The 288,358-nt window shown below is 47.5% G+C and overlaps 4 protein-coding genes across 4 annotated transcripts; 2 read left to right on the top strand and 2 right to left on the bottom strand.

The window, feature by feature from the left end:
- The first annotated feature begins 27,931 nt into the window (after positions 1 to 27,931).
- Positions 27,932 to 57,158, top strand: LOC140208492 (uncharacterized). The gene is made up of 3 exons (XM_072277183.1): positions 27,932 to 29,749; positions 36,168 to 36,174; positions 55,224 to 57,158. Exons 1-3 carry the CDS (start codon positions 28,296 to 28,298, stop codon positions 56,142 to 56,144), a joined length of 2,382 nt encoding a protein of 793 aa, XP_072133284.1. The 5' UTR covers positions 27,932 to 28,295; the 3' UTR covers positions 56,145 to 57,158.
- Positions 57,159 to 85,814: 28,656 nt separating this feature from the next.
- LOC140207834 (uncharacterized) lies at positions 85,815 to 102,476 on the bottom strand. The gene is made up of 3 exons (XM_072276391.1): positions 101,359 to 102,476; positions 91,664 to 95,330; positions 85,815 to 86,347 (listed from the first exon to the last, which is right to left on the bottom strand). Exon 2 carries the CDS (start codon positions 94,920 to 94,922, stop codon positions 92,793 to 92,795), a length of 2,130 nt encoding a protein of 709 aa, XP_072132492.1. The 5' UTR covers positions 94,923 to 95,330; positions 101,359 to 102,476; the 3' UTR covers positions 85,815 to 86,347; positions 91,664 to 92,792.
- An 8,683-nt stretch (positions 102,477 to 111,159) lies between these two features.
- Positions 111,160 to 235,477, top strand: LOC140208553 (NACHT, LRR and PYD domains-containing protein 3-like). Its single transcript, XM_072277300.1, has 11 exons — positions 111,160 to 111,626; positions 130,039 to 130,261; positions 162,212 to 162,301; positions 165,653 to 166,372; positions 166,948 to 167,114; positions 170,044 to 170,215; positions 170,322 to 170,387; positions 230,099 to 231,836; positions 232,284 to 232,370; positions 232,526 to 232,693; positions 232,840 to 235,477. Exons 3-11 carry the CDS (start codon positions 162,292 to 162,294, stop codon positions 232,925 to 232,927), a joined length of 3,216 nt encoding a protein of 1,071 aa, XP_072133401.1. The 5' UTR covers positions 111,160 to 111,626; positions 130,039 to 130,261; positions 162,212 to 162,291; the 3' UTR covers positions 232,928 to 235,477.
- A 41,849-nt stretch (positions 235,478 to 277,326) lies between these two features.
- Positions 277,327 to 279,640, bottom strand: LOC140207487 (probable G-protein coupled receptor 139). Its single transcript, XM_072276009.1, has 2 exons — positions 279,574 to 279,640; positions 277,327 to 278,237 (listed from the first exon to the last, which is right to left on the bottom strand). Exons 1-2 carry the CDS (start codon positions 279,638 to 279,640, stop codon positions 277,327 to 277,329), a joined length of 978 nt encoding a protein of 325 aa, XP_072132110.1.
- Between the last annotated feature and the right edge of the window lie 8,718 nt (positions 279,641 to 288,358).

A 288,358-nucleotide genomic window follows, 5' to 3' on the forward strand; every position in this document is an offset into this window, starting at 1 on the left:
GGATAATAGCTGAACATTATGTATCTGAGGGTGTGTTTAAAGTGGAGGAGTTGGAGGTGTTTCCTGAAAGTAAACCTAGTGAGCTTGGGCTCCCGTACAAGTTAGCAAAATTAAAGATGGAGGCTGTGGAAAGGCAGAGGCAGGTTGAGGCTGGAGAGGCAGGAAAACAGAGAGAAGAGGCAGAAAAACTGGAAGGAAGCAGAAAGACAGAGGCTGTTTGAACTGGAAAAGATAGAGAGATTGCAGCAAAGGGGTCTAGCGTTAGACTCTGGTGATAAGTTTGAGGCCAGTCGGGAAGTTAAATTGGTGCCTCCATTTGACGAGGCAGAGGTTGATAAATACTTTCAGCATTTTGAGAAGGTTGCTCAGGGTTTAAAATGGCCAAAAGAGGGTTGACCTATTCTCTTACAAAGAGTAATTAAGGGGAATGCTCAGCAAGCCTATTCTGCTTTGACAGTTGATGAAGCAGCTGATTATGACATGGTGAAACAGGCTGTGCTCAAAGCTTACGAGTTGGTCCCAGAAGCATACAGGCAAAAGTTTAGAAATTTGAGGAAATCTGTGAACTGGACTAATATGGAATTTGCTTATGAGAAGTTTGTGTGTTTTGACCGCTGGTGCACATATAAAAATGTAAATGATGATTTTAACAGCTTGAAAGAGTTGGTTTTAATTGAAGAATTCAAAAGGTGCGTTCCTGATGACATAAAGATGTAATTAAATGAAAAGGATGCTGCCACTTTGCAGGAGTCTGCTAGATTAGCAGATAAGTTTGCTTTAACTCAAAAGGTTAAGTTCACCCAGAATAAGAGCTTCCAAAAGAGTAGCAGGGATAACCAGGGTAAACCAGAAATTAAAGCTGGGACTAGTGACGAGACTAAGGATGAAGGGAAGCAGTTGAAGGAGAAATATTCTGGTCTTCCTTGTTACTATTGTAAGAAAGCTGGTCATATGATGGCTAATTGTTCTGTCCTGAAGAAGAAAAAGGAAAAGGAGGCAGTCCCACATGCCTGTGATCAGTATGTTGAAGCACCTATAAACCCACAGGGTTCTGAACTTTCTGCTGAGGCTCAGTTAAGGACTGAGAGGTCTGACTGAATCAAGAAGGGATTCGATCATTTTATGTCAGATGGGTTTGTATTAGTAATGGAAGGGTCAACACCGGTACCAGTGAAAATTCTTCGAGATACTGGGACTTCTCAGTCACTTATATTAGTTCAGTGATGAGACTGACACTGGTGAGGAAAATCTTATTAAAGGCATTGGGGGCAGCATTGTTTCTGTGCCATTGCACAAGGTAACTTTACAGTCAGGGTTTGTTTCAGGACCTGTTAAGATTGGATTATGCTCCAGTTTACCAGTGGAAGATGTTACTTTGCTGTCAGGGAATGACCTGGCAGATGGTAAAGTTGTTCCTGCAGTGTAGTTGACAACTAAGCCAACCACTGATGACCCACAGATGGATTTTAACATTTATCGCAGTAACTCGAAGTATGGCTAAAAAGTCTGCCAATGCAGACGGTTCTGTGCAGCATGATTCTGATACCCATGATAGCCAAAATCAGGTTGACCAGGATTCAGGTTATGATGACTTGTCAGGGACCTTTCAGCCTTCATTGTTTCAACAGGATTCAGGTAGTAAGTCTGATGAGAAAGATTTATCCCTGTCTAGGAAGGAATTTATAGCAGAACAGAACCGAGACCCTGAGATTGAAGCTTTATAAGAAACATCTCTCTCAGATGATGAGATTAAGAAAATGTCAGTAGGGTATTATCTCAAGGATGGAGTGTTAATGAGGAAGTGGAGGCCACCTGCTATACCTGCGAGTGAGGAATGGGCAATTGTTCACCAAATTGTAGTTCCTAAAGTTCATAGGACTGAAATTTTAACTTTGGCCCACAGTATGCCCTTAGGTGGCCATTATGGAGTGAATAAAACTGTAAACAGGATTATAAAGGAATTTTACTGGCCTAATTTGAGGAAAGATGTTGTGACCTTTTGCAGAACCTGTCACACTTGTCAAGTTGTGGGTAAACCTAATCAGGTCACCCCAGTGGCCCCACTCCGGCCTATACCTGCATTCAGAGAACCCTGTTCCAAAGTTATAGTGGATTGTGTTGGCCCATTCCCAAAGACTAAAGCTGTCCATCAGTATTTGCTAACTATTATGTGTACTGCATCCAGATTCTCAGAGGCAATACCTCTCAGAAATATTAAAGCTAAAACTGGCGAAGGCTCTAACAAGTTTTTTACTTTATTTGGTTTGCCTTAAGAAATCCAGTCTGATCAAGGAAGTAATTTTACATCTGGATTATTCCAGCAGCTAGTTTATGAACTGGGAGCGACACAAATTACATCGTCTGTGTACCATCTGGAATCACAAGGGGCTTTAGAAAGATTTAATTCTACTGTCAAAACAATGATTAAGACATACTGTGTTGAAAATGGAAAAGACTGGGATGAAGGAATACATTTGCTTTTGTTCACGGTAAAGGCTGATTTATACTTGTGCGTTCGGGATATGCCATATCCTACACCGTAGGCCCGATTTAATTTTTGTGTAGCCCTACGCCGTAGCGAGCATGCGTAGTTGTGTCTGCATCGCTATGCACTTCACCACCAAAACGCAAGTTGACGGTGGGGTTTCTCTGACACTGTTGAGCTTCTTCGTGAGAGACATGGACGAGGAAATGCATTTCAAATATTTTCCCATGTCGGCAGGTAGATTTGACGATTTGGTTTATTGTCTCCAACCATTTATTTCGCATCAGTGTACAGACATGGCAGAGAAAAGCAACCGGAAATGCGATGCTACCAAGCGAACCAATCACAGTTGTTGCGGTCTGCGTCGCCGCAATGCATGAGTTACTTTTTAGAGGAGGTGCACGTCACCCAACGGCGTAGGGTTCAGCGAGGGTACGGCGTAGGGTACGTGGTGCCTACACCGTGGGTACGGCGTAGGGTACGTGATGCCTATGGCGTACACTTTACGCACAAGTATAAATCAGGCTTAAGAGAGTTGGTACAGGAGTCACTGGGCTTTAGTCCATTTGAACTTGTATTTGGTCATAGAGTGAGGGGACCTTTGACCTTTTTAAAGGAACAGTGGATTGATGGGGATGTACATGTTAACTTGTTAGACTATGTTTTGAAGTTCAAAAATAAACTATACCAAGCCTGTCATCTGGCAAGACAAAACTTGAAGATTTCTCAAAACAAAATGAAGTGTTGGTTTGATAAGCGGACCAAAACAAAAGAAAATACAAGGTGAGGGATAATGTGCTTGCCTTATCTCCAATGTTGACGAATCCACTTCAGGCGAAATTCAATGGACTGTATGAAATAGTCTCTCAAATTAATGATGTGAATTATGTTATTAAAACACACGACCGACGTAAACTAACACAGGTAGTACACATCAATATGATAAAGCCTTATTCTGACAAGCAGGCACCATCGGTGAGTGTTGTCAAACATATCAATCTGACAACCCTGAGAATGAAACAATTGACTCGTCTGAGACTTTTCACAAGCCAAGCATGGTCCCAGTTAGGCTAACGAACTCGGTTGTTCTCGAAAACATTGACAACAAGTTGGCTCATCTGCAGCCAAAGCAACAACAACAGCTGAAGGAATTAATTCTGAATTTTAAAGATTTATTTCCCAATGTTCCCAAGCAAACCACGGTCGCAGTACATGACGTAGATATTGGTCAAGCCAAACCGATTAAACAACACCCATATCACATGAACGTAGAAAAGTGTAAAGTGGCTGAGCGAGAAATTGAATATATGCTGGAAAATAGTATTATTAGGTCTTCAACATCAGATTGGAGCTCACCCTGCGTTATTGTGCTCAAACCTGATGATAGTGTTAGATTTTGCACTGATTATAGGAAGGTAAATGCAGTAACAAAAACAGATGCCTATCCTATCCCTAGGGTGGATGATTGCATCGATAAGGTTGGAAAAGGTAATTTCTTACAAAGATTGATCTGTTGGAAGGGTATTGGTGTGTTCCATTGACGGACTGAGGTAGAGAAATTTCTGCATTTGTTACACCTTCTGGGTTGTATGAATACAATGTTTCGCTATTTGGAATGAAATATGCTCCAGGAACATTCCAGAGAATGATTGATTCTGTAATTCAAGGGTTAGGACACACAGATGCCTATATTGATGACTTAGTCACAGGGAGTGACACTTGGGAAGAGCATATCTCTGTAGTAGAAGAGCTGTTTGACAGGCTTTCCAGGGTCAGCCTTACAGTTGACTTAGCTAAGAGTGAATTTGGCCATGCCACTGTGATCTGTCTTGGCTGTGTTGTAGGTCAAGGCAAGTTGGCTCCTGTGCAGGCAAAATCCAGGCCATTTCTGAAGTTCCTATTCTGACTGTGTGACGAAGGCCCGTCACTGATTACAGACGTCTCAGGGCACACTCGGTAAAACACCCAAAGGGTCATCCACACACATTATTCCCTCTGTTATTGTGGTGAGTGCACGCGTCACAATAAATCAACAGTCACAATTTTACACTCATCCCCAGCAGTAATAGGTATGAAAAAAAGAAACACACTATGTCACAGTTTTATTATCTCAGGTCAATTTATTCATAGTCATCTTTCCAGTAAGTGTTTTGCTGAAGTGTCATGGTAATCTGACGTCTCTCTCCTCCACAGTCAGTGGGTCTGAAACAGAGCTGCTGCATAGAGCTGTCTTATATAGAGGCAGCAGCAACCTGCACAGGTGTGCCGATGGTGGAGGATACCATCTTTACCTGGGACAAGGGTTATGTTACCTAATTACTCATCTTGTGGTAAAGTTTTGGGGTTTATTTAAGTTATTTAACCGGGAAGTGGTGAATCCTATGATGAAGTATATGTGTTTATTGTGAGAACTGGTGGTAGAGTTTCAGATTGTGTGAAATGGAAGATAATTGAGTTAATTAGCTTTTGGTTAGTCTAGGGGGATTGGCTTAGCTGTTGTAAGCCTTGGGTTACCAAGGCTTTGGGTTCTTTTTTTGTTTTGTCTGAGGGTGGCTGTTAACCGGACAGGTGACAATTGCAAGCTGTGTGTATATATATATATATAGTTTTTTTTTTAAATTTCTTGTTTTGATGTGGACATCCAATGTTTTGTTTTTCCACTATCTTTGTAAATAAAAGCACCTCAATCTATTTTTGCCATTCAAACCATCTTGTTATTTTTCTTAGACAGTTGACCCACAGTTTTTGTGACAGACTGGTAAGAAGGCTCTTGGAAGGTTTCTGGGAATGGTTGGATATTATCGTAAGTTCTGGAAGAACTTTGCTGATATCGCTCTTCCTCTGACTATTCTCCTGAAGAAGGGTGAAAAGTCTGTTTGGACCGAGACTTGTCAGGAAGCATTTGATCAACTGAAAGTTATTATTTGGGATGAGGCCAATCAATGTAGTGTCATCAGCAAATTTAATGAACAGATTGGTGCTGTGGGTGGCGACACAGTCATGGGTGCACAGAGAGTAAAGGAGGGGGCCAAGGAGACAACCCTGTGGGGCATGTGTGCTGAGGGTCAGAGAGACAGAGGTGAGGGAGCCCACTCTTACCACCTGCCGGAGATCTGACAGGAAGTCCAGGATCCAGCTACACAAGGCAGGGAGAAGGCCGAGGTCTCTGAGCTTCTTGTCGATACTTCACGCCTTTGCATGGCTAAAGCTCTGCCTATGACTGCAAGGAACTGCAGAGAACTTTGGTCTCATCTGGAAACATCATAGAAACAAGCCTCCCCTCTATGGACTCTTCCTACACTTCCCCTGCCTCGGGAAAGCAGGCCGTGTACTCAAAGATGCCCACAACTTTGGACATTATTGCTGCAAACCCAATCTCCCATCGGGGAAGAGATACAAAATCCTTAAAGTGCGTACCACCAGGCTCATGGACAGCTTCCTGTCTGTGGTTATAAGCTAAATTAATGGTCTCCAGTCCAATAAAATGGACTCAAACTCACAATGTAACTCGATGTGACCCTGCCTCATATGTCTATCTGCACTGCACTTTCTCTGCAGCCATAATGCTTTGTTACAGTTATTGTTTTGTCGTATATCAGCTCAATGTACTGTTGTAATGTATTGATCTGTGTGGATGGTACGTCAGGCAAGATTTTCACTGTAGCTCAGTACGTGATAAGAATAAGCAAATTCCCCATTTTAATTGTGTGGAAATATTAGACAGACTGAGCTTCTGCTCTGGAACCAGAGAAGGAAACTTAACTGTTGTCATTTCTGAGGAAAGCAAATAAATAGAAAAGGCTTCAATCTCGCATTACGATCTGCAGTAACTGGGATCAGGTGACCGGTGGTGGGTCTCCCAGACCAATTATCAGAATCAGGTTTAATAGCATTGGCAGATGTCATGTAATTTGTTGTCTCTGCGGCAGCAATAGAACCTAATTCATAACAATAGATTTTAACCATTGTGATTTAAAATAAGAACATACATATTAAATAGTTAAATTATATAAGTAGTACAAAATTAAAAAATGTAATAAACTATTTTAATTGTGTGGAACTATTTGACCGAATGGGTTATTGCTTTGGAAATTCTGGAGTGAAGCTTAACGAAACTGTACTAAACTATAAATTAACTTATGAAAAGCTCAGATAAATACAAAAGGCTAAATTCTCACATAAATGGGTCATACAGCCAGAAACATTGGCTGCCCTTCAGCTGGTAAAAACAGTGGAATGAGGCCTAGTCCCAGGCCTCAGCCCAGTGGTTATGGTCTGAGGCCTGGGACGAGGTGAGAGTAAGCATTCGGCACGGACTAGAAGGGTCGAGATGGCCTGTTTCCATGCTGTAATTGTTATGTGGTAATATGGAAACATGCTGAAAATATTGCAGAATAAAACATTGCCCACCCACAATGAGAGGATGTGACAGATCCGGATCTCACTGACTTGTCTGAACAGGCAAAAGATGAAGCTACACGTACACGTAGAGCAGTGAACTACAGATGATGCAGGTCTGTGGAAAAACGTGAACAGGAAATGGGATCACATGACTGGTGGAGGGTCTCCCACCTGAACCGGTGACTCTGCTCCTCGCCCCTCACACGCTGCCCGAACCATCCGCTGCATTTCCCACATTATTCCATATTTACACCAGATCTATTTTTACTTTTTCCCTCCAGATCTTCCCTGTCCCTTACCCTCCACCCCCAGGTCACAGAGTGACGGGCTCGATTCCCATCCCGGTCCAACACACAATTCAGACCCAAAACGGAAATGTGCAGTTTTCATTTAAATCTGTCCATGTTTATAAACACTCATTTCTATTCACATTCCTCCAGCCTCACTGGACAGGAACACTGAAACATCAAGTGAGAAACAGCAGGAGTTAGCCATTCAGCCCCTCTAACCATCAACAAGATGACGGCTGCTCTCCCATCTCAGCCACATGTTTCTGCCCGATCCTCATTTCCTCGATCCCTTCGGTCTCCACACATCTGCCGGCCGCTGTTTTATGTCAGGACGATCACCGAGTCTTCACCGGCCTCTGTGGTGGGGATTTACAGACATTCACCACCCTCGGAGTGGAGACATTTCCCCTCATCTCAGTCCCGGACAGTCCACCCCCTTTTTCAGAGACTGGGATCCCTGGTTCAGCCGGTAATGATTTTGTGCATTTCAATGTGTTCACCTCTCAGTCCTCGATTCTCTAAATGAAAGGGTTATCACATTTGATCTTTCTTCATATGATGACCCCACCACTCCAGGGATCAGTCTGGTGAATCTTCATTGCACTCTCCATAACAAATACTCTCTCACCTCTTTGTTAATCCTCTATGGAATTAATTTCCATCTTCTGCAGCCCCGTGTTGCCCCAACCACTCACCTCCCACCCCCGTCACTATTTCCACCTTCCCACCTCCCCCTCACCTGGATCCACCTCTCACTCCCCAGCTCTTGCCCCATCCCCACCCCTCACCTCTTTTCTCGGACTATTTCCCGTCCACTCTCAGTCCAGAGGGAGGGTCTCGGCCCGAAATGTTGACGGTCCATTTCCCTCCACAGATGCTGCCCGACCCACTGAGTTCCTCCGGCAGTTTGTTCTTTGGTCTGTGTGACCCGTGTTAGTGTGGGGAGCGGGATTTTACACCATATTCCCGGTACAGTCTCAACAAAACACAAATAATTGTCACTTTGCCCGGACCATCGGCCCCGCTTGCAGGGCAACAGTCTGCCGGTGTTTGCCCCCCAATGTGGTGAATCGCCACCACCGTGGGCTCAGACATTTCCACAGATGAGCCCCTCCTGTCCCCACCGGGACAAACATCCTGTCCGCCCCCTCTCTCACCGTCTTCATCCTCTCCCTCCCCGGGGAACCGGCATCAAACCGACGGGCCGAGCGGTCTCCTCCTACCTCTCAGCGACACATCAGACTCCGGCCGCAGGAGACGCTTCACAAACGCCCCAACTTCCCTCGGAGGGAAATGGAAATAAATCAGAAAGCGGACATTTACTTTGACGGTTGTCCCGCCGTGACGGAAAGTTCGGGAGACGGAGTCAGCGGGGGTAACGCCCTCTCGGCTGGTCCGCCTCCGCTATTGGTTGGAAGTAGTGATTGACATCGCTTCGTACCAATGGGAATAGAGCAGCGCGTGACTCCTCTGTTGACAGCGGTGGGGGAGGGGCTAGTCACGTGATTAGTAGCCCAGCCGTTAAACCGACCAAGCTCGAGCTCACCAGCGCGCGGGGCACAAAAGGCCCCGGATGATCGGTTGAGGTGAGAAGGGGTCTCCGGGTTGGGGGTCTCACCGGGCGGCGTTTTCAACACCGACTTCGGGTAGTTGCTTTGACTCCGGACTCCGTGACCCGCAATCCCGGGACAGTCCTGCTCTCTTCCCTCTCTCTCAGCCCCACCATCCGTACACGGGCCCCGGGGAGCTTCCGGCTGATGAGGGAATGGGAACCGATGGGTCTCTCAGACAGAGCTGAGCTCCAGCTGTCTAAATGCAAGGATCGGGAACTCGGAGAAAGGGAACAAAATCTTTTACATCAGCTGTTGTGAAAATCACCTTTGTTCTGCCTCCAGTCACAAACCAGAGAAAATCTGCAGATGCTGGAAATCCGAGCAACACACACAAATTGCTGGAGGAACTCAGCATTAGATTCAAGATTCAAGAAACTTTATTGTCATTCTCACCGCACATCAGCTCTGCAGGGCAGAATGAGACAGCGTTTCACAGGGGCAGTGCAATCATAACATAACAAACACAACACTAAATAATAAACATAACAATAAATAGTAAAACACAACAGTCACATGTCAGTTAAAATCAGTGATAAATGTCCAGTGCAAGTTAAAAGTGTCCAAAGCAGAGTCAGGTGGAGCAGCTATTTAGCAGTCTGACTGGCTGTGGGAGGAAGCTGTTTAGTAGCCTTCTGCTTTTAGTTTTGATGCTCCTGTAACGTTGGCCTGATGGCAGAAGAACAAACAGTTCATGGAGAGGGTGTGAGGGGTCTTAATGATGTACCGTGTTTTCTGGAGGCATTGCCCCTGAAAGAGGTCTTGGACAGAAGGTAGGGAGACCCCAATAACCTTCTCTGCTCCCCTAACCACCCTCTGCAAGGCAGTACTCTTTTCCATAGATGCTGCCTGGCCTGCTGAGTTCCTCCAAAATTTTGAGTGTGTTGCTGGTTCCACCTCCTACTGTTCTGGACTTTCTACCCGGGACGACATGTTTTGACCCATTCTCTCTGGGTACATAATGATATCAAACACCTTTGCCCTGGGCAGCAAGTAGCTTTCACATCACAAATGTGCCAGACTCCAATGAGACAGACTACTGCCCTTCCCTCCATATTCATTGGCATTGCCATCACTGAGTTCACCACCGTCAGTCACCTGGGGGAGGGTTCAGGGGAAATATTTATATACAATACAGAAACTGGAGTTACTTGTGTGTATTGTGGCGATGCAAAAGTTGCTGGAGAATTTGCAAGTGGGAAGGAGTGTTATTTAGAAATCTGACATTTTAAGTGTCATTTAGCAAGCAAACCACATATGGACGGTGTGCAAAAGCTCTGGCGAGAAAATCCTTCATTACCTGTTACAGGCCTGCAACATAGGTTGTGTGAGAGTGCAGATGAACTTAAACCCAGAAGAGATCAAAGTTCTTATAGACAGTGATTTGATAGCTGTTAAAATGAATACCTCTCTATATAAAATTCACTGTGCACATGTGGAAAAATTGCATAATACAAGCTTTATGTGCACACTGGTCATTACAAATTTGAGGGGAGATTGGTGGGAAGGTATGGACACCTCTAGTGTCCCTGCTGCCCTCATGTACAAGATGTACAAGATTGAGGAGGGATCTGATTGAAACGTATATAATCCTAAAGGGATTGGACAGGCTAGATGCAGGAAGATTATTCCCGATGTTGGGGAAGTCCAGAACGAGGGGTCACAGTTTGAGGATAAAGGGGAAGCCTTTTAGGACTGAGATTAGGAAAAACTTCTTCACACAGAGAGTGGTGAATCTGTGGAATTCTCTGCCACAGGAAACTGTTGAGGCCAGTTCATTGGCTATATTTAAGAGGGAGTTGGATATGGCCCTTGTGGCTACGGGGATCAGGGGGTATGGAGGGAAGGCTGGTGCAGGGTTCTGAGTTGGATGATCAGCCATGATCATACTGAATGGCGGTGCAGGCTCGAAGCGCCGAATGGCTACTCCTGCACCTATTTTGTATGTTTCTATGTGCATCCAGCTACAGCTTGTAACCCTGCACTTTAAGGAGTTGAAACTTGAAATGGATGAATTCTGGATCATCCAGGAGTTGGAGGGGGTGATAGATATGACATGAAGAGAGGTGAGTTACACCCAAGGTGCAGGACACAGGAAACTGGGTGAGAGTCAGGAAGGGGAATGAGGTTAAATAGCCATCGCAGAGTACTCTTGTGTCCATCCCACACAACAACAGGTGGAACCACTTTACCTGGCAGAGAAAAGTCAAAGGGGTGATAGGAGATTTGTTAGTTAGGGGAACAAAACAAGAGGGGTCTAACATCCTAGTGGTAAGGCTTGCTCGTGCTAGTGTTGGGGGGAGGGGTGATGTGGTTAAAATAAGTTGTAGGGGAAATGGGAGCCAGAATGACAGAACATATAGTGGAGAGGGTGAATTGAATGGAATTGACTTTATTACATACATCTTTCATATACATGAGGAGTAGAAATCTTTACATCTCCATCTAAATGTGCAAAGTGTAATTCATAGTAATTTATAACAGATAGTTTATACATAGGACAGTCAATATAACATAGTTTACAATTGTATCAGCATGAATTAATCAGTCTGATGGCCTGGTGGAAGATGATGTCCCAGAGCCTGTTGGTCCTTTTGCTGTGGTACCATTTCCTGGATGGTAGCAGCAGGAACAGTTTGTGGTTGTGGTGAATTAGGTCCCCAATATCCTTTGGCCCCTTTTCACACACCTGTCTCTGTAAATGTCCTGAATAGTGGGAAGTTCCCATCTACAGATGCGCTGGGCTGTCCGCACCACTCTCTGCAGGTTCCTGTGATTAAGGGAAGTACAGTTCCCATACCAGGCAGTGATGCAGCTGGTCAGGATGCTCTCAATTGTGTCCCTGTAGAAAGACCTTTGGATTTTGGGCCCCATCCCCAACTTCTTCAACCATCTGAGGTGAAAGAGGTGCTGTTGTGCTCTTTTCACAACACAGCCGGTATGTACAGACCATGTACATGAAAGATGGCAAATGGAGTTTAATGCTGGTAAGTGTGAGGTGCTACATTTTGGTAGGACTAATCAAAATAGGACATACATGGTAAATGGTAGGGCATTGAAGAATGCAGTAGAACAGAGGGATCTGGGAGTAATGGTGCATCATTCCCTGAAGGTGGAATCTCATGTGGATAGGGTGGTGAAGAAAGCTTTTGGTGTGCTGGCCTTTATAAATCAGAACATTGAGTATAGGAGTTGGGATGTAATATTAAAATTGTACAAGGCATTGGTAAGGCCAGATTTGGAGTATTGTGTACAGTTCTGGTCACCGAGTTACAGGAAAGATGTCAACAAAATAGAGAGAGTACAGAGGAGATGTACTAGAATGTTACCTGGGTTTCAGCACCTCAGTTACAGAGAAAGGTTGAACAAGTCGTGTCTTTATTTTTTGGAGCGTAGAAGGTTGAGGGGGGACTTGACAGAGGCATTTAAAATTATGAGGGGGATAGATAGAGTTGACGTGTATAGCTTTTTCCATTGAGAGTAGGTGAGATTCAAACAAGACATGAGTTGAGAGTTAGGGGGCAGAAGTTTAGGGGTAACATGAGAGGAACTTCTTTACTCAGAGAGTGGTAGCTGTGTGGAATGAGCTTCCAGCAGAAGTGGTTGAGGCAGGCTCGATATTGTCATTTAAAGTAAAATTGGATAGCTATATGGACAGGAAAGGAATGGAGGGTTATGGGCTGAGTGCAGGTTGGTGGGACTAGGTGAGAGTAAGCATTCAGCACGGATTAGAAGGGCCAAGATGGCCTGTTTCCATGCTGTAATTGTTATATGGTTACATGTGAGATCCTTGGTGATGTTTATACTGAGGTACTTAAAGCTGTTCACCTTCTTAACCCCCAGATCCATTGATGTCAATAGGGGTTAGCCTGTCTCCATTCCTCCTGCCGTCCACAATCAGCTCTTTTGTTTTTGTGACAAAGAGGGAGAGTTTGTTTTCTTGACACCAGTCAGATGTTGTTCAGACCTCAGACAGAGTCAGCAATCAAATGGTTGAGCATGGGGCGATGAATGTGCTGAGCTGTGTATATCACAATGCAAGAAATATCGTAGGAAAGCCAGATGAGCTCAGGACAGGGAATTATGAAGTTGTATCCATTGTTGGGACTTGGTTGCATCCAACAGTCTGAGGGATTTAGAGGAATAGATTTGTAGAGAGATTGCACCATGCCAGGATACAAATGTTGTTCCAGTAAGTGATTTTAACTTTCCATATATTGACTGGGACTCCCATACTGTAAAAGGACTAGATGGGGTAGAGTTTGTCAAATGTGCCCTTAATCAGTAATTAGAATTTCTGACGTAGAAGTGTGCAATAAGCTGTTAGGAAATGATCCAGGGCTGGTGACAGAAATTAGTGATCATAATGCCGTGAGATTCAAAGTAAATATGGAAAAAGAGAGGTCTGGACCACGGGTTGAGATTCTAAATTGGAGAAAGGTCAATTTTGATGGTATGAGAAAGGCTCTGACAAGTGTGGTTTGGGACAGGCTGCTTTCTGGCAAAAGAGTACTTGGTAAGTGGGAGGCCTTCAGAAGTGAAATTTTGAGGGTGTAGAGTTTGTATGTGCCTGCCAAAATAAAAGTTGTAAAGTTACAGGTGCAGGGAACCTTGCTTTTCAAGAAATATTGAGGCCCGGGATATTTTGTTCCTCTAAATGCCTCAGACTGTTGGGTACTACCAAGACCCATTAATGACTACAATATCATGATTCCATGCCCTGAGCTCATTTGACTTTATTTTAGTTGTCTGCTGTTGGTTTCTGAAAGTTTCCCAATAGTTTTTGGGTAAGTTATTGGAATGTATGTGCAGGAACCGGATATATACTGTAAGTATTTGGATAGGTGTGGACTGATAACGGATAGACAGCATGGTTTTGTGCACGGTAGGTCATGTCTAACCAATCTTATAGAGTCTCTGGAGGAAGTTATCAGGAAAGTGGATGAAGGCAAGGCAGTGGATGTTGTCTACATGGACTTTAGCAAGGCACTTGACAAAGTCTCATATGGGAGGTTGGTCAAGAAGGTTAAGTCACTCAGCATTCAAGATGAGATAGTAAATTGGATGAGACACTGGCTTTGGGAGAAGCCAGAGTGTGGTAGCACATGGTTGCCTCTCTGACTAGAAGCCTGTGACTAGTGGTGTGTCATGGGGATCAGTGCTGGATCTGTTGTTGTTTGTCATTTATATCAGTAATCTGGATGATAGTGTGGTTAACTGGATCAGCAAATTTGTGAATGACACCAAGATTGGTGGTGTAGTGGACAGCGAGGAAGACTATCATGACTTGCAGTGCGATCTGGACCAGCTGGGAAAATGGTTTGAGAAGCGGAAAATTGAATTTAATGCAGACAAGTGCGAGTTGTTGCACTTTGGTATGACCTACCAAGGCAGGTTTTTCACAGTGACTGGTCGGGCACGGAGGACTGTTGTAGAAGAAAGGGACCTGGGAATACAGGTCCTTAGTTCACTGAAAGTGGTATCACAGTAAGATAGAGACGGAAAGCAGGATTTCAGTCCATTGGCCTTCATGAACCAAGGTACTGACAACAATAGATGGACGTTATGTTGACTTGTATAAGACATTGGTGAGGCCTAATTTGGAGTATTGTGTACAGTTTTGGTCACCTACCTACATGAAAGTTGTAAAAGAGGTTGAAAGAGTTCTGAGAAAATTCACAAGGATGTTGCCAGGTCTGGAGGACTTGGGTTATAAGGAAAGATTGAACAGGTCTGGAATTTATTCCTTGGAATGTGGAATACTGAGGGGCGATTTGTTTGTGATAGAGGGGCATAGACAGGGTAAAAGCAAGCTGACTTACTCCACTGGGATTGGGTGGGACTACAACCAGAGGCCATGGGTTAAGGGTGAAAGGTGAAACGTTAAGGGGAACATTAGGGGAAACTTCTTCACGCAGACGGTCATCCGGGTGTGGAATGAGCAGCCAGCACAAGTGGTGCATGCGAGCTCAATTTCAACATTTAAGAGGTTTTCATAGGTACCTGGATGGTAGGGGTATGGAAGTGGGTGGTTTAAATAGTTCAGCACAAACCAGATGGCCCAAAGGGCCTGTTTCTGTGCTGTAATTTTCTGTGACTGTGACAAGAACCTGAAATAATACAAAAATTCACTCTAAGTCCTTTTAACAGCTGTGCAGACCAACCATTCATCTCAGCAGGAATTTTTTATATGGCGTTAAAACTGTGGCACTTCAAGTTAATAATACATAAAAGAAAATCCTCGCTACACGTCAAGAAAGACAATTTGTGTGAAAGTGTTTCAGATATGATGGGGCCAGGCACCCATGCTGCTCAGCAGGACCAGGGAATAATAACAATGGAGAGAGTCAAACTGAGCCAAGTCACAGATTGGAGACGGCAGAAATGCCCCATTCTTATAGAGACAGGAAGAGCATCAGGGAATTGATGGTCATTCCAGATACCAGCACTGTGCCCAGTCAGAAGATGATTTCTTGGGTTGAACCTTACTGTAACAGTGTGATACCAGATCAAACCTTGGCAACTCAAGTAATCTCATCTGAAATGTTGTCCTACACCCACTGATGGATTTTGATGATCTTTTTACAGGTTAAAAATAAGAAGGAATTTGTCTCCAGGAATCGCAAACACGGCACACCAGTTTTGCTGTCTCTGTCTAGATATTTAAGAAGTGGAGCAAGGGATTCAATCGACCATCCTTCCTGGTCAGACTGTTGGGAGGGATTCACTCGGTCATCTGACTGACTGGCACACCCGTCATTTTACACAGTGGGAATGGATTCAATCGGTCATCTCAACTGAAGGTACATCAGCAAGTTCACACTGGACAAGGCCATTCATCTGTTCTGTGTGTGAGAAGGGACTCAGTCGGTCTTCCCACCTGTGGACACACCAGTCAGTTCACACTGGGCAGAGGCTGGTCATCTGCTGAAATTCTGGGAAAGGATTCACTTAGTTATCTGACCTAATGGCTCACCAGTGAGTTCACACCAGGGAGAAGCCGTTCACCTGCTCAGACTCTGGGAAGGGATTCACTTGGTCATCTAACCTAATGGCTCACCAGCGAGTTCACACTGGGGAGAAGCCGTTCACCTGCTCAGACTGTGGGAAGAGATTCACTGAGTCATCCACCCTACAGAGACACCAGCGAGTTCACACTGGGGAGAAGCCGTTCACCTGCTCAGACTGTGGGAAGAGATTCACTGAGTCATCCCACCTACGGGTACATCAGCGTGTTCACACTGGGGAGAAGCCTTTCACCTGCTCAGAATGTGGGAAGAGATTCACTCAGTTATCCCACCTACAGAGTCATCAGCGAGTTCACACCGGGGAGAAGTCGTTCACCTGCTCAGTCTGTGGGAAGGGATTCACTCACTCATCCAGCCTACAGAGACATCAGCAAGTTCACACTGGGGAGAAGCCGTTCACCTGCTTAGAATGTGGGAAGGGATTCACTCAGTCATCCCACCTACAGAGTCATCAGCGAGTTCACACTGGGGAGAAGCCGTTCACCTGCTTAGAATGTGGGAAGGGATTCACTCAGTTATCCCACCTACAGAGACATCAGCGTGTTCACACTGGGGAGAAGCCGTTCACCTGCTCAGTCTGTGGGAAAAGATTCACTGAGTCATCCCAACTAAGGAGACATCAACGAGTTCACACTGGGAAGAAGCCATTCACCTGCTCAGTCTGTGGGAAGAGATTCACTCAGTTATCCCACCTAAAGAGTCATCAGCGAGTTCACACTGGGGAGAAGCCGTTCACATGCTTAGAATGTGAGAAGCGATTCACTCACTCATCCACCCTACAGAGACATCAGCAAGTTCACACTGGGGAGAAGCCATTCACCTGCTCAGTCTGTGGGAAGAGATTCACTCAGTTGTCCCAACTACAGAGTCATCAGCGAGTTTACACTGGGGAGAAGCCGTTCACCTGCTTAGAATGTGGGAAAGGATTCACTCAGTCATTCAAACTATTGGCACACCAGTCAGTTCACAGTGGGGAGTGGCCATTCACCTGCTTAGAATGTGGGAAAGGATTCACTCAGTCGTCCAAACTAATGGCACACCAATCAGTTCACACTGGAGAGAGACCACTCACCTGCTCAGACTGTGGGAAGGGATTCACTCGGTCATCCCAACTACTGGCACACCAGTCAGTTCACACCGGGGAGAGGCCATTCACATGCTCAGTCTGTGAGAAGAGATTTACTCAGTCATCCTACCTACAGATTCATCAGCGAGTTCATACTGGGGAGAAACCTTTCACCTGCTCAGAATGTGGGAAGAGATTCACTCAGTCATCCACCCTACAGAGACATCAGCAAGTTCACACTGGGGAGAAGCCGTTCACCTGCTCAGTCTGTGGGAAGAGATTCACTCAGTTATCCCACCTACAGAGTCATCAGCAAGTTCACACTAGGGAGAAGCCGTTCACCTGCTCAGAATGTGGGAAAGGATTCACCCGGTCATCCGAACTACTGACACACCAGTCAGTTCACAATGGGGAGTTACTGTTGTTATGAATCACAAGGTTTCGTTTGCTGTGGAGCGAGAGAGAGAGATTAAGAAAGTGAATCAGTCTGACTTTCAGCTTGTTTACATCACTCACAGCTTGTTTAGTTTTAACTGAGGACACAGACACTCAGATTCAGATGGAGACAAAGGCAGAAAAATGGAAGGATCGAAACCAGGGAACTAGTGGCCAAGGGTCATTGTTTCGAACTTTCCTATGCCGACAAGGGTGGGTTAATTATCAACTCAGCATACATCGAATGTGTGGTTGTCACCTTGTTTGATCAATAGGAATGGATCTGATTTGGGGTATCCTGTGGAGACCACTTATGTGTTAACCCTTGCCTGGGTGTGGTGTGGAAATTCACTTGAAGACAATACCCCTTGTGACAAGTCACTTTCGGTGATAATTCGTATGTGGATGTGAAACGACAACGGATAAAATCTACAGCTACTGTTCTCTTGTTTTACCACCGTGGAACCTGTGGAATTTGACATAATTGCCTTCTCTCAACATTTACCCTGGATTACAAATATCTCTCTCTCATCACCTATTCTGTGGATGAACTGAACTTTCATAATTCACCATCTCAAGACTAAGCCTTGTTTCCCCTGAGCTCAATAGTTTGGGAGTTATATTTACACACAAATATACACATAGCACGGTTAACTTTTGCTTATCTTGCTTAAGTTATGATATTATAAGTAGATACTATTAAAGATAGTGGATTTAACATCAAAACCAGACTCCAGTTGTAGTTTGTTGCTGCTGGTTTATTTCTAAAGTGTTATGGTTCATAATAAAATTGGGGCCTGCGCCTGGGATATGAACAGATTTGGGGGCGTATTGATTAATTATCGATTTCATTGGAGAAATCTCTTTTGATTTATTTGTGTGTGGAAAATCAGCAGCAATGGATGTTGATAGATGTCTGGAAGCGCCAACCTCTGAGGCACTAAAGGACACCAGAAGGATTGAGTTGTTGAGTATTGCTAAAAGGCTAAAACTTGCTAAGGTGAAATTGACAATGAGAAGGACACAGATGCAGAAGATCATAACTGAGCATTATGTATCTAAGGGTGTGTTTAAAGTGCAGGAGTTGGAGGTGTTTCCTGAAAGTAACCGAGTCAGCTTGAGCTCCAGTACAAGTTAGGAAAATTAAAGATGGAGGCTGTGGAAAGGCAGAGGCAGTTTGAGGCTGGAGAGGCAGGAAAACAGAGAGGAGAGGCGGAAGAACAGAGAGGAAGCAGAAAGACAGTGGTTGTTCAAGTTGGAAAAGATAGAAAGATTGTAGCAAAGCTGTCTCACGTTAGACTCTGGTGATAAGTTTGAGGCCAGTTGAGAAGTTCAATTGGTACCTCCATTTGAAAAGGCAGAGGTTGATAAATACTTACAGCAATTTGAGACGGTTGCTCAGAGTTTAAAGTGGCCAAAAGAGGGTTGGCCTATTCTCTTACAAAGTGTAATTAAGGGGAAGGCTCAGCAAGCCTATTCTGCTTTGACAGTTGATGAAGCAACTGATTATGACACAGTGAAACAGGCTGTGCTCAAAGCTTACGAGTTGGTCCCAGAAGCGTACAGGCAAAAGTTTAGAAATTTGAGGAAATCTCTGAACCAAACTTATATGGAATTTGCTGATGAGAAGTTTGTGTGTTTTGACCGCTGGTGCCCATATAAAAATGTAAATGATGATTTTAACAGCTTGAAAGAGTTGGTTTTAATTGAAGAATTCAAAATGTGCGTTCCTGATGACATAAAGATATATTTAGATGAAAAGGATGCTGCCACTTTGCAAGAGTCTGCTAGATTAGCAGATGTGTTTGCTTTAACTCATAAGGTTAAGTTTACCCAGAATAAGACCTTCCAAAAGAGTAGCAGGGATAACCAGGGTAAACCAGAAATTAAAGCTGGGACTAGTGACAAGAGTAAGGATGAAGGGAAGCAGTTGAAGGAGAAATATTCTGGTCTTACTTGTTACTATTGTAAAAAAGCTGGTCATATGATGGCTAATTGTTCTGTCCTGAAGAAGGAAAAGGAGACAGTCCCAAATGCCTGTGATCAGTATGTTGAAGCACCTATAAACTCAAAGGGTTCTGAACATTCTGTTGAGGCTCAGTTAAGGACTGAGAGGTCTGACTGAGTTAAGAAAGGATTTGATCATTTTATGTCAGATGGGTTTGTATTAGTAATGGAAGGGTCAACACCGGTACCAGTGAAAATTCTTCGAGATACTGGGGCTTTTCAGTCACTTCCATGAGACAGCGTTCTAAAGTTTGGTGATGAGACGAACAGTGATGAGGTAAATCTTATTAAAGGCATTGGGGGCAGCATTGTTTCTGTGCCATTGCACAAGGTAACTTTACAGTCAGGGTTGGTTTTGGGACCTGTTAAGATCGGATTATGCTCCAGTTTACCAGTGGAAGATGTTACTTTGCTGTCAGGGAATGACCTGGTAGATGGTAATGTTGTTCCTGCAGTGCAGTTGCCAGCTAAGCCAACCACTGACGACCCACAGACGGATTTTAACATTTATCGCAATAACTCGAAGTACGGCTAAAAAGTCTGCCAATGCAGACGGTTCTGTGCAGCATGATTCTGATACCCATGATAGCCAAAATCAGGGTGACCAGGATTCAGCTTTTGATGACTTGTCAGGGACCTTTCAGCCTTCATTGTTTCAACAGGATTCAGGTAGTAAGTCTGATGAGGAAGATTCATCCCTGTCTAGGAAGGAGTTTATAGCAGAACAGAACCAAGACCCTGAGATTGAAGCTTTATAAAAAACATCTTTCTCAGATGATGAGATTAAGAAAATGGCAGTGGGGTATTATCTCAAGGATGGAGTGTTAATGAGGAAGTGGAGGCCACCTGCTATACCTGCGAGTGAGGAATGGGCAATTGTTCACCAAGTTGTAGTTCCTAAAGTTCATAGGACTGAAATTTTAACTTTGGCCCACAGTATGCCCTTCGGTGGCCATTTCGGAGTGAATAAAACTGTAAACAGGATTATGAAAGAAGTTTACTGGCCGAATTTGAGGAAAGATGTTGTGACCTTTTGCAGAACCTGTCACACTTGTCAAGTTGTGGGTAAACCTAATCAGGTCACCCCAGTGACCCCACTCCGGCCTATACCTGCATTCGGTAAACCCTTTTCCAAAGTTATAGTGGATTGTGTTGGCCCATTGCCAAAGACTAAAGCTGTCCATCAGTATTTACTAACTATTATGTGTACTGCATCCAGATTCCCAGAGGCAATACCTCTCAGAAATATTAAAGCTAAAACTGTGACGAAGGCTCTTAACAAGTTTTTTACTTTATTTGGTTTGCCTAAAGAAATCCAGTCTGATCAAGGAAGTAATTTTACATCTAGATTATTCCAGCAGGTAGTTTATGAACTGGGACCTAAACAAATTACATCGTCTGCGTACCATCCGGAATCACAAGGGGCTTTAGAAAGATTTCATTCTACCCTCAAAACAATGATTAAGACATACTGTGTTGAAAATGGAAAACACTGGGGTGAAGGAATACATTTGCTTTTGTTCACCATAAAGGCTGATTTATACTTGTGCATTCGGGATACGCCGTATCCTACACCGTAGGCCCAATTTAATTTTTGCATAGCCCTACGCCGTAGCGAGCATGCGTAGTTGTGTCTGCATCGCTATACACTTCACCACCAAAACGCTAGTTGGCTGTGGGGTTTCTCTGACACTGTTGAGCTTCTTCGTGAGAGACATGGACGAGGAAATGCATTTCAAATATTTTTGGATGTCGGCAGGTAGATTTGACGATTTGGTTCATTGTCTCCAACCATTTATTTTGCATCAGTGTACAGACATGGTGGAGAAAAGCAACCGGAAATGCGATGCTATCAAACGAACCAATCACAGTTGTTGTCTGTGTCGCCACGACGCGTGAGTTACTTTTTAGAGGAGGTGCACATCACCCAACGGCGTAGGGTGCAGTGTGTGTATGTGGTGCCTGTCGCATACATTTGACACACAAGTATAAATCAGGCTTAAGAGAGTCGGTACAGGAATCACTCACTGGGCTTTAGTCCATTTGAACTTGTATTTGGTCACAGAGTGAGGGGACCTTTGACCTTGTTAAAGGAACAGTGGATTGATGGGGATGTACATGTTAACTTGTTAGACTATGTTTTGAAGTTCAGAAATAAACTACACCAAGCCTGTCGTCTAGCAAGACAAAACTTGAAGATTTCTCAAAACAAAATGAAGTGTTGGTTTGATAAGCGGATCAAAACAAAGGGATAATGTGCTTGCCTTATCTCCAATGTTGACAAATCCACTTCAGGCGAAATTCAATGGACTGTATGAAATAGTCTCTCAAATTAATGATGTGAATTATGTTATTAAAACACACGACCGATGTAAACTAACACAGGTAGTACACATCAATATGATAAAGCCTTATTCTGACAAGCAGGCACCATCGGTGAGTGTTGTCAAACATATCAATCTGGCAATCCTGAGAATGAAACAATTGACTCATCTGAGACTTTTCACAAGCCAAACATGGTCCCGGTTAGACTAATGAACTCGGTTGTTCTCGAAGACATTGACAACAAGTTGGCTCATCTGCAGCCAAAGCAACAACAACAGCTGAAGGAATTAATTCTGAATTTTAAAGATTTATTTCCTGATGCTCCCAAGTAAACCACGGTCGCAGTACATGACGTAGATATTGGTCAAGCCAAACCGATTGAACAACACCCATATCGCATGAACGTAGAAAAGTGTAAATTGGCTGAGCAAGAAATTGAATATATGCTGGGAAATAGTATTATTAGGCCTTCAACATCAGATTGGAGCTCACCCTGCATTATTGTGCTCAAACCTGATGGTAGAGTTAGATTTTGCACTGATTATAGGAAGGTAAATGCAGTAACAAAAACAGATGCCTATCCTATCCCTAGGGTGGATAATTGCATTGATAAGGTTGGAAAAGCTAATTTCTTACAAAGATTGATCTGTTGAAAGGGTATTGGTGTGTTCCATTGACGGACTGAGGTAGAGAAATTTCTGCATTTGTGACACCTTCTGGGTTGTATGAATACAATGTTTCGCCATTTGGAATGAAATATGCTCCAGGAACATTCCAGAGAATGATTGATTCTGTAATTCAAGGGTTAGGACACACAGATGCCTATATTGATGACTTAGTCACAGGGAGTGACACTTGGGAAGAGCATATCTCTGTAGTAGAAGAGCTGTTTGACAGGCTTTCCAGGGCCAATCTTACAGTTGACCTAGCTAAGAGTGAATTTGGCCATGCCACTGTGATCTGTCTTGGCTGTGTTGTAGGTCAAGGCAAGTTGGCTCCTGTGCAGGCAAAATTCAGGCCATTTCTGAAGTTCCTGTTCCGACTGTGTGACGAAGGCCCGTCACTGATTACAGACGTCTCAGGGCACACTCGGTAAAACACTCAAAGGGTCATCCACATACATTATTCCCCTCTGTTATTGTGGTGAGTGCACGCGTCACAATAAATCAACAGTCACAATTTTACACTCATCCCCAGCAGTAATAGGTATGAAAAAAAGAAACACACTATGTCACAGTTTTATTATCTCAGGTCAATTTATTCATATTCATCTTTCCAGTAAGTGTTTTGCCGAAGTGTCATGGTAATCTGACGTTTCTCTCCTCCACAGTCACTGGGTCTGAAACAGAGCTGCTGCATGGAGCTGTCTTATATAGAGGCAGCAGCAACCTGCACAGGTGTGCTGATGGTGGAGGATACCATCTTTACCTGGGACAAGGGTTATGTTACCTAATTACTCATCTTGTGGTAAAGTTTTGGGGTTTATACAAGTTATTTAACCGGGAAATGGTGAATCCTGTGATGAAGTATATGTGTTTATTGTGAGAACTGGTGGTAGAGTTTCAGATTGTGTGAAATGGAAGATAATTGAGTTAATTAGCTTTTGGTTAGTCTCGGGGGATTGGCTTAGCTGTTATAAGCCTCAGGTTACCAAGGCTTTGGGTCGTTTTTTTTTCTGTTTAGTCTGAGGGTGGCTGTTAACCAGACAAGTGACAATTGCAAGCTGTGTGTGTGTGTATATATATATATATATATATATATAATATAGTATTTTTTTAAAAAAAATTTCTTGTTTTCATGTGGACATCCAAGTTTTTGTTTTTCCACTATCTTTGTAAATAAAAGCACCACAATCTATTTTTGCCACTCAAGCCATCTTGTTATTTTTCTTAGACAGTTGACCCACAGTTTTTGTGACAGACTGGTAAGAAGGCTCTTGGAAGGTTTCTGGGAATGGTTGGATATTATCGTTAGTTGTGTAAGAACTTTGCTGATATCACTCTTCCTCTGACTAATCTCCTGAAGAAGAGTGAAAAGTTTGTTTGGACCGAGACTTGTCAGGAAGCATTTGATCAATTGAAAGTTATTATTTGGGATTAGGCCAATCAATGTAGTGTCATCAGCAAATTTAATTAACAGATTGGAGCTGTGGGTGGTGACACAAGTCATGGGTGCACAGAGAGTAAAGGAGGGGGCCAAGGATTCAAGCCTGTGGGGCATGTGTGCTGAGGGTCAAAGAGACAGAGGTGAGGGATCCCACTCTTACCACCTGCCAGCCATCTGACAGGAAGTCCAGGATCCAGCTACACAAGGCAGGGTGAAGGCCCAGGTCTCTGAGCTTCTTCTCGATACTTCACAACTTCGTATGGCTAAAGCTCTGCCCATGACTGCAAGGAACTGCAGAGAACTTTGGTCTCATCTGGAAACATCATAGAAACAAGCCTCCCCTCTATGGACACTTCCTACACTTCCCCTGCCTCGGGAAAGCAGGCCGTGTACTCAAAGATGCCCACAACTTTGGACATTATTGCTGCAAACCCAAACCTCCATCGGGGAAGAGATGCAAAAGTCTTAAAGCGCGTACCACCAGGTTCATGGACAGCTTCCTGTCTGCAGTTGTCAGCCAAATTAATGGTCTCCAGTCCAATATCTATATAGGGGAAATATTTATGTACAATACAGAAACTGGTGTTACCTGTGTGTATTGTGGTGATGCAAAAGTTGCTAGAGAATTTGCAAGTGAGAGGAAGTGGAGTGATATTTGGAATTCTGACTTTTTAAAGTGTCATTCAGCAAGCAAATCAGGTATGGACAATGTGCAAAATTTCTGGTGAAAAAATCCTTCATTAACCGTTTCAGGCCTGCTACATAGGTTGTGAGAGAGTGCAGATGAACTCGATCAAACCCAGAGGAGATCAAAGTTCTTACTGACAGTGATATGCCAGCTGTTAAAATAAATACCTCTCTATAGAAAATTCACTGTGCACATGTTGTCACCGGGTAAAAAAATGTACAGTACAAGATTTATGTGCACACTGGTCATGACAAATTAGAGGGGATATTGGTGGGAAGGTGGGGAGACCTCCAGTGTCCCTGATGCCCTCACCTACAAGATGTACATCCAGCTGCAGCTTGTAACCCTGCACTTTACAGAGTGGGAACTTGAAATGGATGAATTTTGGATCAGCTGGGAGTTGGAGGGGGTGATAGACATGACATGAAGAGAGGTGAGTTACACCCAAGGTGCAGGACACAGCAAACTGGGTGAGAGTCAGGAAGGGGAATGAGGTTAAATAGCCATCGAAGAGTACTCTTCTGTCCATCCCACACAACAACAGGTGGAACCACTTTAGAAACATTTTGGGGGAATTACCTGGCAGAGGAAAGTCAAACGGGTGATAGGGGATTCGTTAGTTAGAGGAACAGAACAAGAGGGGACCAATATCCTAGTGATAAGGCTCGCTAGTGCTAGAGTTGGAGTGGGGTGATGTGGTTAAAATAAGTTGTAGGGGGAATGGGAGCCAGAATGACAGAACAGATAGTGGGGAGGGTGAATTGAATTGAATTGACTTGACTTTATTACATACATCCTTCATATACATGAGGAGTAGAAATATTTACATTACGTCTCCATCTAAATGTGCAATGTGTAATTTATAGTAAATTATAATAAATAGTTTGTACATAGGACAGTCAATATAACATAGTTATGCAATTGTATCAGCATGAATTAATCAGTCTGATGGCCTGGTGGAAGATGATACCCTGTTGGTCCTTTTGTTGTGGTACCGTTTCCTGGATGGGAGCAGCAGGAACAGTTTGTGGTTGTGGTGAATTGGGTCTCCAATATCCTTTGGGCCCCTTTTACACACCTGTCTCTGTAAATGTCCTGAATAGTGGGAAGTTCACATCTACAGATGTGCTGGGCTGTCCGCACCACTCTCTGCAGGGTCCTGCGATTAAGGGAAGTACAGTTCCCATACCAGGCAGTGATGCAGTCGTCAGGATGTTCTCAGTTGTGTCCCTGTAGAAAGTTCTTAGGATTTGGGGCTCCATCCCAAACTTCTTCAACCATCTGAGGTGAAAGAGGTGCTGTTGTGCTTTTTTCATGACACAGCTGGTATGTACAGACCATGTGAGATCCTCGGTGATGTTTATGCCAAGAAACTTAAAGCTGTTCACCCTCTCAACCCCAGATCCATTGATGTCAATAGGGGTTAGCCTGTCTCCATTCCTCCTGTCATCCACAATCAGCTCCTTTGTTTTTGTGACAATGAGGGAGAGTTTGTTTTCTTGACACCAGTCAGATGTTGTTCGGATCTCAGATAGAGTCAACAATCAAATGGTTGAGCATGGTGCAATGAATGTGCTGAGCTGTGTATATCACAATGCAAGAAGCATCGTAGGATAGTCAGATGAGCTCAGGACAGGGAATTATGATATAGTAGCCATTATTGGGACTTGGTTGCACCCAACAGTCTGAGGGATTTAGAGGAACAAATTTGTAGAGAGATTGCAGACCATGCCAAGAAACAAAGGTTGATTCAGTGAATGATTTTAACTTTCCATATATTGATTAGGACTCCCATACTGTAAAAGGACTAGATGGGGTAGAATTTGTCAAATGTGTCCTTAATCAGTTCGTAGAATTCCCAACATAGAAGTGTGCAATAAGCTGTTAGGAAATGATCCAGGGCTGGTGACAGAAATTAGTGATCATAATGCCATGAGATTCAAAGTAAATATGGAAAAAGAATGGTCTGAACCGCGGGTTGAGATTCTAAATTGGAGAAAGGTCAATCTTGATGGTATCAGACAGGATCTGGCAAGTGTGGTTTGGGACAGGCGTTTTCTGACAAAGGAGTACTTGGTAAGTGGGAGGCCTTCAGAAGTGAAATTCTGAGGGTGTAGAGTTTGTACGTGCCTGCCAAAATAAAAGTTGAAAGGTAACTGGTGCAGGGAACCTCGGTTTTCAAGAGATATTGAGGCCCGGGATATTTTGTTCCTCCAAATGCCTCAGACTGTTGGGTGCTACCAAGACTCATTAATGACTACAATATCATAATTCCACCCCCAAGCTCATCCGACTTTTTTTTTGTTGTCTTCTGTTGGTTTCTGAAAGCTTCCCAATAGTTTTTGCTCTTCTGTTTGCCCTCTCTTTGGCTTTTATGTTGGCTTTGGCTTCTCATTTCATCCACAGTTGTGTCCTCCTGCCTTTCCAATGCTTCCACTTCTTTGGGATGTATCGATCACTCAGCTCCTGAATTGCTCCCAGAAACTCCAGCCATTGCTGCTTCATTCTCTCTCCTACCTTTTCCCTTCCAAACAAGTTTGTCCAGCTTCTCTGTCATAGAAACATGGGGAAGTTCAGTATGGAAACAGGGTATTTGGCCCATCAAGTCAATGCTGAAAAAACATCTAAGCTGTCTGATGCAACTACCTGCACCAGGACCATCGCCCTCCATACCCCTACCATCCAGTCTGCTATCAGACTTCAGTTAATTGTGAAATTGAGCTCATATTCACCACTTGTGCTGACATCTCATTCCACACTCTCACGACCATTTCAGTAAAGAGCTTTTCCAAATGTTCCTGTTAAATTTTCACCTTCTCCACTTACCCATGACCTCTGGTTGTCATCCCACCCAACCTCAGTGGAAAAAGCTGCTTGCATTTACCCTATCTATACCCTCATAATTTTGTATACTTCCAACAAATCCTCAAAGCAATGTATAATTTCCTTCTTTATGTTTAGAGCCTTTTTTAGGTGTATAAGCTAATGAGGGGCATTGATCATGTGGATAGCCAGAGGATTCTTTCCCAGGGCTGAAATGGCTAACACGAGGGGCATAGTTTTAAGGTGCTTTGAAATAGATACCGAGGGGATGTCAGGGGTAAGTTCTTTACACAGAGAGTGGTGGCTGCGTGGAATGCACTGCCAGCTATTTGTGTGAGAGTGTTTCAGTTACTGTGGGGCCTGGAACCCATGCAGCTCAGTGGGAACGGAATAATGCCAATGGAGAGAGTCAAACTGAGCCAGGTCACAGATTGGAGATGGCAGAAATGCCACATTCTTAGAGAGACAGGAAGAGCATCAGAGAATTTGATGGTCATTCCAGATACCAGCACTGTGCCCAGTTAGAAGATGATTTCTCTCTCCAGCTTGGGTTGAACCTCACTGTAATAGTGTGATGCCAGATCACACCTTGACAACTCAAGGGATCTCATCTGAAATATTGTCCTACACCCACTGATGGATTTTGTAAATATTTTTACAGGTTAAAAATGACAAGGAATTTGTCTTTGGGAATCTCGAACACAACACGCCAGTTTTGCTGTCTCTGTCTAGATACTTAAAAAGAGGAGCAAGGGATTCACTCGATCATCTGACCGGCTGGCATGCCCATCATTTTACACATGGGGGGGAGCCCATTCACCTGCTCAAACAGTGGGAATGGATTCAGTCGGTCATTTCAACTGAAGATATATCAGCAAGTTCACACCGGACAAGGCCATTCATTTGTTCTGTGCGTGAGAAGGCATTCAGTTGGTCATCCCACCTGTGGACAGACCAGTCAGTTCACCCTGGGCAGAAACTTGGTCATCTGCTGAATTTGTGGGGAAGGATTCACTCGGTCATCTGACCTAATGGCTCTCCAGCGAGTTCACACTGGGGAGCGGCCATTCACCTGCTCAGACTGTGGGAAGGGATTCACTGAATCATATAAACTACGGATACACCGGTCAGTTCACAGTGGCGAGAGGGCGTTCACGTGCTCAGACTGCGGGAAGGGATTCACTTGCTCATCCCAACTGAAGGTGCATCAGCGAGTTCACACTGGGGAGAGGCCGTTCACCTGCTCAGACTGTGGGAAGGGATTTACTTCGTCCTCTGTTCTACAGAGACACCAACGTATTCACACTGGGGAGAGGCCATTCACCTGCTCAGTGTGTGGGAAGGGATTCACTCGATCATCCCACCTACAAGCACACTGGTCTGTTCACACTGGGGAGAGGCCGTTCACCTGCTCAGTGTGTGGGAAGGGATTCACTTGCTCATCCCACCTGAAGGTACATCAGCGAGTTCACACTGGTGAGAGGCCGTTCACCTGCTCAGACTGTGGGAAGGGATTCACTCGATCATCTCAACTGAAGGGTCATCAGCAAGTTCACACTGGGGAGAGGCCATTCACCTGCTCAAACTGTGGGAAGGGATTCACTCAGTCATCTGAACTGTTGGTACACCAGCAAGTTCACACTGGAGAGAGGCCGTTCACTTGCTCAGTGTGTGGGAAGGGATTCACTCGGTCATCTGAACTGAAGGTACATCAGTCAGTTCACACCGGGGAGAGGCCGTTCACCTGCTCAGACTGTGGGAAGGGATTCACTTGCTCATCCCAATTGAAGGTACATCAGCGAGTTCACACTGGGGAGAGGCCATTCACCTGCTCGGACTGTGGGAAGGGATTCACTTGCTCATCCCAATTGAAGGTACATCAGCGAGTTCACACTGGAGAGAGACCGTTCATCTGCTCAAACTGTGGGAAGGGATTCATTCAGTCATCTGAACTGAAGGTACATCAGCGAGTTCACACTGGAGAGGGGCTGTTCACCTGCTCAGACTGTGGGAAGGGATTCACTCAATCATCTGAACTGAAGGTACACCAGCGAGTTCATACTGGAGAGAGGCCATTCACCTGCTCAGACTGTGGGAAGGGATTCACTTGCTCATCTGCACTGAAGGTACATCAGCGATTTCACACTGGGGAGAGGCCGTTCACCTGCTCGGATTGTGGGAAGGGATTCACTCAGTCATCCGCTCTAATGGCACACCAGCGAGTTCACAGTGGGGAGCGGCCATTCACCTGCTCAGTCTGTGGGAAGGGATTCACTCAGTTATCTCAACTGAAGGTGCATCAGGGAGTTCACACTGGAGAGAGGCCATTCACCTGTTCAGATTGTGGAAAGGGATTTACTACGTCATCTCAACTACTGAGTCACCAGCAAGTTCACACTGGAGAGAGGCTGTTCACCTGCTCAGACTGTGGGAAGGGATTCACTCGGTTGTCTCATCTTCAGAGACACCAGCGAGTTCACACTGGGTAGAGGCCGATCTGCTGCTCAGACTTTGGGAAGAGATTCTCTCAGCCATTGCCACCAAATGTCCATCATTGAGTTCACACTGGGGAGAGGCCGTTCACCTGCTGTGAATGTGTGAAGCAATTCGCTCAGTCATCTAACCATATGTAACTCTCGCTTCAGCTAGCAGCTTAATATAGGGGGTGATAGCCCCCAGCCCGGCCAAACTTAAGAAATCTCGTTTGGGTGGATGCTGCACGATGTGACCCCCATTACAAATCAGTACCCCAAAATAACAAACGGTACATAATATGCGATTAAACGATTGGGCTTTGTAGTTCTTACTTTGACTATAGGGCTAGTAAAGAAAAAATAAAGGAAAAGGGCCCACTCTCTCCATTCATGTCTTCTCATCGCTCCCAAGCAAAAGACCTGCAAAAATCTCTCTTCCAGACTCACAAGAAAGAACAACATTTCTCTCATTGGATAGCCCTGCACTTCAAAACTCTGTTGTCTCTAGTCGTAACGTAAACATTGCTGCTACAGAGAAACAGTAACCTCAGCAGTGAAACATTACAGAGAGGCCATTACATTAACACTGAAACCTCACAGCATGTTACAGTTGTGACACACTACTGGGTTCACAATAGACAATAGGTGCAGGAGTAGGCCATTTGGCCCTTCGAGCCAGCACTGCCATTCACTGTGATCATGGCTGATCATCCACAATCAGTACCCCGTTCCTGCCTTACCCCCATAACCTTTGATTCTGCTATCTTTAAGAGCTCTATCCATCTCTTTCTTGAAAGCATCCAGAGACTTGGCCTCCACAGCCTTCTGGGTCAGAGCATTCCATATATCCACCACTCTCTGGGTGAAAAAATGTTTCCTCAACTCCATTCTAAATGGCTTACCCCTTATTCTTAAACTGTGGCCTCTGGTTCTGGACTCACCCATCAGCGGGAACATGCTTCCTGCCTCCTGCGTGTCCAATCCCTTAATAATCATATATGTTTCAACAAGATCCACTCTCAGCCTTCTAAATTCCAGTGTATACAAGCTCAGTTGCTCCAATCTTTCGACAAATGACAGTCCCACCATCTTGGGAATTAACCTTGTGAACCTACGCTGCACTCCCTGAATAGCAAGAATGTCCTTCCTCAAATTTGGAGACCAAAACTGCACACAGTACTCCAGGTGTGGTCTCACCAGGGCCCTGTACAGCTGCAGAGGGACCTCTTTGCTCCTATACTCAATTCCCCTTGTTATGAAGGCCAGCATGCCATTAGCTTTCTTCACTGCCTGCTGTACTTGCATGCTTGCTTTCATTGACTGATGTACAAGAACACCTGGATCTCGTTGTACTTCCCCTTTTCCTAAATAGATTCCATTTAGATAATAATCTGCCTTCCTGTTCTTACCACCAACGTGGATAACCTCACATTTATCCACATTAAACTGCATCTGCCATGCATCCACCCACTCACCCAGCCTGTCAAAGTCACCCTGCATTCTCATAACATCCTCCTCACATTTCGCACTGCCACCCAGCTTTGTGTCATCGGCAAATTTGCTAATGTTACTTTTAATCCTTTCATCTGAATCATTAATATACATTGTAAACAGCTGCGGTCCCAGCCCTGAACCCTGTGGTACCTCACTGGTCACCGCCTGCCTTTCCAAAAGGGACCCGTTAATCACTACTCTTTGTTTTTTGCCAGCCAGCCAATTTTCAATCCATGTCAGTACTCTGCCCCCAATACCATGTGCCCTAATTTTGTCCACTAATCTCCTATGTGGGACTTTATCAAAGGCTTTCTGAAGGTCGAGGTGCACTACATCCACTGGCTCTCCCTCATCCATTTTCATACTTACATCCTCAAAAAATTCTAGAAGATTGGTCAAGCACGATTTCTGCACTGGGGAGAAAGTTTCAACGAGCTGCATGCTGGATATTTGTCCATCACCGTTGCTGAATGCAATTTCGAGAGTGACTGTCGGTGCTGAACTCTGCAATTATTGCTGTTGCTCACCAGACCCAGTTCTGCACACTGGTCACTGAGCATGGGAGGAGGTTCTTCTGCTGCATATTCACCTTTATTGGGACTGGAGTTTAACGTGGACTGGAGTGGAGAGCGGCCAGTGAAGGAGTGGAGCTTTGAGGCTTTGGCTCGAGAGATTTCAGTGAGCAGAGGCAGAGGATGAGCTTGCTCCCAGTAAGGTAAGGCTGGGAAAGTTTATTTAATTAATTAACTTAGGAGTTAGTAATGGAGGCAGTAGATAGGGCAGTCCAGTGCTCCGATTGTAGGATGTGGGAAGACAGAGACAGCACAATTGTCTCCGATATCTACACCTGCAAGAGGTGCATCCAGCTGCAGCTCCTGTGAAATCGGTTCATTCGGGGGGCAGAGGCAGTAATAGATCAGAGTTTCAGGGAGACAGTCACCCCTAAAAGTCAGGAGACAGGTAAATGGGTGACTGTCAGGAGAGGGAAGGGGAATAGACAGAAAGAGCAGAGCACCCCTGTGGCCGTTCCCATCAACAATAAGTATACTGTTTTGGACACTGTTGGTGGGGACGACCTACACCTACCAGGAACAAATTGTAGTGGTCACGTCTCTGGCACCGAGACTGGACCCTCAGCTCAGAAAGGAAGGAGTGAAAAGAGGAGAGCAGTAGTGATAGGGGATTCGATAGTTAAGGGGACAGTTAAGAGGTTCTGTGGGAAAGATATAGAATCCCAGTCTGTTCCCTCCCTGGTGCCAGGGTCCGCGATATCTCGGATGGAGTTCTCGGTATTCTCAGAAGAGAGGGTGAGCAGCCAGATGTCCTGGTCCACGTGGGGACCAATGACATAGATGGGAGTACGGATGAGGTCCTGAAGAAGGAATAAAGGGAGTTAGGGGAAAAAAGTGAAAAAGCAGGACCTCAAGGGTGCTAATTTCAGGATTGCTGCCTGTGCCGCGAGACAGAGAGGGTAGGAACAGGAAGTCATGGCAGTTGAATGTGTGGCTGAAGAGTTGGTGCAGGGGGCAGGGGTTCAGATTTCTGGATCATTGGGATCTCCTCTGGGGAAGGTCTGACCTGTACAACAAGGACGGGCTGCACCTGAACTGGAAAGGGACCAATATCCTGGTGGGCAGGTTTGTTGGAGCTGTTGGGGAGGGTTTAAACTAGTTTGGCAGGGTGGTGGGAATCAGAATGTGAGTGCAGTGATTAGGGTAGAAGAACAAGGGCACGATGCTGTGTGTTCTGAGTTGCTGAGGAAGGACAGGCAGGGGACAAAACATAAATGTAGCCAGTTTGAGGGGTTGAAGTGTGTCTATTTCAATGCTAGGAGTATTAGGAATAAAGGGGATGAACTTAGAGAATGGATCAGTACGTGGAACTATGACGTTGTGGCCATTACTGAAACTTGGCTGGAGGAAGGGCAGGATTGGCTGATGCAGGTACTGGGGTTTAGGTGTTTTAAAAGGAATAGGATGGGAGGTAGAAAGGGGGGGAGTAGCATTACTGATCAGGGATAGTATCATGGCAATAGAAAGGGAGGACGCTGCAGAGGGAGTGTCCACTGAGTCGGTGTGGGTGGAAGTCAGAAATAGGAAGGGATCAATCACTGTGCTGGGAGTAGTCTATAGGCCCCCAAATAGCCCTCGGGACACCGAAGAGCAGATAAGCAGGCAGATTTTTGAATGGTGCAGGAAATACAGGGTTGTAGTTATGGGTGATTTCAACTTCCCTCATATTGACTGGCACCTCTTGACTGCAAGGGGAATAGATGGGGCTGAATTTGTCAGATGTATTCAAGAAGGATTCCTGACACAGTATGTGACCGGCCGATGAGAGGAGAGGCCATACTGGATCTAGTTCTGGGTAATGACCTGGTCAGGTGGCAGACCTCTTGGTGGGGGAGCATTTTGGTGAGAGTGGCCACAACTCCCTTCGCTTCAGCATAGCTATGGAAAAGGATAAAAACAGACAAAATGGGAAAGTGCTTAACTGGGGAAGGGCTAACTATGAAGGGATGAGGCGGGAACTAGCGAGAGTAAAGTGGAAACAGGTGTTCAAAGGTGAAAGCACAGAAGTAATGTGGAGGAAGTTTAGGGACCACTTGTGCAGGGTTCAGGATAGGTCTGTCCCACTGAGGCAAGGAAAAAATGGTAGGAAAAGGGAACCGTGGCTGTCGAAACACGTGAGGCAACTCGTCAAGCGGAAGAAGGAAGCAGATGTTAGATATAAGAAGCAGTCAGAGCCCTGTTGGTTGCTTTTCGATTGCTCCTACCCCGTTTACTTAATTGTCTCTACCAGTCATTTTTTTTTTGAAATCTTATTATAATACTTCAATACTGCTTTACTATGGCTGGGAAAAGAACCAAAGCATTTGCAAAAGAAAGAGAAACAGAAGATGAATCCCCAGTCACTTTGGATTCAATCAGTGACTTCCTTAAACGGCAAAAGTAGGAATTCTCTGAGGAGTTTCAACTGCTTAACGGCAAATTGGATACAATTCAGCGAACTTTATTTGAGCATGAGAACCAAATTCAGGAGAATACTATGAAGCTAATAACACTTGAAGAGGGCGTTGAAGATACAATTAAACTCTGCAAGGAGTTATCTTTATCTAGTGATAAAATGCTGAAAAGGATCATCAGTCTCGAAAACAAAAACAGGAGAAATAACTTGTGAATCCTGGGTCTTGAAGAATCAATTGAAGGCGCTGACCCTACGAAGTTTTTTGCAAACTTTCTGAAGCAGCTTTTCCCTGCTTTATTCACTTCGGAGCCAAAGCTCGATCGAGCTTCTCGCTCTCTGACTTTGAAGCCATTGTCCTTGGCAGCGAAACCCAGATTGGTCGGACTAGCCTTTCATGAATTTCGTATTAAGGACCTTTTAATTCGCCATACCCGGAGACAAGGAATGATCAATTTCCAAAATTACAAGGTTAGATTTGTGGAAGACTATTCACCTGAAGTTTTGGCTGATCGTATGAAATATAAAGAAGTTATGTTGGAATTTTATAATAAAAGATATAAACCATCCCTTCAGTTCCCCGCACGTCTGAGTATCGTTTTGAAGAACGGATTGTGAAAAAGAATAAACTCAGTTGAAGATGCAAAAGAGTTTCTGAAGGATGAAGTCTAAAACTGTTATATTTCTTATTTGATCAAGTTTTTTCTTCTGTTAATATGAATTTGAAATAAGGTTACGTTTTGGCTGTTCATATATTGTCTTTTGTTATATATTTTTCTGATACTACTTTATTTTATCCCTTTTTAAGGCTTTATTTTAATACAGCTTTCTTTGAATTTGTTTAAAGTGATCCTTTCATATTTTCGAATACTGAGTTATTTTGCTTTTTATGTTGTGTCTTGGTAGGGGCATAATGACCTTGCAGGACTGGAGGTTTTTTCTCTGTCAACAGGATTTTTTGGGGCCGGTACTTAGTTCTTAGCTCACTGACTGTCTATTGGTCAGCTTTCTCACTTTGGGTAGGGGAGGGGGGTAGGGCCTATTTCTCTCTGGGAGCTCTGTTGGGTTGAATGTATGATTGTTTGTTTGAATACCTTACTTTACGGTTTGCTTTCTAGTTTTAATAACTTATGGCTAGATTTTTTAATTACACATTGATTGGTATTTAAAATGGTTCGAAATATTAACCTATTTAGTTTGAATGTGAAAGAGCTGTATCACCCCTTCAAAAGGAATAAAGTGTTTGCTTATATTAAAAAATTAAAAGCACTTTTTTTTTACAAGAAACGCACATACGCAGCTGTGATAGCTTACATTTTTTTATTCGGTGGAAGGATATACAATTCCACTCTTCGCTTAATGCAAAATCACGTGGATTTTCAATTTTTGTAGATAATACAGTTCCTTTATTCAGCATAAAGTTGTTTCGGACCCTAATGTCGATTTGTTATTGTATCAGGGAGTTCAGACAGTAAGTTGATTGTTTTTGCTCATGTTTATGCCCCAGCGTAGATGATCCAGGATTTTTTGAACGTCTATTTTCATTTTTGCGAGGTTTGTGTACGTACTCCCTTGTGATGGGAGGAGATTTTAACTGCTGGCTAGATCCAGTATTAGATCACTCATCTATTAAACCATCCACACTTAATAAATCAGCTTTATTTATCCATTCTTTTCCAACTAAATATGGTATAGTTGATGCTTGGCGTTTTCTCCATCCATTCATTTTTCCCTCATGGCTATCATTCTTATACCAGGATTGACTAGTTTTTTATTGATAGTCAAATGATTCCATTAGTTCAATTGATTGAATATAAAGAAATTGCTCTCTCTGACCACTCTCCTGTAATTCTATCTTTAAATCTTTCTGGTCCTATCCCCATGAGTAGATTCTGGCGATTTCATTTAACTCTGTTATTCAATGAGAATTTTTAAAAATTTATGGAGAATCAAATGACTTTTTTTTTGAAGAAAATTCGTTGCAAGAGACATCTAGCCTTATTATATGGGATACTTTTATAGCATACATCCAGGGTCAAATTTTCTTATACTGCAAACATCATTAAAAAAGCTAACAAAGAAAGAAATGAATTAGCCAATCAGTTAAAGCAACTGGACTTCAGTACCTGATCCTGAAACATATGAGACGTGTTGAAACTAAAACTAAATATGATCTTTTTTTAACGTATCCAATTGAAAGCCAACTTTTAAAAGAGAGAAGTCAACTTTATATTCACGGAGATAAAACTGGTAAGCTACTGGCTAATCAATTGAAGCCATTTTCAGCCAATCGGCAAATTAAAGAAATACGTAAAATTAATGGGGACCTGACAACTGACCACCTTGTAATTAATGACACTTTTAGGGAATTTAATTCTAAATTGTATAGTTCTGGCTCTGTTAATGATAATATTGCAATGAATAATTTTTAGATCAATTAAATATTCCTAATCTTTCGTTAGATGATTGTAGGCAATTGGATCAACCTATTTCCCAGGAGGGAAGTGCTCAGGCTATTTGAGAATCACATTCTGGGAAATCCCCAGGACCCGGTGGATTCTCTGAAGAGTTTAATAAGGCTTTTCCCTCCTTGCTTATACCACAATTATGTTCTACCCTTACTGATTACTTTCAGGTAGGAAGACTACCGCAGTCTTTTTACTAAGTTTTCATTTTGCTCATTCTCAAAAAGAATAAGAATCCTACTGTATGTTCTTTGTATAGACCTATCTCTTTATTCAATTTTGATACTAGAATTTTATCTAAAGTGTTGGCTCGCAGACTTAAAATATTATATCTTCTGTAGTTTCAGATGATCAGACAGGATTTATTAAAAATCGATATTCCCATTTTAATATACGGCGTTTGTTAAATGTTATATATTCTCCATCTAAGGAAATACCGGAATGTGTGATATCTTTGGATGCAGAGAAGGCTTTTGACAGAGTTGAATGGAACTTTCTATTTACATCCTTCAAAAAATTTAATTTTGGACTTAACTTTATTCATTGGATTAAATTACTTTATTTATCTCCCTCCGCTTGGGTTCTTACTAATTTTCAGAATTCTAAACCCTTTAAACTCCAATGTGGAACTAGACAAGGTTGCCCTTTGAGTCCTCTGCTTTTTGATTTGGTATTAGAACCCTTATCAATTGCTTTTCGAGAGTCTGAAGAGATCACTTGTATTTTAAGGAGAGGTACTATTCATAAAGTGTCGCTCTATGCTGATGACTTATTCCTTTTTATATCTAATGTGACAACCTCCTTACTATTTGTGTCCCGTTGACTGACTAATTTTAGTCAGTTCTCAGATTATAAATTAAATTTACATTAAAGTGAGCTGTTTCCTTTAAACAATTTAATACTAACTGATATTAACCTGCCTTATAAAATTTTAATAAAACAATTTACATATTTAGGAGTAACAATTACTGAGAATTGACAAGATTTATTTAAGGAAATTTTTAAAGTGTATTGAATTACTTTAAAAACACACTCTCTAATTGGTTGCCTCTTTCTTTATCACTGATTGGCTGAATCAATTCTATTAAAATGGATATCTTACCTAAATTTATATACTTTTTTTCAAGCTGTGCCTGTTTTTATTCCTAAATCTTTTTTTGACTCTTTGGATTCAATTCTTTCTTCCTGTATATGGAAGAATAAAAAACCTGGTATAAGTAAAGCTCACCTTCGAAAACCCAAACAGAACAGAGGATTTGCCCTACCCAATTATAGGTTATATTATTAGGCAGTTAATATACATAATATTACGTTCTGGATATATTACATTAACCATGATAATTGTCCTATATGGGCTTCATTGGAAGCCAACTCTGTTATAAAATTTTCCATTATTTCTTTACTTGGATCCTCGCTTCCTTTACCTTTAAATAAACAAATTGACAATGTGGTGGTTAAACATACATTGAGGATTTGGTTACGGTTCAGAAAACATTTTGGTTTATTGAGATTCTCCCTCTCAAGTCCCATATTTTCCAATTGTTTTTTTTCAAACCATCTTTAATTGACTCATCTTTTAAAGAATGGGATAGACTGAATAATAAACGATTTCAGGATTTGTTTGATGGAGGGAATCTCTCTTCTTTTGTGCAACTTTCAACGAAATTTAACCTTTCCAACACTCACTTTTTTCGATACTTACAGATTAGAGAGTTTTTAAAGATCTCAATTACTTACATTCCTTCAAGTCCAGATAAGAATATATTAGATAGAATTTTTAATTTGAAACCCTTTGATAACAGTTCAATATCTTACATTTATGGTCTACTGTCGGGACTGAAAATGGCCTCTTTAGATAAAATTAAAGGAGACTGGGGAAGGGATTTACAGGTTTTCATATCTGATGAGAGCTGGAAGATTATTTTAAAATTGATTAATTCTCCATCATTATGTGCTCATCATTCTTTATTACAATTCAAAGTGGTACATAGAGTTCATATGTCTAAGGATAAGCTTTCCCGTTTCTACGCAGATATTTTCCCCTTACTGTGATAGATGTGGTAATGGAGTGGCCACAATAATTCATATGTTTTGGTCATGTCTGAACCTTGAAAAATTTTGGAAAGATGTATTTCAAACGCTTTCTGCACTTTTGAATGTCAGCTTTAAGCCCAATCCTTTGACTGCCATGGTTGGTTTTGTTGAGGACAGTGCTACAAAATTGAAGCCATCTAATTTGCGGGTATTGGCCTTTATGTCTCTTATGGCCAGGAGGGCGATCTTGCTCAAGTGGAAGGAGCCTGCCCCGCCCACTCATGTTCAATGACTATCTGACGTTATGTTGTGCCTTAATCTAGAGAAGATTCGTTGTCTGATTTCTGATTCGAAACATGATTTTTTTTTAATGTTATGGGGACCCTTCCTGAATAATTTTCGCAATCTTTGAACTGTTATTAAAGTATGGATCTGTGCCATTATTATTATAATATCATATGGTAAGGTATTTTTCAATTTTTTTCTGTTTTTTTAACCAACCAGCTCATTTTGGTAGTGGGGGTAAATACTCAGAGGAATCGATTTTAAAATACTGGTATCTACTTTGAGAACAGTGGTGTGTACCTGATACGGCAGGCCTTATTAATCTCTCACTAACTGTATGAGACCTTGCAGACTTTTGCTATCATTGTGGAAATGTTATGAGAAGCAATGAGACCACGATCAAAGTCATTTGTAGCTTTCTTTCCGAATGCCTCCAGTGTGCAACGCTTTTCAAATGCTTCTTTCATCTTCCGGAACTGAGTAAAACCACAAGCATCTTTTTCAGTGTGTCATTTATGGAAGTGTTTCTGCAAACTTAATGCTTTCGTTGTTTACAAGTAAGACACATGGGGCATCGCTGATCTGACACAAAGGGAATAAAACAATACTCCAGGTATGTTACTTTCTAAAGACGCACTTCTTGTGTGTCCATTTCTTAGCAGGATTAGAATTCAAGGCTTCACCACTTTCAAACCATAAGATCATAAGATACAGGAGCAGAAGTAGGCTATTCGGCCCATCGAGTCTGCTCCGCCATTCAATCATGGGCTGATCCAGTTCTTCCAGTCATCTCCACTCCCCTACTTACATCCCATACCCTTTGAATACCTGGCTAATCAAGAAACTATCTATCTCTGCCTTAAACGCAACCAATGACTTAGACTCCACAGCCTCTCATGGCAACAAATTCCACAGATTTACCACCCTCTGACTAAAGTATTTTTCATAATCTGGCTGTCCTTTTGAGCCTCTCAATTTCCTCAAAACGTCCTGTCCCTCCAACTGACTTGGTATCATCCGCATCTTTGCAACAAAGCCATCAATTCTGTCATCCAAGTCACTGTCATATAACAGACAAGAATCGGTCCCAACACAGATCCCTGTGGAACACCACTGGTCACCAGCAACCAATCAGAAAAGGTTCCCTTTATTACTATTCTTCACCTCCTGCCAATCAGCCACTGCTTCATCCATGCAAGAATCTTTCCTGTGATATCATGGGCTCATAACTTGATAAGCAGCCTCATGTGTGGCACCTTGTCAAGGACCTTCTGAAACTTCACGTGCACAGCATCAACCGATTCTCCTTTGTCCATCTTGCTTGTTACTTCTTCAATGAATTCAAAGACTTTCAACATACTTGTCAGGCAAGATTTTCCCTTGAGGAAACCATGCTGAAAATGACTGAAAATACCCTGAAAGCGCATCCTCAACATCTGACTCCAATATCTTGTGAAGTGAGACTAACTGGTCTATAAGTTCTGTTCATCTACCTCCCTCCCTTCTTGAAGAGTGGAGTGATAATTCCAAATTTTCATTCGTACGGAACTGCGCCAGACTCAATTGATTATTGAACCACCATTACTAATCCCTGCACAATCTCTTCAGTCACCTCTTTGAGAACTCTGGGATGTACACCATGTGGTCCAGGTGGCCTATTTACCTTCAGACCTTTCTGTTTCCCAAGAACCTGCTCTCGAGTAATGTACTATAAATATTTCTGACCACTGACATCTGGACTTCCACCATCCTGCTGGTGTCTTCCATAGTGAAGACTGATGCAAGACACTTACTCAGTTCATCCGCCAGTTCCTTGCCTCTAATACCACCTCTCCAGCATCATTTTCCATTGGTCCGATATGCACTCTCACCTCCCCTTTACACTTTATGCATCTAAAGAAACACTTAGTATCCTCTTTATTGGCGAGCTTACCTTTGTATTACATATTGTTCCTTCTTAATTATTTTTTTAAGTTGCCTTCTGTTGGTTTTTAAAAGCTTCCCAATCCTCTGACTTCCCACCATTTTTGCTCCATTATATGCCTTCTCTTTGGTGTCTATTTTGGCTTTGCCTTCCTGTTAGCCATACTTGTATCATTAGATTAGATTATGAGGACATGTAGTCCTCTTTTATTATCATCTTGTCTTTGCAATACTTCTTCCTCTTTGGTACTTATCTATCCTGTGTCTTCGGAATTACTTGTGCATGCGCACCCTCTACCAGTACATCACCAAGGCCCAGACTGATGAGAACATGCCACAGCAATGGAGAAATGCAAACATCGTTGTCATTTACGAGAACAAGGATGACTCGGCCATCTGCGGCAATAGTAGGGGCCTATCACTCCTTTCTGTTGCAGGAAAGGTCCTGGCTAAGGTGATGCTTCAGAGACTCATCAGCAACATCACCCAGTCAATGCTGCCTGAATCGCAGTGTGGATTTAGGAAGAACAGGAGCACGATCGACATGATCTTCACAGCCCGGCAGCTTCAGGAATAGTGCCGGGAGCAACAGCAGGACCTGTTTATGGTCTTTGTCGACCTCTCCAAAGCATTTGACACTGTGCAAAGAGAGCTCTTATGGGATGTCCTCCTCAGGTTTGGCTATCCCAATAAATTTGTTAACATCCTCTGCCAGTTCCACGATGGGATGACTGCTCGGGTGACCATAGGAGGACAAGAGTCGAAGCCCTTCCTTGTATATACAGGGGTGAGGCAGGGGTGTGTGCTAGCACCAATGCACTTTAACATCTTCCTCTTGTGTGTTACCACAATGAGATTGAAGACAGCAGCGGTGTGGCAGTGGACGTCAGATTAGATGGCAACCTCTTTGACATCAGGAGGCTCCGCGCAACACCAACCACCAAATCACTTACTGAATCAAGAGACGACTGTGCTCTTTTGGCCCATACTCCAGAGGATCTCCAGACTGTCCTTGTATTGACGTATTGAGGCCGTGGTCACCCAGCGACAGCTGCAATGGCTGGAGCACGTGATAAGGATACCCCCATGTTGGCTATGTCCATGGTATAACAAATACAACAAAGGCAATAAACTCTCTCACTATTCCCATATTAACATATTCCTCGGCAAAATACCTTGGTTCCATTCCGATCTGGAAATGTTACAAAGAAAAATAGGAATTGAAATGACGAATTTAGAAAAGACTGTTTACACTCAAACACACTTAAATTACACTACTGAGGACAGAAGGAGGAAGAGTTATAAGAGATATTTAAAACAAAAATCACCCAAACAGTCCGATAAGATTTCTAAAGAATATATTTTCATCAAAAATAAACAGGATTCAGCACTCCATGCGAGTATATATAATTCTGATCAGACATACAGATCAGAAAACAAATGAGAGGCCAACTCTGAAAAATGAATCATCACTATGGAAGAAAACGTTAATCAGTGGAATGAGTATGAGCCTCCATGGGAGACATCCCAATGATCTGAGCAGACTAGCTGGTGACAGGGAAGCTTCGAGCACCTGACTGAGAGTTGGAGGCCTCTTCCCAGAAACAGAGGTTACTTGGGGAAATATAGGACAAGGTGGTTAACATTTTAAAATATCAAAAATACAGAAAAGACAAACAATATAGGCAATAAATGCAGAAAATGCCAAGAGAAACCAGACAGAGTCCAACACATTCTGGGATCCTGCAGCAGTTTAACTCAATCTGATTACTTATGCAGGTACAATCAAGTGGCAAATATCATTCACCAAAATCTTGCTTTAAAATACAAACTCATGAACGACCACTGTAACTTCATCAAGGCACAATAAATTCAAACCTGATCCAGTTTTAGAGTCAAAATCTTACAAGTTATATGATAATCAATACATAATTATGAATAAGAAAATCCATAATAACCATCCGGATATAATATTACAGGATAAACAAGCAGGAACAACCCCTTCAATAGATAAAACCATTCCCAACACACGCATGTTCCTCGACCAGTGGAGCACCTCACCACAGGAATTGTTTGTGTCAGCAGTCAGACAACCAAATTATTTTATCTGTCAATCAGCTTCCAAATCTTGCTACTCTGTCATTCGTTGCCACGCCCCACTGCTGATCCCCTTCTCCTCATCATTCGTTCTTATCCCAACCATTGTTCAGAGCCCCAAACTCTGCCCTGTGCAGACCCGTCTCTGGTTTCTGACCCTGCATCATTGAAAATCCAGCTGATGGTTTCCCATTCTGCTTTCAGTCTTTAGAGGACAGTAATGTTCTCTAACAACTCTTTAGAAGCAGGGAAAATGACTCATAATGTGGAAATGAGTCGTGATTAAGGAGGTTAACTACCAATGTCATTCTTCCTCAGCCCAGAGATTGGAGGGGCGAAGAGCATCTCAGACAGAACTGCAGTCAGCTGGACTTCTTCAGTCTGCAGAGAATTCAAGGGAAACCTCTTCACTCACAGAGTGGTGACTGTTTGGAACCCATCACCACAGGGAGAGCGAGAGATGAACAACAGGGAAGGATTTATAAAGGACTGTCGTGGAACTGAATCACTGGCATGGTCCAGCCGGCCTGAGTTGACTCTTTACTGTACACTATATATGTTATAAATTCACTAAGTACCAGAGACAGTTTAAAATAAACTGATTTATTTGTCTCAGATCCAGAATATTAAACTCCACTCCCATTAAAAGTGAATATGCAGCAGAAGAAACTCCTCCCATGCCCAGTGACCAGGGTGCAGAACTGGGTGTGGTGAGCAGCAGCAATAATTGCAGAGTTCAGCACCGACAGTCACTCTCAAAATTGCATTCAGCAACGGTGATGGACAAATATCCAGCATGCAGCTTATTGAAACTTTCTCCCCGGTGTGAATCCGGTAGTCTGTCATAAGTGTACCATGCTGTAAGGTTTCACTGCTAATGTAATGGCCTCTCTACACTGTTTCACTGCTGAGGTAATGGTTTCTCTGCAGAAGTTTAGGTTACGAATAGAGATAACAGGGTTTTGGAGTATGGGGTATCCAATGACAGAAATGTTCTTCCTTGTGAGTCTGGAAGAGACATTTTTGTGGTCTTTTGCTGGGGAGAGATGAGAAGATGTGAATGGAGAGAGTGGACCCTTTTTCTTTTATTTGTTTACTTCACTAACCCCATAGTCAGAGTAAAAGTTATGAAGCTCAATTGTATAATCGCATGTTGTGTACTGTTTGTTATTTCAGGGTACTGATTTGTAACAGGGGACATATCGCGCAGCATCCACCCAAACGAGATTTCTTAAGTTTGGCCGGGCTTGGGGGCTATCACCCCCTATATTAAGCTGCTAGCCAAGGGAGAGTTACATAATGTAAGATTATTGAGTGAATCGCTTCCCACATTTACAGCAGGTGAACACCCTCTCAACAGTGTGAACCTGGTAGTCTGTGATAAGGATAGATAACTGAATGAATCTATTTACGTACACACAATGGTCTAAATGAACCAGCAGCAATAGAGCACACTTGGAGTCTGGTTTTGTTATTAAAAATCACTATTTATTAGTAACTACTCAATATAGTAACTTAAACCAGGTAAATCAAAAGTTAGCCATGTTATGCATATATTTGTGTGTAAATACAATTCCCAAACTCGTTAAAGCTCGGGTGGCAAGAGTTAAAGTCTTACGATGGTAATGCAAGGAAGTTCAGTTCAATCCACGGAATTGGTGTGTGTGAGGAAGGTATTTGTGATCCAAGGTGAAAACCACACTAGGAGAAGAACGAGTAAACAGGTACCGTTGATCTTCCGTCGTCAGGCTCCAAATCCACTCTCGAGTTAGCCAAACGCAGCTTATCACTAAGGGGACAGTCTTCGAGGGTGAGCTACCACCCAGGCAAGGGTAGACACACCGGTAGCCTCCACAGGGTCAGCCCTTCCACACACCGTGACAGCCACTGATCAATTACCCTGATCGATCCTCAACCCACGCTTGTGGGCACTCGGAAGTTCCACCCAGTGACTCCTCTGTCACTGGCCTCCTTTCACTGACCGGTCGCCGTAACCGGTGTCCCACTGTGTGTCTCTGGGAGAGTCATCTGACCTTGCTTAAATAAACTCGCTACGAAGCAACTGTGAACATCGAACTGTCCATCACATAACTCCGCCTCTCTCTCACCATGGCAACCAAGAAGCAACTGTGAACATTGAACTGTCCATCACATAACTCCGCCTCTCTCTCACCATGGTAACCAAGAAGCAACTGTGAACATCGAACTGTCCATCACATAACCCCGCCTCTCTCTCACCATGGCAACCAAGAAGCAACTGTGAACATTGAACTGTCCATCACATAACTCCGCCTCTCTCTCACCATGGTAACCAAGAAGCAACTGTGAACATCGAACTGTCCATCACATAACTCCGCCTCTCTCTCACCATGGCAACCAAGAAGCAACTGTGAACATCGAACTGTCCATCACATAACTCCACCTCTCTCTCACCATGGCAACCAAGAAGCAACTGTGAACATTGAACTGTCCATCACATAACTCCGCCTCTCTCTCACCATGGCAACCAAGAAGCAACTGTGAACATTGAACTGTCCATCACATAACTCCGCCTCTCTCTCACCATGGCAACCAAGAAGCAACTGTGAACATCGAACTGTCCATCACATAACTCTGCCTCTCTCTCACCATGGCAACCAAGCAACTGTGAACATTTAACTGTCCATCACATAACCCCGCCTCTCTCTCACCATGGCAACCAAGAAGCAACTGTGAACATCGAACTGTCCATCACATAACTCCGCCTCTCTCTCACCATGGCAACCAAGCAACTGTGAACATTTAACTGTCCATCACATAACTCCGCCTCTCTCTCACCATGGCAACCAAGAAGCAGGCAGCAGTACTGTAGACAGTTTCTCTCTCTCTCTCATTTAAAGGCACAGTCCATGTCCACCACAAATCCTTCACCACATTCACAGTAGGTGAACGGCCTCTCCCCGGTGTGAACTCAGTGATGCCCAATTGGTTGATTTGGCTGAGAGAATTTCTTCCCACAGTCCGAGCAGGTGATCAACCTCGACCCAGTGTGGACTCGCTGATGTTCCTTCAGTTGAGATGACGTAATGAATCCCTTCCCACGGACAGAGCAGGTGAACGGCCATTTCCCTGTGTGTCAGCAGGTGAAATGACCAATTGAATCCCTTCCCACAGACTGAACAAGTGAATGGTCACTCCCTAGTGTGAACTGACTGGTGTCTCAGTAGATGAGATGAGCAAGTGAATCCCTTCCCACAGTGTGGAATGCACAGCCAGAGACATTGGTAGACGTGGATACAGTAGGGTCTTTTAAGATACTCTTAGACAATCGACAATAGGTGCAGGAGTAGGCCATTCGGCCCTTAGAGTCAGAACCACCATTCACTGTGATCATGGCTGATCATCCACAATCAGTATCCAGTTCCTGCCTTCTCCCCATATCCCTTCACTCTGCTATATTTAAGAGCTCTATCTAACTCTTTTTTGAAAGAATCCAGAGAATTGGTCTCCACTGCCTTCTGAGGCAGAGCAATCCACAGAACGACAACCCTCTGGGTGAAAAAGTTTTTCCTCAACTCTGTTCTAAATTGTCTACCCCTTATTCTTAAACTGTGGCCTCTGGTTCTGGACTGCCCGGACATCGGGAACATGTTTCCTGCCTCTAGCGTGTCCAATCCCTTAATAACCTTATACGTTTCAATCAGATCCCCTCTCATCCTTCTAAATTCCAGCGTATATAACCCCAGTCGCTCCAATCTTTCAACATATGACAGTCCCACCATCCCAGGAATTAACCTTGTGAAACTATGCTACACTCCCTCAATAGCTAGAATGTCCTTCCTCAAATTTGGAGACCAAAACTGTACACAATATTCCAGGTGTGGTCTCACCAGGGCCCTGTACAATTGCAGAAGGACCTCTTTGCTCTTATACTCAATTCCCCTTGTTATGAAGGCCAGCATGCCATTAGCTTTCTTCATTGCCTGCTGTACCTGCATGCTTACTTTCAGTGACTGATGAACAAGAACACCTCAATCTCATTGTACTTCCCCTTTTCCTAACTTAACACCATTTAGATAGTAATCTGCCTTCCTGTTCTTGCCACCAAAGTGAATAACCTCACATTTATTCACATTAAACTGCACCTGCCATGCATCTGCCCACTCACCCAACCTGTCCAAGTCACCCTGCATTCTCATAACGTCCTGCTCACATTTCACACTGCCACCCAGCTTTGTGTCATCTGCAAATTTGCTAATGTTACTTTTAATCCCTTCATCTAAATCATTAATGTATATTGTAAATAGCTGCGGTCCCAGCACCGAGCCTTGCGGTACCCCACTGGTCACTGCCTGAAAAGGACACATTAATCCCTACTCTTTGTTTCCTGTCTGCCAACCAATTTTCTATCCATGTCAGTACCCTACCCCGAATACCATTTGCTCTAATTTTGCACACTAACCTCCTATGTGGGACCTTATCAAAGGCTTTCTGAAAGTCCAGGTACACTACATCCACTGGCTTTCCCATGTCCATTTTCATAGTTACGTTCTCAAAAAATTCCAGAAGATTAGTCAAGCATCATTTTCCCATCGTAAATCCATGCTGACTGGGACCTATCCTGCCACTGCTATCCAAATGTGCCACTATTACATCTTTTACAATTGATTCCAGCATCTTCCCCACCACTGATGTCAGACTAACTGGTCTATAATTGCCTGTTTTCTCTCTCCCTCCTTTCTTCAAAAGTGGGATAACATTAGCTACCCTCCAATCCACAGGAACTGATCCTGAATCTATAGACATTGGAAAATGATTACCAATAGACAGGTACATGGAGCTTAGGAAAATAGAGGGCAATGCGGTCGGGAAATTCCAGGCAGTTTCTGGAGTAGGTTACATGATTGGCACAACATTGTGAGCTGAGGGGCCTGTAATCTGCTCTCGATTTCTGATTCTATGAAGTTCAAGGGAAATCTCTTCTCCTGTGGAGTAGTGACGAGTTGCAACCTGTCATCATGGGGAGAGTGAGAGGTGAAGTGAACAACAGGGCTAGATTTTACAATACTGATATGGAACAGAAACATGGGCAGGAACCAGACGGACTGAGTGGCCTCTCTAGCGTTCAATGTGATTGCGGCAGAGACAGTAAGTATCTGTGACATGAGATTTGAAACAGAACTGATTTATCTTTTACAGATCCACAATATTAAACACCAGTCTAGTTTAAGGCGAACATCAGAAAAACATTGGATTTGATAAGGTACACCATGCAAGGCTTATTGAGAAAGTAAGGAGGCCTGGGATCCAAGAGGACATTGCTTTGTGGATCAAGAGCTGGCTTGCCCACAGAAGGCAAAGAGTGGTTGTAGACAGGTCATATTCTGCATGGAGGTCGGTGACCAGTGGTGTGCCTCAGGGATCTGTTCTGGGACCCCTACTCTTTGTGGTTTTTATAAATGACCTGGATGAGGAAGTGGAGGGATGGGTTAGTAAATTTGATGATGACACAAAGGTTTGAGGTATTGCAGATAGTGTGGAGGGCTGTCAGAGGTACAGCGGACATTGGTAGGATGCAAAATTGGGCTGAGAAGTAGAAGATGAAATTCAACCCACATAAGTATGAGGTGGTTCATTTTGGTAGGTCAAATATGATGGCAGAATATAGTATTAATGGTAAGACTCTTGGCAGTGTGGAGGATCAGAGGGATCTTGTGGTCCGAGTCCATAAGTCACTCAAAGCTGCTACGCAGGTTGACTCTGTGGTTAAGAAGGCGGTACGGTGCATTGGCCTTAATCAACCCTGGGATTGAGTTTAGGAGCTGAGAGGTAGCGTTACAGCTAAATAGGACCCTGGTCAACCCCACTTGCAGTACTGTGCTCAGTTCTGTTCGCATCACTACAGGAAGGACGTGGAAACCATAGAAAGAGTGCAGAAGAGATTTACAAGGATGTTGCCTGGATTGGGGAGCATGCCTTATGAGAATAGGTTGAGTGAACATGGCCTTTTCTCCTTGGGGCGACAGAGGATGAGCGGTGACCTGATAGAGGTGTATAAGATGATGAGAGGCATTGATTTTGTGGATAGTCAGAGGCTTTTTCCCAGGGCTGAAATATTTGCCACAAGAGGACACAGGTTTAAGGTGCTGAGGAGTAGGTGCAGAGGAGATGTCAGGGGTAAGTTTTTTTTTGCACAGAGAATGGTGAGTGTGTGGAATGGGCTGCCAGTGATGGTGGTGGAGACGGATATGATAGGGACTTTGAAGAGTCTCCTGGACATGGAAGTTAGAAAAATAGGGGGCTATGGGTAACCCTAGGTAATTTCTGAGGTAAGGATATATTCGGTACAGCATTGTGGCTGAAGGGCCTATGTTCTGCTGTAGTTTTTCTATGTTTCTAATTTCTATTCACATTCCTCCTGCCTCACTGGACAGGAACACTGAAACACCAAGTGAGAAACAGCAGGAGGTGGCCATTCAGCCCCTCTAACCATCAACAGAATGGTGGCAGCTCTCCCATCTCAGCCACATGTTTCTGCCCGATCCTCATTTCCTCGATCCCTCCGGTCTCCACACATCTACCAGCCTCTGTTTTATGTGAAGACGATCACTGAGTCTTCACCACCCTCTGTGGTGGGGATTTACAGACATTCACCACCCTCGGAGTGGGGACATTTCCCCTCATCTCAGTCCAGACAGTCCACCCCCTTTTTCAGAGACTGGGATCCCTGGTTCAACCGGTAATGATGTTGTGCATTTCAATGTGTTCACCTCTCAGTCCTCGATTCTCTAAATGAAAGGGTTATTGCATTTGATCTTTCTTCATATGATGACCCCACCACTCCGGGGATCAGTCTGGTGAATCTTCATTGCACTCTCCATAACAAATACTCTCTAACCTCTTTGTTAATCCTCTGTGGAATTAATTTTCATCTTCTGCAGCCCCGTGTTGCCCCAAACACTCATCTCCCACCCCGTCACTATTTCCACCTTTCCACCTCCCCCCTCACCTGGATCCACCTCTCACTCCCCAGCTCTTGCCCCATCCCCACCCCTCACCTCTTTTCTCTGACTATTTCCTGTCCACTCTCAGTCCAGAGGGAGTCTCGGCCCAAAATGTTGACGGTCCATTTCCCTCCACAGATGCTGCCCGACCCACTGAGTTCCTCCGGCAGTTTGTTCTTTGGTCTGTATGACCCGTGTTAGTGTGGGGAGCGGGATTTTACACCATATTCCCGGTACAATCTCAACAAAACACAAATAATTGTCACTTCGCCCGGACCATTGACCCCACTTGCGGGTCAACAGTCTGCCGGTGTTTGCCCCCCAATGTGGTAAATTCCTCTGCTCGCCACCACCGTGGGCTCAGACATTTCCACAGATGAGCCCCTCCTGTCCCCACCAGGACAAATATCCTGTCCAACCCCTCTCTCACCGTCTTCATCCTTTCAATAAAATCCCCCTCTCCCTCCCCGGGGAACCGGCATCAAACCTACGGGCTGAGCGGTCTCCTCCTACCTCTCAGCGACACATCAGACTCTGGCCGCAGGAGATGCTTCACAAACACCCCAACTTCCCTCGGAGGGAAATGGAAATAAATCAGAAAGCGGACATTTACTTTGACGGTTGTCCCGCCGTGACGGAAAGTTGAGCTGAGCTCCAGCTGTCTAAATGCAAGGATTGGGAACTCGAAGAAAGGCAACAAAATCTTTTACATCAGCTGTTGAGAAAATCACCTTTGTTCTGCCTCCAGTCATAAACAAGAGAAAATCTGCAGATGCTGGAAATCCGAGCAACACACACAAATTGCTGGAGGAACTCAGCATTAGTACTCTTTTCCATAGATGCTGCCTGGCCTGCTGAGTTCCTCCAGCATTTTGTGTCTGTTGCTTGTTCTACCTCCTCTTGTTCTAGACTTTTCTACCCGTGAGAACATGTTTTGTCCCACTCTCTCCAGGTACATAATGATATCAAACACCTTTGCCCTGGGTAACAAGTAGCTTTCACATCACAAATGTGCCAGACTCCAATGAGACAGACTACTGCCCTTCCCTTCATATTCATTGGCATTGCCATCACTGAGTTCACCACCGTCAGTCACCTGGGGGAGGGTTAGGGGGAAATATTTATGTACAATACAGAAACTGGTGTTACCTGTGTGTATTGTGACGATGCAAAAGTTGCTGGAGAATTTACAAGTGGGGAGTGATAGTTGGAAATCTGACTTTTTAAAGTGTAATTTAGCAAGTAAACCATATATAAATAATGTGCAAAAGCTCTGGTAAGAAAATCCTCCATTAACCTTTACAGGCCTGCTACATATTCTGTGTGAGAGTGCAGATGAACTGGATCAAACCCAGAGGGGATCAAAGTTCTTATTGACAGTGATTTGCTAACTGTTAAAATTAATACCTCTCTAAATAAAATTCGGTGTGCATATGTTGTTACCGGGTAAAACAAAATGCACGGTATGAGATTTATGTGCACATTGGATATTACTAATAAGAGGAGACATTGGTGGGAAGGTGGGGAGACCTCCACTGTCACTGATGCCTTCACCCACAAGATGTGCATCCAGCTGCAGCTTGTAACCCTGCACTTTAAGGAGTTGGAACTTGAAACAGATGAATTCTGGATCATCCAGGAGTTGGAGGAGGTGATAGATATGACATGAAGAGAGGTGAGTTACACCCAGGGTGCAGGACACAGGAAACTGGGTGAGAGTCAGGAAGGAGAATGAGGTTAAATAGCCATCGCAGAGTGCTCTTGTTGCTATCGCGCAACAATGTGCAATGTTTAATTTATAGTCATTTATAATAAATAGTTTGTACATAGGACAGTCAATAGAACATAGAAATTTAGTTGTATCAGCCTGAATTAATCAGTCTGATGGCCTGCTGGGAGATGATGTCCTGGAGCCTGTTGGTCCTTTTGCTGTGGTACCGTTTCCTGGATGGTAACAGCAGGAACAGTTTGTGTTTGTGGTGAATTTGGTCCCCAATATCCTTTGGGCCCTTTTTACACCTCTGTCTCTGTTAATGTCCTGAATAGTGGGAAGTTCACATCTACAGATGTGCTGGGCTGTCTGCACCACTCTCTGCAGGTTCCTGTGATTAAGGGAAGTACAGTTCCCATACCAGGCAGTGATGCAGCCAGTCAGGATGCTCTCAATTGTGTCCCTGTAGAAAGTTCTTAGGATTTGGGGCCCCATCCCAAACTTCTTCAACTGTGTGAGTTGAAAGAGGTGCTGCTGTGCTCTTTTCACAACACAACCGGTATGTACAGACCATGTGAGATCCTCGGTGATGTTTATGCCGAGGAACTTAAAGCTGTTCACCCTCTCAACCCCAGATCCATTGATGTCAATAGGGGTTAGCCTGTCTCCATTCCTCCTGTCATCCACAATCAGCTCCTTTGTTTTTGTGACAATGAGGGAGAGTTTGTTTTCTTGACACCAGTCAGATATTGTTCAGACCTCAGACAGAGTCAGCAATCAAATGGTTGAGCATGGTGTGAATGTGCTGAGCTGTGTATATCACAATGCAAGAAGCATCGTAGGAAAGCCAAATGAGCTCAGGACAGGGAATTATGATATTGTAACCATTACTGGGATTTGGTTGCACCCAACAGTCTGAGGGATTTAGAGGAACAAATTTGTGGAGAGATCACAGACTATTCCAAGAAACAAAGGTTGATTCAGTAAGTGATTTTAACTTTCCATATATTGACTGGGACTCCCATACTGTAAAAGAAGTAGATGAGGTAGAGTTTGTCAAATGTGCCCTTAATCAGTACATAAAATTCCTGATGTAGAAGTGTGCAATACGCTGTTAGGAAATGATCCAGGGCTGGTGACAGAAATTAGTGATCATAATACCATGAAATTCAAAGTAAGTATAGAAAAAGAGAGCATATAGAAAAAGGCATGAACATCGACTTCTCTAACTTCCGCTAAGGCCCCACCTCCCCCTCGTACCCCATCTGTTACTCATTTTTATGCACACATTCTTTCTCTCACTCTCCTTTTTCTCCCTCTGTCCCTCTTGCCTATCCTCTGGATCTTCCCCCCCCCCTTGTCTTTCTTCCCGGACCTCCTGTCCCATGATCGTCTCATATCCCCTTTTGCCTATCACCTGTCCAGCTCTTGGCTCTATCCCTCCCCCTCCTGTCTTCTCCTATCATTTTGGATCTCCCCCTCCCCCTCCAACTTTCAAATCCCTTACTCACTCTTCCTTCAGTTAATCCTGACGAAGGGTCTCGGCCTGAAATGTCGACTGCACCTCTTCCTACAGATGCTGCCTGGCCTGCTGTGTTCACCAGCAACTTTGATGTGTGTTGTTGATAGAAAAAGAGAGGTCTGGACCATGGGTTGAGATTCTAAATTGGAGAAAGGTCAATTTTGATGGTGTCAGAAAGGATCTGGACAGGCTGTTTTCTGGCAAAGGAGTACTTGGTAAGTGGAAGGCCTTCAGAAGTGGAATTTTGAATGTGTAGAGTTTGTATGTGCCTGCCAAAATAAAAGTTGAAAGGTAACTGGTGCAGGGAACCTTGGTCTTCAACAGATATTGACGCCCCGGATAATTTGTTCTTCTAAATGCCTCAGACTTTTGGATGCTACCAAGACTCATTAATGACTACAATATCATAATTCCACACCCTCAGCTCATCTGACTTTGTTTTCAGTCATCTTCTGTTGGTTTCTAAAAGCTTCCCAATAGTTTTTGCTCTTTTGTTTGCCCTCTCTTTGTCTTTTATGTTGGCTTTGGCTTCTCATATCAGCCATGGTTGTGTCCTCCTGCGTTTTCAATGCTTTCACTTCTTTGGGATGTATCGATCACTCAGCTCCCGAATTGCTCCCAGAAACTCCAGCCATTGCTGCTCCATTGTCACTCCTACCTTTTCCCTTCCAAACAAGTTTGGCCAGCTTCTCTGTCATAGAAACACGGAGAAGTTCAGTATACAAACAGGGTATTTGGCCCATCTGGTCAACGCTGAAAAAACATTTAAGCTGTCTAATGCAACCTCCTGCACTGGGACCATCGCCCTCCATACCCCTACCATCCAGGCTCCCATCCAAACTTCTTTTACATGGTGAAACTGAGGTCATATTCACCACTTCTGCTGGCATCTCATTACACACTCTGATGACCATTTCAGTAAAGAACTTTTCCACATGTCCCCGTTGAATTTTCACCTTCCCCACTTACCCATGACCTCTGGTTGTCATCTCACTCAACCTCAGTGGAAAAAGCTGCTTGCATTTACTCTATGTATACCCTCATAATTTTGTATACTTCTAACAAATCCTCAAAATAATGTATAATTTTCTTGTTTATGTTTAGAGCCTTTTTTAGCTGTATGAAATGATGAGGGGCATTGATCATGTGGATAGCCAGAGGATTCTTTTCCAGGGCTGAAATGGCTAACACAAGAGGACATAGTTTTAAGGTGCTTGGAAATAGATACTGAGGGGATGTCAGGGGTAAGTTTTTTACACAGAGAGTGGTGGGTGCGTGGAATGCACTGCCGGCTATTTGCATGAGAGTGTTTCAGTTACTGTGGGGTCAGGAACCCATGCAGCTCAGTGGGAACAGGGAATAATACCAATGGAGAGAGTCAAACTGAGCCAGGTCACAGATTGGAGATGGCAGAAATGCCCCATTCTTATAGAGAGAGGAAGAGCATCAGAGAGTCTGATGGTCATTCCTGTTACCAGCATTGTGCCCAGTTAGAAGATGATTTCTCTCTCCAACTTGGGTTGAACTTCACTGTAACAGTGTGATGCCAGATCACACCTTGACAACTCAAGTAATCTCATCTGAAATGTTGTCCGACACCCATTGATAGATTTTGTATATCTTTTTACAGGTTAAAAATGACAAGGAATTTGTCGATGGGAATCTTGAACACAACACACCAGTTTTGCTGTCTCTGTCCATGTATTTAAGAAGTGGAGCAAGGGATTCACTCGATCATCCTTCCTGCTCAGACTGTGGGGAGAGATTCACTCAATTACCTGACTGACGGGCATGCCCATCATTTTACACAGGGGGGAACCGATTGATCTGCTCAGACAGTGGGAATGGATTCAGTCGGTCATCTCAACTGAAGGTACATCAGCAAGTTCACACTGGGACAAGGCAATTCACACTGGGCAGAGGCTGGTCATCTGCTGAATTTGTGGGGAAGGATTCACACGGTCATCTAATGTAATGACAGATCAGCGAGTTCACACAGGGGAGAAGCCATTCATCTGCTCGGACTGTGGGAAGGGATTCACTTGCTCATCTAAACTGAAGGTACATCAGAGAGTTCACACTGGGGAGAGGCCATTCACCTGCTCAGACTGCAGGAAGGGATTCACTCAGTCATCCCAACTGAAAGTACATCAGCGACTTCACACTGGGGAGAGGCCGTTCACCTGCTCAGACTGTGGGAAGGGATTCACTTGCTCATCCCAACTGAAGGTACATTATCGAGTTCACACTGGGGAGAGGCCATTCACCTGCTCAGACTGCAGGAAGGGATTCACTCGCTCATCCCAACTGAAGGTACATCAGCGAGTTCACACTGGGGAGAGGCCATTCGCCTGTTCAGAGTGTGGGAAGGGATTCACACAGTTAGCTAACCTACAAGAACACCGGTCAGTTCACACTGGGAAGCGGCCGTTCACCTGCGCAGTGTGTGGGAAGCGATTCACTCGTTCATCTGATCTACAGATACACCAGCGAGTTCACACTGGGGAGAAACCATTCACTTGCTCAGTCTGTGGGAAGGGATTCACTTGGTCATCTCTTCTACAGATACACCAGCAAGTTCACACTAGGGTGAGACCATTCACCTGCTCAGACTGTGGGAAGGGATTCACTTGCTCATCCCAACTGAAGGTACATCAGCGAGTTCACACTGGGGAGAGGCCGTTCACCTGTTCAGACTGTGGGAAGGGATTCACTTTGTCATCTCACCTACTGAGACACCAGTCAGTTCACACTGGGGAGAGGCCGTTCACCTGCTCAGTCTGTGGGAAGGAATTCACTCGGTCATCTCAACTACAGAGACACCAGTCAGTTCACACTGGGGAGAGGCCATTCACCTGCTCAGTGTGTGGGAAGGGATTCACTCAGTCACCTCATCTGCAGAGACACCAGCAAGTTCACATCAGGTAGAGGCCGATCACCTTCTCAGATTGTGGGAAGGGATTCACTCGGTCATCTTGCCCACTGACACACCGGTCAATTCACACTAGGGAGAGGCCATTCACCTGCTCAGACTTTGGAAAGAGATTCTGTCAGCTACATCAACCAAATGTGCATCACTGAGTTCACACCGGGGAGAGGCCGTTCACCTGCTGTGAATGTGGGAAGCGATTCACTCACTTATCTAACTTTATGAAACTTTCGCTTCGGCTAGCAGCTTAATATAGGGGGTGGTAGCCCCCCAGCCCGGCCAAACTTAAGAAATCTCGTTTGGGTGGATGCTGCACGATGTGTCCTCTGTTACAAATCAGTACCCCAAAATAACAAGCAGTACACAATATGTGATTAAATAATTGAGAATTATAATTCTTATTTTGACTATAGGGTTAGTAAAGAAAACAAAAAAAAGAAAAAGGGCCCACTCTCTCCATTTGCGTCTTCTCATCTCTCACCGGCAAAATACAGCGAAAATCTCCCTTCCAGACTCACAAGAAAGAACAACATTTCTGCCATTGGATAACCCCGCGCTCCAAAACCCTATTATGTCTATTCGTAACCTAATCATTGCTGCTACAGAGAAACCATTACCTCAGCAGTGAAACATTGCAGAGAGGCCATTCCATGAGCAGTGAAACCTTACAGCATGTTACACTTGTGACACCCTACCGGGTTCACACTGGGGAGAATGTTTCAATAAGCTGCATGCTGGATATTTGTCCATCACCGTTGCTGAATGCAGTTTCGAGAGTGACTGTCGGTGCTGAACTCTGCAATTATTGCTGCTGCTCACCACACCCAGTCTGCACCCTGGTCACTGGGCATGGGAGGAGTTTCTTCTGCTGCACAATCACCTTTAATGGGACTGGAATTTAATATTCTGGATCTTAGACAAATAAATCAGTTCTGTTTTAAACTCTGTCTTGGGTACTTAGTGAATTTATAACACAATTAGTGTACTGCAGAGAGTCAACTCAGGCCGGCTGGACACTGCCAGTGATTCAGTTCCACGACAGCCGTTTTAAATCCTCCCCTGTTGTTCAACTCTCTCTCCCCCCTTGTGGGATGGGTTCCAAACAGTCACCACTCTGAGGGATTTTTTTGTTTTTTTTATTAAGTGCAATCGTGAACAAGAGCCAGATCAGAAATGCTGATCAAGTCAACTAGTTCCCAAAGAGAACTCTGATAGGCCAATTAGAAGGTTCACTGCTGCTCAGCGATAGAATACAAAAAAAATCATATGTACAGGTAAGAAACATTAAAACATAGTAGAAATACTGGAGTCATGATGAAATCTGCTGGAGAGAGACATTTATACACAGGCTGCCCTCCATAATTTAAAGAGATTGAAGGATAAGGTTGCAGGGTGACAGAATGTGGCAGGAGCATTTGGAACTAAAAACTAATCCCTACCGGGAGGAAACAGCACCTGCTCTTTCCGCACTGTTCCCCAGCAGTTTAAGGACTAAGTCCAGACGGAAGATAACTCACAAGTGCTCTTGAAAGTCAGGTATTAACCCTACTTGCCAACAACCAAGCATTGCCGTCCTGGTCCCCTTCATGATAGCTTAAGAAGCATGTGACTTCCCTCCCAGAGCTGGTAGGTGTTTGTGCACTCGACTCTTGAAGGCTTGCACCCCATCGTCGCAGATGTTTCCAACCACAGCATCTGGAAGGCTGTTCCAAATTCTGATAGCACTGTGAAGGAAGCTTCTATCCGGTGTGTGGGTTCTCGCATCAGGCATAGAAACAGCCTGAGCAGGCATAGACAATCTTGATCGTCTGGTACGCCGTCTCTCATGAGATGAAGGCAGCACGGTGCGAAGGTCTGCAGGGCTGTGGCTGGTGTGCATTTTGTATATTCTGCATTGTGCATTTTCATCTACACCTATAATCCTGAGAGCCTTTCTTTGATGGAATCAAGCTGGCTGAGGACACTCTGTGAGGCATTCACCCATGATACTTCGTACCTGGGCTTTGTAAACCGTGGCTCTGCCCCCTTTGTCTAATTTGGATGCTATTTTCCACAGAGCTCCAAGCCTTTGTCCAGCCATGTATGAAATAGTGGAAAGGAGTTTATCCCATACCAACTTGCTGTCAATATTAACACAAAGGATTTTGCAGTTCCCAAAATACAGGTCGGGGTTAGATGGATTCCTCTTCCTAGACATCACCATTGCCTTGCACTCAGTAGGCTCAAAGGTGACATTCCAGTTGTCTGCCCAGGCTTTCATCCCGTCAAGATCCCTATTCAGGCCTGCTGTCACTATATTACTCTCTCCTGCTCTAATTGAAGAGGTTTCCCTTGAATTCTCTGCAGATGGAGCAGGGTCAGAAACCAGAGGCAGGTCTGCACAGGGCATAGTTTGGGGCTCTGGACGATGGTAGGGGCAAGAACATATGATGAGGAGAAGGGAATCAGCAGCGGGGTGTGTCAACGGATGACAGAGTAGCAACATTTGGAAGTTGACTGGCAGCGAAAGTCTTTCGGTTTTCTGACTGATGACACAAACAATACCCGTGGTGATGTGCTCCACTGATTGAGGAACATCTGTTGGTTGGGAATGGTTTTATTTATTGAGGGAGTTGTTCCTGCTTGTATTGATTGTCACATAATTTGTAATATTTTGACTGTAAAACTGGATCAGGCTTGAATTTATGGTGCCTTGATAGAGGGCATTCATGAGTTTGTATTTTAAAGCAAGATTTTGGTGAATGATATATACCACTTGATTGTACTTTTGTAAGTAATCAGTTTGAGTTAAACTGCTACAGGATTGTGTCTGGTTTCTCTAGGCATTTTCTGCACTTACTGCTTTGTTTGTATCTCATGTATTTTTGATTTTTTTTTTCTTTCCTTTTGTTAACCACCTTGTCCTGTATTTCTGCAAGGAAGCCCCCCTGTGTCTGGGAAGAGGTCTCCAACTCTCAGTCAGGTGCTCGATGCTTCCTTGTCAACATCTCATCTGTTCAGATCGTTGGGATTTCTCCCATGGAGGGTCGTACTCATTCCACTGGTTAATGTTTTCTTCCCTAGTGATGATTCATTTTTCTGAGTTGGGCTCTCATTTAAGTTTTCTGGTCTGTATTTCTTACCACGGTTGCAGATGCACACATGGAGTGCTGAATCCAGTTCAGTTTTGATGAGAATATATACTTAGAAGTGTTATCTGACTGTTGTGTGGTTTCCTTTTTTTTTCCAAGTGTGTTATTTCTCTTCCTCCTTCTGTCCATGGTAGTGTTAATCTAAGTGGGTTTGAGTGTAAGTAGTCTTTTCTAAAGTTCTTATTTATCTTTGTAAATTTTATTGATTGAAATGGGACCAAGATATTTTTATAAAAAAAAGTCAATGTCGGGATTGATGGAAGTGTTTATTACCTTTGTTGTATTTGTTAACTATTGAGCTCTGTTTGGCAGGTTCTTGTTTAAGCCTTCAACTAAATTTTGTCAAAGGTTTTCCTCACTTTGCACTACTTTCTATTGTCTTTGCTTGTTGATATTCCAGATACGTGGGTACCAAGAGTCCCGATGAAGCGTCTTGTCCCGAAATGTTGATTCCCATCCATAGATGCTGCCTCACATGCCGTGCTCCTCCAGCACTTTGTGTGTAGTTCTCATCAGGGGTGATTCAGAAGTTCATGGCCTAAGGTAGAAGGAGATGAGTTATTAACTTCAAACTTTCTGCATAATCACTCAAAGAGTTGACCTGCATGTGCCTGTAAGGAGAGCTGTATAACTCATCTCCTTCTACCTTAGGCCACAAACTTATCAATCACCCCTGCTGTGGACACTTTCTGGAGGTCCAAGATCCGTTTGCTCCACGACCACTGGACTAACTGTGTAAATGCAGGAGGGGACGATGTTGAAAAAATAAATGTGCTAGGTTCTCTAAAATTGACTCATTCTACTTTTGGCCACAAACTTATCAATCTCATTACAAAGAGGAAGTAGTATTCTAAATGTAAGGTGACAAAACCGTGACTGACAAGAGAAATGAAAGACAACATAAAAAAACAAAGAGAGGACATGGAGCAAAAACTACTAGGAAGCTAGAGGATTCAGAAGCTTTTAAAAACCAGAATGCAACTGAAGTAATTAAGAAGGAAAAGATGGAATACATAGGTGAGCTAGCCAGTAATATTAAAGAGGATACCAAATGTTTGTTCAGGTACATATAAACATGTAAAAGAGAGGCGGAAGTGGATATCGGGCCACTGAAAAATGATGCTGGAGAGGGAGTAATGGGGTGGGATGCAAGGTGATGGCAGATCAACCGAATAAGTTGAATAACTGAATAAACTCACTCTTATCCGTCAAAGACCCTGACAAGAATATGGAATTCCCAGATATCAGTGGTCAGAATGTGTAAAGTTACATTACTCGGGAGAAGGTTCTTGGGAAACAGAGATGGTCTGGAGGTAAATAGGTCACCTGGACCAGATGGTGTACACCCCAGGGATCTGAAAGAGGTGGCTGAAGAGATGTGGAGGCATTAGCAATGATCTTTCGAGAATCAATAAGGAAATTATATCCTAAGAAGTTTTTTCCTTCACTACTCTCCCTCTCCCGGTTTCACCTATCACCTGCCACTTCCTCCACGCTTTTCACCCCCACTCTTCTTCCTCTGACATCTCATCATTCTTTTTCCCCCAGTCCTGATGAAGGGTCTCAGCCTGAAACGTTGACTGTTTACTATTTCCCATATATGCTGCCTGGCCTCCTAGGTTCCTCCAGCATTTTGTGTATGTGTTGGTTGGATTTCCAGCATCCACAGATTTTCTCCTGTTTTTGATAAAACCAAAAGCGGGGTCATATAATATAACAAGAAATTAATGGGAAGTTAGAGGATTGTAAAGCTTTTACATAACCAACAGGAGACAACTAAAAAAAAAACACACAGGAGATACAAGATGAAAAATTAAGGTAAGTGAGCCAATAATATCAAGCATCAAAAGTTGTTCAGATTTATAAAGAGTAAAAGAGAGGCAAGAGTTGATATAACGCTGGAAGATGATGCTGGCGAGTTAGTAACAGAGCAAAGGAATATTGGCCATATGTTATTATAAGTGTTTTGTGTCAATCTTCACTGTGTAAGACACTGGCAGTATAAGACAATAAGACATAGGAGCAGAATTAGGCCATTCAGCCCCATCGAGTCTGCTCTGCCGTTCTATCATGGCTGATCCCGGTTCTCACTCAACCCCATGCACCTGCTTCCTCGGCATATCCTGTAATGCCCTGACTGATCAGCAAACTATTAGCTTCTGCCTTGAATGTGGCCACAGACTTGGCCCCCACCACGGTCTGTGTCAGAGAATTCCACAGATTCACTGCTCTGTGATGAAATAAAATCCTCTAAAAGGTCACTCCTCAGTTTTGAGGCTGTGACCTCTGTTATGACTACCCCCACCATATGAAAAGTCCTCTCCTCATCCACCCTATCTAGATCTATCCACATTTGGTGGGTTTCAGTGAGATTTAACTCCCCCACCACCCCCATCTATTCAACATAGGTCAGTGCAGCAGTACGGGCCCAAGGCTGGCAAACGCTCCTCATATCTCAACCGCTTCTTTCACAGAATCATCTTCTTGAATATCCTCCGGACTCTCTCCAATGACAACACACCTTTTCTGAGATCTAGGTCCCCAATATTCTAAATGGAGCCTAAGTGGTGTCTTATAAAGTATCAACATTTTCTCAGGTGAACAGCCTCTCCCCAGTGTGAAATCACTGATGTACCTTCAGTGCAGATGAGACAGTAAATCCCTTCCCACAGTCTGAGCAGGTGAACGGCCGCTCCCCAGTGTGAACTCGCTGATGTACCTTCAGTTTACATGATTTAGTGAATCCCTTCCCACAGTCTGAGCAGGTGAACAGCCGATCCCTGGTGTGAACTCGCTGGTGAGCCATTCGGTCAGATAACCGAGTGAAACCTTCCCCAAAAATTCAGCAGATGACCAGCCTCTGCTCGATGTGAACTGACTGGTGTGTCCACAGGTGGGAAGACCGACTGAATCCCTTCTCACACACAGAACAGGTGAATGGCCTTGTCCCAGTGTGAACTTGCTGATGTACTTTCAGTTGAAATGACCGACTGAATCCATTCCCACTGTCTGAGCAGATGAATGGGTTTCCCCCTTTGTTGACGTACAGCTGGGATTTTCTTTCATCTACTGTCAATTTAAAGTGCCACAGTTTTAAAGCCATGAAAACATTTTCTGCCCAGATGAATGGTTGGTCTGCACAGCTGTTAAAATGAATTAGATGAATATTAGTATTATTTCATGTTCTTATCACACAGTCATAGAAAAGTACAACACAGAAACAGGCCCTTTGGCCCATCTAGTTTGTGTTGAACTATTTAAACTGTCTACCCCTGTACCCCTACCATCCAGGTACCGACACAAACCTCTTCAATGTTGAAAATGAGCTCGCATGCACCAGTTGGGCTGTCTGCTCATTCCACACCTGGACGACCGTCTGTGTGAAAAAAGTTTCCCCTCATGTTCCCCTTAATGTTTCAACGTCACCCTTAACCCATGGCCTCTGGTTGTAATCCCACCCCATCTCAGTGGAGTAAGTCAGCTTGCATTTACCCCATCTATAACCCTCATAATTCTGGTACACCTCCATCAAATCTCCCCTCAATCTTCTACATTCCAAGGAATAACGTCCTGACCTGTTCAATCTCTCCTTATAACCCAAGTCCTCCAGACCTGGCAACATCCTTGCGAATTTTCTCTGAATTCTTTCAACCTCTTTTACATCTTCCTGTGGGTTAGTGACCAAAACTGTAGACAACACTCAAAATTAGGCCTCACCAATGTCTTGTACAAAGTCAACATAACATCCATCTCCTGTACTCAGTAATTTGGTTTATGAAGGCCAATGTGCCAAAATCTTTCTTTCCATCCGTATCGAACTGAGTCACCACTTTCGGTGAAATATAGACCTGTATTCTCAGATTCATTTCTTCTACAATGCTTCTCGGTGCCCGACCAGTCACTGTGTAAGACCAACCCCGGTAGGTCCCACCAAAGTGCAACACTTCACACTTGTCTGCATTAAATTCCATTTTCCATTTCTCAACCCACTTTTCCAGCGGGTTCAGATCGCACTGCAAGACATGATAGTCTTCCTCGCTGTCCACTACACCACTAATCTTGGTGTCACCTTCAAAATTGCTGATCCAGTTAACCACCATATCATCCAGATTACTGATATAGATGACAAACAACTAGTCACAGGCTTCCAGTCAGAGGGGAAGATCCATCTGCTTCCATACTCTGGTGATGAAGTTTTAAGGGGATTGGGTGACATAAGAAATGATTCTTGGACTCTTGTAAATAAGGGGTTAAAATTTAAGTGTGAAATTATGTGTGCTCTGTTCTGGATAGTGTGCACATTTCTGTTTTGTCCTTTACTGAGGAATCTGCTTGCAGCTTGTTTAGATTAACGACTCACAGATGTCTCTTGGAAACGTTATGTGGAGTTGAGTTCTCATGAGACACAAATTGAACTAAGTTCCCTCCTATGTCTAACAAAAGAGAATAACTGATAAGGATTGGACAGAACATTCATTTGTAATTAAAACCCTGATTTAGTGGACTCTCTTATCTAAGAAATTAAGTTTTGCTCCAACAGACTTGGTGGGAATACCAGTTGAACTAAAGCCCCCTTTGTTTCGCGATTTCTATAAATTGTAACATTTCTGCATGTTAGACAAAGGTTCGTCACGAGCCGCCAGAGGGAGAGGAATTCTGTCTCTCTGACGCTTGGCTCCGAGCTTCTCACCGGCTGAGTTCAAACAAATAAACTGGTGAAAAGGATAAAGTAAAGAACTGTTTGTGGTGTGGTTATTGGTCCAGCGAATTTAAGTTCACACCATAAGAAGTATCCCATCCGGATACTTCACACCTTTGTACGGCTCCTCTCTTCTGTTGACTTCAGGAAACAGCAGAGAACTGTGGACAGAGCTGAGCCTATCACGGAAACAAGCCTCCCCTCCACGGACTCACTCACTCACTCGAGAGACTTTGAACTTTTTACTGAGCCACGGACTATTCTTCATCAAGATATGGTATTGTTGCACTGTTGTAACAATATGTTATAATTATGTGGTTTTGTTAGTTTTTTCAGTCTTGGTCTGTCCTGTGTTTTGTGATATCACACCGGAGGAAATATTGTATTATTTCTTAATGCATGCATTACTAAATGACAATAAAAGAGGACTGTGTGTCTTCATAATCTAATAATCTAATTAAACATTCCCAGAACCCCAGACCAGACATTCTTCATTCTCAACCACCCCTCGGGTCGAAGATAAATGAAAACGACAAAACAGAAAACATACCCCCAGACCTAGGGATATTTTCCATTCTGCTGTTATAAGCAAACTGAATATTCCTCAGCATTATAAGATAGACTCTTGACTTCATAATGTAACTCGATGTGACCTTGCACCATGTCTACCTGCAGTGGATTTTCTCTGTAACCACAATACTTTGTTACACTCTATTAATATTTTATCATAATCTACTGTTGTAATGTGTGGAACTGAGAGGATGGTATGCAAGACAAGATTTTCATTGACCCTCGGTACATGACAATAATAAACGATTCCCCACTTTAATTGTGTGGAGATATTAGACAGACTGAGCTTCTCATCTGGAACTTCTGGAGGGAGATTTCACTGAAGTGTACAAATGTTTGAGAAGCCCAGAAAAACAGAAAAGGCTTCCTCCTTGCAATAATAGGGCTATGTACCTCGAAACACTGGCTGCACTTCGGCAATTTGTAACAGTGGAATGGAGTCAATGTATAAAAAATGCCCACCCACAATGAGAGGACCTGACGGATCTGGATCTCACTCCCTTGTCTGAACGGAAGAAAGATTAAACTGCACAACCGCGAGAAACAAACCCGCAGACGTAAGGAAGTGGATGTGACGTCAGACACTGGTGTAGCAAACCCATGCATGACATCAGGCATGTGGAGGGGGGAGAGAAGGGGAGGGGATAAGATTTTTGGTTCCATGGCTCTCTTCCAGGGAAGGTGGGACCTGCACAGAAGGGACCACAACAAGACAGAAGGTTCTTTGGAAACTGAAGATCTGAAGGCAGATAAGCCACGTGGATGAGATAGTTTACACCCAGAGTTCTGAAAGAGGTGGCTGGAGAGATTGTGGAGGCATTAGTAATGATCCTTCAAGAATCACTAAATTCAGGAATGGTTCTGGAAGACTGGAATATTGCAAATGTTACTCCACTCCTCAAGAAGAGAAAAAGACAGAAGAAAGGAAACTATAGGCCAGCGGTTAGGAAGATGTTGGATTCGATTGTTCAGGATGTGAGTTCGGGGGACTTGGAGGCACAACATAAAATAGGCCGGAGTCAGCATTGTTTCCTCAAGGGAAAATCTTTCCTGATAAATTTGTTGGAATGCTTTGAAGAAATAATAAGCAGGGTAGACAAAGGAGAATTGGTTGATGTCACGTACTTGGATTTTCAGGCCTTTGACAAGGTGCCACACACGAGGCTCCTTAACGAGCTCTGAGTTATTACAGGAAAATGTAGTGGCTGATTGGCAGGAGGAAACGAGTGGGAATACAGACAGCCTTTTCTGGCTGGCTACCAGTTTCTCGTGGAGTTCCACAGGGGTCTATGTTGTGAACAATTTTTTTCATGTTACATGCCAATGATTTGGATGATGGAATTGTTGGCTTTGTTGCAAAGTTTTCAGGTGATGTTAAGATAGGTGGAAGGACAGGTTGTTTTGGGGAAGTAGTGAGGGTACAGAAAGATGAGGAAAATGGGCAAGGAAAGGAATGATAGAATACCGTGTTGGGAGTTGCATGATTATACACTTTGCTAGAAGAAATGAAAGGGTTGACTATTTTCTAAATGGAGAGAATGTACAAAGAAATCTGAGTGCAAATGGAGTTGGGAGTCCTTGTGCAGGATTCACTAAGGGATAATTTGTGGGTCGAGTCTGTGGTGAGGAAAGCAAGTACGATTTTCACATTCAGTTCAAGGAGACTAAAATATAAAAGTGAGGAAGTAATGTTGAGACTTTATAAAGCTCTTGGATTATTCTCAGCAGTTTTGGGCCCCTCATCTCAGAAAGGATGTGCTGACACTGGAGAGAGTTCAAAGCAGGTTTAAGGAAAAGAGTGCAGGATTGAATGGCCTGTCATATGAAGAGCATTTGATGGCTCTGGACCTGTATTCAGAGGAATGAAGGATGATTTCATTGAATCCTATCGAATGGTGAATGGCCTTGATCGAGTGGATGTGGAGAGGATGTTTCCAGTATTGGGAGAGTCCACGATCAGAGGACGCAGCCTCAGATTAAAGGGGGTAGAGGGGTGTCCTTTTACAAAGGAGATGAGGGAGAATTCTTTAGCCAGAGAGTGGTGAATCTGTGGAATCCTTTGCCACGGGCAGCTGTGAAGGCCAGGTATTTATGGATATCAAAGGCAGAGGTTGCTAGATTCCTGATTGATGACGATTTACGGGGAGGAAGGAAGGAGACTGGGACAGAGGAAAATTGGAACAGCTATGATTTAACGTCAGAGCAGGAGCGATGGACCAAATGGCCTAATTTTGCTCCTACAGTATATTTTATGGTTTTATGTGGGGGCAACAGAATGACATCACATGTGGGTGAGAGTTTGTATTCAAAAACTGTTTAATGGACGTTTTTTATGATATCGGGGGTGAACAAAGGAAACTTGACGGTTTTCATCAATGAATCCAACGTTGTGTGATTTAAAGTCCCCTGCAAGATACCCTACTCTGCCATGTTGTCCGTAGAGTGGGCGGTGTGGTGCTTGTCTCGAGTCGGGTCACAAAACCCCAACGTTTCTGAGGAGGACTTTCCAGGGTGATCAGGTCTGGGGTGGTTCAGTCAGTGCAGTGTCTTGTTGTTTAGTATTTTCAGAAACAACAGTTTTACTGATATAAACCGGAATTGCCAGCAGGGTAAAGACAGGTTCGTATCAGTTAACAGAAGACCCCTCGTCCCTGCAGTCCTTGTCTCCCGGCAATTTAAACACCCCGACAGTGTAGGTACCCCTTCCTCTAAAGTGAGTGAATCATTCCGTTAGCTGATCGCTGAGAGGAATTATATTTGTTGGTCGTTAAAGTTGGTCCAGATTTGGCTGGATGGAGTTAATGCAGAGTTCGGGGGTGTCACAGTGAAAGAACCGGACAGCCAAATCCTCTACGTTGTCCCTCCGACCTCCGGCCACTGGTGGCGCCGCGGGGACCTCCTGCGAATCACAGCACAGAGCCGACCCCAGCTGTTGCCGGCGGTTCTCCTGGCTGGGCCGCGATGAGGAAGGGTCTGATCTCGGGTTTGTGTAAATCGAGGGGCGGTTGCAGTGGGAAAGGGCCGGGACCGAGCCGGACAGCTGGATAGTCTGGGCCGGGAATGTCGGATCAGTTAGTTGTGGTTCCCCAGGCTGTGAGAGTGGATGTGGGTGACGTGGATCTGTTTACGTGTACGGGTGTGGGGTAAATGGTGGGAAAGTTGTGGGGCTACTGGCGGGTTGGAGGGAGGTTGGGGATGTGTGGGTTATCAGACACAGTGTGACCTGGGAGGAGTGGTCCTAGGGCAGATTAAGTTGGAAGCAAGAGAGGATCTGGTCTGTTGCATCAGACAGCTTTCAGGAAGAAACAAATCTCCCTTTATATTAATCATGGTCTAATCTTGCTGCTAACATTGTGATTGTCACAGAGTCCAGAGTCTGGGAACAGGAAAATGGTAGGAAGCAGATGGTGGTGATGGGAGGCTGTTTATTGGAGTCCAGGCCGGTGCCTCGTGGAGTTCCCCAGGGTTACACCCATTGCTACTTGTCATCTATGTCAATAATCTGGTTGAGAATGTACAGGGTATGGGGAGTGAGTTTGCAGCAAGTAATTTCAAACAATTACTTCTTTTTGCAAGGTAGTAATATAAACACCCCTCTTTCCCTCTCCACGCTCAGAACAGACCAAAAGCTACTTCAGAAGATGCAAGTTCTTCAAATGAGCAAAAACTGAGGGAATGTGAGTGAGATTAAAGAGCTGGGATACTGACAGTACATTACCAGACCAGGAGTGATTGTAACTGGGTCTGACAGAGGCATAACTGGTATTTCTGGGCACATTTAGTCTCACCATAACTATTCCCTACCTTACTCTGTACAGATATGTAATGTCTAAAGGACCAGTGTTTGAGTAAATCAGACTCACCAAACTTGCTCCGGACTGAATCAATGGAAACCCTGAGTCAGAAGGGTTCTCTCCAGTTGGTGCTCTCAGTCCTCGGGCTGGGTCACTTGCTGCTGTTCCCTCATCTTCAGTCGTGGTTTTCTTCCAGTTGTGAGCTTTTCTTCCAATAAATCTCTCATCGCAGGTCGGACTTTAACATGAAAGATAATGAAGCACGTCAACAATACAAAGGAGAACAAAATATTTCTGCTCACTGAAATCTAAACATTGAAGACAAATATAATGATCTCAGTGAACAAATCTGTAATTGTCCCTGACACGTCACAGAACCTGATAAGGCATAGGAAGGAGTCATCGTTCAGTCACGGTAAGATATAAGATGCAGGAACAGAATTAGGTGATTCGATCCATGGAGTCTGCTCCGTCACTCAACCACGGCTGAGATTTATTCCAACACCATATTCCCGCCTTCCTCCTGTAACCCTGAAGCTACTTAGCAATCATGAATATATTAATCTCTGCCCTAAATATACCCAAATGACAGCCTCAGCCACCCTCTGTGGCAACAAATTCCACAAGTTGGACATCTTTTGGCTGAAGAGATTGTTCTCATCTCAGTTTTAAAGGGAAGCGTCTTTATTCTGAGACTGTGCTGTCAGATCACAGACTCTCCGTCTAATGGAAACATCCTCTCCATGTCCACTGTATCCAGGCTTCTCAGCATTCAGTAGGTTTACTTAACCACCTCCCCTTTCACCACCCCGTCTGAACTCCAGTGAGCACAGCCCCATAACCATCAAATGCTCCTCACACATAAAACCGATCATTCCTGAGATTATTCATGTGAACCTTGTCAGCAACAACTGCACTGAACACATTCCCAAGTACAACAGACAATCAGGAAATTTAAACCATCCCAGAGTGAATTTAATAAAAAGAAACTGGAATCACCAGAGTCGCTCAACAGGAAAGGAACTGCTGTGGGGAGAGAAACAAATTTAACCATTCAGGTTCACAATCTTTTGTCAGAATGGACTCAGAATTTTCCATTTTTTGTGCAGGTCTCCAGCAACTTGAGTTTCTGTTCGATTTCCATTGCCTGACACACAGGTGACAGTGAGGGGGGAATTTCCAAACACAGTTTGAACACCAAACTGACGGGTCTACTTCTACTGGTGTAAACACGGAACAGCCCATTTAATCACAGCCTCTCCTTGTGAGGCTTGGAATACTGTCACGTACCCAGTGACAGGGATAAAGAACCAGCAGAGATGGAAAACACTTTGGAATCTCGTATTGCTAAAAACTACTAATATTTACTAGTAACTACGCAATACAGTAATATAAATGTAGATAAATCAAACAGGTTAGCAATGATTATATATTAAAGTAAGTGTGGAATATATATGTATGAAAAACCAAGTTTCTTTAAGTCTAGGGGTAAAAAGATACGGTCTTACGATGTTGAGTAAAGTTCAGTTCAGTTCAGTTCGTGGTATTTAGTTGAGTAGTGATGGGGAGAGAGAGAGAGACAGAGTTGAGTCTTCAGGTGAGCTGATGCAGTCGATCTTCTCGTCGTCGTCCGAAATGCTTCACAAGTCACCGACTGTGACTTTAACCAGGGGGACCGGTCTTCTGTGGTGGAGCTATCACCCAGGCGAGGGTGGACACAGAGACAGCTCCCCACCAGTCAACCCCTTTTCCTTCAAACTGGAATAGCAATTTGGATCAATCCGCCTGATCGATCCTCCAAATCCCACTTTCTCTGCGGGCACAGCAATGCTCATTCAGTGTCCAGATCATGTGTCTGAGGTCTGTATCATCTGACCTCCCATTTATTTCACCAGGCTGAGCATCACCTGTCATTCAAAGAGTCCCTCCTTCCCTTGTCTGTAAAGGAACACAAGCAGGCAACAAGTCCTTGGAAGTGACATCAATAACCAGCTGAAAATCATAACATCGAGTGTCCACCGCCTTTGGACATCATAGCAACCTTCAAGCTGCTCGGTGCTGTCTCCAACTCCAAACTCAGTAAAAATCCAAAGTTACTTCCAATGCCTTAAAGTGACAGTCCAACCGTCAATCTTCGTCTCTCTCTCTTTTCCAAAAGCAACATATTGGTGGTAAATAACTCTGTCTCTCTCTCCTTTCCAAACAAACCATCAATAATGAATGTCTCTCTCTGCCTCTCTTCAAACAGTTCATAGGGGCACTCCTGGATCCCCTCACACTCCCCTTCCTCAGGGAAAAAAAATTGCCGAAGACGATTGTTTCACAGGGTTTTAGACAATACAGGGAAAAACATCAGATGACAAAGCAAAAATGGTTACAGTTTTCAACTTAACATCTGGGTGACTAATCAGCTATAGCATTGTCAGTATCTCTTACATGTTAGATTTTTAAGTCACCTTCCTGCAATACTAGTCTCCAATTTACCAGCCTTCTGTTTTTATCCTTCATCTTAGTTAGAAACATCAACGGATTATAACCCATGTAAACCACAAGTGGTCTCTGAGCAACAGAAAGGTTTTGAGGTCTCTGATCAGAGGCCTCAAAATGTTGTAAAGCCAGAATAACTGCGAGTAATTCATTTTCAACAGTTGAATGATTTACATTAAAGTTCTTTGAGAAATAAGCTAATGAATGTTCAATGTCATCCACTCCCTTCTGTAACAGTTCTGCCCCAGCAGTTTCGTCACTAGCGCCTGAAATAGAGAAAATGGCTTTGAAAAATCAGGTGCTTTGAGCACAGGATGATAACACAGGATGGTTTCCAGATGTTCAAATGCCTCCTGGCAAATCTCACTCCATTCAAATCTTTCACTCTTCCCTAGGAGCTTTGTTAGGGGAAGAGCAATGCCAGCAAAGTTCTTACAGAATTTTCTATAATACGCAACCATTCCTAAAAACCTCTCAAATCTTTCTTGCTAGCCAGAACAGGAAATTCAGCAATAGCTTGAGCTTTGGCCTGTACGGGATCCAGCTGGCCTTGGCCCACCGGATAACCCAGATATGTGACTGGGGCATGGCCAAATTCACTTTTAGTGAGGCTCGCAGTACGACTGGCCTTGGAAAGTCTGTCAAACCGTTTTTCTACAGCTGCAATATGTTCTTCCCACGTGTCATTCCAGACCACTAAGTCATTGATATGAACTCCTGTGCTTTCTAACCCTCCAATCACCGAATTGATTAGTCTTCGAAATGTTTCTAGAGCATTCTTCATCCCGAAGTGTAAAACATTTTATTCATACAGTCCAGACGGTGTCACAAATGTTGATATCTCTTAAACCCCTCTCTGTTAAAGGAACTCCCTGGTATCCTTTTAACAAGTCAATCTTAACAAGGTATTTAGCCTTCCCCACTCTATCAATACCATCATCCATTCTCTTTCTTTGTTCCTTCTTGCTTCTGATTTCTTCTTCAATCATTTTACTTTTCTCAAAGTTCACTCTGTGAAGATACCATTTCATAGGCTGGACTAAATTCACAATGATGTTATTCACTGCACCTGTGCCCCAGTTCAAAACACCAGTCAGTCCTTTTCCTTGTTTTTTCAGTTTTGGGTCCAACTGGTGGACCTGATCAGTAGTATTTCCTAAAACAATGGAATTCTGGCATTTTGCTGAGTCTAGATTCAGTGGGAAAGCATGTTTTTCCATTCCATTATCAGATTCCACGATTCCAGTTTGTACTTCAATACTTCTCACAGCTGCAATTTCAGTAAACAAGTGTCTTATTTTGACTCATCAAAGTTGCTGGTGAATTTCCAGCATCTGCAGAATTCCTGTTGTTCTTATTTTGACTCAACCATTTTGTAAACTTTCCTTGGCAAAGTCACAGAGCTTACTACATCCCTTCCAGAATTCTCTGAGTAGGGTCAAAGGTCCTTTTGGCCTGTAACCAAACACAGGTTCCAACAAATTACCCTTCACTGCCTTCTGAATCGAATCTCCACCACTAAATAAGAAGAGGGGAACCCCCTCGTCCCAATTTTCCTCATTTCTCACACAATGATCTCCACCTAAAGGCACACTGTAAGCCATGTTTAAAATTTCAGACCCTGTAACCTTTCAAAACGACCACGCGACTTGCGGGCACAGTGGCTGGTCTCCACCTCCTCGTCGACACCCCATCTTTAAGGTAACATCCCACCGACTCTCTCTGAACCTCCTCTCCTGTGAGAGCCATCTCCCTTGAAGCCAGCGTTCCAGAATCTCGCTTCTGTTCCTCGATACATTCTTTTCTCAACAAAGACAAACCTTCCTTATACACCTTACCCTTATTAATTGTATTACCCTCTAAGTCCTGCTGAAATCTAGAAGGTAGAAACGTCTCTGACACATCATAATTTAACCCTTTGGTCTTGCTGTAGGCCTCAACAGCGGCTTTGCTCATTAGCTGAACTGCTGAAACACTCTCATCTTGGAGAGCTGTCAACATGCCTCCATTGTTTACCAAATTCAGCATCATCATCAGGCTGATGAGAATATGAAAGAGGCCAAACAATCTCTTTATCAACTTTCTCCGACCTTCACTACGCCGTGTTTCCATCACAGTACCCTGAATAACAGCATCAGTTGCAGGTGCTCAAATGTCCAAACACGCCTTTCTCCTGCAAGCAGGGTCAAAGGTCGTGCAACCACTCCAACCTTTTCCAGCACTTTATCCAAAAGTCCAGGAACAGCACTTTTGCCATTTTTTCCAGCAACATTGACCTCACCAGGTTCCACTTCGCAGTCTACTATAAATGACTGAGAATCCTCACTTTCCACTGGTACCAAGGTTAACCCCTTACCCACGGAACCAAGATCATCTGACACACAAAAACTGCTTTCCAGTCCAACCAAGTCAGACACCTCAGACCTTAACTGAGCTTCAACACAAGGTTCAGTATCCTGTGAATCCACAGGTACTCCACAACCTGAACACATTCAATCGGAACAACTGCCTCTTCTGGGCTGTCATCACTTGTCCCAGTTTCAAATCAACGTCATCTCTAACCTCCCAGCTATTCTCTGGCCAACTCTTTTCTGGAGTAAACTCAACCTCGTGGGTTAAAACTTCTTCGTCTGCTTTCTCAACAGACCCCTTCAGGGTAGGGGCATCCTCTGCCACAGGATATGCCCTGACCTCATCAGGAACACACAACTTTTAAATTCATCACACAAAACTAGCCCTTCCGAGCTGTAAAAATCATCAGGGTCCAACACTAAACCTCTTTGCTGCAACCTCTCCCTTTGAAACTGTCTCTGCCTTTCTGCCACGTGAACATCACGTTGCCATTTCTCCCTCTCCAGTTGTCTCTGTCTTTCTGCCTCTTCTCTCTGTCTTGCTGCTTCCTCTATCCATTTCTCTGCCTCTCTGGCTTCTCTCTCGAGCTGTTTTAATTTCAGTTCATGCTCCCTGTTTACTATTTCCAACAGAAGCTGAAGCTCATCCTCGGTAGGTTCACCTTCCACGAACAACTCTAACGCCTCCTCCTCAAATGTTCCCTTATCTATATAGAAACATAGAAAATAGGTGCAGGAGTAGGCCATTCGGCCCTTCGAGCCTGCACCGCCATTTATTATGATCATGGCTGATCATCCAACTCAGAACACCGCCCCAGCCTTCCCTCCATACCCCCTGACCCCCGTAGCCACAAGGGCCATATCTAACTCACTCTTAAATATAGCCAATGTACTGGCCTCAACTGTTTCCTGTGGCAGAGAATTCCACAGATTCACCACTCTCTGTGTGAAGAAGTTTTTCCTAATCTCGGTCCTAAAAGGCTTCCCCTCTATCCTCAAACTGTGACCCCTCGTTCTGGACTTCCTCAACATCGGGAACAATCTTCCTGCATCTAGCCTGTCCAATCCCTTTAGGATCTTATACGTTTCAATCAGATCCCCCCTCAATCTTCTAAATTCCAACGAGTACAAGCCCAGTTCATCCAGTCTCTCTTCATATGAAAGTCCTGCCATCCCAGGAATCAATCTGGTGAACCTTTCTGTACTCCCTCTATGGCAAGGATGTCTTTCCTCAGATCAGGGGACCAAAACTGCACACAATACTCCAGGTGTGGTCTCACCAAGGCCTTGTATAACTGCAGTAGCACCTCCCTGCTCCTGTACTCAAATCCTCTCGCTATAAATGCCAGCATACCATTCACCCTTTTCACCGCCTGCTGTACCTGCATGCCCACTTTCAATGACTGGTGTATAATGACACCCAGGTCTCGTTGCACTTCCCCTTTTCCTAATCGGCCACCATTCAGATAATAATCTGTTTTCCTATTTTTGCCACCAAAGTGGATAACTTCACATTTATCCACATTAAATTGCATCTGCCATGAATTTGCCCACTCACCCAACCTATCCAAGTCACCCTGCATCCTCTTAGCATCCTCCTCACAGCTAACACTGCCACCCAGCTTCGTGTCATCCACAAACTTGGAGATGCTGCATTTAATTCCCTCATCCAAGTCATTAATATATATTGTAAACAACTGGGGTCCCAGCACTGAGCCTTGCGGTACCCCACTAGTCACCGCCTGCCATTCTGAAAAGGTCCCGTTTATTCCCACTCTTTGCTTCCTGTCTGCTAACCAACTCTCCACCCACACCAATACCTTACCCCCAATACCGTGTGCTTTAAGTTTGCACACTAATCTCCTGTGTGGGACCTTGTCAAAAGCCTTCTGAAAATCCAAATATACCACATCCACTGGTTCTCCCCTTTCCACTCTACTCGTTACATCCTCAAAAAATTCTATGAGATTCGTCAGACATGATTTTCCTTTCACAAATCCATGCTGACTTTGTCCAATCATTTCACCGCTTTCCAAATGTGCTGTTATCACATCCTTGATAACTGACTCCAGCAGTTTCCCCACCACCGACGTTAGGCTAACCGGTCTATAATTCCCCGGTTTCTCTCTCCCTCCTTTTTTAAAAAGTGGAGTTACATTAGCCACCCTCCAATCCTCAGGAACTAGTCCAGAATCTAACGAGTTTTGAAAAATTATCACTAATGCATCCACTATTTCTTGGGCTACTTCCTTAAGCACCCTGGGATGCAGACCATCTGGCCCTGGGGATTTATCTGCCTTCAATCCCTTCAATTTACCTAACACCACTTCCCTACTAACATGTATTTCGCTCAGTTCCTACATCTCACTGGACTCTCTGTCCCCTACTATTTCTGGAAGATTATTTATGTCCTCCTTAGTGAAGACAGAACCAAAGTAATTATTCAATTGGTCTGCCATGGCCTTGCTCCCCATAATCAATTCACCTGTTTCTGTCTGCAGGGGACCTACATTTGTCTTTACCAGTCTTTTCCTTTTTACATATCTATAAAAGCTTTTACAGTCTGTTTTTATATTCCCTGCCAGTTTTCTCTCATAATCTTTTTTCCCCTTCCTAATTAAGCCCTTTGCCCTCCTCTGCTGAACTCTGAATTTCTCCCAGTCCTCAGGTGAGCCACTTTCTCTGGCTAATTTGTATGCTTCTTCTTTGGAATTGATACTATCCCTAATATAATATTCAACTATTTTCCTTTGAATTTCTACCTTACTCACACCCTTCTTTACCTCAATTCTCAATTCTTTAGCAATGTCCCGCAACTCATACCTTTTAGCAAACTTCAGTCACCAGGTCTGGTGATTTCGGAAAGTCTCTGACATCCATTTCTGCTGTTTTCCACACAACCAATCAAAGGAATTATTTAAATTCAGCGGCACGCCGAATTCCGTTCTTATGTTTCTTTTCTTGGGGATGCGTTCCGGCTTTTTCTCTCTTTTGCCGGATTTCCTTCTTTGGGATGGTGGGAGGTTTGGGGGGATTTTTGTATTTTAGGGTTTATTGTGGGATTATTTATCCGCACACACTTTTTGTATTTTTTCCCATTATGTGTGTTTTCTATTTGGTTATGTTCATCACCACCATCTTTGATTAGCCCGTGATGGTATGTGTGTACTGTCGTGTTTAAGAATAATATCCAATGGTACTTAAACAGATAAACGTTATTAGCTGGAATGTACATGGCTGGAATCACCCTATTAAGCAAGAGAAGACATTTAAAGTTATTAATTGATTCCAGCCCGATATAATTTTTGCTCAAGAAACGCATATCAGAACAGGTGATCAAAATAGATTTTTTAAAACATGGAAGGGCCTTCAATACCATGTTACTTGTCAAAATAAAACAAGGGGAGTATCTAGTTTTATTAAATCTAATATTTTATTTATTCAAGAAGACATTGTTTCAGATAATAATGGTAGATGTTTAATTATTAAAGGAACAACTTGTAATAGAAAAATTGTCCTGGTTAATCTTTACCGACCTAATGTAGATGATCCTTCTTTTTTTAAAAATGTATTTGGTTTATTACCAGATTTAAATGAATATACACTGCTGATGGGAGGTGACTTCAACTGTTGTTTAAACCCTTTGATTGACAAGAGTTCAACCAATCAGCAGCTTCCGAGTCATTTGGCAACACCTACTAATTCCTTTTTAACTGATTATGGTTTGATAGAAATCTGAAGAAATTTACATCCTAATGACAGAGATTATTCTTTCTATTCAAATATTCAAGAATGGATTACTTTATAGCTGATTTCCGATTTTTGTCCAAAGTCCAGAAATGTGAATATGATGCTATTGCAGTCTCGGACCATGCCCCTTTAAGCTTAACTTTTGAGCTAAATGATGTTAGTAACGTAAACTTGCCCTGGCGCTTTCCAGAAAATTTATTACAAAGTTCGGACTTTGTTAAATTTATAGAGATTCAGATAAAAGATGTCTTTCTTTTTAATAATACCGGAGAGGTTTCCAAATTGATTGCATGGGATACACTCAAAGCATATTTGCGAGGTCAGATAACATCTTACTTGACGAAATTTAAGAAAAAGATAAAAACAGAGTTAGGTAAAATTAACAAGTGGGGAATTTAACAGCAGCCGCATATTAAATAGAGGGAACTTTACGGAAGCACGGTTTGGGGAGAGGGGGTGTTGGCTGTTGGGGAAAATACCTCTAATAACATTAGGATATTTGATCGTGTTTTGTGAAATCCTGGAGCTGTGACTGTTTCTTATTTAGGTATTTGTGAAATTCCTCCTCGCTCGACCCGTTGTCCCAGGAAGCTGGGAAATACCTGAACACAAGTGTGAGCATTTTTCCGCTCTTTCCAACGGGTGCCATTGGATTCCAGGAAGGAGATATAATGAGCAAGGAATGAACTTTGAAACCTAAGCTTAAAAGTTGAAAATAATGAAAGAAAAATTCACTGCTCGCTATGAAATATTCAAGGTAATCATCCAAAATCCTCTTCTACACCTGGATAAATTTAGTTTTTTTTTTAACAAGCCAAATGGAAAAAAAAGACATTTCTAGGCTATAAGCTAGTTTTACGTCATTTCAACTATCATTAATAGCAGATCAACCCCTTGGCCGAGCTCCACCAACTACAGTTGATTGGAAAGAGGCTGTTTTTCTCTTTGCATTGATAGGAAAAAGAATAATTTAGTGAGGCAATGAACGAGACGAAACGCATTTCCAAACCTGCCAAATGGTTGCTGTCCTCCCGTTAACATTTGTCACTTCAAAAATACAATATTTCTATTCGTATAGATTGGATAATACTTTATGTAAAGATTCAAGCTTCTTTAACTTTTTATATATTTAAAGACTAAACAGAATCTGTATTGGTCTAACAAGGTAATACCCGACGTGTGAGGATATTGTAGGTATCGACACTCACAGATACACTTCCTGTCCAACCATTTCGGTGAGAGAAACGGTACGAGGCAGAGTTACCAACCTTCCGCTTTTGATACTGATATTCAGCAATATTTGTAGCTTTAGCAATAGTTCAGTCGACGAGCTTTTTTCATACTTGATTACTTGGTTCCAATTTAGGTGGCTAAAATTGTAAAAAACTTACTTGCTTTATTTCTGTTATTTTTATACCTGCTTAGGAACACTGCTAAGTGCTGTGGGCCCTGCTGTCTGCTCTGACTCAGTAGTATTAGTCAGGCTACATCTGTGGTGGTCCGTGTATTACTGGATAATACAAAAGTAAATTTTTCTCACCAGCAACCCTATGGCTTCTAAACAAACAACGTTACTTTACTTACTTGATAATTATATTTTATGATAATTAGTGAGTACAACTGTGCAATACTTTGTCATATTATTAAATTAAGCATTATATGTTTAATTGTACCAGTTATACACTGAAATGTAGAGATAGGCTACAATCTTGTTAATGTCTTAACTATCACTATATTTCTGTGGAGCTCTGGAATTCATATATTTCTTTCATCTTGGTTTAGTGCTTGACAATATAAGAAGCCCTATTCATATGCATGTGTGTGTGTATGTATACATAAATACATGAGAGAGAGAGAGAGAGAGAGAGAGGGGGGGGAGAGAGGGGGGGGGAGAGAGGGGGGGGGAGAGGGGGGGGGGAGAGAGGGGGGGAGAGAGGGGGGGAGAGAGGGGGGGAGGGGGGAGAGAGGGGGGGGAGGGGGGAGAGAGGGGGGGAGGGGGGAGGGAGGGGGGGAGAGAGGGGGGGAGGGGGGGAGAGAGGGGGGGAGGGGGAGGGAGAGAGGGAGAGGGGGAGGGAGAGAGGGAGAGAGGGAGAGAGGGAGAGGGGGAGAGGGAGAGGGAGAGGGAGAGGGAGAGGGAGAGGGAGAGGGAGAGGGAGAGGGAGACTGACACTATATATGCCACAGCCAATTTGTGTACCTGCTCATTACCTGAATGGGGAAGGAAGTTACCCAGTGCATGAAATGAGCTGGTAGACTAACTAGGTGTGAGATCGAGGTACTTAGTCTAAGGTGGAAGAAGTCAATTTTGAAAACCAGTCAATTTTCAATTATCTGACACAGAAATACCACAACAGTTATTAACTTCAAACTTTCTGCATGATCACTCACAGAGCGGAACAACACGTACATGTAACGACAGCTGTAAACTTCAGGCCTTCTAACTTAGGCCACGAACTTATCAATCACCCCTCGTACAGCTCCGGCACCTAAAAGATTGTCACTGCACCCCTGCTCCAGCCGTCAGACAGAGCCCGGGCCCGGACCTTTCCCGATCCACCGGCCCCGATTCACACAAACCCGAGATTTGTTCCCACTCACCGCCGCCCCAACAGGAGACCCGCCAACGGCAGCGGCATTCGGCACCGCGCATGCGTTTAGCAGGACGTTCGCGGTAGCGCCACCGGTGGCCGGAGGTCCATGCTGCGCCGCCGGTGGCCGGAGGTCCATGCTGCGCCACCGGTGGCCGGAGGTCCATGCAGCGCCACCAGTGGCCGGAAGTCGATGCAGCGCCACCAGTGGCCGAAGGTCCATGCAGCGCCGCCAGTTGCCGGAGGCAGGAGGGACAACGGAGAGGAAAATCACAAACACAACAAAGTCTGCAGACGCTGGAAATCCAGACCAACACAAACAAAATGCTGGCGGAACTCAGCAGGCCGGGCAGCAACTATCGAAAAGACTCAACAATCGACGTTTTCAGTTGAACCCTCCTTCAGGACTGAGATGGAATGAGGGAAATATCTGAATAAAATCGGGGCGGGCGAGGAAATGCCGAGCTGGAAGATGATAGGTGAAGTCAGGTAGGTGGGAAAACTGAAGAGCTGAAGAAAATAGAATCTAATAGGAGAGGAGAGTGGAGAATAGGAGAAAGGAATGGAGTAGTGGACCCAGAGAGAAGTGATCAGCAGATGAGAGGATGTGGAGGTTGGGGAGGGGGGTGGTACTCAGACGGAATATAAGGTGCTGATCCTGGACCCTGATTGATTCCCTGACTTTGAGAGGAAGGGGTGTCTATGGTTCACATGGTCAGGGTGTTGAGTTTACCAGGAGACAGAGACTGCAGGGACGAGAGGTTTTCTGTTGACTAATACACTGTGTGTGGACCCCGCTGGCAATTCTGGTGTTGTGACCCGAATCTAGACAAACACCAGGCTGCCCACTCCACCAACAACACGGCACAGCCGGACACATAACAGAGGACTTTACATCTCACAACACTGGATTCAGTGATGAAACCCGTGATTAATGTTGTTGTCCCACCGAAATCATCAGAAACGTCCATTCAGGTGTTTTTAAATACGAGCGCTCCCCCACAGGTGACGTCACACATGGGTCCCCCACAACGGGATCTGCCCTCACGTGCGCCGTGTCTTACGTCACCCGTGCGCTGGAGAGCTCGAGTTTTGTCGGTTTAACGGCTGGGCTACTAGTCACGTGACCAGCCCCTCCCCCACCGTTGTCAACAGAAGATTCAGGAGCTGCGCTATTCCCATTGGTGCAAAGAGATGTCAATCGCTGGTTACAACCAATAGCGAAGGCGGACCAGCCGAGAGGGCGTTACCCCTGCTGACTCCGTTTCCCGCGTCGATCTCTCCGTCAAAGCGGAACAAATCCCAAAGTAAATGTCCGGTTTCTGATTTATTTCCATTTCCCTCCGAGGGAACAAAATCTTTGACATCAGCTGTTGAGAAAATCACCTTTGTTCTGCCCCCATGTGAGATGAGGAGAGGTGAGGTACACCCCAGGTGCGGGACACGGGAAACTGGGTGAGAGTCGGGAAGGGGAATGAGGTGAAATGGCCATCGCAGAGTAATCTTGTGTCCGTCCCGCACAACAACAGGTGGACCCACTTTAGACACTGTCGGGGGGATCACTGACAGAGGAAAGTCAAAGGGGTGAGAGGGGACTAATATCCCAGTGGTGAGGCTCGCTAGTGCTAGTGTGGGGAGAGGGTGATGTGGTTCAAATAAGTTGTAGGGGGAATGGGAGCCAGAATGACAGAACAGACAGTGGGGAGGGTGAACTGACTTTATTACATACATCCTTCATATACATGAGGAGTAGAAATCTTTACATTATGTCTCCGTCTAAATGTGCAATGTGTAATTTATAGTCATTTATAATAAATAGTTTGTACACAGGACAGTCAATATAACATAGAAATGCAATTGTATCAGCATGAATTAATCAGTCTGATGGCCTGGTAGAAGATGATGTCCCGGAGCCTGTTGGTCCTTTTGCTGTGGTACCGTTTCCTGGATGGTAACAGCAGGAACAGTTTGTGGTTGTGGTGAATTGGGTCCCCAATATCCTTTGGGCCCTTTTTACACTCCTGTCTCTGTAAATGTCCTGAATAGTGGGAAGTTCACATCTACAGATGCGCTGGGCTGTCCGCACCACACTCTGCAGGTTCCTGCGATTAAGGGAAGTACAGTTCCCATACCAGGCAGTGATGCAGCCAGTCAGGATGCTCCCAATTGTGTCCCTGTAGAAAGACCTTCGGATTTGGCGCCCCATCCCAAACTTCTTCAGCCGTCTGAGGTGAAAGAGGTGCTGGTGTGCTTTTTTCACAACACAGCCGGTATGTACAGACCATGTGAGATCCTCGGTGATGTTTATTCCGAGGAATTTAAAGCTGTTCACCCTCTCAACCCCAGATCCATTGATGTCAATAGGGGTTAGCCTGTCTCCATTCCTCCTGTCGTCCATAATCAGCTCCTTTGTTTTTGTGACCATGAGGGAGAGTTTGTTTTCTTGACACCAGTCAGATGTTGTTCAGACCTCAGATAGAGTCAGCGATCAAATGGTTGAGCATGGTGCGATGAATGTGCTGAGCTATGTATATCACAATGCAAGAAGCATCGTAGGAAAGCCAGATGAGCTCAGGACAGGGAATTATGATATTGTAGCCATTACTGGGACTTGGTTGCACCCAACAGTCTGAGGGATTTAGAGGAAAAAATTTGTAGAGAGATCGCAGACCGTGCCAAGAAACAAAGATGACCTTAATCAGTACCTAGAATTCCCAACGTACGCCTTCTTAACCACAGAGTCAACCTGCGTAGCAGCTTTGAGTGACTTATGGACTCGCACCACAAGATCCCTCTGATCCTCTGCACTGCCAAGAGTCTCACCATTAGTACTATATTCTGCCATCATATTTGACCTACGAAAGTGAACCACCTCACACTTATCTGGGTTGAATTCCATCTTCTACTTCTCAGCCCAGTTTTGCATCCTATCAATGTCTGCTGTAATCTCTGACAGCCCTCCACACTATCCACAACACCTCCAACCTTTGTGTCATCAGCAAATTTACTAACCCATCCCTCCACTTCCTCATCCAGGTCATTTATAAAAATCACAAAGAGTAGGGGTCCCAGAACAGATCCCTGAGGCACACCACTGGTCACCGACCTCCATGAAGAATATGACCTGTCTACAACCACTCTTTGCCTTCTGTGGGCAAGCCAGATCTGGATCCACAAAGCAATCTCCCCTTGGATCCCAGGCCTCCTTACTTTCTCAATAAGCCTTGCATGGTGTACCTTATCAAATCAAATGTTCTTCTGATGTTCGCCTTAAACTAGACTGGTGTTTAATATTGTGGATCTGTAAAAGATAAATCAGTTCTGTTTCAAATCTCATGTCACAGATACTTACTGTCTCTACCACACTCACTCTGTACACTAGAGAGGCCACTCAGTCCGTCTGGTCCCTGCCCATGTTTCTGTTCCATATCAGTATTGTAAAATCTAGCCCTGTTGTTCACTTCACCTCTCACTCTCCCCATGATGACAGGTTGCAACTAGTCACTACTCTGCAGGAGAAGAGATTTCCCTTGAATTTCATAGAATCATAGAAATCTAGAGCAGATTACAGGCCCCTCAGCTCACAATGTTGTGCCAATCATGTAACCTACTCCAGAAACTGCCTGGAATTTCCCGACCGCATTGCCCTCTATTTTCCTAAGCTCCATGTACCTGTCTATTGGTAATCATTTTCCAATGTTCTATAGATTCAGGATCAGTTCCTGTGGATTGGAGGGTAGCTAATGTTATCCCACTTTTGAAGAAAGGAGGGAGTGAGAAAACAGGCAATTATAGAAACATAGAAAATAGGTGCAGGAGTAGGCCATTCGGCCCTTCAAGCCTGCACCGCCATTTATTATGATCATGGCTGATCATCCAACTCAGAACACTGCCCCAGCCTTCCCTCCATACCCCCTGACCCCCGTAGCCACAAGGGCCATATCTAACTCCCTCTTAAATATAGCCAATGAACTGGCCTCAACTGTTTCCTGTGGCAGAGAATTCCACAGATTCACCACTCTCTGTGTGAAGAAGTTTTTCCTAATCTCAGTCCTAAAAGGCTTCCCCTCTATCCTCAAACTGTGACCCCTCGTTCTGGACTTCCCCAATATCGGGAACAATCTTCCTGCATCTAGCCTGTCCAATCCCTTTAGGATCTTATACGTTTCAATCAGATCCCCCCTCAATCTTCTAAATTCCAACGAGTACAAGCCCAGTTCATCCATTCTTTCTTCATATGAAAGTCCTGCCATCCCAGGAATCAATCTGGTGAACCTTCTCTGTACTCCCTCTATGGCAAGGATGTCTTTCCTCAGATTAGGGGACCAAAACTGCACACAATACTCCAGGTGTGGTCTCACCAAGGCCTTGTACAACTGCAGTAGTACCTCCCTGCTCCTGTACTCAAATCCTCTCGCTATAAATGCCAGCATACCATTCGCCTTTTTCACTACCTGCTGTACCTGCATGCCCACTTTCAATGACTGGTGTATAATGACACCCAGGTCACGTTGCACCTCCCCTTTTTCTAATCGGCCACCATTCAGATAATAATCTGTTTTCCTATTTTTGCCACCAAAGTGGATAACTTCACATTTATCCACATTAAATTGCATCTGCCATGAATTTGCCCACTCACCCAACCTATCCAAGTCACCCTGCATCCTCTTAGCATCCTCCTCACAGCTAACACTGCCACCCAGCTTCGTGTCATCCGCAAACTTGGAGATGCTGCATTTAATTCCCTCATCCAAGTCATTAATATATATTGTAAACAATTGAGGTCCCAGCACTGAGCCTTGCAGTACCCCACTAGTCACCGCCTGCCATTCTGAAAAGGTCCCGTTTATTCCCACTCTTTGCTTCCTGTCTGCTAACCAATTCTCCACCCACACCAATACCTTACCCCCAATACCGTGTGTTTTAAGTTTGCACACTAATCTCCTGTGTGGGACCTTGTCAAAAGCCTTCTGAAAATCCAAATATACCACATCCACTGGTTCTCCCCTATCCACTCTACTAGTTACATCCTCAAAAAATTCTATGAGATTCGTCAGACATGATTTTCCTTTCACAAATCCATGCTGACTTTGTCCGATCATTTCACCGCTTTCCAAATGTACTGTTATCACATCCTTGATAACTGACTCCAGCAGTTTCCCCACCACCGACGTTAGGCTAACCGGTCTATAATTCCCCGGTTTCTCTCTCCCTCCTTTTTTAAAAAGTGGAGTTACATTAGCCACCCTCCAATCCTCAGGAACTAGTCCAGAATCTAACGAGTTTTGAAAAATTATCACTAATGCATCCACTATTTCTTGGGCTACTTCCTTAAGCACCCTGGGATGCAGACCATCTGGCCCTGGGGATTTATCTGCCTTCAATCCCTTCAATTTACCTAACACCACTTCCCTACTAACATGTATTTCGCTCAGTTCCTCCATCTCACTGGACCCTCTGTCCCCTACTATTTCTGGAAGTTTATTTATGTCCTCCTCAGTGAAGACAGAACCAAAGTAATTATTCAATTGGTCTGCCATGTCCTTGCTCCCCATAATCAATTCACCTGTTTCTGTCTGCAGGGGACCTACATTTGTCTTTACCAGTCTCTTCCTTTTCACATATCTATAAAAGCTTTTACAGTCCATTTTTATGTTGCCTGCCAGTCTTCTCTCATAATCTTTTTTCCCCTTCCTAATCAAGCCCTTTGTCCTCCTCTGCTGAACTCTGAATTTCTCCCAGTCCTCAGGTGAGCCAATTTCTCTGGCTAATTTGTATGCTGCTTCTTTGGAATTGATACTATCCCTAATTTCTCTTGTCAGCCACGGGTGCACTACCTTCCTTGATTTATTCTTTTGCCAAACTGGGATGAACATTTGTTGCAGTTCATCCATGCAACCTTTAAATGCTTGCCATTGCATATCCACCGTCAATCCTTTAAGTGTCATTTGCCAGTCTATCTTAGCTAATTCACGTCTCATACCTTCAAAGTTACCCCTCTTTAAGTTCAGAACCTTTGTTTCTGAATTAACTATGTCACTCTCCATCTTAATGAAGAATTCCCCAATATTATGGTCACTCTTACCCAAGGGGCCTCTCACAACAAGATTGCTAATTAACCCTTCCTCATTGCTCAAAACCCAGTCCAGAATAGCCTGCTCTCTAGTTGGTTCCTCGACATGTTGGTTCAAAAAACCATCCCGCATACATTCCAAGAAATCCTCTTCCTCAGCACCTTTACCAATTTGGTTCACCCAATCTACATGTAGATTGAAGTCACCCAATATAACTGCTGTTCCTTTATTGCACACATTTCTAATTTCCTGTTTAATACCATCTCTGACCTCACTACTACTGTTAGGTGGCCTGTACACAACTCCCACCAGTGTCTTCTGCCCCTTAGTGTTACGCAGCTCTACCCATATCGATTCCACATCTTCCCGGCTTATGTCCTTCCTTTCTATTGCGTTAATCTCTTCTTTAACCAGCAACGCCACCTCACCTCCCCTTCCTTCATGTCTATCCCTCCTGAATATTGAATATCCCTGAACGTTGAGCTCCCATCCCTGGTCACCCTGGAGCCATGTCTCAGTGCACTTCCGGTCAGCCGGAATGGAATTACCCACCGAACTCCTCTTCTCCAAAAGTCTCTGTTGTCTCGACCCGGTCCTCTTTCCTCGACTTTGTGATCCCCCTCTGTGTGTTTTCCTCCGGATTTCAGCTGGGGTGTCCATCGCTCTGTTCGCTAAGCCGGCCGGTGTTTGCTGGTCCGTGAAATATACAGTGCGACCTTGCTTCTGTCTCGCATGTTGGGATGTAACCATTTCCAGTGCTAAAGAAAACCCAAAGAAAACTCTCTCTACCAGCATGTTAGACAGCGTGCAGCTTCGACGTGTTACCGTGAGAAAAAAAATACAAAAAATAACGGAAATTAAAAAGTAAAAGGAATAGATCGGATTGGCTGTACCAGGCTGCATGCACGACTGGTGCATGTGCAAGATATATCTTCAAGCCAACACTTTAGATAAAATTTTAGTATCAAAATTGAGTAAAGAGATAGGTCTATACGAAGAGCATTTAGTAGGATTCATATTCTTTTTGAGAATGAGCAAAATGGAAGCTCCGTAAAAAGACTCTGGTTGTCTTCTTTCCTGTAAGGGTAGAACATAAATGTGGTATAAGCAAGGAGGAAAAAGCCTAATAAAATTCTCCAGAGAATCCACCGGGTCCTGGGGATTTCCCAGAATGCAATTCTCAAATAGCCTGAGCAATTTCATCCTGGGAAATAGGTTGATCCAATTGCCTACGATCATCTAATGAAAGATTAGGAATATTTAATTGATCTAAAAAATTATTCATTGCAATATTATCATTAACAGAGTCAGATCTATACAATTTAGAATAAAATTCTCTAAAAGTTCATTAATTTCAAGGTGGTCAGTTGTCACGTCCCCATTAATTTTATGTATTTCTTTAATTTGCCGCTTGGCTGAAAATGGCTTCAATTGATTAGCCAGTAGCTTACCAGTTTTATCTCCGTGAATATGAAGTTGACTTCTATCTTTTAAAAGTTGGCTTTCAATTGGATATGTTAAAAGAAGATCATATTTAGTTTTAGTTTCAATACGTCTCTTATATGTTTCAGGATCAGGTACAGAAGCATATTTATGGTCCAGTTGCTTTAACTGATTGGCTAATTCATTTCTTTCTTTGTTAGCTTTTCTAATGATGTTTGCAGTATAAGAAATAATTTGACACCGGATGTACGCTTTAAAAGTATCCCATGTAATCAGGCTAGACGCCTCTTCCAACGTATTTTCTTCAAAAATAAAGAGTAATTTGATTCTCCATAATTTTTTTAAAAAATCCTCATCGGATAACAGAGTTGAATTAAATCGCCAAAATCTACTCATGGGGATAGGACCAGGAAGATTTAAAGATAGAATTACAGGAGAGTGGTCAGAGATAGCAATCTCTTTATATTCAATTGATCGAACTAATGGAATCATTTGACTATCAATAAAAATAAAGTCAATCCCGGTATAAGAATGATAGACATGAGAGAAAAAAGAATACTCCCTGTCCGTCAGATGAAGAAATCGCCAAGCATCAACTATACCACATTTAGTTAGAAAAGATTGGATAAACAAAGCTGATTTATTAAGTGTGGCTGGTTTAACAAATGAGTGATCAAATACTGGATCTAACCAGCAGTTAAAATCTCCTCCCATCACAAGGGCGTAAGTACACAAATCTAGCAAATATGAAAATAGACGCTCAAAAAATCCTGGATCATCTACATTGGGGGCATAAACATGAGCAAAAACAATCAACTTACTGTCTAAACTCCCTGATACAATAACGAAACGACCATTAGGGTCCGAAACAACTTTATGCTGAATAAAGGGAACTGTAGTATCTACAAAAAATCGAAACTCCACGGGATTTTGCGTTAAACGAAGAGTAGAATTCCTTACCCTTCCACTCAGTAAAAAAAACGTAAGGTATCACAGCTGTGTATGTGTGTTTCTTGTAAAAAAAAATAATGGGTGCTTTCATTTTCTTAATATAAGCAAACACTTTGTTCCTTTTGGTGGGGTGATTCACCCTTTCACATTCAAACTAAACAGGTGAATATTTCGAACCATTTTAAATACCAATCAACATGTAATTAAAAGATCTGGCCATAAGTTATTAAAACTAGAAAGCAAACCGTAAAGTAAGGTATTGAAACAAACAATCATATATTCAACCCAACACAGCTCCCAGAGAGAAATAGGCCCTACCCCCTCCCCTACCCAAAGCGAGAAAGCTGACCAATAGACAGTCAGTGAGCTAAGAACTAAGTACCGGCCCCAAAAAATCCTGTTGACAGAAAGAACTCCAGTCCTGCGATGTCATTATGTCCCTACCAACACACAACATAAAAAGTAAAACAACTTAGTATTTGAAAATGTGAAAGGATCAATTTAAACAAATTCAAAGAAAGCTGTATTAAAAGAAAGCCTCAAAAAGGGATAAAATAAAGTAGTATCAAAAAATATATGACAAAAGACAATATATGAACAGCCAAAACGTAACCTTATTTCAAATTCATATTAACAGAAGAAAAAAACTTGATCAAATAAGAAGTATAACAGTTTTAGAATTCATCCTTCAGAAACTCTTTTGCATCTTCAACTGAATTTATTCTTTTTCGCAATCCGTTCTTCAAAACAATACTCAGACGTGCGGGGAACTGGAGAGATGGTTTATACCCTTTATTATAAAATTCCGACATAACTTCTTTATATTTCATGCGATCAGCCAAAACTTCAGGTGAATAGTCTTCCACAAATCTAACCTTGCAATTTTGGAAATCGATCATTCCTTGTCTCCGGGTATGGTGAATTAAAAGGTCCTTCATACGAAATTCATGAAAGACTAGTCTGATCGATCTGGGTTTCGCCACCAAGGACAATGGCTTCAAAGTCAGAGAGCGAGAAGCTCGATCGAGCTTCAGCTCAGATGTGAATAAAGCAGGGAAAATCTGCTTCAGAAAGTTTGCAAAAAACTTCGTAGGGTCAGCGCATTCAATTGATTCTTCAAGACCCAGGATTCGCAAGTTATTTCTCCTATTTTTATTTTCGAGACTGATGATCCTTCTCAGCATTTTATCATTGGATAAAGATAACTCTTTGCAGAGTTTAATTGTATCTTCAGTGTCCTCTTCAAGTATCATTAGCTTCGCAGTATTCTCCTGAATTTGGTTCTCATGCTCAAATAAAGTTCGCTGAATTGTATCCAATTTGCTGTTAAGCCGTTGAAACTCTTCACAGAATTCCTACTTTTGCCGTTTAAGGAAGTCACTGATTGAATCCAAAGTGACTGCGGATTCATCTTCTGTTTCTCTTTCTTTTGCAAACGCTTTGGTTCTTTTCCCAGCCACAGTAAAGCAGTATTGAAGTTTTATAATAAGGTTTCAAAAAAAAAAGACTGGTAGGAGACAATTAAGTAAACAAGGTAGGAGCAATCGAAAAGCGGCCAACAGGGCTCTGACTGCTTCTTATATCTAACATCTGCTTCCTTCTTCCACTTGACGAGTTGCCTCGCGTGTTTCGTCAGCCACGGTTCCCTTTTCCGACCATTTTTTCCTTGCCTCAGTGGGACAAACCTATCCTGAACCCAGCACAAGTGGTCCCTAAACTTCCTCCACATTACTTCTGTGCTTTCACCTTTCAACACCTGTTTCCAATTTACTCTCGCTAGTTCCTGCCTCATCCATTCATAGTTAGCCCTTCTCCAGTTAAGCACTTTCCCATTTTGTCTGTTTTTATCCTTTTCCATAGCTATGCTGAAGCTAAGGGAGTTGTGGTCACTCTCACCAAAATGCTCCCCCACCAAGATGTCTGCCACCTGACCAGGTTCATTACCCAGAACTAGATCCAGTATGGCCTCTCCTCTCGTCGAACGGTCCACATACTGTGTCAGGAATCCTTCTTGAACACACCTGACAAATTCAGCCCCATCTATCCCCCTTGCAGTCAGGAGGTGCCAGTCAATATGAGGGAAGTTGAAATCACCCATAACTACAACCCTGTATTTCCTGCACCATTCTAAAATCTGCCTGCTTATCTGCTCCTCGATGTCCCGAGGGCTATTTGGGGGCCTATAGACCACTCCCGGCACAGTGATTGATCCCTTCCTATTTGTGACTTCCACCCACACCGACTCAGTGGACACCCCCTCTGCAGCGACCTCCCTTCCTACAGCTGTGATACTATCCCTGATCAGTAATGCTACTCCCCCCCTTTTCTACCTCCCATCCTATTCCTTTTAAAACACCTAAACCCCGGTACCTGCATCAGCCAATCCTGCCCTTCCTCCAGCCAAGTTTCAGTAACGGCCACAACATCGTAGTTCCACGTACTGATCCATTTTCTAAGTTCATCCCCTTTATTCCTAATACTCCTGGCATTGAAATAGACACACTTCAACCCCTCGAACTGGCTACATGTATGTTTTGTCCCCTGCCTGCCCTTCCTCAGCAACTCAGAACACATAGCATCATGCCCTTGTCCTTCTACCCTCATCTCTGCACTCACATTCTGATTCCCACCCCCCTGACAAACTAGTTTAAACCCTCCCCAACAGCTCCAGCAAACCTGCCCACCAGGATATTGGTTCCTTTCCAGTTCAGGTGCAGCCCGTCCTTGTTGTACAGGTCAGACCTTCCCCAGAAGAGATCCCAATGCTCCAGAAATCTGAACCCCTGCCCCCTGCACCAACTCTTCAGCCACGCATTCAACTGCCATGACTTCCTGTTCCTACCCTCTCTGTCTCGTGGCACAGGCAGCAATCCTGAGATTACCACCCTTGAGATCCTGCTTTTTAACTTTTTTCCTAACTCCCAATATTCTTACGCTCCAAAGAATAAAGACCTAATTTGTTCAACCTTTTGCTGTAACTTAGGAGATGAAATCCAGGCAACATTTTAGTAAATCTCCTCTGTACTCTCTCAATTTTATTGACATCTTTCCTATAATTCAGTGATCAGAACTGTATACAATACTCCAAATTTGGCCTTACCAATGCCTTGTACAATTTCAACATTACATCCCAACTCCTATACTCAATGCTCTGATTTATAAAGGCCAGCATACCAAAAGCTTTCTTCACCACCCTATCCAAACGAGACTCCACCTTCAGGGAACTATGCACCATTACTCCTAGATCCCTCTGTTCTACTGCATTCTTCAATGCCCTACCATTTACCATGTATGCCCTATTTTGATCACTCCTACCAAAATGCAGCACCTCACATTTATCAGCATTAAACTCCTTCTGCCATCTTTCAGCCCACTCTTCTAAGTGGTCTAAATCCTGTCTGCAAGCTTTGAAAATATTCTTCATTATCCACAACTCCACCTATCTCAGTATCATCTAATACTTACTCATCCAATTTACCACCCCATCATCCAGATCATTAATATATATGACAAACAACATTGGACCTAGTACAGATCCCTGAGGTTTAGTCATCAGAGACAATTGTGCTGTCCCTCACTTCCCACATCCTACAATCAGAGCACTGGACTGTCCTATCTACTGCCTCCATTACCAACTCCTAAGTTAATCAAAATAATTAAAGAAACATACCCAGCCTTACCTTACTGGGAGCAAGCTCGTCCTCTGCCTCTTCTCGCCGAAACCTCTCGAGCCAAAGCCTCAAAGCTCCACTCCTTCACTGGCCCACTCACTCACTGGCCGCTCCGCTTCAGCTACCCCTCTTTTTACTTGTTTGTTGAGCTTCTCAATTTACAATTGCCCAATCAAATTGCTTGGTCCCCTGACCTTGATTGCCCAATCAGCTGCATTCTGAGCTGTTCAAATTTTGATTGACATGATTGCACAATCCAACTGCCAGAACCTCTCGAGCCAAAGCCTCAAAGCTCCACTCCTTCACTGGCCGCTCTCCACTCCAGTCCATATAAAACTCCAGTCCCAATAAAGGTGAATATGCAGCAGAAGAAACTCCTCCCATGCTCAGTGACCAGGGTGCAGACTGGGTGTGGTGAGCAGCAGCAATAATTGCAGAGTTCAGCACCAACAGTCACTCTCAAAATTGCATTCAGCAACGGTGATGGACAAATATCCAGCAAGCAGCTTATTGAAACATTCCAGTACTATGTCACAAGTGTAACATGCTGTGAGGTTTCACTGCTAATGGAATGGCCTCTCTGCAATGCATCACTGCTGAGGTAACGGCTTCTCTGTAGCAGCAATGTTTAGGTTACGACTAGAGACAACAGGGTTTTGGAACGCAGGGCTATCCAATGAGAGAAATGTTGTTCTTTCTTGGGAGTCTGGAAGAGAGATTTTTGCAGTCTTTTGCCGGGGAGCGATGAGAAGACATGAATGGAGAGATTGGGCCTTTCTTCTTCATTATTTTTTTTACTCGTTCTATAGTCAAAGTTAGAAACTATAAAGCCCAAACGTTTAATCACAGATTATGTACCGTTTGTTTTCTCAGGGTACTGATTTGTAACAGGGAACACATCAAGCAGCATCCACCCAAACAAGATTTCTTAAGACTGGCCGGGCTGGGGGGGGGGCTATCACCCCCTATATTAAGCTGCCAGTCAAAGTGAGAGTTACATCAGGTTAGAATACTGAGTGAATCGCTTCCCACATTCACAGCTGTCGAACGGCCTCTCCCCACTGTCAACCCAATGATGCACATTCGGTGCAGAGTGCTCAGAGAATCTCCTCCCAAAGTCTGAGCAGCTGATCGACCTCTACTCGGTGTGAACTCGCTGGTGTTTCTGTAGATTCGATGACCGAGTGAATCCCTTCCCACACACTGAGCAGCTGAATGGCCTCTCCCCTGTGTGAACACGCTGGTGTCTCTGTAGATGAGATGACCGAGTGAATCCCTTCCCACAGTCTCGGCAGGTGAACGGCCTCTCTCCAGTGTGAACTCGCTGGTGCATCAGTAGTTGAGATGACGAAGTGAATCCTTTTCCACAGTCTGAGCAGGTGAACGGCCTCTCTCCAGTGTGAACGTGCTGATGTACCTTCAGTTGATATGACTTAGTGAATCCCTTCCCACAGACTGAGCAGGTGAACGGCCTCTCCCCAGTATGAACTGACTGGTGTGCCTGTAGTTCAGTTGACCAAGTGAATCCCTTCCCACAGACTGAGCAGGTGAACGGCCACTCCCCAGTATGAACTGACCGGTGTGCCTGTAGTTCGGATGCCTGAGTAAATCCTTTCCCACAATCTGAGCAGGTGAACGGCCGCTCCCCACTGTGAACTCGCTCGTGTCTCTGTAGGGTGCATGACTGAGTGAATCCCTTCCCACAGACAGAGCAGGTGTACGGCCGCTCCCCACTGTGAACTCGCTGGTGTGCCATTAGGGCGGATGACTGAGTGAATCCCTTCCCACAGTCTGAGCAGGTGAACGGCCTCTCCCCAGTGTGAACTCGCTGATGTACCTTCAGTTGGGATGAGGAAGTAAATCCCTTCCCACAGTGCAAGCAGGTGAACGGCCTCTCCCCAGTGTGAACTCGCCTATGTGCCTTCAGTTGGGATGAGCAAGTGAATCCCTTCCCACACTCTGAGCAGGTGAATGGCCGCTCTCCAGTATGAACTCGCTGGTGTACCTTCAGTTCAGATGACTGACTGAATCCCTTCCCGCAGTTCGAGCAGGTGAACGGCCGTTCCCCGGTGTGAACTCGCTGGTGTACCTTCAGTTCAGATGACTGAGTGAATCCCTTCCCGCAGTTTGAGCAGGTGAACGGCCTCTCCCCAGTGTGAACTCGCTGATGTACCATCAGTTGGGATGAGCAAGTGAATCCCTTCCCACACACTGAGCAGGTGAATGGCCTCTCCCCAGTGTGAACTCGCTGATGTACCTTCAGTTTGGATGAGCAAATGAATTCTTTCCCACAGTCTGAGCAGGTGAATGGCCTCTCTCCAGTGTGAACTCGCTGATGTACCTTCAGTTGAGATGACGAAGTGAATCCCTTCCCACAGTCTGAGCAGGTGAACGGCCGCTCTCCAGTGTGAACTCGCTGATGTACCTTCAGTTCAGATGACTGAGTGAATCCTTTCCCACAGTTTGAGCAGGTGAACGGTCTCTCTCCAGTGTGAACAGACGAGTGTACTTGCAGGTGGGATGATCGAGTGAATCCCTTCCCACACACTGAGCAAGTGAATGGCCTCTCCCCAGTGTGAACTCGCTGATGTACCTTCAGTTGGGATGAGCAAGTGAATCCCTTCCCACAGTCTGAGCAGGTGAATGGCCTCTCTCCAGTATGAACTAGCTGATGCACCTTCAGTTGGTATGAGCAAGTGAATCCCTTCCCGCAGTCTGAGCAGATAAACGGCCTCTCCCCGGTGTGAACTCGCTGATGTACCTTCAGGTGGGATGAGCAAGTGAATCTATTCCCACACATTGAGCAGGTGAACGGCCTCTCCCCAGTGTGAACAGACCAGTGTGCTTGTAGGTGGGATGGCCGAGTGAATCGCTTCCCACACACTGTGCAGGTGAATGGCCTCTCCCCAGTGTGAATTCGCTGGTGTCTCTGTAGATGAGATGACCGAGTGAATCTCTTCCCACAGTCTGGGCAGGTGAACGGCCTCTCCCCAGTGTGAACTCGCTGATGTACCTTCAATTGGGATGACAAAGTGAATCCCTTCCCACAGTCGGAGCAGGTGAACGGCCTCTCCCCAGTGTGAACTCGCTGATGTACCTTCAGTTGGGATGACAAAGTGAATCCCTTCCCACAGTCGGAGCAGGTGAATGGCCTCTCCCCAGTGTGTACTGACTGGTGCCTCAGTAGGTGAGATGATTTAGTAAATCCCTTCCCACAGTCCGAGCAGGTGTACAACCTCTCCCTAGTGTGAACTTGCTGGTGAGCCATTAGGTCAGATGACCGAGTGTATTCTTCCCCACAAATTCAGCAGCTGACCAGCCTCTGCCCAGGGTGAACCGACTGGTGTGTCCACAGGTGGGATGACCGACTGAATCCCTTCTCACACACAGAACAGGTGAATGGCCTTGTCCCAGTGTGAACTTGCTGATGTACCTTCAGTTGAGATGACCGACTGAATCCATTCCCACTGACTGAGCAGGTGAACGTGTAGGTCCTTGTGTAAAATGACGGGCGTGCCAGTCTGTCAGATGATCGAGTGAATCCCTCGTCACAGTCCGAGCACAAAGGATGATCAAGTGAATCCCTTGCTCCACTTCTTAAATATCCGGCTAGAGACAGCAAAACTGGCTTGCTGTGTTCGAGATTCCCATAGACAAATTCCTTGTCATTTTTAACCTGTAAAAATATTTACAAAATCCATCAATGGGTGTAAGACAGTATTTCAGATGAGATCACTTGAGTTGTCAAGGTGTGATCTGGCATCACACTATTACAGTGAGGTTCAATCCAAGTTCGAGAGAGAAATCATCTTCTAACTGGGCACAGTGCTGGTATCTAGAATGACCAACATATTCTCTGATACTGTTCCTGTCTCGATAACAATGGGAATTTCTGCCATCTCCAATCTGTGACCTGGCTCAGTTTGACTCTGTCTATTCGTATTATTCCCTGTTCCCACTGAGCTGCATGGATGACTGGTAGGAACTGAAACACTCTCACACAAATAGCTGGCAGTGCATTCCACGCACCCAGCACTCTCTGTGTAAAAAACTTACCCCTGTCATCCCCTCGGTATCTATTTCAAAGCACCTTAAAACTATACCCCCTCGTGTTAGCCATTTCAGCCCTAGGAAAAAACCTCTGGCGATCCACACGATCAATGCCCCTCATCATTTTATACACCTAAAAAAGGCTCTAAACATAAACAAGGAAATTATACATTGCCTTGAGGATTTGTTAAAAGTGTACAAAATTATGACGGTATAGATAGGGTAATTGCAAACAGCTTTTTCCACTGAGGTTGGGTGGGATGATGACCAGAGGTCATGGGTAAGTGGGGAAGGTGAAAATTTAATGGGAACATTTGGAAAATCTCTTTATTGAAATGGTTGTGAGAGTGTGGAATGAGATGCCAGCACAAGTGGTGAATGTGAGCTCGGTTTCACCATTTAAAAGAAGTTCGGATGGGAGCCTGGATGGTAGGGGTATGGAGGGTGTTACATACCTCAAGGAGATGTGATTTTTTTTGTGAGAACAATGTAATGCTCTTTTGGAGGTCACCTGATGTAATTTTCCCGCCGATGTGAGGTCACGTGAGGACATTTTCACCATGGGTATATAAGGGAAGACCTCAGATGACGCAGTTAGTTTTTAGTTTTTAGTTTTCCAGCTAGAACGTGCGTCTGTGTCTCCGTTTCTATTGCGTATTTGTTTTTATGACGCAGTTTCATTTTTAAAACGGCATGTTACGTTCTGTTTGAAGGTACAATAGTGCTGGACTGGAAATTTTTGCTAGATGTGTTGATGTACCTTTTTCCAGCAGTATTGGAGAGTGAAGACTTTTTCGAAGTACAGGACCCGAAGGACTAAGAGAAATCAGGAATGTTTGGCAGCTTAATAAATGATCGACCTTATTGAGTCTTTGTTGAAGGAGTAGCGACCTGCATCGAAGATAACTCATACCAAAAGAGCAAGGTAGTTCATGCAAGGTGCTCTCTAGAATTTATGGTCTGTTGTTTTAAGCCGTTTATTTCCTGCATCATGAATCCTTTGGTCAGAACAAACAGGAAAGTCGTGTCAATGAAGAAGTCCTTCTCCAGAGAAGTCTCTCCCAATTGAATGTATAAATCTGTTGGACTTTCGAATTTACCATTTTAAGAACCGTATTTGACTTTACCACTTTATGTACTGTTTTCACATTTAACGCTTTAAGAACCAGTGCCAAGTGACGATTTGTTGAACGGCTGCATAACTTCCGGTTAAGGTTTTTGTTTGTTTTTATATTGTTTATCCGTGTTTAATAAATGTTTGGTTGTTTTCCTATAACCTGTCTCGATTGATATTCATTGTTGCTGGTTACATAACATAATTTGTGGGGGCTCAGCCAGGAGATGTTCCGATTTTGAGGTTAAGTGCTGATAATTGCCATTCTGATTTGGAAAAGGAAAATACCCGATTTTTTTGAGTTGGATTGGTGTGTGAGTGGTATTCGGCAACAATGAATATTAACGAGTTTATGGACATGCCTGACTCGGTGTCTTTAGTGAATGCAAAAAAACCTGAGGTATTGGAGATTGCGAGGAGGTTGGATATTAAAGGAATTACAAAGAATACCACAAAGGCTTTAATACAAAGAAAATCGCTGAGCATTATATTAATTTGAAAACTTTTGATGATGAGGTGTTAGATAGGTTTCCAATGACTAATCTGGAAATGCAGTTGCACCTTGAACAGTTGACGTTTGAAAGATTTAAAGTGGAAATGGCCAAAAGAGAGGCTAATTAAAAAAGGGCATTTGAAGAAAGGGAAGCTGAAAACCGGAGGAAATTTGAGTTTGAGATGGAGAAATTAAGGATGGGAAATCAGTCTTCTGGTTCTAAGAAACAGTTTATTGCTAGTCGTGAGGTTATTTTGGCTCCTCCATTTAATGAAGCTGAAGTGGACAAATATTTCCAGCATTTCAAAACCGATGCACTGAGTTTAAAGTGGCCGAAAGAGCAATGGCCGCGTGATGTTACAAAGTGTAATTAAAGGCAAGGCACAACAAGTTTATACAGCTTTAAATGCTGAGCAAGCACTGGATTATGATACTGTTAAACAGCATATATTAAAGGCATATGAGTTGGTTCCGGAAGCGTATAGAGAAAGATACAGAAATTTGAAGAAATCTGTGGAAAAAACTTATGTAGAATTTGCCTATGAGAAATCTATGTGTTTTGAGAGATGGGTTTCCTCTAAAAATGTGAATGGGGAGTTTAATACATTAAAAGAGTTCATTTTACTGGAGGAATTTAAAAGAAGCATTCCTGTTGAAGTGAGAACATACTTAAATGAAAGGGACACTGCTACATTGCAGGAGATTGCTAAATTAGCTGATGAATATGCTTTAATTCATAAGAATAAATTTTCTGCAGGTAAAATTTTTAAAAGGAAAAATAGCACAGAGAGTCAATGTAAACCAGAAATTAAACCTGAAGTGAGTGAGAAAAGTAAGGATGAAGGGAGACATGTGAAGGAAAGACATTTTTGGTATTATTTGTAATTATTGTAAGAAACCTGGACATGTAATAGCTAATTGCTTTTGATTGAAAAAGAAAGAGAAAGAAGCCGACCCAGATGCTTGTGTGCAGCATATTGAAACACCTTTAAATTCACAGGGTTTAGAAAACATTAATGAAGATGTGTCAGAGTCTGACCAAGTTAAGAGGGGATATGAAACTTTTATAACAGAAGGATTTGTATCCTTGAAAGAAGGATCTAATTCAGTACCAATAAGAATACTTAGAGATACTGGAGCTTCTCAATCACTAATATTAGACAGTGTGCTAAAATCTGAAGTCCGAAGTCTGACTAAAGTCTGACATTGTGAGGTAAATTATATAAGAGGAGTTGGGAGTGCCCTCATGCCAGGACATTTGCATAGAGTAAATTTAAGGTCAGGATTAGTTACAGGGATTGTTAAAGTAGGGCTACAATCCAGTTTAACTGTGAATGATGTTTCTCTTTTGTTATGGAATGATTTAGCATGTGGACAAGTTTTTCCTGAAGTGCATTTGAAAATAAATTCAAATTCTGAGGAACCACAGAGGGAATCTAACACAGATTCTTCCTGTGTTGTAACAAGAGCTATGGCTAAAAAGACTGATGTACAGGATGAGGTTGTTACCCATGACAGTTCAACTCAAGATTCGAATTTTGAGGATGTATCAGAAACTTTCTTACCTACGTTATTTGATCAGGATTTTGGTGGTAAGTCTGACCAGGAAGATTTGTCTTTATCTCGGAAGGAGATGATAGCAGAAGAACAAGCTCTTTCAGATAGTGAAATTGAAAAAGTACCAGTGGGATATTATTTTGAAAAGGGACTATTAATGAGAAAGTGGAGAGCACCTACAATTCCTGCTAGTGAGGAATGGGAGGTTAATCATCGGGTAGTAGTTCCTAAAGTTTATCGAAATGAGGTTTTAACTATGGCTCATAGTATTCCTTTGGGTGGTCATCTAGGTGTAAAGAAAACTATGAACAAAGTTTCTAAACATTTTTATTGGCCTAGTTTAAGACAAGGTGTAGCGACATTTTGCAGAACGTCCCATACATGTCAAATTGTGGGTAAACCTAATCAGGTTACTCCAGTGGCCCCACTGCAACCAATTCCAGTACTTGGTGAGCCGTTCTCAAAAATCATTGTAGACTGTGTAGGTCCTTTGCCAAAAACTAAACCTGGACATCAATATTTGTTAACTATTATGTGCACAGCGTCTAGGTTTCCAGAGGCAGTACCTCTTAGGAATATAACAGCCAAAACTGTGACAAAGGGTCTTATAGTTTTTTTTACTTATTTTGGGTTGCCTAAGGAAATACAACCGGATCAAGGTAGTCATTGTATGTCTGGATTGTTTCAGCAAATAGTTTATAAACTGGGAGCAAAACAGATTATCTCATCAGCCTATCATCCAAAATCACAAGGAGCCTTGGAGAGATTTCATTCTACATTAAAAACTATGATTAGGACATATTGTGTGGAAAATGAAAAAGACTGGAATGAAGGTATACATTTACTACTTTTTGCAGTATGAGAGGCAGTACAGGAATCATTAGGTTTTAGTCCTTTTGAACTTGTGGTTGGGCATAGAGTTTGAGGACCTTTGGCCTTGTTGAAAGAACAGTGGATTAATAAAGAGGTACACACTAGTTTGCTAGATTATGTTTTTTTTTAATTTAAAGAAAGATTATATAAAGCTTGTAGCTTGGCAAAGGAAATTTTAAATTAGCTCAAGAGAAGATGAAGACTTGGTATGATAAGGAAGCTAGGATGAGGTCATTTAAGCCTGGAGATAAGGTGTTGGTTCTTTTCCCAGTGCAAACGAACCCATTACAAGCTAAATTTCATGGTCCTTATGAGATTAAGTCTAAGGTAAATGATGTAGATTACGTGATAAAAACCCCAGATCGGAGAAAGACAACACAGCTGTGTCATATAAATATGATAAAACCATATTAAGAGAGAGACTGCTGCTATGACTATTGTGATCAATAATGAGTCTGATCTTGATAAAACCTTAAGGGATGATTCATCTGAAACTCATTTTAAACTCAACATTATTTCAGCCACGTTACCAAATTCAAAAATTCTAGAAAATATTTATGGAAAATTAGCTTATTTACAGCCAGAGCAGAGACAGCAGATGAAACAGTTAATTTTTAAATACAGAGATTTATTTCCAGATGTTCCTAGAACAGCCACTGTAGCTACAGTTGATGTAGATGTTGAGATGCAAAACCCATAAAACAACATCCGTATCGAATGAACAGGGAAAAATGTGAACTTGCCAAATAAGAAATTAAGTATATGTTAGAGAATGATATTATTAGACACTCTAATTTGAATTGGAGTTCACTGTGCATTATGGTGCCTAAGCCAGATAATAGTATTAGGTTTTGTACAGATTACAGGAAGGTGAATGCTGTGACAAAAACTGATGCATATCCAATCCCTAGGGTAGATGATTGTGTGGATAAAGTTGGACAAGCCAAATTCCTTACAAAGATTGATTTGTTAAGAGCTTATTGGTGTGTTCCATTGACAGATAGAGGTAGAGAGATTTCAGTATTGGTAACCCCATCTGGGTTATATGAATATAATGTTCTTCCATTTGGGATGAAGAATGCACCAGGTACATTTCAGAGGATGATTAATAGCATGATTCAGGGATTAAAAGATACAGATGCCTATATTGATGATTTAGTTACAGGAAATAATACGTGGAAAGCACATATTACTGCGGTGGGGAAATTATTTGACAGACTTTCAAAAGCTAACTTAACTATTAACTTAGCTAACAGTGAATTTGGTCAGGCCACTGTGACCGTTAAGGAAAAGGGTTAAGGAAATTAAACTTCAATTTAGTAACACAGTTCAATGTTACAGGAGTACAATATTCTGATCACTCATATTAAGGGTAAAGACATTGTGATCACTGATCGTTTATCTAGATGTTAAATGTACAATGAAAAATTGTTTTTATGGAGTGGTATTTTAAAATTTGTAACACTCCTACTGTATATTAGTTTGTAAAGTGCTGAAAGATAAGACTGTATATATTGTGTATGTTGTAAGTTTTATACCTTTGTATAAATTGTTAATTGTTAAAATTTTGTTCTTTGAGAGACCAATATGTTTATTTTGGAGGAAGGTGTTACATACCTCAAGGAGATCTGTGATTCTTTTTTTGTGAGAATGATGTAATGGTCTTCTGGAGGTCACCTGATGTAATTTTCCCGCTGATGTGAGGTCACATGGGGACACGTGCACCACGGGTATATAAGGGAAGACCTCAGTTGACGCAGTTAGATTTTAGTTTTTAGTTTTCCAGCTAGAACGTGCGTCTGTGTCTCCGTCTCTGTTGCATATTTGTTTTTATGACACAGTTTCATTTTTAAAAAGGAGTGTTACTTTCTGTTGCAAGGTACAACAGAGCTGGATTGGCAATTTTTGCTAGATGCACTGATGTACCTTTTTCCAGCAGTACTGGAGAGTGAAAACTTCATCGAAATACAGGATACGAAGGATTAAGAGAAGTTGGGAATGTTCGGCAGTTTAATAAAGGATCGACCTTATTGAGTCTTCGTTGAAGGAGTAGCGACCTGCATCAAAGATAACTCATACCAAAAGAGCAAGGTAGTTCATGCAAGGTGCTCTCTAGAATTGACGGTCAGTTGTCTTAAGCCGTTTATTTCCTGCATCGTGAATCCTTTGGTCAGAACAAACTGGAAAGTCGTGTCAATGAAGAAATCCTTCTCCAGAGAAGTCTCTCCCAATTGAATGTATAAATCTGTCGGACTTTAGAATTTACCATTTTAAGAACCGTATTTGACTTTACCGTTTTAAGAACTATTTTCGCATTTAACGCTTTAAGAACCAGTGCTGAGTGATGATTTGTTGAACGGCTGCATAGCGGTTAACTTTCAGTTAAGGTTTTTGTTTGTTTTTATATTGCTTATCTCTGTTTAATAAATGTTTGGTTGTTTTTATATAACCTGTCTCGATTGATATTCATTGTTGCCAGTTACGTAACAAGGGCAATGGTCCCGGTGCAGGTAGTTGCATTAGACAGCTTAAATGCTATTTCAGCATTGACCAGATGGGCCAAATAGCCTGTTTGTGTACTGAACCTCTCCATGTTTCTATGACAGAGAAGCTGGATAAACATGTTTGGAAGGGAAAAGGTAGGAGTGACAACGGAGCAGCAATGGGAGGAGTTCGGGAGCTGAGTGATCGATACATCCCAAAGAAGTGGAAGCATTGGAAAGGCAGAAGGACACAACCGTGGCTGAAATGAGAAGCCACAGCCAACATAAAAGCCAAAGAAAGGGCAAAAACAGAACAAAAACTATTGGGAAGCTTTTAGAAACCAACAGAAGACGACAAAAAAAAATGTCAAATGAGCTCAGGGCGTGGAATTATGATACTGTAGTCCTGAGCCTTGGTTGTACCACAACAGAGGAACAAAATATCCCGGGCCTCAATATCGCTTGAAAACCAAGTTTCCCTGCACCAGTTACCCTTCAACTTTTATTTTGGCAGGCACATACAAACTCTACACCTTCAAACTTCACTTCTGAAGGCCTCCCACTTACCAAGTACTCCTTTGCCAGAAAACAGCCTGTCCCAAACCATACTTGTCAGATCCTTTCTGAGACCTTCAGAATTGACCCTTCTCCAATTTAGAATCTCAACCCGTGGTCCAGACCGCTTTTTTTCCATTTTTACTTTGAATCTCATGGCATTATGATCACTAATTTATGTCACCAGCCCTGGATCATTTACTAACAGATTATTGGACACTCCTACATCAGGAATTCTGCATACTGAATAAGAGCACATTTGACAAACTCTACCCCATCTAGTCCTTTTACAGCATGGGAGTCCCAGTCAATATATGGAAAATTAAAATCACTTACTGAATCAACCTTTGTTTCTTGGCATTGTCCTTGATCTCTGTAGAAATTTGTTCCTCTAAATCCTTCAGACTATTGGGTGCAACCAAGTCCCAATAATGACTACAATATCATAATTTTCTGTCCTGAGCTCATCTGGATTTCCTACGATGCCTCTTGCATTGTGATATACACAGCTCAGCATATTCATCGCTCCATGCTCAACCATTTGATTGCTGACTCTACCGGAGGTCTGAACAACATCTGACTGGTGTCAAGAAAACAAACTCTCCCTCATTGTCACAAAAACAAAGGAGCAGATTGTGGACAACAGGAGGAATGGAGACAGGCTAAGCCCTATTGACATCAGTGGATCTGGGGTTGAGAGGGTGAACAGCTTTTAAGTTCCTCGGCATAAACATCACCAAGGATCTCACATGGTCTCTACATACCGGCTGTGTTATGAAAAGAGCACACCAGCACTTCCTTCACCTCAGATGGTTGAAGAAGTTTGGGATGGGGCCCCAAATCCTAAGAACTTTCTACTGGAACACAATTGAGAGCATCCTGACTGGCTGCATCACTGCCTGGTATGGGAACTGTACTTCCCTTAATCGCAGGACCCTGCAGAGTGTGGTGTGGACAGCCCAGCTCATCTGTAGATGTGAACTTCCCACTATTCAGGACATTTACAGAGACAGGTGTGTAAAAAGGGCCCAAAGGATATTGGAGACCCAATTCACCACAACCACAAACTGTTCCTGCTGCTACCATCCAGGAAATGGTAACACAGCAAAAGGACCAACAGGCTCCGGGACATCATCTTCCACCAGACCATCAGACTGATTAATTCATGCTGATACAATTGCATTTCCACATTACATTGCCTGTTCTATGTACAAACTATTTATTATAAATTACTATAAATTACACATTGCACATTTAGAGGGAGACGTAATGTAAAGATTACTCCTCCTCATGCATATTAAGGGTGTACTGTATGTAATGAAGTCAATTCAATTCACCCTCTCCACTACTTGTTCTGTCATTCTGGCTCCCATTCCCCCTTCAAATTATTTTAACCACAACACCCCTCTCCCCACACTAGCACTACCAAGCCTTACCACTGGGATATTAGTCCCCTCTTGTTCTTTTGCCCTAACTAGAAACATGGAAAATAAGTGCAGGAGTAGGCCATTTGGCCCTTCGAGCCTGCACCGCCATTCAGTATGATCATGGCTGATCATCCAACTCAGAACCCCGCCCCAGGCTTCCCTCCATACCCCCTGATCCCTTTAGCCACAAGGGCCATATCTAACTCCCTCTTAAATATAGCCAATGAACTGGCCTCAACTGTTTCCTGTGGCAGAGAATTCCACAGATTCACCACTCTCTGTGTGAAGAAGTTTTCTCTCATCTCAGTCCTAAAAGGCTTCCCTTTTATCCTCAAACTGTGACCCCTCGTTCTGGACTTCCCCAACATCGGGAACGATCTTCCAGCATCTAGCCTGTCCAATCCCTTCAGGATGTTATACCTTTCAATAAGATGCCCCCTCAATCTTCTAAATTCCAACGAGTATAAGCCTAGTTGATCTAGTCTTTCATCATATGAAAGTCCTGCCATCCCAGGAATCAATCTGGTGAACCTTCTTTGTACTCCCTCTATGGCAAGGATGTCTTTCCTCAGATTAGGGGACCAAAACTGCACACAATACTCCAGGTGTGGTCTCACCAAGGCCTTGTACAACTGCAGTAGTACCTCCCTGCTCCTGTACTCGAATTCTCTTGCTATGAATGCCAGCATACCATTCGCCTTTTTCACCGCCTGCTGTACCTGCATGCCCACTTTCAATGACTGGTGTATAATGACACCCAGGTCTCGTTGCACCTCCCCTTTTCCTAATCGGCCACCATTCAGATAATAATCTGTTTTCCTGTTTTTGCCACCAAAGTGGATAACCTCACATTTATCCACATTAAATTACACCTGCCATGAATTTGCCCACTCACCTAACCTATCCAAGTCACCCTGCATCCTCTTAGCATCCTCCTCACAGCTAACACTGTCGCCCAGCTTTGTGTCATCCACAAACTTGGAGATGCTGCATTTAATTCCCTCGTCTAAGTCATTCATATATATTGTAAACAACTGGGGTCCCAGCACTGAGCCTTGTGGTTCCCCACTAGTCACTGCCTGCCATTCTGAAAAGGTCCCGTTTATTCCCACTCTTTTTAAGTAACTAAACCCCTATCACCCCCTTGACTTTCCTCTGCCAGGTAATGCCCCCCAACAGTTTCTAAAGTGGTCCACCTGCTGTTGTGTGGGATGGCCACAAGAGTACTCTGCGATGTCTAGTTAAACTCATTCTCCTTCCTCACTCTGACCCAGTTTCCTGTGTCCTGCACCTTGGGTGTAACTCACCTCTCTTCATTTCATATCCATCACCCCCTCCAACTGCTGGATGATCCAGAATTCATCCATTTCAAGCTGCAACTCCTTAAAGTGCAGGGTTACAAGCTGCAGCTGGATGCACATCTCGTAGGTGAGGGCATCAGGGACACTGGAGGTCTCCCCACCTTCCCACCAATGTACCCTCTAATTTGTAATGACCTGTATACACATAAATCTTGTACTGTCCATTTTTTTACCCAGTGACAACATGTGCACAGTGAATTTTATATAGAGAGATATTCATTTTAACAGCTAGCAAATCACTCTCGATAAGAACTTTGATGTGCTCTGGGTTTGATCGAGTTCATCTGCACTCTCACACAACCTCTGTAGCAGGCCTGTAACGGGTAATGAAGGATTTTCTCACCAGAGCTTTTGCACATCATCAATATGTCATTTGCTTGCTAAATTATGCTTCAAAAAGTCAAGATTTCCAAATATCATTCCACTTCTTCCCACTTGTAAATTCTCCAGCAACTTTTGCATCACCACAATACACACAGGTGACACCAGTTTCTGTATTGTACATAAATATTTCCCCTGAACCCTCCCCCAGGTGACTGACGGTGGTGAACTCAGTGATGGCAATGCCAATGAATATGAAGGGAAGGGCAGTAGTCTGTCTCATTGGAGTCTGGCACATTTGTGATGTGAAAGCTACTTGTTGCCCAAGCCAAAGGTCTTTGATATCATTATGTACCCAGAGAGAGTGGGTCAAAACATGTCCCTGTCATTTGGAACCTGATCCTTTTTTGGTATTTCACGAGACTCTGACAAGCATTTGATCCCGGCTAAATGACGAACATTGTCTTTTGTCTCTCTTTTAGCTAGACGTGCAGTACTCCTTAAGTGGAGAGATGAAGTTCCCCGTACCCATGTTCAATGGCTCAGGGATATTATGTCTTCTTTAGATCTTGAAAAGATATTAATAGCAAAAGGATAGTGAGGGATAAAATTGATCCCTTAGAGAATCAGAGTGGATGGGTATGTGTGGAGCCAAAAGAGATGGGGGAGATTTTGAACAATTTCTTTTCTTCGGTGTTCACCAGGGAGAAAGTTATTGAATTGTGTAAGGTAAAGGAAACAAGAAAGGTAGTTATGGAAAGTATAATGATTAAAGAAGAGGAAGTACTGACGCTTTTAAGGAATATAAAAGTGGGTAAGTCTCTGGGTCCGGACAGGATATTTCCTAGGACCTTGAGGGAAGTTAGTGTGGAAATAACAGAGGCTCTGACAGAAATATTTCAAATGTCATTGGAAACGGGGATGGTGCCGGAGGATTGGCGTATTGCTCATGTTGTTCCATTGTTTAAAAAGGGTTCTAAGAGTAAACCTAGCAATTATTGACCTGTGAGTTTGACGTCAGTGGTGGGGAAATTGATGGAAAGTATTCTCAGAGATGGTATATATAATTATCTGGATAGACAGTGTCTGATTAGGAACAGGTAACATGGATTTGTGCATGGAAGGTCATGTTTGACAAATCTTATTGAACTTTTTGATGAGGTTACTAGGAAAGTTGATGAGAGTAAAGCGGTGGATGTTGTCTATATGGACTTCAGTAAGGCCTTTGACAACGTTGCACACGGAAGGTTAGTTAAGAAGATTCAATCGTTAGGCATTAATATCAAAGTAGTAAAATGGATTCAGCAGTGACTTGATGGGAGATGCCAGCAAGTTGTGGTGGATAACTGTGTCTCAGATAGGAGGATGGTGACTAGTGATGTGCCTCAGGGATCTGTACTGGGTCCAATGTTGTTTGTCATATATATTAATGATCTGGATGATGGGGTGGTAAATTGGATTAGTAAGTATGCAGATGATATTAAGATAGGTGGAGTTGTGGATAATGAAGCAGGTTCTCAAAGCTTGCAGAGAGATTTAGACCAGTTAGAAGAGTGGGCTGAAAGATGGCGGATGAAGTTTAATGCTGGTAAATGTGAGGTGCTACATTTTGGTAGGACTAATCAAAATAGGACATACATGGTAAATGGTAGGGCACTGAAGAATGCAGTAGAACAGAGGGATCTAGGAGTAATGGTGCATAGTTCCCTGAAAGTGGAATCCCATGTGGATAGGGTGGTGAAGGAAGCTTTTGGTATGCTGGCATTTACAAATCAGAGCATTGGGTATAGGAGTTGGGATGTAATGTTGAAATTCTATAAGGCATTGCTAAAGCCAAATTTGGAGTATTGTATACAGTTCTGGTCACTGAATTACAGGAAAGATGTCAATAAAACTGGGAGAGTACAGCGGAGATTTACTAAAATGTTGCCTGGGTTTCATCTCCTAAGTTACAGAGAAAGGTTGAACAAGTTAGGTCTTCATTCTTTGGAGCATAGAAGGTTGAGGGGGGACTTGATAGAGGTATTTGAAATTATGAGGGGGATAGATAGATTTAATGTGGATAGGCTTTTTCCATTGAGAGTGAGGGAGATTCAAATAAGAGGACGCGAGTTGAGAGTTAAAGGGCAAAAGTTTAGGGGTAACATGACAGGGAACTTCTTTACTTAGAGAGTGGTAGCTGTGTGGAACGAGCTTCCAGCAGAAGTGGTTGAGGCAGGTTCAATGTTTTCATTTAAAGTAAAATTGGACAGATATATGGACAGGAAAGGAATGGAGGGTTATGGGCTGAGTTCAGGTCGGTGGGACTAGGTGAGAGTAAGAGTTCGGCACGGACTAGAAGGGTTATACGGTTACCATCCACTTTTTAATTCAGATATAAAGTTCCATAAGGTATGGGGACCTTTTCTTGAATATTTTCATAATTCTCACGTGGATTGACAAGTGTATGTTTTTTCTTCCCTTGATAGTCAGATCCTGCATTTCCAGCTTTCTTTGATTCTTTGTTTAGTTAGCAGGCTGCTTTTTTTATTAGTGATTTCTCTTTTTACTACAATATATAGATCTGGGGTGATAAAAGTTTATCTCAAATGTCCTTTTAAATACTTATATTATAATAGTTGGCTTGGAGTTGGATCGTGGGTGGGTTGGGTGCTTTCCTTTCTAATTTTTCATTTTTAATATGGGTGACTTACTCATTTATTAAGACATGTATTATTGTTATTTTTTTCTGTATTGCAATGATCCCTCTATTTACACTATTGATTTTTTTCTTCGACACTGTTTGTAGAAAACTAAAAAAAATTTTAAAAAACATGTTCTCACGGGTAGAAAGTCCAGAACAAGAGGGGGTGGAACAAGCAACAGACACAAAATGCTGGGGGAACTCAGCAGGCCAGGCAGCATCTATGGAAAAGAGTACTAATGCTGAGTTCCTCCAGCAATTTGTGTGTGTTGCTCGGATTTCCAGCATCTGCAGATTTTCTCTTGTTTGTGACTGGAGGCAGAACAAAGGTGATTTTCACAACAGCTGATGTAAAAGATTTTGTTCCCTTTCTCCGAGTTCCCGATCCTTGCATTTAGACAGCTGGAGCTCAGCTCTGTCTGAGAGACCCATCGGTTCCCATTCCCTCATCAGCCGGAAGCTCCCCGGGGCCCGTGTACGGATGGTGGGGCTGAGAGAGAGGGAAGAGAGCAGGACTGTCCCGGGATTGCGGGTCACGGAGTCCGGAGTCACAGCAACTACCCGAAGTCGGTGTTGAAAACGCCGCCCGGTGAGACCCCCAACCCGGAGACCCCTTCTCACCTCAACCGATCATCCGGGGCCTTTTGTGCCCCGCGCGCTGGTGAGCTCGAGCTTGGTCGGTTTAACGGCTGGGCTACGAATCACGTGACCAGCCCCTCCCCCACCGCTGTCAACAGAGGATTCACGCGCTGCGCTATTCCCATTGGTACGAAGCAGTGTCAATCACTGCTTCCAGCCAATAGCGGAGGCGGACCAGCCGAGAGGGCGTTACCTCCGCCGACACCGTCTCCCGAACTTTCCGTCACGGCGGGACAACCGTCAAAGTAAATGTCCGCTTTCTGATTTATTTCCATTTCCCTCCGAGGGAAGTTGGGGCGTTTGTGAAGCGTCTCCTGCGGCCGGAGTCTGATGTGTCGCTGAGAGGTAGGAGGAGACCGCTCGGCCCGTCGGTTTGATGCCGGTTCCCCGGGGAGGGAGAGGATGAAGACGGTGAGAGAGGGGGCGGACAGGATGTTTGTCCCGGTGGGGACAGGAGGGGCTCATCTGTGGAAATGTCTGAGCCCACGGTGGTGGCGATTCACCACATTGGGGGGCAAACACCGGCAGACTGTTGCCCTGCAAGCGGGGCCGATGGTCCGGGCAAAGTGACAATTATTTGTGTTTTGTTGAGACTGTACCGGGAATATGGTGTAAAATCCCGCTCCCCACACTAACACGGGTCACACAGACCAAAGAACAAACTGCCGGAGGAACTCAGTGGGTCGGGCAGCATCTGTGGAGGGAAATGGACCGTCAACATTTCGGGCCGAGACCCTCCCTCTGGACTGAGAGTGGACGGGAAATAGTCCGAGAAAAGAGGTGAGGGGTGGGGATGGGGCAAGAGCTGGGGAGTGAGAGGTGGATCCAGGTGAGGGGGAGGTGGGAAGGTGGAAATAGTGACGGGGTGGGAGGTGAGTGGTTGGGGCAACACGGGGCTGCAGAAGATGGAAATTAATTCCACAGAGGATTAACAAAGAGGTTGGAGAGTATTTGTTATGGAGAGTGCAATGAAGATTCACCAGACTGATCCCTGGAGTGGTGGGGTCATCATGTGAAGAAAGATCAAATGCGATAACCCTTTCATTTAGAGAATCGAGGACTGAGAGGTGAACACATTGAAATGCACAACATCATTACCGGCTGAACCAGGGATCCCAGTCTCTGAAAAAGGGGGTGGACTGACCGGGACTGAGATGAGGGGAAATGTCTCCACTCCGAGGGGGGTGAATGTCTGTAAATCTCCACCACAGAGGCCGGTGAAGACTCAGTGATCGGAGGAATGTGAATAGAAACAAGTGTTAATAAACATAGAACTCTGTGACCCGGGGGGGGGGGTGGAGAGGAAGGGACAGGGAAGATATGGAGGGAAAAATTAAAAATGTTGCTGAAATAATACGGGAAATAATGAAATAAAGTGGGAAACGCGTCGGGCAGCGTGTGAGGGGCGAGGAGACGTCACCGGGTCACGTGATCCCGTTTTGCCGCAGAGATGCGGCATCTGCAAACACCAGGAATTCTGCAGATGCTGGAAATTCAAGCAACACACATTAAAGTTGCTGCTGGACACAGCAGGCCAGGCAGCATCTCTAGGAAGAGGTACAGTCGACGTTTCGGGCCAAGACCCTTCGTCAGGACCAAATGAAAGAAGAGCTAGTAAGACATTTGAAAGTGGGAAGGGGAGGGGGAGATCCAAAATGATAGGAGAAGACAGGAGGGGGAGGGATGGAGCCAAGAGGTGGAAAGTTGTTGGCAAAACGGATATGAAAGGATCGTGGGACAGGAGACCTAAGGAGAAGGAAAAGGGGGAGGGGAACTCAGAGGATGGGCAAGGGGTATAGTCAGAGGGACAGAGAGAGAAAAGGAATGTGTGTCTATAAATAAATAAATAAGGGATGGGGTACGAGGGGGGGTGGGGCATTAGCGGTAGTTAGAGAAGTCGATGTTGATGCCATCAGGTTGGAGGCTACCCAGACGGAATGTAAGGTGTTGTTCCTCCAACCTGAGTGTGGCTTCATCTTTACAGCAGAGGAGGCCGTGGATAGACATGTCAGAATGGGAATGGGATGTGGAATTAAAATGTGCGGCCACTGGGAGATCCTGCTTTCTCTGGCGGACAGAGCGTAGGTGTTCAGCGAGTCGATCTCCCGGTCTGCGTCGGGTCTCGCCAGTATACAGAAGGTGCTGTGGGAGGAAGTGCACGGGCATGTGTAGCACTTGTTCCGCTTACAAGGATAAGTACCGGGAGGGATCTCCCAGCCCGCCCGCGCAGCATCCCTGGTTTGGTTCCGAGGCCCCGCCCACCGCGCTGATGACGCGCAGACGACATCGCGCATGCTCAGTACGGGCAGGGCGGTGTTGTTTTCCGTCCTTTGTTGAAGTGAGTCGGCGGTGGGATCGGGATCGGGATCCGGGAACGGATTATTCTCTGCGGGACAACACCGACAATTTCCATTCGGTGAGTATTGAAGTCGGCCCCGAGTGGGGGAGGTCTGATGTTGGGCAGTGAGTCCCTTTAACTTTTCGAATTCAAACAAGAGAAAATCTGGAGTTGCTGGAAATCCGAGCAACTTCCGCAAAGTGCTGGAGGAACTCAGCAGGCCCGGCAGCACCCAGGAAAAGAGTACAGTCGCGTTACCGGCCGAAACCCTTCGGCAGGACAGGAGAATAAAAGGTGGGGGTGGGAAAGGGAGAGAGAAACACAAGGTGATCGGTGAAACCTGAAGGGGGAGGGGATGAACTTTCCCGAACTGGCGGCCTCGCCTCGCTTCCTTGACAGAATCTGCCGGGGTCGGTCCGGGTCGTGAGACCTTCACACCGAACCGTCTGAGATGAGCCGCCGCTCAGCCCCTGTTGTTCTGGCCCTGTTAGCAGGATGACATAAAACATATTTCTATAATGTTACTGACCAAGAATCGTATAATTTGTTTTCCGTGTGTTATCTGAATGCACTTGCCTGTGATGCTTCTACAAATCAGTGTTTTTCTCTACCTGTAACTTCCCGTACTTGCGCACTTGTCAATAAATTCAACAGGACCTGAGAAATCTCAGTGAGATTTGATTAGTGACGATCATCTTGGCAGCTCGGTTGGCCAAATGTAAAGATACAGGACACTGTTAAATGTAAGACGCTGAACAGTGTTGATGATCAGAGGGTTCTTAAAATTCATCGCTCCCTGAAAATGACTGCACAGATTGATCGGGTGCTTAAGAAGCCAAATGGCATGGTTGTCTTTATTAGTCGAGACATTGAGTTCAAAAGTCTGGAAGTTGTGTTGTAGCTTTATAAAACCCTGAGGGTGGCCTCATCTTGGCACAGGAGGAGGCGATGGGTTGACACGTCGAAACGGGTAAAAAAGGAGGGCATCTCCCTCGTCCTGGAATGAAAAGCCTCATACTGAGAGCAGATGCGGCGGAGACGGAGGAATTGTGAGAAGGGGATGGCATTTTTTTCAAGAGACAGGGTGAGAAGAGGAATGGTCCAGGTAGCTGTGAGAGTCTGGTGGCTTATAGTAGACATCAGTAGATAAGCTGTCTCCAGAGATAGAAACAGAAAGATCAAGAAAGGGGAGGGTAGTGTCGGAAATGGACCAGGTAAACTTGAGGGCAGGGTGAAAGTTGGAGGCAAACTTAATGAAGTCAACAAGCTCAGCATGCGTGCAGGAAGCAGCGCCAATGCAGTCGTTGATGTAGCGAAGGAAAAGTTGGGGACAGATACCAGTATAGGTTTGGAACATGGATTGTTCCACAAGGCCAACAAAAAGGCAGGCATAGCTGGGACCCATACGGGTGCCCATGGCTACACCTTTAGTTTGGAGGAAGTGGAAGGAGCCAAAGGAGAAATTATTAAGAGTAAGGACTAATTCTGCTAGACGAAGCAGAGTGGCAGTAGAGGGGAACTGGTTAGGTCTGGAATACAAACAGAAGCGGAGAGCTTTGAGACCTTCCTGGTGGGGATGGAGGTATACACGGACTGGACATCCATGGTGAAAATAAAGCGGTGGGGGCCAGTAAACATAAAATTATCAAACAATTTCAGAGTGTGAGAAGTGTCACGAACATAGGTAGGAAGGGATTGAACAAGAGGGGATAAAATAATGTCGAGGTATGCAGAAATGAGTTCGGTGGGGCAGGAGCAAGCTGAGACAATTGGTCTACCTGGACAGGCAGGTTTGTGGATCTTGGGTAGGAGGTAGAAATGGGAAGTGCAGGGTGTGGGAACCATCACCAACTTTATCTGCTCAGGAGATCTCCCATCCACTGCTATCAACCTTATAGTTTCCACACCCCCCACTTCCTGTTTCTACCTCCTACCCAAGATCCACAAACCTGCCTGTTCTTTTTTAAAGAAAGGGGCTTCCCACCTCCACCATCAACTCTGCTTTCAAATGCATCTCTCCCATTTCACGCACATCTGCTCTCACCCCATCCTCCCACCACACCTCTAGGAATAGGGTTCCCCTTGTCCTCACCTACCACCCCACCAGCCTCCGGGTCTAACATTTAATTCTCCGTAACTTCCGCCATCTCCAATGGGATCCCACCACTAAGCACATCTTTCCCTAACCACCCCCCCCCCCCAGCTTTCAACAGGGATTGCTCCCTATGCGACTTCCTTGTCCATTCGTCCCCCATCCCTCCCCACCGATCTCCCTCCCGGCACTTATCCTTGTAAGCGGAACAAGTGCTACACGTGCCCTTACACTTCCTCCCTCACTACCATTCAGGGCCCCAGACAGTCCGTCCAGGTGAGGCGACACTTCACCTGTGAGTTGGCTGCGGTAATATACTGCATCCGGTGCCCCGATGTGGCCTTCTATATATTGGTGAGACCCGATGCCGACTGGGAGACCTTTTCGCTGAACACCTACACTCTGTCCGCCAGAGAAAGCAGAATCTCCCAGTGGCCACACATTTTAATTCCATGTCCCATTCTCACTCTGATATGTCTATCCACAGCCTCCTCTACTGTCAAGATGAAGCCACTCTCAGGTTGGAGGAACAACACCTCATATTCCGTCTGGGTAGCCTCCAACCTGATGGCATGAACATTGACTTCTCTAACTTCCGTTAACGCCCTACATCCCCTTCATACCCGATCCGTTATTTATTTACTTTCCAGCTCTTAGCTCCATCCCTCTCCCTCCTGTCTTCTCCTATCATTTCCGATATCCCCCTCCCCCTCCCACTTTCAAATCTCTTACTATCTCTTCTTTCAGTTAGTCCTGATGAAGGGTCTCAGCCCAAAGCGTTCACTGTACCTCTTCCTATAAATGCTGCCTGGCCTGCTGCATTCATCAGCAAATTTTGTGTGTGTTGCTGGCCACTTATTCATTTATTTTCCAGCTATCTGCACTCCTGAAAGATGTATACACTTAACTCTCCCTGCGGAAGATCCCAATCAGCAACCCAGGCGGTCAATTTGCACACATTTAAAATTGTGAATGCCCCTCAGGACAGAGGGATGCATATTTAAAACCGAGATGCAGCAAAATTTCTTTAGCCAGAGTGTGACGAATTTGTGAAATTAGCAGAGTCAGCTGCGGAGGCCCGACTGGGGGTATTTAAGACCAACAGTAGATGGGAAATTAAGATAGGTGAGAGGTGGGAATGGGGCAAGAGCTGGGGAGTGAAAGTGGATCCAGGTGAGGGGCAGGTGGGAAGGTGGAAGTAGTGTTAGGGGTGGGAGAAGAGTCGTGGTGAAAACACGGGTGAGGTTAGACAGTGCAATGACGATTCACCAGACTGATCCCTGGAGTGGTGGGGTCATCATATGAAGAAGGATCAAATGTGATAACCCTTTCATTTAGAGAATCGGGGGCTGAGAGGTGAGCACATTGAAATGCACAACATCATTACCAGTTGAACTAGGGATCCCAGTCTCTGAAAGAGGGGATGTACAGTCTGGGACTGAGATGAATTAAATGAAATTGAATCGGATTTATTTCTTATGTCCTTCATATACGTGAGGAGTAAAAATCTTTATGTTGCATCTCTATCTAATTATGCAATGTGCAATCATAGTTATTTAAAGTAATTTATAATAAATAGAACAGTCAATGCAATATAGAGTACACTCGAGTCAGCGTGAGTTAATCAGTCTGATGGCCTGGTGGAAGAAGCTGTCCAGGAGCCTGTTGGTCCTGGATTTTATGCTGCGGTACCATGTCCCGGATGGTAGCAGCTGGAACAGACTGTGGTTGGGATGGCTTGGTTTCCCAATGATTCTTCAGGCCCTTTTTACACACCTGGCCTTGTAAATGTCCTGAATAGTGGAAAGTTCACAACTACAGATGCGCTGGCCTCTCTGCATCACTCTCTGCAGAGTTCTGCGATTGAGGGAGGTACAGATCCCATACCAGGCAGTGATGCAGCCAGGCAGGATGCTCTCAATTGTGTCCATGTCAGACTTCTTCAAGCGTCTGAAGTGAAAGAGGCACTGTTGTGCCTTTTTCACCACACAGTCGGTATGTACAGAACAGGTGATGTCCTCAGTGATGTGGATGCCGAGGAACTTAAAGCTGTTCACTTTCTCAACCCGAGATCCAATGATGTCAATAGGGGTTAGCCCATCTCCATTTCTCCCGTAGTCCACAACCAACTCCTTTGTTTTGGCAACATTGAGGGAAAGGTTGTTTTCTTGACTTCTTCCCTGTAGGCCACCTCGTTATTGATTGAGATTAGGCCAATCAATGTAGTGTTGTCAGCAAATTTACTTAGCAGATTGGAGCTGTGGGTGGTGATACAGTCATGAGTATACAGGGAGTAAAAGGGAGGACACAATATGCAGCCCTGAGGGGCACCTGTGTTGGCAATCAGAGGGTTGGAGGTGAGGGAGCCCACTTTTACAACCTGCTGGCAATCTGACAGGAAGTCCAGGATCCAACTGCCCAAGGCAGGGTCAAGGTGAGGGCTCTGAGATTCTTATTGAGCCTGGATGGAGCTATGGTGTTGCATCCTGAACTCTAGTCCAAGAACAGCATTCTCATATCTTCTTCTCCAGATGTGTAAGGACGGTACGTAGAGCTGTGGCTATTGCATCATTTGTCGATCGATTGTTTCAGACTAAACACATTGATGAAGGGAAAGCCATGTGGTGTATATGGATTTCAGCAAAGCATTTGATAAGGTACCCCATGCAAGGCTTACAGAGAAAGTAAGGAGGCATGGGATCTAAGGGGACGTAGCTTTGTGGATCTGGAACTGACTTGCCCACAGAGGGCAAAGAGTGGTTATAGATGACTCATATTCTGCATGGAGGCCGGTGACCAGTGGTGTGCCTCAGGGACCTGTTCTGGGACCCTTACTCTTCGTGATTTTTATAAATGACCTGGATAACGAAGTCGAGAGATGGTTCGTAAATTTGCTGATGACACAAAGGTTGGGCATGTTGTGGACAGTGTGGAGGGCTGTCAGAGGTTACAGCAGGACATTGATAGGATGCAAAACTGGGCTGAGAAGTGGCAGATGGAGTTCATCCCAGATAAGTGTGAGGTGGCTCACTTTGGTACGTCAAATATGATGGCAGATATAGTATTAATGGTAAGACTCTTGGCATTGTGGAGGATCAGAGGGATCTTGGGGTCCAAGTCCATAGGATGCCCAAAGTAGCTGCGTGGGTTGACTCTGTGGTTAAGAAGGCATATGGTGCATTGGCCTTCATCAACTGTGGGATTGTTTAAGAGCTGCGATGTAATGTTGCAACTATATAGGACCCTAGTCAGAGCCCACTTGGAGTACTGTGCTCAGTTCTGGTCACTTCACGACAGGAAGGACGTGGAAACCATAGAAAGGGTGCAGAGGAGATTTACAAGTCTGTTGCCTGGATTGGGGAGCATGCCTTAGGAGAATAGGTTGAATGAATTCGGCCGTTTCTCCTTGGAGCGACGGAGGATGAGAGGTGACCTGATGGAGGTGTACAAGATAATGAGAGGCATTGATCATATGGATAGTGAGAGGCCTTTTCCCAGGGCTGAAATGGCTAGCATGAGAGGGCAGAGTTTTAAGGTGCTTGGAAATAGGTATAGAGGAGATGTCAGGGGTAAGTTTTTTACGCAGAGAGTGGTGAGTGTGTGGAATGGGCTGCCGGCGACGGTGGTGGAGGCGAAACGATAGCGTCTTTAAAGAGACTCCTGGATTGGTACATGGAGTTTAGGAAAATAGAGAGCTATGGGTAAGCCTCGGTAGTTCTAAGGTAAGGACATGTACGGCACAGCTTTGTGGGCCAAAGGGCCTGTGTTGTGCTGTGGGTTTTCTGTTTCAGGATCCGTACTCGGAGATATAATGTGGTGGCCATTACAGATACTTGGATGGCTCAGGGTCAGGAAAGGTTACTTCAAGTGCTGGGTTTTAGATGTTTCAGAAAGGACAGGGAGGGAGGCAAAAGAGGTGAGGGTGTGGCACTGTTGATCAGAAATAGTGTCAGGGCTGCAGAAAAGGTGGACATCATGGAGGGTTTCCCTACTGAGTCTCTGTGGGTGGAGGTTAGGAACAGGAAGGGGTCAATAACTTGGTGGTTTTTATAGGCCGCCCAATAGTCACGGGGATACCGAGGTGCAGATAGGGAAACAGATCCTGGAAAGGTGTAATAATAACAAAGTTGTCATGATGGGAGATTTTAATTTCCCAAATATTGATTGGCACCTCCCTGGGGCAAGTGGTTTAGATGAGGTGGAGTTTGTTAGGTGTGTTTAAGACGGTTTCTTGACACCATATGTAGATAAGCCTAGAAAAGGAGAGACTGTACTTGATTTGGTATTGGGAAATAAATCTGGTCAGGTGTCCGATCTCTCAGGGCACTTTGGAGATAGTGATCATAATTCTATCTCCTTTACAATAGCATTGAAGAGAGATAGGAACACAGAAGTTAGAAAAGTGTTTAATTGAAGTCAGGGGAATTATGAGGCTGTCAGGCAGGAAATTGGAAGCTTAAACTGGAAACAGATGTTCTCAGGGAAAAGTACGGAAGAAATGTGGCAAATGTTCAGGGGATATCTGTGTGGAGTTCTGCATAGGTATGTTCCCATGAGACAGGGAAGTTATGGTAAGGTACAGGAACTGTGGCGTACAAAGGCTGTAATAAATCTAGTCAAGAAGAAAAGAAAAGATTACAAAAGGTTCAGAGAGCTAGTTAATGCTAGAGATCTAGAAGATTATAAGGCTAACAGGAAGGAGATTAAAAAGGAAATTAGGAGAGCCAGAGGGGCCCATGAGAAGGCCTTGGTGGGCAGGATTAAGGAAAACTCCAAGGTATTCTACAAGGATGTGAAGAGCAAGAGGATAAGATGTGTAAGAATAGGACCTATCAAGTGTGACAGTGGGGAAGTGTGTATGGAACCGGAGGAAACAGCAGAGGTACTTAGTGAATACTTTACTTCAGTATACACTATGGAAAAAGATCTTGGTGATAGTAGTGATGACTTGCAGCAGACTGTTAAGCTTGAGCATGTAGATATTAAGGGAGAGGATGCGCTGTAGCTTTTGGAAAGCATTAAGTTGGGTGAGTCACCGGGACCGGATGAGATGTACCACAGGCTACTGTGGGAGTCGAGGGAGGAGATTGCTGATCCTCTGGTGATAATCTTTGAATCATCAATGGGGACGAGAGAGGTTCTAGAGGATTGGAGGGTTGTGGATGTTGTTCCTTTATTCAAGAAAGGGAATAGAGTTAGCCCAGGAAATTATAGACCAGTGAGTTGATGGAGAAGATCCTGAGAGGCAGGATTTATGAACATTTCGAGAGGTATAATATGATTAGGAATTGTCAGCATGGCTTTGTCAAGGGCATGTTGTGCCTTACGAGCCTGATTGAATTTCTTGAGGATCTGACTAAACACATTGGTGAAGGAAGAGCAGTAGATGTAGTGTATATGGATTTCAGTAAGGCATTTGAGAAGGTACCCCATCGCAGGCTTATGGGAAAGTAGGAGGCATGGGATCCAAGGGGACCTTGCTTTGTGGATCCAGAACTGGCTTGCCCACAGAAGGCAAAGAGTGGTTGTAAATGCATCATATTCTGCATAGAGTCCGGTGACCAGTGGTGTGCCTTAGGGATCTGTTCTGGGACCCGTGGTCTTTGTGATTTCAATAAATGACTTGGATGAGGAAGTGGAGGGATGGGTGAGTAAATTTGCTGATGACACAAAGGTTGGGAGTGTTGTGGATAGTGTGGAGGGCTGTCAGAGGTTACAGTGGGATGTTGCAGCTATATAGGACCCTGGTCAGGCCCCACTTGGAGTGCTGTGCTCAGTTCTGGTCACCTCACTACAAGAAGGATGTGGAAACCAATGAAAAGGTGCAGAGGAGATATACAAGGATGTTGCCTGGATTGGGGAGCATGCCTTATGAGAATAGGTTGAGTAAACTCGGTCTTTTCTCCTTGGAGCGACGGAGGTGACCTGATAGAGGTGTACAAGATGATGAGAGGCATTGATCATGTGTATAGTCAGAGGCTTTTTGACAGGGCTGAAATGGTTGCCACAAGAGGACACAGGTTTAAGGTGCTGGAGAGTTCGTACAGAGGAGATGTCAGGGTTAAGTATTTTACTCAGAGTGGTGAGTGTGTGGAATGGGCTGCCGGCAACGGTAGGGTCTTTTAAGAGACTTTTGGATAGGTAAATGGAGCTCAGAAAAATGGAGGGCTATGGGTAAGCCTAGTAATTTCTAAGGTAACGACATGTTTGGCACAGCTTCGTGGGCCGAAGGGCCTGTATTGTGCTGTAGGTTTTCTATGTTTCTAGTCGGCAAACCGTAGGAGGTGCATTTTGGGTGGTATCAAGCTGCTGATCCAGCATCAAGAACAACCCCATACACCTGCCCTCTCGCCATATCCTTTGCCCTGACAAATCAGTAAACTCTGCCATTTCGCCTTAAATATATGCATGAATTTGGCCTCCAGTGCAGCCTGCAGCCAAGCATTCCACAGATCTACTGCAGTCTGGCTAAAAATTCTTCTTAACACTGCTCTAAAGGGTACCCCCCTCAATTTTGAGGCTGTGCCCTCTAGTGTTGGATACCCCCACCAAAGGAAAGATACTTGACTTCCACCCTAGCCAGTCCTTTCAACATTTGGTAGGTTTCAATGAGATCCTCCCCCCCCCCCCAACCCCGCATCCTTCTAAATGCCGGTGAATATTGGCCCAAAGCCGCCAAACACTCCTCAGATGTTAACCCCTTCATTCCTGGAATCATCCTCGTTAATCTCCTCTGTACTCTGCACAATGAATACACATCCTTTCAGAGATATTGAGCCCAAAACCATTGACAATATTCAAAGTGTGGCCTGACTAGTGTCTTATAAAGGCTCGGCATTATCTCAAACAACATTATCTCCTTGTTTTTTATATTTTACTCCCCATCAAATAAAGGACATTTTATTTGCCTTCTTTACCGCAGATTCAAACTATAAATTAACTTCCTCGGAGTCTTACATGAGGACTCCAAAGTCCCTCTGCAGCTCTGACATTTGAACCTTCTCTCCATTTAGATGATAGTGTGTACTATCATTCTTTGTACTAAAATGCATCATCATACTTTTCCCAACATTGTATTCAATCTGACACATTTTTGCCCATTCTTCCAATTTGTCTAAGTCCAGCTGCAGTCGCATTGTTTCCTCAGCACTACCTACCCCTCCACCTACCCGCATATCATCCGCAACCTTTGCCACAGAGCCATCAATTCTATTATCTAAATCATTGGCAAACAATGTGAAAAGCAGCAGACCGAATACTGACCCCTGTGGTACACCACTAGGCAGCCAACCAGAAAAGGCCTCCTTTATTCCCACTCGATGCCTCCTGCCTGCCAGCCATTCTGCTATCCATGCCAGTGTCTTTCCTGTAATGCCATAGGATTTTACCTTGTTAAGCAGCCTCATGTATGGCACCTCATCAAACGCATTCTGAAAATCCAAGTAAATGACATTATTCTGCTGTTGAAGAAAGGCTGAAAAAAAACCCAGAAAACTATAGACCAGTGCTTCTGACATCAGTAGTGTGGAAGTTATTAGAAGCACTGCATATATAAGTATTTGAAAAGACAGGACTGATGTTGTTTACGTACACTTTTGCTAGCATTTAACAATCCCGTGTAGGAGGTTGGTCAAGAAAATTCATTTGCATCACGTTCAACGCAAGGAAGTAAATTGGAGTAGACAATGGTGTTTTGGGAGAAGGTAGACAGTGATGGTAGATGATTATCTCCATTAATCGGGGCTTATGACCAGTGGAGAGCCGCAGGAATGGTAGTTGGGTCTGTTGCTGTTTGCCATCTACATCAATGATTGGGATGATAATGTTTTTAACTTGATAAGCACATTTGCATATGACACCAAGATTGAGGGTGTAGTTGACAGAGAGGCAAGTTTTCACAGGTTACAGTGGGATCTGGAACAGCTGGAAATACTGCGCTGACAATGGCAGACGGGATTTAATGCAGGCAAGTGTGAAGTGTTGCACTATGGTAGGTCTTACACAGTAAACAGTAGAGCACTAAAAATTGTGGTGGAACAAAAGGATCTGGGAATACAGGTCCATAATTCATTGAAAGTAGCACCACAGGTAGATCGGGTCGTAAATAAAAGCTTTTGCCAAAGTGACCTTCATAAATTAAATTATCGACTGCAGGAGACAGGATGTTATTTTGAAGTTGTATAAGACATCGATGAGGCTGAATTTAGAGTATTGTGTGTAGTTTTGGTCACCTACCTACGGGAAAGATGCAAGTAAGTTTGAAAGAGTACTGGGAAAAATTTCAGGGATGTTTCCGGAGGACCTGAGTGATAAGGAAAGGTTGAGTAGTTTCAGACTTTAATCCTTGAAACGCTAAAAATTGAGAGGGGATTCGATAGAGCAGTACAACAGGATGATGCGTATAGATAGGTAAATGCAAGCAGGCCTTTTCCACTGAAGTCGGGTGGAACGACAACCAGAGATCATGCATTATGGGTGAAAGGTGAAAAGTTTCAGGGGGACATGAGTGAAGACGTCTTCAATCAGAGAGTGGAGAGACAGTGGAATGAGCTGCCAATAGAAGTGGTACATGCGAGCACGATTTCGCCTTTGAAAATATGGATGGGGGAATATGGCTACTGTGCAGGTGGGCGGGAACGGGCGGTTTAAATGGCTCGGACAAAGCGTCTGTACTGTGTTCTGTTTCAATATGACTCTCTTAACTATGACTCTGTGACTCCTTGATCACAGACAAAGATTTGATTGAGTAAAGATCCGAAATTCCTATCAGACTTGAATGATTCACACCTTAATTCCCCAAGAATATTCAACAGTGTGGATGTGTTCTGATGCGGTTTCAAACTGCCCACACACTCCCAGTCGTGGATCTTTCGTAACCAGGGAAAGACAAAATGCTGGAGTAACTCAGCAGGTGTGGGCAATATGTATGCAACTGAATACAACGGGAATGTTTCAGGCCGAAACTCTTCAGTGGAACTGGAAAGGAAGGGGGAAGAGGCAATATCACTGATTGATTTGGAAAATGTGGGTTGCTTTTCTGTGAGACTCGGAGCTCAGGGTCTGTGTTTAACCAGCTGGCTGCATGTTCTTTAGAGCAGAGAGTGGCCTTTCTGCTGAAACCAATTCCAACCGGTTTGACATTTCACTCTCAATCACGTAAACAAACTCACTTTAGTATTCTGGTGTATAATACACTTAAAGTAGTGCCACAGGTAGATTGGGTCATAAAAAAGAGCCTTTTCCAGATTGCCTGCGTAAATTAATGTACTGAATCCTGGAGATGGGGTGTTATTTTGAGGTTGGTGACATTGGTGCGTTTGAATTTGGAGTGTTTACTGCAGTTTTGGTCATCTACCTATAGAAGAGAAATAAATAAGGTTGAACGAGTACTGGGAAAAGGTGTGGGTTGTTTTTCTGTGATATAACAACCTTAGGGTCTGGTGCAAGCAGCTATCTGGCCCCGCACATTCCACAGAACTGGAGGCAGTTTTTCCTCAAGCAGAACTTTCGGCCGTTCTGCTAAAACCATATCCAACTGGTTTGTCGTTTCACTTTCATTCAGGTGTGAAAACATTCACATTATTAGTCTGCTTCACTGCAGGGAAGGTCAGTGAATGTGAAAACTGATATAAAGAACACTACTGGTAGTCTCGAAACCACAACGTTACCAATTACAGTCGATGCCCTGCTTGCTGCGAGTTTCCGGAATTTTATAGTTTTTTCCTTCAGACTCACATTGTGTATAGTTGTTTCTAAAACATTTTTTTCATGATTCCTTAAAAAAATCAGTTTGTGACAGTCACCAGACCAAAAGACACAGGAGCAGAATTCAGCCTGTCGATTCTGCTCCACCATTCCTTCATGGCTGATCTCTGCTCCCACTCAACCCCATATCCTTTAATGCCCTGACTGATCAGGAGACAATCAACTTCCACCTTGAATATACACACAGACTTGTCTGCCAGTAGAGTCTGTGGCAGAACATTCCACAGATTCACTACTCTCTGGCTGAAACAAATCCTTCTTTCATCTTTTCTAAACGGTTGCCCCTCAGTTTGGAGGCTGCGCCCTCTAGATTTTGGATACCCCCACCACAGGAACCATCCTCTCCCACATCCACCCTAGCCAGTCCTTGTAGCAGTTGGTAAGTTTCAATGAGATTCCCCAGCATTTCTCTAAATTCCAGTGAGTACAGGCCCAAAGCTGCCAAATGCTGTTCATACGTTAACCCTTCATTGCTGGAATCAATCATCCTCATGAACCTCCTGTGGTCACTCAACAAAGACAACACGTGCTCTCTGAGATATTGGGCCCAGAACTGTTGGCGACATTTGAAATATGGGCTGACCAGTGTCTCACAGAGACTCAGAATTTTCTCCTTCTTTTATATTCTATTCCCCTTGAAATAAATGACAACATTGCATTTGCCTTCTTTACCACAGACTCAACCTGTAAATTAACCTTGAGTCTTGCCTGAGTTCTCCTGATTCCCTCTGCAACTCTGATGTTTGAACCTTCTCCCCATTTAGCTGATAGTCTGCACTATTGTTCATTTTACCAAAATGCATTATCATACATTTCCCAACACTGTATTCAACCTGCCACTTTTTTGCCTGTTCTTTCAATTTGTCTGAGTTATTGCTTCATCAGCACTACCTATCCCTCCACCTATCTTCCTATCATCCACAAACTTTGCCACAAAGCCAACAATTCCATTATCTACATTATTGACAAACAATGTGAAAAGTAGCGGTCCAAATACAGAACTCTGACGAACACCACTAGTCACCGGCAGCCAACCAGAAAAGGCCCCGTTTATTCCCACTCATTGCCTTCTGCCTGTCAGCTATTCAGCTGATCATACCAGTCTCATTCCAGTAATGCCACAGGATTTTAGCTTGTTAATTAGCCTCATGTGTGGCACCTTATCAAACGCCTTCTGAAAATGCAGGTAAGTTACATTCACTGTCTCCCCGTTGTCCACCCTGCTTGTTACTTCCTTGAAGAACTCTAGCAGATTTATCAGGCAAGATTTTCCTTTCCAGAAACCATGATGATTTTGACATATTTTATCACTAGTCTCGAAGTATCCTGAAACCTAATTCTTAATAATAGGCTCCAACACTTTCCCAACCACTAGCATTAGGCTAACTGGTCTATAATGTCCTTTCTTTTACCGTCCTCGCTCGTTAATGAGCAGAGTGACATTTGCAATCTTCCACTTCTCCGGGTCCTGCCAGAATCAAATGATTCCTGAAAGATCATGAGCAATGCATCCGTTATTTCTTCAGCAACCTCTCTCAGGACTCTGGGATGTGGCCCAGTTGACTTATCCACCTTTCGATCTTTGAGTTTGTATTGTACTTCTTTTCTTTGTAATAGCAATGACACTCATTCCTGCTCCCTGACACTCACAGACCTGTGGCACACTGCTAGTGTCTTCCACAGTGAAGACTGATGCAAAGTACCTGTTATGTTCATCTGCCATTTCCTTCTCCTCCATTACTCCATTGCACTTTAAGGACTCTTTATCTCATTATCTCATGTTGTCATTATTTATTGCTATTTATTTTATATTTCCATTTGCACAATTTGGTATCTTCTGCACTCTGGTTGATCTTTCATTGATCCTGTTAGTTACTATTCTATAGATTTGCTGAGTATGCCCACAGGAAAATGATTTTCCATCATTTTCCAGTGTCCAATATCAACTCTCACCTCCCTTTTACTCTTTATATAACTGAATAATCTTCTGGTATCCTGCTTCATGTTATTGGCTAGTCTGCCTTCATGTTTCATCTTCTCCTTTCCTGCAGCTGCTTTGGTTCCCTTTTGTTGGAATTTAAAAGCTTCCCATTCATCAAACTTCCCACTCACGTATGAGAAAGGAGGGGTGAGGGTGATGGGTGGCAAGGGGAGTGGGGTGAGTTGGGAAGGGAGAGGGAGAGAGAGGGATGAAGCGAGCAGGGTTATGGAGAGTGGCGGTGGGGAGCCATGAATGAGTAGCGAGGCAGTGTGTCTGGTCAAAATTATTCATCCACAGTGGCAAGGACGTTAGTTATGGCTGATCACAAGTCACTGAAAAAAAATCTATGGTATTAATACGGTTCCCGGTCTCTGTGTCCGACACTGGGCATTGTACTGCACACGGTTCCCAGTCTGCAATCCCACAGCAGGGTTTTTACCAAGCACAATTCCCATTCTCTGTATCCCATTGTGCACCATTTGCTGTGTCCTTCTCCGACACCGGATGTTTTGCCACACATGATTCCCAATCAGGCTATCCCACGCCAGGGGTTGTACTGGGCACTGTTCCCGTCTCTGTGTCAAACTGTCAATCTATCAAGTCCCATTGACCATACCTCTGTACCTCACCCATCCATGTACTTATCCAAGTTCCTCAAACAGACATTCTTAAGACCTCAGACAAAGTCAGCAATCAAAAGGCTGTGACTAACATTCTAAGATGCTTGTATTTTAATGCAAGAAGTATGGAAGGCAAGGCAGATGAGCTCAGGGCATGGATCAACACATGGAATAATCATGTTATAGCTCTTAGTTAGACTTAGTTGCAGGAGGGGCAGGATTGCTTGATCAATATTAAGGGGTTCGGTAGTTGTAGACAGGACAGAGCGGAAAGGATTAAAGGGGAGGGATCGTGTTACTACTCAGGGAAAATGTCACCACTGTGCTCAGTCAGGGCACACAGGAGAACTCGTCCAGTGAGGCTTTCATGGAGGAAATGAAGAATAAAAATGGTATTCCACTTCATTCAGGCCATAGTACAAAGCATCCGATAATCCCTGAGATTTAGAGGACAAACTTGTAGAACTTATCACAGACTGCTACAAGAAACATAATTTGCTATGGTAGGTGATTTAAACTTTTCACATATAGATTGGGACTCCAAAACTGTAAAATGTCTGGATATGATAGAGTTTGTCAGATGTGTTCAGGAAGGTTTCCTTAATCAGTAGGCCAAGTGGTTAAGGCATTGGACTAGCGACCTGAAGATCGCAAGTTCGAGCCCCAGCCGCGGCAACGTGTTGCGTCCTTGAGCAAGGCACTTAATCACACATTGCTCTGCGACAGCACTGGTGCCAAGCTGTATTGGTCCTAATGCCCTTCCCTTGGACAACCTTGGTGTCGTGGAGAGGGGAGACTTGCAGCATGGGCAACTGCTGGTCTTCCATACATCCTTGCCCAGGCCTGCGCCCTGGAGAGTGAAGACTTTCCAGGCGCAGATCCAAGGTCTCGCAAGACTAACGGATGCCGATAGGGGATAAGACAGGGGCGATGTAGTAAGTTTCTGTAGGGCAGTGCTTTGCATTGAGTGATCATAATACAATTAATTTCAAAGTAATTATGGATTCATGGGTGCAGATTCTGAACTAGAGATAGGGCAATTTTAATGGTGTCACAAACGATCTGGCAAGTGTGTATTTGGACAGATTGTTTTCTAGCAAGGGTGCACATGGTAAGTGAAATATTGAGAGTACAAAGCTTGTGTGTGTTTTTGTCAGAATTAAAGGTAATTATAACAGGCTTAGAGAACTTTGGTTCTCAAGAGTTATTGCGGCACTGGTTAAGAAACTAAAAAAGAAGGTGCATCTCAGATATGGGGAGGGTGGAATAAATCAGGTACTTTTGGAGTGTAAGGAATGCAAGAGAGCATAAAGAAAGAACATGAGAGCTAAAGTAAGGAATGAGGTTGTCCTAGCAGGCAAAATGAAGGAGAATCCTAGGAGATCTACAGATATGATAAGGGCACAAGGATTGTAAGGAATGAAATTGGTCCTCCTGGAGATCAGGATAGTAATCTATGTGTGGCCACAAATGGAATATGGGAGATCATAGGAGGGGGGACACAAAATCTAAAAAAGTGAGGCAAAGCAGAACTGAAGCCAGAGATGCTATTTAGTGTACAGAGGAGGGGGTGATTGCAGTCACAAGGCAGGTTAAGATAGATAAATCTCCAGGGCCTGACAAGGTGTCCCCTTGGGTGATGCCTTGCAATCCAATGTAAACAACATCCACTGCCTTGCCGCCTTCATCAACTTTCCTGACATCCTTTTTGAAAAACTGTATGAGATTGATTGGACGTGGCCAAGTACTCACTAGGACATGCTGGTTATCATTAATCAGGCCATGTCTGTCGAAGTACGTATAAATCCAGTCTCTCAGAATACCATCCAATTACTTTCCCACTGCTGATGTCAGGCTCACCAGCCTATAATTTCCTTGGTTATTTTTAGAGACTTGATTGAACTGCCGAACAACATAGACTATTCTCCATTGCACTGGTTACTCACCAGTCACTTAGGATGATGCCAATATCTCTGCTAGGACCCTGTAAATTTCTGCATTTGCCTCCATCAGGATCTGAGGGAACACCTTGTCAGGCCCTGTGGATTAATCCATCCTGATCTGGCTCAGGCAGAAAACGACTCTTCCTCTGTAATCAGTGAAAAGCCTCATCCTGGGAACAGATCCAGCGGAGAGGAAGGAACGAAAAAAATGGAATAGCATTTTTACAGGAGGCAGGGCAGAAAGAGTTATTGTCAAGATAGCCGTGGTAAATTTATAAAAGAGTTTTCTTCCAGAGATCGAGCAATGAGAGAGAGGTTTCAGAAACAGACAATGTGAATCTAAAGATGGGATGAAGTTGGAAGCAACATTGAGGAAATTGATGACCTGATCGTGGATATATAAAGCAGCACCAATGCAGTCGTCAATTGAATTGAAATGACTTTATTACTTACACCCTTCATATACATGAGGAGTAAAAATGTTTACATCGCGTCTCTGTCTAAATGTGCAATGAGCAATTTATAGTAATTTATAATAAATATGTACAATAATATAACATAGAAATACAGTTGTGTCCGCATGAATTAGTCAGTCTGATGGCCTGGTGGAAGAAGCTGTCCCGGAGCCTGTTGGTCCTTTTGCTGCGGTACCGTTTCCCGGATGGTAGCAGCTGGAATAGTTTGTGGCTGGGGTGACTCGGGTCCCCAATGATCCTTCGGGCCCTTTTTACACACCTGCCTTTTTAAATGTCCTTTATAGTAGGAAGCGCTGGGCTGTCTGCACCACTCTCTGCAGGTTCCTGCGATTAAGGGAAGTACAGTTCCCATACCAGGCAGTGATGCAGCCAGTCAGGATGCTCTCAATTGTGTCCCTGTAGAAAGTTCCTAGGATTTGGGGGCCCATCCCAAACTTCTTCAACCATCTGAGGTGAAAGAGGTGCTGTTGTGCCTTTTTCACCACACAGCCGGTGTATACAGATCACGTCAGATCCTTGGTGATGTTTATACCGAGGAACTTAAAGCAGTTCACCCTCTCAACCCCAGATCCACTGATGTCAATAGGGGTTAGCCTGTCTCCATTCCTCCTGTCGTCCACAATCAGCTCCTTTGTTTTTGTGACAATGTAATGAAAGAAACATTATCTGAAAGGGGTTGGAACATGGACTGTTCTACGTAGCCAACAAAAAGCATGGAGAGCTGAGGGCCATGCAGGTGCCAATGGCTAACCCTCAATTCTGGAAATAATGAGAGCAGCCAGAGGAGAACTTGTTAAGGGTGAGGACCAGTTCTGCCAGACGGAGGAGGCTGGTTGGTACTTTCGTGGAGAAAGAAGCAAATATCTTCTTGACAGGGGAATAGACGTGTATAGGTACTGGACATCCAGGGTGAAAATGTGATGGTCAGGGCTTGGGAATTGAAGTTGTTGAGAAAAAGGTATGTTTAAATCTCTCTCTGCCTTCCTTCCAGCTCAATATCATTGTTCCTACTGCAGGGCGACCAAAACCAAGCACAGTGTGGCAACACCAACCTCTTGTGTAACTGTGACGTAACCTCTCAACTCCGATACTCAGTGCCTTTTCCTATGAAGCCAAGTGCATTCTCTATCGAACTGTCTAAATGTTACTCTATTTTAGGGAACTGTATACCTGACATTGGGACGATCGGTGCATCAGAAACCAAACAATGGGATAGAGTGAATACAGGTCAAATTCCTCTCCCACACTCCCCTCTCAGTTCAAATGCTCTCACACTCAGTATCCCCCCTCTATCCAACTTCTCCCTCTCCCCTGCCCCTCTCCCCCCCCCTCCAGATTGACTTATTTAATTAACTTGTGTATATATATATTCAGATATATGTACAGAAGATGGGTGTTTCAGGTAAAATAACGGAAACTCTCAAAAACTGATAGCAATTTTATCAAGTAGACATTCAGACTGCAGACACTGCTGAACTTTCTTTTCTATACCATTGTGTTTTTATTGTTTTTCCCCATGTAACAGAAGTATTTAAATACTGTGTTAAATTAGCTTTGTTCACAGTTGAATGTGAGTGCGAAATATCAAACCGATTTGTTTGTTTTCCGCACAGAAGCCGCTCCCTGCTCTGAGGAATGTGTGCGAGTTGGAATCTGCCTTGCAAACAGGCAGCAGCTTGTATACAGAAAATCGCGTTGTGAGTCTCACTGAACAGCAACACCGGCCCCTCCCCCATAGCTACTGAATGACCCTGGCCTGATGGTCTGGGATGAAGTTAGAAGAAAATGACATGAAAACATACCCACACTGAGACTGAGCATTCTTGGTGAATTAAGGTGAGAATAATTCAGCTTCTGATATTTATTTCCGATCTTTATTTCCAGTCAACATGTTACCTATGTTTTGGATCAGTGACCAAGAAGATATTCGCAAACAAGAGAAAATGCTGCAGATGCTGGAAATCGGAGAAACACACACAAAATGCTGGAGAAACTCAGCAGGCCAGGCAGTGTCTATGGAGAAGAGTGAACAGTGGACGTTTCAGGCTGAAACCCTTCGGCCAGGACTCCTTTCCTAGATGCTGCCTGGCCTGCTGAGTTCCTCCAGCATTTTGTGTGTATTGCAAGAAGTTAATCGCTCTATTTTGTCTCTTCTGTTGGTTGTGGTATTTGTGTTCTTGCATTTTCCTGTCTGCACGGTTGAGATTTTCCACAATTTATGTCAATGTTAAAAACTTCTTGAATCAGGGGTTACGATTTCAAAGCAAGTGTGCGAAAAGCCGTTTAGCCAACATGGCTTCTGTTTCCAAAACTTGTCATTTCAGATGAATGCATGTTGTTTTTCTCATTGTGACTGTGTTTATTGTGGGTATTTCGAACTGATGTCCTCAACTTCCTTTAGAAGCAAAGACATTGATTCTGTTCAAGGTCTCGACACAGCAGACAGTGGGGGGTGGGGGTGGGTGGAGTTGTGATCAGTTAGAGAAAGCTGCAGGCGGGCATTGTGGAATGAAAGCCATGATTTCACTGCGTGGGGCAGGAGGTTCGATGGGCTGAGTGGCCAATTTCTGCCTGGTATGTTCACAAGAAAAGCTCTGACTACAGAGTTACTGTAAACTAATTTAATGAGTACGGACCAAGGCAAATAACCTGTTGCTGAACAAAAAACAAGGGAAGAGATTGCTGAGCCTCTGGCTAGGATCTTTATATCCTTGTTGTCCACAGGAATGGTACCGGAGGATTGGAGGGAGGTGAATGTTGTCCCTTTGTTCAAAAAAGGTAGTAGGCATAGTCCAGGTAATAATAGACCAATGAGCCTTACGTCTGTGGTGGGAAAGCTGTCGGAAAAAATTCTTAGAGATAGGACCTGTGGGCATTTAGAGAATCATGGTCTGATCAGGGACAGTCAGCATGGCTTTGTGAAGGGCAGATTATGTCTAACAAGCCTGATAGTTCTTTGAGGAGGTAACCAAGCATATAGATGAGGGTAGTGCAGTGGATGTGATCTATATGGATTTTAGTAAGGCATTTGACAAGGTTCCACACGGTAGGCTTATTCAGAAAGTCAGAAGGCATGGGATCCAGGGAAGTTTGGCCAGGTGGATTCAGAATTGGCTTGCCTGCAGAAGGCAGAGGGTCATGGTGGAGGGAGTACATTCAGATTGAGGGATTGTGACTAGTGGTGTCCCACAAGGATCTGTTCTGGGACCTCTTCTTTTCCTGATTTTTATTAACGACCTGGATGTGGGGGTAGAAGGGTGGGTTGGTAAGTTTGCAGATGACACAAAGGTTGGTGGTGTTGTAGATAGTGTAGAGGATTGTCAAAGATTGCAGAGAGACATTGATAGGATGCAGAAGTGGGCTGAGAAGTGGCAGATGGAGTTCAACCCGAAGAAATGAGAGGTGGTACACTTTGGAAGGACAAACTCCAAGGCAGAGTACAAAGTAAATAGCAGGATACTTGGTAGTGTGGAGGAGCAGAGGGATCTCGGGGTACATGTCCACAGATCCCTGAAAGTTGCTTCACAGGTGGATAGGGTAGTTAAGAAAGCTTATGGGGTGTTAGCTTTCATAAGTCGAGGGATAGAGTTTAAGAGTCGTGATGTAATGATGCAGCTCTATAAAACTCTGGTTAGGCCACACTTGGAGTACTGTATCCAGTTCTGGTGGCCTCACTATAGGAAGGATGTGGAAGCATTGGAAAGGGTACAGAGTAGATTTACCAGGATGCTGCCTGGTTTAGAGAGTATGGATTATGATCAGAGATTAAGGGAGCTAGGACTTTACTCTTTGTAGAGAAGGAGGATGACAGGAGGCATGATAGAGGTGTACAAGATAATAAGAGGAATAGATAGAGTGGATAGCCAGTGCCTCTTCCCCAGGGCACCACTGCTTAATACAAGAGGGCATGGCTTTAAGGTAATGGGTGGGAAGTTCAAGGGGGATATTAGAGGAAGATATTTCACTCAGAGAGTGGTTGGTGCGTGGAATGCACTGCCTGAGTCAGTGGTGGAGGCAGATACACTAGTGAAGTTTAAGAGACCACTAGACAGGTATATGGAGGAATTTAAGGTAGGGGCTTATCTGGGAGGCAGGGTTTGAGGGTTGGCAAACATTGTGGGCTGAAGAGTCTGTACTGTGCTGTACTATTCTATGTTCTATAACTATTGCAGTAATTAAATCATCCAGATCGTTGACAGAGATGATGAGCAATAATGAACTCAGCACTGAACCCCGCTGCACTCCACGAGTCATTGGTCTCCAGTCAGAGAGTCAAACCATCTTCCACCACTTACTGGCTTCTCCCGTGAAACCAATGTCGAAGTCAGTTTGCCACCTCATCCTGAATGCCAAACCCCTGGACCTTCTTGACTAATCTGCCATGTGGGACTCTGCCAAATGTCTTGCTAAATTGTACTAAACTATATATTTTTAATTCAGTAAAGTAACTGCTCTTTTTCCTAGAGCAGTAATTGTCTCGTTGTCCCAGTCTGATAACTGACCAACAACATTCTTGCACGTTATACTTTCGCTGCTCCGGGGAGAAACTAACCATGAAAGTTATGAAATATGAAATTATACAGTTGTGCTGTTGCCCAATGCCCAGTGTCTGAGTCCAGGATCTGATGTCCCCGGGGCTGCTGCAGCACCGTCCACACTGCAAGTGTCCTCTCAGGGCAGTGGAGTGAGTCTGCTTCAAAAAGCTTGGGATATCCCTATGAACACAGCCCCAAATCGGCAATGTCCAGAGTCTGGCTGTGTGGAAAGTGAAATGAAAAAGATGGTTTCCCATCTCCAACGAGCAGAGCAGTGGCATTACTGCCCCACAGCGGCTGTGATTGGGTCCCAGGGATAGGGAATGTGATCTTTGTCTGTCTATCTGCACACTTTGTTATTGGGGAACGGAGAAGAACATGGGAAGTGGATCTTCAGCCCGATGGACCAATCAGAATTAATCCCCGAAGAGTCATCAGGACGATGTGTCATATCATAGGCATATGTTTCAACATTATTGGCTTTGTGACAGCGGTACAATTCAATATATATGATAATAGAAAGAAACTGTATTACAGTAAGTATCTGTCACTAAAAGTTAAATCAAATAAGTTATGCAAAAATGAATTCAGTGAAGTAGGTTCATGGGTTCCATGTCAATTCAGAAATCAGATGGCAGAGGGAAGGAAACGGTTCCTGACTCGTTGAGTGTGTGCCCTCAATCTCCTGTACCACCTTCCTGGTGATACCAATGAGAAAAGGGCATCTCCTTGGTGAAGCAGATCCCTAATGACTGATGCTGCTGTTTTGAGGCATCGCTCCATGACGATGTCCTGGATGCTATGGAGACCACTGCCCATGATGGAGCTGACTGAATTGACAACATTCCTGACAGTATTTCGGTCCTGTGCAGTAGCTTCTCCACTTACCCCACCCCACCATATCCAGCGGTGTGCAGCCAGTTAGAACAATTTTTACAGTACAGCTGTAGAAATCTGCGAGTCTTTGGTCACATCCCAAATCTCGTCAAAACTCCTAATGAAATATAGTCTTGACGTGCCTTCTTTGTAACTGCATCGATACGTTGGGCACTGGATAGATCCTCAGAGATGTTGACACACAGGAACATGAAGTCGCTCACTTTTTCCACTGCTGACCGATCAATGACGATTGGTGTGTCTGTGCCCTCATCTTACCCGTTCAGAAGTCCACAGTTAGAGTGTTGGTCTTACCGATGTTGAGTGCAAGGTTGTTGCTGGAACACCACTCATCTGGGTGATATATCTCACTCCTGTTTGCCTTCTCGCCATCTGAAAATCTGTCAACAATAGCGGAGTCATTAGCAAATCTGTCACTGGCATTTGAGCTGAGGCGAGCCGCACAGCCATGGCTGCAGAGAGAGTGGAGCAGTGGGCGAAGCACATATCCTTGAGGTGCACCAGTGTTGATTGTCAGCGATGTGCAGGCGTTATTTCCAATCTGCACAGATTGTGCTTTTCCAGTGAGGAAATCCAGGATCCAGTTGCAGAGGGAGGCAGAAAGTCCCAGGGGTTTGAGATTTTTGATCAGAACTATAGGAATAATTGCATTACACGCTGAGCTGTAGTCGAGAAACAAGCCTCGTGATGAGCCGATGAGTTCGCATTGTGACCTATTACGGATACAGGAAAATTGCGATAGGCAGAGCTAACTCTCGTCATCCAAACCTCTCAAAGCATTTCATCACAGTAGTTGTGATTGCTGTGGACGATAGCCTTTAATGCAACTCACACTGCTTTTCCTGGGCACTGGTATAATTGTTAGCCTCTTAAGGGATGTGGAAACTTCCAACTGCAGCGAAAACAACCCCATCTCCGAGACGTTCATAGAATACAACTCCTGTTGTTCTGGGTGGCTGAAATCCCTTGTAACTCTCTGTGACGACTGCATCCACCACATCCTCTCTCTCCCAAAATCGATGGAAACACAAACATTTTCCCACGATGCCCCAGGATTAGTCTCAGTAAGGGTCTCTATAAATGCCATCAGCGTCCCATGATGGGGTGCAGAATGGCGCACTGTAATGCTATTTAAAGACCCAAGTGGGGCTCGGTTTCAGACACCAGTAATGCCATCAGTGTCCCAGGATGGGGCACAGAATGGGACACCAGTAATCAAATTCATTATCTCAGGGCGAGGTTATGTGGGGCGAGAACCCGTTTGGCTGTGTTACCCAAATTACCAAATTTCCCCGGGATTAATAAAGTATATCTATCTATCTATCGATCTAGCGAGAACCCGTTTTGGCTGTGTTATGAGGTCGGTGCATCTGGACCGTTTACTCCTGGACCTGTTGCAGCCTGTCTGTATAATGTTAATTTGATAACTATCTCAGCAGTTGATCTACAGATATATTTGGACACGCTGCGGCACTGTAATTTTATATCAATGCAGAATGGTGATAATTGGGAACAATTTAACTCATTACTGTCAATTTGTTAATGATGGTGGATTTAAAGTCTGGAAGAAAATGTCGAAGTCTCATGGGTCAAGGACAATGGAAGCAGACAGATCAGTTGTCTTTGCTCCTGCCTCGTGCTTGGAAATGGAGACTGCCATTTTGTGGAACTGTTTTACATCCTCCATTTTGATAGACAAAGTTGCTTTGCTTTCTGTGTTTTAAAATAGGCACAATGATGCTTCAGGTCATCAACTGAACTAGAGATCTTTTCCAAAGAAGTTATTTGTGAGGTGTTCTTTGATATAATATAACATGCAGTTTTGTGAATGCTGGGGATGGTGCCAGCCTAATGTGATTCGAGATGATTACTGAAGAGAACGCATTACGGTTCTCTTCCTAGTTATTCCCCTGCTCTTGATGAATGTATAGAATGGCTTATGATTCACTTTAATCCAACTTGCCAAGAATTTTTAATGACCCCTCTTGGCTTTTGTAATTCCCTTTTTTAGTTATTTTCTGGTGTATTTATACTGCTCATGTGTTCTGTTTGATCCTAACTCTGAAGCTTTACATACATTTCCTTTTCCTTCTTCTTGATCAAGTTTATCACCTCCCGGCTATCTCTAATGTTTTTGAGTCTTTTCATCCCCGTCCTTTCGTTTAACAGGAACATTTGATAAAATATCAAATGTTGAATGGTTCACACAGTAATTCCCCAAGAATAGTCCAACAGCGTTTTGACACATTGCAAACTGCCACACACACGTTCCTCACAACTGCTGAAATCAAATGGAACCGGTTCGACAAATCACTCTCAGTCTGATGTGAACAAAGTCACTTTAATATTGTATTGTATGGTCCTGACGAAGGGTCTCGGCCTGAAACGTCGACTGCACCTCTTCCTACAGATGCTGCTTGGCCTGCTGCGTTCACCAGCAACTTTGATGTGTGTTGTTTGTTAATATTGTATTTATCCATTTCTGCTGCAGGGTAGAGTGATAGAACCCTTAACGTGATATAAAGAACATGACCTATGGTCTCGAACCCGTAACGTTACAAGTTACAGTTACTGCCCTGTTTGCTGTGAGTTTACAAAATTTTATTTTTACCTCAGCTCTCATCATCCGCAGTTGCTTTTTCTTAATTCCAAGATTCCTTCAAATAAACCAGTCTGTGCCATTCCCAACTGCGGCATTCTTTAAATTAACGAACATTACCCTCGGGTATGGAACCTGCAGTGTTCCCAGTCACGGATCCCACTAAACGTTTAACTGCTGTTGATGTAAGGGTGAGTGCAAGGGGGAGACCGTGAGGGTAAGGGGAAGGGCAGGGTGAGTGTGTGGAAGGTGGAGAGGGGGAAGCTGAAATTGTGTGGGGGAAGTAGAGAGATGGGGAATGAAGGGAGAGGGCAAGAGAGAGGTGGAGTAAGAGAGTGAGATGTGGGGAGGGAAAGAAGGGGAGAGGGACAAAGGGGGGAGTGAGGTGGGGAGAGGGAAAGCAGGGTTAGAGGTCTAGCGCGAGGGGATAGAGAGGGGGAGAAGTACAGCGAGGGAAAGAAAGGGCAGTGAGAGGGATGGATGGTGAGAGGGTAATGGGAAGCGTAGAGAGAGGGGATTGGAATAGGAGAGAGGATGCAGGAAAGAGGCAGAGAGAGAGAGGAGCGAGAGTGTGGAAGGAGTAAATGGTGGGGAGAGTGAGGGAGTGACATAGTAGGAGATAGGGTTAGGGAGAGTAGGAGGGGAAGGTAGAATAAATGTTGTCGATGAGGGGGTGAGTGAGTGGGATGTCGAAGGAGGGGTGTGCAGGAGGCATCGAAGAGGAATGGGTGAGTGAGGGGGGCAGCAAGTAAGGAGGGGTGTGACTAGGTTGACAAGGAGAGAGGGATGGGTGAGATCATCAGTGAGTAGGGAGGGGCGGTGGGCTGTACATTGAGGAGGATTTGTGACCGGGTTGGGTGGCGAGGAAAGACAGGCGAGTGAGAATGACGTCAACGACAGGGCAGCGAGGGAGATGGGATTGGGGCTGAAGGTGTGGGGTGCGGAGGGGTAGGAGGGTGAGCACTAGGGGGGATGATGAGAAAGGACGGCGAGGTTGATGGGTGGTGAGTAGAAGGGGCGAGTTGGGAAGGGTGAGGGAGAGGCAGGGAGAAGAGAGCAGGGTGAAGTGGTGGTGAGGAGGCAAAGACGAGTGAGGGAGGCCAGAATTATTGGATTAAATATTTATCCATCCACAATGTCAGGGATGTTCGTCATGGCTGATCACAAGTCACTGAACAAATCCACCCTGAGATTGTGGTTCCCAGTCTTGGTATTCCACAGCTGGGGTGTTTATTATGTATGTTTCCCAGTCTCCAATCCCACACGGGGGTTTTCCACACAATTCTCGGTCTTTGGATATTATCGTGCACCATTCCTGGTTTCCATATCCCACACCGGCTGCTTTACTGCGAATGATTCCTATTCTCCCTTTCCCACACCGGGAGCTTTACTGTGCACAGTTCCTGATCTCCCTGTCGAACTGTTAATCTGTCCAGATCCATTGACCTGCCCTCCATCCCCTCCCATCCATGTACCTATCCAAGTTTCTCAAATAGATGTTGTTGAGACCTCAGACAGAGTCAGGAATGGAAGGTTAACCATGTTGTGACTCGTGTTCTGAGCTGCTTATATTTCAATGCAACAAGTATTGAAGCAAAGACAGATGAGCTTGGGTCATGGATCAACACATGGAATTATGATATTGTTGCCATTATTGAGACCAGCTTGCAGAGAACTGGCAGCTCGATTTTCTGGGGTTATGTTGTTTTAGACATGACAGAGCATGAGGGATTGATTAAAGGGGTAGGGGTGGCTTCACTACTCAGGGAAAATGTCACGGCAGTGTGCAGTAAGGACAGATGGGGCAACTCATCCAGTGAGGTCTTATGGGTAGATCGGAGAAATTAAAATTGTTTAAACATGTTAATGGGTCTGTCTTATAGACCACCCAAGAGTCTGAGGGATTTAGAGGAACAAATTAGTAGACATTACAGAAAATTGCAAGAAACATAATTGGTTATAATTTGATTTTAACCTTCCACATACGGACTGGAACTCTCATACTGTAAATTAAGTAGATGTACTCATGTATTTGACAAATGTCTTCAGAAAAGTTTTGTTAATCAGTACATTGAAGTCCCAAAGACTCAAGTGTGATTCTTGATCTCCCATTAGGGACTGGGACAGGACACATGTAACAGAAGTCTGTGTAGGGAAATTCTTTGCATCGGTGATCATAATGTCATCAGATTCAAAGGAAGTGTGGACAACGATAGCTCTGCTCCAGGGGTTGAGATGCTAAATTGGAGAAAGAACAATTTTGATGTTATGAGAAAGAATCTGACTAGTGTGAATTGGCTATATTCTGACAAATGAATACTTGGTAAATGGGAAACCTTGAAAGATACAATTTGTAGACTTCAATGTATTTATGTGCCTGTCCGAATAAAAGGTAAATATACCAGTTTATCAAGAGAGATTAAGGCCCTGGTATAGAAAAAAAATAGGTGTATAACAGGTGTAGGCAGGTAGAAAAAATGTGAGGTACTTTTGGAGTCGAGGAAATACAGGATAACATTGAGGAAAGAATGGCTATCGGGTGGCATAAGGTTGTCCTAGCAGACAAGGTGAGGGATTATACCGATATTTTAAAAGCAAAAGATTGCAGGGTGCACAATTGATCATCTGGATTATTAGAATGGTAATGTACGCATGGAGCAAAAAAAGATAGAGGAGTTCTTAAGTGGATTTTTGCTTCTGTGTTCACTCAGGAAGAGAATCTATAGAAGTGAGGCAAAGGAGAAGTGAGGCCATGGATGTTATACAGAGTATGGATGAGTAAGTGTTTGGCATATTGGGCAAATTCGAGTGTATATATCCCCAGCGACTAAGAAGTTCAGCCATCGGACCCCAATGGATGCGAATGCAGAAATTACAGGGACGTAGCTGATATGTTTATGTTATGCTCAAAGACAGGGGAAGTACCAGAAGATTGGAGGATAGCTAATTTTGATCTGCTGTTTAAAAAAGGCTCCAAAATTAACCAGGAAATTATAGGCCAGTGTGCCTGACATCAGTTGTGGGAAGACATTGGAAGGACGGGATATTGGAGTATTTAAATAAACAGGACTGATTAAGGATATCCAACATGACTTCATGTGTTCTAGACAATCTTACTGAGTTTTTTGAAGAAGGCACGAGGAATGTTACCAGGAAAGTTGATGAAGGAAAGGCACTGGATATTTTCTAAATGGGCATTTGACAAGGTCCTGCATAGGGTGTTGATTAATAAATTTTATTCTCTTGGTGTTCAGGGTGAGGTAGTAAATGGGAGTAGACGTTGGCATGGAGGAGGAAGGCAAATAGTGGTAGCAGATGGTTGCCGCTCTGACTGGAGACCTGTGACTGGTGGAATTCCGCAGGGATCGGTGCTGACATCCGTTGTTTGTCATCTATATCAATGACCTCGATGATAATTAGATTAACCGGATCAGCAAATTTGTGGGTGACACCAAGGTTTAGGGTGTATTTGACAGCGATTGAAGACTATCAGGGTTTGCAGCGGGATCTGTATCAGGAGGGAAATGTCAGATGGAATTGGATGCAGACCTGTCAGCTGTTGCACTTCGGTAGGATCAACCAGGATAGGACTACACAGTGAGCAGTAGGGCACTGAGGAGTGCGGTAGAATAAAGGCGCCCGGGAATACAGGTCCACAATCCATTGAAAGTGGCGGCACAACTAAATAAGGTAGTGAAGAAATCTTTGGCACATTGGCCTTCATAAATTAAGGTATTCAGTACAGGAGATTGCATGATTTAAGAGGGTTATGAGGCCTAATTTGGAGTATTGTGTGCAGTTTAATAACCTACCCACAGAAATGGCCTAACGGCCAGGGTCTAACGGCCGCTCCCTGTTCTCAGGAATGTGCCGGGACAGGCTGCTGCTTGCTCACAGACCCTGAGCACTGAGTCTCACAGAACAACAAACCGCACCTTCCAAATCAGTCAATCATCTGCCCGCTTCCCCTTTCCATTCCAGTCCTGATGAAGGGACTCGGTCCGTAATGTCGACTGTTTACACCCATCCATAGAGCTGCCTGACCTGCTGAGTTCCTCCAGTGTTGTGTCTGTTACCATGGTTACGAGAGATCCGTGTGGGGCGGTGGCCGGGGTTATTTGTAAGAAACGATACACCGTATCCACACTATCAGAGTATTCTTCGGGAATTAAGGTGAAATAATTCAGCTTCTGATATTTATTTCCGATCTTTATGTCCAAACGCCGAGTTGTCTGTGCATTGGATCAGCGATCAAGGAGATTTTTGTTTTTTTGAAATCGCTTCTGGCTGTGGTGCCTTTTGTGTTCCAACTGTTTCCTGCTTGCATGATTTACATTTTCCACAGGTTAGGTAAAGATTAAGATCAGTTCTAAAACAATGGCCTCCTGTTTCAAAGCAAGGGTGTGAGAGCTGTACAGCGGACACACATTCCGTTTTCAGAGTTTCTTATTTCAGACGAATACATCTATTGTTCCTGTGTCGATTGTGAGCTATTTGAACTCTTCTCGTTTATCACCAGTGGACGCTAAGTCTTTGATTCTGTCGAAGGCCGAGATTATTGATAAACAGCGGGTTTGAAGTATTACAGGGATGGACATGGGGAATGCATGATGAAATTTTGGATCAGTTCAGCAATGATGTCAGTATCTGCATCAGCAGTTTTGAGGGGCCCGTGTGGTCCGGTTATGCATGTTGGTCCGCTGACCAGAAAAAACTCTGACAATTTAATTAATGTAAGCTGGTATAATGATTGCATTGGAGGGAGATAGGACTTTATTTATGTATTTGAACTGAAAACAAACATTAATTACTTACGCAAACATATCAAAGTTGCTGGTGTACGCAGCAGGCCAGGCGGCATCTTTAGGAGGAGGTACAGTCCAGCTTTGTGGGTTATTTATGTGCCCCAGCTGCGTTAGGGGGTCGGATTTATGACTAACTCGGGGTGCTGGACAGCACGGTATCGGACCGAGAGACACGCTCCCCGTTCCCTGTCAATCCCGGTGCAGACTCCCTGGGGTTCTCGCGCACCAGCTCAGCTCACCGCCCCGCCCACTGCCCGACACGCGCGCTCTCGCGGAGCTCATTACTCTCACGCTCGCGGGCTCACGATGAGACCATTTGGGAAACCTTGCGCGCCCGTCATCTGTTGTCAGGTGATGTGCGAGTTATTTAGCACCCATTGGAGTCCGAAAATGTCAATTTATGCCTCATCTCAGACTGAACTGTCTGTGCAGCTTAAGCACTCTGATCCAGGTCCATTATCGCTCATCCAGCAAGTCAGACTGTGGTTACCCGGCACCGCACTGAACACCATCCGGTTACGGGATCAGATGTAAGTGGTGTCTCCTATATCAGGGTATAGGTATTATCGGTTTCCCTGCTGGAGAAAGGGTTAAAGTGACTTTGCTCATTCCATAGTGAGAGTGAATTGGGACGTTACAGGCGGAAACCCTTCGGCAGGACTGGAGAATAAAAGGTGGGGGTGGGGGAGGGAGAGAGAAACACAAGGTGATCGGTGAAACCTGAAGGGGGAGGGGATGAACTTTCCCGAACTGGCGGCCTCGCCTCGCTTCCTTGACAGAATCTGCCGGGGTCGGTCCGAGATGTGAGACCTTCACACCGAACCGTCTGAGATGAGCCGCCGCTCAGCCCCTGTTGTTCTGGTCCTGTTAGCAGGATGACGTAAAACATATTTCTATATTGTTACTGACAGAGAATTGTATAATTTCTGTTCTGTGTGTTATCTGAATGCACCTGCCTGTGATGCTGCTGCAAGTCAATGTTTCTCTGTACCTGTACCTTCCCGTACTTATGCACTTGGCAATAAATTCAACAGGACCTGAGAAATCTCAGTGAGATTTGATTGGTGAAGATCATCTTGGCAGACCTGTAGTTCGAATGTAGAGACAGTACACTGTTAAATGCAAAACCCTGAACAGTGTTGATGATCAGAGGGATTTTTGACTCTTAGTTCATCGCTCCCTGAAAGAGACTGCACAGTTAGATCGGGTGGTTAAGAAGGCAAATGGCGTGGTTGTCCTTATTAGTTGAAGCACTGAGTTGAAAAGTCGGGAAGTTGTGTTGCAGCTTTATAAAACTAGTTAGACCACATCTGGAGTAATTCATACAGTTCTGGTTGCCCCCATTCTAGGAAGGATGTTGGGGCTTTGAAGAGGTTTACCAGGATATTGCCTGGATTAGATCGCATGAGCTATAACGAGAGGCTGGACAAACTTGTGTTGTTTTCTCTGGACACACGCAGGCTGGGGTGAGACTTGATAGACGTTTATAAGTTCATGAGAGACATCTATAGAGTAGATAGACAATATCTTTTTTCCCGGGGTTGAAATATATGAGATAAGAGGCCATGCATTTAAAGTGAGAGTGGGTAGGTTAAAGGAGATGTGAGGGGTAAGTTTGATTTTCCCCCACGGAGTGAGTCACTGGAATTTGTTCCCTGGGGAGACCCTCCGCTCTGATTGCGCAATAATCACTCTGCGCATGCACACAGCCCCCGGAGGGCAGTGGTTATTTCCTGTTCGTTATTGAAGCGGATCGTCTGTGGGATCGGGAGAGGTACAGGGTCCTCCGGGGGAGAGACCACATTTCCATCACTGAGTACTGACACGAGTGTTGACATGGGTGGTCTGATGTTGGGCAGTGTGTCCTGTTAACTTCCCCGACCTGTCGGCCATTTATTCATTATTATCCAGCTATCCGGGCTACTGAAAGATGCATGCATTTCACTTAATTCTCCCGACAGAAGATCCCAATCAGCAATCCAGGCGGTCAAATTCCACACAATTAAAATGGTGAATCAGCCTCAGGATAGAGGGGCGTCTATTTATAACAGAGATACAGACAAAGTCAGAGTGTAGTGAATTTGTGAAATTAGCAGAGGCAGCTGTGGAGCCAGGTCGGGGGTATTTAAGACTGAGAGTAGATGGGAAATTGAGAAGAGAGGTGAGGGGTGGGGATGGGGCAAGAACTGGGGAGTGAGAAGTGGATGCACGTGAGAGGCGAGGTGGGAAGGTGGAGGTAGTGTCAGGGGTGGGATAAGAGTAGGTAGGGGGAAACATGGGGCTGCAGTCGTTGGAAATTAATTCCATAGAGGATTAACAAAGACATTGGAGAGTGCAATGAAGATTCACCAGACTGATCCCTGGAGTGGTGAGTCATCATATGAAGAAAGATCAAATGCGATTACCCTTCCATTTGGAGAATCGAGGACTGAGAGGTGAACACATTAAAATGCACAACATCATTACCGGTTGAACCAGGGATCCCAGTCTCTGAAAAAGGGGGTGGACTGTCCGGGACTGAGATGAGGGGAAATGTCCCCACTCCAAGGGTGGTGAATGTCTGTAAATCCCCACCACAGAGGGTGGTGAAGACTCAGTGATCGTCCTCACGTATAGCAGAGGTCGGCAGATGTGTGGAGATTGAAGGGATGGAGGAAATAAGGATGGGGCAGAAACATGTGTCTGAGACGGGAGAGCAGCCGCCATCTTGTTGATGGTTAGAACGGCTGAATGGGCACACGTACCAAAGATCAGAGAGATCGAATAGACCTGCGAGGTCATCTCAATACACAGAGGTAGTGACTATCTGGAATGATCTGTTCAGTGTTTGCATTGTTGGTTATCTACCTCGGGTTCAGTATTGTCACCGTGTTTGGAAATTCCCATTCACTGTCATCTGTCTGTGAGCAGCTGGAAATTAAAGCAACACTCAAGATGCTGGAGACCTGAAATCAAATCAGAAATTGTTTGTAGCTATTCTGACACGGGGTGTTGGAGCTGAAGCATTAACTTTGTTCCTCTCCACAGATATTCTTTATCTGTAGAGTATTTCTTGTATTTGCAGTTTTTTAGAAGATTTCGTTGGAATGATTGAAGTCTCCTGGGAAATGGACTTGTGTAGGACGCACAATGTAATTCATTCTCTTACCGCACAGAAACAGGGCTTTTGGCCCATCTAATCTGTGCCATTCTCTGCCTGGACCCATCCACGTGCACCCAGACCATAGACGTCTATACCTCCCTCATCCATGTACCCACACAAACGTCTCTTCAATACTGCAATTGAACCTGCATCCACATTTGCACCACCTTCTGAGTGAAGGAGTTGCTCCTCAAATTCCCTTCAAATATTTCACTTTTTGTCCTAAACCCATGACCTTACCCAACCTGAAGGCCAAAGGCCTGCACGCATTCACACTATTTCTACCATCGTAGTTTTGTATACCTCTAGCAGGTATTCCCAACCTGGGGTCCACGGATGCCATGGTTAATGGTAGGGGTCCATGGCATAAAAAGGATTGGGAACCCCTGCTAACATCTGCCGTCATTCTGTGCATCAGGGAATCAGTTTATAACAGTTCAAACCTACCCCAGTAACTCAGTTCCTTACATACCAGCAACATGGTTGCAAAGACAAATGATTTCCGGAAGTATATTGTAGATATTTCTCTGATATTAACCATACCTTTGAAACATTCCGTGTCTGCCAGGGCTCCTGTAGTCTCTGCACTAGCCTGCCATAAGGTCCGAGGTACACCTTCTCAGGCCCAGGGGATTTATACATCCTAGTTCATATCAAGCCAGCAAGCTCCTGATGTGTAATCCCTATACAATCTATGACTTAACTAACGTTCCTCGTTTCTATATCTAACTCCCAAGTAAATTCAGGCACAGAGTTATCATTAAAGATCTTCCCATCTCTTTCGGCTCCACGCACAGATATATCAGATCATCAGGAGATAGCTTGAGACAGCTATTGGGGCAGTACGGAAAACACAGGTTTTCTGAATAAATTATCCAGCCAGCAAATTTTCTGTTATTCATGGAAATGTGCTTATTCCAGTTTTCGTTTGCAAAGTTCACAAGAGTGATTCTGGAATGAAAGGTTTTAAGTATGAGGGGAATTTGGTGTCTCTGGGTCTGTTCTCAATGGTGGGATGGTGACTCTGGGAACAGGAACCTCAATGAAATCATGAGGTCTGGATGGAGTGGATGGGTTCAAGAAGTTTTTAACAGGAAGGGAATATTGTATCTGAGGTCACAATCTCAACCCATTCAATTGTATCTGGGGAGCTTCCCTGCCATCAATCTGTCCAGTAGCAGGATCTGAATAAAACCTACATCAATGCCTGTGGTTGATTGTAGTTATAAGTTATTTGCAGACACAAGAATATGATGGAATTTTTAAACACTCAATTGAACAGAGAAGGACACTTAATGGTTATCACTACAATGCATTGTGTGATGGACTTTGTAAATATCCTATAGTGACATTTGGAACAGACAAGCGGCATCCAACAGCGTGTTTTGATTTCGGAACAGCTTCTGCACTGCTGGAAGTTCTGTAGGGATGGAAATACCAACAGATTTACTGGATGCACCCCGATACAGGGTTAAAACAGACATTGGAATTTTAGCTTCCCCATTACAAAATGGCCAAGTGTTCTCTGTTCATCTTTGTCATAATGAAGCTCAAAGCATGTCAGGTTGAGTCTGTTATTTCTTATTTCACTTAGTTCTCCTGAACCACTTCCTCCATCACCAGGGTAACAGCCCACCAGAGCTGCAAGGAGTTTGGAACATTTCTATTGCTGTCTGGTCACCGCCCCTCAGTGGCCTCTGGAGCCGGTGTGGATGCCTGGATGCCTTGAGCATTCACTGCATGGAATGTGAATCCTTTGTTGGAATGAAGAAGATAACTAATGAATGTAGGGATTGCATTTATACAAATCTGATTAGAATGTCGCTAACATCTTGCAGTCAGTCAATATTTGTACATCAAAAAGAAGAAAAACCTGTAGTGAGCTTCCAGTGATTTATTTTCAATTTTATATTAAAAGATTTTGTTCTTGTTACACTACGGGAGTTGTGGCGGCGAATTGCTCTGCTCCAGATCCCGCTCAGCAATAACATGGTGAACAAATGTGCTCAATTTACCTGCTGGAGAAAAGTTAAAATATATTCCCAGCTGCTGGTGACCCATAGCCTGGGTTCCCTGCCCAGTTAAAGCATCATCAGGTTCCAGTTCTGTTTGGGATGAGGGAGGTGTTAGTTTTAGAACTGGGAACAGACAAGACACCGCAGCGTATTACCGACTGGGAAGAGTCCTGAGAGTGTTGGTGATTGGACTAAAATCCTGGGATCGGGCTCCAGGATTATGGAACTGGCAGTGTCTGGACTTTGTCTTTGGCTTCGTGCTTCTGCAAATGGGGCTGGATTTTCTTCCTTCTGCAATGAAGCAGAAGTTTCCGGTCGGGTGGGTAGACGTTGGTTGTAAGGCATGAGCTGTAACGAGAGGTAGGACAAACTCTGTGCTGTAGGAGAATGAATTTAAATTGAATGTTCCACACAAGTCCATGTCCCAGGATACTTCGATCATTCCAGTGTAAAACTTGGATTGTTTCTCTGGTGTGGTGCAGGCTGGCCTGAGACTAGGTAGAGGTTTCTGAGATTATGAAAAGCATAGGTAGTGTAGATAGACGGTATCGTTCTCTCATGGTTGAAATATCTAATTCCAGACAGCTTGCATTTAAGGTGAGGTGGTGTCAAAGAGGATGTGAGAGGTAAGTTTCCCCCCCACAGAGTGGTGCGACTGGAATGTGCTGCCTGCGGTGGTGGTAGAGGCAGATATATTGGGGATTGGTAAGAGGTGTTTAGATTGTCACGTGAATGTGAGGGAAATGGAAGGATTGTGAACATGGTGCAGGCAGAAATGATTAGCTTAGTTGGACATTTGATTACTAATTTAATTGGTTCAGCACACCATTGTGGGCAGAAGAGCCTGTTCCTGTGCTGTACTGTGCTATGTTCTGTGTCTGTTGTCGAGAGGTTTCGGGGTGATGGAGGCAAAAGAAGAGAGTGGGAACAACAGGCCAGCTGGAGCCCGATGTGGGAAATGTGAGATCACCACTTCTGTCGGAGAAACAGAAACACTGAGTGTGTTTAAATGGTGAGGGGCTCAGGTGCAGTGGGTAGGGTGAAGGTCAAAAGTACATTATATTATTCTTCGCTTCCGCCACATCTGTTCCCATCATGTGGCTGTCCTATTTCCACTATTGATGCTGTCCTCACTCATTTCTCCTCCATTTTCCTTCCGTTCCTGCTCACCCCATCTTCCCACCACTATAATAGTGATAGAGTTCCTGTTGTCCTTAATTACCACCCCTTCAGCCCCTGCAACTTCCACCATCTCCAAATAGATCTTACAACTAATCATATCTTTAGCTTCCTTGCTCCCACCCTGCCTTCTTCCTTCAACAGGGATCACTCCCTCCACAATTCCCTTGTTCATTCATTCCTCCTCACTAATCTCCCTCCACCCACTTATCGCTGCAAGCGGCCTAAGTACTACACCTACCTGTACACCTCCTCCCTCACCTCCATTCAGAGGCCAAAGCAGTCCTTCCAGGTGAGGCAACATTTCACCTGCGAATCTGCTGGGGTCATCCATTGTGTCCTATGCTTCCGATGTGGCCTCCTTTACATTGGTGAGACCCGCCATAAGTTGGGAGACCGTTTTGTTGAGCATCTCGGTATCATCTACCACAAGGGGAACTTCACAGTGGCCAAACATTTTAATTCTGATTCCCATTCCGATGTCTCGATTTATGACCTCCTTTTGTGCCAAGATCAGACCACCCTCAGAGCGGAGGAGCAACATTTTGTATTCCATCCCACAACCTGATTATATGAATATTGAATTCTCCTTCCAGTAAACAAATCACCCACCCCGCAAACTTCTCTATTCCACACTGTGAACTTTCATTTCTTCTCGCCGGCCTATCATTTCTCCCTGGATCCCTTCCTTCACCTTTCTCCTTTTAACACGTCTCTGATTCTTTCATCTCCAGCCCTTGACCTGTACGACACTTGACTTCACCTATCACCTTCCAGCTCGCCTCTTTTCCCCTACCTGTTTTTATTCAGATATCTTCCTTCTCCTTCCTCAGTAACGAAGAAGGCTCTTTGCCCAAAATGTCGACGGTTTACTCTTTTCCATAGATACTGCCTGATACGCTGAGTTTCTCCAGCATTTTGTGTGTTGCTTTGGATTTCCAGCATTTGCAGGCTTTCTCATGTTTAAGTCTGGTAATTACCGTAACAATTATTTAGGCTTTGGTGAGATTGTGCTGGAATATGGTGTAAAATCCTGCTCCCCATACTAACACGGGTTACACAGACCAAATAACAAACTGCCGGCAAAACTCAGTGGTTCAGGCAGCATCTATGGAGGGAAATGGACAGTCAACATTTCGGGCCGAGACCCTCCCTCTGGACTGAGAGTGGACGGGAAATAGTCAGAGAAAAGAGGTGAGGGGTGGGGATGGGGCAAGAGCTGGGGAGTGAGAGGTGGATCCAGGTGAGGGGGGAGGTGGGAAGGTGGAAATAGTAACGGGGGTGGGAAGTGAGTGGTTGGGGCAACACGGGGCTGCAAAAAATGGATTTTAATTCCATGGAGGATTATCAAGGAGATTAGAGAGTATTTGTTTCAGAGATTCAGCAGACTGATCCCTGGAGGACGATGACGATCTCTGATCGTCTTCACATAAAACAGAGGCCGGCAGATGTGTGAAGACCGAGGAAATGAGGATCGGGCAGAAACATGTGGCTGAGATGGGAGAGCAGCCGTCATTTTGTTGATGGTTGGAGGGGCTGAATGGCCACCTCCTGCTGTTTCTCACTTGATGTTTCAGTGTTCCTGTCCAGTGAGGCCGGAGGAATGTAAATAGAAATCAGTGTTTATAAACATAGAAGTTATATGAATGAATCCTGTACAATACCTGTTCAGGTCTGAATTGTGTGTCAGACGAGGTGGGTTGCGGCGAGCGATGGAGACGGCGAAGGTACCGTAGAAAAATTTAAAATGAAGCTGGTGGAAATATGAAATTACATGTGTAGTGCGGCAGGTAGGTCGGGCAGAGTGTGGGAACCGAGGAGCTGAGGAACCGGCTCAGACAGGAGACCCTCCACCCATCACGTGATCCAGTTTCTTGCTCCCATTTCAAACGCTGATCTGCTTCCGATTGCTTCCGCGGCCCCGCCGCCGCTCTCACAGTCTCCGGGTGGGCAATGGTTTACTTTCCGTTCTCTGTTGAATCGGATCGCCGTTTGGTCCCGAGGGGAGAACGAGACCGACAATTTCCCATCGATGAGTTCTGAAACCGATCCCGTGGAGGAGGGAACTTTTGTTGGGCAGAGAGTCCCGTTAACTTCCTCGAACTGGCAGCCTCGTCCCGCTTCCTGGACACAACCTGTCATGGTCGGTCCGTGTTATGGGACCGTCACACCGAACCGCCTGAGATGAGCCGCCGCTCAGCCCCGGTTGTTCTGGTCCCAGGAGCGGGATGAGGTGGTGATGCCGAGACTGAACCCATCCGTTCAGTTGTACCTGCAAAACTTTACCCCCATCAGCCGGCCAGGTATCGGATCCAAACTTCACCGAGATCGATACCTGGGGTCGATAATTGTTTTACACTGGAAGCGGCCGTTCGGCTTGTTGTGTTCTTGCAGACTCCAGGGTTAAACAGAGTAATCGCACCCTCGGGACACTGATCCACGTGTATGAGTAGTTTCATCTTTCCCCTTTCAGACAGGACAGTGAGATCCAGATCTCTCACGTCCTCTCGGGGACTGGGAAGTTTATTTCCATCTTTTTTCCTTTGCTATTACTTGCCGAAATGCTTCTCAATATCTGGCCCTATTAATGCGAGAATTAAGTCTTCTATTTTCATCTATCTGGGTTTGTCGGAAATGTGTACACTCCCTCCGGAAGTTCCAAAGGAGCAAACCAGGTGTCTAATATTTCCACTCGATTAAAATGGGGAATCTTTAGTTTGATTTACATGTACAGAAGTAGAGTGAAAACCGTGTCTTCGGTATTATCCATACACATGAATATATTACAGCAGTACATTGAGGTAAAACGATACCAGAGTGTGACAACTCATTCTGGTTACAGAGGAAGTACAGTGCAGGTAGATATGTAGTACAAGGTCACATCGATTTAGACTGTGAGGTCAGGAGTCCACTCATCCCGCTGGGGAACATTCAGTTCGCTTATCACAGCCGAATGGACACCGTCACGGAGCCTGGGTGGTATGTTTCTGTTTTATTTTATCTTCGCCCCAGTGGGAGGGTGAGAAGTGAGAATGTTCAGGTTGTGGGGATCTTTCATTATGTTGGCTGATTTACTGAGGCAGTGGGGAGTGTAGACTGAGTCCATGGAGGGGAAGTTGGTTTCTATGATGTGCTCAGCTGTGTCCACAGTTCTCCGCTATTTCATTCAGTTAAAGGAAGAGCGGTAGCCGTGTGAAGATGTGAAGTACCCGGATGGGATACTCTCTGCGGAACATTGATAAAATGTGTGGAGTGGAAAAGGACATATACCAAAGTTTTTATTGTTTGTTCTGGCTTTGTAATATTGGAATCTGTTATCTAGTAGTGTGTACTATTATTTCAGTATCTGTGTATTACTGGACGACATTCCTTTTCCCACCTGGTTTCATCTGCTCATTCCCTGCTCATCTTGTTCAATCTCTGTCCAGTCTGTATCCCATTGCCGCAATGATATATTTCAGCAATCTCTCTTCTAAACTTTGCCTTCATTGTGAAGTTTTGTTTTGCATCTTTTCCAGGATTGTGTGTTTTTTTTTTGTTTGTTTTTTTTTGATAGCTGGAAATACCAGAGGTTTAATTGAATACAGCATGTGGCAGGGTAAAAGCAGCCATTTCAATTTTAGTTTCCCCGTTACAAAATGGCTGCAGTGTTAATCTTTGTAATAATGAAACTCTCAGCATCTGATGTTGAGTTTGTTGTTTCCTTTTTCGGTTATTTTCGGTGAGCCACTTCCTCCGTTTCCAGGGTAACAGCCCGTCAGAGCTGCAGCAAGTGTTGTACTTTTTATCGCTCTGTGGTCACCGGCTCTCAGCGTAGAGACAGTGGCCTCAGGAGCAAATGTAACAGAGTGACAGTGGGAGGAAAGGATGCTGTGAGCATTGACTGTATGGAATGTATTACACCAAGGTCAGAATGAACTCTGAAATAACGAACTGATTGGAGTGGGGTGGTATTTAGATTTTAGCGCGTTGCTGATATTTTGCAATCAGTTACCATCTGTGCATTAAAATGAAGAGGGAGAGAATACTACAGTTGCAGGAAATTTGAAGTAAGATGACGAAAATACTGGAAAAGCTCAGCAGATCGACAGCATCTTGGACAGTTCCAGTTCTGATATTGGGTCTTCCACCATTTCTCCTTTCATAGATGTAAACTGATGTACTGAGTTCTCATAATTTTCTACTTTATAATGTTACATTTTGTTCCTGCTACACTGAGGGGAAACATGGCAGATAGCTGTGCTGGGCAAGATCCCACACAGCAATGGCATTGTGATCAAATGTGCTCAGTTTAGTCGTTGGAAACAAGCTGAAGTGTATCTGCATCCTCTCACAATCTACAGACCGGGGAACCAGCCTGACCACTGGCCACGGCAGAGGGTCATTAGGTTCCAGTTCCATCTCAGTTTGTGAATTGGAAATAGTAGGAACATCACGGCAAATCACCGGCACCAGAGCGTCTTTGTACGGGTGATAATATTGGGCAGGTGACTCTGAGAATATGGAACTGGCAGTATACAGGCTTCAGTCCAGGTTGGTAATTCGACAGCTGGTTTGGAATTTTCTCAGTCTGCAGTGAAGCTGAAGTCTGAGGCGGTTGGACATTGGTTATGGGGAAATTGCCGTCTGCACACCCAGTGGGACATCATACCTCTCAAGTATTCTGGAGATTTTTGAACAGCTAACTATGAGGATTGATGAAATAGGGCAGTGATGTTGTTCATCTGAACTTTGGAAATGTCTGTAAGGAGATCCCGCATGGCAGCTGATCTGGAAGGTTTGGTCACATGGGATTCACGGGGAGCTAGCGAGGTGGATTCACACCGGGATCGAGAACAAGAAGCAGAGGGTGATGATTGAAGATGGATTTAGCGAATGGAGGCCTGTGACGAGTGGGATGTGTGTGTCAGTGTCGAGAACTCATTAATTTGTTATTCATGCCATTGATTTGTATAAGAATGTACATGGCACGGTTAGCCAGTTTGATACTAATTTCGGGAGTCTAGCTGATATTGCAACAGGTTACAATGAATTTCAAAGACATCTTGGTTAGTTACGGAAATGGTCTGAGAAATGGTCAGTAGTTTTCAACTTGAACAAGTGAGAGTTGGTGCATTTGGACAGTCAGACCAGGGTGGGACTGGTATAGTGAATGAGAAGGCAAAGAGTGTTGTGGAACAAAAACAAAATTATCATTAATACGCAACACAGACTACAATTCAGGGACGTGTTGTCCTTTCTGAGCCAGACAGAATTATTTGAAAAAGTGAAATTAAAACAAACAGAAGAATCAGAACTGTCGATCTGGGTGCATTAATTTTGGTCAGGCGTTTGATCAGTTCCCCATTGTGGACTCATTCAGAAAGTCAGGAGGCATGGGACACAGGGAAACCTGGCTGATTGGTTCACAATTGGCTTACTCACAGGAGGCAGATGATTAGAGTGAATTCTGGCCGGAAGGCAGCGGGCAGCCGTGTTCCACAAGGAGGGTCGAAATTTCGGTACAGTTTACAACTATATTTGGAATCTGCAGTTACAGTGCTCCGAGAAATAGGACTGAGGGAAATAACCGATTTAATCTGATCACCCAGCAGCAGCTGGATAATTTGTAAAATTAGATTATGAAGACTCACAGTCCTCTTTTATTATCATTTAGTAATGCATGCATTAAGAAATGATACAATATTTCCTCTGGTGTGATATCACAAAACACCGGACAGACCAAGACATTATAACATATAGTTACAACAGTGCAACAATACCATAACTTGATGAGGAACAGTCCGCATCTCACGCAGACGGGAGAAGGAAGAAAACTCTCCCTGCCATGCCCCACCACAGTCAACTCTGAGTCTTCAGAAAACCTCGAGCTCCGATCAGCCCTCCGACACCGAGTACCGAGCACCATCTCTATCCGAACGATTCGACCTCAATCATCTTTATTAGAGGTGTACAAAATCATGAGAGGCATTGATCGTGTGGATATTCAGAGGCTTTTTTCCCAGGTCTGAAATTGCTAGCACGAGAGGGCACAGTTTTAAGGTGCTTGGACGCAGATACAGAGAAGATGTCAGGGGTAAGACTTTTACGCAGAGAGTGGTGAGTGCGTGGAATGGGCTGCCGGTGGAGATGGTGGAGCCGGCAACGATAGGGTCTTTGAATAGTCTCCTGGATGACTATATGCAGCAGTAGAAAAATAGAGGGCTATGTGTAAAACCCAGGTAGTTCGAATGTAGGGACATGTTCAGCACAGCTTTATGGGCCGAAGGGCCTGTATTGTGCTGTATGTTTTCTATGTTTCTATGACCGCACCTTTCCGAGATTTAACAACTTTTCCATTTATTTGCACTTCTCAAAAATGTGTACAGTACAATTAAACCTCCCCCTGGAAGATCTAAATCAGCAATCCAGGCTGCCTTATATTTCCACACAACTACAGTGGAGAATCGGTTAATTACGCTTTAATTTAAATTTTGCACTCTTATTTAATTTAATACACACACACACACACACACACACACACATCTATAAATTTACTTTTTTCGGCTATGATGAATTACATTGTACTGCTGCCGTAAAGATCACACGTTCCACGACATTGCCGGTGATATTAAACCAGATTCTGACATTGTCAGGGGAGACCCTCCCACCGGTCACGTGATCACACATTACCGCAGATGTGCAGCAGTTGTGGTTGTTACGGGCCTGCGGTTTCGCACTGTGGACTGTCACTTTAAGATCGCCTGAGTGAGGCGGGACTATGACGTCAGTCACAAGTTTTCGCAGTTTGTGCAGATTAAAATAGAGACAGAGAGAGAGAGAGAAGAGAGAGAGCGAGAGAACGCACAGGTACTTTCGCAGTCTGAGTAAGAGTTAGAACTAAGAACTGCCGGGGCAGGATTGCTCCAGATGAACGTGTCTCAAACTTCGTATAATCCATCGGAGTGGGTTCAGGAATGTCCTGTGGGACCACTCGAAGTTAACCCTTGCCTGGGTATATGATGTGGTCACCACTTGAAGACGACATTCCTGTGACAGGTCACTTTGGTGAGATATTTGAGTGGACTTTGGATCGATTCAACGGATAAGATCTTCGACGACGGCTCTTCCGTTTATCTGTGAAATTCGACGTGATCGCCTACTCTCTGCATTTGCCTGGGATTACAGATATCTCTCTCTCTCCCATTATTCACTTCGTGGACAACCGAACTTGCATATTTCACCCTCGTAAGACTCTAGCTTTGTTTCCAAGTTTGTTACCTTGGAAGCCACACACATATGTGCCTACGTAACACTGTTAACTTTTGTTTATCCTGCTTAAGTTAAGATATTATAAGTAGTTACTAATAAAGATAGTGGTTTTAACATCTAACCCGGACTCTATTTGTAATCTATTGCTGCTGGTTCGTCACACCGGTTTGTTTCCCAAGTCCCGCCCTCCGCTCTGCTTTACTGAGCCGAGGGAGGGATCGCTGACTGCGGGGTGAAGACATCAAGTTCACATCGGTGCGTATCGAGGCTGGTCCCAAGCGGGGAGGCCTGATGTTGGGCAGTCAGTGCCGTTAACTTCTCCGAATTGGCGGCCTCGCCCCGCTTCCTGGAGCAGAACCTGCCGGCGTCGGTCCGGGTTGTGAGACCTTCACAGAGAACCGTCCGAAATGAACCTCCGCTCAGTCCCTGTTGTTCTCGTCCTGACGGGCGGGGGAGGAATGAGGCGGTGATCCCGGGACTATACCCATCTTTCATCTTTCGCCCGTTCAGACAAGGCGGTGGCGTCCAGATTAGTCACCTCCTCCCACTGTGGGTGGGCATTTGTTTTTCAGCCCATTTTACCGTTATGACCTGCTGAAGTGCAGCCACTGTTTCCCGATGTATGACCCTATTTAAGGGAGATTTGAACCTCTTGCATTCATCTGTGCTTCTCAAAAAATTGTACACACACACACACACACACACACACACACACACACACACGTCCTTATTGTGGTTCACAGTTTTTCTCTGTTATTATGTATTACTTAGTATTGCTGCCGTAAAGGCAACACATTTTTATGACACGTGCCGGTGATATTGAACCTGATTCTAATATTGACATGAGAGACTCACCAGTCCCGTTTACCGCGGAGCTGCAGCATCTGCAGGTTTGTATCCGCTCCCCCACCACCGCTCTCCGCCCACCACAGCGCTGGAGACGCGGAGCTCATACTGCGCATGCTCAGTCTCGATAGTCGGTGGTTTCCTTTCCGTTCAGTGTTGATGCGGATCGTCGGCGGGGAGCCGGGGGAAGATTTACTGTCTGCGGGGGAAGCTCCCATCGGTGAGTATTGAGACCGGTCCCGAGCGGGGAAGTCTGACGATGGGCAGAGAGTATCGTTAACTCACCCAAACAGGCGGTTTCAGTCCGGGTTGCTGGTCAAAACTTGCCGGGGTCGATCCGGGTTGTGGGACCTTCACACCGAGCCGCCGGAGATGAGCCTCCGCTCAGCCCCTGTTGCTCTAGTCCTGGGAGCGGGATGAGGCGGGATGCTGGAACTACTCCCATCTGTGGAGTTGTACCCGGGGATCTTTATGTCCATCACCCGGCCCGGTAGCGGATCTAAACTTCACCTGCGGCGATGCCTGGGGTCGACAATTGTTTTACATAGTGTCAGTACAGGGGAAGCGGCCATTCGGCCTGTCGTGCTTTTGCAGACAGAGAAGATTAATGGCAGTAACTCCACGTTCGAGGCATTTCCCCACGTGTATGAGCAGTTTTATCTTTCACCCATTGAGACCAGTAGTGAGATCCAGATCAGTGACGTCATCTCTTTCTGTCTGGGCATTTTGTTCTTGATTGCATTCCCCTGTTACGACTTGCCGATATTTCCGGGTATGTGACCATATTAATGTGAGAATTAAGCGTATTCCATTGATGTGTGTGTGTGTATATATATATTATCTGAATGGTGGCTGATTAGCAAAAGGGGAGGTGCAACGAGACCTGGGTATCATTATACACCAGTCATTGAAAGTGGACATGCAGGTACAGCAGGCGGTGAAAAAGGCGAATGGTATGCTGGCATTCATAGCAAGAGGATTCGAATAGTGGAGCAGGGAGGTACTACTGCAGTTGTACAAGGCCTTGGTGAGACCACACCTGGAGTATTGTGTGCAGTTTTGGTCCCCTACTCCGAGGAAAGACTTCCTTGCCATAGGGGGAGTACAAAGAAGGTTCACCAGATTGATTCCTGGTATGGCAGGACTTTCATATGATGAAAGACTGGTTCGCCTAGTCTTATAGTCGTTGGAATTTAGAAGATCGAGGGGGTATCTTATTGAAACGTATAAAATCCTACAGGGATTGGACAGGCGAGATGCAGGAAGATTGTTCCCGATGTTGGGGAAGTCCAGAACGAGGGGACACAGTTTGAGGATAAAGGGGAAGCCTTTTAGGACCGAGATTAGGAAAAACTTCTTCAAACAGAGAGTGGTGAATCTGTGGAATTCTCTGCCACAGGAAACAGTTGAGGCCAGTTCATTGGCTATATTTAAGGGGGAGTTAGATATGGCCCTTGTGGCTAAAGGGATCAGGGGGTATGGAGGGAAGGTTTCTGAATTGGATGATCAGCCATGATCGTACTGAATGGCGGTGCAGGCTCGAAGGGCCGAATGGCCTACTCCTGCACTTATTTTCTATGTTTCTATATTTCTATGTGGGTTCCTCAATAGTGTGTACACTTTAGTGAAAACTCTCTACAGATGTTCCAGAGGAAAAGCTCGTTCTCTTTGATGTGTCCACACAATTAAAGTGGGGAATCGTTTATTCTTGTCATGTACCGAGGTATAGTGAAAACCTGTCTTGCGAACCATCCATAGTAATCAATACATTACAACAGAACATTGAGGTGATGGAAGGTAAAATAATAACTGAATGTAACAAATCATTATGGTTACAGAGAAAGTGCGGTGCAGGTAGACATATGGTCCAAGGTCACATGGAGTTAGATAGCGAGGTCGACAGTCCATCTTATTAAGCTGTGTCCTATCATACTGGGAACATTCAATTTGATATCACAGCAAAATGGAGGCCATCCTTCATCCCAGTGGTATGTTTCTGTTTTCTTTTAATCTTCCACCGGATGGGTGGGGAGAGGTGAGAATGTCCAGGTTTGTGGAGAACTTTGATTATGTTTCCTGTTTTGCTGAGCCAACGGGGAATATAGAGACAGTTCATGGGGGGTGGGGGCGGCCTGTTTCTATGTTGTGCTCAGCTGTGTCCACAGTTCTCTGATGTTTCAACTTCTCATGGGCAGAGCAGCAGCCGTACGAAGGCGGGAAGTATCCAGATCGGATACTTTCCGTGACTCATTGATAAAGTTTGGTCAGGGGCAAACGGTATATGCCAAATTTCTTATTGTTTGTTCTAGCTGTGTCATTTTAGGATACCTCACTGATCAGTATCAGCAAACTTTCTTCTGACCTATGTCATCGTTGTAAAGTGCTCTCTTTCACCTTTTACTTCATTTAATTTTCCAGGATTCGTTGTTGTTTTATTATTTTTTTCTTTTTTTGTGTGTTTTTGCTGTTGTTTTTTTTTCCTTTGTTAACAAGAACTACCAGAGGTCTAATTGAATACAGCACGAGGCAGGGTAAAAGCAGGCATTACAATTTTAGTTTCCCCGTTACAAAATGGCTGCAGTGTTAATCTTTGTAATAATGAAACTCACAGCATCTGATGTTGAGTTTGTTGTTTCCTTTTTCGGTTATTTTCGGTGAGCCACTTCCTCCGTTTCCAGGGTAACGGCCCGTCAGAGCTGCAGCAAGTGTTGTACTTTTTATCGCTCTGTGGTCACCGGCTCTCAGCGTAGAGACAGTGGCCTCAGGAGCAAATGTAACAGAGTGACAGTGGGAGGAAAGGATGCTGTGAGCATTGACTGTATGGGATGTATTACACCAGGGTCAGGATGAACTGAGAACTAACAAATGGGTTGGGGTGGGGTGGCATTTACTGTTTAGGGTGTTGTTGATATTTTACAATCAGTTACTATCTGTGCATTAAAACGAGGAGGGAGAGAATACTACAGTTGCAGGAAATTCAAAGTAAGGAGGAGAAAATACTGGAAACGCTCAGCAGATAGGCAGCATCTCGAACAGTCTCAGTTCTGAAACTGGGTCTTCCACCATTTGTCCTTTCAGAGATGTAGTCTGATGAACTGAGTTCCCAGCATTTTCTACTTTATAATTTTACATTTTGTTCCTGCTACACTGCAGGAAACATGGCAGCCAGCTGTACTGGGCGAGATCCCACGCAGCAAGAAGATTGAACTGGGATTAGCTGAGACACTGCCGCATATTACCGGCAGCAAAGAGCCCTGGGAGAGTTGGTGCTTGAGATACAATCTTGGGATGGGGGCTCTAGGAATATGGAACTGGTAGTGTTTGGGCTTCGGTCTACGTTGGTGCTTTTACAGATGTGGCTGGATGTTCCTCCTTCCGCAGTGAAACAGACGTCTCCAGGGGCTGGATATTGGTAGCGTGAGTCTGTCAGTGTGAGATGTGGAAACACCCAATGTGATATGTGGAAAAGATGTGTGAGGCTCTCGGTGTGGGCTGTGACCCTCTGAGGTTGGATCCTGGAATACCACACGTTTTCACCCAGATAAAATGAATCAGGGGATCAGGTTGTCCGGGTTTATGAGATGTTGAGCGAGTATTTCTGTTCTGTGCTCAGATGTTTGGTTCTGAGGTTCTGAAGTTCTGAAGCAAAGCAGAGAATGAGTTCCCATTCCATCCCTCGCAGGGAGAGGCTGTGATTAATACGCTATTTTGTGTTTGCCCCAGTAGAAATAGACCGGGGTTTCAGAATTCAATTCACTTTTGGAAATTCCCCCTCACTGTCAACTGTCTATCTGCCAGTGGGAGTCAAAGGGAAACTCAAGATGCTGAAGATAGAACAGAACATGGAACAGTACATCACAGGAACAGGTGCATCGGCCACAATGGTGTGCCAAACCAGATAAAAAGTAAATCAAACCCCCCCCCCAAAAAAAAATAATGACGCCTACGTACACAATGTCCATATCCTCTCAATCTTCCTCACACCCATGTGCCTACCTAAACATCTCTTAATAGCTTCCAATGTGTTGGCTTCCACCACCATAACAGACAATGCATTCCAGGCATCCACACCTCTCTGAGTAGAAAAACTTACCCTAACATTTCCTTTGCAACTACTCCCTCACACCTTCATTGCATGTCCTCTGGTATTAGACATTTCTAAACAGTGAAACAATACTCCCCGTCTACTCTATCTATGTCTTTCATAATCTTATAAACCTCCATCCGATCTTCCCTCAGTCCCTACCACTCCATGGAGAACAACCCAAGATTTTCCACTAAAAACTGGATGATGTTTGAATCCATTCTGATGAAAGGTTAGGAAACCGAATTGCTAACTTTTTTCCTCTCCCCACAGCTGTTCCTTACCTGCTGAGCATTTCTAGTGATTCCAGTTTATCTGTATTACATTCACCCTGGAACATTTTGTGAGAGTTGACAGAAGAGTAAAGAAGGCACAGCTTTTCCCAGTACATTATCCTGGTACCAATTGTCCTGTTTTCCCCGGAAATGTATTCAGTACAGCTGTTGATAACAAGGTTCACAAGAATAATCTGAGGAATAAGCATTATGCATGTGGAGCATTTGATGGACCTGGGCCTGTGTTCAGTGGAGTTCAGAGGGATGGTGGTTGGGGTTTGGTGGTGGTGGGGGGGGTGGAAGTTAGGGCGGGGGTGATTATTTACACCAACTGAATAACAGCAAGTCTGGATGCAGTGGGAATGGAGAGGGTGTCTTGATTAGACGGAGAGTCTGGGATCTGAGAGTGCTGCCTCAGAATAAAGAAGCTTCACTTTAAAACTGAGGTGAGAGCAATTACTTCAGCCAAATGTTGGTTCATCTGTGGAATTTGATGTCACAGAGGGTGGTGGAGGCTATTGTTGGGTATATTCATGTTCTGGATTGCTAAATGGGTTGAGTATTATAGCAGGGAAGCAACAATACAGTGTTGGAAAAATAATCCTTCATGATTGATTATGGAGCAGACTAGAATGACCATTTTACCTAATTCTGCTATGTATTATGACTTGTACCATGACTGAATGATGACCTATCAAAAAAAAAGAGAAAATCTGCAGTTTCTGGAAATCCGAGTAATGGATGGCATGTTATCACCATTACACAGACCTGACTGTTACAAGGGCAGGATTGGTGTTTGATGCTCCAGGTTTTAGTTGTTTCATAATACATATGGGGGTGGGGGGTGAATGGGGGGGAATTCTCTGTACTAATTAGGGATGGTATCACAGCGACATACACAGAGGACATCAATGTGGGTGAAAGTCAGAAACGGAAAGGGGGCTATCATTCTGGGAGTATTCTATAGGCCTCCCCCAAAGCCACAGGGATAATGAGAGCAGATAACTTGGCAGCGTTGGGAAAGGTGCAAAAGCAACAAGGTTGTTATCATTGTTGACCTCAACTTTCCTGATGTTGATCCAACCTCCTTGCTCCAAAATGTGTCAATGAGGCAGAATGTGTTGTGTGTCCAGGAAGTATTCTTGACCTAGTATGTGTATGGGCTAACTCGAGGAGTTGCCATACTGTATCTAGTATGAGGCAATGATGCAGGTCAGATGACAGATGTCACGATGGGTGGCCCTTTTGAGATAGTAACCACAACACCCCAACTTTTATCATGGTCATGGACAAGGATAGTAGCAGACCCTACGAGACAGTATTTAATTAGTGGATGGATAGTTACAATGGTATTCGGAGCAACTTTGGGGTGTAAATTGGGAAAACATTTTCAAGGGGAAATACACAATGGAAATGTGAAGGTTGTTTTAGGAACACTTATATACAGTTCCACCCACAGTGAAAGAATGTTTATATAAACAAACTGTGGTCACAAGAGATGAGAACATTTAAGCAAGAGGGAAAAGGAAGCATTATTTAGGTTTAGGAAGCAACATCCAAGCAAGCCTCTAGGAAATTATAAGGTAGCCTGGAAGGAGCTTAAGTAATGACTTAGAGGTCGAAGGAACTTGAGGTGTCCTTGAGAAGCAGGATGAAGGAAAGCCCAAGGCGTTCTACATGTGGGAAAAGAAGAGGAGGATGAATAGATTGAGGGTAGGACTACACAGGAGCAAAGGAGGAAATGTGCCTGGAGGATGCGGTGATGCGGTGCTTAATGAATGCTTTGCTTCAGAGTTACCAATGAGATAGACAGTGATTGTGACGATAGCAGTTGGGATGTGTAGATGGAGTGAAGAGGCCAAGAGTGAAATGGGCCCAACACAGGAAATTGGGACCAACTCTGTGGGCACTGTGGTCAGCATTGTCTCATTGTGCTGAAGGGTCTGTGTCTGTGCTCTGTTGCTCTCTGACTCTGTCAATAGGATTCGCCAGATATCACTGGACTGACGTACAGACATGGTGTGGGAGTTGATGTTAACAGGGAATGTTTGTTCCCTAAGCAAACTGCTGCTCTGATACACAGGGTGGCGATACGGTCACATTTTGCAAAGAATCGTACTCTCTCTGACTCACTGTCTGCTTGTTGTATGTAATTCAGGGCATCACCAACAGCTGGAGCTGTCCTGCACCGCGACCAAAGTGTAAACAAGACGACGACAATCGTCAGTCAGAATCAGAATGGCTACAGGTACGCTCACTGGGATCTTTATCATTAAACTTCTGTCCTGTAGCTGCACTTCGAAGGTTCAATCGTTAGGCATTAATATCGAAATAGTAAAATGGATTCAGCAGTGGCTGGATGGCAGATGCCAGAGAGTAGTGGTGGATAACTGTGTGTCAGATTGGAGGACGGTGTGTAGCGGTGTGTCTCAGGGATTGGTAGTGGGTCAAGTGTTGTTTGTCATATATATTAATGGTCTAGATGATGGGGTGGTAAATTGGATTAGTAAATATGCAAATAATACTAAGATAGGTGGCATTGTGGATAATGAAGTAGATTTTCAAAGCTTGCAGAGAGACTTAGGCCAGTTATAAGACTGGGCTGAAAGATGGCAGATGGAGTTTAATCCTGAAAAATGTGAGGTGCTACATTTTGGTAGGACTAATCAAAATAAGACATACATGGTAAATGGTAGGGCATTGCAGAATACAGTAGAACAGAGTGATCTAGGAATAATAGTGCATAGTTCCCTGAAGGTGGAATCTCATGTGGATAGGGTGGTGAAGAAGGCTTTTGGTATGCTGGCCTTTATTAATCAGAGCATTGAGTATAGGAGTTTGGATGTAACGTTGAAATTGTATAAGGCATTGGTAAGGCCAAATTTGGAGTATCGTGCACAGTTCTGGTCACCAAATTATAGGAAAGATGTCAATAAAGTTCAGAGAGTATAGAGGAGATTTACTAAAATGTTGCCTGGGTTTCATCTCCTAAGTTACAGAGAAAGGTTGAACAAGTTAGGTCTTTAGTCTTTGGAGCATAGGAGGTTGAGGGGGGACTTGATAGAGGTGTTTACAATTATGAGGGGGATTTATAGAGTTGATGTGGATAGGCTTTTTCCATTGAGAATGGAGGCGATTCAAACAAGAGGACATGAGTTGAGAGTTAAAGGGCAAAAGTTTAGGGGTAACATGAGGGGGAACTTCTTTACTCAGAGTGTGGTAGCTGTGTGGAACGAGCTTCCAGCAGAAGTGGTTGAGGTAGGTTCGATGTTGTCGTTTAAAACAAATTGGATAGATATATGGACAGGAAAGGAATGGAGGGTTATGGGCTGAGTGCAGGTTGGTGGGACTAGGTGAGAGTAAGAGTTCGGCATGGACTAGAAGGGCCGAGATGGCCTGTTTCCGTGCTGTAATTGTTACATGGTTACTAGTTCAGATGAAGAAACTTACACAGGTGCTAACAGGGCAGAGAAAAGTGTCATTGATCCCACTGGTAAAGTGGCTTTGTGTAATTGATCAGTCCAACAGTCCCAGTGCAGGGACCTGACACCAGTAATGGTCGAATGACTTCGTTCACCAGGCAAAGCTCCACCTGAGTGAAAGGAGCCGGAGACCCTGAATGAGTAGGTTGAGAGTGAAACACAAACAGGAATGTGACGGCGGTGTTGTTTGTTACGTAAAAGTCCAGGCTCAGGGTTTGTTGCACATCGGCCTGTTTAGAGGTGAAAGACATCTCCAACTTTTATTTATAAAATTCAGATGAGGGAAATTTTCCAAACTCTGAGGGAAAGTAGATGAGGGAAATTTTCCAAACTCTGTTTTCTGTAACCGAGCCGAGAACATTGCCAGCCTTGGAAATGGCTGAGGATCAGGAGACACTTCATTTTAGATAAACTTGTGGTCTGGTTTGGTGTATCACTGTCTGGTATGGAGGGGCTACTGCACAGGACCGAAAGAAGCTGCAGGAAGTTGTAAATCTGGTCAGCTCCATCTTGGGTATGAATCTACAAAGTACCCAGGACATCTTCAGGGAGCGGTGTCTTAGAAAGGCAGCGTCCATTATGCAGGACCTTCAGCACCCAGGGCATGCCATTTTCTCACCGTTACCATCAGAAAGCAGGTACAGAAGCTTGAAGGCACACACTCAGCGATTCAGGAACAGCTTCTTCCCCTCTACCATCCGATTCCTAAATGGACATTAAATCTCTGGACACTACCTTAGATTTTTTTAATATACAGTCTTTCTGTTTTTGCAAGTTTTTAAAAAATCTATTCAATATTCGTAATTGGTTTACTTGTTTATTTTTTTTATTCAGTATTTTTTTTTCCCTGCTAGATTATCTATTGCATTGAGCTGCTGCTGCTAAATTAACAAATTTCACATCACATGCCGGTCATAATAAACCTGATTCTGATTTTGTTTTAATATCCCAATCCATGTCTGGTCTGTGGCCAAATGGTGAAAGTGAGTTCTCAATATTTCCCTCTTGAGATGATCTGCTACCTGAATTTAAATTCCCAGTGCCTCTGATGGGAGACCCGGTATAACCAGTGACCAACTGTCACTGTCTCCGGTGGGCATTGTGATTGCGCTCAACTCTGTGATTCCAGGTGGAATAAAACAGAGATTACAGCCTGGAAATGAATCCTTTTATTTGTGTTTACAGCCTCCTCTGACTGCGTGCAATTTATACTCATCACCCGCCACGTGAAAAAATGCCCCTTCAGTCCCTTTTAAATTTCTGCCCTCGAGTCTCAGACTCCCCTAACCTGGGAAACATATTATGACTATCCACCCTCTCTGCACCCCTGATTACTTTATGTACGTGTGTAAGGTCACCCTTCAAGCTCCCCTGATCCAGGGCAAACTGTCCCAGCCGAAACATATAACACAAAAACCAAGCAGCTCCATCCAGTAACATACTTGACAATCTCCTCGACAGTCTTTCCAGCTGAATCACATCCATCCTATAGATCGGCAACGGCAAATGAACGCAAAGCTCTCTCGGTGAGACTTTGAGTTTAGCTACGAGAACTGCACGCCAAGACGCTCCCTTTGCCAATGACTTGTATAGTTGTTACATGACAATCATCCTCCAGGTGACGGGATGGGACCCAGGCATCAAGGCAATGGTCAGTCTGTGACCCAGGGGACAAGACAATGTAAGACAAAGCAAACGGAGAACGTGTGATCTAGAGGATCGGACCATGAGTAATCCAGTGGATTGTTTGTGAGTGACACAGGTGACTGGACAGTTTGTGACCCAGGGAGATTTATGTTTATGAAAGATAATCCCAGTGATAATTCCCTGTATCACCTGATGCTGTTCCATTAATAACCGCTGGTTATCAGTGTGTTCAACTAATGCGTAGTCGGTGATCAGTATTACTGTGTCTATCCAGTTTTTTCCTGGGAGTGGATGTGTCCAGACACCGGCTTATTGTGATGGTCACCTAGCAGGAAGTGTGGTTCACATTGACCAGCACAGTCCCACTCCAAATCTGGTCAGCCGGAGTCTCGGCTCCATTGCAGACACTCATTGTGAATCCTTGTTCGAGTATAAATCACTCTAAACCTGCTATTGCTCATTTACTTCAGGTGGGAAATTAAATCGGGTACGGAAAGTACTCAAGAGGTTTTTACCAGGCAACTCATTGAGGGAAGATGATCGGGACACGGGAAGCAAGGTACCAAAGCAGGGTCAGATTCAGAGCAATGTCCCAATGGAATGCGGTCCGGCCGCAGCGGAAGTGGAGCAAATTCAGCCCAGAGACAGTGACGTCAGAGACACTGAGCAGAACCCTGGAACCAGTACAAGTGAGGCGACTGTCTGTCAGCCCAGAGACAGTGACGTCAGAGACACTGATCAGAACCCTGGAACTGGTACAAGTGAGGCGACTGTCTGTCAGCCCAGAGACAGTGACGTCAGAGACACTGATCAGGACCCTGGAACCAGTACAAGTGAGACGACTGTCTGTCAGCCCAGAGACAGTGACGTCAGAGACACTGATCAGAACCCTGGAACCGGTACAAGTGAGGCGACTGTCTGTCAGCCCAGAGACAGTGACGTCAGAGACACTGATCAGGACCCTGGAACCAGTACAAGTGAGACGACTGTCTGTCAGCCCAGAGACAGTGACGTCAGAGACACTGATCAGAACCCTGGAACTGGTACAAGTGAGGCGACTGTCTGTCAGCCCAGAGACAGTGACGTCAGAGACACTGAGCAGGACCATGGAACCAGCACAAGTGAGGCGACTGTCTGTCAGCTCAGAAGCTCATTAAACACGGAATTGTCAAGTCCCCAACAGGGAGTGGGTGAGTGAAATATGAGGGTAATGTTTTCGCAGAATGTGGCAGGGAGGAGGGTAAATGTGATTCCTTGTTGGAGGGTTGGTCAGAGAGGGGAAATGTGTGGATGTGGTACATGTGGTGTAGGGGGGCACCCGTTACCGCACTACAGGAAATGTACTACCTGTTCTGATGATATCCAGGATGTGTATCAGAGGAAACGCAGCTATCCGGATAAGAGAGTATTTCCAGGATAACAGTTGTGGGAAATGTATTCGCCAGGATGGAGAGAGTATCTCTGGGAAGCGACTATCATTGGCAGTCCCAACATTTATTGCCAATCTTAAACCGCGATGGGTGAGTGGGTGGGACGGTGGGAGAAACAGGTTTCTAGTAAATGTGGTCCTTCTGGTAACGTCATGTCTAGCGCATTGATGGTTCGGTTTTAGTCCAGTGTCAGAGATTAGGATAAAATCCATGTTTCCAGATGAAGGCAGGTGAACACTGAGGTTGTTGACATGACTGGTTTGTTGGGTTGGGTGAGAGCGGTGGAGACAGGTGATATTTGAGTTTGTGACTACATTCACTTTTTATATTTGCAGAGCCAGAGTTTACAATCTCTGACCTCCTGGCAGAGGGGGAGAAATATCGACTGTACCAGCTGACAAAGTTCTACAGAGACAGACTTAAACAAGCGATTGAAGAAAAGGTTGAGAGACTCGGTTGGATGTTGACAAAGGAGGGACATTTCAGTAGAGAAGAAAATGAGGTGAGTGTATTTAGTCTATTGTCACCGAACTGCTGGTATCAGAGGGAATATTGATTAATATTCATCTCCTGCACGTTCTAGGAGTTCTACGTGGCAATGGAGATGTTGATCTCTGATGGTCTCCAGCAGATCTGGTTTCAGCTGTTAAGGTGGGGAGCACTGGGAACTACAGGTTCAGTGTCACCTTTTCCTCTCACACCTGCTGTATTTATCAGTGTGATATACGAGCAGTGGCTGCATATCTGGGCTGTTGAACAGACATTCAGTCTAAAACTAATTTCACGTCTTATCGGGACCGTCAGTCAAATTCACCTCAGCTCATTAATCCAGGATGAATATTGTCAGATTGTCAACTGGGACAACTGGCTTCACTGCGGTACTTGAGGGAGGGAAACCTGCTAACCACAGCTGGTCTGGTCTCCATCTGAGTTCCCTAACAGAGTAGCTGACTTGTCATATTCATAGAAAAGTACAGTACAGAAACAGGCCCTTTGGCCCATCTATTCCATGCCAGACTACTGAAGCTGCCTATTCCCACTGACCTGCACTGGGCCATGGCGCTCTATACCCTTACCATTCATGTATCTATCCAGACTTCTCTTCACCGCTTGTACCACTCGCACTTCTCGCTCGTTCCACACTCTCACCACCCCCTGAGTGAAGAGTTTCCCCTCATTTACCCTATCTATACACCTTATATTTTTGTGTACCTCTGTCAAACCACCCTTCAATCTTCTGCGTTCCAAGGCATAAAGTCCTAACCTGTTCAGTCTTTCCTTATACCTCAGGTCCTCCAGTTCCAGCAACATACTTCACAACCTGCTTCACCTCTGTCCTCGAAGTAGGTGATCGGATCTGCACACAGTACTGAAAACTAGGCCTGACCAACGTTTTATACACGTTGAACACCATATTTCACGTCCTGTACTCAATATTTTCATTTATGAAGGCTCGTGTGACAAATACTTTCTGTCCAATCTATCAACCTTTGCTGCCACTTTTAATGATTATGGACCTGTTCTCTCAGATCACTTCGCTCTACCGCACTCCTCAGTGCCCTACCGGTCACTGTATAAGACTGACCCTGCTTGGTCCTTCCAAAGTGCAACATGTCGCACTTGTCTGTATTAAATTGCATCCGCCATTTTCAGCCCATTTCTCAGCTGGTTTAGACACCACTGCAAGGTTTGGTAGTCTTCCTCACTCTCCACTCTTGGTGTCATCTGCAAATTCGCTGATCCAGTTAACCACATTTTCACCCAGATCATTGATATAGATGACAAACAACATCGGATCCAGCACCGATCCCTGTGGCACAGCACATATTACAAACTCCCAGTCAGAGATTCAACAGTCTCTAACCACTCTCTGCCTTCTTCCAAAAAGCCATTGTCTAATCCAAATTACCAGTTTACCTTGAGTGCTGAGCAACTGCACTTTCTTGACCACCCTCCCTTGCGGTGCCTTGTCAAATGTCGTGCTAAAGTCCATTCAGACAACACCCACTTCCTTCCATTCATCAACTTTCCCGGTAACTTCCTGGTTCAACATTCAGATTGGTTAGACAGGAACTACCACGCACAAAGCTGATATCGCATGACACCAAAAATCAATAGGTTGTCCTGAAAGGACATATATATCACAAGAACCTTTTGGTAAGCACTTTACATTATTAGCCAGCACCCCTTCATATTTCATATTCTCTCTACTTACGGCTTTTCGTTGCTTTCTGCTGGTTAGTAAAAGCCTCCCAGTCCTTCTGTTTTCCACTATATTTTGCTATACTCTATACCCTCTCCTTTGCTTTTCTGCTGCATTGACTTCCTCGTCAGCCACGGTTGATCATCCTGCCTTTGGAATAATTCTTCATATTTGGGATTATCTACCTCTACCTGTGCCTTCTGAATCGCTTTCAGAATCTTCATCTATTCCTAGTCATAGTCATAGTCATACTTTATTCCTGCTTGGTTGTTGCCTCTTCCAATTTATTTTTGCCCAGCTCCTCTCTCATTTCTCTGTAATTCATTTATTCCAGTGTGAACTGATACATCTAACTTTTACCTTCTCCCTCTCAAACTGCAGTGTCAGTTCTGCTATTTTATGATCGCTGCCTCTTAGGGGTTTATTTACCTTAAGCTTCCCAATCAAATCTGGTGCAATACACAACACTGAATCCAGATTTGCCTTTCCTATAGTGGACTCAACCATAGGCTTCTCTCAAAAGCCATCTCATAGGCATTCTATAAATTCCCTCACTTGGGATTCAGCACCGACCTGATTTTCCAAAGCTACCTGCATATTGAAATTCCCCATGACTATTTTAACATTGAAATCTTTACATGCCTCTTCTCTCTCCCACTGGAATGTGTATCCCACATCCTGGTTACTGTTCCATCAGGGTCATTTTCTTTCCTACACAGTATCTTAACAACTACACCGTCCAATCTGCTATCACTTCTTTAGAAGCACATTTCATTTTTTATGACAACAGAGTCAACCCAACCCTTTCACCCACCTGCCTCTCCTTTCGATTAAATATTTATCCTTGGATGTGAGCACCCAAATATGATCTTTCAGCCACGATTCAGTGATGCCCACCATCCATTTTTTGCTCCCTCGCTCTCCCTCTCTTCCGTTCTTGTTGTCACATCTTTTTGATGTAATGTTACACATTGATGGATAAGTAAATTAATCACGTTGAATATACTGCAGGGTGTCAGTAGATCCTTATTCTTTCACAATATTGATTTAGAAGTTCCCTCAGCTAGAGTTTCTTTGTTAACGACTGAACCCAGGGAGGATCAGGCAACAGCCCAGTGACTGTATCATTTCTGAAGCTACTGGGACCATGAACAGATATTTTCCTGCACATTCTCCATGTCTGTCTGTATGTCTGCTTCACAGTAAATTTATTACTTTCCTTTTCTAGAAAGTCACTGAACTGACAGAGAAGGGAAACCGGACAGAGAGTTCCAGACTCTTCCTCAGTTTGGTGATGGGTAAAGGCTCCCGGGCCCGGAGGGCGATGTGGGAATCCTTTGTGACATGGAGGACTGAGTTACCGAAGTTGGACAGAATACTGAGGGAAATACAGGAGCTCGGTACGTTAAAAACATGCACTGAACACAAAGGCACATTGAAATAAACATTTTAGTTATTTTAATTATTTTAGCTCTGTTTCCATGGATTCTTTTTATATTTAAACAGGTCCTGATCCACAGGAATACATGAACATCGCCCAAGGGTTATCTGAATTACCCACTCAACTGATAGGTGAGTGATGAAATGCTCAGTTCAAACCACATCTCAAGTGTTAGTCTGTGACTTGGCAAAACCTGGGAATCAAAATTCACCATTAGCCATTCGCTGATCTCTGGATTGAAGTAACAATTCAAAGTATTTCTCTTTGCAGCCTGAATATTCTACATTTTATTTTTCCATTAATCCATCTGTTGGTTCTGCTGAAGCCTTCACTCCAGGTCCTAACGCTCTGGGAATGCCCACACACCCCAGGCAGGCTCCTGATACACTATACGACCCAGTCCAGGTGACTCTTCTATCTTCAGACCTTTCATCTTCCAAGCCCCTTTTCCTTTATAATAGCACAACACACAATTCTGTTCACTGGTGTTCATTACTTTTTGTAATTCCGCTAGTGACTTCTATAGAGTTTGTCTGGTATTTCCTTTTCACCCGTTACTGCAGCTACAACATCATTTTTCAGCGGTCCAATATCGAACCTCTCCTGTTTTTTTACTCTTTATATATCTGGGAAAGTTTAAAAAAAATACTTTGGTATCCTTTCTTATATTATTGACCATATGCTTGCATTTGCTGTACATTCATGTATATCTAACATAGTTGCCTTCAACATGACTCAGGTAGTAAATTCCAGGTACCAGAACTCTATGAAAAAAAAAACACTCACAATTGCTGTAAATTTCCCACATCTCATCTTAACCAAATGCCCTCTGATATTAGACACCAGTCTTATGTAAAAAAATAACAAACAAAATACAGGCTGTCGACCCAAACCTTATCTCTCAAACTTGTGTACCTCTGTCAGATCTCTATTCTAACTCCAGAGTAAACAAACCAAGTTTATCAAACCTCCACTTGTAGCACATGCCACCGAATCCAGGCAACACCCTGATAAACCTGTTCTGCACCCTCTCCAATCCTTCTAAAAGCTGGACAATCAGAAGTGAATACAATACTCCAGATGCACCCTAAAATCATAAGACTTAGGAGCAGAATTAAGCCAATCGGCTCAGTGATTTTGCTACGCAAATCCTCTCAACCCCATTATCCCGCCTTCTGTAAATGTTGACGCTCTTCCTAATCAGGAACATATCAACCTGCATTTTAACTATATCCAATGACGTGTCTTCCTCAGCAGTCTATGACAATAATTTCACAGATTCACCGCCCGCCAGCTAAGATGTTTCTCCCAGTGTGCATCCCCGCCAGCGAGAATAATTCCCCACAGTTCCCAAGCATATTAATTTTCTGTATGAGCCTCCCATGTGGGACCTTGTCAAAGACTCTACCAATATACAAGTAGACCTGTGACTAGTGGTGTGCCACAGGGATCAGTGCTGGGTCCATTGTTATTTGTCATCTCTATCAATGATCTGGATGATAATGTCGTAAATTGGATCAGCAAATTTGCTGATGATACAAATATTGGAGGTGTAGTGGACAGTGAGAAAGGTTTTCAAGGCTTGCAGAGGGACTTGGACCAGCTGGAAAAATGGGCTGAAAAATGGCAGATGGAGTTTAATACAGACAAGTGTGAGGTATTGCACTTTGGAAGGACAAACCAAGATAGAAGATACAGGGTAAATGGTAAGGCACTGAGGAGTGCAGTAGAACAGGTATCTGGGAATACAGATACAAAATTCTCTAAAAGTGGCGTCACAGGTAGATAGGGTCGTACAGAGAGCTTTTGGTATATTGGCCTTTATTAATCAAAGTATTGAATATAAGCTGAATTTTATGATGAGGTTGTATAAGGCATTGGTGAGGCCGAATCTCGAGCGTTGTGTTCAGTTTTGGTCAACAAATTACAGGAAGGATATTAATAAGGTCGAAAGAGTGCAGAGAAGGTTTACAAGGATGTTGCTGGGCCTTGAGAAACTCAGTTACAGAGAAAGGTTGAATAGGTTAGGACTTTATTCCCTGGAGCATAGAAGAATGAGGGGAGATTTGATTGAGGTATATAAAATTATGATGGGTATAGATAGAGTGAATGCAAGCAGGCTTTTTCCACCAAGGCAAGGAGAGAACAAAACCAGAGGAGATGGGTTAAGGGTGAGGGGGGAAACGTTTAAAGGGAAAATTAGTGGGGGCTTCTTCACACAGAGTGGCGGGAGTGTGGAATGAGCTGCCAGACGAGGTGGTAAATGCGGGTTCTTTTTTAACTTTTAAGAATAAATTGGGCAGATTGCAGACAAGCGTGACGTGTTGCACTTTGGAAAGACCAAGCAGGGCCGGTCTTATACAGTTACCAGTAGGGCACTGAGGAGTGCGGTAGAGCAAAGTGATCTGGGAATACAGGTCCATAATCATTAAAAGCTTTGGATGGGATTTGCGTCTTGACAACTTGATTGAGTTCCTGCAGGATGTGACAAAGGTGATGGATGAAGTTACACATGGATGTTGTTTAGAAACCATAGAAACCATAAAAAAAACTACAGGCCAGAAACAGGTCTTTTGGCCCTTCTTGGCTCTGCTGAACCCCAAACCACCTCAAACATTCTCTCTTTCATACTGCCATGGGGCGGAAGATATAAAGACTGAAGGTGTGTACCACCAGCCTCAGGGACAGCTTCAATACTGCATTTATAAGACTACTGAATGGTCACCTACTATGTTATTATTGGCTCTTAATAATATTAAGACAATTATATAATTGTAGCATCGTGCATCCGGTAACTAATAACAACTCACTTAGATAACCACAATATACTCACAGGACAGCAGAAAAAATACCGTTCGGTTATGAACAACAGATAACAGATTATGTAATTCTATTTCAAAACCTGTGGAAAGCAGAAATCTTTCAGTGTAATATTGTCTATCAAAAAACATTTGATTCTCTCCCTCACATGGTTAAGAGAAGTTCCAAATAGATATAAAATTCATCCAATACTTGTGAAATTTCTACAACATCTGATGAATCATTGGCATAAAATAATCGTCCTATTAACAACCACAAAGGGACAACCACCATTATCAAAATTGAGGGATTTTCCAGAGCGACTCACTAAGGCCAGTATGGTTCTGTTTGGCTTTAAACCTGCTCATAATTTACTGAAACGGACAAAAATCAGGTAAAAATACGAATTATACGTTTGCACAGCTATACATTGATGATTTGAAATTACTTGCTCTTGCATCAGCAAAGCTAAAACAAATATTTCAAATAATGGAACTAACTTCTAAAGATATAAGCATGAACTTTAGACTAGAAAAGTACAGAACATGAAACATAAAGAAAGGTGCAATAGAGCCAGTAGAATATCAAACAGAGCATCAGGGGACAATACAACAGAATATGAAACATATACTTAGGATATCAATAAGCAAAGAAAATAGATAATCGTGTGATAAAGGAAAACCTTCCAACAAAATTTACTTCAAGGCTGAAGAAAATCTGAATTTACATCAAGGATCAAGAAAATCTGCCAAACAGAGCTGAACAGTAAAAATATAACAAAGGTAGTATACACTCACTATGCCCATATTGACGTATAATTTTGGTATAATATCCTGGTCTGAAACAGATCTGGAAAATATGCCAAGAAAAATAAGAACTTAAATGACAGTTTCTAGAAAACGCCATGTGCACTGGATCACACTTAGATTGATATGAATGAGGACAGTATGAGTACGATGAATAACAGATCTAAAAAAATGAGACAACAGCCAGATAAAAATTCTCAGAATCAGGGTTAATATCACAGACACATGTCGTGAAAACTGTTTTTCTGCACCAACAGCACAATTACAGTAAAGTGTGTGCGGTGAGCGTGTATATATGTGTACAATTGTAGAAATAGATTTGTATCAACGTGAATTAATCAGTCTGATGTCCTGGTGGAAGAAGTTGTCCCGGAGCCTGTTGGTCCTGGCTTTTATGCTGTGGTACCGTTTCCCGGATAGTAGCAGCTGGAACAGGTTGTGGTTGGTGAGACTTGGGTTCAGAATGATCCTTTGGGTCCTTTTTACCCCGTCTCTGAAAAGCCCTGAATAGTGGGAAGTTCACGTCTACAGATGCACTGGGCTGTCCGCACCGCTCTCTGCAGAGCCCTGCGATTGAGAGAAGTACAGTTCCCATACCATGTAATGATGCAGCCAGTCAGGATGCTCTCAACTGTGCCCCTGTAGAAAATCGTTAGCATTTGGGGGCCCATCCCAAACTTCCTCTACCATCTGAGGTGAAAGAGATGCTGTTGTGCCTTTTTCACCACGCAGCCGGTGTGCACAGACCATGTGAGATCCTCAGTGACGTGAATGCCAAGGAAATTAAAGCTGTTCACCCTCTCAGCCCCAGATCCATTGATGTCAATAGAGGTTAGCCTGTCTCCATTCCTCTTGTTCTTGCGACATTGCGACCAGCTCCTTTGCTTTTGCGACATTGAGGGAGAAGTTGTTCTCCTGACACCACTGTGTCAGGGTGATGACTTCTATGTAGGCTACCTCGTTATTATTTGAGATTTGGCCAATCCATATAGTATCGTCAGCAAATTTAATTAGCAGATTGGAGCTGTGGGTGGCGACACAGTCATGTGTATACAGAGAGTAAAGGAGGGAGCTTAGGACACAGCCCTGAGGGGCACCTACATCGAGTGTCGGAGGGGCAGAGGTGAGGGAGCCCACTCTTACCGTCTGCTGGCAATCTGACAGGAATTCCACGATCAAGCTGCACAAGGCAGGGTCAAGGCCGAGGTCTCTGAGCTTCTTGTCAAGCCTGGAGGGAATGATGGTGTTGAATACTGAACTGTAGTCCGAGAACAGCATTCTCACATAAGCATCACTCTTCTCCAGATGTTTAGAGGCACTGGCTGTCCACTGTATCTATTCTTCTTAATAGCTTATACACCTCTATCATGTCTCTTCTCATCCTCCTCCTCTCCAAAGAGTAAAGCCCTAGCTCCCTTAATCTCTAATCATAATCCATAATCTCTAAACCAGGCAGCATCCTGGTAAATCTCCTCTGTACCCTTTCCAATGCTTCCACATCCTTCCTATAGTGAAGCGACCAGAACTGGACACAGTACTCCAAGTGTGGCCTAACCAGAGTTTTATAGAGCTGTATCATTACATTGCGACTCTTAGACATTATCCCTCGACTTATGAAAGCCAACAACCCATAAGCCTATCTACCTGTGAGGCAACTTTCAGGGATCTGTGGACATGTACCCCAGATCCCTCTGCTCCTCCACACTACCAAGTATCCTGCCATTTACTTTGTATTCTGTCTTGGAGTTTGTCCTTCCAAAGTGTACCACCTCACACTTCTCCGGGTTGAACTCCATCTGCCACTTCTCAGCCCATTTATGCATCCTATCAATATCTCTCTGCAATCTTCGACAGTCCTCTACACTATCTACAACACCACCAACCTTTGTGTCATCTGTAAACTTGCCAACCCACCCTTCTACCCCCACCTCCAGGTCGTTAATAAAAATCATGAAAATTAGAGGTCCCAGAGCAGATCCTTGTGGGGCACCACTAATCACAACCCTCCAATCTGAATGCACTCCCTCCACCACCACCCTCTGCCTTCTGCAGGCAATCCAATTCTGAATCCACCTGGCCAAACTTCCCTGGATCCCATGCCTTCAGACTTTCTGAATAAGCATACTGTGTGGAACCTTGTCAAATGCCTTACTAAAATTCATGTAGATCACATCCACTGCACTACCCTCATCTATGTGCCTGGTCACCTCCTCAAAGAACTCTATCAGGCTTGTTAGACACGATCTGCCCTTCACAAAGCCATGCTGACTGTCCCTGATCAGACCATGATTCTCTAAATGCCCATAAATACTATCTCTAAGAATCTTTTCCAACAGCTTTCCCACCACAGACGTAAGGCTCATTGGTCTATAATTACCCGGACTATCCCTACTACCTTTTTTGAACAAAGGCACAACATTCGCCTCCCTCCAGTCCTCTGGTACCATTCCTGTGGACAACGAGGACATAAAGATCCTAGCCAGAGGCTCAGCAATCTCTTCCCCCACCTAATGGAGAAGCCTGCGGAATATTCTGTCTAGCCCAAGGGACTTATCCATCCTAATGTATTTTAACAACTCCAACTCCTCCTCTCCCTTAATATCAACATGCTCCAGAACATCAACCTAACTCATATTGTCCTCACCATCATCAAGTTCTCTCTCATTGGTGAAAACTGCAGAGAAGTATTCATTGAGCACCTCACTCACTTCCACAGCTTTCAGGCACATCTTCCCACCTTTATCTAAATGGACCTACCTTCACTCCTGTCATCCTTTTGTTCTTCACATAAGTGAAGAATACCCCAGAAGAGATCCCAATGATCCAAACCCCCTGCTCCCTGCACCAACTTCTCAGCCACGCATTCAACTGCCATCTCCTCCAATTCTTACCATCACTGTCACGTAGCACTGGCAGCAATCCTGAGAACGCCACCCTTGAGGTCCTGTTCTTCAGCCTTCTGCCTAGTTCCCGAAACTCACACTTCAGGACCTCATCCCTCTTCCTGCCTATGTTGTTGGTGCCAACATGTACCACGACTTCTGGTTGCTTTCCCTCTCATACCAGGATGTCGTGCACCCGGTCAGAGACATCCTGGACCCTGGCACCCGGGAGACTACAAACCATGCGGCTGTCCTTCTCACGTCCACAAAATCTCCTGTCTGCTCCCCTGACTATAGAGTCTCCAATGACGACAGCTCTCCTCTTCTCCGTCCCACCCTTCTGCACCACAGGGTCAGACTCAGTGCCAGAGGCCCTGCCACCGTGGCTCACACCCGGTCGGTTGTCCCCACCAACAGTATCCAGAATGGTGAACATATTATTGAGGGAAATGGCCACAGGGGTGCTCTGCACTGCCTGTCTGCTCACCTTCACTTTCCCCCCTCTGACCGTCACCCAACGACCTGCTTCCGACAGCCTTGGTGTGACTACCTCCCTGAAGCTCTCATCTATGACTGCCTCATTCTCCCTTATGAATCGAAGGTCATCCAGCTGCTCTAGATTCCTTCCAGATCGCCAAGATCTTGACACACTGTGAGACCGCACAGACCCCTGATAGTGTCCTGAGACACTCTGAGACCCACGCACCCCTGACAACATCCTGTCACGCTGTCAGACCCCACACACCCCTGGCCGGCTCCTGACACACTGTGAGACCGGACACAAACCTGAGAGGGTCCTGACACACTGTGAGACCCGACACACCACTGGCAGGGTCCGGACACACTGTAAGACCCCACACAACCTGGACTCGGTCCTCACACACTGTGAGACCCCACACACTCCCAAAAGGGTCCAGACACATCGTGATACCTCAAACACCCCTGGCCGGCTCCTGACACACTGTGAGACCCCACACACCCCTGCCAGGGAACTGGCACACTGTGAGACCTTACACACCCCTGGCCGGCTCCTGACACACTGTATGAGACCCCACACACCCCTGACAGGGTCCTGACACACTGTGAGACCCAACACACCCCTGACAGGGTCCTGATGCACTGTGAGACCCTACACCCCTCTGACAGGGTGCTGACACACAGTGAGATCCCACACACACCTGACAGGGTCCTGACACATTGTGATACCTCAAACACCACTGACAGGGTCCTGACACACTGTGAGACACCACACATCCCTGAGGGAGACCTGGCACACTGTGAGACCCCACACACCCCTGACAGGGTCCTGATGCACTGTAAGACCCTTCACCCCTCTGACAGGGTGCTGACACACAGCGAGATCCCACACACTCCTGACATGGTCCTGACACACTGTGAGACGCAACATACCCCGGACAGGGTCCTATAGAAAATAGACAAGAGACAATAGGTGTAGGAGTAGGCCATTCGACCCTTCGAGCCTGAACCGCCATTCACTGTGATCATGACTGATCATCCACAATCAGTATCCAGTTCCTGCCTTATCCCCATAACCTTTGATTCCACTATCTTTAAGAGCTCTATCCATCTCTTTCTAAAAAACATCCAGAGACTTGGCCTCCACTGCCTTCTGGGGCAGAGCATTCAATATATCCACCACTCTCTGAGTGAAAAAGTTTTTCCTCAACTCCATTCTAAATGGCCTACCCTTTATTCTTAAACTGTGGCTTTTGGTTCCGGACTCACCCATCAGCGGGAACATGCTTCCTGCCTCCAGCATGTTCAATCCCTTAATAATCTTATATGTTTCAATAAGATCCCCTCTCAGGCTTCTAAATTCCAGAGTATACAAGCCCAGTCACTCCAATCTTTCGACATATGACAGTCCCGCCATCCCGGGAATTAACCTTGTGAACCTACGCTGCACTCCCTCAATAGCAAGAATGTCCTTACTCAAATTTGGAGACAAAAATTGCACACAGTACTCCAGGTGTGGTCTCACCAGGGCCCTGTAAAACTGCAGAAGGACCTTTTTGCTCTTGTACTCAATTCCCCTTGTTATGAAGGCCAGCATGCCATTAGCTTTCTTCGCTGCCTGCTGTACTTGCATGCTTACTTTCACACTGATGACACTCTGTGAGACCCCACACACCCCTTACAGGACCCTGATACACTGTGAGACCCCACACACCCCTTACAGGACCCTGACACACTGTGAGACCCCACACACCCCTGACAGGATCCTGACACACTGTGAGACCCCACATACCCCTGACAGGGTCCTAACACACTGTGAGACCCCACACACCCCTGACAGGGTCCAAGCACTCTGTGAGATCCCCACACCCTTGAAAGGATCTTGACACACGGTGAGACCTGACATACCCCTGACGGTGTCGTGACACACTGTGAGACCCCAAACACACCTGACAGGTTCCTGACAAACTGTGAGACCCCACACACCCGTGACAGGGTCCTGACACACTGTGAGACCCCACACTCCCCTGACAGGGTCAGGACAAGCTGTGACGCCCCACACACACCTGACAGGACACTGACACACTGTGAGACTCCACACACACCTGACAGGACACTGACACACTGTGAGACCCCACACACACCTGACAGGACACTGACACACTGTGAGACCCCACACACCCCTGACAGGGTACAGAAACACTGTGAGACCCCGAACACCCTGACAGGGTCCTGACAAACTGTGATACACACACACCGCTCACAGGGTCCTGGCACACTGTGAGACTCCACACACCCCTGACAATGTCCTGTCACATTGTCAGACCCCACACACTACTGACAGGGTTCTGACACACTGTGAGACCCCCCACACACCTGACAGGGTTCTGACACACTGTGAGACGGCACGCACACCTGACAGGGTCCTGACACACTGGAAGACGCCACACGGACCTGACACACTGTGAGACACCACACACCCCTGACAGGACCTGACACACTGTGAGACCCTACACACACCTGACAGGGTCCTGACACACTGTGGGATCCCACACACTCCTGACATGGTCCTGACACACTGTGAGACCCCACAGGCCCCAAAAGGGTCCTGACACACTGTGAGACGCCACACACCCCAAAAGGATCCTGACACATTGTGAGACCCCACACACCCAGGATAGGGTCCTGGGAGACTGTGAGATCCGACACACCCCTGAGAGGGTCCTAACACACTGTGAGACCCCACAGGCCCCAAAAGGGTCCTGACACACTGTGAGACCCCACACACTATTGACACGGTCCTGACACACTGTGAGACTCCACAGGGACCTGACACACTGTGAGACCCCACACATCCCAACAGGGTCCTGACACATTGTGAGACACCACACACCCCAAAAGGTTCCTGACACATTGTGATACCCCACACACCCAGGATAGGGTCCTGAGAGACTGTGAGATCCGACACACCCCTGAGAGGGTCCTAACACACTGTGAGACCCCACAGGCCCCAAAAGGGTCCTGACAGATTGTGAGACGGCATACACGCCTTACAGGGTTCTGAAGCACTGTGGGACCCCACACACTCCTGACAGCGCCCTGACCCACGGTGGACGCCACACACACACACCTGACAGGGTCCTGACACACATTGCGATCCCACACACCCCTGGCAGGGTCCTGATGCACTTTGCGATCCCACACAACCCTGGCAGGGTCCTGACGCACTGTGAGACCCCACAGGCCCCAAATGGGTCCTGACAAATTGTGAAACGGCACACACGCCTGACAGGGTTCAGAAACACTGTGGGACCCCACTCACACCTGAGGGGTCCTGACACACTGTGAGACCCCACACACCATGGATAGGGTCCTGACAGACTGTAAGATCCGACACACCCCTGAGAGAGTCCTGACACACTGTGAGACCCCACAGGCCCCAAAAGGATCCTGACACACTGTAAGACCCCACACACTCCTGGCAGGGACTTGATGCACTGTGAGACACCATACACTCCTGACAGCATCCTGACACACATTGCGATCCCACACACATCTGAGAGTGTTCTGACACACAGTGAGACCCCACACACCCACGACCAGATCCTGACACAGTGTGAAACCCCACAAACCACTCACCGTGTCCTGACACACTGTGAAACCCCACACAACCCTGGCAGGGTCCTAACACACTGTGAGACCCCACACACCACTGACAGCGTTCTGACACGCATTAAGATCCCACACACGCCTGAGAGGGTCCAGACACACCGTCAGACCTAACACACCCCTGGCAGCGTCCAGACACACTGTAAGACCTCATACACACCAAAAGGGTCCTGACACATTGTGAGACACCACAAACCCCAAAAGGTTCCTGACGCATTGTGAGATCCCACACACCTCAGGCAGGGTCCTGATACACATTGCGATCCCACACAACCCTAGCAGGGTCCTGACGCACTGTGAGACCCCACACACCCTGGATAGGGACCTGACACACTACGAGACCGCACACACCACTGACAGGGTCCAGACACAAATTGTGATCCCACACACATCTGAGAGGGTTCTGACACACTGTGAGACCCCACACACCCCCGACAGGATCCTGACACACTGTGAGACCTCAAACAACCATGACAGGGTCCTGACACACTGTGAGACCCCAAACAACCCAGGCAGGGTGCTGACACACTGTGAGACCCCACACACCACTAACAGGGACCTGTCACACTGTGAGACCCCACAAACCACTGAAGGGTCCTGACACACTATGAGACCACACACACCCCTGATAGGATCGTGACACACCACACGACACCACACACACATGAAAGGGTCCTGACACACTGTGAGACTGCACACACCCCTGACTGGGCCCTGACACACTGTCAGACCACTCACACCTCTGATGGTGACCTGACACACTGTGAGACCCCACACACCCCTGACAGGGTGCTGATACACAGCGAGACCCTACACAACCCTGACAGGGTCGGGACACACTGTGGGATCCCACACACTCCTGACATGGTCCTGACACACTGTGAGACCCCACAGGCCCCAAAAGGGTCCTGACACACTGTGAGATGCCACACACCCCAAAAGGATCCTGACACATTGTGAGACCCCACACACCCAGGATAGGGTCCTGAGAGACTGTGAGATCCGACACACCCCTGAGAGGGTCCTAACACACTGTGGGACCCCACAGGCCCCAAAAGGGTCCTGACACATTGTGAGATGCCACACATACCTGACAGGGTCCAGACACACTGTGAGACCCCGCACTCCCCTAACAGGGTCGTGACACTCTGTGAGACCCCACACAGTATTGACACGGTCCTGACACACTGTGAGACCCCACAGAGACCTGACGCACTGTGAGACTCCACACACACCAGACAGGGTCCGGATAACTGTGAGACCCCACACACCCTAGATAGTGTCCTGACAGACTGTGAGATCCGACACACCCCTGAGAGAGTCCTGACGCACTGTGAGACCGCACAGGACCCAAAAGGATCCTGACACACTGTAAGACCCCACACACCCCTGACAGGGACTTGACGCACTGTGAGACGCCACACACTCCTGACTGCGTCCTGACACACATTGCGATCCCACACACATCTGAGAGGGTCCAGACACACCGTGAGACCTAACACACCCCTGACAGCGACCTGACACACATTGCGATCCCACACACATTGAAAGGGTTCTGACATACTGTGAGACCCCATACACCCCTGGCAGCGTCCAGACACACTGCGAGACCCCACACACCCCAAAAGGGTCCTGACACATTGTGAGACCCCACACACCCCAGAATGTTCCTGACACATTGTGAGACCCCACACACCCAGGATAGGGTCCTGAGGGACTGTGAGATCCGACACACCCCTGAGAGGGTCCTAAAACACTGTGAAACCCCACAGGCCCCAAAAGGGTCCTGACACATTGTGAGACGGCACACACGCCTGACAGGGTTCAGAAACACTGTCGGACCCCACACACCCCTGACAGCGACCTGACCCACTGTGGACGCCACACACACCTGACAGGGTCCTGACACACATTGCGATCCCACACATCCCTGGCAGGGTCCTGACGCACTGTGAGACCCCACAGGCCCCAAAAGGGTCCTGACACACTGTGAGACCGCACACACCAGACAGGGTCCGGACACACTGTGAGACCCCACAGGCCCCAAAAGGATCCTGACACACTGTAAGACCCCACACACTCCTGGCAGGGACTTGACGCACTGTGAGACGCCACACACTCCTGACAGCATCCTGACACACATTGCGATCCCACACACATCTGAGAGTGTTCTGACACACAGTGAGACCCCACACACCCACGACCAGATCCTGACACAGTGTGAAACCCCACAAACCACTCACCGTGTCCTGACACACTGTGAAACCCCACACAACCCTGGAACGGTCCTGACACACTGTGAGACCCCACACACCCCTGACTGGGCCCTGACACACTGTCAGACCACTCACACCTCTGACGGTGACCTGACACACTGTGAGACCCCACACACCCCTGACAGGGTGCTGACACACAGCGAGACCCTACACACCCCTGACAGGGTCCGGACACACTGTGGGATCCCACACACTCCTGACATGGTCCTGACACACTGTGAGACCCCACAGGCCCCAAAAGGGTCCTGACACACTGTGAGACGCCACACACCCCAAAAGGATCCTGACACATTGTGAGACCCCACACACCCAGGATAGGGTCCTGAGAGACTGTGAGATCCGACACACCCCTGAGAGGGTCCTAACACACTGTGGGACCCCACAGGCCCCAAAAGGGTCCTGACACATTGTGAGATGCCACACATACCTGACAGGGTCCAGACACACTGTGAGACCCCGCACTCCCCTAACAGGGTCGTGACACTCTGTGAGACCCCACACACTATTGACACGGTCCTGACACACTGTGAGACCCCGCACTCCCCTAACAGGGTCGTGACACTCTGTGAGACCCCACACACTATTGACACGGTCCTGACACACTGTGAGACCCCACAGGGACCTGACAGGGTCGTGACACTCTGTGAGACCCCACACACTATTGACACGGTCCTGACACACTGTGAGACCCCACAGGGACCTGACAGGGACCTGACGCACTGTGAGACTCCACACACACCAGACAGGGTCCGGACAACTGTGAGACCCTACACACCCTAGATAGTGTCCTGACAGACTGTGAGATCCGACACACCCCTGAGAGAGTCCTGACGCACTGTGAGACCGCACAGGACCCAAAAGGATCCTGACACACTGTAAGACCCCACACACCCCTGACAGGGACTTGACGCACTGTGAGACGCCACACACTCCTGACAGCGTCCTGACACACATTGCGATCCCACACACATCTGAGAGTGTTCTGACACACAGTGAGACCCCACACACCCACGACCAGATCCTGACACACTGTAAAATCCCGCAAACCACTCACGGTGTCCTGACACACTGTGAAACCCCACACAACCCTGGCAGGGTCCTAACACACTGTGAGACCCCACACACCACTGACTGGGTCCTGACACGCATTAAGATCCCACACATACCTGAGAGGGTCCAGACACACCGTGAGACCTAACACACCCCTGACAGCGACCTGACACACATTGCGATCCCACACACATTGAAAGGGTTCTGACATACTGTGAGACCCCATACACCCCTGGCAGCGTCCAGACACACTGCGAAACCCCACACACCCCAAAAGGGTCCTGACACATTGTGAGACCCACACACCCCAGAATGTTCCTGACACATTGTGAGACCCCACACACCCAGGATAGGGTCCTGAGAGACTGTGAGATCCGACACACCCCGGAGAGGGTCCTAAAACACTGTGAAACCCCACAGGCCCCAAAAGGGTCCTGACACATTGTGAGACGGCACACATGCCTGACAGGGTTCAGAAACACTGTCGGACCCCACACACCCCTGACAGCGACCTGACCCACTGTGGACGCCACACACACCTGACAGGGTCCTGACACACACTGCGATCCCACACATCCCTGGCAGGGTCCTGACGCACTGTGAGACCCCAAACAACCCAGGCAGGGTTCTGACACACTGTGAGACCCCACACACCCCTAACAGGGACCTGTCACACTGTGAGACCCCACAAACCAGTGACAGGGTCCTGACACACTGTGAGACCACACACACCCCTGATAGGATCGTGACGCACCACACGACACCACACACACATGAAAGGGTCCTGACACACTGTGAGACCCCACACATCCCTGGAACGGTCCTGTCACACTGAGACTGCACACACCCCTGACAGTGCCCTGACACACTGTCAGACCCTACACACCCCTGACAGGGTGCTGAAACACAGCGAGACCCTACATACCCCTGACAGGGTCCGGACACACTGTGAGACCCCACAGGCCCCAAAAGGGTCCTGACACATTGTGAGACACCACACACCCCAAAAGGTTCCTGACACATTGTGAGACCTCACACACCCAGGATAGGGTCCTGAGAGACTGTGAGATCCGACACACCCTGAGAGGGTCCTAACACACTGTGAGACCCCACAGGTCCCAAAAGGGTCCTGACACATTGTGAGACGCCACACACCTGACAGGGTCCAGACACACTGTGAGACCCCGCACTCCCCTAACAGGGTCCTGACACACTGTGAGACCCCACACACTATTGACACGGTCCTGACACACTGTGAGACCCCACAGGGACCTGATGCACTGTGAGACTCCACACACACCAGACAGGGTCCGGACACACTGTGAGACCCCACAGGCCCCAAAAGGGTCCTGACACACTGTAAGACCCCACACAACCCTGACAGGGACATGACGCACTGTGAGACGTCACACACTCCTGACAGCGTCCTGACACACATTGCGATCCCACACACATCTGAGAGTGTTCTGACACACAGTCAGACCCCACACACCCACGACCAGATCCTGACACACCGTGAAACCCCACAAACCACTCACGGTGTCCTGACACACTGTGAAACCCCACACAACCCTGGCAGGGTCCTAACACACTGTGAGAGCCCACACACCACTGACAGCGTCCTGACCCACTGTGGACGCCACACACACCTGACAGGGTCCTGACTCACACTGCGATCCCACATACCCCCCACACACCCCTGGCAGGGTTCTGACACACATTGCGATCCCACACACATCTGAGAGGGTTCTGACACACTGTGAGACCCCACACACCCCTGACAGGGTCCTAACACACTGTGAGACCCCACACACCCCTGCAAGGGTCCTAACACACTGTGAGACCCCACACACCCCTGACAGGGTCCTGACACACTGTGAGACCACACACACCCCTGACAGGATCGTGACACACCACACGACACCACACACACATGAAAGGGTCCTGACACACTGTGAGACCCCACACACCCCTGGAACGGTCCTGACACACTGTGAGACTGCACACTCCCCTGACTGGGCCCTGACACACTGTCAGACCCCACACATCCCTGACGGGGACCTGACGCACTGTGAGACCCGACACACCCCTGACAGGGTCCTGACCCACTGTGAGACCACACACACACCTGACAGCCAAGTTCCTGACACACTGTGAGACCCACACACCCTGGACAGGGTCCTGACAGACTGTGAGATCCGACACAGCCCTGAGAGGGCCCTGACACACTGTGAGACCCCACAGGCCCCAGAAGGGTCCTGACACACTGTGAGACCACACACTCCCCTGACAGGGTTCAGAAACGCTGTGAGACCCCACACACCCCAGAAGGGTCCTGACACACTGTGAGACCCCACACACCCCTGACAGGGACATGACGCACTGTGAGACGCCACAAACCCCTGACAGGGTCCTGACACACATTGCGATCCCACACCCATCTGTGTCCAGACAACCAGTGAGACCCCACACACACCTGGCAGGGTCCAGGCACACTGTGAGACCCCACACAACCCAGGCAGGGTCCTGACACGTGAGACCCCACAAACCCCTGCCCGGCTCCTGACACACTGTGAGACCCCACACACCACTGACATGGTCCTGACACACTGTGAGACCACACAGACCTCTGACAGTATTGTGACACACCACACGACACCACGCACACATCACAGGGTCCTGATACACTGTGAGACCACACACACCCCTGACAAAGCCCTGACACATTGTCAGACGCCACACACCTCTGACGGGGACCTGACACACAGCGAGACCCTACACACCCCTGACAGGGACCTGACACAGTGTGAGACCCCACACACCCCTGACAGGGACCTGACACAGTGTGAGACCCAAACAAACCCTTGACAGGTACCTGACACACTGTGAGACCCCACACACCCCTGACAGGGTCCTGACACACATTGCGATCCCACACACCTGTAACAGGACACTGACACACTGTGATACCCCACACACCCCTAACAGGACCCTGACACACTATGAGATGCCACACACCCCTGACAGGGTCCAAGCACTCTGTGAGATCCCCACACCCTTGAAAGGATCTTGACACACGGTGAGACCTGACATACCCCTGACAGTGTCGTGACACACTGTGAGACCCCAAACACACCTGACAGGTTCCTGACAAACTGTGAGACCCCACACACCCGTGACAGGGTCCTGACACACTGTGAGACCCCACACACCCCTGACAGGGTCCTGACACACTGTGAGACCCCACACACCCCTGACAGGGTCAGGACAAGCTGTGACGCCCCACACACACCTGACAGGACACTGACACACTGTGAGACTCCACACACATCTGACAGGACACTGACACACTGTGAGACCCCACACACACCTGACAGGGTCCAAGCACTCTGTGAGATCCCCACACCCTTGAAAGGATCTTGACACACGGTGAGACCTGACATACCCCTGACAGTGTCGTGACACACTGTGAGGCCCCAAACACACCTGACAGGTTCCTGACAAACTGTGAGACCCCACACACCCGTGACACGGTCCTGACACACTGTGAGACCCCACACACCCCTGACAGGGTCCTGACACACTGTGAGACCCCACACACCCCTGACAGGGTCAGGACAAGCTGTGACGCCCCACACACACCTGACAGGACACTGACACACTGTGAGACTCCACACACACCTGACAGGACACTGACACACTGTGAGACCCCACACACACCTGACAGGACACTGACACACTGTGAGACCCCACATACCCCTGACAGGGTCCTAACACACTGTGAGACCCCACACACTCCGGGCAGGGACTTGACGCACTGTGAGACGCCACACACTCCTGACAGCATCCTGACACACATTGCGATCCCACACACATCTGAGAGTGTTCTGACACACAGTGAGACCCCACACACCCACGACCAGATCCTGACACAGTGTGAAACCCCACAAACCACTCACGGTGTCCTGACACACTGTGAAACCCCACACAACCCTGGCAGGGTCCAAACACACTGTGAGAGCCCACACACCCCTGGAACGGTCCTGACACACTGTGAGACCCCACACACCCCTGACAGGGCCCTGACACACTGTCAGACCACTCACACCTCTGACGGTGACCTGACAAACTGTGAGACCCCACACACCCCTGACAGGGTGCTGACACACAGCGAGACCCTACACACCCCTGACAGGGTCCGGACACACTGTGGGATCCCACACACTCCTGACATGGTCCTGACACACTGTGAGACCCCACAGGCCCCAAAAGGGTCCTGACACACTGTGAGACGCCACACACCCCAAAAGGATCCTGACACATTGTGAGACCCCACACACCCAGGATAGGGTCCTGAGAGACTGTGAGATCCGACACACCCCTGAGAGGGTCCTAACACACTGTGGGACCCCACAGGCCCCAAAAGGGTCCTGACACATTGTGAGATGCCACACATACCTGACAGGGTCCAGACACACTGTGAGACCCCGCACTCCCCTAACAGGGTCGTGACACTCTGTGAGACCCCACACACTATTGACACGGTCCTGACACACTGTGAGACCCCACAGGGACCTGACAGGGACCTGACGCACTGTGAGACTCCACACACACCAGACAGGGTCCGGACAACTGTGAGACCCCACACACCCTAGATAGTGTCCTGACAGATTGTGAGATCCGACACACCCCTGAGAGAGTCCTGACGCACTGTGAGACCGCACAGGACCCAAAAGGATCCTGACACACTGTAAGACCCTACACACCCCTGACAGGGACTTGACGCACTGTGAGACGCCACACACTCCTGACAGCGTCCTGACACACATTGCGATCCCACACACATCTGAGAGTGTTCTGACACACAGTGAGACCCCACACATCCACGACCAGATCCTGACACACTGTAAAATCCGGCAAACCACTCACGGTGTCCTGACACACTGTGAAACCCCACACAACCCTGGCAGGGTCCTAACACACTGTGAGACCCCACACACCACTGACTGGGTCCTGACACGCATTAAGATCCCACACATACCTGAGAGGGTCCAGACACACCGTGAGACCTAACACACCCCTGACAGCGATCTGACACACATTGCGATCCCACACACATTGAAAGGGTTCTGACATACTGTGAGACCCCATACACCCCTGGCAGCGTCCAGACACACTGCGAGACCCCACACACCCCAAAAGGGTCCTGACACATTGTGAGACCCCACACACCTCAGAATGTTCCTGACACATTGTGAGACCCCACACACCCAGGATAGGGTCCTGAGAGACTGTGAGATCAGACACACCCCTGAGAGGGTCCTAAAACACTGTGAAACCCCACAGGCCCCAAAAGGGTCCTGACACATTGTGAGACGGCACACATGCCTGACAGGGTTCAGAAACACTGTCGGACCCCACACACCCCTGCCAGCGACCTGACCCACTGCGGATGCCACACACACCTGACAGGGTCCTGACACACACTGCGATCCCACACATCCCTGGCAGGGTCCTGACGCACTGTGAGACCCCAAACAACCCAGGCAGGGTTCTGACACACTGTGAGACCCCACACACCCGTAACAGGGACCTGTCACACTGTGAGACCCCACAAACCAGTGACAGGGTCCTGACACACTGTGAGACCACACACACCCCTGATAGGATCGTGACGCACCACACGACACCACACACACATGAAAGGGTCCTGACACACTGTGAGACCCCACACATCCCTGGAACGGTCCTGACACACTGAGACTGCACACACCCCTGACAGGGCCCTGACACACTGTCAGACCCTACACACCCCTGACAGGGTGCTGACACACAGCGAGACCCTACATACCCCTGACAGGGTCCGCACACACTGTGGGATCCCACACACTCCTGACATGGTCCTGACACACTGTGAGACCCCACAGGCCCCAAATGGGTCCTGACACATTGTGAAACGGCACACACGCCTGACAGGGTTCAGAAACACTGTGGGACCCCACTCACACCTGAGGGGTCCTGACACACTGTGAGACCCCACACACCCTGGATAGGGTCCTGATAGACTGTGAGACCCCAAACAACCCAGGCAGGGTGCTGACACACTGTGAGACCCCACACACCACTAACAGGGACCTGTCACACTGTGAGACCCCACAAACCACTGACAGGGTCCTGACACACTATGAGACCACACACACCCCCGATAGGATCGTAACACACGACACGACACCACACACATGAAAGGGTCCTGACAAACTGTGAGACCTCACACACCCCTTGTACGGTCCTGACACACTGTGAGACTGCACACACCCCTGGCACGGTCCTGACACACTGTCAGACCCCATACACTTCTGACGGTGACCTGACACACAGCGAGACCCTACACATCCCTGACAGGGTCCGGACACACTGTGAGACCCCACAGGCCCCAAAAGGGTCCTGACACATTGTGAGACACCACACACCCCAAAAGGTTCCTGACACATTGTGAGACCTCACACACCCAGGATGGGGTCCTGAGAGACTGTGAGATCCGACACACCCTGAGAGGGTCCTAACACACTATGAGACCACACAGGTCCCAAAAGGGTCCTGACACATTGTGAGACGCCACACACACCTGACAGGGTCCAGACACACTGTGAGACCCCGCACTCCCCTAACAGGGTCCTGACGCACTGTGAGACTCCACACACACCAGACAGGGTCCGGACACACTGTGAGACCCCACAGGCCCCAAAAGGGTCCTGACACACTGTAAGACCCCACACAACCCTGACAGGGACATGACGCACTGTGAGACGCCACACACTCCTGACAGCGTCCCGACACACATTGCGATCCCACACACATCTGAGAGTGTTCTGACACACAGTCAGACCCCACACACCCACGACCAGATCCTGACACACCGTGAAACCCCACAAACCACTCACGGTGTCCTGACACACTGTGAAACCCCACACAACCCTGGCAGGGTCCTAACACACTGTGAGAGCCCACACACCACTGACAGCGTCCTGATCCACTGTGGACGCCACACACACCTGACAGGGTCCTGACACACACTGCGATCCCACATACCCCTGGCAGGGTCATGACTCACTGTGAGACCCCACACACCCCTGGCAGGGTTCTGACACACATTCCGATCCCACACACACCTGAGAGGGTTCTGACACACTGTGAGACCCCACACACCCCTGACAGGGTCCTAACACACTGTGAGACCCCACACACCCCTGCCAGGGTCCTAACACACTGTGAGACCCCACACACCCCTGACAGGGTCCTGACACACTGTGAGACCACACACACCCCTGACAGGATCGTGACACACCACACGACACCACACACACATGAAAGGGTCCTGACACACTGTGAGACCCCACACACCCCTGGAACGGTCCTGACACACTGTGAGACTGCACACTCCCCTGACTGGGCCCTGACACACTGTCAGACCCCACACATCCCTGACGGGGACCTGACGCACTGTGAGACCCGACACACCCCTGACAGGGTCCTGATCCACTGTGAGACCACACACACACCTGACAGCCAAGTTCCTGACACACTGTGAGACCCACACACCCTGGGCAGGGTCCTGACAGACTGTGAGATCCGACACAGCCCTGAGAGGGCCCTGACACACTGTGAGACCCCACAGGCCCCAGAAGGGTCCTGACACACTGTGAGACCACACACTTCCCTGACAGGGTTCAGAAACGCTGTGAGACCCCACACACCCCAGAAGGGTCCTGACACACTGTGAGACCCCACACACCCCTGACAGGGACATGACGCACTGTGAGACGCCACAAACCCCTGACAGGGTCCTGACACACATTGCGATCCCACACCCATCTGTGTCCAGACAACCAGTGAGACCCCACACACACCTGGCAGGGTCCAGGCACACTGTGAGACCCCACACAACCCAGGCAGGGTCCTGACACATTGTGAGACCCCACAAACCCCTGCCCGGCTCCTGACACACTGTGAGACCCCACACACCCCTGACAAGGTCCTGTCACACTGTGAGACCCCACAAACCACTGACAGGGTCCTGACACACTGTGAGACCACACACACCCCTGACAGCGACCTGACACACTGTGAGACGCCACAGACAACTGACAGGGTCCTGACACGCAGTGAGACGCCACACACCCCTGACAAAGCCCTGACACATTGTCAGACGCCACACACCTCTGACGGGGACCTGACACACAGCGAGACCCTACACACCCCTGACAGGGACCTGACACAGTGTGAGACCCAAACAAACCCTTGACAGGTACCTGACACACTGTGAGACCCCACACATCCCTGACAGGGTCCTGACACACATTGCGATCCCACACACCTGTAACAGGACACTGACACACTGTGATACCCCACACACCCCTAACAGGACCCTGACACACTATGAGACCCCACACACCCCTGACAGGGACCTGACACACTGTGAGACCCCACATACCCCTGACGGGGTCCTAACACACTGTGAGACCCCACACACCCCTGACAGGGTCCAAGCACTCTGTGAGATCCCCACACCCTTGAAAGGATCTTGACACACGGTGAGACCTGACATACCCCTGACAGTGTCGTGACACACTGTGAGACCCCAAACACACCTGACAGGTTCCTGACAAACTGTGAGACCCCACACACCCGTGACAGGGTCCGGACGCACTGTGAGACCCCACACACCCCTGACAGGGTCAGGACAAGCTGTGACGCCCCACACACACCTGACAGGACACTGACACACTGTGAGACCCCACACACACCTGACAGGACACTGACACACTGTGAGACCCCACACACACCTGACAGGACACTGACACACTGTGAGACCCCAGACACCCCTGACAGGGTCCTGACACACTGGAAGACGCCACACAGCCCTGACACGGACGTGACACACTGTGAGACACCACACACCCCTGACAGTACCTGACACACTGTGAGACCCCACACATCCCGGACCGGGGCCTGACACACTATGAGACCCCACACAACCCTGGCAGGGTCCTGACACTCTGTGAGACCCCACACACCACTGGCTGGGACCTGACAAACTGTGAGACCCCCACACACCTGAGAGGACACGACACACTGTGAGACTCGACACACCCCTGACAGGGTCCTGACACACTGTGGACGCCACGCACACCTGACAGGGTCCTGACACACATTGCGATCCCACACACACCTGGCAGGGTCCTGATACAAATTGCGATCCCACACAACCCTAGCAGGTTCCTGACGCACTCTGAGACCCCACACACCCTGGATAGGGTCCTGACACACTACGAGACCACACACACCCCTGACAGGGTCCAGACACACATTGCGATCTCACACACATCTGAGAGGGTTCTGACACACTGTGAGACCTCAAACAACCATGACAGGGTCCTGACACACTGTGAGACCCCACACACCACTAAAAGGGATCTGTCACACTGTGAGACCCCACAAACCACTGACAGGGTCCTGACACACTGTGAGACCACACACGCCCCTGACAGGGTCCTAACACACTGTGAGACCCCACATACCCCTGCCAGGGTCCTAACACACTGTGAGACCCCACACACCCCTGACAGGGTCCTGACACACTGTGAGACCACACACACCCCTGATAGGATCGTGACGCACCACACGACACCACACACACATGAAAGGGTCCTGACACACTGTGAGACCCCACACATCCCTGGAACGGTCCTGTCACACTGAGACTGCACACACCCCTGACAGGGCCCTGACACACTGTCAGACCCTACACACCCCTGACAGGGTGCTGACACACAGCGAGACCCTACATACCCCTGACAGGGTCCGCACACACTGTGGGATCCCACACACTCCTGACATGGTCCTGACACACTGTGAGACCCCACAGGCCCCAAATGGGTCCTGACACATTGTGAAACGGCACACACGCCTGACAGGGTTCAGAAACACTGTGGGACCCCACTCACACCTGAGGGGTCCTGACACACTGTGAGACCCCACACTCCCTGGATAGGGTCCTGACAGACTGTAAGATCCGACACACCACTGAGAGAGTCCTGACACACTGTGAGACACCACACAACCCTGACACAGTCCTGACACACTGTGAGACCCCAGACAACCCAGGCAGGGTGCTGACACACTGTGAGACCCCACACACCACTAACAGGGACCTGTCACACTGTGAGACCCCACAAACCACTGACAGGGTCCTGACACACTATGAGACCACACACACCCCCGATAAGATCGTGACACACCACACGACACCACACATACATGAAAGGGTCCTGACAAACTGTGAGACCTCACACACCCCTGGCACGGTCCTGACACACTGTGAGACTGCACACACCCCTGACAGGGCCCTGACACACTGTCAGACCCCATACACTTCTGACGGTGACCTGACACACAGCGAGACCCTACACACCCCTGACTGGGTCCGGACACACTGTGAGACCCCACAGGCCCCAAAAGGGTCCTGACACATTGTGAGACACCACACACCCCAAAAGGTTCCTGACACATTGTGAGACCTCACACACCCAGGATAGGGTCCTGAGAGACTGTGAGATCCGACACACCCTGAGAGGGTCCTAACACACTGTGAGACCACACAGGTCCCAAAAGGGTCCTGACACATTGTGAGACGCCACACACACCTGACAGGGTCCAGACACACTGTGAGACCCCGCACTCCCCTAACAGGGTCCTGACACACTGTGAGACCCCACTCACTATTGACAGGGTCCTGACACACTGTGAGACCCCACAGGGACCTGACGCACTGTGAGACTCCACACACACCAGACAGGGTCCGGACACACTGTGAGACCCCACAGGCCCCAAAAGGGTCCTGACACACTGTAAGACCCCACACAACCCTGACAGGGACATGACGCACTGTGAGACGCCACACACTCCTGACAGTGTCCTGACACACATTGCGATCCCACACACATCTGAGAGTGTTCTGACACACAGTCAGACCCCACACACCCACGACCAGATCCTGACACACCGTGAAACCCCACAAACCACTCACGGTGTCCTGACACACTGTGAAACCCCACACAACCCTGGCAGGGTCATGACTCACTGTGAGACCCCACACACCCCTGGCAGGGTTCTGACACACATTGTGATCCCACACACATCTGAGAGGGTTCTGACACACTGTGAGACCCCACACACCCCTGACAGGTTCTGGACACACTGTGGGATCCCACACACTCCTGACATGGTCCTGACACACTGTGACACCCTACAGGCCCCAAAAGGGTCCTGACACATTGTGAGATGGCACACACGCCTGACAGGGTTCAGAAACACTGTAGGACCCCACTCACCCCAGAGGGGTCCTGATACACTGTGAGATGCCACACACCCCAAAAGGCTCCTGACACATTGTGAGACACCACACACCCCAAAAGGTTCCTGATACATTGTGAGACCTCACACACCCAGGATAGGGTCCTGGGAGACCTTGAGATCCGACACACATCTGACAGGGTCCAGACCCACTGTGAGACCCCGCACTCCTCTAACAGGGTCCTGTCACACTGTGAGACCCCACACACTATTGACACGGTCCTGACACACTGTGAGACCCCAAAGGGACCTGGCAGGGACCTGACGCACTGTGAGACTCCACACACACCAGACAGGGTCCGGACACACTGTGAGACCCCACAGGCCCCAAAAGGGTCCTGACACACTGTAAGACCCACACACCCCTGACAGGGACTTGACACACTGTGAGACGCCACAAACCCCTGACAGGGTCCTGACACACATTGCGATCCCACACCCATCTGTGTCCAGACAACCAGTGAGACCCCACACACACCTGGCAGGGTCCAGGCACACTGTGAGACCCCACACAACCCAGGCAGGGTCCTGACATATTGTGAGACCCCACACAACCCTCACACAGTCCTGACACACTGTGAGACCCCACACACCCCTGACAAGGTCCTGTCACACTGTGAGACCACACAGACCCCTGACAGTATCGTGACACACCACACAACACCACACACACATCAAAAGGTCCTGATACACTGTGAGACCACACACACCCCTGGCACGGTCCTGATACACTGTGAGGCCCCACAAACCACTGACAGGGTCCTGACACACTGTGAGACCACACACACCCCTGACAGCGACCTGACACACTGTGAGACGCCACAGACAACTGACAGGGTCCTGACACGCTGTGAGACGCCACGCACCCTTGACAAAGCCCTGACACATTGTCAGATGCCACACACCTCTGACGGGGACCTGACACACAGCGAGACCCTACACACCCCTGACAGGGACCTGACACAGTGTGAGACCCCACACACCCCTGACAGGGACCTGACACAGTGTGAGACCCAAACAAACCCTTGACAGGTACCTGACACACTGTGAGACTCCACACACCCCTGACAGGGTCCTGACACACATTGCGATCCCACACACCTGTAACAGGACAATGACACACTGTGATACCCCACACACCCCTAACAGGACACTGACACACTATGAGACGCTACACACCCCTAACAGGGTCCAAGCACTCTGTGAGATCCCCACACCCTTGAAAGGATCTTGACACACGGTGAGACCTGACATACCCCTGACAGTGTCGTGACACACTGTGAGACCCCAAACACACCTGACAGGTTCCTGACAAACTGTGAGACCCCACACACCCGTGACAGGGTCCTGACACACCGTGAGACCCCACACACCCCTGACAGGGTCAGGACAAGCTGTGACGCCCCACACACACCTGACAGGACACTGACACACTGTGAGACTCCACACACACCTGACAGGACACTGACACACTGTGAGACCCCACACACACCTGACAGGACACTGACACACTGTGAGACCCCACACACCCCTGACAGGGTCCTGACACACTGTGAGACCCCACACACCCCTGACAGGGTCCTGACACACTGTGAGACCCCGCACTCCTCTAACAGGGTCCTGTCACACTGTGAGACCCCACACGCTATTGACACGGTCCTGACACGCTGTGAGACCCCAAAGGGACCTGGCAGGGACCTGACGCACTGTGAGACTCCACACACACCAGACAGGGTCCAGACACACTGTGAGACACCACAGGCCCCAAAAGGGTCCTGACACACTGTAAGACCCACACACCCCTGACAGGGACTTGACACACTGTGAGACGCCACAAACCCCTGACAGGGTCCTGACACACATTGCGATCCCACACCCATCTGTGTCCAGACAACCACTGAGACCCCACACACACCTGGCAGGGTCCAGGCACACTGTGAGACCCCACACAACCCAGGCAGGGTCCTGACACACTGTGAGACCCCACACACCCCTGACAGGGTCAGGACAAGCTGTGACGCCCCACACACACCTGACAGGACACTGACACACTGTGAGACTCCACACACACCTGACAGGACACTGACACACTGTGAGACCCCACACACACCTGACAGGACACTGACACACTGTGAGACCCCACACACCCCTGACAGGGTCCTGACACACTGTGAGACCCCACACACCCCTGACAGGGTCCTGACACACTGTGAGACCCCGCACTCCTCTAACAGGGTCCTGTCACACTGTGAGACCCCACACGCTATTGACACGGTCCTGACACACTGTGAGACCCCAAAGGGACCTGGCAGGGACCTGACGCACTGTGAGACTCCACACACACCAGACAGGGTCCAGACACACTGTGAGACCCCACAGGCCCCAAAAGGGTCCTGACACACTGTAAGACCCACACACCCCTGACAGGGACTTGACACACTGTGAGACGCCACAAACCCCTGACAGGGTCCTGACACACATTGCGATCCCACACCCATCTGTGTCCAGACAACCACTGAGACCCCACACACACCTGGCAGGGTCCAGGCACACTGTGAGACCCCACACAACCCAGGCAGGGTCCTGACACATTGTGAGACCCCACAAACCCCTGCCCGGCTCCTGACACACTGTGAGACCCCACATACCCCTGACAGGGTCCTAACACACTGTGAGACCCCACACACCCCTGACAGGGTCCAAGCACTCTGTGAGATCCCCACACCCTTGAAAGGATCTTGACACACGGTGAGACCTGACATACCCCTGACAGTGTCGTGACACACTGTGAAACCCCAAACACACCTGACAGGTTCCTGACAAACTGTGAGACCCCACACACCCGTGACAGGGTCCTGACACACTGTGAGACCCCACATACCCCTGACAGGGTCCTAACACACTGTGAGACCCCACACACCCCTGACAGGGTCCAAGCACTCTGTGAGATCCCCACACCCTTGAAAGGATCTTGACACACGGTGAGACCTGACATACCCCTGACAGTGTCGTGACACACTGTGAGACCCCAAACACACCTGACAGGTTCCTGACAAACTGTGAGACCCCACACACCCGTGACAGGGTCCTGACACACTGTGAGACCCCACACACCCCTGACAGGGTCAGGACAAGCTGTGACGCCCCACACACACCTGACAGGACACTGACACACTGTGAGACTCCACACACACCTGACAGGACACTGACACACTGTGAGACCCCACACACACCTGACAGGACACTGACACACTGTGAGACCCCAGACACCCCTGACAGGGTACAGAAACACTGTGAGACCCCGAACACCCTGACAGGGTCCTGACAAACTGTGATACACACACACCACTCACAGGGTCCTGGCACACTGTGAGACTCCACACACCCCTGACAATGTCCTGTCACATTGTCAGACCCCACACACTACTGACAGGGTTCTGACACACTGAGACCCCCCACACCCATGACAGGGTCCGGACACACTGTGGGATCCCACACACTCCTGACATGGTCCTGACACACTGTGAGACCCCACAGGCTCCAAAAGGATCCTGACACATTGTGAGACCCCACACACCCAGGATAGGGTCCTGAGAGACTGTGAGATCCGACACACCCCTGAGAGGGTCCTAACACACTGTGAGACCCCACAGGCCCCAAAAGGGTCCTGACACATTGTGAGACCCCACAGGCCCCAAAAGGGTCCTGACACATTGTGAGACGGCACACACACCTGACAGGGTTCAGAAACACTGTGGGACCCCACTCACACCTGAGGGGTCCTGACACACTGTGAGACGCCACACACCCCTGACAGGGTCCTGACACACATTGCGATCCCAGACCCATCTGTGTCCAGACAACCAGTGAGACCCCACACACACCTGGCAGGGTCCAGGCACACTGTGAGACCCCACACAGCCCAGGCAGGGTCCTGACACATTGTGAGACCCCACAGACCCCTGCCCGGCTCCTGACACACTGTGAGACCCCACACAACCCTGACACAGTCCTGACACACTGTGAGACCCCACACACCCCTGACAAGGTCCTGACACACTGTGAGACCCCACACACCCCTGACAGGGTCCTGACACATTGTGAGACCCCACAAACCACTGACAGGGTCCTGATACACTGTGAGACCACACACACCCCTGACAGTATCGTGACACACCACGCGACACCACGCACACATCAAAGGGTCCTGATACACTGTGAGACCCCACACACCCCTGGCACGGTCCTGACACACTGTGAGGCCCCACAAACCACTGGCAGGGTCCTGACACACTGTGAGACCACACACACCCCTGACAGGATCCTGACACACTGTGAGACGCCACAGACAACTGACAGGGTCATGACGCACTGTGAGACGCCACGCACCCCTGACAAAGCCCTGACACATTGTCAGACGCCACACACCTCTGACGGGGACCTGACACACTGTGAGACCCCACACACCCCTGACACGGTCCTGACACACATTGCGATCCCACACACCTGTAACAGGACACTGACACACTGTGATACCCCACACACCCCTAACAGGACCCTGACACACTATGAGACGCCACACACCCCTAACAGGACACTGACACACTGTGATACCCCACACACCCCTAACAGGACCCTGACACACTGTGAGACCCCACACACCCCTAACAGGACCCTGACACAGTGTGAGACCCAAACAAACCTTTGACAGGTACCTGACACAGTGTGAGACGCCGCACAGCCCTGACAGGGTCGGGACACGCTGTGAGACCGTACACACCCTGGATAGGGTCCTGACACACTGTGAGACCCGAGACACCCCAAAAGGGTCCTGACATACTGTGAGACCCCACACACCCCTGACAGGTTTATGACACAGTGTGAGACTCCACACACACCAGACAGGGTCCTGACACACTGTAAGACCCCACACACCCCTGACAGGGACGTGACGTACTGTGAGACGCCACACACTCCTGACAGCGTCCTGGCACACATTGCGATCCCACACACATCTGAGAGTGTTCTGACACACAGTGAGACCCCACACACCCACGACCAGATCCTGAAACACTGTGAAACCCCACAAACCACTCACGGTGTCCTGGCATGCATTAAGATCCCACACACACCTGAGAGGGTCCAGACACACCGTGAAACCTAACACACCCCTGACAGCGACCTGACCCACTGTGGACGCCACACACACCTGACAGGGTCCTGACACACATTGCGATCCCACACACGCCTGGCAGGGTCCTGACACAAATTGCGATCCCACACAACCCTAGCAGGGTCCTGACGCACTGTGAGACCCCACACACCCTGGATAGGGTCCTGACACACTACGAGACCGAACACACACCTGACAGGGTCCTGACACATATTGCAATCCCACATACCCCTGGCAGGGTCCTGACGCACTGTGAGACCCCACACACTCTGGATAGGTTCCTGACACACTGTGAGACCCCAAACAACCCAGGCAGGGTTCTGACACACTGTGAGACCCCACAGGCCCCTAACAGGGACCTGTCACACTGTGAGACCCCACAAACCACTGACAGGGTCCTGACACACAGTGACACCACACACACCCCTGATAGGATCGTGACACACCACACGACACCACACACACATGAAAGGGTCCTGACAAACTGTGAGACCCCACACATCCATGGAACGGTCCTGACACACTGTGAGACTGCACACACCCCTGACAGGGCCCTGACACACTGTCAGACCCCACACACCCCTGACAGGGCCCTGACACACTGTCAGACCCCACACACCTCTGACGGGGACCTGACACACTGTGAGACCCTACACACCCGTGACAGGGTGCTGACACACAGCGAGACCCTACACACCCCTGACAGGGTCCGGACACACTGTGGGATCCCGCACACTCCTGACATAGTCCTGACACACTGTGAGACCCCACACCCCCCAAAAGGGTCCTGACACATTGTGAGATGGCACACACGCCTGACAGGGCCCTGACACACTGTCAGACCCCAGACACCTCTGACGGTGACCTGACACACTGTGAGACCCTACACACCCCTGACAGGGTGCTGACACACTCTGAGACCCCACAGGCCCCAAAAGGGTCCTTCACATTGTGAGACGGCACACACGCCTGACAGGGTTCAGAAACACTGTGGGACCCCACTCACACCTGAGGGGTCCTGACACACTGTGAGATGCCACACACCCCTGACAGGGTCCTGACACACAGCGACACCCTACACACACATGACAGGGTCCGGACACTCTGTGGGATCCCACACACTCCTGACATGGTCCTGACACGGTCCTGACACACTGTGAGAACCCACAGGCCCCAAAAGGGTCCTGACACATTGTGAGATGGCACACATGCCTGACAGGGTTCAGAAAAACTGTGGGACCCCACTCACACATGAGGGGTCCTGACACACTGTGAGACGCCACACACACCTGACAGGGTCCAGAGACACTGTGAGACCCCACACACCCCTAACAAGGTCCTGACACCCTGTGAGACCCCACACACTATTGACACGGTCCTGACACACTGTGAAACCCCATATACCTCTGACAAGGTCCTGTCATACTGTGAGACCCCACAAACCACTGACAGGGTCCTGACCCACTGTGAGACCACACACACCTCCGATAGGATCGTGACCCACCACACGACACCACACACACATGAAAGGGTCCTGACACGCTGTGAGACCCCACACACCCCTGGCACGGTCCTGACACACTGTGAGACTGCACACACCCCTGACAGGGCCCTGACGCATTGTCAGACCCCACCACCTCTGACGAGGACCTGACACACTGTGAGACCCTACACACCCCTGACAGGGCCCTGACGCATTGTCAGACCCCACACACCTCTGACGAGGACCTGACACACTGTGAGACCCTACACACCCCTGACAGGGTGCTGACACACAGCGAGACCCTACACACCGCTGACATGGTCCTGACACACTGTGAGACCCCACAGACCCCAAATGTGTTCTGACACATTGTGAGATGGCACACATGCCTGACAGGGTTCAGAGACACTGTGGGACCCCACACACCCCTGACAGCGACCTGACCCACGGTGGACGCCACACACACCTGACAGGGTCCTGATACACATTGCGATCCCACACAACCCTGGCAGGGTCCTGACACACTGTGAGACCTCAAACAACCCTGACAGCGTCCTGACACACTGTGAGACGCTACACACAACTGACAGGGTCCTGACACACATTGAGATCCCACACACACTTAGGAGTCTCCTGACACACTGTGAGACCGCCCCCCCACCCCCGACAGGGTCCTCACACACTGTGAGACTCCACACACACCAGACAGGGTCCGGACGCACTGTGAGACCCCACATACCCTAGATAGGTTCCTGACAGACTGTGAGAATAGACACACCCCTGAGAGGGTTCTGACACACTGTGAGACCCCACAGGCCCCAAAAGAGTCCTGACACACTGTAAGACCCCACACACACCTGACAGGGACTTGACACACTGTGAGACGCCACACACTCCTGACAGCGTCCTGACACACAATGCGATCCGACACACATCTGAGAGTGTTCTGACACACAGTGAGGCCCCACACACCCACGACCAGATTCTGACACACAATGAAACCCCACAAACCACTCACGGTGTCCTGACACACTGTGAAACCCCACACAACCCTGGCAGGGTCCTGACCCACTGTAGACGCCACACACACCTGACAGGGTCCTGACACACACTGCGATCCCACATACCCCTGGCAGGGTCCTGACGCACTATGAGACCCCATACACCCCTGACAGGGTCCTGACACACTGTGAGACCCCACACACCCCAAAAGGTTCCTGACACATTGTGAGACACCACACACCCAGTATAGGGTCCTGACAGACTATGAGATCCGACACACCCCTGAGAGGGTCCAAACATACTGTGAGACCCCACAGGCCCCAAAAGGGTCCTGACACATTGTGAGACAGCACACATGCCTGACAGGGTTGAGAAACACTGTGGGACCCAACACACCCCAGAGGGGTCCTGACACATTGTGGACGCCACACACACCTGACAGGGTCCTTACGCACTGTGAGACGCCACACATCCCTGACAGGGACGTGACGCACTGTGAGACCCCAGACATCCCTGGCACGGTCCTGACACATTGTGAGACCGCACACACAACTGACAGACAGGTTCCTGACACACTGTGAGACCCACACACCCTGGATATGGTCCTGACAGACTGTGAGATCCAACACACTCCTGAGAGGGTCCTGACACTCTGTGAGATCCCACGTACCCCTGACAGGGCCCCGACACATTGTCAGACCCCACACACCTCTGACGGGGACCTGACACACTGTGAGATTCCACGCACCCCTCACAGTGTCCGGACACAGTGTGGGACCCCACACACTCCTGACATGGTCCTGACACACTGTGAGACCCCACAGGCCCCAAAAGGGTCCTGACACATTGTGAGACGGCACACATGCCTGACAGGGTTCAGAAACACTGTGGGACCCCACTCACCCCAGAGGGGTCCTGACACACTGTGAGACACCACACACCCCAAAAGGGTCCTGACACACTGTGAGACCCCACAGGCCCCAAAAAGGTCCTGACACATGTGAGACCGCACACACCCCTGACAGGGTTCAGAAACGCTGTGAGACCCCCCACACCCCAGAAGGGACATGACGCACTGTCAGACGCCACACACCCCTGACAGGGACATGACGCACTGTGAGACGCCACATAACCCTGACAGGGTCCTGACACACATTGTGATCCCACACACATCAGTGTCCAGACAACCAGTGAGACCCCACACACCCCGGCACAGCTCCTGACACACTGTGAGACCCCTCCCACCCCTGACAGGCTCCTGAAAACTGTGAGACCCCACACAACCCTGACACAGTCCTGACACACTGTGAGACCACACACACCCCTCACAGGATCGTGACACACTACGCGACACCACACACACATGAAAGAGTCCGGACACACTGTGAGACCCCACACACCCCTGGCACGGTCCTGACACACTGTGCGACCCCACGCACCCTTGACAGGGCCCTGACACATTGTCAGACCCCACACACCTCTGACGGGGACCTGACACACTGTGAGACCCTACACACCCCTGACAGGGTGCTGATACACAGCGAGACCCTACACACCCCTGACAGGGTCCGGACACACTGTGAGACCCCACACACTCCTGACATGGTCCTGACAAACTGTGAGACCCCACATACCCCGGACAGGGTCCTATAGAAAATAGACAAGAGACATTAGATGCAGGAGTAGGCCATTCGACCCTTCGAGCCTGAACCGCCATTCACTGTGATCATGGCTGATCATCCACAATCAGAATCCAGTTCCTGCCTTATCACGTAACCTTTGATTCCACTATCTTTAAGAGCTCTATCCATCTCTTTCTAAAAAACATCCAGAGACTTGGCCTCCACTGCCTTCTGGGGCAGAGCATTCAATATATCCGCCACTCTCTGAGTGAAAAAGTTTTTCCTCAACTCCATTCTAAATGGCCTACCCCTTATTCTTAAACTGTGGCCTTTGGTTCCGGACTCACCCATCAGCAGGAACATGCTTCCTGCCTCCAGCATGTTCAATCCCTTAATAATCTTATATGTTTCAATAAGATCCCCTCTCAGGCTTCTAAATTCCAGAGTATACAGGCCCAGTCGCTCCAATCTTTCGACATATGACAGTCCCGCCATCCCGGGAATTAACCTTGTGAACCTACGCTGCACTCCCTCAATAGCAAGAATGTCCTTCCTCAAATTTGGAGACCAAAACTGCACACAGTACTCCAGGTGTGGTCTCACCAGGGCCCTGTACAGCTGCAGAAGGACTTCTTTGCTCTAATACTCAATTCCCCTTGTTATGAAGGCCAGCATGCCATTAGCTTTCTTCACTGCCTGCTGTACTTGCATGCTTACTTTCACACTGATGACACTCTGTGAGACCCCACACACCCCTTACAGGACCCTGATACACTGTGAGACCCCACACACCCCTGACAGGACCCTGACACACTGTGAGACCCCACACACACCTGACAGGACACTGACACACTGTGAGACCCCAGACACCCCTGACAGGGTACAGAAACACTGTGAGACTCCGAACACCCTGACAGGGTCCTGACAAACTGTAATACACACACACCGCTCACAGGGTCCTGGCACACTGTGAGACTCCACACACCCCTGACAATGTCCTGTCACATTGTCAGACCCCACACACTACTGACAGGGTTCTGACACACTGTGAGACCCCCCACACACCTGACAGGGTCCTGACACACTGTGAGACCCCCCACACACCTGACAGGGTCCTGACACACTGGAAGACGCCACACAGCCCTGACACGGACGTGACACACTGTGAGACACCACACACCCCTGACAGTACCTGACACACTGTGAGACCCCACACATCCCGGACCGGGGCCTGACACACTATGAGACCCCACACAACCCTGGCAGGGTCCTGACACTCTGTGAGACCCCACACACCACTGGCAGGGACCTGAGAAACTGTGAGACCCCCCACACACCTGAGAGGACACGACACACTGTGAGACTCGACACACCCCTGACAGGGTCCTGACACACTGTGGACGCCACGCACACCTGACAGGGTCCTGACACACATTGCGATCCCACACACACCTGGCAGGTTCCTGATACAAATTGCGATCCCACACAACCCTAGCAGGTTCCTGACGCACTCTGAGACCCCACACACCCTGGATAGGGTCCTGACACACTGCGAGACCACACACACCCCTGACAGGGTCCAGACACACATTGCGATCTCACACACATCTGAGAGGGTTCTGACACACTGTGAGACCCCACACACCCCCAACAGGATCCTGACACACTGTGAGACCTCAAACAACCATGACAGGGTCCTGACACACTGTGAGACCCCACACACCCCTGCCAGGGTCCTAACACACTGTGAGACCCCACACACCCCTGACAGTGTCCTGACACACTGTGAGACCACACACACCCCTGATAGGATCGTGATGCACCACACGACACCACACACACATGAAAGGGTCCTGACACACTGTGAGACCCCACACATCCCTGGAACGGTCCTGTCACACTGAGACTGCACACACCCCTGACAGGGCCCTGACACACTGTCAGACCCTACACACCCCTGACAGGGTGCTGACACACAGCGAGACCCTACATACCCCTGACAGGGTCCGCACACACTGTGGGATCCCACACACTCCTGACATGGTCCTGACACACTGTGAGACCCCACAGGCCCCAAATGGGTCCTGACACATTGTGAAACGGCACACACGCCTGACAGGGTTCAGAAACACTGTGGGACCCCACTCACACCTGAGGGGTCCTGACACACTGTGAGACCCCACACACCCTGGATAGGGTCCTGACAGACTGTAAGATCCGACACACCACTGAGAGAGTCCTGACACACTGTGAGACACCACACAACCCTGACACAGTCCTGACACACTGTGAGACCCCAGACAACCCAGGCAGGGTGCTGACACACTGTGAGACCCCACACACCACTAACAGGGACCTGTCACACTGTGAGACCCCACAAACCACTGACAGGGTCCTGACACACTATGAGACCACACACACCCCCGATAGGATCGTGACACACCACACGACACCACACATACATGAAAGGGTCCTGACAAACTGTGAGACCTCACACACCCCTGGCACGGTCCTGACACACTGTGAGACTGCACACACCCCTGACAGGGCCCTGACACACTGTCAGACCCCATACACTTCTGACGGTGACCTGACACACAGCGAGACCCTACACACCCCTGACAGGGTCCGGACACACTGTGAGACCCCACAGGCCCCAAAAGGGTCCTGACACATTGTGAGACACCACACACCCCAAAAGGTTCCTGACACATTGTGAGACCTCACACACCCAGGATAGGGTCCTGAGAGACTGTGAGATCCGACACACCCTGAGAGGGTCCTAACACACTGTGAGACCACACAGGTCCCAAAAGGGTCCTGACACATTGTGAGACGCCACACACACCTGACAGGGTCCAGACACACTGTGAGACTCCGCACTCCCCTAACAGGGTCCTGACACACTGTGAGACCCCACACACTATTGACACGGTCCTGACACACTGTGAGACCCCACAGGGACCTGACGCACTGTGAGACTCCACACACACCAGACAGGGTCCGGACACACTGTGAGACCCCACAGGCCCCAAAAGGGTCCTGACACACTGTAAGACCCCACACAACCCTGACAGGGACATGACGCACTGTGAGACGCCACACACTCCTGACAGCGTCCTGACACACATTGCGATCCCACACACATCTGAGAGTGTTCTGACACACAGTCAGACCCCACACACCCACGACCAGATCCTGACACACCGTGAAACCCCACAAACCACTCACGGTGTCCTGACACACTGTGAAACCCCACACAACCCTGGCAGGGTCATGACTCACTGTGAGACCCCACACACCCCTGGCAGGGTTCTGACACACATTGTGATCCCACACACATCTGAGAGGGTTCTGACACACTGTGAGACCCCACACACCCCTGACAGGTTCTGGACACACTGTGGGATCCCACACACTCCTGACATGGTCCTGACACACTGTGACACCCTGCAGGCCCCAAAAGGGTCCTGACACATTGTGAGATGGCACACACGCCTGACAGGGTTCAGAAACACTGTAGGACCCCACTCACCCCAGAGGGGTCCTGATACACTGTGAGATGCCACACACCCCAAAAGGCTCCTGACACATTGTGAGACACCACACACCCCAAAAGGTTCCTGATACATTGTGAGACCTCACACACCCAGGATAGGGTCCTGGGAGACCTTGAGATCCGACGCACATCTGACAGGGTCCAGACCCACTGTGAGACCCCGCACTCCTCTAACAGGGTCCTGTCACACTGTGAGACCCCACACACTATTGACATGGTCCTGACACACTGTGAGACCCCAAAGGGACCTGGCAGGGACCTGACGCACTGTGAGACTCCACACACACCAGACAGGGTCCGGACACACTGTGAGACCCCACAGGCCCCAAAAGGGTCCTGACACACTGTAAGACCCACACACCCCTGACAGGGACTTGACACACTGTGAGACGCCACAAACCCCTGACAGGGTCCTGACACACATTGCGATCCCACACCCATCTGTGTCCAGACAACCAGTGAGACCCCACACAACCCTCACACAGTCCTGACACACTGTGAGACCCCACACACCCCTGACAAGGTCCTGTCACACTGTGAGACCACACAGACCCCTGACAGTATCGTGACACACCACACAACACCACACACACATCAAAAGGTCCTGATACACTGTGAGACCACACACACCCCTGGCACGGTCCTGATACACTGTGAGGCCCCACAAACCACTGACAGGTTCCTGACAAACTGTGAGACCCCACACACCCCTGACAGCGACCTGACACACCGTGAGACCCCACACACCCCTGACAGGGTCAGGACAAGCTGTGACGCCCCACACACACCTGACAGGACACTGACACACTGTGAGACTCCACACACACCTGACAGGACACTGACACACTGTGAGACCCCACACACACCTGACAGGACACTGACACACTGTGAGACCCCACACACCCCTGACAGGGTCCTGACACACTGTGAGACCCCACACACCCCTGACAGGGTCCTGACACACTGTGAGACCCCGCACTCCTCTAACAGGGTCCTGTCACACTGTGAGACCCCACACGCTATTGACACGGTCCTGACACGCTGTGAGACCCCAAAGGGACCTGGCAGGGACCTGACGCACTGTGAGACTCCACACACACCAGACAGGGTCCAGACACACTGTGAGACACCACAGGCCCCAAAAGGGTCCTGACACACTGTAAGACCCACACACCCCTGACAGGGACTTGACACACTGTGAGACGCCACAAACCCCTGACAGGGTCCTGACACACATTGCGATCCCACACCCATCTGTGTCCAGACAACCACTGAGACCCCACACACACCTGGCAGGGTCCAGGCACACTGTGAGACCCCACACAACCCAGGCAGGGTCCTGACACACTGTGAGACCCCACACACCCCTGACAGGGTCAGGACAAGCTGTGACGCCCCACACACACCTGACAGGACACTGACACACTGTGAGACTCCACACACACCTGACAGGACACTGACACACTGTGAGACCCCACACACACCTGACAGGACACTGACACACTGTGAGACCCCACACACCCCTGACAGGGTCCTGACACACTGTGAGACCCCACACACCCCTGACAGGGTCCTGACACACTGTGAGACCCCGCACTCCTCTAACAGGGTCCTGTCACACTGTGAGACCCCACACGCTATTGACACGGTCCTGACACACTGTGAGACCCCAAAGGGACCTGGCAGGGACCTGACGCACTGTGAGACTCCACACACACCAGACAGGGTCCAGACACACTGTGAGACCCCACAGGCCCCAAAAGGGTCCTGACACACTGTAAGACCCACACACCCCTGACAGGGACTTGACACACTGTGAGACGCCACAAACCCCTGACAGGGTCCTGACACACATTGTGATCCCACACCCATCTGTGTCCAGACAACCACTGAGACCCCACACACACCTGGCAGGGTCCAGGCACACTGTGAGACCCCACACAACCCAGGCAGGGTCCTGACACATTGTGAGACCCCACAAACCCCTGCCCGGCTCCTGACACACTGTGAGACCCCACATACCCCTGACAGGGTCCTAACACACTGTGAGACCCCACACACCCCTGACAGGGTCCAAGCACTCTGTGAGATCCCCACACCCTTGAAAGGATCTTGACACACGGTGAGACCTGACATACCCCTGACAGTGTCGTGACACACTGTGAAACCCCAAACACACCTGACAGGTTCCTGACAAACTGTGAGACCCCACACACCCGTGACAGGGTCCTGACACACTGTGAGACCCCACATACCCCTGACAGGGTCCTAACACACTGTGAGACCCCACACACCCCTGACAGGGTCCAAGCACTCTGTGAGATCCCCACACCCTTGAAAGGATCTTGACACACGGTGAGACCTGACATACCCCTGACAGTGTCGTGACACACTGTGAGACACCAAACACACCTGACAGGTTCCTGACAAACTGTGAGACCCCACACACCCGTGACAGGGTCCTGACACACTGTGAGACCCCACACACCCCTGACAGGGTCAGGACAAGCTGTGACGCCCCACACACACCTGACAGGACACTGACACACTGTGAGACTCCACACACACCTGACAGGACACTGACACACTGTGAGACCCCACACACACCTGACAGGACACTGACACACTGTGAGACCCCAGACACCCCTGACAGGGTACAGAAACACTGTGAGACCCCGAACACCCTGACAGGGTCCTGACAAACTGTGATACACACACACCACTCACAGGGTCCTGGCACACTGTGAGACTCCACACACCCCTGACAATGTCCTGTCACATTGTCAGACCCCACACACTACTGACAGGGTTCTGACACACTGAGACCCCCCACACACCTGACAGGGTCCTGACACACTGTGAGACCCCCCACACACCTGACAGGGTCCTGACACACTGGAAGACGCCACACAGCCCTGACACGGACCTGACACACTGTGAGACACCACACACCCCTGACAGGACCTGACACACTGTGAGACCGCACACATGCCTGGCAGGCTCTGGAAACGCTGTGAGACCGCACACACCCCTGACAGGGCCCTGACACCCTGTGAGACCCCACACATCCCGGACCGGGGCCTGACACACTGTGAGACCCCACACAACCCTGGCAGGGTCCTGACACTCTGTGAGACCCCACACACCACTAGCAGGGACCTGACAAACTGTGAGACCCCACACACACCTGAGAGGACATGACACACTGTGAGACTCGACACACCCCTGACAGGGTCCTGACACACTGTGGACGCCACGCACACCTGACAGGGTCCTGACACACATTGCGATCCCACACACACCTGGCAGGGTCCTGATACAAATTGCGATCCCACACAACCCTAGCAGGTTCCTGACGCACTCTGAGACCCCACACACCCTGGATAGGGTCCTGACACACTACGAGATCACACACACCCCTGACAGGGTCCAGACACACATTGCGATCTCACACACATCTGAGAGGGTTCTGACACACTGTGAGACCCCACACACCCCCGACAGGATCCTGACACACTGTGAGACCTCAAACAACCATGACAGGGTCCTGACACACTGTGAGACCCCACACACCACTAAAAGGGACCTGTCACACTGTGAGACCCCACAAACCACTGACAGGGTTCTGACACACTGTGAGACCACACACACCCCTGACAGGGTCCTAACACACTGTGAGACCCCACACACCCCTGCCAGGGTCCTAACACACTGTGAGACCCCACACACCCCTGACAGGGTCCTGACACACTGTGAGACCACACACACCCCTGACAGGATCGTGACACACCACACGACACCACACACACATGAAAGGGTCCTGACACACTGTGAGACCCCACAGGCCCCAAAAGGGTCCTGACACACTGTGAGACTGCACACTCCCCTGACTGGGCCCTGACACACTGTCAGACCCCACACACCTCTGACGGTGACCTGACACACTGTAAGACCCTACACACACCTGACAGAGTGCTGACACACAGCGAGACCCTACACACCCATGACAGGGTCCGGACACACTGTGGGATCCCACACACTCCTGACATGGTCCTGACACACTGTGAGACCCCACAGGCTCCAAAAGGATCCTGACACATTGTGAGACCCCACACACCCAGGATAGGGTCCTGAGAGACTGTGAGATCCGACACACCCCTGAGAGGGTCCTAACACACTGTGAGACCCCACAGGCCCCAAAAGGGTCCTGACACATTGTGAGACGGCACACACACCTGACAGGGTTCAGAAACACTGTGGGACCCCACTCACACCTGAGGGGTCCTGACACACTGTGAGACGCCACACACCCCTGACAGGGTCCTGACACACATTGCGATCCCAGACCCATCTGTGTCCAGACAACCAGTGAGACCCCACACACACCTGGCAGGGTCCAGGCACACTGTGAGACCCCACACAGCCCAGGCAGGGTCCTGACACATTGTGAGACCCCACAGACCCCTGCCCGGCTCCTGACACACTGTGAGACCCCACACAACCCTGACACAGTCCTGACACACTGTGAGACCCCACACACCCCTGACAAGGTCCTGACACACTGTGAGACCCCACACACCCCTGACAGGGTCCTGACACATTGTGAGACCCCACAAACCACTGACAGGGTCCTGACACACTGTGAGACCACACACACCCCTGACAGTATCGTGACACACCACGCGACACCACGCACACATCAAAGGGTCCTGATACACTGTGAGACCCCACACACCCCTGGCACGGTCCTGACACACTGTGAGGCCCCACAAACCACTGGCAGGGTCCTGACACACTGTGAGACCACACACACCCCTGACAGGATCCTGACACATTGTCAGACACCACACACCTCTGACGGGGACCTGACACACTGTGAGACCCCACACACCCCTGACACGGTCCTGACACACATTGCGATCCCACACACCTGTAACAGGACACTGACACACTGTGATACCCCACACACCCCTAACAGGACCCTGACACACTATGAGACGCCACACACCCCTAACAGGACACTGACACACTGTGATACCCCACACACCCCTAACAGGACCCTGACACACTGTGAGACCCCACACACCCCTAACAGGACCCTGACACAGTGTGAGACCCAAACAAACCTTTGACAGGTACCTGACACAGTGTGAGACGCCGCACAGCCCTGACAGGGTCGGGACACGCTGTGAGACCGTACACACCCTGGATAGGGTCCTGACACACTGTGAGACCCGAGACACCCCAAAAGGGTCCTGACACACTGTGAGACCCCACACACCCCTGACAGGTTTATGACACAGTGTGAGACTCCACACACACCAGACAGGGTCCTGACACACTGTAAGACCCCACACACCCCTGACAGGGACGTGACGTACTGTGAGACGCCACACACTCCTGACAGCGTCCTGGCACACATTGCGATCCCACACACATCTGAGAGTGTTCTGACACACAGTGAGACCCCACACACCCACGACCAGATCCTGAAACACTGTGAAACCCCACAAACCACTCACGGTGTCCTGGCATGCATTAAGATCCCACACACACCTGAGAGGGTCCAGACACACCGTGAAACCTAACACACCCCTGACAGCGACCTGACCCACTGTGGACGCCACACACACCTGACAGGGTCCTGACACACATTGCGATCCCACACACGCCTGGCAGGGTCCTGACACAAATTGCGATCCCACACAACCCTAGCAGGGTCCTGACGCACTGTGAGACCCCACACACCCTGGATAGGGTCCTGACACACTACGAGACCGAACACACACCTGACAGGGTCCTGACACATATTGCAATCCCACATACCCCTGGCAGGGTCCTGACGCACTGTGAGACCCCACACACTCTGGATAGGTTCCTGACACACTGTGAGACCCCAAACAACCCAGGCAGGGTTCTGACACACTGTGAGACCCCACAGGCCCCTAACAGGGACCTGTCACACTGTGAGACCCCACAAACCACTGACAGGGTCCTGACACACAGTGACACCACACACACCCCTGATAGGATCGTGACACACCACACGACACCACACACACATGAAAGGGTCCTGACAAACTGTGAGACCCCACACATCCATGGAACGGTCCTGACACACTGTGAGACTGCACACACCCCTGACAGGGCCCTGACACACTGTCAGACCCCACACACCCCTGACAGGGCCCTGACACACTGTCAGACCCCACACACCTCTGACGGGGACCTGACACACTGTGAGACCCTACACACCCGTGACAGGGTGCTGACACACAGCGAGACCCTACACACCCCTGACAGGGTCCGGACACACTGTGGGATCCCGCACACTCCTGACATAGTCCTGACACACTGTGAGACCCCACACCCCCCAAAAGGGTCCTGACACATTGTGAGATGGCACACACGCCTGACAGGGCCCTGACACACTGTCAGACCCCAGACACCTCTGACGGTGACCTGACACACTGTGAGACCCTACACACCCCTGACAGGGTGCTGACACACTCTGAGACCCTACAGGCCCCAAAAGGGTCCTTCACATTGTGAGACGGCACACACGCCTGACAGGGTTCAGAAACACTGTGGGACCCCACTCACACCTGAGGGGTCCTGACACACTGTGAGATGCCACACACCCCTGACAGGGTCCTGACACACAGCGACACCCTACACACACATGACAGGGTCCGGACACTCTGTGGGATCCCACACACTCCTGACATGGTCCTGACACGGTCCTGACACACTGTGAGAACCCACAGGCCCCAAAAGAGTCCTGACACATTGTGAGATGGCACACATGCCTGACAGGGTTCAGAAAAACTGTGGGACCCCACTCACACATGAGGGGTCCTGACACACTGTGAGACGCCACACACACCTGACAGGGTCCAGAGACACTGTGAGACCCCACACACCCCTAACAGGGTCCTGACACCCTGTGAGACCCCACACACTATTGACACGGTCCTGACACACTGTGAAACCCCATATACCTCTGACAAGGTCCTGTCATACTGTGAGACCCCACAAACCACTGACAGGGTCCTGACCCACTGTGAGACCACACACACCTCCGATAGGATCGTGACCCACCACACGACACCACACACACATGAAAGGGTCCTGACACGCTGTGAGACCCCACACACCCCTGGCACGGTCCTGACACACTGTGAGACTGCACACACCCCTGACAGGGCCCTGACGCATTGTCAGACCCCACCACCTCTGACGAGGACCTGACACACTGTGAGACCCTACACACCCCTGACAGGGCCCTGACGCATTGTCAGACCCCACACACCTCTGACGAGGACCTGACACACTGTGAGACCCTACACACCCCTGACAGGGTGCTGACACACAGCGAGACCCTACACACCGCTGACATGGTCCTGACACACTGTGAGACCCCACAGACCCCAAATGTGTTCTGACACATTGTGAGATGGCACACATGCCTGACAGGGTTCAGAGACACTGTGGGACCCCACACACCCCTGACAGCGACCTGACCCACGGTGGACGCCACACACACCTGACAGGGTCCTGATACACATTGCGATCCCACACAACCCTGGCAGGGTCCTGACACACTGTGAGACCTCAAACAACCCTGACAGCGTCCTGACACACTGTGAGACGCTACACACAACTGACAGGGTCCTGACACACATTGAGATCCCACACACACTTAGGAGTCTCCTGACACACTGTGAGACCGCCCCCCCACCCCCGACAGGGTCCTCACACACTGTGAGACTCCACACACACCAGACAGGGTCCGGACACACTGTGAGACCCCACATACCCTAGATAGGTTCCTGACAGACTGTGAGAATAGACACACCCCTGAGAGGGTTCTGACACACTGTGAGACCCCACAGGCCCCAAAAGAGTCCTGACACACTGTAAGACCCCACACACACCTGACAGGGACTTGACACACTGTGAGACGCCACACACTCCTGACAGCGTCCTGACACACAATGCGATCCGACACACATCTGAGAGTGTTCTGACACACAGTGAGGCCCCACACACCCACGACCAGATTCTGACACACAATGAAACCCCACAAACCACTCACGGTGTCCTGACACACTGTGAAACCCCACACAACCCTGGCAGGGTCCTGACCCACTGTAGACGCCACACACACCTGACAGGGTCCTGACACACACTGCGATCCCACATACCCCTGGCAGGGTCCTGACGCACTATGAGACCCCATACACCCCTGACAGGGTCCTGACACACTGTGAGACCCCACACACCCCAAAAGGTTCCTGACACATTGTGAGACCCACACACCCTGGATATGGTCCTGACAGACTGTGAGATCCAACACACTCCTGAGAGGGTCCTGACACTCTGTGAGATCCCACGTACCCCTGACAGGGCCCCGACACATTGTCAGACCCCACACACCTCTGACGGGGACCTGACACACTGTGAGATTCCACGCACCCCTCACAGTGTCCGGACACACTGTGGGACCCCACACACTCCTGACATGGTCCTGACACACTGTGAGACCCCACAGGCCCCAAAAGGGTCCTGACACATTGTGAGACGGCACACATGCCTGACAGGGTTCAGAAACACTGTGGGACCCCACTCACCCCAGAGGGGTCCTGACACACTGTGAGACACCACACACCCCAAAAGGGTCCTGACACACTGTGAGACCCCACAGGCCCCAAAAAGGTCCTGACACATGTGAGACCGCACACACCCCTGACAGGGTTCAGAAACGCTGTGAGACCCCCCACACCCCAGAAGGGACATGACGCACTGTCAGACGCCACACACCCCTGACAGGGACATGACGCACTGTGAGACGCCACATAACCCTGACAGGGTCCTGACACACATTGTGATCCCACACACATCAGTGTCCAGACAACCAGTGAGACCCCACACACCCCGGCACAGCTCCTGACACACTGTGAGACCCCTCCCACCCCTGACAGGCTCCTGAAAACTGTGAGACCCCACACAACCCTGACACAGTCCTGACACACTGTGAGACCACACACACCCCTCACAGGATCGTGACACACTACGCGACACCACACACACATGAAAGAGTCCGGACACACTGTGAGACCCCACACACCCCTGGCACGGTCCTGACACACTGTGCGACCCCACGCACCCTTGACAGGGCCCTGACACATTGTCAGACCCCACACACCTCTGACGGGGACCTGACACACTGTGAGACCCTACACACCCCTGACAGGGTGCTGATACACAGCGAGACCCTACACACCCCTGACAGGGTCCGGACACACTGTGAGACCTCACACACTCCTGACATGGTCCTGACAAACTGTGAGACCCCACATACCCCGGACAGGGTCCTATAGAAAATAGACAAGAGACATTAGATGCAGGAGTAGGTCATTCGACCCTTCGAGCCTGAACCGCCATTCACTGTGATCATGACTGATCATCCACAATCAGAATCCAGTTCCTGCCTTATCACGTAACCTTTGATTCCACTATCTTTAAGAGCTCTATCCATCTCTTTCTAAAAAACATCCAGAGACTTGGCCTCCACTGCCTTCTGGGGCAGAGCATTCAATATATCCGCCACTCTCTGAGTGAAAAAGTTTTTCCTCAACTCCATTCTAAATGGCCTACCCCTTATTCTTAAACTGTGGCCTTTGGTTCCGGACTCACCCATCAGCAGGAACATGCTTCCTGCCTCCAGCATGTTCAATCCCTTAATAATCTTATATGTTTCAATAAGATCCCCTCTCAGGCTTCTAAATTCCAGAGTATACAGGCCCAGTCGCTCCAATCTTTCGACGTATGACAGTCCCGCCATCCCGGGAATTAACCTTGTGAACCTACGCTGCACTCCCTCAATAGCAAGAATGTCCTTCCTCAAATTTGGAGACCAAAACTGCACACAGTACTCCAGGTGTGGTCTCACCAGGGCCCTGTACAGCTGCAGAAGGACTTCTTTGCTCTAATACTCAATTCCCCTTGTTATGAAGGCCAGCATGCCATTAGCTTTCTTCACTGCCTGCTGTACTTGCATGCTTACTTTCACACTGATGACACTCTGTGAGACCCCACACACCCCTTACAGGACCCTGATACACTGTGAGACCCCACACACCCCTGACAGGACCCTGACACACTGTGAGACCCCACACACCCCTGACAGGGACCTGACACACTGTGAGACCCCACACACCCCTGACAGGGTCCTGACACACTGTGAGACCCCACACACCCCTGACAGGGTCCTGACACACTGTGAGACCCCACACACCCCTGACAGGATCCTGACACACTGTGAGACCCCACATACCCCTGACAGGGTCCTAACACACTGTGAGACCCCACACACCCCTGACAGGGTCCAAGCACTCTGTGAGATCCCCACACCCTTGAAAGGATCTTGACACACGGTGAGACCTGACATACCCCTGACAGTGTCGTGACACACTGTGAGACCCCAAACACACCCGACAGGATCCTGACAAACTGTGAGACCCCACACACCCGTGACAGGGTCCTGACACACTGTGAGACCCCACACACCCCTGACAGGGTCAGGACAAGCTGTGACGCCCCACACACACCTGACAGGACACTGACACACTGTGAGACTCCACACACACCTGACAGGACACTGACACACTGTGAGACCTCACACACACCTGACAGGACACTGACACACTGTGAGACCCCAGACACCCCTGACAGGGTACAGAAACACTGTGAGACCCCAAACACCCTGACAGGGTCCTGACAAACTGTGATACACACACACCGCTCACAGGGTCCTGGCACACTGTGAGACTCCACACACCCCTGACAATGCCCTGTCACATTGTCAGACCCCACACACTACTGACAGGGTTCTGACACACTGTGAGACCCCCCACACACCTGACAGGGTCCTGACACACTGTGAGACCCCCCACACAACTGACAGGGTCCTGACACAGATTGCGATCCCACACACACCTGGCAGGGTCCTGATACAAATTGCGATCCCACACAACCCTAGCAGGTTCCTGACGCACTCTGAGACCCCACACACCCTGGATAGGGTCCTGACACACTACGAGACCACACACACCCCTGACAGGGTCCAGACACACTTTGCGATCCCACACACATCTGAGAGGGTTCTGACACACTGTGAGACCCCACACACCCCCGACAGGATCCTGACACACTGTGAGACCTCAAACAACCATGACAGGGTCCTGACACACTGTGAGACTGCACACTCCCCTGACTGGGCCCTGACACACTGTCAGACCCCACCCAGCTCTGACGGTGACCTGACACACTGTGAGACCCTACACACACCTGACAGAGTGCTGACACACAGCGAGACCCTACACACCCCTGACAGGGTCCGGACACACTGTGGGATCCCACACACTCCTGACAGGGTCCGGACACACTGTGGGATCCCACACACTCCTGACATGGTCCTGACACACTGTGAGACCCCACAGGCCCCAAAAGGGTCCTGACACACTGTGAGACGCCACACACCCCAAAAGGATCCTGACACATTGTGAGACCCCACACACCCAGGATAGGGTCCTGAGAGACTGTGAGATCCGACACACCCCTGGCAGGGCCCTGATGCACTTTGCGATCCCACACAACCCTGGCAGGGTCCTGACGCACTGTGAGACCCCACAGGCCCCAAAAGGGTCCTGACACACTGTGAGACCCCACACACACCTGGCAGGGTCCAGACACACTGTGAGACCCCAAACAACCCAGGCAGGGTTCTGACACACTGTGAGACCACACACACCCCTGACAGTATCGTGACACACCACACGACACCACACACACATCAAAGGGTCCTGATACACTGTGAGACCCCACACACCCCTGGCACGGTCCTGACACACTGTGAGACCCCACAAACCACTGGCAGGGTCCTGACACACTGTGAGACCACACACACCCCTGACAGCGACCTGACACACTGTGAGACGCCACAGACAACTGACAGGGTCCTGACACGCTGTGAGACGCCACGCACCCCTGACAAAGCCCTGACACATTGTCAGACCCCACACACCTCTGACGGGGACCTGACACACAGCGAGACCCTGCACACCCCTGACAGGGACCTGACACAGTGTGAGACCCCACACACCCCTGACAGGGACCTGACACAGTGTGAGACCCAAACAAACCCTTGACAGGTACCTGACACACTGTGAGACCCCACACACCCCTGACAGGGACCTGACACACATTGCAATCCCACACACCTGTAACAGGACACTGACACACTGTGATACCCCACACACCCCTAACAGGACCCTGACACACTGTGATACCCCACACACCCCTAACAGGACACTGACACACTGTGATACCCCACATACCCCTAACAGGACCCTGACACACTGTGAGACGCCACACACCCCTAACAGGACCCTGACACAGTGTGAGACCCAAACAAACCCTTGACAGGTACCTGACACAGTGTGAGACGCCGCACAGCCCTGACAGGGTCGGGACACGCTGTGAGACCGTACACACCCTGGATAGGGTCCTGACACACTGTGAGACCCGACACACCCCAAAAGGGTCCTGACACACTGTGAGACCCCACACACTCTGGATAGGTTCCTGACACACTGTGAGACCCCAAACAACCCAGGCAGGGTCCTGACACACTGTGAGACCCCACACACCCCTGACAGGTTTATGACACAGTGTGAGACTCCACACACACCAGACAGGGTCCTGACACACTGTAAGACCCCACACACCCCTGACAGGGACGTGACGTATTGTGAGACGCCACACACTCCTGACAGCGTCCTGGCACACATTGCGATCCCACACACATCTCAGAGTGTTCTGACACACAGTGAGACCCCACACACCCACGACCAGATCCTGACACACTGTGAAACCCCACAAACCACTCACGGTGTCCTGACATGCATTAAGATCCCACACACACCTGAGAGGGTCCAGACACACCATGAAACCTAACACACCCCTGACAGCCACCTGACCCACTGTGGACGCCACGCACACCTGACAGGGTCCTGACACACATTGCGATCCCACACACGCCTGGCAGAGTCCTGACACAAATTGCGATCCCACACAACCCTAGCAGGGTCCTGACGCACTCTGAGACCCCACACACCCTGGATAGGGTCCTGACACACTACGAGACCGCACACACACCTGACAGGGTCCTGACACACATTGTGACCCCACACACGCCTGGCAGAGTCCTGACACAAATTGCGATCCCACACAACCCTAGCAGGGTCCTGACGCACTGTGAGACCCCACACACCCTGGATAGGGTCCTGACACACTACGAGACCGCACACACACCTGACAGGGTCCTGACACATATTGCAATCCCACATACCCCTGGCAGGGTCCTGACGCACTGTGAGACCCCACACACTCTGGATAGGTTCCTGACACACTGTGAGACCCCAAACAACCCAGGCAGGGTTCTGACACACTGTGAGACCCCACAGGCCCCTAACAGGGACCTGTCACACTGTGAGACCCCACAAACCACTGACAGGGTCCTGACACACTGTGAGGCCCCACACACCCCTGATAGGATCGTGACACACCACACGACACCACACACACATGAAAGGGTTCTGACACACTGTGAGACCCCACACACCCCTGGAATGGTCCTGACACACTGTGAGACTGCACACACCCCTGACAGGGCCCTGACACACTGTCAGACCCCACACACCTCTGACGGTGACCTGACACACTGTGAGACCCTACACACCCCTGACAGGGTGCTGACACACAGCGAGACCCTACACACCCCTGACAGGGCCCTGACACACTGTGAGACCCCACACACCCCTGACAGGGTCCGGACACACTGTGGGATCCCGCACACTCCTGACATGGTCCTGACACACTGTGAGGCCCCAAAGGCCCCAAAAGGCTCCTGACACATTGTGAAACGGCACACACGCCTGACAGGGTTCAGAAACACTGTGGGACCCCACTCACCCCTGAGGGGTCCTGACACACTGTGAGACCCTACACTCCCCTGACAGGGCCCTGACGCATTGTCAGACACCACCACCTCTGACGAGGACCTGACACACTGTGAGACCCTACACACCCCTGACAGGGCCCTGACGCATTGTCAGACCCCACACACCTCTGACGAGGACCTGACACACTGTGAGACCCTACACACCCCTGACAGGGTGCTGACACACAGCGAGACCCTACACACCGCTGACATGGTCCTGACACACTGTGAGACCCCACAGACCCCAAATGTGTTCTGACACATTGTGAGATGGCACACATGCCTGACAGGGTTCAGAAACACTGTGGGACCCCACACACCCCTGACAGCGACCTGACCCACTGTGGACGCCACACACACCTGACAGGGTCCTGATACACATTGCGATCCCACACAATCCTGGCAGGGTCCTGACACACTGTGAGACCTCAAACAACCCTGACGGCGACCTGACACACTGTGAGACGCTACACACAACTGACAGGGTCCTGACACACATTGAGATCCCACACACACTTAGGAGGATCCTGACACACTGTGAGACCGCCCCCCCACCCCCGACAGGGTCCTCACACACTGTGAGACCCCACACACACCTGGCAGGGTCCAGACACAGTGTGAGACCCCACACACTATTGACAGTGTCCTGTCACACTGTGGACCCCGCAGACACCTGACAGGGACCTGACGCACTGTGAGACTCCACACACACCAGACAGGGTCCTGACACACTGTGAGACCCCACATACCCTAGATAGGTTCCTGACAGACTGTGAGAATAGACACACCCCTGAGAGGGTTCTGACACACTGTGAGACCCCACAGGCCCCAAAAGGGTCCTGACACATTGTGAGACAGCACACATGCCTGACAGGGTTGAGAAACACTGTGGGACCCCACACACCCCAGAGGGGTCCTGACACATTGTGGACGCCACACACAGCTGACAGGGTCCTGACGCACTGTGAGACGCCACACATCCCTGACAGGGACATGACGCACTGTGAGACCCCACACATTCCTGGCACGGTCCTGACACACTGTGAGACCACACACACAACTGACAGACAGGTTCCTGACACACTGTGAGACCACACACACCCCTGACGGGGACCTGACACACTATGAGACCCTACACACCCCTGACAGGGTCCGGACACACTGTGAGACCCCACACACTCCTGTAATGGTCCTGACAAACTGTGAGACCCCACATACCCCGGACAGGGTCCTATAGAAAATAGACAAGAGACATTAGGTGTAGGAGTAGGCCATTCGACCCTTCGAGCCTGAACCACCATTCACTGTGATCATGGCTGATCATCCACAATCAGAATCCAGTTCCTGCCTTATCACGTAACCTTTGATTCCACTATCTTTAAGAGCTCTATCCATCTCTTTCTTGAAAGCATCCAGAGACTTTGCCTCCACAGCCTTCCGGTGCAGAGCGTTCAATATATCCGCCACTCTCTGGGTGAAAAAGTTTTTCCTCAACTCCGTTCTAAATGGCCTACCCCTTATTCTTAAACTGTGGCCTCTGGTTCTGGACTCACCCATCAGCAGGAACATGTTTCCTGCCTCCAGCATGTCCAATCCCTTAATAATCTTATATGTTTCAATAAGATCCCCTCTCAGGCTTCTAAATTCCAGAGTATACAGGCCCAGTCGCTCCAATCTTTCGACATATGACAGTCCCGCCATCCCGGGAATTAACCTTGTGAACCTACGCTGCACTCCCTCAACAGCAAGAATGTCCTTCCTCAAATTTGGAGACCAAAACTGCACACAGTACTCCAGGTGTGGTCTCACCAGGGCCCTGTACAACTGCAGAAGGACTTCTTTGCTCTAATACTCAATTCCCCTTGTTATGAAGGCCAGCATGCCATTAGCTTGCTTCGCTGCCTGCTGTACTTGCATGCTTACTTTCACACTGATGACACTCTGTGAGACCCCACACACCCCTTACAGGACCCTGATACACTGTGAGACCCCACACACCCCTGACAGGACCCTGACACACTGTGAGACCCCACACACCCCTGACAGGGTCCTGACACACTGTGAGACCCCACACACCCCTGACAGGGTCCTAACACACTGTGAGACCCCACACACCCCTGACAGGGTCCTGACACACTGTGAGACCCCACACACCCCTGACATAGTCCTGACATACTGTGAGACCCCACACACCCCTAAGAGGACCCTGACACACGGTGAGACCCCACACACCCCTGACAGAGTCCTGACACAGTGTGAGACCCCACACACCCCTGACAGGACCCTGACACACGGTGAGACCCCACACACCCCTGACAGGGACCTGACACACTGTGAGACCCCACACACCCCTAAGAGGATCCTGACACACGGTGAGACCGCACACACCCCTGACAGAGTCCTGACACAGTGTGAGACCCCACACACCCCTGACAGGGACCTGACACAGTGTGAGACCCCACACACCCCTAAGAGGATCCTGACACACGGTGAGACCCCACACACCCCTAAGAGGGTCCTGACACACTGTGAGACCCCACACACCCCTGACATAGTCCTGACATACTGTGAGACCCCACACACCCCTGACAGGGACCTGACACATTGTGAGACGCCGCACACACCTGACAGAGTCGGGACACACTGTGAGACCCCACACACCCTGGATAGGGTCCTGACACACTGTGAGACCGCACACACCCCTCACAGGTTCCTGACACACTGTGAGACCCCACACACCCGACAGGGACCTGACACACTGTGAGACACCACACACCCCTGGCAGCGACCTGACGCACTATGAAACGCCACACACCCCTGACAGGGTCCAGACACACATTGCGATCCCACATACATCTGAGAGGGTTCTGACACACTGTGAGACACCCCGCAACAGCGTCCTGACCCACTGTGAGACCACCCACACCCACAACCAGATCCTGACACACTGTGAAACCCCACGAACCACGCACAGTATCCAGACACACAGTGAAACCCCACACAACCCTGCCAGGGGCCTGTCACAGTGTGAGACCCCACACACCACTGACAGGGCCCTGACACCCTGTGAGACCCCACACACTCCTGGCAGGGACCTGGCAAACTGTGAGACACCACACACCCCTGACAAATTCCTGACACACTATGAGACCCCACACACCCCTGACAGCAACCTGACACATTGTGAGATGCCACACACACGTGAGAGGGTCCTGACACAGATTGAGATCCCACACACATCTGAGAGGCTCCTGACACACTGTGAGACCCCACACACCCCTGACAGTTATCTGACACACTGTGAGACCCCACACACCCCTGACAGGGTCCTGACAAACTGTGAGACCCCACACACCCCTGACAGGGTCCTGACACACTGTGATACCTCACACACACCCGAGAGGGTGATGACGCACTGTGATACCCCACACACTCCCGACAGGGTCCTGACACACTGTGAGACCCCAGACACTATTGACACAGTCCAGACACACTGTGAGACCCCACACACACCTGACAGGGTGCTGACACACAGTGCGATCCCACACACATCTGAGAGGGTTCTGGCACACTGTGAGACCCCACACACCACTCAGAGTGTTCTGACACACTGTGAAACACCACACAACCCTGGCAGGGTCCTGACACACTGAGACCCCACACACCTCTGACAAGGACCTGACACACTGTGAGACACTGCACACACCCCTGGCAGGGTCCTGACACACTACGAGACCCCACACACCCCTGACAGCAACCTGACACATTGTGAGATGCCACACTCACGTGAGAGGGTCCTGACACAGATTGAGATCCCACACACATCTGAGAGGCTCCTGACACACTGTGAGACCACCCCTGACAGTTATCTGACACACTGTGAGACCCCACACACCCCTGACAGGGTCCTGACACACTGTGAGACCCCACACACCCCTGACAGGGTCCTGACAAACTGTGAGACCCCAGACACTATTGACACAGTCCAGACACACTGTGAGACCCCACACACACCTGACAGGGTGCTGACACACAGTGCGATCCCACACACATCTGAGAGGGTTCTGGCACACTGTGAGACCCCACAAACCACTCACAGTGTTCTGACACACTGTGAAACACCACACAACCCTGGCAGGGTCCTGACACACTGTGAGACCCCACACACCTCTGACAAGGACCTGACACACTGTGAGACACTGCACACACCCCTGGCAGGGTCCTGACACACTGTGCGACCCCACACACCCCTGACAGGATCCTGACACACTGTGAGACCCCACACACCCCTGGCAGGGTCCTGACACACTGTGCGACCCCACACACCCCTGACAGGATCCTGACACACTGTGAGACCCCACACACCCCTGGCAGGGTCCTGACACACTGTGAGACCCCACACACCCCTGACAGGATCCTGACACACTGTGAGACCCCACACACCCCTGGCAGGGTCCTGACACACTGTGAGACCCCACACACCCCTGACAGGGTCCTGACATACTGTGAAACCCCACACACCCCTGGCACTGTCCAGTCAAACTGTAAGACCCCACACCCCCATGACAGCGTCCTGTCACACTGTGAGACTGCACACACCCCTGACAGGCTCAGGAAATGCTGTGAGATGCCACACACGCCTGAGAGGGCCCTGACACACTGTGAGACCTCACACAACCCGACAGGGTCCTGACACAGTGTGAGACCCCACACACTCTGACAGGGACCTGACACATTGTGAGACGCCACACACCCCTGACAGGGTCCTGACACACATTGATATCCCACACACTATTCACACGGTCCTGACACTCTGTGAGACCCCACACACACCTGAAAAGGTCCTGACACACTGTGAGACCCCACACACCCCTGGCAGGGTCCTGACACACTGTGAGACCCCACACACCCCTGACAGGGTCCTGACATACTGTGAAACCCCACACACCCCTGGCACTGTCCAGTCAAACTGTAAGACCCCACACCCCCATGACAGCGTCCTGTCACACTGTGAGACTGCACACACCCCTGACAGGCTCAGGAAATGCTGTGAGATGCCACACACGCCTGAGAGGGCCCTGACACACTGTGAGACCTCACACAACCCGACAGGGCCCTGACACACTGTGAGACCTCACACAACCCGACAGGGTCCTGACACAGTGTGAGACCCCACACACTCTGACAGGGACCTGACACATTGTGAGACGCCACACACCCCTGACAGGGTCCTGACACACATTGATATCCCACACACTATTCACACGGTCCTGACACTCTGTGAGACCCCACACACACCCGACAGGGTCCTGACACACTGTGACACCCCACACACCACTGACAGGGACCTGACACACTGTAAGACCACACACACAACTGACAGACAGGGTCCTGACACAGTGTGAGACCCCACACATCCCTAACAGGGTCCTAACACTCTGTGAGACCCCACACACTATTGACACGTTCCTGACACACTGTGAGACCACACACACCCCTGACAGGGACCTGACGCACTGTGAGACTCCACACTCACCTGACAGGGTCCTGACAGACTGTGAGACCACACACACCCTGGATAGCGTCCTGACAGACTGTGAGATGCCACACACCCCTGACAGGGTCCTGACACACATTGTGATCCCACACACATCTGAGAGGGTTCTGACACAGTATGAGACCCCACAAACCACTCACAGTGTCCTGACACACTGTGAAACCCCACATAACCCTGACAGGGTCCTGGAACACTGTGAGTCCTAACACACCCCCGAGAGGGTGATGACACACTGTGAGACCCCAGACACCCCTAACAAGATCCTGATGCACTGTGAGACGCCACACGCATGACAGGGTCCGGACACACATTGAGATCCCACACACATCTGAGACAGTCATGATACACTGTGAGACCGCCCCACCCTCCCCGACAGTGTCCAGACAAACTGTGAGACCTCACACATCCCTGGCAGGGTCCAGACACACTGTGAGACCTCACACAACCTAGGTAGGGTCCTGACACACTGTAAGACCGCATACACCCCTGAGAGGGTCCTGACACACGGTGCGATCCCACACACCCCTGACAGGGTTCAGAAGCACTGTGAGACCCCACACACCCCAAAAGGATCCTGACACACTGTGAGATTCCCCCCCACCCCCAGAAAAGGGTCCCAACACACTGTGAGACCCCCAAACAAATCACTGGGTCCTGACACACAGTGAAACCCCACAAACCCGTGACAGCGTCCTGACAGACTGTGAGAACCCACACACCCCTGGTATGGTTCAAACACGCTGTGAGACCCCACACACAACTGACAGACAGTGTCCTGTTACACTGTGAGACCCCACACACTCCTGACAGGGACCTGACACACTGTGAGACCCCACACACACCTGAAAGGGCTCCTGACGCACTGTGAGACCCGACACACCCCAAAATGGTCCTGACACACTGTGAGATCCAACACACCCCTGACAGTGACCTGACGCACTGTGAGACGCCACACAGCCCTGACAGGGTCCTGACACACATTGCGATCCCATACACACCTGAGAGGGTTCTGACTCACTGTTGGATCCCCCACAACAGCATCCTGACACACTGTGAGACCCCCCACAACCACCACAAGATCCTGACACACTGTGAAACCGCACAAACCACTCACAGTGCCCTGACACACAGTGAAACCCCACACACCCCTGACAGGGACCTGACACACTGTGAAACCCCACACACCCGTGACAGGGTTCAGAAACACTGTGAGACCCCACACACCCCAGAGGGGTCCTGACACACTGTGAGACCACACACCCCTGACAAGGGCCTGACACACTGCGAGACCCCACACAACCCTGGCAGGGTCCTGACACACTGTGAGACCCCACACACCCCTGACAGGGTCCTGACACACTGTGAGACCCCACACACCCCTGACAGGGACCTGACACACTGTGAGACCCCACACAACCCTGGCAGGGTCCTGACACACTCTGAGACCCCCCACCCCCGGAAAAGGGTCCTGACACACTGTGAAACCCCGCAAACCAGTAACAGGGTCCTGACACACTGCAAAACCCCAGAAACCCGTGACAGCGTCCTGACAGACTGTGAGACCCCACACACCCCTGACAGGGTCCTGACACACTGTGAGACCGCACACACCCCTGATAGTGTCCCGACGCACGGTGAAACACTGACACATTGTGGGTCCTGACACACTATGATCCCTCAAACAACCCTGAGAGGGTCCTGACACACTCTGAGACCCCACACACCCCTGACAGGCTCTTGATACACTGTGCAACCCCACACACCCCTAACAGTGTCCTGACACACTGTAAGACCCCACACACCCCTGAGAGGGACCTGACACACTGTGAGACCCCACACACCCCTGAGAGGGACCTGACACACTGTGAGACCCCACAGGCCTCAAAAGGTTCCTGACACACTGTGAGACCCCAATTAATGCAATAGCTTTGAGCTAACTCTTGTGTATTTAAATACCGAGTTCTGAGTTGAGGCATCTAACAGTTTGTTCACTGTCTGTTCCCATGGAAGATGTTCAACAGAAACACAAGGAGACTCTGCGGGCACAAACTGAAACACTGAGAGTGAACACGATCCTGATGAGGGAGAAGGTGAAGGTTTTCCAGCTGGTTGATCGATACGCTGAGCTCACGGTCATTTCTACTGTTCGAGATCGGAGACTGGTGGAACATGAGCTGCTGGCAAGAGGCAGAGACCACGAGGAGTTGAGAGAAAAACAACTCCGTGGAGAGCTGGAGAACATCCGCACTGATCAGTTGTTCCAGAGCAGCTTTTCCCGGAGTAAATCCAAATCTGGGAGTTCGGCAACAGTGGCCGGAGTGCCAGGGATTGGGAAAACAACAATGGTACAAAAGATTGTTTATGACTGGGTCACAGGGAAAATATTCCAACAATTCCAGTTTGTCTTCAGTTTCAAATTCCGGGATTTAAATTCCATTAACTGCAGAATAAACCTGAAGGAACTGATTCTGGATCAGTATCCTTACTTTGGGAATATCCTGACAGAGGTCTGGAAGAACCCAAAGGGATTGCTGTTTATATTTGATGGTTTGGATGAATTCAAACACAGAATAGATTTTGCTGACAGTCGGAGAGATACAGAACCCAAGCACCAGTGCCCAGATCCCGAGTGGTGGTGTGAAGTGTCTGACATTGTGTACAGTTTAATCCAGGGCAAGCTGCTCCCAGGGTGTTCAGTGCTGGTGACAACCCGCCCCACTGCGTTACATTTATTGGAAAAGGCAGAGATCAGTATCTGGGCTGAAATCCTGGGATTTGTTGGTGAGGAACGGAAGGAATATTTCATCAGGCATTTTGAAGATCAGACAGTGGCAGCAGCTGTTTTCAAACACGTGAAGGAGAACGAGATCCTGTACACCATGAGCTACAACCCCTCCTACTGCTGGATCCTCGCTCTGGCACTGGGCCCCTTCTTCACACAAAGAGTCAGGGACCCGCAGCGAGTTCCCAAGACCATCACCCAACTGTATTCCTACTATATTTACAACATCCTGAAAAACCACGGCCGTGAGATTGAGAACCCCCGTGATGTGTTTCTCAGGGTTGGTCAGATGGCCTTCAGAGGAGTGTTCGAGAAGAAGATTGTGTTTACAGATGGAGATTTGATCAACTACAATCTGCAGCCTTCCCAGTTCCTGTCCGGGTTCCTGATGGAGCTTTTGGAAAGAGAGGATTCAGTCCGGAGCGTGGTGTACACATTCCCACACCTCACCATCCAAGAGTTTGTAGCTGCTGTCGCACAATTCCTGAATCCACATCCCGGGAATATCCTGAAATTCCTCACTGAAGCCCACAACAAGAAAGATGGGCGATTTGAGATATTTCTCCGTTTTGTTGCTGGTCTCTCCAACCCAATGACAGCTCGGGGCCTGGAGGAGTTTCTGGGCCCATTTCCTCATCAAACAACCTGCCGGGTGATTGACTGGGTGAAGGAGAAGGTTAAACGCCAGAGTGGAAACACGGGGAGTGAAACTTGTAAAAGGAGCCTCCTGAACACATTGCACTACCTGTTTGAGTCTCAGAATCCTGGACTAGCTCAGGCCACACTGGGATCTGTGGAAACACTTTCATTCAGTGGAATGACACTGACCCCGATTGACTGTGCGGTCCTGTCTCATGTCATCGGACACTGTGATACAATAAAATACCTCGACCTGGTGAACTGCCACATTCAGAGTGAAGGAATCCAGCGGCTGGGACCCGGGCTGCACAAGTGCCAGGAGTTGGGGTAACTTGATTTATCTCTCACTCTGAACTGTGAAACTGTCCCATTGTGTTGTTTCAATGTAAAGGGATTTGGGTAAAACTGTAGTAAATCAGGTTGTGAAGAATTGTAACAAATGCCATCACCCTTCGTCCTGTGGGATCTCTCTTCCCCATCCCCGTTCCTCCTTCATCCCTGCCCCTCCCGACCCTCTCACATCAGGAACACGTTTCTAACCATCGGGGAATGAAACAGGATATGTGGAGTTTACAGGGTCACATCGACAGACTAAATTACTGACATTCGGTGAATACCCTGGAGCTGGACAGTGAGGGACATTGGCGGTGACGGGAACTCCGATCAGTGATTTACTGAAGGGTTTAATGTTTCCTGAAATATCCGAGTAAGAGAAATTCCCTCAGACCCACGGTTTGAATCACTTTGTTCATCAATTTGTCTGTTTGTGTTTAGACTCGGGCGGAATGACCTGGGAGATTCAGGAGTGAAACTGGTGTCTGCGGCTCTGAGGAACCCGGAGTGTAAAATACAGACACTGGGGTAAGTACCAGACTGTGGGAGATTGTGTTTACAGTCACTGGGTGTCTGACACTGAACATTAATGTGATCAGTAATTGTGTTACTGATAAACACTGGGGATTTGTACCGGCTCCTGTCTCTCTGTGTCCTTCACCCTCACTCTCTCTCATCTCCAGGCTGTACCGTGTCGGTCTCACAGATTCTGGTGTCGAGGATCTCGTCTCCGCTCTCAGTACAAACCCATCACTGACGGTGCTGGACCTGGGACCAAACTCACTGACAGACCGATCTGTCCCCGCTCTCCGCCGCCTCATACTGACCCTCCCGAGTCTGAAGCGGATCTGGTGAGTGTTTGTGTTAATGTTCAATGTGATAAAATATCAGCGGATCCGCGGGTTTTCTGATGATATTTGTCTGTGAGTGTTGTCCCCTGTTACTGACACTGTTGTGTGATCTGTTTATTTCATCTTTATTCTCCCATCTGTTTCAGGCTGGAGGACAATTGGTTCAGTGAGACCGGGAAGAAGGAACTGAGATCTCTGCAGGAACCCAGACCCGGACTGACAGTGAGAGTGTGAACATCTGAATGTGTGAACATCCCCGCCCGCGGGATGCCGACAGTTTAGCCGATTCCCCGCCCTCCCCTTTAACCCCCCCCCCCACTTCCCCTTACCTTTAATGGCCACGCGCCAGGTTTAATTCCCAACCGTTTTTAACGGAACTAGCTTTAGGCTCGCGCTGTGCGTCGCTCGCTGGTCTCCCGTGGTGACGTATTTCCGCCTCCTGTCCAGCGGCGCTGCTTCTGCCGGATGTGCGGGTTCGGGACCCCGGGGAATGACACAGACAGGAAGAGCCCGGGGGCCGGGGCTCAGTCTGGGATACCGGTGTCCCGGGGTGGGATTATCCCGGGTGTACGTAATGCTGGCTGGCCTGCTGCGTTCACGGGCAACTTTTACGTTTCATGCCGGGGAATTACACAGACAGGAAGGGCCCGATGATGGCGGGTTTTTTCTGAGACACCGGCGTGGATAACTTCACTCACATCATCTCTGAGCTGATTCCACAACCTACGGACTCACTTTCAAAGAATTTACAACTCGTGTCAGTATTATTTAATATTTTATTTGCACAAATTTCCCTTCCTTTGCACGTTGCTTGTTGGTTACTCTTTGTTTTTGTATAGTTTTTCATAAATTCTGCTATATTGATTTATTGTCCTGTAAATGACTGCAATAAAATGAATCTCGGGGTAGTATATGGTGACAAATAAGAACTTTGATAATAAACAACACGCATCAAAGTTGCTGGCGAACGCAGCAGGCCAGGCAGCATCTCTAGGAAGAGGTACAGTCGAGACCCTTCGTCAGGACTAACTGAGGGAAGAGTGAGTAAGAGATTTGAAAGTTGGAGGGGGAGGGGGAGATCCAAAATGATAGGAGAAGACAGGAGGGGGAGGGATGGAGCCAAGAGCTGGACAGGTGATTGGCAAAAGGGCATGAGAGGATCATGGGACAGGAGGTCCAGGGAGAAGGAAAAGGGTGAGGAGGGGGAACCCAGAGGATGGGCAAGGGGACAAAAAAGGGAAATGATAAATAAAGTCCCATCACACACTCGTGGGGTCAGACACAGCATGAAACTCCCTCTATACCATCCCATCACACACTCCCGGGGTCAAACACAGAGTGAATCTCCCACCACACCGTCCCATCACACACTCCCGGGGTCAGACACAGCGTGAATCTCCCACCACACCGTCCCATCACACACTGCCGGGGTCAGACACAGCGTGAATCTCCCACCACACCGTCCCATCACACACTCCCGGGGTCAGACACAGAGTGAATCTCCCACCACACCATCCCATCACACACTCCCGGGGTCAAACACAGAGTGAATCTCTCACCACACCGTCCCATCACACACTCCCGGGGTCAGACACAGAGTGAATCTCCCACCACACCGTCCCATCACACACTCCCGGGGTCAGACACAGCGTGAATCTCCCACCACACCATCCCATCACACACTCCCGGGGTCAGACACAGCGTGAAGCTCCCTCCACGCCGTTCCATCACACAATCCCAGTGACTCCCTTGTCCATTCGTCCCCCCCACATCCCTTCCCACCTATCTCCCACCCAGCACTAATCCTTGTAAGCGGAACAAGTGCTACACATGCCTTTACACTTCCTCCCTCACCACCATTCAGGGCCCCAGACAGTCCTTCCAGGTGAGGCGACACTTCACCTGTGAGTCGGCTGGGGTGATATACTGCGTCCGGTGCTCCCGATGTGGCCTTCTATATATTGGCGAGACCTGACGCAGACTGGGAGACCGCTTTGCTGAACAACTAAGCCCTGTCCACCAGAGAAAGCAGGATCTCCCAGTGGCCACACATTTTAATTCCACGTCCCATTCCCATTCTGACATGTCTTTCCACGGCCTCCTCTACTGTAAAGATGAAGCCACACTCAGATTGGAGGAACAACACCTTATATTCCGTCTGGGTAGCCTCCAACCTGATGGCATGAACATTGACTTCTCTAACTTCAGTTAATGCCCCACCTCTGCTTTGTACCCCATCCCTTATTTATTATTTATTATCATTATTATTTTTCCCCATTTTTTCTCTCCCTTTTTTCTCCCTCTGTCCCTCTCACTATAGTGGGTTCACCTCCCCTTTCTTTTTCCCTAGGCCTCCTGTCCCATGACCCCCCCCCCTTCTCCAACTCTGTATACCGTTTGCCAATTAACTGTCCAGCTCTTGGCCCCATTCCTCCCCCTCCCCCTCCCACTTTCCAATCTCTGACTATCTCTTCTTTAAATTAGTCCTGACGAAGGGTCTCGACCCGAAACGTCGGCTGTACCTCTTCCTAGAGATGCTGCCTGGCCTGCTGTGTTCACCAGAATTTTTGTGTGTGTTCCTTGGTTAATGTGGCCGCCAGGGATGGAGTGAGACACTGACTTACAATGGTCACAGTCGCACACAGAATCTATGGCGAAGGAACATGCGGTGCCCGTGGATACAATCCCGGGATCGAGTGTCTTATTGATTATAATAACAGTATTTTAATTTGTGTTTTATATAGTCTTGGGTATTTCATGTATGTTTTAATTCTAATAATTTTGTCATTGAATAAACTAATGTATATATCTCAGATATTCACACATACACATATACATGTGGGTTTTGGGGAGGAGGGGTGAGGGGTTTGGGAGGAAGAGGAGTGACGGGACGAGGAGTGGACTGATGAGACGGTGACCGTGGCGAAGTCATTGACTCAATAGGGGACGAAAAGGGGAGGCGAAAGTTCCTGTCACAAACTGGTGGTGACGTGGATAAGATAGAGTCGGGGTGAGGAGGAGTGAAACGACAGGAAGGGAGCGGGAGTGATCTGACCAGGAAGGAGGGAAAGTAATGGGACGAGGTGGGAGGGGATCTGATGGGACGGGAAGGGAGGGGAAGTTGCAGGACCAGGAAAGAGGGGTCTGAAAGGAGAGGGTGGGCAGGAACAGGATGGGGCGTGTGGGGGAAGGGTGGGTGATTTCGATCCTTCGCAAATAAGACGGACGGCAAGAAGGAGAGCGCGGACAGGGGAAATGGGGAGCGAGAGGTCGAGACGCGATCTGGGCTGATGGGACGGAGAGTTGAGTGTCTGAACGGAGGGAGAGGGGAGAGACTCACTCAACGAGAGAGGGAAGGGATCGGGTGAGGGAGCGAAATTTCCCATCGGACAACGTTCACCACCCAGAATGTGTTGGATGGCAGGAGAAAGGACAAGGGACGGAGAGGGGAGGGTGTCAGGAGTGATGGGGTGAGTAGTGGAGAGACTCACAGGGTAACTGAAAGAGAGGGCGATGAGGAATTGAGATTGAATAAACAGGGAGGGAAGTGAGTGGGAGGTGAGGAAAAGGGTGTGACTATTTCTACGATGCTGGGAGAGCGGTTTCAATGATAACCATCACAAAATGGCCACCAGCCAGGGTGAGACGGGCGGTGATAGAGGGGACAGAGAGCGGAGTGTGTCAGGAGTGACCGGATGCCGCGGGTGGGACAGGGCGACTCGTAACAAGGGAGCTTGAACTGGGGGGTTCCCACGGGGAGGAATGTGACCACGGGAATGTTACCCACCAACCCCCACCCCCAACTCCGTCTCCAAAATCCGGCCTTGATTTTCCTTTCAGGCCGCTCGGCCCGAATCCTTTGGGCTGTCCCGTGGAGCGGGGAACGTGTCGTTACTGGGGCCCGTCAGAGGCCGGGGTGGGCGCCGGTTCGCTGGAGAAGATGGAGGCGAGGTCCGGCGGTGCGAGCTGGTTAGCATGGATCACCATCATTCTCTGTGGGTGGGGGAGAGGGAGGGATCAGATTGAGGAGGGGACGGGAGAAAGAGAAGGTGAGGAGAGGAGACGGGATCCACTACCCACTCCCACAGCCTCTCTCTCCCTCCGTCCCTCTCTCCACCCCCTCTGTCCCTCCATCTCTTCCCCCCACCTCTCTCCTCCCCCTCCCTATCCTCCTCTCCCCACCCCTTTCATTCCCTTTCTGCCCCCATCTCTCTCTCTTGCTCCCTCCCATCTCTCCCCACCCTCTTTCCATCTACCCCCATCTCTCCCACCCATGTCCCATCCCCCGCCGCCCACACCCCCCCGGTGCACAGGAAGATCCCACTCACCACCGGAGGCCGCACGGCGCAGCACTCGAGGTTCCTGCAGTTGACGATGGCCGTGAGGACGGACATCACCAGGGAGACCAGGCAGTTCACCAGCAAAATCACCCGTCACCCCCGCTCACAGACCTCTGCCAGAGGGAGAGAGGGAGACATGGGGTGAGAGAGGGAGAGAGAAGGGCTCGGGCCGGGGAAGAGAGAGGCAGAAGAGGGGGGAGAGAGGGGTAGGGTCGGGAGCGGGAGTTTGGGGTAGGCGGAGGTGGGAGACCCAGCTGGGGAGGAAGAGACTGGGGGGCGATGGGTGAGGAAGAGAGGGGGTGGGTGGGAGAGAGATGGGGAGAAAGAGGAGAGGTGGCACAGAACAGTTGATAAAGGGAGAGTCAGACGGGGGGGAGAGAGTGGTGGAAGTCAGAGGGTAGAGAGAGGTGGGAGGGAAATGTGAGAGGCTGGAGATGAGAGAGGTCGGACAGGGAGGGAGAGAAAGGTGGAGAACAGAGGGGGGAGAGACGGAGAGGGGATGAGGGACAGAGAGGGGTGAACGAGGCAGAGGGGAGAGAGGGGGTGAGAGACGGAAAGGGGGGTGAAAGACAAAGTTGAGCAGAGAGGAGAGATAGAGTGTGGGAGAGTTGAGAGTGTGAGAGAGAAGAGGGGTAGTTCCGAGGGAGGGGTGAGAGGGGAAGAGATAGTGAGGGGGGGAGTGAAGAGGGAGAGATGGCCGGTAAGAAGGAGGAGGGGGGAGTGTTGTTTGGGAATGGGGTAGAGTCGGTGGAGAGGGAAGGAGCGCGTTGGGTGGGGAGAGAGGGGGAGTGTAGGAGAGGGAGATGTGTTTACAAGTGTTGGGGGGGAGTGCAGAAAAATCTCTGGTAACTCCTGTCTCAGGAATGTAGCTTTCTCTTCACGGAACACACCAGGTTTTGGGTGACGGTTCCCTGAAAGGGGGGGAGACGGAGAGGGGGTGACAGGGGTGACAGGTTTTGAGTGACGGAGAGGGCTTGACAGTGGTGATGGAACACACCAGGTTTCGGGTGACGGTTCCCTGAAAGTGGGGTGACGGGGAGACGGGGCGGTGAAGGCGATGCTCGGCATCCCCGCCATCGCCGGATCGGACACCGGGAACAGGAGACCTGAGATCCCGGGGATTTACAGGGATGTCGCCGGGACTGGAGGGACTGAGTTACGGAGAGAGGTCGGGCGGTTGGGAATTTATTCCCGGGAGTGTCGGGGTGACCTGACAGGGGTGTGTAAAACCACCAGGGGCACAGACAGGGTGAATGAACACAGACATTTCCCCAGGGTCGGGGAATCGAGAACCAGAGGGCGCAGGTTTTAGAGATTTAATAGGGGACCCCGAGGGGAAACCTTTTCACCTAGAGGGTGGCCCGTCTGTGGAAGGAGCTGCCGGGGGAGGGGACGCTACAACCGAGGGGAGGGAGGGTTCTGAGGGAGCTTGGCGTGGAGAGAGGGAGCGCTACCGGGAGGGAGGGAAGCGTCGCGGGAGAGGGGAAGGCCGAGTAGAGATCTCCGGGGGTTGAGTGGGGCTGCGGGCTGGTTCGCCAGTGTGTTGGGTGTGCGGGGGGGGGGGGGTACGGAACACTCACCATCCGGCACCCGGTGTAGCAGTACCCGATGCAGGGGAAGACCCGGACGTTCAGCGAGTACAGGATGACGGCGGGAGTGCAGGCGAGAGCGCAGATCTCATTCGCGACCAGGCAGGCGATGGTCTGTCGCAGAGAGAGAGAGAGAGTGTGTGTGTGAGAGAGAGAGAGAGAGAGAGAGAGAGAGAGAGAGAGAGAGAGAGAGAGAGAGAGAGGGGGAGTGTGATAGGGGGAACAGAGAGAGAGAGAGATAGACTGAGAACAGACAGAGAGAAGGGGGGTGGGGAGGGACAGTGATGGGACAGACAGAGATAACGGACGGGGGGGATGGACGGAGAGAGAGAGACTGGAAAGGAGGAGAGCGGCGTGAAGAAGGCAGGAAGTCGAAAGGAAGAACGGATAGGAACAAGGGAGAGAGAGAGAGAGAGAAATTGGAAGGGAGAGGGGCAGAAAGGTGAAAATGCAGAGGGGTGACAGAGTGTGAATGAAGGGAGGAGGGACAGATAGGGATGGAATGAGAGGGGGAGAGAGAGAGGGGGGAGAGAGGGGGAAGGAAGACAGGGGGATGGGAGAGAGGGGGAGGGGGATGGGATGGGAGGGAGGGAAAGGGGGGAGGGAGAGAGGGGGATGGGATGAGAGCGGGAGGGAGAGAGGAGAAGGGCGAGAGGGGGAGGGAGAGAGTGGGGAGGGAGCGAGGGGAATGGGATGAGAGGGGGAGGGAGGAGGAGGAAGAGACGGGGTGGGATGAAGGGGATGAGAGGGGGGAGGGAGAGAGGGGGAGGGAGAGTGGGGGTGGGATGAGAGGGAGGAGGGAGAGAGGGGGATGGGATGAGAGGGGTAGGGAAAGAGGGGGAGGGGAGAGAGGAGGCAGGAGAGAGAGGGAGGGGCGGAAAAGGAGAAGGGGGGAGACAGAGCGAGAGAGAGGGAGAACGTGGAAAGGGAGAAGTAGAGGGAGACAGAGTAAGGAGACAGAGACCGAGAGGACGGCAGACAGTGAGAATGTAGAGGGGCGAGTGAGAGAGAGAACGTGGAAGCAGAGAGAGGAGCGAGAGAGAGAGGAACAGAGAGAGGGAGAGGAGTTGGAAAGGAAGGGGGTGAGATAGAGAGAGAGGGGGGAGCGAGAGAGGTGGAATGGGAGAAGGGAGAGCCAGGGAGGGGAAGAAAGAAAATAGAGAGGGAGGGGGGCTGGAGACAGAGAGAGAGAGAGAAAGAGCGAGGAGATTAACAGAGAGAGGGAGAGTGGAAAGGCAGAGGGGCGAGTGCGATCAGGGGGGAGAAAGTGAAAAGGGAGAGAGGGAGGGGGAAACAAAGGAAAGGAGAGGGAGGCGGAAAGGGCGGAGGAGAGACGGGTGGAGAGAGAACTGGAAAGGGAGAGGGGCGAGTGACGGAGACGAGGACGAAGGGGGAAAAGTTGAAAAGGATAGCAGCGAATGAGAAGGAGGGGGGGACAGAGAGTGGAAAGGGAGATTGGGGTTGGTCGTCCCAGGGATGGAAAGAGATAGGGGAGAGACAGGGGAAGTGAAAATGGAGGCGAGACGGGGAGACCCAGAGGGGGAGAGAGAGAGAGGGAGCGTGAGAGGGCCAAGAGAGAAAAGAGAAGAGCGGACAGAGGCAGAGGGAGAGGGTGTAGAGGAGGGATGAAGAAAAGGGGGAGAGATGGAGATCAGGGAAAAGGGGAGGGGGAAGAGAGAGAGGGAACAGTCGGAGAGAGAGGGGGGAAGAGGAGGAACAGAAATGTGAGAGATTGCGGGTGAGAGACACGGTGATGGGGGATAAAGAGAGGGGGAAGGAGAGAGGGGGAGGGAGGGAGAGAGAGAACGAACACGAAAGGGAACCGTGTGCGGTAAAGCTCCCGGTGTGTGGGGGTACCCGGAGACTGGGAACCGTAAACCCACCGTGGATTTGTTCGGCGACCGGCGAACGGCCGTGATCAGCATCCCGGCCACTGTGGACTGAATAAACAGGGGTCAGACTCACAACTCCGACTCCCTCCCTACCTGCCCTCCTGCCCTCCTCGCCGCTCTCCCTACCCTTTCCCTCAGCCCTCCCTCCTGCCCCTCCTGGGTTCCGGCCCGAAACGTCAAACCGACCTTTTCCCACGGATGCTGCCCGACCTGCTGAGTTCCTCCGGCGCGTTGTGACTCCTGCCCTCCTCGCCGCCTCTCCCTACCCTTTCCCTCAGCCTCTCCACCTCCCCCCTCCGCCCCCCTCCTCCTCGCAGACCCGGCTATGCCCGAGGGGGTCGGGGGAGCCCCCACTCACGATGACTCCGGTCCACCAGGGGGCGCCCACCAGCATGGTGTAGCCCAGCCGCCAGCGGGCGGTGAGCAGGATGAGGAGGCCGAGCAGAGCGCTGGAGACCCCCGAGGCCATCTGTCCGAACTGCGGGGCAGAGAGAGACAGAGCGGAGGGAGAGGGGAGTGGAGAGGGAGGGTGGGTGGGGGGGTGTTGAGAGGAGCGCAAGGGGAGAGCGGGCAGAGGTGAGGGAGGGGAGGAGAGGAGTGACGAGAAGCGGGTAAGAGGGGTGTGGGTGAGAGGGAAAGGGTGGGGAGCGGGGACAGAGAGAGACAGAGGGTTAGAGGCGGTGAGAGAGTAAAAAGAGTGCAGGTCATTCGGGTACAAAGCAGTGCCGAATAAACTAGTTTTCAAATGGATAACACAACTCACCCCTTGTGTCCACAAGATGGCCACAGTCATCAATTTTTCATCCATTCAGGACAGGGGGACTTGGGGTACGAGGGTGGGAGACGCACCGTGAACGGCGGGGAGTGTTGAGGGAGGGGGGACCTCGGCGTACGTGGGGGGGACACGCACCGTGAACGGTGGGGAGTGTCGAAGGAAAGGGGGACTCGAGGTACGAGGGTGGGGCACGAACTGTGAACGCTGGGGAGTGTCGAGGGACGGGGGGACTCGAAGTACGAGGGTGGGACACGCACCGTGAACGGTGGAGAGTGTCGAGGACAGGGGGACCTCGGCGTACGAGGGTAGGACACGCACCGTGAACGGCGGGGAGTGTCGAGGACAGGGGGACTCGAGGTACGAGGGTGGGACACACACCGTGAACGGTGAGGAGTGTCGAGGGACGGGGGGACCTCGGCGTACGAGGGTAGGACACGCACCGTGAACGGTGGGGAGTGTCGAGGACAGGGGGACCTCGGGGTACGAGGGTGGGGCACGCACCGGGAGCTGTGGGGAGTGTCGAAGGACAGGGGGACTCGCCGTACGAGGGTGGGACACGCACCGGGAGCTGTGGGGAGTGTCGAGGGACAGGGGGACTCGAGGTACGAGGGTCGGACACGCACCGTGAACTGTGGGGTGCCCCTTCCCTCCCCCGCCCCCCCGCCCCCCCCCCCCGCAATAACGGCCCGACCCCGCGGCGGATCCCTGGGCCACCCACCGCCAGGTTTCTCAACTTCCTCCTGGTCGCCTCCATCTCTGCCTCGGCCGCCTCTCCCTCGAGGCCGGGGATCAGGTAGGTCCCCGGCGGGAGCTGCGCGTTGGTGGAGGCCGGCGGAAACCCCGGGATCTGGCACAGCGGCTCGGTCACCAGGAACGGCGTGTCCGCCTTCGCCGGGATCGGGGTCATGGAGAGAGGCTGGGGGGGGGGGGCGGGGGAACAGGGTCTTTGACCGGGATCGGGGTCCTGGAGAGAGGCTGGGGGGGGGGGGGAAACAGGGTCTTTGACCGGGGGTACTGTCCATCAAACCCGTCCTCAGTCCATCTTACATTCCCCTCCCCGTGTCGCAGACCGTCCAGCGCAGAAGAGCACAGCACGGGAACCGGCCGTTCGGCCCCACAATGTCGTGCTGTACAAGCTGAAACTCAAATCAAAAGCAACCAAACACCAATTCCGCCCCCCCCATCTTCCTCATATCCATGTGCCCCTCCGAACGGCTCTTAAAAAGCCTCGAATGTATTTGCCTCGACCGCCAGACCGGGCATCCACTGGTCTCTGAGTGAAAGACTTACCCCTCACATCCCCCTTGAACCTACCCCGTCTCACCGTCAACGCCTGCCCCCCTGGTATGAGACATGTCAACCCTGGGGAAACAGATACTCCCCTGTCCACTCTATCTACGCCTCTCATAATCCTGTAAACCGCTCTCAGATCTCCCCTCACTCCAAAGAAAACAGCCCAGGTTTGTCCAGCCTCTGGTGAGAGCTCTGCCCTCCAAACCAGGCAGCATCCTGGTGAATCTCTTCTGCCCCCCCGCACTCTCCGAAGCCTCGACGTCCTTCCTGTAGAGGGGTGACCAGAACTGTCCGCAATACTCCAGGTGTGGCCTGACCAGAGTTTGATAAATTGCAGCAGAACCCGCTGACTTTTGAACTCAGTATATCAAACAGAAGCATCCCGTAAGGCAGCCTCCTGAACCACCTTGTCGACCTGTGCGGTCGCTTTCAAGCAGTGATGAACCTGGGTCGCAGATCTCTCTGCTCAGCGACACTGCTAACGACCTTGCCATTAACAGCGGACTTTAAGACGAAAAAACTTTGTCTCCTCCAATATCTCTCGCATTTTGCCCCACTCGACCCTCCCTGAATACACGCTAATATCTCCCCAGCAGCGAATCCCACAGATTCACCAGCAACATAAATTCCTCCTTATCTCTGCTTTAAATGGACGCCCATCTATTCTGAGGCTGTGTCGTCTGGTCTTAAACTTTCCCACTACAGGAAACATCCTCTCCACATCCACTCTATCTGTGTCCTCTGGTCTGAGACTCCCCCACTACAGGAAACATCCTCTCCACATCCACTCTATCTGTGTCCTCTGGTCCGAGACTCCCCCACTACAGGAAACATCCTCTCCACATCCACTCTATCTGTGTCCTCTGGTCCGAGGCTCCCCCACTATAGGAAACATCCTCTCTACATCCACTCTATCTGTGTCCTCTGGTCTGAGCCTCCCCCACTACAGGAAACATCCTCTCCACATCCACTCTATCTGTGTCCTCTGGTCCTAGACTCCCCCACCATAGGAAACATCCTCTCTACATCCACTCTATCTGTGTCCTCTGGTCCGAGACTCCCCCACTACAGGAAACATCCTCTCCACATCCACTCTATCTGTGTCCTCTGGTCCTCGACTCCCCCACTACAGAAGACATACTCTCCACATCCACTGTATCTGTGTCCTCTGGTCCGAGGCTCCCCCACTATGGGAAACATCCTCTCTACATCCACTCTGTCTCGAACTTTCAATATTCGATAGGTTTCAATGAAATTCCTCCCCCCACCCCCCACGCCACCACCAACCCATTCTTCTAACCAGCGAGTTCAGGCCCAGAGCCACCAATCGCTCCCCATACGTTAACCCTTTATGTCCCTGCATTATTCTCGTGAACCTCCTCTGGGCCCTCTCCAATTGCCAGCGCACATCCTTTGTCAAATGTTTAGAATACTGCAAGTGCGGTCAAAGCAATGGCGTCCATCCTCAGCATTCCCACTCTGATGCGTCAGTGCATGGCCTCCTCTCCTGCCTCGATGGGGGCCTCACTCAGTTTGCAAGAGCAACACCTTATATTCCATTTGGGTAGCAACCAACCGAATGGCATCAGCATCGATTCCCCTGCCGCATAATTGCCTACTTCCTCGCCTTCACCAGTCCCCTTTCCTGTTGCCCTCCCCACCTCACACCTCTTCTCCTTGCCTGCACATTACCTCTCCCTGGTGCTCCGCCCGCTTTCCCTTTTTCCGTGCTCTTCTGTCCTCCCCAATCAGATCCCTCCCCCCCTCTCCAGCCCTGTATCTCTTTCACCAATCAGATCCCCCCTTCTCTCGTCCTTCACCTCGTTCACCAATCAGATCCCCCTTTTCCAGCCCTCTATCTCTTTCACCAATCAGATCCCCACTTCTCCAGCCCTTTATCGTTTTCACCAGTCAGATCCCCCCTTCTCCAGTCCTTTACCCCGTTCACCAATCAGATACCCCCTTTTCCAGCCCTGTATCTCTTTCACCAATCAGATCCCCCCTTCTCTCGTCATTCACCTCGTCCACCAATCAGATCCCTCCCCCCTCTCCAGCCCTGTATCTCTTTCACCAATCAGATCCCTTCCTCTCCAGCCCTGTATCTCTTTCACCAATCAGATTCCCCCTTAACCATCTCCTTCATCTCTTTCACCAATCAGATTTCCCCTTCTCCAGTCCTTTACCTCTTTCACCAATGAACCATGCTCTTGACTTCAGCCTCTCCCGGGTTCACCAATCACCTGCCACCTTGTCCTCCTTCCTCAACTCCCCTCCCCCCACCTTCTAACTCTGAATGCTCCCCTCCCCGCTCAAACCTGATGAAGGGTCTCGCTCCACCCCCCGAGTCATCGACTATTCGCTCTCTTCCACGGATGCTGCCTGGCTTGCTGAGGTCCTCCAGCATTTTCTGTGTGTGCGTGTTTCTTTAGACTTACAACTTCAGCAGGTTTTCACGTGTCCGTGATCTCACCCTTGCTTTAAGCTCTAGTGCTCTGGAAATGAACATTCACACCGCCTTTGCCTTCATCGCCACCGACTCAACCCCTGAGAGTTAAGCTTTTGGGGGATCCCTCACCTCCGACTTTTCCCCCTCCACTGGGAGAGGAACGAGGGGCTATTTTTAACCCACTCGAACAGCAACGGGGCGGGTTCATCGCTCAGCGTTCAGCACCGTCGTTCCCACAATCCTGATTGAGAAGTTGCAGAACCTGGGCCTCTGTACCTCCCTCTGCAATTGGATCCTCGACCTCCTAACCCGAAGACCACAGTCTGTGCGGATCGGTGATCACATCTCCTCCTCGCTGGCGCACCTCAGGGGTGTGTGCTTAACCCTCTGCTCTACTCTCTGTATTCACATGACTGTGTGACCAGGCATAGCGCAAATACCATCTATAAATTTGCTGACGACACAACCATCGTTGGTAGAATCTCAGATGGTGACGAGAGGGTGTACAGGAGTGAGATATGCCACCTAGTGGAGTTGTGCCGCAGCAACAACCTGGCACTCAGCGTCAGTAAGACGAAAGAGCTGATTGTGGACTTCAGGAAGGGTAAGACGAAGGAACACGCACTAAACCTCATAGAGGGACCAGAAGTAGAGAGAGTGAGCAGCTTCAAGTTCCTGGGTATCAAGATCTCTGAAGATCTAACCTGGTCCCAACATTTCGATGTCGTTATAAAGAAGGCAAGACAGAGACTGTACTTCATTAGGAGTTTGAAGAGATTTGGCATGTCAACAAATACACTCAAAAACTTCTACAGTTGCACCGTGGAGAGCATTCTGACAGGCTGCATCACTGTCTGGTGTGGAGGGGCTACTGCACAGGACCGAAAGAAGCTGCAGAAGGTTGTAAATCTAGTCGGCTCCATCTTGGGCACCAGCCTACAAAGTACCCAGGACATCTTCAGGGAGCTGAAGCTGATGAAGCTGAAGGTCAACGAAGCTGTCGTAGAGCGTGCATCAAGCTTCAAATTCCTCGGTGTCCACATTTCCCAGGAGCTCACCCGGTCCCTGAACTCCTCCATCCTGATCAAGACGGCGCAACAGTGCCTTTATTTCCTGCGGAGCATGAAGAAAGCTCACCCCTGTCCCAGGATACTGACGGACATTTACCGCTGTACCATTGAGAGCATATTCACCAACTGCATCTCAGTGTGGTACGGCAATTGTCCCGTATCGGACCGCAAAGCACTCCAGCGTGTGGTGAAAACTGCCCAGCGGATTATTGGCAGCCAATTGCCCACCATTGCGAACATCTACCATAAACGCTGCCTGGGCAGGGCGAAAAGCATTATCAGGGATGCATCTCACCCTAACCAAGGAGTTTTTACTCCCATCCCATCCGGTAGGCGCTACAAGAGCCTCCGCTCCCACACCAGCAGGCACAGGAGGAGCTTCTTCCCTGAGGCTGTGACACTGCTGAACCTCTCGTCACAGCGCTAAGCAGTATTGCATCCGTATTGTACTGTCTCAGTGCTTTTATATTTGTGTGCTGTAGCACTCTTTTATTAGCAGTAATTTCGTAAATATTCTTTGCATTTCTGGTCAGATGCTAAATGTATTTCAATGGCTTTGAATCTGTACTCGGCACAATGACAATAAAGTTGAATCTAATCTAACCACCCGATCAACCTGTGCAGTCTCTTCCAGGGAGGGATAAACTTGGATTCTAAGATCCCTCTGATCATCGACACTGTTCAGCATCTTGCACTTAACAGTGTCGTGTCTCTGGACAGCGTACAGCCTCGGCAACTTGAGGAGCCCACAGCCGACAGGGCTGCGTGGCGCCCCCTGGCCAGAAAAGCTGCTTCTGACTTTGAGAATGACGAAATCAGCGCCTTGAGCAGCGCGAAACCGACGCCACAGAGCGGTGTGTGCACCCGTTCCATGTCCAAACTGCAACCGCATGTGTGCCTCGGCTGCACAATGATTAGTCTTCCTCGCAGCCCGACAGACAGCCACCATGTCTCTTTACATTCGAACTACCGAGCTGCCAAGATGATCATCACTGCTCAAATTATATTGGCTACTCACCGGTCCTCCAGGACCTCGCCTGTGACTAGGGTGGACAGGAGATATTGGACAAGGACTCAGCAATCTTTTCATTTGCCTCTTCAATAAACTGGCGTGTATCCCCATCAGGCCCTGGGGAATTATCGACCTTAATGCTACTTAAGAGACCCAACACTAACTCCTGCTTTAGTTTGAAATGCTCAGACTTATCGATCCTCTCGGTACTGATCTCCCCATCTTGCACGTTCTTCTCTTTGGTAAATAATGATGTAAAGTACTCATTAAAGACCTCATCCATATCGTTCTATCCTGGAAAATGTCCCTCCTGCTTAACCCTTGAGTGGCTCACCCTCTCCCTAGTTATCCTCTTGGTCCTGGTGTATGTATAGACGAGACCTGGATGTCATTATAGACCAGTCATTGAAAGTGGGCATGCAGGTACAGCAGGCGGCGAAAAAGGCGAATGGTATGCTGGCATTTATAGCGAGAGGATTCGAGTACAGGAGCAGGGAGGTACTACTGCAGTTGTACAAGGCCTTGGTGAGACCACACCTGGAGTATTGTGTGCAGTTTTGGTCCCCTAATCTGAGGAAAGACATCCTTGCCATAGAGGGAGTACAAAGAAGGTTCACCAGATTCATTCCTGGGATGGCAGGACTTTCATATGAAGAAATACTGGATGAACTGGACTTGTACTCGTTGGAATTTAGAAGATTGAGGGGGGATCTGATTGAAACGTATAAGATCCTAAAGGGATTGGACAGGCTAGATGCAGGAAGATTGTTCCCGATGTTGGGGAAGTCCAGAACGAGGGGCCACAGTTTGAGGATAGAGGGGAAGCCTTTTAGGACTGAGATTAGGAAAAACTTCTTCACACAGAGAGTGGTGAATCTGTGGAATTCTCTGCCACAGGAAACAGTTGAGGCCAGTTCATTGGCTATATTTAAGAGGGAGTTAGATATGGCCCTTGTGGCTACGGGGGTCAGGGGGTATGGAGGGAAGGCTGGGGCGGTGATCTGAGTTGGATGATCAGCCATGATCATAATAAATGGCGGTGCAGGCTCGAAGGGCCGAATGGCCTACTCCTGCACCTATTTTCTATATTTCTATGTTTCTATGTCTCAGGGCTTTCGTCACCCCTACCTGCCAAGGACTCCGGCCTTTTGTAATTCCCTTCCTGAGTTTCATTCTGGCTTCTTTATAATCCTCCAGTGGTCTTGTATTCGAGCTTTACAAATTTCACCTTTTCCTTCTTGACTAAATTCACGCCGTCCCTCAACATCCACGGTTCTCTTAGCTTGTGATCGTGTCGGTCCTTCTGACTGGAACATACCTGTCCTATACCCGATGCAGTTAGTCTTTAAACACGATGTGCACTTTTCCAAAAAAAAGGCCATTCCCAATCATCTCTCCCTAGTTCCTCTGCAATGCTCTCGGCATTTGTGCTGCTCCAGTTTAAATCTCTCCCACAAGATGCATGCCCACGCTTATCAATAGCTACCTTCAAACATAAGAAGTTGTGCTGACTGTCATCTAGCTGCTCAGTCACTGAAAGGACGCTCACCCTGCCAGACGCATTCCCCAACACCTGATGCGGTACAGCTCCTCCTTTTGAATTAGCAAACCCTCCTGGGTGCGCCTAACAAATTCCATCCCATCTGAGCAACTTGCAGTGAGAAGTTTCCAGTTTACATTGGGCAAATTGAATTCGATAGGCACTCGCTGTGCTGTATGCCTCTGATCATCTTGCACATCTCTGTCAAGACAGGTCTCATCCTCTGCTCCAAAGAGAAAAGCCGTTGCTCGGTCAACCCAACCTCATAATACACGCTCTCTAATCCGGACAGCATTCCGGCAAACCTCCTCTGCACCCTCTCTAAACCTTCCACGTTCTTCCTAGAATGAAGCATTCGGAATTGAATACAATATTCCAAGTGTGATCTAACCAGGAATTTTAGGGTTACAACATTATTTCGCCTCTTAGTCCCCTGACTAATGAAGGCCCGTACACCTAATGCCTTCTTAACCACCCTGTCAACTTGAGTGGAAACATTGAAGGATTTATGACGTGGACCCTATTATTCTCCTGTCCCAAAATATTGATAACAGTTCTGCAATTGGCCCTGTATTCTACCTTCAAATTTCTTCTGTCATCAGCGATAAGGAGAGCATGGCCTATTTGCTGTGTGCTGTTGGTAATGTGTTTTGCACCTTGGTCCCGGAGGAACGCTGTTTCGTTTGGCTATATTCATGTATGGATGAATGATAATTAAACTTGAAATTTTTGAACTTCTGCATCCTGTCAATGTCGTCTTGTCACCTAGAACAACTTTCTACACTATCCAAAACTCCACCCACCACCATAACATCTGTAAACTTACTGACTCTACTCTTCCACTTCCTAATTCTAATCATTTACAAAAATCACAAAAAGCAGGGGATCCCAGAACTAGAGTCCACACTCTCAAAACTGAATGGTGATCTTTCAGAACAGAAATAAGGAAGATTATTTTTTTAAAACCCAGAGAGTAATGAATCTGTGCCGGTAATGGAATGGGGGAGCAGAATTGATGGGCTGAAGGGCCTAATTCTGATCCCATGTCTTATGGTCTTACTAAATCCTCGCATGTTCCAGGCTCAGTTAGATCTCCGGGGTGCTGAGTGTGAATTCCACCCGTTCTCCCTGTGACGGCAGTATTTCGGCTGGACGTGCCGTTTCCCCTCCGCCACCCAGAGCAAACGGCTTTGTAGGTCAATTGGCCGATCAGAATTTACGCTGGAGTGTGGGATTCGTTGTCGAAAAGTGTGTGACGCTGACCAGAGAGGGAAAATGGTGAAAACATAAAATAAAAGGTAGGATATGTTTAATAATCGGTAGGAGTTGGAGGTGGTTGGCTGCTGGTGCTGTAGAATCAATCTTCGTGCCGTGTCTCTCCTGGGCTGTAAATTAATTTTACTCTTCCCGCTGCCGCGATCTCCGATGACCGCCAATTCTGTACTGTCAAGATGGACAACATTGTGATCGCCTCTGAGAAGAACTTAGATAATTTGATCATTAATTATTTGAATAATTGACGTGAGTGGATATTTCGCTGTGCTGATGAACTGGTCTCTGAACTTCGACTGAGTCACCCCATAAACGAAAGTGTTTGTGCAACAACTTAATATCATCAGCATGCCTCCGGTGTGTTGAAAAATGTATTCCGAATCGTTGTAATTATTCTGATCCAGTCCGGCAATGGTGTAATACAGGAATTCGGTAACATTCACCGACCACAGGATGATGAAGCTGCCGGAGATGGTGAGAAGTAAGATCACAGACCTCCTCCTGCTCTCCATCTCCGGGTCACTGCGGTTCTCCGCCTTGCTCTGACCCCTCAGCCCCTTACGGACGCGACTAGTCACCAAAATGTGTCTGACTGTCAGAGCGTTGAACAAGAGTATTAACACGAACGAGAGTAATGGAGTCAGGACGGCAGAAAGCCAATTATGTCCCACCCACCCGGGATCCGTATAGGTGCTCGGCTTTCGGGTACAGTCCCAGGGTATATTGTCAATAACTTTTACAGGATGGAATACAAATAAATAGGGCACATTTTTAAAACAGAACAGAACGCCGGTTGTTGTGATCACCACAGCCGCAGTTTTCTCGGTGCAATACTCAGATTTCCGCTTCTGGCAACAGATGGGGACAAACCGATCAAACGTAAAAGTGACAGTGAACCAGACAGAACAGCCAGTGGCTGCCTGTCCCAGAGCAGAGATCGCACTGCACATGGGAGTGATGTCCAGGAAAGTCCCGGGGAAGTAATAATAACTTATGCGCCACAGTATGACCTCAAAGATGATTGTTAGTAGATCCACCGTTGCCATGGCCACCAGGTAGCGTGTTGTGCGGGTGGAGAGGCTGCACTGACAGCCAGACAGGATCGCAATCGCCACTAAATTCGCTGCGGGGAACAGACAAAAAGGATAGGGGATTACTGTCTTGCCATTCCGTGGGTCAGAGTGCAGAGATAAGCTGGAAACTGGGAGCAATCAAACTTTGCAGGCAACTCATTTCTAGAGGTTTAAGGGACGTAAAGCGGGTGTCACAGGTGCGTCAAACGAGTGCATGCTGGGAGAAAGGCTGCCGTACTCGGCACTGGGAGCAGGGTTTCGGAAGGAAGCATCGACAACTAACTGATCTCCGGGGGCTCTTTGGAGAAATCAATATAAATCTTCCGACATCCGGTTTTCGACTGATGTGTAAAGACAGTACACTGCAAGTTTCTCAGCGACGGTGATTGCTGCGTGTCAGTCACCTACAGTCTGTCAGTCTCCCTACACAGCGAAGCCCCGCTCCGTCCGGCTGTGTCCATTTACAAATTGCAATGTGAATGTGTTTCTATCGTTGACATGTCTTCGTCTACACGTAAACTCCCCGTTTGTCAGCCGCCCACAGGGGCTCCGCTTCGTTCGCTTCTTTTAAATAAGTTCTTGTCCGGGGTCTCTGCACACAATGTCAAGGAATCCGATCAGAAAGTACTAGTTTTCCCTTTTAAGGATCCTGCCCCACCCGCTGAACTTTTTAAATTATTTTGCACGTCAGTGCTTGAGTCATTAATGACAACGTCCGTATTTCAAAACATCTGCCTCTTTAGCGGTTGTTCCAAATTACGGCTTACTGTTCGAAAGAGGATGATTGCATTAACCTTTCCCCGTCTGACCCCTAACGGCCACCGTTTCACTTTATGGATAACAGGACGTGGAAACAAAGCCTGGGACAGTAAAACGCACACATACACCAATCTGTATCTTCGAAACTCCCGATGCTTTGAAGTCGAACTCACAGGTGACGTCACCGCTCTCCCCTCAATCTCACTGGAGATTCGCTTCCTGCGTTCCTTTCAAAATTGAAAATAAAAACTCTTGAACACGACATAATACCTTTAAATTTCAGGCATGTTGCGCTGCCGATGAGGAATAACACCAAGTAGCCAGTAAAGTAGCGCGTTGGATGATCAGAGTTAACTTTGACAGCGTTTTTGCGTTGACAAATGTAAGCTGCCTGCCACGAGTCCACAAATTGAATTGATTTTCCCGATCTTCCACTCTCCATCTATTTCAACTGCCGGTTTATTTTCAGCCGAGGCCCCGGGTTAAACCGCAAAGGAACTTCTGAACGAACACGGAGTTTTGTCACAATGTCTGCACCGCACTCACTGATACACCGGTATCACAACGCTGTCGGTATCTGAACGAGTCCAAAGCGCACACAGAACTGCATATATTAGTTCGCCGATATTCTTACCAGGAACACCAATAGCGTCAGCGATCATGAAATACATTTTTTTTTTCACGCGGTAAATGTTTCAAGCATGCTGTGTGATCCAGCCTGTCTTCCAGCTGCCCGCGATCTCGCTGAAGAAACTCTGAGCTGATGAATCTCCACGCTCATTCATTTATACTCGCTCCAGCGCACTGAATATTCAATACTACCCAAGGCTGACGTGTCCTCCAATGGCGGGTCAACAAATAAACATGATGTCAGTCTTCCGAAAGCTGTGGTAAAAATAACCATGATGTCATTGAAGTCCCATTTGTGATGAGGTATGGATAGCTTGAAACGAAATTACAAAATCGCAAAGACGAAGAAATGGCGAATGGACGAGTCGGTGACTATTGTTGTGAAACACTCTCCGACTCACCTCGCGGTTTCATGATTGTTACTGTTGACCTTATCCATTCCTCGGATCCAGAGACTGTGGGGTTGGCTCTGTTTCACTCTGGGAACGGTCTCGGTTATAGATCTTGCAAGAGAAATATAAAAACGAATATTTTGTGTGTACGCCACTGGAATATCATGAAGAGCCTTAAACTATCACCTCCAGGCTTACGAAGATATTGAACACATGCAAAGTGCCACACGCTCAAAATGCTGGAGGAACTCTGGTTGGGACCTTTCTTCAGAGTACTTAACACTTCGCTGAGGTCCTCAACTCCATCAGCGAAAAGCAGAATTCCCAAGTGGCCAACCATTTCAATTCATTTCCCCACTCCCGATCCGACATGTTGAGATGAAACACCTCTCACGCTGGGGGAAGAACACCTTGTATGCCTCGAAGTTAACCTCCAGTCTTATCACACCAACATGGATGTCTCCAACATGGCATTTCCCACTCCGCTCTCCCTCTTCTTCATTTCCCACTCCGCTCTCCCCCGTCTTCATTTCCCACTCCGCTCTCCCTCGTCTTCATTTTCCACTCCGCTCTCTCCCGTCTTCATTTCCCACTCCGCTCTCCCCCGTCTTCATTTCCCCTCTCTGGACTCTTACACTTCTTGTCAACTGCCTGACGCCTCACCAGATGCATCTCCGCCTTCTCTTGTTCCGATGATCCACTCTCCTCTCCTGTCAGATTCCTTCTTCTCCAGCTCTGCATTTTCGACGTATCACGTCCCTGCCACTTATTTCGTCCCCCTTCCGCACCCATCTGCCTTCACCTATTGTATTACCTTCCAGATATTCCAGCTTGCCCTCGGCCCAACCTTCTTATTCTGCCATCTTCCCGCTTCCACTCGAGACCCGCTGAAGGGGAACGGCCCGAAATCTCGACTCCCTGTTCATTTCCAGCGGTGCTGCCTGATCTGCTGAGTTCCTCCGTGTGCATGAAATGGATGCAGCCGCCCGTATGGTAAACCAGCTCCCATCAAAGTTCGCGCCGGTATGAATCACAGTAATTCAATCATCGTACACACGACCCTCGGGTTGGTGCAAATGCTTAAATCGACAGAGCATCTGCATTCATTGCATTTGCACCAGCAGTGACAATTGTTTTGCAGATGCACCAAATTGGTAGCGTTGTTGACAGTGAGGTAGGTAGCTGTATTTACAAATTTGGCAACCTGAACTGCATTTTCATTGTAAGTATAACACATCATTTTCAATTCAGTTTTTTGACATTTTTTCCTGACCTGGTGCTTCGATGTAGCGAATAGTCTGAACTGAATAGCACACAAGAAGAGCATTTCACTGCGTCTAGATACTCATTACAGGAATAAGCCAATAGGTCGTTGGTTATGGGTTTAAATTGATCAGTGTGTCAGATAGTTATCGAAGGGCAGTCAGGAATCAATACTGAGGTGCGTGCTGATTACCGCCCATGGGTGAGTAGGCCTGGATATTCACAAAGAGTGACGGGTTTCTCGCGAGAGTTGATGTAGCGAAAAACAAGGGAATGGAAGTTCAAAGATCACTAAATGTATGAAAGCGGATTGATAATGTGATGATCGATACGTTCCGAATACCTGACTTCACTGAGGGGAAAGGTGATGATGCAGTAATATACAATATTGATCTGATTAGAATATCGTAATCTTTCTGTCCCCTATAATTGAAGAATGTCATTACAGTGGAGACGCTGCAGACCGGTGGCCGAGAATCGAACAATTCAGATATCTGCAGAGAAGGAAGAGGTGCTTCACACGGATGTTTTAAAAAAATATTAGCGGCATACATGTGTTCAGTAGTGGTAACCATTTCTCCGTATCAGATGCATCTAATAAGAAGGGCATAGGTTTAGTGGAAATGTAAGATTTTGCATGCTGTAGCGTAACATGATGACTTTCTTCGATTCCTTCTGCTGTAAGTAATTGCAGCAATTTAGTAGTAAACTTGCTGACTTTAAGCCTCGTGCACTCTCAACTTCAGAATGATATATCCACTGAATTAGAAATGAAAGTTCTTGCGCTCTGACTGCGGCATACTACCCTGCCCGTCCTTGTGGTTCATCCTGAGCTTCCTGCTTCATCACAGTTTAATGTTTAATCCGCTGGCATTCGGACACCTTCTTGCGACCTTCTCCAGCCCCATCGTGAGGCAGAACAAAAATGAGCAGAGCGGAATCCCGTCTTCCGACTGGACGCTTCCGAATGATCGTGTGTGAAGCAGAATGTTTCTTTCTTTCACCGGCTGAACCGCCCACTCGTCGTTTCCATGGTGATGTCCATATTCCTTTTCTGCCCCAGTACATAAAACCCAGTCTTTCACGCTCCACAATGACTGAATAAATCTCCACGCTCTAATTTATCTTTCATCGCCCCGTAATCTCCACGTTGCAAATTGACACGCTTACACTTTTGACTCAGTTCCGAGGGTGAATATTAACTGGTTTCTCTTTCAACGGTGTCTGTTTCACTGGATGATTTCTACTAGTCTGAGTTTCAGTGTCAGATCCTGGAGGAATATCTGTCACGTTACTCACCCCAGATAAAACAGTGCCAAATGTCTACGGCAAAACAGGCCGATCTGAGGAAAGGGATAAATCCTATCCTCATGTTTGAGACGTGGTATAGTGGCACGTGAATCACATCTAAAAAAAAAACGTACGTGAATTCTTCGCGGATGAAATGCATCTGGTTGAAAGCGGTCGTGAAAGTTCCTGTGTGGTGTGACGAAAGAGGGTTACAAAAAGTACACATAGACTAAGATGTTAACTGTCCTGTGCTGGCACCAGTGGGATCAGCAGTTGATCTGCCACCTGTCTTCAGGAGAATGAGAGATAAGGAAGACAATGGAGCAGCATTTGGAAATGTTAATGAAGAGACGAGAAAGTTTAACGGAAGGAGACACCAGTCTGGGTATTTGTCAAGATCGGCTCCGTTTGAACCCTGAACTGTTTGAAGTGTGATGGACAGGCGATACCCCAGCAGGGGGATAAAAAGGGACAGGTTCGCTAAGGCGACACACACGACACCACGAGGTAACGAGACCCTGGAAGCGGTGCGCCTCCCGCAAGTCGGTGGGAGTCTTTTGGAAGGCTGGTCGCGGGACCAAGCCATAGACGCACAGGGTGGAAAGGTACGATCGGCAGGAACCTGGTGTGTGTCCGCCCTTGCCTGGGTGCCAGGTTCACCACAGAGAAACGATCGTAGCTGGAAACGGAGGAGTCACGGTCGGTGACCTCAGAAGACATTACAAAGAGCTCGCCCGAAAGCTAACTGCGAGAAATATCGAAGGTCTGTTTGGAAGCCGATTTGAATATTCATTCGCCTTCGCTCTCTCTCTCTCCTCCCCCCCGCCCCCCGCGTCCAATGGCACGACAGTGATTACTGTGAACTGAACTGAACTCAATTGAACTGAACTTTGCGTCACTTTGAAACTGGTCATTTACCCCTAGACTGCGATAGAGCTTGATTGATCCTATTATCCTAGATCTGTGTACATGTGTGTTTATTCATTGCTAACCTCTTGCATTTATATCCTTAATATTAGAGAACTGTGTTGCTTATTTCTTTAATAAAACTTTCTTAGTTCCAGTAATCCAGACTCCAACTGAGTGGTCCATTTCTGCTGGTTTGGCAACCCAGTTACGGGGTACGTAACAGTGGACACTCACCAGGTTTCCCGTACCCTTCACAAGCAGTCAAAGAATACGAACGTTAACACCCGGGAAAAGGAGACTGTGCTGGCCATATCTTACTCGTCATCCTATTCTAATCCCGCAGTTTATGACTCGGGGTCACCCACTCCTGCGCTGGTTGCTCTGCAGAGAGTTGTCGCTGCTGTCGCTGAAATCCTCTAGTCCGATCTTTTCCCTTTTTCAGATCAGTCTTCTCAGCTTCAGTTTTGCTAAATCAACCGTTCTGGCTCTTTGCCCCAGACGTGTGATTCAGGTCATTTCCCCACTCAGAGTGCTTTAACCTAGTCCAACCAGGTTAGCCAAACACTGGGCTCAGACCGGCAGGCCACAGTCTGTTCAGTCTACAAGCCTATTATTCTGATTTTTTCCTTGTCTGAAAATGGTCTCAACTTTATCAGACGATCAGCAATAACTAAAACCAACAAAATTGTGCCCAACTGGAGTGCTCTGATTAAGCAATTTCTGAATAAGAACCGCCATTCCTGCGACTTCATGGCAAGAACATTTTTTTTCTTTGTCCAGGTCCACTGTCTATCTGTCTATCGATTCGCCTGTCAGTCTGTCTATGCGCTGCCTACTCCTTTCTTTGTCTGTCTCTCTGTCTCTCTGTTCATTTGCTGCTGTGCCAGATACGGCCACTTTGATCGAGCGGATTTCACAAGGAGATGGACGATGAAAAATCTTTATGGAGACGGAAATGTTTCTTTTCTCAGTGTTACCGGACGGATGCGCTGTGACGTGGGAATGACGTCAGTTTGCCATTCTATTGTCACTTCAAGGGCATTTGCAAAGGCCGGCGGCGGTTCAGTATCGAAATCGCCGGCGAGTCGGCAGAGTGCAATCTCTCTCTGATCCTCCCAGTTTTAACTGCATTGGTGATATATTGTTTGTTGGACATAGCATGCAAACAGAAAGTGAAGCTTAACGTGAATTGCCTGAGAAAATGAAGGACAGAGACTGGAAATCATTTCAAACGAAAATACAAATTCTCAGCCCTAATTTGGCGCTGTGGACATACAACGGAAAAACGTAAAGAAAAAGAATGGTTCAAGAGAAGATGTAGATTAACGTCAAACACTCCGCGGTTCACAAGCAGGGAAAAGCTCCTCTGTCATTGGAAGAGGTGCAGTCGACGTTTCAGGCCGAGACCCTTCGTCAGGACTAACAGAAGAAAGAGTGAGTAAGCAACTAGGAAGAGGTGCAGTCGTCGACGTTTCAGGCCCAGACCCTTCGTCAGGACTAACTGAAAGAAGAGTGAGTAAGCAACTAGGAAGAGGTGCAGTCGTCGATGTTTCAGGCCCAGGCCCTTCGTCAGGACTAACTGAAGGAAGAGTGAGTAAGGCCTGCTGCGTTCACCAGCAACTTTGATGTGTGTTGCTTGAATTTACAGCATCTGCAGAATTCCTGTTGTTTACTCCTCTGTCATTGTCCAGACTGAACATCGAGGTTCTGGCACTCGAGCTCCCCGGAGTATGGTTAGATGCCGCTGTCCCTTTAAGACTCAGACTGCCAGTTATTGCCCACCACATTCAAACATGGAAAGTCTATGCCTAAAAGTCTCGTGCTGAGCACTCAGTGCTCAATCGTAAGAGTTTAATTTCAATTACTTCTGCCTGTGATTTTTTTTTTTTGATTGGGTTTGTGGCATCTTGTTTATTTCCAGTCTGTGTCTAAGTAAATTCTAGACCTTCCTTTGCATTTCTGTTCACCGTCATCTACAGCCCTCTCGATACATCCACAAGATCATATGTTAGCTAATCACGAGGTCCCTGTGACGTTTGAACTAGCAATGGTACAAAACTGACCAGGAAATGGGGGCTTTTGAATGGATCCCAACCAACAACTTGATTGTGGGCGCGAACGAGCCAATCTTCACTTACCCCACACACGTCTTGTGCACTTTGAAGGAAAATAAATCTCCCATTGAAAGCACGGATTATCGTATGCCGAAAATTCTGCACAGTGAAAGCCCTGAGGTCAAGATCTACTGGGATCGCTGAACCTATGTGGTCTCACTTTCACACGCTGCGACACCCCGTCTGCATCTGTAATAATACTGATTATACTCGTTAAAACACACACACACACACACACACACACACACACACACACACACACACACACACGCATAAACACACACACATAACATGCACGTTAGCTGAAGCTTTTCAATTTTTGATCTTGAATTACTTGTATACATTCAGCAACACTTGCGTACAGATTTATCAATCACAGGCACTATTTTGTTTTATAGAATTCGAAGGTAATGGACGAGGACTTAACGCACTGACCCGCCAAGATTCACTTTCAACTGGATAAGGTCAACACATTCAGTTGTGCTTCCCCAATGCACCTCCACGGAGAGTAAATAAACATCCTCTTGTCTGAAAATAAATAGCGATAATATCTCACAGTTACTGACTTCGTGTAACGTGAATGCAATGGAAGACAAAGTGATGTTTGCTGTAGTCTTGCCTGAATATCATTGTACTTACTGCCCTGAGGCCGGTTGTGAGACAGTTTGGCCAGTGAATCCCCTAAAATCTGCAGTGTCCCCTCTGTAATTTCTTGGCACTGAGTTGAAGCAGGGCAGCAAATTACACAGCATGCACACAGACTGGGTTCGGTTTGGGACAGCCGTCTCCATCTCACGGGTTCGGCGGGCCGGAATGTGACTTCCCTGGACTTAGTCAGCCACATAATGTTGCACAATTGTGAATAGAATACATGAGTTCTGCAGTGCTTACCATTTTTATTCCCCGCAACGGCTTTACCCTAATGTGCAGGGCCAGTGCAAGGCTAACTGTAACTGTATGCAATGTCGTATTTCTTTTTCATTTGATTTTTGTGCAAATGTCCTGAGATCCTGGTTCGCCCTATCATTATCGAAATGGATGTGGCAATGACGGGAGCGGGAATATGGTGAAATAAACATATAAAACAATCTGCCAGATTGGTTTAATGATCGCTAGGAGGTGGAGTTCGTGAGCTGCGGGTTCCCGTGCTGTGTCTCTCGGGCTCTAAACCACGTCCTCTGTTGACCGCCATTTCTGCAGTGTCAAGATGGAGAACACTGCGTTGGTCTCTGAGAACTTAGATAATTCCAATATGAATTAATTGAATAATTGACACTAGTGGATATTTCGCTGCGTTGACGAACTGCTCTCTGAATTTGGACTGAGTTACCCCATAAATAAAAGTGTTTGTGCAGCAAGTTAATATCATCAGCTTGTATCCGGTGTGTTGAAAAATGTATTGAGAGTCATTGTACTTAGTTTGATCCAATCCGGCAATGACGCTATAAAGGAATTCGGCAACATTCACGGACCACAGGATGATGAAGCTGCCGGAGCTGGTGAGAAGTAAGATCACAGACCTCCTCCTGCTCTCCATCTCCGGGTCACTGCGGTTCTCCGCCTTGCTCTGACCCCTCAGCCCCTTACGGACGCGACTAGTCACCAAAATGTGTCTGACTGTCAGAGCGTTGAGCATTAGTATAAATACTAACGGGAGCAATGGCGTTAGAACTGTCGAAAGCCACCTATATCTCAGCCACCCGGGACCTGTATAGTAATCCGACTTTGTAATACAGTCCCAGGGTACATTGTCAATCACTTTCACAGGAAAATATACAAAGGCGTTGGGCACATTTTTAAAACCAAGCAAAACACCGACTGTTGTCAGAATCACAGCCGCAGTTTTCCCGGTGCAATACTTTGCTTTCTGCTTCTGGCAACAGATGGCGACAAACCGATCAAATGTAAAAGTGACAGTGAACCAGACAGAACAGTCAGTGGCTGTCTGTCCCAGGGCAGAGATCACACTGCATACGGGGGTGATGTCCAGGAAAGTCCCAGGGAAGTAATAATAACTGACCCGCCACAATATCACCGCAAAGACGATGGTCATTAGATCCGCCGTTGCCATGGCCACCAGGTAGTGAGTGGTGCAGGTAGAGAGACCGCACTTTCCCCGGAACAGGATCACAATCGCCACAACATTCACTGCGGGAATAGCAAAAGGAATGAGTGAATTATTATCTCGCCAGTCCATGGTTCTCAGTGTAGAGATTAGCTGTAAATTGAGAACATTAACACTTTCCAGACAACTGGCTTCTGGAACTTTCTAAGGTGTAATGCGGGGTTGGCAGAAGCCTCACACACGTGCACTCTGGTGAAAAGGGTGCAGTACTCGAGGAGGAGCAGAATTTGGGAAGGAGGCTCTGTCAACTGATCGCTCAGGGTGCTTTGCGGGTATCAATTTCCAACACCCACCAATAGGTTTTCGACTGATTTCTAAAGCTTGGTCGCTCGGCAACTTGCTCAGCGATTCTGATTGCCACGATACCGTCACCTGTGTTCCGGCATTCTCCGCATGCGCAAAACCCCGCTCCCACACCGCTGCCTATTTACAAATTTCCCAGCAAAGTTCATTCTCCCGTTGTATTATCTTCCTATCCTCCTCGACTTCTGTTTGTCACCCGCCCACTGTGGCCTCCCTTGGCTAGCTACTTATAAGTTCGGTAGCCTTCACGTTGTTTTCAAGGAATCTGAAGAGAAAGTTCAATTTTCGCTTTTAAAGGTTTTGCCTGACTCGCTGAACGTTTCAAATATGTTACTAGTTAGTGTTTAATCCATCCAATTTCCAAAGGAGAAAACACAATATGTACATCAAAGCATGTGCCTCTGTTAGGGTTTACTCCAAATTACTGCAGCGTTATTCTAAATATTTTGATGTTTGTTCTTCCAGATCGGAGAATTGCATGAAACTTATCCCGTCTGAACTCTAACTGACACCAGCAGGGCTCTCTCTTAATTCCCTCTTCATTTCTCTGATAATGGGACGTGGAAAAATTCCTGGTTCACTATATCGCGTGCAGACCCTAATTTGAATCGTGGAAACTCCCGATGGTTCGGAGTCTAAGTCAGAGGTGATAGCTACCGTGCTCTCCTGAATCTCACCGGGGATTCGCTTCTCAAGTTCCCTTCAAACTTGCAGTAATTTCTTAAAACACAAAGCAATACCTTTAAATGTGTATTTAACGCATGTTGCGCTATTGATTCGGGATAACACAAAGCAGCCGGTGAAGGTGCCGAGCGCACCGGATTATCGGAGGTTATTTTAACAACAGCTTTGCAATGATAATCCAAAACTGCTTGTCATGATTCAGCAAAATGAAGCCTTTTCCCCGATATCCCACTCTATATCAGTTTCAGCTGCCGGTTTATTTTCAGCGGAGGCCACAGCTGAAACTTCAAGGGAACTTCTGAACGAACACAGAGTTTTTGTCACAACGTCTGCAGCGCACTCACTGATACACCCGCGATCATGTCGGGAAAGGAACAAGTCCAAAGACCACGCACACAGAACTGCAAATATTAGTTCGCCTCTGTTCTTACCAGGAACACCAATAACGGCAATGACCATGTACCATATCTTTCTCACACTGTAAAATGTTTCAAGCATTCTGTGAAAGATTCAGCCTGACTCCCAGCTGCCCGCGATCTCGCTGAAGAAACTCTGAGCTGATGAATCTCCACGCTCATTCATTTCTACTCGCTCCAGCACGCTGAATATTCAATACTACACAAGGCTGACGTATCTTACAACAGCCGGGGTAAAAAATAAACATGATGTCAGTCAAGTAAAGTCCCAATTGTGATGAGGTGTGACTAGCTTGATGGGAAATTGCAACATCGCAAAGACGGAGAAATGACGATGTGAAAAGTCAGTGAATGTTGTTGTGAAACACTGCAGGGCCGCCTCTCGGGTTATTGATTATTATTGCTGAACCGGCTGCCATCAAGGCCTCGTAGCAGTATGAAGCAAAGTAATTCCATCACCGTGCACAGGACCCTGGAATGGGCGCAAGTACTTAAACGGGCCGAGCATCTGCATTCATTACATTTATACCAACAAATACAATTGCTTTGCAGATGAACAAAATTGGGAGCGTTGTTGACGGTGGGGTAGACAGCGATATTTACATATTTCACCATCTGAACTGCACTTCCACTGTAGATAAAACACAATATCGGGTATTCTGCTTTTTTTTTCTTGTCGTGTTACATCGATGTGCTTATGTATTGAATGGTCTGGACTGATTGGCTTTAAGATCCTTTGACTGTCTGTACACTCGGTGCAGTAATCAGCTCACAGGCCGTCGGTTATGGGCTGAAATTGATCAGTTTGACAGATGGTCAGCAAAGGGCAGATTGGGGTCAATATTGCGGTACAGTACGTGTTGGTTTCCTTCCATTGATGAGTAGGGCACGGATATTCACGAAGAGTGACGGGTTCTCGAGTGTGATGATGTGGAGACGGACAAGGAAATGGAAGTCCAAGCATCAGCGAAAGCAGCGCTACGGATTGATAATGTGGTGTTCGGTACATACCGAATACCCGCGTTCACTGACGGGAAAGGTCATGATACAATAATATCTAATATTGGCCTGATTGATTTATCGTAACCTTTCTGTTCTCCGTAAGTAAAGTGTGTGCTGCGGTGGAGACGATGCAAAAGCATTTCACCAGAAAGTTGCCCAACGTGGAATATTTTAGATATCAGCGGTGAATCTTTCATTCTCTCCTTGATGCGGAGGAGGAACAGATGCTTCATTCATAGTTTAATAATTATTAGAAACCTGCATGTGTTCACTAGTTATAACCATTTCTCCATATCATGGAAATCTCATACGAAGAACATAGGATTATTTGATGTGTACATTGTGGCATAAATTAGCGTGAGGTGTTATCTTTATCAGAATCAGAATCAGAATCCTTTATTATCGCCAAGTATGTGGACACATACAGGGAATTTGATGTCGGTTACCCTGAGCTCTCGCTGTACAGAATCAAAAAGCAAACAAAACAATAGTGCAAATAATCGTGAACTGTATACAATGAGGTATACCTGTGTATGTGCAGGTGGAATTGATTTATAATAGACTAAAATTCAATTGTTCACAAGACTGATGGCATATGGAAAGAAACTGAGCGGTCATCAGAAGGAAGGAGTTGGAACAGGTGATGTCCAGGGTGTGACGGGTCTACAATGATGCTGCTTGCTCGCTCCCTGACTCTAGATGCATATAAGTCCTGGATCGAGGGCAGCTTCACACCAATAATCCTTTCCGCAGCCCTGACGGTTCTTTGGAGTCTATTCTTGTCTTGTTTGGTAGCTGATCCAAACCAGACAGTGATGGATGAACAGAGAACAGATTGGATTATTCCTGAATAGAATTGAATCAGCAGCTTTATTCGTTTGATGTCGATGTAAGTAATTGACGCTGCGATTTAGACGCGTACCTGCCGACCTAGGCTACTGCACTTTCAGTGGTGACATTGACGTCTCCACTAAATCAGAGAGAGAAAAAAACAAAACAACCGAGTTTGGGTGCTCGTTCTGCAGAATTCGGGCACACGGTCGGCCTGACTGATCCTGAGCGGTTGCCCATCACAATTTACTGCTTAATACACTGACATTCGGATATTTTACTCTGACTTTTCCACGGCCATAGTTCGGCAAAACAGGGAAGGGAGGACGGACATCCCATCTTCCAACCGGACACCTGAAATAAGCTGTGTTCCTTTGTCTTACATCGTCTAAACTGACCTCTCGTTGTTGCTATGATGATGCCCGTGTCAGTTTCTCGCTCTGATACGACGGAACCCTAAAGAACGGCTAGGATTTCACGCTTCGGAGAGAACGAATAAAGCTCCGTGTTTAACCTTTTTTTTTTCTTTCACCACCACGCAATCTTCAAGTTGGAAATAGTCACGTTAATAATCTTGACCCATTTCCGAGGGTGAGTGACAGCTAGATTTTCTTTCCACGCAGACTGTTTCACTGGATAAGTCCTGTTGGTCTATGTTTCTGTTTTAGACTTTGGGACATGTAGACATAGTCATACTCATAGTCATAGTCATACTTTATTGATCCCGGGGGAAATTGGTTTTCGTTACAGTTGCACCATAAATAATTAAATAGTAATAAAACCATAAACAGTTAAATAGCGATATGTAAATTATGCCAGGAAATAAGTCCAGGACCAGCCTATTGGCTCAGGGTGTCTGACCCTCCAAGGGAGGAGTTGTAAAGTTTGATGGCCACAGGCAGGAATGACTTCCTATGACGCTCTGTGTTGCATCTCGGTGGAATGAGTCTCTGGCTGAATGTACTCCTGTGCCCAACCAGTACATTATGTAGTGGATGGGAGACATTGACCAAGATGGCATGCAACCTGGACAGCATCCTCTTTTCAGACACCACCGTCAGAGAGTCCAGTTCCATCCCCACAACATCACTGGCCTTACGAATCAGTTTGTTGATTCTGTTGGTGTCTGCTACCCTCAGCCTGCTGCCCCAGCACACAACAGCAAACATGATAGCACTGGCCACCACAGACTCGTAGAATATTCTCAGCATCGTCCGGCAGATGTTAAAGGACCTCAGTCTCCTCAGGAAATAGAGACGGCTCTGACCCTTCTTGTAGACAGCCTCAGTGTTCTTTGACCAGTCCCGTTTATTGTGAATTCGTATCCCCAGGTATTTGTAATCCTCCACCATGTCCACACTGACCCCCTGGATGGAAACAGGGGTCACCAGTACCTTAGCTCTTCTCAGGTCTACCACCAGCTTCTTAGTCTTTTTCACATTAAGCTGCAGATAATTCTTCTCACACCATGTGACAAAGTTTCCTACCGTAGCCCAGTACTCAGCCTCATCTCCCCCGCTGATGCATCCAACTATGGCAGAGTCACCAGAAAACTTCTGAAGATGACAAGACTCTGTGCAGTGGTTGAAGTCCGAGGTGTAAATGGTGAAGAGAAAGGGAGACAAGACGGTCCCCTGTGGAGCCCCAGTGCTGCTGATCACTTTGTCGGACAGACAGTGTTGCAAGCACACGTACTGTGGTCTGCCAGTCAGGTAATCAAGAACCCATGACGCCAGGAAAGCATCCACCTGCATCGCTGTCAGCTTCTCCCCCAGCAGAGCAGGGCGGATGGTGTTGAAAGGACTGGAGAAGTCAAAAAACATGACCCTTACAGTGCTTGCTGTCATGCGACTCACGCTGGGGGAAAAATAATGGATCATAAAGTATCAAATGACCACCTGAACAAAACAAACATCTACTTTAGGATGCTTTTCGTCGACTATAGCTCGGCATTTAATACCATCATTCGCACTAACCTGATTGAGAAGTTGCAGAACCTGGGCCTCTGTACCTCGCTCTGCAATTGGATCTTCGACTTCCTAACCGTAAGACCACAGTCTGTGAGGATTGGTGATAACATGTCCTCTTCGCTGACGATTAACACTGGACACTCGGGGGGTGTGCTTAGCCCACTGCTCTGCTCTTTATATACACATGACTGTATGGCTAGGCATAGCTCAAATATCATCTATAAATTTGCTGACGATACCACAATTGTTGATAGAATCTCAGGGTGTGACGAGCGGGCGTACAGGAGTGAGATATGCCAACATGAGGAATGGTGCCGCAGCACAGCCCGGCACTCAACGTCGGTAAGACGAAAGAGCTCGTTGAAGACGGAACACATACAAATCCTCACAGAGGGATCAGAAGTGGTGAGAGTGAGCAGTTTCAAGTTCCTGGGTACCAAGATCTCTGAGATCTAACCTGGTCCCAACATATCGATGTAGTTATGAAGAAGGCAAGACAGCGGCTGTAGTTTAGTAGGAGTTTGGACAGACTTTGCATGTCAACAAATACACTCAAAAACTTCTATAGCTGTACCGTGGAGAGCATTCTGACAGGCTGCATCAGTGTCTGGTATGGAGGGGCTACGGCAGAGGACCGAAAGAAGCTGCAAAGAGTTGTAAATCTAGTCCGCTCCATCTTGGGTACTAACCTGCAAAGTACCCAGGGCATCTTTAGGGAGCGGTGTCTCAGAAAGTCACCATTATTAAGGACCTCCAGCACCCAGGGCATGTCCTTTTCTCACAGTTACCATCAGGTCGGAGGTACAGAAGCCTGAAGGCACCCACTCAGCGATTCAGGAACAGCTTCGTCCGCACTGCCATCCGTTTCCTAAATGGACATTGAATCTTTGGACAATACCTCATTTCTGTTTTTCTGTTTCTGCACATTTTTATCTATTCAATACGTATATGTATACCATAATTGATTTACTTATTAAGTATTGTGTATTTATTTATCATTTTTTTTCTCTTTGCTAGATTATGTCCTGCATTAAACTGCTGCTGCTAAGTTCACATCACATGCCGGTGATAATAAAGCTGATTCTGATTTTGATGTGTGTGGCCAAAACAGGCCAATCCATGGAAGTGAACAAAGTAGAGGTATTTGTTGATGTGGTGGTCTGATATCCGCGTCACTTCTCAAACACGTGCAGGATTAAATATCCCATGCTTGAGTTGGCCGCGAAATGCGTGTAGACTAAATATCTGCTAGATTCCTCTCACTCTCCAAAAACATTAAAAAAGGAAAGGTAACACACCGGGAAAAGTGGCCTACGCTGGCCAGATGTTTCACTTGATCCCGATGCATGTTTCTGACTTGAGGTCATCACTTCTCCGATTGTTGGTCCCCACAGAGTTGCCTGTACTCCTGAAACCCTCTATTGCTAGCCTTTTCCTTATCATATCAATCTCTTATGTTTTGAATGCTATGACGCAGGCGCATCTGACTGACGTTTGTCAGCTTCTCACTGGATCTGACACAAAGCTGCAAACAGTGTTGTTTTGTGGTTCTTTCCCACAGATGTGATCCGGGCAATTTACTTTGTCCTTTCCACCTAGACTGGTTCAAACCAGATCAACCAGGGTAGCCAGACAGCTGGCCCAGGTGACCAGATCACAGACTGTTCCTTCCGGAAGCCTGTCATTTAACAATGCAAGCAGCGGCTTATATGAACATGGTCTCAGGTTCAGAAGGTCGTCAGCACAAATAATAAAACAAAGGTTCAGTTGCTCTAATTAATTCTTCACTGAGCAAGAAATAGTTCACCAAATGGCGGCTGCAAGAGCAGCCTCACAAAATGGAAGATTCAATTCTGGCAACTACCTGCCAAGATCAAAGACTGTTTCTTTCTTTATTTCCATTGCTCTTGCAGGGTGTAGCTGCTACTGGACAACATCCCTATCTGTCTACCCGTCCATCCGTATATCTGTGTGTCTGTCTATCCGTCTGTCTGTTTCCCACCATCTGATATGTTATATATTGTGACTTTGATGGAATGGATTACACAATGAGATGAAGAACGAGAAGCAGTTTTGGAGACAGAAAAGCTTCGCCCGCAATCCAATTGGACAGATATGTTTTGACATGGGTACGATGTCAGTCTACAAATCAGAGGTCACTTCAAGGCCATTTGTAATGACCGAATGGATTTCATAATCCATTAACCGGCGAGTCGACAGAGTGCAACTACTCAGCTGCTGTCGCAATTGGAGGCTGCATTGATGACGTATTCACAAGTGGACATAGAGTGCAAAACGTCAGTGAAGGTTCACGAGAAATGGCTGAGTACAGTGAGTGGACAATCAACTCAAATGAACATAATCAAGTTGAAAACTGTCACTGACAGACAATGGGAGAATATAACAAAAGAATATTTCCAGACAGGATGAAGATTAACATTGTATCCTGCACTCCACAATCTGGAAGGACTTCACAAAGATCATCAGGCTCCTACGTCCCCGTGACGTTCGTCTGAAAACTGATGCAATATTTAACAAGGAAGAAGACGATGTTTAGACCATAAGACCATAAGACAAAGGAGCAGAAGTCGGCTATTCGGCCCATCGAGTCTGCTCCGCCATTTTATCATGAGCTGATCCATTCTCCTATTTAGTCCCACTCCCCCGCCTTCTCACCATAACCTTTGATGCCCTGGCTACTCAGATACCTATCAATCTCTGACTTAAATACACCCAATGACTTGGCCTCCACTGCTGCCCGTGGCAACAAATTCCATAGATTCACCACCCTCTGGCAAAAAAATAAAAAATCTTCGCATCTCTGTTCTGAATGGGTGCCCTTCAATCCTTAAGTCATGCCCTCTCGTACTAGACTCCCCCATCATGGGAAACAACTTTGCCACATCAATTCTGTCCATGCCTTTCAACATTCGAAATGTTTCTATGAGGTCTCCCCTCACTCTTTTAAACTCCAAGGAATACAGTCCAACAGCGGACAAACGATCCTCATATGTTAACCCTCTCATTCGCGGAATTATTCTAGTGAATCCTCTCTGTACTCTCTCCAACGTCAGCACATCCTTTCTTAAATAAGGAGACCAAAACTGCCCACAGTACTCCAAGTGAGGTCTCACCAGCGCCTTATAGAGCCTCAACATCACATCCCTGCTCCTATACTCTATTCCTCTAGAAATGAATGCCAACATTGCATTCGCCTTCTTCACCACCAGCTCAACCTGGAGTTTAACCTTACGGGTATCCTGTACGAGGACTCCCAAGTCCGTTGCACCTCAGAACTTTGAATTCTCTCCCTATTTAAATAATAGTCTGCCCGTTTATTTTTTTCTGCCAAAGTGCATAACCATACACTTTCCAACATTGTACTTCATTTGCCACTTCTCTGCCCATTCTTCCAATCTATCCAAGTCTCTCTGCAGACTCTCCTTTTCCTCAGCACTACCGGCCCCTCCACCTATCTTCGTATCGTCAGCAAACTTAGCTACAAAGCCATCTATTCCATAATCCAAATCGTTGATGTACAATGTAAAAAGAAGCGGCCCCAACACTGATCCCTGTGGAACACCACTGGTAACCGGCAGCCAACCAGAATAGGATCCCTTTATTCCCACTCTCTGTTTCCTGCCAATTAGCCAACGCTCTATCCACGTATGTAACTTTCCTGTAATTCCATGGGCTCTTATCTTGTTAAGTAGCCTCATGTGTGGCACCTTGTCAAAGGCCCTCTGAAAATCCAAATATGCAACATCCACTGCATCTCCCTTGTCTAGCCTACTGGTAATTTCCTCAAAAAATTGTAATAGGTTTGTCAGGCAGGATTTTCCTTTAAGGAAATCATGCTGAGTTCTGCCTATCTTGTCATATGCCTCCAGGTACTCTGTAACCTCATCCTTGACAATCGACTCCAAGAACTTCCCAACCACCGATGTCAAGCTAACAGGTCTATAATTTCCTTTTTGATTCCTTGCCCCCTTCTTAAATAGCGGAGTGACATTTGCAATCTTCCAGCCCTCCGGAACCATGCCAGAATCTATCGACTTTTGAAAGATCATTGTTAATGCCTCCGCAATCTCCGCTGCTAAGTATGTGCGGAACAGCGGATGTGTTCAAGCTCACCTGTCAATCACACTTCCTTCTGCTCTTGCAGTGCACCGCTCCGTGACTATTGTGTTACTCTACCGATGAGCGGCCCTCGCCTTATCGGAGAGAGTCCCATCACTCTGATTCTATTATGGAACTCGTACTAATGTGCGGCTCTCGGTTGACTAAAGCAAGTAATACCTCTGCCTTCAAATCCATTCTCCCAAAGTGAACCATTTCGTACGTTTCGGGTTGAACTCCATCTGTAACTGCTCAGCGCTGCTCTGCGTCCTGTCACTGTCCTGTTGTAATCTGTGACAAACTTCTATACTATCCATAATTCCACCAACCTCCACATCATTGTAAATACAATAATACACCCTCCACTTCCTCAGCCAAATCATTCATAAAAACACAAAAAGCGGGGGTCTCAAACTACTCACTGCAGGATTCCACTGGTCACCGACATCCAGGGAGAAAACGCTCCATCCACAACTACAGTCTGGCTTCTGTGGGCGTCAGTCCTGAATCCACCGGCCAGCTCTCCCTGGATACCAAGCCTCTGACGCTATGCACGGTCCTACCATGGTTAACGGTAGCAAATGCCTTATTAAAATCTATTTATACCAGATCAACTTTTCTACTTTAACCAATGTGCTTTGCCACGTCCTCACAGAATTGAACTAGGCAGTGAGCCATGACCTGCCCCTCCCAAAGCCATTCTGACTCTCCCAAATCTTGTTCTTCAAAACCTCGCAAATTCGGTTTCTAAGAATGTTCTCCAGTAATTTGCCCATGACTGAAGTAGGACTCGCTAGGCTATAATTTACAAGGGTATCCTTATTCCCTTTCCTGAGCAAAGGAATCATATTTCCATTTCCGATCCCCTGATACTGCATGTGCGGCAGTGATGACGCAAAGATAATCGCCAAGGGCGCAGCAATCTCTCCCTCCGCTTCCCCCAGTAACCTGGGGTTTCTCGCAACTTCACAAGAGGATTTATCTCTCCGAATGATTCTCAGAAGTTCCTGAACATCCTCTGTTTTAACCTCTTCCTGTTGCCGCACATAAGCCCTGTTAACGCTTCCTCACGAACGCCAGGAACTCTCACTGGTGAAAATTGAAGTAAACTCCTCATTAAGGACTTGTCCGACCTCCACCAACTCCAGCCGTATGTTTCATCTCTATCCCTGACCTGTCCTACTCTCACTCTAGTCATCCTCTTCTTCACATTCATCTAGAATGTCGTCGGGTTTTCCTTAATCCTCCTGTAGGCCTTCTGTAGAGGTTTCTTGTTCTCCTAATTCCATTCTTCAGTTCGTCCCTGGCTGCCTTGTAACTCTACAGCCGTGTCCGATCCTAACTTTATAAACCTGGGCGCGAGGATATCTGCAGATGCTGGAATTTCAAGCAACCCACACAAAAATTGCTGGTGAACGCAGCAGGCCAGGCAACATCTATAGGAAGAGGTACTGACGAAGGGTCTCGGCCCGAAACGTCGACTGTACCTCTTCCTACAGATGCTGCTTGGCCTGCTGCATTCCCTGGAAATTTTTGTGTGTGTTTCTAAATCTGGTCAGCTTTTTCTCCCCCTGTTGATTAGATGATCTACATCTCTTGCCAAACTATTCACCTATCCTGCACCCTATGTAGGTGCTGCCTAAAACAACTTCTCATTTCCGTTATGCATTTTCCAGAGCGCACCCGTTCCCTGTTTTAGCTCGGATATTCCAGCCTAATAGGATCATAATTACATTTAGCCAATTAATGTCTTTGGAGACTGACACGGGGCTGTGGGGAGAGAGCAGGGCAGTGTGATTAGTTCAGGGACTGACATAGGCTCGTAGAGAGAGATCGCGGTGAAGTGAATCGTTTGGGGACTGACACGGGGGTGTGGGGAGAGAGCGGGGCAGAGGGATTAGTTTAAGGACTGACACAATGCTGTGTGGAATAAGCTGGGACTTAACAGGGCAGTGGGGTTAGTTTGGGGTGACACGAGGCTGGGGAGACATAGCGAGATGGTGGCATTATTTTGGTACCGGCACGAGTCTCTGGGATTAGTGTGTGTCCCCGTTTACGAAAGGCAGGTGCCAGTGCAGAATGACGTACACTAAAATACGATTTTTTTCTCTATTTTTCACAAGTGTTAGGTTTGTGTTGTTCCATAAATAGTTAAAATGACAAATCGAGATCACCCACCCTATCCCTCCATCCAGTAGCTCCCCCTACCGGCCGAACTCCGCAATCCCATGCTGTCATTCCACCCTTCCTTTGACCTCCAGGCTACGGAATCACCGAGCCCAGTAGCACCGCCAAACCAACGAGTACCGGGACTTCTGATCACACACCTACCGGGCCGGCTCTCCCCCATGGATCACGGGGTTGAGGTAAATCTCCAAACTTCTCTCAGCTTCCAACAGCCTCTTCGGCCTCAGGACCTATCGACCCGAAACGCCTCGCAAGCGAGGCCCGTCTGCGCACACACTCGGGACGCCCCTGCGCCCTCAGCACCCTTATAGCCTGGGACAGAGGCAGGAGGTCGGGGGCGTTTTGTGTCCGGATGAGGGTCGGCACAGGCGAATCACCGTATTGAATAGGGAGTAGAAGGGAGCGGGAGGGTGGAGGAGGAATCCGGCTACCTCACGGTACAAGGACAGCGACACAGGCCGGATTCTCCCTACACACTTCCAGTCCGGCCCGGCTCTAGGCTGCATGCGCTTCGGCTGCGACTCTAAATCCGACTGCAGACTGGAAAGAGTGCTGCCTGTATCCCGTCTGCGTCCTCCCCGGGGCACTCCGTCTCTCGCCGGCAGGCAGGCACCGTCCCGTTCGGGAAGGACAAGGGGCGCCACAGAGGGCAGGGAAGGCGATTTCTGCGGTTGGCCGGAGAGGACGGGAGAGTGAAGGATAGGTCGGAGGAAGGGATGCAGGTGGGGGTGTTCGGGAGAGAAAGAGTGGGTGGTCGCGAAGATGGAGATCGCGAAAAGGGGTGGAGAGTGTGATCAATGTGACAGGGAGGGAGTAGTCAGACCGAGACGGAAAGGGCTGGATGGATGTTTTAGAGTGATTTTGCAATGGAAGCTGTAAAATCCTAAAAGGACGTGCTGGTATGAAAACTCTCTAATGACTCACGGTACATAAGCCTTTTCTCTGACTCACAATGTCCTATCTTCCCTCATCCCAGTCTCTCACTCAGCCCCCAGTCTCTCTATCTCCCTCCTCCAGTCTCTTGCTCTGCCGGCTCCTTCTAACATCTAGTCTCTCGCCTCATCTCCACCAGGCTTTCTGCTAGTCTCTATCACCTCCCAGTCAGTCACCTGCGTCCCTCTCCAGACCTGAGGTCTCTCTCCAACTGTCTCAACAACCCCCGACAAATCACTCCCTCCGGCCTCCCTCTCGTGTTCTATCGATATTCTCTCTCCCCGTCTCACTCTCTCTCCAGTCCGCCTTTCCTACGCGTCTCTCTCTCTCTCTCTCTCTCTCTCTCTCTCTCTCTCTCTCTCTCTCTCTCTCTCTCTCTCTCTCTCTCTTTCTTCTCTCCCCCTCCCCCCACACTTTTCCTCTGGCTGCCTCTACCGTCCCACCATCCGTCGCTTTTGACATCTGATCTCTCTCCTTCCAGTGCCTTTCCCACCCCAATTTCCTTCCACACTCCGATCTTTCGAACCATCTGTCCTGCAGGTCTCTCTCCTCAGCCCGATCTCTGTCCCCGTTCAAGTCCACCGTCTCTCTCCCCTGCTCTTTCTCTCAATCCACAGTCTCTCTCTGCGTCTCACTCTCCCTCCCTACTTTCACTTTCCTCAGCATCCCGGACCCTCTGTCCCCCAAATTCCTTCTTTCTCCCAGTCTCCTCGTTGAGTCTCCACCTCTCTCTCTCTCGCTGTTCTCTGTACGTTCACCCCCTCCCGTTTCTTCCTGCAGTGCCCTCCATCTCTTTCGCCTCCAGCTCTCTCTCTCCTTCCACATCTTATCTTCCCCGACCCTTTGTGTCCCTCGTTTTTCTCTCACGCCTTCTGCCCTGGCTCTTGTGCTCCCCAATGTCGCTCCCCTCGACTCCCGTTCCGCGTTCTCTTTCCCCAAGTCTCTTCCTGCCCAGTTTGTCTGAATCCGCAGTCATTCCCTCTATCCCTCTCTCTCTCTCTCTCTCTCTCTGACCCCTTAGTCTCTCTCTCTCTCTCACCCCCCAGTCTCTCTCTCTCTCTCTCACCCCTCAGTCTCTCTCTCTCGCTCTCTCACCCCAGGATCTCTGTGTCCCTCACGCCACTGGCACTCTTATGTCGTCTTTCTCCTCCAATTTCTTTCTCCCCAGTCTATGTCTCCCCAAAATTTCTCTCTCCGCAGTTTCCCTCCCCGCTGTCTTACCTCCTAGTATTTCACGTCCCCCACTGTCTCTTTACATTCTACCTCACTCTGCCTACTCTCTTTCTCTTTCTCTCTCTCTTTCTCTCCCTCCCTCCCTCTCTCTGTCTCTCTCAGCATCTCCCGGAACTCACAATGTCTGTCATCCGACTCTATCTATCCCCGCAACCTTCCTCGGCTAGTGTCTCTCTCTGCCCTGTCTCTCTACCCGGTCTCCCTCTCTCCTAGTCTCTCTATCCACCAGACCAACGCTCCCTACTCTCTCTACGTCAGTCTCCCTCTACCCAGTCTTTCTCACTTTCGTCTCTCTACCCAGTCTTTCTCACTTCCCTGTCTTTCTCTCTCTCCCACAGTTTCTCTCGCATCATATTCTCCCTCTGTCTATCTCGACTGTCTCTCTCCCCCGCTTTCTCTCTACCCCGCTTTCTCTTCCCATTTACCTCATCGTTCTTCTGTGCCCCAGACTATAACCTCCAGTGTGTCTCTCCATCCGTCTTTCTCTAATCCCTAGTTTCTTCGCCATCTCGCCAGTCTCTTTTTCGCACCGTCACTTCTACTGACTCTCTCTTTCCAGCTCATTCTGTCTCTTTCTCACTCATTCCCAACCCCTACCTATTCCCACCCATCTCTCTGTCCTCCAGACTCTCTATACTCCAGTCGCTTTCTCCCCTCAATTTCCATCCCAGGTTTCAAGCTCTCTTGCTTCTCTCCCTGTCCCGGTCTTTCTCCTCATCCTGGTCTCTCCTCAACCCAATTTCCATCCCCACTCCGAACTCTCTTCTCAAGCCAAAGCTTCTTCCACACCTAACATCTCTACCCACCCCAATCTCTTTGCTCACCATGGCCACTATCTGCATTTAAGGTCCCTCTCAATCTCCTCATGCTCTCTCCCACACCGCCCCCCCCACTCCCCAACATACTCTCTCTCGTCGCCACACCCAGCCCCGGTCTCACTCTCTTCAGCACTCCAGTCACCCAGTCAGTTTCTTCCTGACGTTCTCCGTCCTCAGTCTCTCCCGCTCTCCAGTCCCTCTCTCCCGCTGCTCCCAGGTACTCTCTACTTGGCCACTCCGTCTCTCCTACACTCTCTCTCCGTGACGTATCCACTCCCAGTATCTCTCTCCTCGTGTCTCTCCCTTCGGCTCTCTTTCTCAGTCTCCTTTCCCACTAGCATCTCCACCCCGTTCGTCATACTCTTTCCAAAGTCTCTCTGTCGCCCGTGTCTGTGCTGCCAGGCTCTCTCATATCCCCGACTATGTCTGCGTCGGTCTCTCTCTCACTGCAGACTCCTTTTCGCCTCCGAATCTGTCCATTCCTCAGTTTCTCTCTCCATAGCCCCAGTCTCTCTTTCCCTTGTCTCACCAACTCATCGGTCCTTCTCCCCAGTCTTTCTCTCCCTCGTCCCACCGATTCATTGGCTCCTCTCCCTAGTCTTTCTCGCTCTCTGCGCGCCATTGCTGCTCTGCTGAAATGCCTGCCAGCAGCTCCTTCCAGTTTACTTTGGCCAGCTCCTCTTTCATACCACTGTAATTTCCCTTACTCCACTGAAAGACTGCTACATCAGACTTTACTTTCCACTATGAAATTTCAAGTTGAACTCAATCATATTGGGTCTGGAATATGCACATATATATTTGTCTCGTTGTGTTTTGTAAATGCGAGGACTGGGTCTCAAAGCCACAGATTCGCCTGGTAGGAATCGGTCGTCTAGGTAACAGTCTACAGATGATATCGGTAGACTGGGGATTCCAATGTTAAACTGCATCTATCCTGCGTCGTTGTGTGTTTTACTGATATTCTATACGGGGTTGAGACTCTCATTACGTGATAATGATCTTGTGTGGGCTTACTGTGAGTGAGTGTTGGTAACGTGTGCTCGCACCTTGACCCCGTGGCAAAGCTGTCTCTTTTGGCTGTATTCATGAGTATTAATATACGGATAAATGACAATTAGACTTAAATTGAACTGAATTGAATTAAGAAGTCTGTGAGGGATCAAAGGATCTTGCAACAGTTTAGTTCAATCTGATTACTTACACAGGCAGAACCAAGTGACAAGCATCATTCACCAAAGTCTTGCTTTAAAAGACAAACTCATAAAGGATGCTATACTATAAATGCAATCCTCATTCAGTTTGAGAGCCCGGGTGTATATTGATATGACGACAGATCCATTATTTCATATTCATAATAACCGTCCCGATAGAATGTCACAAGACAAACAAAAAAAAAACACAACTTCCTTAATGGATCCATTCCAAACATACACAACATTCCGAAATCCAGAAGTGAAATCAGCAGAACTATGCTGACGTAAAGGAGAAAGTTGATAGACTATGGTATGAGCAGCGTATACATTGTACCGACAGTAATATCTACAAAATCAATGCACAATAGTGACGGCAATATTTATGTAAAAGTCCAAAACGCACCAGTACTAAACCCCACTAGAATAATCGGAAAGCTTTTGCCAATTGAGAAGTCATTAAAAGTTATGACCGTTTTTTTGTTACCCACCCCTCCCCGCCAGGCACCCTGGGAAATGAGGAAGAAACGTGCTTTTCTCACACAGTAATTCCAGTCATCTTTAGAAATAGACTTTTTGCAGATGATAATTGGACCTAGTGCAGGCATTCCCTGGGCAGGTGCACACATCGGGAAATTCATACAAACTCACTCATTGGATACAGGTAAGCACGAATGTTGAACTTTAAATATCTGTAAATGTGAGCGTTGTCTGCTCGTAGCGTGTGGAGGGACGTGCCGATCAGATACCGGATGCAATCAGTTAAATCTCACCGCGGTGTTGTCTACTGACTGCGAGCACGGAGCAGTCCCGAGCTGATCCTCGGTGCGCTCAGTGTGAATTGCGCCCGGTCTCCTTGTGACGGCAGTATTTCCGTTCGGTGCTCCATTTCCTCACCGTCAACGACAAGCCGGTGAGGAGAGCGGGATTTGTTACCGATTAACGTGTGGCGGTAACGGCAGCGGAAATATAGTTAAAAATACAAATAAAAGGTAGTTTGAGTTTAATAATTGGTAGGAGGTGGAAGTCGCAGGCTGCAGTTGCCGAAGTGTCTGTTCCGGATCTGGGTTTCGATCGGGCTCTCAACCACTCTCGCAGCTGCCGCGCTCTCCGCTGAGCGCCAGTTCCGTAGTGTCGAGACGAAAAAAAGAACTGCGAGCTTAGATGTGTTGTTTATTAATTAGTTGAATAATTGACGAGAGCGGATATTTCGCTGTGCTGATGAACTGCTCTCTGAACTTGGACTGAGTCACCCCATAAATAAACGTGTTTGTGCAGCAACTTAATATCATCAGCATGTATCCGGAGTGTTGAAATATATATTCCGAATCGTTGTAACTATTCTGATCCAATCCAGCAATGGTGTAATAAAGGAATTCGGCAACTTTTACTGACCACAGGGTGATGAAGCTTCCGGAGATGGTGAGAAGTAAGATCACAGACCTCCTCCTGCTCTCCATCTCCGGGTCACTGCGGTTCTCCGCCTTGTTCTGACCCCTCAGCCCCTTACGGACCCGACTGGCCACCAAAATGTGTCTGACTGTCAGAGCGTTGAACAGCAGTATTAACACGAAGGGGAGCAATGGCGCTAGAACGGTAGAAAGCCAGCTATATCCCACCCACCTGCGATCCGTATAGTAACTCGATTTACGAATGCAGCCCCAGGGTATATTATCAATTACTTTCATTGGTCGATACATAAAGAAGTAGGGCACATTTTTAAAACAGAAAAGAACGCCGGTTGTTGTCAAAACTACAGCCGCAGTTTTCCCCGTGCAATATTTTGTTTTCAGCTTCTGGCAACAGATGGCGACAAACCGATCAAACGTAAAGGTGACAGTGAACCAGACAGAACAGTCTGTGGCAGCCCTTAAGGGGACATAGTTCACACTGCATACGGCGGTGATGTCCAGAAACGTCCCGGGCAAGTAATAATTAAAGACCCGCCCCAATATAACCTGAAAGATGATGGTCAGTAGATCCGCCGTTGCCATGGCCACCAGGTAGCGAGTGGTGCAGGTGGAGAGGCCGCACTTTCCCCGGGACAGGATCACAATCGCCACTAAATTCACTGGAGAAACAGCAGAAATAATGAGCGAATTACTATCCCGCCGCCACACGGGTCTCAGCGCAAGAGAAGTGCATAAAAATTGAGAACAATCAAAGTTTGGAGACAACGCATTTCTGGAGTTTAACAGGTGTAAAGTGGGACTCGTAGATGCCCCGTACAATTACATGCTGGGTGAATGGTAACAGTACTCGGTCCAGGAAGAGGAGCAGGGTTTGGGAAGGAGGCATTGTAAACGAATCGGGAAATATTCTTTGGTTAGGAGAAATCATTACAAATCTCCAAACATCAAGTTTTTGACATCTATGAAGCTTGGATACATCGGAAATTTCTGATCGACGATGTTTGCTACGTTTCTGTCACATACATTCTGGAATCACCCCATGCAGCGAAGCCCCGTTCCCTCCACCTCTGTCTCCCGTTCACATGTCTTCTCCTCCTCCCCAACTCCCGTTTGCCATCCGCGTACAGCGACCTCTGTTGCTTCGCTTCTTTAAAATTCTGCAACTACGCTTGACTGCGGTCGATTGCAATCAGGAAGTTCTAATTCCCGATTTGAAATGATTTTCATGTATTTTGAACGCTAGTGCTTAAACCATCCAGTTTCCATAGGAAAGCCAATGTATATTTTTCAAAATATTCGCTCTTTGAGGGGTTGCTCCAGAATTACTGCAGCATTATTGTAAATGCCGCAAGGGTTATCGTTCCAGAGCGGAGTATCGTATGTACCTTACCCCGTTCGACCTCCAACAGACACTGCTGGGTTGGCTCTTAACTCCCTCTTCACTACACGTATCATAGGACATGGAAAGAAACTCTGGTGCACTAAAACGCAAACAGACCCTTGTTTGAATTTTGGAATTTCACGATGGCTGGGAGTCTAACTCACAAGTGATGTCTACCGTTCTCCGCTGAATCTCGCCGGCGACCCGCTTCCGCGATCCCGTCCAACTTGAAGCAAGTTTTTGAAAACGCAGCGCAATAGGATAAATCTGAATGTGAAGCATGTTACGCTATTGATTCAGAGTATCACCAAGTAGCCCGTAAAAATGCCGAGCGCGCTGGATTATCGGAGTTTACTTTGACAGAGGCTTTGCATTGATAAATCACAAATGTCGGTCATGAATCTGCAAAATGGATCTACCTATTCTATCTTCCGCACTACAGCCGTTTCAGCTGCCGATTTATTTTCAGCCGAGGTCACGGATTGAACACAGAGTTCTTTACAATGTCCGCATCGCACTCACTGATACACCGGTATCACAACGCTGTCGGTAACTGAAAGAGTCCAACGACCGCGCACACAGGACAGCAAATGTCAGTTCGCCTCTGTTCTGACCTGGAACACCAATAACGGCAATGATCAAGAAGTATATCTTTCTCACACGGAAAAATGTTTCAAGCATATTGTGTGACATTCAGCCTGTCTTCCAGCTGCCCGCGATCTCGCTGAAGGAAATTCTGAGCTGATGAATCTCCACTCTCATTCATTTATATTCGCTCCAGCACACCGAATATTCAATATTACACAAGGCTGACATGTCTTCCAACAGCTGGGATAAAAGTAATCATGATGTCATTCAAGTAAATTCCCAATTGTGATGAGGTATGGATAGCTTGACAAGGAATTGCAAAATCTCAAAGACGATTCAGAGTCGGTGAATGTTACCGCGAGAAACGCTCAGACTCACCTCTCAGATTCATGATTGTTATTGTTGATCGTGTCATTGCTTGTCTCTATGGACACAGACATCAGAGACCAATGTTGTATTGACATTGGCTGTTCTGTTTCACTCTGAGAATTGTTACGGTGATAGATCTTACAATAAAATTATATAAAACAGATTAAGTTGTTTGCATGTCCGTGTAATATAGTGAAGGGTCTCAAACTAATATCGCATCCAGGCTTACGAAGATAGTCAACCCACCAAACCGTTCATCGAATGAATTGCAACACATACAAAATACTGGATGAAGTTAACAGGTCAGGCACCGTCTGTGGCAATATATGAACAGTCGTCACTCTGGCCGACTGTCGGCACATCAGCTCCAACGACAAAGTATTCCAGTAGCCAACCGTTTCCATTTCTATCCCCATTGCCGGGCTGACAGGTCTATAACCTCCTCTTCTGCCACGATATGACCAATCTCTCATTGGAGGAGTAACACGTTTTATTCCGTCAAAATAGCCTCCTGTCTTATGGCATGGACATGGATATCTCCATCTTCCGGTATTTCCGTCTCTTCCTTCCCTCTCCTGCAATTCTCCACTCTGTACTCTTACTCTCCTCCTCGTCTGTCTTTCCTCTCTCCCGGATGCCTCTCCTCCTTCTCTTTCTCCCATGGTCCGCTCTCCTCTCCTGTCAGGTTTATTCTTCTCACGCGCTTTGCCTTTTCCGCCAATTACCTCCCAGCCCCTGACTTCCTCACGCTACTCCAATCACCTGACTTCACCTATCACCTTCCGGCTTGTCCTCCTCCCGCTACCCCAAACATTCTTTTTCTGGCACCTTCCTCCTTTTTTTTCTTTATCCAGCTTTGTTCTAGGTTCGCACCAGCAACCTCAACTGCTTATTCATTTCCTGACTGGCTGTGTTCCTCCAGCTCTGGTGCAACCCGTCACATGTCCGCGCCGGTATGAAGCAAAGTAATTCAATCACCGCACACATGACCCTCGTAATGGCGAAAATGCTTAAACCGGCAGAGCATCGGCATTCATTACGTTTGCACCAACAATGACAATTGTTTTGCAGATGAAAAGCGATGGTAGCGTTGTTGATACTGAGGTAGGTAGACGGATTTACATATTTGACGAACCGACCAGCACTTCCATTGGGAATACTACACAGTATTCTATATTCTGTGGCTTGTTTCTGACGAAGTGCTTATTTATTAAGTGGTCTCAACTGAGTGGCACACAAGAAAAGACTTCCACTGTGAGTAGATACTCGTTGCAGTAATAAATCAATGGGCTGTGGGCTATGGGACAAATTTCATTAGATGGATACTGAACGACAGATCGGGATCAATATTGAGGTATGTGGTGATTATGTCCATGGGAGAGTAGTGCTAGGATATTCACAGAGAGTGACGGGGTTCTCGTGAGTGCTGATTCAGAATCAGAATCAGAATGAGAATCAGAATCGGGTTTATTATCACGGGCAGGTGACGTGAAATTTGTTAACTTAGCAGCAGCTGTTCAATGTAATACATAATATAGCAGAGAGAAAAAACAAATAACAAAAAAAAGTAAATAAACAGGTAAATCAGTTGCGTATATTGAATAGATTCTAAACAACGTGCAAAAACAGAAATGCTGTATATTAAAAACACTGAGGTATTGCCCAAAGATTGTCCATTTAGGAATCGGATGGCAGAGGGGGAAAAGCTGTTGCTGAATCGACGAATGTGTGCCTTCAGGCTCCTGTACCTTCTCCCTAATGGTAACGGTGAGAAAAGGGTACGCCCTGAGTGTAGGAGGTCCGTAATATTGGACGCTGCCTTTCTGAGACGGACAAGGTAATGGAATTTCAAACATCAATGACGGTAGTGATGCGGATTGATAATGTGAGTTCACTGACGGGAAAGGTCATGGTGCAGTAGGGTATAATATATACTATTGCATGATTAGCATATGGTAATTTTCTGCTCCCCGTCGGTCAAGGATGTGATTGCAGTGGAGCTGATGCAGAGGTGTGTCGCCAGGAAAATGGAGCTGTTCAGATAGCAGTGTCCATATAACCCCAATTCTCATCCACAGTCCCTGTTCACTCATCCAACCAGCCGGCTTGAATCAGTTGCTCCGAGCTTTCACCCTCCCTGCCTAAAGATGACCCTGTTGCATGTTGTACTTAGTTTCTGTTCTCCCTTGCTTCGTGGCCCTTCGTGGATCGTTATGATGCGGTTTCTGATTAATCTTATCGATCAGTGCTGAACCCTCTCCGCTGTTCTGCTTTACGCCAAAACTCCTCTTCATTTCCTGACAGGATGAGAGAAACATCGATTGACCTAAAAGTATCGTTGCCTAAAAGAAATCGTCCGCCGACGTGAACACACGATCAGAAGCAACAGGAAACCGATAACTACAGTCCACCGCTCTCAGCGAAGTCTCCGCTCGATGTATCAGCTCCGCGTTCGTCAGCGTTCATCCTCTGAACCGAGGATTCTGCTGCCCGAAAGCTTTGACGGATCTCTAACCCGATGCTGCAATTTCCCGTCCCAGAGCGGCTTACACTTCGAGCTCCCATTTCTCTATATTCAATACGCCGTGTCAAGGTCGTCTTCCTTGTCCACCTCTTGGATGCGCGAGCTCTGACCTGGGATACCGCTTATGAAGACAGCATTTGCAATACATATGAGAATTTCACCGCTGACATGCGCTGCGTCTTCGAAACTTCCGAGATGTGCAGAGGAGGAAGCAGATCTGATACCTCACCTGCGACATGGATTGTGCCGTGCAGTCCAGGAGCCTCGCCCCGGGGTTCGGCTAGAATGACGGAAGAGCCGCTTGTCCATTTCCATCACAGCCTCTCGGAGCAATTGAAATATGAAATGTTTGCCTGGGAGCTGCCCAATGAACTGCGAAACCTCATCAATCGGACTCTCCGTATTGACAGCGATCTTACGGAGCAAGCCTCATCACCAATGGCTCCAGGACCCACGTTGTTAGGGAGAGATTCTTTAACACCCCCAAGAGTCCGAGCGTTGGTGGAGGAAACAAAAACCTTTGTAGCTAATACGGTGGAGCCGACCACCGCATCAAATATCAACCGACTCGGCTCTTCCCAGTTCCTCATTCCATTACCAGAGCCCGTCTCACTCCTTCTGTCCTTGCCCACAGTCCGTCGGCTCTACAGGCGAAGAAGTCTCTGCTGGATACCGGCGCAGCAGATTACTTTCTGGATCGGACTGTGCGTGTGCAGCTTGGACGCCCAACCGAATCTGTCCCTCACGCCATCGACATCGCGGCCATTGACGAACCGTCCTTGGGATCTGAGACAGCCCGGGCGCCCACACAGCTTGTTCACCACGATTCATTCAATTCCTCACCCAACACTCCTTTCACCTTGTGTTACTCTTGGATCCCCACTCAAGACCCTCACTTTGCCCGTGGAGTTGGAGACCCACCTGCCGGAATCCCGGCCTGCAACATCAGTTGACTCCACCCAATAAATCCGTGGAAACGGAGTGGACCCTGGCCGTCACCAATCCTGCACAGGACTATCACAACTTAGCCATTGCTTTCGGTAACAGAGAAGCAAACGCCCTGTCACCTCACAGACATGACCTCCTTCTGGACATCTCCCATTCCCGCGGCACTCTGTTCTCCCTCACACCTTCGCTGACTGAAACTATCGATGATGGCATGGCCGAAGCGGTAAAGCGCGGCTTCATCTGCCCAGCCGATTGTCCGAACGGTGCAGTATCTTCGTCTCTGCAGTGACAACGGTGGACTCACCAGGATCACTGTAACGATACACAAACCTATGCCCCCATGGACAGCAAATTCACACACACCGTGTGGTCCAGCTCTGCAGAAATCCGATCAACATCCCCCAGGTGGTGGTGTGAAGGGCTGTGTATAGGGGTGGAGTTGGTGGGGGGTGGTGCTGCTGGGGGCTGGTGAATATGGAACACAGCGTTCATAACATCCACTGGGCACAAGGTGATGCACTTCCGACTTTCCAACATTCTAGCCTTTTTCCACGCCTTCATTAATGATTCACTCCGCGATATGCTGCGCAGCTATGATTCCATCTACATCGACAACGTTGTCATCTACTCCAATAACAGAAAGGATAAAGTCATTCAGGTATGTTCAGTTCTACAGCTTCTCCTCTAAAAACCCCTTGTTCGACTAGAAAACCATCTTTTGTGTGAGATGGTGCAGGTGGAACACAGAGACGTGTTGCGGCAGCTGACAGAACTTGTAAGTACACATCTGAACCAATCTCACGACAGACGGCAGCCGCAAATTCCCTTCAGTTAACACACTGTACTTTTCAACCATCTTAACGAACTAGCGATTTCACGATTTTCTGAATGATTTGGTTCGTTTAACTGTGAGCCTTCCTGGTACCACACCTTTAAGCTATCCAACGTACGTCGCCATAAGCCTACGGGGGGCTGGGGGGTGATGACTGTAACCCAGGAAGAAAAGCAAAGGAATGAAGCTCCTCTAACCTGCATCTTCTCAGCAAATGTACTGACCGACGAACACGATTAACTACCTTATAGACAGATCGTTGTGTCGGAGAGAAATGAGAATTTGCTGCATTTCCCGCTTAACGAAGACACGGCTTACTCAAGACCCGCCGTTTCCGTCGGTAAGACTGAAGGTTTCTCGATACACAGTATGGAATGGACTGCTGATTCGGAGAAGAACAAAGGTCAGGGTTTGTGGTTCAGTACAAACTCTTTGAGTTGCTAAGACGCAGCTGTCTTGTCGCACTCGTGTTTCCCAAAGCTGATACATTTAATGACCAATTACCAAGAGAGTTCTTCTTGCTGTTCCAGTTTACATGCGGACAAATGTCTGCCTCAGGCAAGCACTCGAGGTATTGAATGATATCATCAGCAAACAAGAAGCAGCGGAGCACGAACCTTTCAAATCATTCGTTCGCTTCAATCAGTTTTTAAAATTATTGTCGCCGACTTCAATCAGGCTTGTTTGAATAAATTATCCTGCCAATTATCTCCAAAATGTAACCTGCAACTCCAAGGGTCACAACAGATCCAGGTATTGCTATACCACGATTAGCGATGCCAACTGTTCCTGGACCACACTTCGGGAAATCTGATCACTTGGCTGTACATCTCCTCCCTGCGTTCAGGAATAAGGAAATCAGAAAGGCTCCGGTGATCAGACAACAGAAGCGTGGTCCCGGGAGGTACACGAACAGCTGTAGGATTGGTTCGAGTCGGTGAACTTGGCCGTGTTTAAGGCGTCATCAAAGGATCGGAATGATCATCACCGTGGTTGTCACGGACTTTATAAAAACAGTCGTAAACGAGTGTGTCTCCACCAAGTCATTCATATTCTTCCCCAGTCAGAACCATAAGATCCGCAAGCTGCTGCGGCCAAACCTGAATCACTGACAGATGCTCGGCAGTATGGCAGGGCTTGAATGCAATCACTTCCTGCAAAGTGAAGCCAAGCGACATAGATGAAAACAAGGCATTGCTTCCAGATGATCCTAATGTCTTCTAGACATGCCCTCTGGCCGTCAAGACATGCAGGAGCCTTCAAGGACACTCACAGCCCCCGATCAACCTGTCACTGCTGACATGACAGAATCATTCAGGAAGGTGAACCAACGGTAAGCATCCGGCCCAGATTGAGTACCTGGGCGAGTACGAATGGCGTGTGTTGAGCAACTGTCTGGACTTTTCATCGATATCTTTAATCTCTCGCATAGGCAGTCTGAGGAACATACCTGCTTCAAGCAGGCTTTAATTATACCGGTGCCTAGGAGAAGCCCTTCCCGACCATTGAGCACATCCGCACGGAGCACTGTCGCAGGAAAGCAGCATCTACCATCAGTGACCCACACCATCAAGGCCTTTCTCTCTTCCTGCTGCCTCTGTATGGAAAAAGGTATAGGAGCTTCAGAGCCTCCTGCAGCAGGTTCTTACCCCTCAACCATTAGGCCCTTGAACAAGTGGGGATTATTTCAGTCAACTTCCCTCACCCCATCTCCGATCTGTTCCCAGAGGCTGTGGACTGACTTTCAAGAACTCTGTACCTGCTCTTCTTCATATGTATTGCTTATTTATTATTTATTCTTATGTTTTCAAAGTTCAGAACCTGTGGTACATGGGCATAGCCAAGCACACTCGTTTCTCAAATGTTAGGAACCTCCGGACTATTCTAGTGTTGCTTAGTTTAGTAGCTTTCTGAATACCTACACAGATATTGTTGTGTAGCCCTAATTGTTTAGTGCTAGCGTGCAGGGTCTTTTGGTGTGAAACCACTTGTGGGTATTTCTATTGGGACAGAATTTGTCCTGTTCTTGCCCATAGTCTTTCAATTTCTCCTTTTAATTCGACATGTCTCCGGTGTTTTTCACTTATTGATTTCTGAATGTTATATGTTTTTAGAATGGCTATATCTGTTAAGTACGTTGTTCCTGCGTGTTTATGCAGTAATATTGCATCTGGACGATTATTATGGATTCTGCTCTCTACAATCGGTCGTGGTATAATGAGTAGGACTCTGACACTAAAAGTGGAACAGATTGTGTTTATAGTAAGGCATGGTGTCTTTTAATGAGTTTATATTTTAAACCAGCATTTTGGTGAATGATGTTTTTAATTTGATTTTGCCTGTGTATGTCATCAGATTGAGTTAAACTGCTCCAGAGTCATGGGGTATGTTCAACTGTTTCTAGTTTCTTTTGGAATTTCCGGCATTTACCTTGAATTTTTTGGTATTTTGTTATGTATTTTCAATAATATTCTACATCTACATCTACATCTCAGAGCCAGAATTTCGACGCTTCCATGTCGACGTCTAGACATTGATTACGTTTACTGGGTTCATTGTTTATGAAATTCAGAAAATGAATCTCAGTCCTGTACGTACAATGAAACCCGGTTATAACGCGATCGTTTGGCGTTTGGCTTTTAGACCTGCTTCTTCTTCAACTTTGCAAAGCGACGCTCGTAACTTTTCTTCGTGAGATTTCCAGCCACGGAGTGTTGGTTCAGGCCTCGTGCATCTTGAGTATGACTTTCAGTCTTGATCGCGTCAAGTGCGTGAAGCTTATCTTTCACAGAAAAAGGTTTTCTTTTTCTAGCAGTTTGTTTCTGCTAGAAAAAGGTCCAGTGACTCACACAAACTGCTGGTGGAACGCAGCAGGCCAGGCAGCATCTGATCGAGACCCTTCGTCAGGAGTACCGGAAAAAAGAGATAGTAAGGGATTTGAAAATTGGGGAGGGGGAAGGACAGACCGAAAATGATAGAAGACAGGAGGGTGAGGGAAGAAGCCAAGAGCCGGGAAGTTGATTGGCAAAAGGGATACAAGGATGGAGAAGGGGGACTGTGGATTGACATGGACATGTATTGACATGGAGTCCAATGACACATCGTGTTATATCCGAATTCGCGTTAAATCGGGGCGTGCAAAATCGGGGTTTCACTGTATACGGTGACATATAGCTGCTTTGATAATAAATTTACACATCTACTTCAAAGTGACCATTCTGGTTTAAATTTCTCCGAGAAGACCAATTGGTTGCTTACTCCAGAACGATATCCTCCCTATGAAGTGCGGTGATGTTCTCCATTCTCTATCGTACAAACCTTTCCCTCACAAAATGAACTCTTTATCAGCGCATTCGTAGCCTGGAAGCTGGAGATGACAATCAACCCATGCATCGGTCATATGTCTATATGCAAGTTTCCATAATAATTACTATTCACAGCCACCTGCACATATCAAATGATTTGTTGTTCCAACTATCTCAGTGATGAAGAAAATTACGTTAGTAGTTTTAGTAAGGTCAGTAAGTGGAAGAATGTTTACGAAGGACGATTGCTTGATATCGCTTTGCTTAACAATACACTCTATAAAGCACGTTCTCGTTAAAAATGAACTTTGTAATTGAAACGAGATGATAATAAATACATTTTCCGGTCACGTTAGACGAAGTGACTAACTAGGAGGTCGCAGTAACTTATATTGTTTTAGATGCGGGACTCTCCATGGACCTGTGTCGTAGTAGAAAACGGAATCCATGGAGGTACCTGTCTGGCAGTGAAGCACGTTCTCATTACATTTAGATTCTTTAAACAAAAACATTGATTTGATGCGCGAAATTGCAGTTAAATAAGCAAAACATCTTCAAGTACAACAATTAAAGCAGAAATCGATTCCATTTCACCTACCAGGTATTTGTGTGCCTGTGTGTGTGTGTGTGTGTGTGTGTGTGTGTGTGTGTGTGTGTGTCTGTGTGTGTCTGTGTGTGTCTGTGTGTGTGTGTGTGTGTGTGTGTGTGTGTGTGTGTGTGTGTGTGTGTGAGAGAGAGAGAGAGTGTTTGTGAGTATGCGCGAGTATTAACGACAAAAAAATAATGCAATTGCAAATGGAGACGAGGTGTCGCGGCGTTAAAAAATGCGACCA

This window comes from Mobula birostris, chromosome 13 (genome assembly GCF_030028105.1).
Source record: "Mobula birostris isolate sMobBir1 chromosome 13, sMobBir1.hap1, whole genome shotgun sequence".
Classification (NCBI taxonomy): Eukaryota; Metazoa; Chordata; class Chondrichthyes; order Myliobatiformes; family Myliobatidae; genus Mobula; species Mobula birostris.

What these genes read in the sequence shown, in the direction of transcription:
- LOC140208492 (XM_072277183.1), top strand. Translation starts at nt 28,296, where the DNA reads ATGGCTCTCCAGCGAGTTCACACTGGGGAGCGGCCATTCACCTGCTCA.
- LOC140207487 (XM_072276009.1), bottom strand. Translation starts at nt 279,640, where the DNA reads ATGCTTGAAACATTTTTCCGTGTGAGAAAGATATACTTCTTGATCATT. An exon ending in TGCCGTTATTGGTGTTCCAG is followed by an intron (nt 278,238 to 279,573) that starts GTCAGAACAGAG and finishes CTGTTTCTCCAG; the next exon opens with TGAATTTAGTGGCGATTGTG.
- LOC140207834 (XM_072276391.1), bottom strand. Translation starts at nt 94,922, where the DNA reads ATGGCTCACCAGCAAGTTCACACTAGGGAGAGGTTGTACACCTGCTCG.
- LOC140208553 (XM_072277300.1), top strand. An exon ending in TCAGTAGAGAAGAAAATGAG is followed by an intron (nt 167,115 to 170,043) that starts GTGAGTGTATTT and finishes TTCCTTTTCTAG; the next exon opens with AAAGTCACTGAACTGACAGA. An exon ending in GAGGGAAATACAGGAGCTCG is followed by an intron (nt 170,216 to 170,321) that starts GTACGTTAAAAA and finishes ATATTTAAACAG; the next exon opens with GTCCTGATCCACAGGAATAC.